General features: G+C 41.9%; 2 protein-coding genes across 3 annotated transcripts; one reads left to right on the top strand and one right to left on the bottom strand.

The window, feature by feature from the left end:
* Positions 1–76,623: 76,623 nt before the first annotated feature.
* Positions 76,624–85,725, top strand: DYNLRB2 (dynein light chain roadblock-type 2). 2 transcript variants are annotated; one of them, XM_019753846.3, is made up of 4 exons: positions 76,624–76,774; positions 78,892–78,967; positions 84,410–84,577; positions 85,447–85,725. In XM_019753846.3, exons 1-4 carry the CDS (start codon positions 76,772–76,774, stop codon positions 85,488–85,490), a joined length of 291 nt encoding a protein of 96 aa, XP_019609405.1. In that variant the 5' UTR covers positions 76,624–76,771; the 3' UTR covers positions 85,491–85,725. The 2 variants fall into 2 exon arrangements, with proteins under 2 accessions (XP_019609405.1, XP_088656346.1); XM_088800220.1 differs by having other exon boundaries at positions 76,727–76,859.
* Positions 85,726–119,055: 33,330 nt separating this feature from the next.
* On the bottom strand, positions 119,056–281,866 carry CDYL2 (chromodomain Y like 2). Its single transcript, XM_019711013.3, has 7 exons — positions 281,435–281,866; positions 170,050–170,638; positions 147,522–147,739; positions 139,915–140,087; positions 133,327–133,537; positions 130,604–130,747; positions 119,056–125,768 (listed from the first exon to the last, which is right to left on the bottom strand). The coding sequence occupies exons 1-7, from the start codon at positions 281,456–281,458 to the stop codon at positions 125,610–125,612; spliced, it is 1,518 nt and encodes a 505-aa protein (XP_019566572.1). The 5' UTR covers positions 281,459–281,866; the 3' UTR covers positions 119,056–125,609.
* Positions 281,867–288,358: the final 6,492 nt, after the last annotated feature.

Raw genomic sequence — 288,358 nt, 5'->3', positions numbered from 1 at the left:
ATGTGCATACAAATTACCGGGGGTGTCATATCAACGTGCGGATGTTCATCCAGCAGGTCCCAGGTGGTGATACTGCTGCCGAAGGGCTGCCAAGCACAGTTTAGCACATGGGTTTCGCTTCTTCTCTCACTGTTTTTGGGGCCCAGTAAATCTCCATTCTCAAACAAATATGTAACATTTATTGAGTGATTCACATAGGGCAAACATTGTGCTAAGTACATCCCATGCATCATAGCTTTACATTCTCTCAACAACTTTTTGAAACAGCTAGAAAATATTGGGTCCATTTTAAAGAAGGAGAAACCATTGTAAAGAAGGTTTCAAGATGAGCAGTTGGCATCGCTGGGATTTGAGTCCAGGGTGTGCGCTCCCAAACACAGCAGTTAGAAGAAGGCAGACCCCAAATGAAGATTATAGCAAAGAAACTGAGATCAACGATTGGGGGGTACAAAGAAACACCCTCAAGCAGTGCTTACATCAGGTTCAGATGTCCCTGAGCTGGTCACCGCTCTGGAAAATTGCAATGTTGAGCTCCCAAAATGGTCCAAGACATATTTAAGCACAGGGTTACATTGCAAACGCCATTACTTTCCTCTTTCTTCATTTACCACCGCCCAGTTCATGCAACCGCGTCTATGTCACGGGGGAACACCATGAAAAATGGTATGTCGTTTTTAACTGTCAACAACATACCTGGTAAATGGTGTATGCAAGCCTTTAAACAATCCAGCAAACCATTCTTCTGACATCATTTTTATACCAGACTTTACAATGAAACTCAGAATGATCTGAAAAGAGCACGTGGATTAAACTACAGAATCACACACACTCACCCGTTCTTGTCTGCATTTAATATTTCACTGGGTTCTGCCTCCCATTCCTCCACTCTGATAACAACTGTCTGCTGTGGAGACAAGACAATTAAAATATTTCAGCATTTTCCCGCAGTTAAATAGGCTCATCTTTCCCTGTGACAGTTAGTTTGTGGAGTCGGGAAGGGATGACTGTCGTTCATTCCTACTTGTAAGTGACACAGGAATGATTAAGAAAAACAAACTGGTTCCTTGCAACAAGACCCTGGCTAGTCATAGGTTTTGACTGCTCTGGGTTTGGACAAGGTGACATGAATTTCCCATTCGCCTGTGATGAAAGGGCATTTATCCTAAGACAAAATCTTGTTGCAGATGTGTGTGCCTCCACACAAAGTAAATCTTTAGGCCTATTTGTCAAGTGATACACGAAAGTCGTACCACTGGAAAAACAAACAAATCTGTGGCTACTCCACAATCCATCAACAAGGGACTCAGCAAATGCCAGGTACACTGTGATTGCTTAACCAAATTGAAATTTAATTAATAAGTATTAGGATGGTACAAATGTAATTGCGGCTTTTGCAATTATTTTTCACCTTTTAAACCGCAATTACCTTTACACCAACCTAATAATTAACATAAGGCAATAGAGTAGTCTCAATTATCTTCTTTTGAAGTGATTTTATTTTGGAAAATTTCAAACACATACAAAAGTAAAGAGGATACTATAATGATCTCCATATACCTAGCAGCTTCAATAGTTTCTTGACTCGGGGAAAGTTTGCTTTATACCCCACTCACTTTCCCCTCACTTTTGGATTTTTGTGAAGTAAGTCTTGGACATCGAATCATTCTAAGTATTAATCTCAATTATCTTCTAAATATTGTTCAAATATATTCCTCCATCTCCTCCCCACTATCCTACCTAATTCAGAATCTTATCATCTATTGTGGTAGGTTGAACAGGGACCTCCCGAAAATACGTCCAAGTCCTAAGCTCCAGAACCTGTGACTGTGACCTTATTTGGAAAAAAGGGTCTTTGAAGATGGGATTAAGTGAAGGGTCTAAAGATAAGATCTTCTTGGACTTAGGAGGAGAAAGGCAGAGGGAGATCTGAGACACAGACATGATGGGGAGAGGCCAGGTGAAGAGTGAGGCAGAGACTACAGTGAGGCTGCCCGAAGCCAGAGAACACCAGGGACCACCAGAAGCTGGAAGAGGCAAAGGATTCGCCCCTAGAACCTCCAGAGAGAACATGGCCCTGTGGACACCTTGATTTTGGAATTCTGGCCTCCAGAACTGGGAGCGAATACATTCCTGTTGTTTTCAGGGACCAAGTGTATGGTAGTCTGTTAACAGCAGTGAAACAAAATAAATCTACCTGTCCTGGACAATCACCGTCTCAATGTCTCCTACCAATCAGAGTCTTTCCTGCTGGCCACCCTGAAGACGAACAACGTAAATCTGTCCATGAAGTCCACACATGTAAACTCTTCAATAGCTCCCCATGGCAGGTAGGATGTCACTCAAGCTCCCTCACATGGTTTGGTCTGTGCTATCTTTCCAGCCACATTTCCATCTCTCTCCGCTCCTCACCTTTGCAGCCTTTACACTCTAACTGAGCCAGCCAGTTTTCTACACTGTCTCACGCTTTGCCTGCCTCTGTCCCTTTGCACATGCTGTTTCTTTTGCCTGGAGTAGTATTGTCCAATAGAAATGTAACCAAAACAAGCCACAAGTGGGAGAGTCATATATGTAATTTTTAATTTTTTAATAACCACATTTAAAATAAGCAAGAAAAATCCATTTAATAATATATTTTAGTTAGCCCAACATACCCAAAATATTATCATTTCAACATTTAATCAATATAAAAGTGTTGTGAAGGAGAGACTTTATTTTTGGTTTTGGTACTAACTCTTCAAAATCTAGCGTGTATTTTATACCACATCTCAATTCAGACTAGCCATATTTTAAGTGCCCAATAGACACAGGTGGCTAGTGCTACTATATTAGCAGTGCCGAATGCCCTTAACCCTTTTTTTTTTCCCCTATTTTCCTGAAATACTATCCATCCTTTAAAATCCAGCTGAAATGTTATCTTCTATGGAAAACCTTCCCTGTTTTCTATCTTCCACCAATACTCCCTCCTCCACCCTAGGTATGGACTTTTGGATATATTCTAATTTTCCACTGTTCACACTGTGTTATATTTAATTGTTGCATGTGTGTCTCTTCTACTATGAGCGCCTCAGAGGCCAAAAACCTGCTCACTACTGCAGAGTCCCTGGTCCTGCAAGGGTCCCAATCCTCATTCTTTCCCCCTTTTGGCCAGACCTTTTAAATATGATCGGCGAGGCTTCAGTTTTGGTAGAGCGAACCTACCAGAACATGGAAAAGACGCTCTGCTCCAGGAAGAGGAAATGATGAGCCCTCAGTGGAAAGGAGGGGAGATATGGAAGATGAATGAATAGAGCCAGTCTGACATCCCTTGGAAGAGGAAACAGTGTTGAAAACAACATAGGTGAACAAGCTAAGACATCTCTCCAGCTCTGCTGAGAAAGAAAAGACAAGGTTGGGACCACCGTATGGCTAGAGCAGAGGAAGTTAGGAGGTAAGGACCCACGTACAAATCAAAGGGACATCAGTATAAGGAGATGTACATGAGGCCAGCTTCCTGCTCTTTTATACTGGACCATATTAGCTTGGGCAGGCTTTGATCCCACGAGTTGGTGAGCTGATGAATAGACCTTAAACTGTACTCAATTCTAAGTGAACTCTAATGATTATTCAGTCCTTTGGCACATCAGTATGACCCGGTTACAAACTGGGGACCTGGTCACGGCATTGAGGCAGTGAGCTGTATACACACACTCTCCTTCCACATAAAGGAGAACACAGGACTATGAGCCATACTTCTTTGTGGCTCGGCGCTTCTTTGTCTCTCTCTCCTGAAACATCCCAATTCTGTACCTCGGAACCCTGCCTATCCAACATCCGTTCCTTGAAACCTTCATTTTGCCCTTTGTTTTTAAATCCTCTCTCCTCCAAGCCTCCACGGTGCTTTACTTCTCTCTTACAGGACACATACTTTCCCTATTCTATTAAAATTATTTGTACTTTAATTTCTTTTTCTAAAGGGACGGACTCTGATCTATTCATGTCTGCATCCAACCCGACATCTGACACTGAGCGGTTACTCCATAAACACTTAGGGAACACATAAATAAATGAAACATGATGTGTTACCTGTTTAAGTCACTCATTATTTTTTAAGACTTCTCCCACATCAACAGGATAATTAACTTGAGGTCTAGTCCGTCAGTGTAAGTGTTCAGGGCCTTTGAAGGGGCCCTTCTAAGTGAGCACAGGCTTGGGCCTTGCTCCCAGAGCAGTCACCCCAGCTCATTCCTGGTTACAGAAAATAACGATAGCTAACATGCCTTGAGTGTTTATTGGTTTCCAGGCAGCGCGATAAATACTTTACATGCATTCACTCACTTAGCCCTCACAACCACCTAAAAGTAGATACAATGATTTATCAGCTCCATTGTACAGATGAGAAAACCGAAGTACAGAAAAGTTGAGTTTCCTACAAATGGCACATCACTGAGAAGCATTAAGATAAAGACTCGAAGCCAGATTCTGGCTCCAAAACCCACAAGGTCACACCCTCTCTCCACAGAAAAAGGAGCTGCAACACTTTCAGGAAGAGAACTTGCCACCCTTATTAGCTGCCACCCTTGGGCACTACCTACTCTCTCTGAGTCTCCAATTTTCTCATCCCGAAAACGATGCACCAGTAGTGCCGATCCTACAGTTCCGTGCGAGGACACACAGCCCATAACGTGGCAGGCACTCAAAATGGCAGCTATTTGTATTGAAGCTTCCTGTTGAGAAACCAATTTAAATCCACAATAGGGAAAAGAAGAATTCATTCGTTTGTATGATGGAGAAGTCTAGGATGGGGGGAATCTTCAGACACAGCTGAACTGGAGGCTCAGATAATTTCATCGGGACTGAAATATCTCTTTCTGTCCATCGCTCAGCTCTTCTGTTCTCTCAGTTGGTTCAGAGAACCAACTAGCTAAGTTGTTCAATGTGGTGATTCCTAGACATTCCAGGCTTCCATCCATAGTTTGGTGACTGCAGGAAGAAAGAGCATCTCGGTTCTAATAACCAGGGCAAAAGGCGCAGACCTGAGTCTCATTGGATCGTCCCAGGCCACCTGCCCTTCCCTGAACCAGTCGCTGATGCAGGGAATGGGCAGGGGGCGTGGCTAATCCCTGGAACCAGGAAGCCAGGGGTGGCCCCAAGCAAATGAGAGTAGAGATGGGGTGGCTTGCTAAAAGAAACATGAGGTGCTGTTACCAGGAGAAGGAAGAACGGATTCTGGGCAGGCAAGAACAGCTGTCCATTCACTGTGAATATTTTCAGTGTTCTTATGGTCTAAACAGCTGGGGTTCCCTGGCCTGTTGCGCGCCAACAATGGGTTCCTCAGCCTGTGTCCACTGCCAGGCCGTCTTACATACTTCTCCAAGCTCTAAGAGTGCATGGCCCCATGCCTCCTCCCAGCGACTGCGAAGCTCAAATTAGTCACTCCGTGGGCCCCTTCCGAGGCATATCAGAGACCAGCTGTGCAAGGACCTGTCACCTTCTTGTCAGCGAAAGTTTTCTGTCCAAAGAACTTTCGTCATCACTCCTTTCTCAAGTAGCTGGATGTCACTTGAAGAGACAGCTCAAGTCACTCACAATGGCTGGTCTCAAATCAGCGCTCACTGGCCTTGTCAGTGAAAGCCTCACCCCGCAGCGAAAACTGTCACTGATCATGTTTAGATATGTACGCAGAGGTATTAGATTAGAAGAGAGAATGCACGAGATAGGAGTTTAAAAGAGGCCAAGTTGCAAGGGAAATCTTAATAGGAAGAAGTGAAGGCTTACAGTTGGAGGCAGAGGGGGGCATCTTTTCCCAAAACCCAATTTATAATTCCTATCAAAACCAGCAAGTGCTTGTACGCATGTACACATGTACACACACTCACACACACACACACACACACACACACACACAGCCTATCTGTTTACACAACCTACCTCACTCACAGGGCATAAACTCCACAAACCAACACACTTCATAAATGTCCCTGTACCTTAACAGGAGGACATCAGTGGGTAGTTGCTTTATCCAGATGATGATAAAGAGCTAGTTTTCACCTTCCTATCAAAACACTGCTACATGTCAGAAAATAAATAATCACTCAAAAAAAAAAACAAAACTCAATTATCTTTTGGAGGAAAACAAAGGAGAAAGAATCCACATATTAATCCAATTGCATTTGTTGCCCTCCTCTGCCTATGCTCTTTATGTAGGGCAGGGTTTCTCAACCTTAGCATTGCTGACGCTCTGGTCTGGAAAATTCTTTGTTTCCGGTTCGAGTAGCGACTGTCTTGTGCTTTGTAGGATGTTTCACAACGTCGCTGGTCTCTACCCACGAGATGCCAGGAGCACTCCCCCAGCCATTGGCAAATGATCCCTTGAGGAAACATCACCCCTGCATGAGACGCACTAATTTAAGGACTCAATATGACTGTGGCAGAATCATTGGCTAGTTGTTAATTAATATACATTGGCTGGGGACGGATGTTGTGCTTCAACTTGGGGGAGCTTTATTTTGGACTCCTTTTGCTGGTAACCAGTGTATTTGTGATTAAAACACTGATTGTACCTAGAGTATTTCAGTGGCTAATAGTCATTTCGGCAACTGTTCTGCCTAATCCTTGGGAGAAAGCAACATGGGTAGAAAAAAGCTTAGGCTTTCAAACCTAGCAGATCAGATTGGAATCCAAACGTGCTACTAAGTGGCTGCACGATTTAAGGCTCATTTCTTATCTTCTCTATAGTTGAGATTTCGCTTGTAAAATATAGATTATAGTAGTTACCCCACAGGGAAGTTGTAAGTGTTTTATAAAAAGTGCTTATATTCAAGAAGCTACTAACACATAATGGATGTCAATAAATGTTGGTTTGCCCTAAGAATGTACTTTGCTCCAAAAGGGTCTTGCCCTATGTTTAAAAGTCCAGGCGTCCTCTGTGAAAGTGATTAATCAAGTGCAATGATCCCATTGCATAGCTTTTTGTTTTTCATGGAGTTTTAAATTGCCTTTCTGTTCTCCAACTATTTGTCTTTATCAAATCCTTAAGTATTTCTAGTGTCTCAGGAAAGGATCAAAGACTTTCTCCCCAAAATATCTCTTTTCTGGAGCCTTCCATCCTTCTGTTTCAAGCTAAACAAATGGTGTGGTAGGAATGAACACAGCCCAGACACATCTCAGAGCCTCTCTTCATCATTCTAAGTTGGATCCACTGTTTCCTGGGTCCCTTGGATGCCCTGTATCCCCACCACTCCTTTGCTGGTGTGTGTCCTGTGTGAGAGACTAAAATGTTAATTCATACGCAAATATGAAAATGGTGAAGATAAATCAAGTTATATGAAATGTAAGTACAAAGTCCTGAAACTGTATTTTTAACAAATGGATCTAAGAATCACATATCCAAGGAGTGCTGAATATAAAATCATCACCATAGGAGGCTGCACATTTATTATAGGGGTACTGCCATGGCCCAAATTACTTTGATCCTCTCCTTGGAATATTCCTTCAGAGTCTATGCAGCCTGCGATAGAAACCTTTACAAAGGGAGAAAGATCTGACCTGAGAAACAATCCAAAGTTCTAAAGCCAAGTGAGATGAAGAATAAAGGTGTGAACCTGGGACATTCTTCCGCAATGCAGAATTCACAAGGTTACTTCCCTAATTTTCCACCACAGTCTTTCTAACCTGGGGAACACATACCTGCAGGTTTTGGCCAAATAAGAGAGAGGAGATGAATTCTAGAAAAAGCAGGAATTTTTTTTAAAAAGATTGTGGTTTCTTTTTTTTTTTAATTGACTTTCATGTATCTCCATAAAACATAATTTTAACAGAACCATTTTTCCTGAGTATTTTTAATCATATTTGAGGTAAAGAAAGATGCAGAGCATGTGATATCAACTCTTGGCAGGAGTCATCCCCTACACTGAAAAGCACAGAGCTAGAAGTCAGGGAGAAAGCAAAAGAATTAGCAGTCTGCACACAGAGTGCAGCTTGTATCAGAGCACAGTAATTTGCAGAGGAGCTGGTCACTCTCCTGCAGGACTCACTCCCTTGGGGTATCATGCACACTGATGGCTTTAAATACCATCTATATCCTAGCAACTCCCAATTTTACATTTCAAGCTCAGACCTCTCCTGCTCTGCTCTACCTACTCTGTATGCCCACCCCCAAAAAAGAAAATCCTAGTTAGACATCTCACATGCAATGTGTCCAAAAGCAATCCCAATCTTCAACCCCAAAGCCTGCTTGTCTTATAACCTTCCCCATCTCAGTTCATAGCCAACCATCCTACCACCTGCTCATGCCAAAAATCTTGGAGTTGTCTTTTTCTTCTCCCTTTCTCTAAGACCTCAAATCCAATCTAGCTGCTAATCCAGTTGGCTGTACCTTCAAAATATATCTCGAATCCAATAATCTCTCACTGCCTCCACTGCTGTCATCATGAACCATGCTGCCACCCTCTCTTCTCCTCTCTCCTGCATAGTTGCCTAGCTCCCACCTTTGCCTCTCTGCAGAAACCTCTTTACGGCAACCTGAATGGCCCTTTCAAAACCTGAGTTAGATCAAGTCCCTCCTCTGTTCAAGACACTGTTTTTGGCCCCACTCCTCCATCCTACTCAGAGTAAAGTCCACACTCCTTGGAATGACCTTGCATAGTCTGGGCTCTTTCTTAACCTCTCTGTCCTTCTCTCCTACTATCTTTCCCCATCATTGGTCCACTCCCCTTGCTGTTCTTTGAACACACCCTCACCTTATGGCCCCTTGAGGGTTGTTTTCTTTGCCTGGAACACTCTTCCTCTGCATCTTGCACATCTATCCCCTTCACTTGCCTCAAGTCTTTGCTCAAATCTCACCTTTTTATTGAAGGCTAACCTGACTAGGCGTTTAAATTTACAACCACTCTCCCGCCTCTGATCTCCTTTACTCTACTCTACCTGTTCTTTCTCCATAGCACATAATGACTAGCACATATTTCTTTTGCTTATGGATTACTGTATGTCTCCCCCATAGAGTGCAAGCTCTATGAGGGTAGTGGTCTTTTTTTATGGACATATCACAAACACTTAGAATAGGACCTAAAACATAGTAGATGCTCAAAGAATGGGTCAAATAAATGTATTGAATAACTCCACTTTTAAGATTCTCTCTAGAAGTGCTCCCACATACTAAATAGGAGATGGGTTTATTGAGGATTTGAGGTTGGCCAGATAGAAGCAATGGAAGGTCAAGGCTATGAGGCTGTCAAAAGTGACGCTGAAGTGACTATGCATGAGGTCATGGGTAAACAATGACATCATCAACATTTATAAAGAGCTTTGAAGCTTGTAAAGGAAATTAACAACCCAGGAGAACAGGGTTGAGATAAGGAAATGCAGTTCATTACGATGACAGAAAGCATACTCAGAAGGGAGTGAAGGAACATGGTGGGGTAGGAATGGGGGTGATGGTCAGAAAGGGCCATTTACAACCAATTAAAAAAACACCAACAAATGAAAATAGCAGAAAGCATCAATACAAGTGATTAATAAATAGATCAAAGGAAGTTCTAAAAGTATTTTGAGTTCTCAGTACAAGGATATATAATTAGAATTGAGTATTTTCAGAAAATAAAATGCAAATAGCTAGCATCACATAGAAAAACATTCACCTGAATGGGGATCACAGCATGCTGATTAAAACAAAAATAAAATACTATTTTTACATATCATCACAGGAAAGAGTTAAAAAATAACAATACTCAATGGTTCACAGAGAGTAGTAAGACAAACATCCTCATCCTCAAGGTAGACTATAAATCGGACAATCCTTTCAAGAAGAAATTTATAAAATGAATCGATACCATTAAAACATTCATATGCTTTGGCCAGGAATTCTACTTTTAGCAATCTATGCCAAGAAAGAAAAAAAATCTGCAATATGGACAGAGATTTATGTACAGAGATTCAGTATAATGAAAAACTTAAAAAAAAAACAACAAATATATTTTTATGACTATATAAATTATGGCATTTCTATAGAGCAGAATATTATGTAACCATCAGTAATTACACTTATGTAAAATGTTAATGACATGAGAAATGTTCATGATATAAGGCCAAATGAACTGAAAAAGGGACTATGCCATCTATGACATATGGTATCAACTAATATATAAGAATTCATTCCAAATCAATTCAAGAGTGGATTTTTTTTCATTTAATCTCTATTTGATTAGGGTTATCAAAAAACAGGTTATTAGATTTTTCTAAGAAAAGCAAAATCATCGCCATCTTTTTTTTCATGCAGGGAGAAATGAATGTTAGAATTATATAATTTTAGAATGGTTACGCACATAGACCCTGAAGATTATTTTCCTGTGCCTAATGGTTCACTATACACAGCTTGCAAGAAAATAATTTTCTATTTTAATGCATATTCCACTACTTTGGTCTCAGTTTCCTAATTTTTCAAATGAAACATGGTCTGCCTAGATTCAAGGTCAGCAATCCTTTTCTGTGGAAAGTCAGATAATAAATACTTTAGGCTTTGTGGGCCAGACGGTCCCTGTTACAAGTATTCAATTCCACAGCTGGAGCTCGAAAGGACCACATAGCCATGGCCAGGTTCCAGTAAAACTTGATTCATAAATGCAGGCAACAGGACAGATTTGACCCATGAGCCATAGTTTGCTGACCCCTGGACCAGACCATTGATAGTCTTTGACTAGCTGACAGCTCAGACCCTGATGCATAGATAGAAAATCTGGCATGCCCCTAAGAAGAAAAGAGATGCAATATACCATCAGGGAAACCCCATGGGCTTTGTACATGGAAAAAACCTGGGTTCGAGACCTAACTCACTTCCCAGTTGTGTCTCTTGTTACAACCGACTCTCGTCACTATGACTCTCAGTGTCCTCTTTTGCAAATTGGGATGGTAGACCCTTGCTCACAGGGTCATTCATTGACTTAAATGAAATATTAGAAGTCAAAGCCAAAAACTCGGATCTGGTAGGTGAGGAGTTCTCCACAACTGGAAGATATTCTTATTAGGAGAACCCTGAAAGAGTGGGCATCATAGAAGCCCCAGGTAGTGAATAATTCGGGGGCCTCTGGTGTAGACAGGAGGGAAGGAGTATTAGGTCTGCAGCAGAGAACAGCCAGGAGAAGCTAGGTTACGCTGCAGTACAAATCACCCCAGAGTCTCGGTGGCTTAAATAAGGTTTATTTCTTGCTCATGCTTCTTATCCATGGCTGGTCATCTGAGGGCTCTGTTCTACACTGTTATCCTTCCAGGACGCAGACAGATGGAGCAGTTGCTATCTGGAGCTTGGCTGGTTGTAGTGACAGAGGGAAAAAGAGGTGGCTGAATCATGCACTGGCTCTTAAAGCTTCTGCACATCATTTCCATTCTCATTTCATTGGCCAGAACAAGTTATATAACCACAACTAACTTAAGGACGGCAGGGAGGCTAGAAATGCCAGCTAGCTTGTCCGAGAATGGGGTGGGGATCTGGAAATATTTGGTTAACTGCATTAATAACTACCACAGCATGGGATAATAATAATAGTTAACATCCACACGTCTTGGAGTAACTTAACACAGTGCTAACTGCTGTACCTAGAACTTGGAGAAACCAAGTCAGGAGGATAAAAAGAGAGCCAGAAGTGAATGGAACAAGATATGTGGCCTGATGTTCCCCATAGTAAAATAAAATCCAGGGGACAATGTTTTATACAAAACTTGCTTTTCCTAAATGCTTTCACCAACTGTCTCTCTCTATCCCCTCCCTTTTTATAGCAGGGCCTTATTACTCTTAAGAAGGCTGTGACCAGAATCCATGATCTAAAATCATGTCCAACTCTGTGAAAGCCCAGCATAACGATTTTATTAACTGAATGTTTGTGTCCCCCAAATTCATATGCTGATGCCCTAATTCCCCATGTAACTCTATTGGAAATGGGGACTTTAAAGAGGTGATAAGGTTAAATGAGGTCATAAGGGTGGAGTGCTGATCCCACAGAACTGGTCCCCTTCTAAGAAGTTGAAGAGGGACCAGAGTTCTCCCTCCAGTTGAGGACACAGTGAGAGGATGCACTCTGTCAGAAAGAGACCTCTCACCAGAAACAACCCTACTAGAACTTTGATCTTAGACTTCCCAGCCTCCAGAACTGTAAGAAAATAAATTTCTGTTGTTTAAACCACCCTGTCTATGATATTTTGTTATAGCAACCCAAGCTGATTAATATGAAGATCTAAAGCCGACATACCTTCTCCCTGGACTTGATGTTCCAATACAAACTCAGCTTGTTCAAAATCACATTATGCCATCAAACACAGTCTGTGGCAATCCAAAGCTAAGGTTGCTAAAATGAAGATACAGCTTTGATCCAAAAGACTTAAGTTCAAAACCCAACTCCACCCTCACCGTGTGGTCTTGAGGAAGGTGTACAAGCTCTGAGCCTCACTTTCCTCATCTGTAAAGAGGTAACCATCTCTCTTGTGGGACATCTCTCTTTTTCATGGACAGAGACATGGAGTACGGGACAGGTTTTGTTTTTCCCTCCCTTCCCTCCCCCATCCTGATCTTCAGTGTCACAGCTCAAGGCTGAGAGAGGGAAGTTCTTCGGACCCAAGGATTCACATGAACATACTAAGGACAGGTGAATCTTGGCACGCTTCTCCCACCTTGCTCACCAACCAGCCAATCAGTGCCCAGCTGATGGTCCATGCCAGGGGCTATGCTGAATTTGGGGGCAGACGGGGGTGAGCAAGGGAGGTAAGGTATGTAGGAAATCCAAAGCTTGTCCACTCTCAGGTGGGGGGATGAGAGGAAGCGAATGAACAGCGACTCTTGGATGTCCACCACCTTGGACTGGGTTGGGGTCAGAATATACGACATGGACTAAACTCAAGGCCCATTGAACCTTCTCCTAAACTCATGTATGAACATGAGTGGCCATGTAAGAGCTTTCAAAGAAAGATGTTACTACTCCTCCCTTGTCCTATGAAGAACATCCCAGGGTTAATTACAAGATGGTTCTAGAAGCATGGGGCTTGGCATGCAATCAAAATTCAATACATATTCTGTTTTCTCTCTTTTCCTGTGTTACTATCCCCCCGCCCCCGAAGATTTCAGGAATCTCAAATATGAATAGAAGTAAGGGGACAAATCTGCACCCGAGGAAGAGGAGGAAGAAGAAGGGGAAAGGGAGAGGCAGCCGATGTGTAGCAAGCAAGCACTATGCTACCAAGCATTTCTCACATTCTCTCATTTACACCTTACAACTGGCCCATGAGGGAGGTGCCATTATGCTCAACGTACTGACAAGAAACCAGTATGTCAGAAAAGACTGGGCCCAGTGCTCCAGGCACAGGTGACTGGCCTGATGTTCACGCCCACGTCAGCCCTGGCTCCACACCCCATGCTCCCTCATCCTACATCTTGCAGATGTACCTGGGGCCTAGAATCTCATCTGCTTTGCTGCCTTCCATGCGATTCCCTATCACAAAACTTAGCCAGAAAAGGGCAACGCCCCAGAATATTTGTACCCCTGTAGTCTCACTCATTGGGTTTAGTCCAAAAGGGAAAATATGTGCAGGAATATTATACAGAGACACATGGAGAAGGGATGGGGTGGGAATGGACTTGAAGACTGAGGCTGGGATTCTAACACAGCATCGGCTAGCAGTGTTCTAGGAGATGCTGATCGCGTGCCTGCCTCTCTCTGAACGTCAGCATCACCTTCTGTCATTGAGAGGGTGACTGAATGAGGTGCACACAAGCCCCCCAGGTCAAACATTTTATCATTGGCTCTGTCTCCTAGACACACTGAGCTGAAATCTTCGGAGCCTGCATTTCCCAGATGACTGGCTCAATTCACAGTTCCACGGGCCCATCCACACAGCCAGAACAACAGCAGCAACTTTCTTAAGAAAGCTGAATGAAGACCAGGCCAGAGACGGTCTCCAGTAAGGAGAACCTCTCTGTCCAAACACAGATTCGCAAACGGAAAATCACATTCCGCAAGTTCCTGGAGGGGGAGGAGAAGGGAGGAAGCCGCTGCTTCCAATAAGGACTTCATTCCAGAAATCCCACATAATGGCCTCACAAGCGCCCTGGTGTGATAAAGAGATGACTATTTCAGTTGAGAGAATCGAGTCCTAGGGGAGAGGTGGGTGGAGGACGAGGCGAGTGTTCTTTCCAAGAGAAGCTGAGCTGAACTCTTTAAACTGGAATATTGACTCTTCCGTTTCCAGTGTAATGGCTTTAACCTGGCGAAGCCTTGGCTGCTGCCAAAAACCTGTCGGTATTAAGTGTGTTTTCAATTGGAAAATGGCAGGAAAACAGGGGGAGCAGATCTTTATTAGAGCCTGGAGTTCACACCAGTATGTGAGGCTCTCGGTGTTCCTTCTGCCAACAAAAGAGAATATTAGCCCTGCCTCAGAAACTCAGAATTCAGAGTTAGAGGACACCAAGGCGATTTTTTTCCTCAGTAAATTTCCAGATTTAAAAAACAAAAACAAAGAGAAAAACCAAAACCTGCGTTCTCATTTTCAATTAAAAAAGGAGTATACGTAGCTCCTCCATGTTTGTATTTCTCCCTTTTCCAAGGGCCCCATCCCCCTCCACAGAGCTGGGCAGAGCTAAACGTGACTTCCATGTCACATAATTACATGGGATGGACATATGATCACATTTCATTGCCATGTCATCACGTGTCTGTTTCCTGCTAATTTATACGCCCCTCCAACCTTCCTGATTCCCTCCCTCTCCCCTTTAAACACCAGACAAAATCCGAAATAACAGGAAGACTGTGAGCTTTGAAATCAGGGCTGGTTCTAACCTCAGCCCACCATATTTATCTCTCTGAGCTGCATGGTTTTACATCTCTGTGACTTTCCCAATCTGTCACATAGACTAAGAAGGACTTCATCCAGGCTTCTTTGGCTGACTACATGAGAAGGTGTACGTGAAGAGCCTAACACAGGGCTAGCACGATGTGCTCTCCTCTCTCTCCCTATCCAGGCCCAGAACTACGCTCTGTCCTTCGCTCAGGGAAATGCCACTCCTGCGGAAAGATGGTCATCACAAGCCTGAAAGTCACGTTCTAGGGTGGGACACACAGAAGCAGTGATGAGAGCTCACCATGGGGGAGGCATCGGCCCCAGTCCAGGAGCAGATTCTGGGAAGAGGTGACACCAAAACCTGGAACTCGGTTTTGAATGACAATTTGAAATATCCCTGAGAAGAGGGCATGGCAGCCTCAACGACAGGCAACGAGACAGTTTGAAAAAGCATAAGAGAACAGGATAAACCTGGGGACCCCTGAAGGTGTGGGAGGTGTAGGATGTGGTCAGGGATAAAGCTCCCTCTATAACAATAGCTAATATACAGCAGGCACTCAAAATGTGGCATCTATTTGAAAATGAACTAATCTACTTAAAAAGGCAGCATTTGGTTTGCTTAAAAACTTGTATATACATTACTCCCACTAAAGTAATAACAATAATAATTATTATTATTATAGAGAAAGGGTATACAGAAAAGAGATACATGGAGAAAAATAATTACGTATGTGTGTATCCATTTATTTTATTGTTTTCTTTTGTTTTCATGAAGGGTATAACAATAATTGCTCACTATCCATGTGCCCGGGGAGCTGTGACTAAGCACCCAGGTATCACACAGCCCTCCTTGAGTCCCTGACGACAAGGGGTACTCGCCTTACAGGGACGTGACTTCACTATCACATACCACACAGGGAAAATTAGGCAACACGAGAAGGAAGGATTTTGTTATTGTTGTAGAGCTACTATACATTAATTGCAGAAAGACTCAAAAATACACACATTATCCTGAGCGAGAGAACATAAAATTCTGCCTCCCAGATGACTACTGTTCCTACGCTTGGGATACAGCCTGCAAGACTTTGCCCTTGCACCCAGGCACACACCTATTCATTGCACGCATACGTACACGTGTGTGCACATACACGTTCTCTTGGGCATGTATACTACAGGCCCTGACGGATCTGTCTTCAGAATGGAAGCACGTGTTAGAGGACCCCTGGGGCAGATAGTGGGCACCATCACCCAAAGATAATCGTGACATGTCCAGAACAGAGGGCAGCAAATTTTTTCGGTAGAAGGTCAGACAGTAAATATTTCAGGATTTGTGGGCCAGCAGGTGTGTGTCTCAACTATTCAACTCTGCTGTTGTAGCAAGAAAAGCAGCCCTAGACAATATGTAAAACAAATGGGTGTGGCTCTATTCCAGTAAAGCTTTATTTCCAAATCAGGACGTGGGCCTGGCTTTGACATGAAGGTGGTCATTTTCCCACCCCTGGTTTACAACATGGCACACACTGAAGAGACTCAGAGGGGTGAGAGATTCAAGTAACTACCCCCACGCTGAAAGGCCAACTTCATTTTCAGTGGTCTTCACTATTCTACTTAACAAATGTTTCTGCTTTAAAGTGCATCCTTGGAGAACATAATGACTACAGATAGATTAAGGAAAATTCCCCCTTCTCCCCAAACAAGCATTTTGAGATAGCCAATTTTGCCCTCATTTCCGAGCTCTCGTTTCAGAGCGAGATAGCCAAAACAGAAGTTGCTCAGACCTGTCAGAGAAATGTAGTAAAGTGGGGATAGGGTGGTGTTGCACTCGTGTAAAATACTCTGGACCACACGCAATCAGCAAATGATTTATTAAAGGCTACAAGATAAATACCGATAAAGCCTTCAAATAGAGAGGCCTGTGACATGCATAGGAGGAGAGGATCAGAATGATGAATAGGGAAGGAGACAGGCTGCAAATGCAGGAAGACTTCTCCACCTGTGGGGAGGATCCTGGCGAAAGCACTTCCAGTCTGCAAACAGCCTTCCAAACTAAGGTAATAAAACATACTTCTAATAACAAAAGCCGTTTCACACCACTTTTTCCCATAGGTTTTGAGACATAATTCACAAGTCCTTCTAACCATCCGGATCGGAGCGCATACACTCTATGCTCAACAAACATCTTCAAGACAGAGAGATTCTGCTTCTCCCCACTGAATCTTAATGACCAAGCAATTCTTAACACGCAGGCGTGGGGCTGGGAGGTTTTGCCAACGCAACACACATCCTGTACCCCTGGTCACCCTCGCTCCCAGGCTGATCGGGGCCTTTCAGGGATCAGTGCCTGCACTTAACTCAATGTTCTGCTCAGCTGCTGGCTCCAACCTTGCCCTTTCTTCCAGCTCCTGTACAGATCCCAGATGTCTTCTGGGAATTTGCACCAACACGGAGAGGCTACAATCCAGTTATTCTTCCTCTTCTTATTTTCTCTCTGCCTTGCCTTTCTCCCCACCTCACAGCAGACTGCACACCCTCAACCATGCTTGTTTGCTGGGCTGATATCTAGGGAAACACGCCCTCGTCTGCCTGGCTCAGGTTGGGCCCAGGAGATAAAAAGATTAACACAGAGCAGGCACCCTCTAATAGCTTGTAGCCTAGTGGGTGAGACAGATGTGGAAACAAAACTTTCAACAGTAATGCAATAAATGTTGTTATCAGGGCATGTAAAGAGTACTAAAGATAAATAAACATGTGCACAAACAAATGTAATAGCAAAAATTCTCAAAGGATACCTTTCAAATGGGTAACAGTAGTTGCCCACTCCACCTCATTCCAAGAATGGACGTTCAGATCAGGATTACGTGAGGAAGACTGTCAAAAAAAATCTGAGCCTTATGTCTAATGTTTGTTGTTGTTGTTGTTGTTGCTTTTTACAAAAATGTATTTAACGATATTTCTATTACCACGCAATTTAATTTAAATGTTCTAAGTGCAACAGGGCCAGGACTAGGGTGAAATCGATGAGGCAACTCGGACACAAAATTCAGCAGGCACTCACTCCTAGAGTTGCAGAGGTGTGGGGCGGACAAGAGAAGAGGGCGTGGACTTGTGCGAGAGGAACTTGGAAAAGACTTCAGGACAGAGTGACACCTGAGTCGGACCTTGACGAGGGAGTGGGGCTTTCCCTGAGAGAGAAGAAATGTCTAGAGCGTGAGGCAGAGAGGATGGCATGGGCAAGAGGAAGGAAGTGTGATGAAGAATAATGAGTGATCATGAATTTTCAGAATAGAGAATGGAGGATAGGAAGGAGCAAAAGAAAAACATACTTACCTACCTACACACACACACACACACACACACACACACACAGACACCCCTTACAGCTAGTCAACTCTTGCCATTATAGGGTCAGCTTCTATGACTCACCAGCAACACTAAGATTAGATTGAGTGCCCAGCAGCCCCAGCCTCTGGACCAGAATGTGGTTCTGGTCCAGATGCCCTTATGAAGCTTCCCATCATTGCTTTACTCCATCACTCTAAGAGATGTCTGTTTCCATTATTCTGGGTGCCACTCAGACCTCTTGTCTCTTCCTCCTCCATTTCTTCCTTGAGTTCCTTCCTTCTGGGAATCTTTTGACAGGGCTAAGTCATGTGATAGGTTTTATTTTTATTAAGTATGCCAAACATTGTTCCAAATGTCTCACCTATTATTACCTCATTTACATTTCACAGCCTGACTTGTATGTATTATTATTATCTGCATTTTACAGATGAGGGGACTTCAGATGAGAGTGATTAAGTAACTTACCCAGACCACAGAGGAAATGAAGAATTAGGTCTGGACTCAAAGCCACAAGGCTGATGCTATGTTAACTACTGTGCTGCTGCTATGAATTACCTGGGGACACCTGCAGGTAAACTGCAGCCCTTGTCAGCATCAGGTAAGCTGTAGGAAACTACCTCTGAGCTGGTGAAGGCTGAATGCTTACCTAACCTCCCATCTCGGTATCCAATCAGAGAATTTTACCTGCAGTCTGTTTCTGTTCTCAGGCAATTCATGGTCTATTGGGGGCTCTCTGCTCTTCAAACAGTGTGGGAAGTGGTTTCGCATTCATGTTCGGAGGCTAATCGTTGGGGTTTCATTTATCAAAAGCCACTAATGGGGGCACTTCAATAAGGAAGAGAAAAAAGAAACTCAGCTGAAGCCCAACAACCAGGTGTTTGACTCCTGTGAGTCACTGAGCACAGCTCTCCAAAGAGCAAACCGAGGTGTCAGTAACACTGGCTTGGCCACCAACAAACAAGGAGAGTTGCTTCCTGAGGCCAGCTCTGAATATGCTGTGTGCCTACTGGGGCATGAGGTTTCTCCTGAGAGAAGCTGGAGTTTCCCATGGTCCACCCTCAGGATGTGGGTAAAGGTGGACCGGCGGGGGGGGGGGGGGGGGGGACCATGACCTTCAGCCAGGAGACCTGGCGCCTGGAGCAGGCTGCTGGGGCACGGAAACCAGGGGACAGACAGGCGCCTCTGTGCCATGACAAGGGAAACATCGCCATCTGGTGGCTCCATGAAAGATGAGCTACATTCCCACCCATTGTCTCAGGCACTGACCAAGGTAACATAGGCAAGAAAATTCACTGGGAGCGTTGGGAAAACAAAGGTCAACCATTCCTTCACTGACAGCACAGGAGGCAAAACATGGCCCAGTCACAGTCTGTCTGATGGGCGGCTAAGGGAAAGAGAAACGGCAGTGTGGGGACAGTGCCTATGGGGAAAGTCATCCTACCCAATGTGGTCACTCCCAGGGGCAGCAAAGTATTCCTCGCCTGGCATGACAGGGGCCAGCTCTTGACCCCAGCTCAGAAGGTTCTTTCAGACACCAAAAGAGGACAAGACAGAAATTACGAGACCACGTGGCAGGCAGAGAAAACAACGTGATGGTGGTGATGGTGGCAGTAAATCTAAAGCATTTAAGATCTGTCAGGAACTCTGTAAACATTAACAAATAATTAATAACCAATTAATTAGTACTTGATATTAATGAATAATTAAACAATAATTTGAAACTAACCCACACAGGATCCCATCGGAAGCAAGGTGCTATTACTATGCCTATTTTACAGATGAACAAACTGAGTCCCTCAGTTTGACAGAGATGATGGAGAGTACTCTAGGCTAGGCCACCCAAGTAGCAAGGACTGGAGCCAGAATGTAAAACTTCTCATGCTCTAAATGTGACCCCTGGCGTTTCTCACCCCGTGGTCCAGAGATGACCTGCTCTGGACGTATCTGGGGTGCATATTAAAACACCCCACCCCAAACATACTGAGGTAAATCTCTGGGGAGGGTGTGAGAATTGGTATTTTAACAAGTTTCCCAGGTGATTACACACCCTAATCACTGAATTGTGCTCCCCAAAAAATTCTTATGCTGAAGGCGTAACCCCCAACGTGATGGTCTTTGAAGACAGGGCCTTGAGGAGGTAATCAGGTTTAGAGGACGGCATGAGGCTGGGGACCCAATGATGGGATTAGTGCCCTTATAAGAAGAGACACCAGAGCTTCCCCTCTCTGCCATGTGAGGACACAGCCAGAAGGCAGCTAGCCGTCTGTAGGCCAGAGAGAGAACTCTCACCAGAACCCCACCATGCCGGCACTTTGATCTTAGACTTCCAGCCTCCGTAAGTGTGAGCAGATAGATTTCTGCCTTTTAAGCCACCCAGTCTGTGGTATTTTGTCATAGCCCGAGCAGACTAAGACACTAGGCTGTACAGTCCTATATTTCCTATCTCATGCAAGATGCCTAATACATGTCTGTTAAATGAATCAATGGCCGGGACACTCCATTGCTCTGTCCCTCAGAAGAGATGCACTGCAGGAGCATGAAGCGTGCAATTTCCATGATTTAGTCTCTTTTCCAACCTCCGGTTGATGCTTACCGGAGTCTGTTTTCTTCCAACTCTTTGAACAGGCCTCCATCCTATGTTGCTAAGGATTCATGGGGGAGGCTTCTGAAAGCAGAGGTGATAACATGGTGTGAATGTGGGGAAATGAGAATAGCAATGGCAGCTTCACTTAGTGCGGTGCTTTACATTTACCAAGCTCTCTGGCACCCATTCTGCCTTTAGATGGTTGCAATTGCCCTGTGAGGTCTGGAGGCCAGATGCTTATGAGCTCAGTTAAACAGATGATAAAACCAAAGCTGACGGAATCACCAAGGCTGCCCATGGTCACCCCACTCGTTACATGGAGAATTCAGCCCGGGCAGAAGGTGGAAATCAGATGAATGAGCAGGAAAGTTGGGGGTTACCAAGGAATGAAATTAGAGAAGTTGGCATAGCTTGGATGTGGAGCTTGTCTATGAGAATATTAACAGCAAGGACAGTCACCCCAGAAAGGTCACATGATAATGAAAAGGCCTTAGTGAAAAGATGGCTTACAAGGTGTGGACAGGGACACGGAAGAAGCACAGACTAGGGGCGCCCCTGGGGATCAGCAATAGGGTGAAATCATTACCACTCCTAAGCCTGACAGCACTAGGAGAAGAGGAGGAGACAGTGTGACAAACTAAGGAGAGGGCAGGAAGTCCAAACAAGCAACAGGGACACCAAAAAAAAAAAAGAGGCTATCTTTCGAGAGCCACTTCTGGCCCCAGCCACCCCACTGTTCTCTAAGAAACAAGTTGACCAGTGGCCCTGGTGGAGAGCACCTGAAGGGGCCTGTTTCTCAACCTCGGTCACCTGGGAATGCGGAACAGGCACTCTCTGTCCAGTGATCAAGGACAGATGCCAGGGCCACTCTGCAGGACCACTCAGCCACCTGGTCTTCTTTTAGCCCAGCCCACCCTGTGTACCGCAGACAACTCAATGGCCAAAGAGTGGAGATAACATAGTATTTCTTTTCAGACTAATCAGACTCTTTTCTCAACAGAGGGGGGAAAAGCTTAACCCTATTACTGAGGTTGTTTTACTACCCTGCCAAGCTCTCCTTGATACATTCTTTCTAGTTATGCAGAGCTTTTAAAGTCAAGCACCATATATTTTTTAAGTACCTCTAAGGCAGAATTTCCCCCTCTCGGTACTACTGACACTTGGGGCTGAATCGTTCTTTGTTGTGGGGCTGCCCTGTGCATTGTAGGAGGATGAGCAGCATCTCTGACCTCCAGCCACTAGATGCCAGTAGCACCCCAATTCCCTCCCAGTGTCACACTCTCAAGTGTCTCTAGACAGTGCCAACTGCCTCTGGGGGGCAAAGTCACTCCCTCTCCCCTTGAGAACTCCTGTTCCAAATTATTACAATTTGCTGAGCTAACTGTCCCCACTGGCCGCGGGAGGACCATGGCTGGGGTGAGGTGAATGAGGATCTTAAATACAGATCCTGCCTAACGTAAATGTTTACATTTCATCACGAATTCTTTGGCATTGATTTTGAGGGGTTTTTTTTAATACTGCATTAAAAAATGATCTTCCTTATTGAGTGTTTTGGTCACCCCCTTCAATTTTGCTCCTGAGATGTATGCCTCATTTGTCTCCCCGAGTTCCATCCCTGGAAAGGTTTGGAGAAGGAGCAGGCAGGGAGGCACCGTGCATCAACAATCAAAAGATGAGCTGGGGGGTGGTTAGGTGTGGAATCCTCAAAAGAGAATGGCCCAGAGGTGCAACCATGGGAGCCAGCAGCACTTAGAGGGTCCCTGAAGCTGTGGGGTGCATGAGGTTCCCTGTGGAAGAGTTGGAGAGTGACAGGAGAGCCTAGGACAACTCCCTAAGGAGCTCACAAATTTAGAAGGCAGGTGGAGAATCAACAAGGGAAGATGAAATTAGTGGGCTGGAAGGATTAGGCAAAAACAGGACATTTGCATAATCTCCAAGACTCTCCCCTTGAGATAATTATTAATGACAAAGAGGAAAAAAAGTAATTTTAAAGTGGAGAGATGTGGCAGATGCTACTTTAACCAAAGAATCAAAACCAGCCTCACAGCAATGAGACATATCCACGTCACGAGGCTGCGGGCGTGATGCGCTGAGAGGACTCAGCATCGCTTCTGCAATTCTTGCCAAAAATGCATAAAACTTCAGTGGAATCGTGAGCAAGCATCAGAGAAACCCAAACTGAAGGACGGTCTACAGAATAACTGATTGGCACTCTTCAAATGTGCCAAGGTCATGAAAGACGTTATCTCCAGAACCAAAAGTTTTCGGTCCTCGAAGAAGAGAGGCTTGAGCCATGGTCCCCCAGAGAACAAATCGGATTTGCATTCTCATAAAGTGAAGATAAGCATCTTTTCAGAGCCTGATCCCCTGATTCCAGAAAAGGCAAAGAACCCTGAGCAGCCAACAAGAGAAATTTGTGGTTAACGGATCCATTTATTACTTCCAGCTTATGTAGCAAAGGTCACCACGTGGCCTTTGAAAGATACACAAAACTGTTGTTAGATCTTGCCAGAGGTGAGTGTATCAGACAGCCAGTTGAGACCTATAAAATGCTACTAGCCTGTTTCTTTCAATTCAATGGGGGGTGGGGATGTAGGAGGGTGGAACGACAGCTGGATTTTAAAACTACCTGTTGTATTTTTGTTCCCTCCCACTATGACATAAAGGAGTCCTTTTTATTGTACAGAGAGACATTTGCAGTGAGACTACAAGATGAATTACTGCCAAGCCCCAATTACCCATTCATTTCTTCATTCCAGATGTTCAATGGGTGGCCCAGGAGTCTGGTGACTAAAGGCACAGCCTATTCATAAAAGGGTATATACCCAAATGTGCAAGCATTCTTCAAACCTCTGCTCGTGACACGTATACCAGCAACTCTAGCCAAAACAAATCACGTGGCCAAACCCAAGTTCGAGGAGCAGGAAAGTACATTTCACCCACCATGAGGCCTCGGCAAGGATGTGGATATAAAAATATAAGTGTAGGCTGTCCCATAAGACCACACGTGGCTACTGAGCACTTGAAATGTGGCTGGTTCAACTTGAGATGTGTTCTAAGTGTAAAATATACATTGAACTTGGTGAAGACTCTGCCCCCCGAAATGTAAAATATCTCAATGACTTTTATATTATCCTTCAAAATGATAATGTTTTTAATATGTAGAGTTAAATATATTATTAAAACTTGAAAAAGTACTAGTGCAGAGTACTGAAAGATTGGCACCAGACATATAACATATTAACACGTTGCGTACGGCGGGGTTTAAATCCCTCGTGAAGATTCTCGTGATCCGTACGCAACGTGTTAATGTAGAATAGTGGATGTCACTATGAAACCAAGGGGGGGGAAAGACTATTTGATCAATAGTACTACACACAAAAACACACTTCATGTTTGGGGGGGAGGAACCAGTTTTACATGGACCAGCCCAAACACTAGCCTTTGGATGTGTGGTTTCTCCTACATGAGTGAGGTTAGGGTAGATCACGGAGGTTTCAAGGTCTAGGTCATGAGACATGTTCAAAGGGTGAAAGGAATTTTAGGTAATTAGATTTTCCAAATTCCACTCTGATACAAAAGAAGAGGTCTAATCTAGAAGGTTCCCTGGAGTCCCTTCCAACCTTGGCACGGTTCCCAGTGTGTACCAGACATGGAGGAAGACATTAAACTGACCCTTTATTGTAATGGTCACGACCTGCTGAGGGCTGCACTGCCCACAGCTGGTGCCCTCAGCAGCTGGCATGGAATGGTGGAAAGAACCAATCCCTTGGAATTGGGCAAGCTGGGGTCATATTTCAGCTGGACTGAGGACCACTGGGGGAGTACTTCACCTCTCTGGCCTCAGTTTTATCAACTCTGAAATGGGACGGATGGACTAGATGATGTTCATGTCCCTCTGATTCTGAGAGCTTATGATTTTATGACAACTTGGCTACGCAGAGGGACCTGCGGTGCTTAGGTGGCGGAAGTGGCCTCGGGAAGCAGCATAATCATGAGGAAGCAGTGTCAACTGTGCTGATGGGCACAGGCAAAGACTGAGGTGACAGTGACACGTGGCCGTATTACCACGTCTCCAAATGATCCCTTATCACCCATCCCGGGGTATAAGTCTTCCTCTAGGTTGCATTTTTGAGGGGTTAAGATACAGTGTCTGGAGTGAGACGGGTCCTGGAAGTGCTTCTAAATCTCAACCCCACTCTTTCCTGAGTCTCATAGTGCCCCAAAGATCTGGGTTTCCACAATTCTCTCTCCCCACAAGTGAGACTGCAAGGACTGCTTTCCCTAGCGGCCCAGAAAATAGGGGGGAAAATAACAACACACACCATAAAAGGAATTTTTATACAGAAATGTATTTCGAGGCTACAATGCAAAGTCCCTTTAGCAGGAGCCACAATTTTCTTAAATAATCGTTCCCATAATTGGCTACTTGTGGGAACAACTAATTGTGCATGTAATCATTTGCCTGTACAACTCAGCATCAACCAGTAATTAAAGACAGAGCCGTCCTTGCTAAAATTGGCTCCAGAAATAATAGTAATATTTCCAAGTGTCCAATATCTCCTTGCCAAGGAACTTTAAGCCCTGTTCAAATGAGTTTGTTATTTTTCAAAACATCTTGAAAAGGGGAGACCTATATCCTTTCCCAAAGCCAACACACACTCAGAGAAAAATGCTTCTAGAATAATCCTCTGCTTGCCTTTACAGCGTATGTTGTGTATTGAGCACCTTCTCTGTGCAGGGTCAGACCTTTCCCTGAGCTAGTGTCTCCTCGATCTTCTGAGCCCTTTTCTTTGCACACCCTCTCAGAGGAGGGTAGAAAAAAATCACCTGACTTTGCAAACGACCCACCTTAATTAGTTTCTTCCAGGCCATAGATAGCTTCCTGTCAAAGGTACTTCCATCCACAGCACTTCCCCACCCCACCACCCACCCACCATAGGGCCACCACGGTCTCTGTCATCTCCCATCTGGAAGCTCACAGCAGCCTCTTTCTTAGCTGGTCCTCCTGATTTCACACGTGTGCCTCTTCCATCCAATCTCCTGCCCCACGAAAGCAGGCAGTGGTCTTAAATTCAAAAGCAGGTCGCTTCTTCCTGAATAGTGGGTTGAATTCTGCCAAAATTGAATAAGAAAAGATAGGTCCATGACCCAACCCCCTGTATCTATGAATGGGACCCTATCTGGAAATAAGCATCTTTGCAGATGTAAATGAGGATTCTGAGGGGAGATCATCCCAGATTTAGGATGGGCCCTCAATCCAATAACGGGTGTCCTTATAAGAGAAAGGAGAGGGACACGTGACACACAGACAGAGGAGGAGGCCATGTGAAGACAGAGGCAGAGATTGGAGTGATGTCACCACAAGCCAAGGACCACCTGGTGCCACCAGAAGCTGGGAGAGGTGGGAAGGCTCCTCCCCTAGAGCCTTCAGGGGGAGTGCGGCCCTGTAACACCCTGATTTAGGACTTCTGGTCTCCAGGACTGTGAGAAAATAAATTCCTATTGTTTTAATCCATAAAGTTGGTGGTAATTCTTTGTGGCAGCCCTATGAAATGAACACACCCTATATAGAATCTTCTGATGGCTTCCATTCGCACTTTGAATAGATTCCAACATTCCTATCAGGGCCCTGATAACAGCCCCAGCCTCAATTTATGCTTTCCCCCAGCCCTTGCTGCACCTCTCAGAACTCTAGCTGTGGCCTTTTTCCCGTTTATGGAGCACACCAAGCTCCCGCCTCAGGGCTTTTGCACGTGCTGTCCTCCCACCCCCAGCCCCACCCCCACAAGCAACAACAACGCATCCCTTAGCTTCTCCACCTCATCTTTAGGTCCCCAGCATGGGGACTATCTCTGCTCACCTTATCTCAGGGGTTGTGTGTGTGTGTGGAGAGAGAGGGAGAGAGAAAGAATTACCATTTTAATAGTTTTTCCTTCCTTAAAATGTGTATACATTTTTTTGGCACCCTCTGTGTATATCCCCCTGGTTCTGTTTCTCTGGAGAACTGCTCCCCGAATAAGACACTGTCAAGATTTCTAATTCGCATGGACTTGTGGCTGAGTGAGGGCAAAGGGGCCACATTTCCTCTCTCCTTTCTATTCTGGCTTCTTTGGGGAAGGTGTGTGGAATGGAGAACGCATCTTTTCCATCCGTAACCGAAAGTCCTCCAAGAACAAATACATGACTCATTGGTCTGAAGGGAGCCCGTTTGTTCTCAGATGCGCATCAGGGGAAGGCTGTAAAGGGGAGTAGGTGGTAGCAGGAGCACGCGTAGTAACCGCAGCGACAGGAGAAGGGAGCGCGGGGAGTCGGTAACAGCACCTCTGGCTGCTCAGCAGAGGCCAGGCGCGTCTTCCTAACTAGGAGATCCCACTGCAGAGACATGGGGTGCAAAGGTTCATCTTGGACACCCCTCTCCTCCAAGTTCCCGTTCCTTTATTAGGAGACACTCACGCAGGACCCAGTAAGTGCCAGGGCCTGCGTTAGGGGCTTGTGGCTGTGACGATGAACAACGGGATATCTCTGCCCTGGGAAAGCTAAGTTGATTTGTAGACAACATAGGGACAGAGATCATTACAAGCCCATATAGACACGGTCTCTGAAAGGATTCCCAGAGGACCTAGGATTCGGAGGAGGGAGCCCTGATAACTACCAGCCCCCCTTATCTCCATGACTTCCTCGACCCTGCCTCCAAATTCCAAGACTTTCAACGCACATCAAAGAAGCCTGATCTCGCTTCCAGGTAAGACTTTATCCTAGAGAGACGTGAAGTCCTTGAAGAAACTCTTCCAATGGCTATTACAGCCCTAGTTCTGCCTATTCTCTGGCCTCTACACATGACCTGTTCCCCCTCACGCTGCTCTCTAAGCCACTTGGACCTCCCCTCCACCCCATAAATGAACGGCACTCTCTTCTGCCACAGGACCTTTCCATCTGCCAGTCCCTCCTCCTCATCCAAATCAGTCTTTCCTTGTTTTTTTTTCTGTTTTGTTTTTTTTCCCACATAGATGACAGGAACCTGGTTTAGAGGCTACTAAAGCCACAGAACCTCATATTTGAAATATTTAATTTACATTCTTATAACAAACACCATCTAGTGCTATCCGGAGTTTAAATTTTACCAAAACTCTCAAGGTTTGGTCAAAAGGACCCAGTGTTTCAAAACAAGGGCTGGCAAACTTTTTCTGTAAAAAAGATCAGATAGTACATATTTTCAGCTTTGGGGCTCATATAGTCTCTAGAGTAATTATTCACCTCTGCCTTTGTAGTGTGAAACAGCCATGGACAATATAAAAACACATGGGCGTGACTGTGTTCCAATAAAACTTTATTTACAAAAACAGGCAGTGGGCCAGATCTAGCAAGTGGGCCAGAGTTTGCTGACTCCCATTGTAAGAGAAAAACCTTTAAGTATCTAATGGTAGTAAACCTGAGTTTTGCTTTCTCTCTACTCAAGCTAGCTGTCAAATCAGTAAATTGGCAAATAGCTCTAGGACAAGGGCACAAATGTATATCAGTAGCTATGGTCTGAATTAAGAGCTCTAAGAAGAAAGCTTCAAAAGCAAACACTTGCAAGAAGGTTTTCCCTCACATTGAAAGTTAACATTTTAAATGATTCTCCCTTAAATAAATAGGTAATCTTCTGAACCAGCTAAGCCTTAATATATTAGAATCTTTACACCAAACTGAACTGAGAGAGCATCTATGTTCCCACAGCCATGTCCCCTCACCCTGAACCTCTTTAAAGATCCATTGATTACTGCCAAGCCTCCATTGGTGGGATTAATTAATTTATGAACTTGTCATTACAATTCATTGATTAAAACGTCCCTTCTTAAAGATTTAATTATGCCCAAAGATAAAAGATCTGCTAATTATTGTCCTTTATCTAATTGAAGTTTTGTATTACAAATAAAGTTCAAAGGTTTAAGACAGTTGCCCTTTCAAACAGTTGGGCAAAGATGAGAATTTAATTAGAGGCAAGACACCATTCTCTCTGACCTACTCTAATGGGAGAGAGACATCAGGCTGGACAAGATGTCTGGTCAAGGTGGGGAGACCTGGAAAATCCGTCAGCCTTCTTGGTCACTTAGTGGTTTTTAGGAAACAGTTCCAGTCACATGTGTTGTTAAAACATTTGTGTTGCTGGCACAAGCAGAATTATCCATTGTGTTGAGCACAGGAATTCTGCCAACGAAAATTATAGTGCGCACTTAATTTTTCTTAAAAATACAGATGCGTGAAAAAGTCTGCAAAGAATTTTTTCTCCTAAGATATTATCATAGGAAATCAAAGTTGTTCAGTAAACAAACCACTAAGAGGCAAGGAAGCCTGTTGAAAGGTACAAGCACCATGAAATCAAACAGGTCTGGGTTCAAATCTAGACGGGGGGTTAGTGAAGGTCCTCCTTTCCCCCAGAATTTTGTCTCTATGGTGAAGGACCGCCACTGCAGGAGCTTCCAGCCTCTCTCTCACTTGGTGCACAGAGGGGTGACTCAGGTCTGTGAGGACTCAGTGGTCTGTGCTTGATGACTGGATAAAACTAATCTATTTAAAGCACCAAATGGTGTTTATTGTAAGAATGTAAACTAGGGAGATCCAAGATGGTGGGGTAGATAAACACTGTGCCTGCTTCCTTCCGTGAACACATTAAAATCACAACTAAATTATAGAACAATCAACCTGGAGAACCATCTGTAGTCTAGCTGAACAGAAGTTTTGTAACTAAGGATATAAAGAAGCCACGTCAAGACGGGCAGGAGAGGCAGAGACGCGGAAATGGCTAATGCCAAACCTCCATGTGGGAGTTGAGAACTGGGAGGGATATCTCAGCTGCAGAGGTTCCCCCAGCCCCGAGGAGTGAGAAACCCCAGCCCCACACTGGCCTCCCCAGCCCAGAGTACTAGTGCCAGAAAGAAGAGCCTCCACGATATCTGGCTGTGAAAAATCGCGGGGATTCTGACCAGCTGGGTGGGATGAAGGAAGCAAGAAACCCAGGCATCCTCTTAAAGGGCCCACACATCGATTGTCTCACTCCCAGACACTCACCTTGAGCTCCAGTGGAGGGACAGTAACTCGGGGGGTGTCGGAGACATATGCAGGCCAGACTGAGGTGTGTTGCTTTGGGTTGAGGTTTGGAGGAACGTCAGCATTTCCCTGTGAGGAGGCAGCCACTATCTTTAATGTGTTGAGCCTGCCCCCTACGCTTACAGCCAAATTTGAATCTGATTGGTCTGGGAGCTCCACAGCTTCACCCTGCTGATTCACTGGGATCCCACTACACCCAACACCTGTGGCACTTTCTCCAAGAGCAGCCAGCCCTGCTCCCATTGCGCTCTTCCTTGGAAAATTATCAGAGTCCACAGGCCCCAGGTGGCGGCAGCTGCTTTTGGTATGCTCTGAGACTTTTGCTGAGTAGCTCCAGGCTCAGCACTGGCACCAAACCAGAATTTACATTAACCTGGTGACCACAACTCTTCCCATTCTAGTGACTCCCTGGGACTCTGCCTCACCCAACTTGTGTACTGCAGAAGGCTTTATCAGTAGCTGAACCTCAAGGGAGCCAGCAGGTGGCAGCAGGCCTTAGGGTGTCCTGGCATTTTGCGGAGATACCCCAAGCCCAGTACTGGTGGCAGACATCCTGGGTTCGCAGTGTGGCCTCTCCCATGCACATCCAGGGTTAGCAAAAGTAGCAAACAACCACAGATCACTTTGTAGCTCTTACCAGCTAGTCCCCAGCCAGTCACAGGCAGTGGGTGACCTGAGCCTGCACCAGAGCTCCTCACAAGAAGCCCCAGAACCAACATACTTGGAGGTTGGCTTCACAGCAAAGCAGATCGCTGCCCACTTAGTCCCACAAGCAGCACACCCAAAGGGTGGTCTCAACAGGCACTAGAGCCCACTGGGATGAATCCCACTCAGTGAGGTAAGCCCCCCCACACAGCAGCCTGTAAGCTGTGGACAAAGCCAAATCTCAGAGCCAATCAGCCTGAGGGTCAATCCCACCCACTGACATGTCAACAGCAATCAAGGCTCAACCATAACAGGAGGGCACACACAAACCACACAAGGGACACTCCAGGAGCACCTGGTATGGGTGACCAAGGAGACTACCACTGGGCCCCACAGGGCGCCTACTACATAAGGCCACTTGGCCAAGACTGGGGGACACAGCAGATCTACCTAATAAATAGAAACAAACAGAGAGTCAGCTGAAATGAAGAAACAAAGAAATACATCCCAAATGAAGATATAGGAGAAAACCTCAGAAAAAGAACTAAACAAAATGGAGGCAAGGAGACTACCATATACAAAGTCCAAAACAATGGTTATAAGGATGCTCAAGGAACTTAGTGAGAACTTCAACAGAGAGCTAGCAAGCATAAAAAAGGACATAGAAACCATAAAAAAGAATCAGTCAGAAGTGAAGGATACAATAACTGAAATGAAGAATACACTAGAAAGAATCACCAGCAGACTAGATGAAGCAGAGGATCAAATCAACAATTTGGAAAACAAGGTAGCAGAAAACACCCAATTGGAACAGCAAAAAAAAAAAAGAATCCCCAAAAAAAAGAAAATAGTTTAACAGACCTCTGGGACAACATCAAGTGTAACAACATTTGCATAATAGGGGTACTAGAAGGAGAAGAGAGAAACCAAGAGATTGAGAACCTATTTGAATAAATAATGACTGAAAACTTTCCTAACCTGGTGAAGAAATAGATATAAAAGTCTAGGGCACACAGAGAGTCCCAAACAAGATGAACCCAAACAGGCCCACAGTAAGACACATTATAATTAGAATGGCAAAGTTTAAAGACAAAGAGAGAATCCTAAAAGCAGCAAGAGAAAAGCAACTAGTAACTTATAAGGGAGCTCCCAAAATATTGTCAGCTGATTTCTCAACAGAAACTTTGCAGGCCAGAAGAGATTGGCGCAAAATAGTCAACCAATGTGATGAAAAGGAAGGACCTACAACCAAGATTGTTCTACCCAGCAAAGCTATCAGTTGGAATCAAAGGACAGATAAAAAGCTTCCCAGATAAGAAAAAGCTAAAGGGTTCATCATCACCAAACCTATATTACAAGGAATGTTAGAGGGACTTTTTTAAGATGGAAAAAAAAAAAGATCTAAATTATGAATAATAAAATGACAATAACTACACATCTATTAACAATTACTTTCAATGTAAATGGATTAATGCTCCACTCAAAAGACACAGGATAAGAAAACAAGATAAACAGAGCGTAAAGGGATTTCACTGATATGTAGCATATAAAACTGAAAGCAAAAAGGAACAAGACAAACAAATAAAGAAACAAAAACTCATAGACATAGACAATAGTTTAGTGGTTACCAGAAGGTAAGAGGGGAGAGGGGTGGTAGATGAGGGTAAAGGGGATCAAATATATGGTGATGGAAGGAGAACTGAGTCTGGGTGGTGAACACACAATGGGATTTATAGATGATGTATTACAGAATTGTACACTTGAAATCTATGTAACTTTACTAACCATTGTCACCCCAATAAACTTTAATTAAAAAAATGGAAATGAAAAAAACAAACAAAAACCTGGGGTAGCAACACTTATACCAGACAAAATAGACTTTAAAACAAAGGCTATAACAAGAGACAAAGAAGGACCCAGTAATCCCACTTCAGGGTATTTATCTGAAGAAACCCAAATGCTACTTTGAGGGGACGTGTGTATCCATATGTTCATTGTAACACTGTTTACAATGGCCAAGATGTGGAGGCAGCCTGGGTGTCCATCAATGGATGAATGGATAAAGAGGAGGAGGTACATACATACAACAGAATATTGCTCGGCCATGGAAGGGAATGGGGTCTTGCCATCTATGTTAGTATGGATGGACCTAGAGGGTTTTGTGCTGAGTGAAGTATGTCAGACAAAGACAGATGCAATGTGATTTCGCTTGTATGTGGAACCTAAAGAACAAAATAAACAAACAAAACGGAAAGAAACTCATAGACACAGAGAACATATTGATGGTTGTCAGATGGGAGGAGGGTTGGGGTGTGGATAAAAAAAGAGGAAGATATTAAGTACAAGTTGGTTGTTACACAGTAGTCATGGGGATGTAGGGCACAGAATACGGAATATAGTCAATAATATTGTAATAACAATGTGTGGTGTCAGATGGGTACTAGATTTCTTGGGGAGATAGATGGAAGGGGTTGGGGGCAGGGTGTAAAAGATGAAGAGTAAGAAGTACAAACTGACAGTTACACAATAGTCATGGGGATGTAAAGTACAGCACAGGCGATATAGTCAGTAATACGGTAATAATTAGGTATAGTGCCAGGTGGGTACTAGACTAGTCAGGGGATCATTTCTTAAATTACACAAATGTCTAACTATTATGCTACACACCTGAAATTAATATAAAATAGTACTGAATGTCAACTGTAATTGAAAAATTTAAAAAGGGGGGGAAAGGTAAAGGGGAATAAGAGGTCCAAATTTCCAGGTAGAAAACAGGTAAGTCATGGGGATGTACCGTACAGCATAGGAAAAATAGCCAATAATATCATGATAATGTGGTATATCAGATAGTTTGGGACTTACAGTGATCACTTCTTTAGGTACGAGCATATATAAATGTTGAATAACTATGGTGTACACCTGAAACTAATATAATGTTGTATGTTAGCTTTATTTTAATTCAAAAAATTTTTTTAAAGAATGTAAATTAAATATTTCAAATATGAGGTTCTGTGGCTTTAATAACCTCCAAATCAGGTTCCTGGCATCTATCTGGGAAGAAAAAAACAAGAGACAACTGATTTGGATGAGGGGCGGTACTGGCAGATGCAAAGGTCCTGTGGCAGAAGAGAGTGTGGTTCATTTAAGGGGTGGAGGGAAGGCCTAAGTGGCTTAGAGAGCAGGGTGAGAGGGAACAGGTTGTGCGTAGAGGCCAGAGGTTAGGCAGATCATCAAGGCCTGTAAAGGCCATGGTAAGAATTTTATAGTGCAAATCCAATCAGGTTCTCCTTCCAATTTAAAACCCTTCAGGCACTTTGTTCTGGGAATTCATATCCTTCTCCCTCTCTCTCTCTCTCTCTCTCACCAGATCAATGTGGGGCAACAAACTCCTCTTTAAACCCTAAATTTCTCTTAAATGGGCTTTCCCCAAATCTTAACTCATGAGAAAAAGGTATCAACAAGCCTGGTTGGCCATAAATTGAGAACCACATTTTCCCATTTGCTGTACAGTACTAGAGATGATATTTTCATATACATCGGTTTGATTCCTGTGTCTATCAATTAGTTCTGAATTTGTGAGAGCAAGGAAATATTATTTATTAACCTGTTGGCAATCCCACAATTTAACAGCTAGGTGACTTTGGATATTTTGCTTAATCTCTTGAATTCCAGGTTCCCCAATAGTTACAGTGAAGACAGGAGAAGAATTTCGGTGCTTTTAAGGCATTTGATACAGTAGCTGGCACCGAGCAAGTGCTCAATACACAATGACTATTAATAACACAGTCCATAAACCAGGGAAACAAAAAAGAACAATGTAAGTAAGGTCTCTGATCTCAAGAAGTACACAGTGTGTTATTCCCACATTCAGAATCTTTTTATACTAATAACTCCATCAAAATCTGTCATTAAGAAGGACACAGGAAGCACTGAATATCAAAACAGACCCTTTTTAAACAGGATTCATTTGCACAGTGGTGTCCCTCCACCCCTGTCTCCTACGACTGGAATAAAATGGGGGTTCTGGGAAGGGAAGACCCCTGTACACTCAATGGAAAACGCACTGGGTATCAAGTAAACACAGGTTTCAAGCTAGGCAATTTCTTCTTTGAAAAACACATAACAAGCTAGATTTGAAGTCTATTTTACGTAGTTTGATCACTTAGCTACATACCTTACACTACTTCTGGTTTGGTTTATTCTTTGCGCTTTACACACCAGGCTGGGACACCTTTGCTTCCCTGGCGACCTGTGCCCAGGACCCCCGCAGGCTGCCGGCCTGACAGCCATGCCTGCTACTGCCCCTTGCTTTGCATTGCCCGTGTTGGCCCGACGCTCAGCCATGTGACGGGGCTGATCTGAGGACAGTTACCCAGACACAATCCCCTGGGGCTTGCTGTCCCAGGAGCCTCGGTGGGGAACCCCCGTCCCCAGGGTGGGAGCTGCTCCAATCCCCACTCTCCAAAGAGGGGAGGAGATGGGGCTCAGACACCCGCTCCTCAAGTCCAATCCTTCTGCAGATCGGATCCGGTGCCTTAGATCTTCAATAATCCTGCCGTCTGTCTCCTAGCCCACCCTGAACAGCCTGAGAAGACCTTCGCCTTTCTGCTCCATCCAACCCAAACCTTTGCAGTTATCATCCTTGCTGCTAGCCCAAGGCCCTGCCTTCTCAACAGTTTTGGCTATTGACCTGTTTTTTGGTTTTTATTTGTCTCCTTGCTGTGGTTTTGTGTCTTAACTCTGACACAATCCCACCCTATATGAAAGAGATGGAAAGGCTTCCCTTCTTGGCCTCCAACAGGATGTCGGAGAGGACAGCCATAAGTAAGTCATGGGTAAAGAGAGGCAACACTGAGGATTAGCACTGTGGGGGCAAGCAGAAAAGAAGCCCCCCACCCCTGAGGCAGCACAGAGCCCACCATGCAGCTGACTCTGCTCGCTCCAGCTGTCTGGACTGGTGGCCAGAGTGGGGATGAAGCACATTCTGTCCCCAGCTGTACGGTTACTCCCTGGATGGACCTGCCCGGGCACCGGACCTCAGAGGGTCTCAGAATGTTGTGACCAGAGAAGGTCCCTGGGCTCAATTCTGAAAGGCCGTGGAAGTACAAGAGGAGGCCAGTCTGCTGGCATCTGTTCACAATGCTCTCGTTCCCTCGTCCCAGCACAGCGCTGCCTCTGCTGCGTCTCCGCACTGGCCAGGCAGAAGCCCTCTAGGGCGCGAAGAATCGATAGCTAAAGAGAACCTGCCTGAATGGTGGCAAAGATAACCCTTTGCCCCACCCTGCAGGGTGTCCTTCTAGAACCTTCTTGACCTCAAGGATCAGTGCCCACATGATCTTTCCCACCAGCAGCCTACAACTTTCGGAAGCACGGCAGATGTACCCGAGCTCTTTCACATCTCCGCACTGTCATACATGTTGGGTCTATATTTTTAACCTACTGAGAAAACAACTCGATATTTGTTATGAATTTAAGAAACAACCTTATTAATGGCATCAAGCTATTGAGCAGCATTCACTGACTGTCGATTTACATTATGTAGCAGAATGTGACGCCCGATTTCCCGGTGTCACACGTGTAACGATTAAATTATCAGCAGATGGAAAGTCATTCTGAGCTATAACAAGGTCCTATAAGGTACTAATTAACTTGGCACCTTTCTAAAGAAAGAACTTCTGTCACACTTTGATAGGAAATGTTGCCATTTGGGGATACTTATTGGTCCTCAGTAGCACAGCTAGGATTTATTTGGGGGATTTTTCCTTGTTGTTAGTTCCTGAGAGGAATGAGAATGTCATAAACTTACCGATTCTCCCATTTGTGTCCAAAATCCATACTGCAGCAAACCCTATTGATTCTAAAATAGAAGACATCAGCTTCTATCAATGATACAGTGATTGCTAACACTGGTGTCTACAGGTCTTCAGAAACTTCTGGCTCCCTGCACTCTTTGCTGGGTGGGAGCCCAGAAATACTATGTGGTCATTCCATAGACTTCACTTCTTTCCTCTTTATAATGTTAGAATATGCCAGATTCTTCTAATCTGTGGAGGGGGTTGAAGGCCAAGATCACAAAGGGCTCAGGATTTGCAAGTCATTATTTTCTCAATCTGCATGGCTCAGTAGGGAACCTCAACTAGTATATATTTCCCCCATTCAAAGTGATTGACACAACATTTTAAAATTATTTTTAAAATTTTGGTGTGATAATTGCATGGTAGTTACACTTTTACAAGATGCCTTTGTTATTTCAAAATATACATATAGAAATATTCACAGATGAAATGACAAGATATATCTTGGACTTGTCCTAAAATAATCCAATGGTGAGAAGTGGAAGATATAAATGAAACAATATTGCCCATAAATTGGTAATAGTTAAAGCTGGATGCCGGGTACATGGGACTTCATTACACTAGTATCTATCTCTTTTTTTTTTTTATAACACCCATGCACCTTTAATTTTCTGAAGTTATTTATATCTACCAAGAAACCCTGACAATTGTATGACTGATAGATTGACTTAGGTCAGGTTACACAGAAATGCTAATTTGTTTATCCAGAGTATCTTTTTTTTTTCTCTCTCTAGGAAATTTTTTTTTAGTAGTTTCAGGTGCACAAGACAAAGTAATACTTAGACATTTATCATTTATATCCCTCACACTGTGGGAACCCCCCTCCCCCCATCCACTATCCCTCCGAAATCGCACAGAGCCATGACATTTCCACTGTCTCTATTCCTAATGCTGTACTCCGCTTCTTGTAAAAATAAATAAATACACACACACACACACACACACACACACACACACACACACACACACAAACTTGTAGTTGACATTCATTATTGTTCAGCTTCAGCTTCAGGTATACAATGCAGTGATCAGGAATCTACATCATCCCTGAGGTCATCTCTCTAATGAAACAAGTGTCCATCGGATACCCTACAAAATCTTTATAACATTATTGATTACATTCCCCAAATTAATTTTCAAAACCCCGTGGCCATCTTGTGGTTACCAACTGTTTTCTAATCCCCTCACCTTCCCCCTTATCCCCACCCCCTGCCCATCTAGCAACCCTCAGTTTTTCCTCTATGTCTCCAAAACGGTTTCTGATTAGTTCATTCACTTATTCTTTTCTTTAGATTCTACATGTAAGTGAGATCATATGGTATTTGTCTTTCTCTGTCTGACTTATTTCACTTAACATAATGTTCTCTAGGTCCATCCCTGTTGTTGCAAATGGTAAGATTTCATTCTTCTTTATGGCTGCGTAATACTCCATTGTATAAATGTACCACAGGTTCTTAATCCAGTCGTCTACTGATGGGCATTTCGGTTGTTTCCATGTCTTGGCTATTGTGTATAGTGCTGCAATAAACATAGGAGTGAATAAAGTTTTTTGAATTAGAGTTTTGGATTTCTCCAGATAGATACCCAGGAGTGGAACTGCTGGATCATAAGGTAGTTCCATTTTCAGATTTTTGAGATACCTCCATACTGTTTTCCATAGTGGCTGCACCAATCTGCAATCCCACCAACAGTACACGAGGGTTCCCTTTTCTCCACATCCACGCCAGCACTTGTTGTTTGTTGATTTATTGATGATAGCCATTTTGACTGGGGTGAGGTGGTATCTCATTGTGGTTTTCATTTGCATTTCTCTGATGGTTAGTGAGGTTGATACACTAGTGTCTCTTATTATCTCTATTTTGTGTTTGAAATTTTCCATAATGAAAATTTAATATAAATTCCTCAATACAAAAAAAAAAAAAAAAAAACGGGAGCGGAGGGTGGGATAGAGGATCAGGATTGGGTTGTGGTGCTTTGGATAAAGATTAAGGGAATACATTTAGACTGATTTATTTTATAGTTGAGGTTGTCCCAAGGTATATCTCAGAAAAAGAATATTAGGCATATAAAACCACATTTGGACCAATCTTAACTCTTTGAAAAAAATAATCCAAGACTTTCTCTCAGGCCATGTTTGACAGATTCTGAAATGGTCACATGGTATCTCTTGCTTGTGGATACCACGTATGTAGAAAAAAGTGGCAATAAGACAGCCAGGAAAGGTCTATGCACTGAATTGAAGTGAAGAATGAGTGTAGGCTGGTGTGGGGAAAGGAATTTCACCTACAGAGAGATGCACAATTTCAAACACAGTGAGCAATTGATGGATTCAGGGTAACAATTCTTGGGTGTGGATCATCTTCCATTTCAACATGCAAAGACAAGAAAGAGAAAGAAACGTTACAACTTTCCAATGAGGTAGATGTGTATTAACATTCTCATTTTGTAGATGGGGAAACCAAGGCTCATAAAAGTGAAATCCTTTCCCAAACCCATGCAGTTAATAAGAAATAGAGCAGGAATTCAAATTCAGGTTGGATTTGCTCCACAGCCAGACTCTTTCTACATCATGACTCCCAGAGCTGCCAGTTCTAAAGACAAAAAGAAGGAATGAACAGTTGTTCCAGGCATTTCCAAATACAGGGACAGAAATCACTGTTCATAGAATCAGCTCAAAGTAAGTACAACTCTTACATACCACAAAGAGAATTGGAGGTCAGTGTAGTTTACTATGTGTTAAACTATTCTTACATTAAAATATGATTGAAAGGGTTTGACAGGAAACAATAGTTGTCTTTCTATTGAACTAAGGTTTAAAGTGGGGGAATAGAGTCCTTCTGGTAGATGACAGAGGTTATAAAATTAAGCACTGAGTGAAATTTACTCCCTCAGTGTTAATTGCTGACTCATCCTAAAGGAGGACTAAGAACCGGAAGACAGGGGGACATGTGCAGCATGGTGACTTGGTTCTCATCGTAAAGTGAAAGGCTTGAAATATTCTGCCTCCCCAGCGAAACAGGTTATCTGAGAAGATGTTACTAAAAGTCATTTACTGAGAAAGAACAGAAGAGTGAAACATCTTCCTCTAGAAAACCAAGGAGTTCTGTTCCTGAATAAATTATACGGAAAACAGGTCAATCAAGATAATATATGAGAGAGTTGCTAGATGGGGGGAGGGGAGGATGAGGGAAAAGGTGAGGGGATTAGAAAGCACAATCGGATACCACAAGATGGCCACGGGGTTACGAAAGTCAATTTGGGGAATGTAATCAATAATGTTGTAAAGATTTTGTAGGGTATCTGATGGACACTTGTCTTATTAGGGAGACCACCTCAGGGATGATGTAGATGCCTGATCACTGCACTGTACTCCTGAAGCTGAACAATAATGAATGCCAACTATAATTTTATATATATATATATATATATATATATATATATATATATATATAGTCACAAGAAGTGGAGTACAGCATATGGAGTAGAGACAGTGGAAATGTAATGGCTGTATGCGATGTCAGAGGGGTAGTAGATTGGGGGAGGAGGGTTATCATTTTGTGAGGGGTATAAATGATAAATGTCTAACTATTACAGTGTTTTGCACACAGGAAGCTAAAAAAGATAACATATGAAGCTATATACTATATCCTCCTTTTGAAGAGTAATAGAAGCATATTCAAGGTTCTGATAAGTCCTGAGCCATAGAGACCTATTGAATTTAGAGTACTTCATCTAATACATGAAATACCCAAACATTTTTTTCGTAACACTTAGTATTTCATGAAACTACAACTCCTGGATACACCTTTCATCACGGGATTCCTGGGAAGTTATATACAGAATCTACAGTGTAGCCAAAAGATTAGGAATGAGTATTGAAGCCCCTTAGCCCCAGATGCTACATCCAAGTAGACTTTTAACCCAAAGTTAAGTTGTAATTGAAGTTAATTTCATAATGAGACAATAAGTAGTAGCTAGGCCAGGTGGTAAACTTGGGCAAGTATTCAGAAGAGGATGGGGTTGATTCTGTTTAGTATTCAGAAGCAGCTAGTTGAAGGGAGTAGAATTTGAAATGGGCATTAAAGGATGGGTAAATCTAGATGGTAAGAGAAAAGAGGAGACAGGTATACTTTCAAGTAAGGAGAATGATGTGCTCAAACTGCTTCTGGCTTTACTCTCACTGCATAAGCCATGTAGAGGATTCGTTTTAATTTTCAGCTATATTAAATTCAGTAAGTGTTTTCTGTAAAAACGGCAGAGCTCAGGTGAAAACAATTCTGTTCCTTATAAGCAATTATACAGAAACACCATATTTTTCAGCCATTTTAAATAAACAAGAGCAGACAGTAAATGTGATTGACTTCTCCCAATTCTTTTGAGTGTGCCCCAATAGAGTAAATTGAACTTCTTGTTAAAGGTATTATTTCTACCACTTCTTCTGTGTCTACTACATTTATAAGTTCATCCCAGAAGCCTGTTAAGTGAGTCTTATAAGTATGTATTTTCCCAACTCATTACTGCCTTGTGGATTTTACTCAGAAGGCCACGCTCTTGTGGGTACTGTTTCCAAATTCACTTTGGCCACTCTACAGCAGTGTTTTTCCAAGTGAGGAGCTTGGGCCAATGGCAATGCCCATCGTTGTTATTTTGTATAGATGTTTTCCTTAGAATTTTCTCCCCCAACCTTTGTTTGTATGTTCTTTCTGCCTGAAAAGTCTTACCCACCTCAGTCACCATTCTCACTTCACCTGACAAATTCCCATTCATCCATTAAGACTCGGCTCAGGCATCATATAGTCCAGAAAGCCTTGTACTAGCAGACAATAGAAATCTACCTTGAACTAGCTTAGGGGGGAAAAAAGTAGGGGGAGTAATTCATTGGGTCATGTAACAAGAAGTACAGGACTAATTCCTAATTCCTAGCTTCAGGCATGGCTGGATCCAGGAGCTTGAATGATATTATTAGAGCTTTGTCTTTCCCTCTTTCTCTTGGGTCTGCTTTCCTCAGTTCTTTGGTTTAATTATTAGGCAGATGCCCCAGCAGTTCAAGAGACTGTCATCACTATAACAGGACAGTAGCCTCTAAAATTTAAAGGTGTATTTTCTGATTTTGATGTAAATCTTTGCAGCCAAATTTTAATTACCTTAGATTGATGGGGGGGGGTTCTCTTCAGCTTTATTAATGTGTGTTCTACTCATAGGCAGACTTTCTCCATATGGTAGGAAAAATGACCAGTGACCACCCCAAATATATGCCCCATAAGGTTAGCAAGCCTGACTAAGTGAGTCTCTGCCAATGGTGGTGTCATAAAATTCCTAGGGGAGATATTTATTTGTCTGGGTCACCTGCCAGGGTTTGCTGAGTCAGTTCTGCTCAGAATAGGGAGGATTTATTCTTAACAAGAATGAGGTCCATTACCTGCAGAGAGAGAAGAGGTACTGGGGAGACAAAAATGACAGTTGTCCTTGGACTGTCCTAAGCCCCCAGACTGGGTGGAGAGCATCTCTCCCCAGCTCTCACAGACCCCTGGGCAAACCTCTAGTGGTGCGGTTAACACAAAACATTACTGTTGCCTGTGGATATCCAGCATGAAGTGACTATACAGCACATACTCGTAGAAGAAAAAAAAGCATGGATGAGAGAATACCACCTCGTGAAGCTCCAAGCAGAAGTTATCAGTAGGAAGTTATCCAGTAGGGTGTGATCAGTAAATCGGGTGATTGCCCGGGTATAAAAGGGTGTGAGTTTGACAGAGATGGAGAAAGGGTGCAGTTTGCTGAATGCCCGAGTGTGAGAATAAAGGCGCACACATTCCCTTCGTAGCAACCTAACATACAAATACCTCTGCGGCATGGCAGCCACTTGCCTTGTGTTGTCCAAATCACATGTGAAACATGCTTTCCTATTCTCCCTGAAACGGCACTTACACATATCAGACCACATACACGAATTCACTGTTTACAAAAATACCACCCCCATAGCTCTAAACCCCTCCCCTTCTCTCCCCTGCCAAGAGAGAAAGTGCTCTCAGCCTCCCTCCCCACTCAACCTTCTTGGTGACCTCCTGTCACTTCTTGTCATGGACACACAAATGATCAGAGGTAGGAGAAACCTTCACTGTATTTCAGTGTGATTGGTCCATTTTACAGGTAAAGAAATTGACTCAAAAGGCTCAATTTGGCCATAGTTACACAGCTGCTTTCCTTCAGAAGGCTGTTCTTGATCATCCCCATAGGTCACCATAACCACTATTACAGTTATTTACCCATCACTATAAGCTAAGATTATCCACATTAAGAGAGACTATGCAGACACGTGACAAGGGGGCACACCTGTGACTGACGTACTCACAGTCTATAAAGGTCCCTGATTCCTTGAGTTCTGGATTTTGCTCATCTGTTCACTTTAAATGTATTTGGGCATAATAATAGTTAACTAGGAGGTAAATGTCACAAGGGCAGGATTTTTGCCTTTTTTTTTTTTTCCACAGAAATGCCTCTAGAGCCTAGCACCGTACTTGCCACATAGTAGGTCCTCAAAAGAAAAAACACCTGCTGAATAAATACTTACTGAGCATTGCTTTAACTACTTTGTGTGAATTCATGAATCTTGTCCTCACAACTGCCTCATGAGATAAATTCCAGTATCCTAATTTTATAGATGATAAAACTGAGGCAGAGAGAATTAAAATAATTTGCCCGAGATCACATGGCTACTAAGCCTTTTCAGCGGGATTCAGACCCAAGCAGTCTGGATCCAGAGCACACGTTCATAGCTAGATAGGCTTCATAGGTGACAGACGGACTAGTTACCAATGGCTGCATAACAAACACCCCAAACATTAAGGGCTTAAAACAACCATTTTATTTTGGCCAGAAATTCTAGAAAGGCTTAGCCAGGCAGTTTGTCTCTGATCCACGTGGCCTTAGGTAGGGCAACTGGGGCTAGAGGGATCTATTTCTAAGATGGCTTCTTTCTCCCATGTCTGTTGCCTTCACAGGAATGACTGGAAGGCAAGACACAGCTGGAGCCCTCTCCCTCCACACATTTTCAGGCCTGTCCACATAAAGATTAAGGATCCCAGAACAGTATTTTAAGGAAATGGGAATTTCCTTAGCCTGGGTCTGGAAACTGGCACAATGTCACTTCCACCATATTCTGTTGATCTAAGCAGTCACGGAGCCCATCCTCTCAACGGGATTCCATATCTCACTGGGAAGTGTGTTAAAGAATCTGTGGCCGTTTTCAGTCCACCCAAACGGAAGTCCAACCCAGTTTAGAGGTAGTGCACTCTTACTGCACACAATTTTATTGACACTTCATAGTTCAGAATCTTCATTCTAGAAGAATGCTGTTCAACAATGAAGCATCGATGGTGTCCACACATTAGAAGACTGTTTTGTCATTGTGACAAGACTTCATCATTACAGAACCTTAAAGAAGCATTTCCTGATCTTACCACATATCTTTGCAACCAAATTTTAATTACTGAGATTGGGGTGGGGGGGGAGTCTCTTCAGTCATTTTAATGTGCATTTTATGCTTCCAGATGCTCTATCCTAGTTTTAGAAGAAAATGTTTCTCATTATCATAAAATTTACATGCTCATACATTTCACTGAAAGAGTTATTCTTTCTAGGTGATAATAAACAATTCAGTAATTTGGAGGAAAAACGTCACAGAAATCATTGTGAAAAGGTACTACAGAAATCTCCAGGAGAAAAGAGGCAACGTGGGTGATTAAGTAGAAAAAACAGAATTCAATTCCGTTCTTAAATCATCCTGCATCTTAAAGAGTTTGCTCAACCTCTAGGAACCTAAGTTTAACCATGTGTAAAATAAAATACTTTTGTGGATAGAGTCCTCAACTGTGGCTCAAAACTTATCTTGCTTCTAGTCCTAATTCTACCAATAACTGGTTCTATACATTAAATAGTGTTTCATCTCTTGGATTTGGTAGTGATGATGGTGATTCAATATGTCAAAAAGAGATCACCAAATAGTCTATGTGTGGCCCCACATTTCTCAAATGCTCCTGCAGTTCGGAGAGGGCCATGTAATTAGTTCTGACCCGCACAATGGGAGCAGAAGCAACAGTATCACTTCCAGGCCAAGGCAGATAAGAATCGAGGCCTACCTAAATTCTAAGCCCAAATTTTTATCTTCCTCCCAATACGGCTTCCTACATTTCTTTACCTACACAATTAGGAGTTTGTTTCTATTAATCCATAAGGCCTTATCAGGGTCTAAAATATATTTTTTGACTCTGATAGCTTTTGTGAACAAAATCTGGAATTCCAAAATTGGTGTTCAGTGTTCCACAGTTCTACATTGACAACAAGGGTAAGAGTAAGTAATTGGATCTATATTGCTTAAAAAGAAATCACACACCTATCTTCTTCCTGTCCCAACCATGCTCATCGAGTTTGGGTTTTCTCTTTACTATGTGTTTGAATGAATGATTGATTGTTATTAAGTAGGTCTCAGGTTCCATAGATTCCAAGTCAATGAGTTTAAATTGAAGGACTCAGACACAAATGATTCAGATTCGTTTCATCTTTGATCAAAGTTCACTGTTCTTCACAGACACAATTCCTACAGATTTAAACCTATAATTCATCTGATTAATATGGAAGTACCCCAGGTCTTGCTCCCTACTAAAATGGCCAGGTTTGTTTCCTAGTATTTATTGTTTGTTAACAGTCAACTTGTCTGGATTTTAGATGGCTTAGTAAGCATATGTGTCACTCTCTTGAAAAATGTTGAGTTTTAACCACTCTATCTTAAAAGGAGAAAGGTTTGGAACTCAAAAATATCAGGACGTAAATGAGAATAGGAAGGAAGAAAGTGGGCTTAATTAAAGTTCTACACATGGAGTGGTCAACTCCCCTCCCTGCGCTTTCAGAAAGTCCTAAAGGCAAATGTTTACCTGCAATGAAACAATCATAAGGATAAACAGCAATAACAGCCACAAGGACTCTCCCCCTAAAAAGTTTGAATAAACAGAGAAAAATCAAGTCCACTAGGGTGCGTGTGGATGAGGACAGCACTCCACACGTTGGCATCGGGAGTTCCAAAGCAGAATGTCCAGATTCTTGCCTATTGTACCAAAGGAGAAACCTGATAATCAACCATCCCCTCCACACCTAGCGTTACCGCTCAGCCTTCCTATTACCTCTTCTTACATATGAATGAATGAGAACCACCATGCCTGCTGCTTGCCAGAAAAAGATCAACAAGAAATGTGATAAGAGAAAACAGAGATTTAAAAAAGAAAAAAGAAAACTAAAAACTAAACATTACCTTCTAAAACATTGGGAAAGTATTTATGTCCATAAAACAAGAACAAGATGTTACATAAAAGGAGTAACCCAAGGGGGAGGGGAGAGGAAATCCCTCAGAACACAGAACAAAGTAAGAAGTAGAGAAATGTAGTAAGGAAGCATCTGCTTATATCTATGCTTATAAATAAAGAAGCAAATATCTGGAAGAAACATAACAGGCAGTGAACTATTTGCCTCTGGGAAGGGAGATGGAATGAACTAAGGGTAATTCATCTTTTATGTTATATGTTTCTGTATTATTTTATAAGCATGTATTAATTTATAATTAAAAATATAATCCTGGCTTTAATCCACTCATATCAAACAATTGTTAAGAGACCACTGCCACACAGACCTCCCAACAGAGTATATAATATGGTGACCCTCTGAGAAGATACTCTTATTTCTGTTTATCAGCTGGTCTTTTTGAGGATTCTATTAGACTGAACTAATACTTCAGAGCAGACTTTCTCAAAATGAGGACTTTCCCATGCACTTACTAAACCAGAATTTCTACGAATGGGCCCTAGAGACTGCATTATAACAAGCCTCTCAAGTGATTCTGTGCACACCGAAGTTGTAAGAACCACTGTTTCAGAGTCCAGTTGTGTCTGGGACAATGGATAATACCAAGCCACCAAGTCACTGTCCTCAGGAAACCAGAAGCACCCTTCACCAACATTTTCTGGAGTTTCCATACAGATCTTCTGATTTCCAGATCAAATTCATGGATGCTTGACAGTGTTTCCAAACCTCGATCTGTGGACCTTGATCTCTAGAGGTACTGAGGGATTGAGGGATGCTCAAACATGCACTCAGTATGGATTTTCCAGGTCACGAGTACAGCGAAAGCATGATTACAAAGTTCTCGGACACTTCTGGCTTGAGGTGGCCCAAAGTCCGAAGCTTGTGGCTAGATGGCTAACCCAAGAACCACCCTTTTCAAGATCAGCATTGTGACCTGACATCCCAATGGAAACCAAACAAGCTCCCAAAGCCAACCTAGCCAGGAATCCAAGCTCTTTAGATGCTGAGCTTTTGTTTACTCTTGAATAAATTCAATAAAGTGCAGTAACCATTATAATAAATGTAGATGTCACTAATTACAACACTAGATTTTAAGTGCAACGCTCGTGTCTCAAGTGGCCTTTAAAACTGAGTAAAATCACAGCCAATTCAAATTTAATTAAAACTATCAGTTTAATTTAGTTTGCTTTTACAATAAAAACTACACTAACCCATTAACTGCATTCCGAATCTCCCATTACACACAGCAGCCGGCAGCTTGCAGGCCTCCACTTCAGCGAATGCTGCGATGCATTCATTTACCTTGTTATCCAGTGAAGTTTCTGTTGTTCTAGATCCAATAAATGACCAGTTTTTGTCTTGGAAAATGAAGCTCTTGGACTCGTTCAGGTAATTCACCCTGTGGTTAAAATAGGCTTTTGGCCAGCTTCTTGTGTGTTTTACAAATTCATCCCAAGTCACCTTGGCTGATCATGGTATCTGCTCTTAAGCTGAACTCACAGGTGCTGAGGAGGAGGCTTAGAAACTGCATGACAGAATATTGGGAATCTAGGCAGTCATGATCTAACCCTAGTCCCACTTCTACCAAGCAGAGTGGCCTTGGACAAACCTCTTCCCTTTTCAAAGCCTCAGTTTCCCCTGTGCAGCTCTGAGGAGATTGGAGCAGGTCAGTGCTTCTGAAAATTCTTCCGTGATCTTTGTCACATCTAAGTGTTACCTGTCAGCACCTGCAACTCACACACACTGAGTACAACAGGTTTCTATGGCACCGTCTACTTCAGCCTTATCCTAGACAGTAATGTGTATGAACCAACTCAGGCAGTTTCATGTACCAGTTATGTATTTTTTTCTAATAGGATTAAGTAAATATACAACAACTAAAATTATTTAAGTGTTCAGCTAACATCATCTTGCATAGTCCCAGTGGGTTAGCCATCACACCCAGAGACTATTAGCCTCTGTGGGGACAGAGTCCCAGAGAGGAGTTTCCAGGCTCTCAGCCTCATGTGGAAAGGTGCTGGCTCGGTTATTAGATGGCCATCAGCTGTAATCAGATGGCCATCCGCTGTGGCTGGGTGGCCGTCAGCTGTTACAGGTTGGCCATTGGCCCCTGGTATGGCTGCCGTGGCTGCGCTAGGGAGTTAGTTGGTTGGTTGGCAGAGAAGCGGACTGTAGATTGCAGATCGTGTGGCTTCTGCTTCCTGTGTCTCCAACCCAGCTGCCAGGGAGAATATAGTGGTCTGAACCTTCCATCTATGTATGGCTCTGTTGGTGTTCCTTTTTGGCCTCACCATATCCTGCATTCTAGTGTGGGGAGCGGGAGCAGAGACCCCGCATGAGACCCCATATGGCAGCCTCCCTGACCTCTGACATCCCTTCCTGCTCTAGGGATTCCCAAGTCTATGAAAAAGAATTTTATCACTTGACTCAGGTGGGCAACTACACACACACGCGTGCACACACACACGCACACACACACACACAGGAACTGTCTGCAGGGCAGAGAGGGTAGTGTCTGTTGAGGGAGAAGCACTGATCAGAAATGAAATTTAGGGGGTTATGTACTTTACTTTAGAGGGAGAGAAAGGCATCCAGTAGTGTAGCGGATTCATGACAAACTGCAATTCAGCCAAATGTTGAAGAGAGAAAGATAGATAGACCTTGTAGGACGGAAGAACTAAAGCAAAAAGAAAAAAAATAGACCTGTGAAAGTTTTGCAATCTTTTAACCTCAAGAGCGAGAAACATGGAGCACAAAAGGACCCTGATCACGTCTGTTTTGGCCTCAGTGGAGATTTCACTCCATGCTGGGTCATCTTGGTTCCAGGATGCCTCTTACAGTGATAAAAGTCTGTAATGAGAAAAACTGCATATAAATGAGGTAAGGAATCACTGGAGAAGATTCCACACACGATCTGGTTGGGCCCACCTCATGGGGAGATCTGGGAAGGAGTCAGGAGGGGATTGTGCTGCCAAGAATGAGGTCATCAGGGAGAAATTTGAGATTTATGTAGAAGGGTTGACTTAAGGCTGACTTTTATAGGGATTTCAGAGACTTAGGCCATAGCTTCTCCTGGTTACACTGATTAAGTCAGTGTTGTGATAATCAGGTAGCCACAGATGCATTTTAAGTCACCGAGGTGGCTGCATGAGTGGAAAGGGAACGTTCACGGCCACGGTGGCTTTGGTGAGTTGGCACCAGGCAGACCAGAGCAGCTGCCTGCTCTTCCTGCCTTAAGGTCATTCAGGAGGCAGCAGAGCCAGGGCAGAGAGTCAACAGTAACCTGTATAACATGAGAGATTGAATATATAAACAGCCAGTGGCCAGACCATATATGCCAATAGAACTGACCCAAAAGCTCTGCAGCAGTCAGCCAAGGTAGCCAAACCACAACCCCTGCAGCAATCAACCCGAAACAGTGCGACTTGGTCAATAACGCCCAGCTTCCCTAATTTTTGCCTCTTTCTCCAACTCAGGACCAACTGGATAATACCAAATAGGCTCCCAAAACCGATCACATAGGATGCCTGCTCTGGTTAGGCCACCTCCCACGCCCACAGCCTCCAATCAGGGCACACCTGAGGCCTTTTTTCACTATCAAACTTTCCCTCCTCCCTGCCTGCCTTTGAGTCTGCCAAATGCCAGTCTGGACTTGTTTGCTCCCACTCGGGTGATCATTGTTACATTTCCACTCCCATCTGAAATGGCCTCAAATATTGACTGGGGCCTGCATCCCACTCAAAGTCCACTGGCTTAACTAGGAGATATGTTGTATGCCTTTGGGCTATGCTCATCTGATCCACACATAATCCTCATGTTGCCCTTTCGCTCATGACACACAACACCTTACACACTTGTGCATATGTACACATACTACTGGCATCGGCTCAAATCATTTATGTATTCAATTGGATTATTTATGGCTTCATTTCGAGTATGTTAAAGGCTCCCACTCAACTTTCCCCTGGTGTGTGTTAAGCCTATATCGGGGCATTTGCTTTAACTTCTGTGACACCCAGGACAGAAACCCAGTGGAGGCAGACCCTTACCAAGAAAATGAATGACTGTGTTTGTGCTGGACTCACCATATAAACGATTTTCTTAGGCCAAGGGTCAGCAAACTATGACTGTGTTTTTGGCCCACTGCTCATTTTGTAAATAAAGTTTTATTGGCACACAGCCATACCCATTCACTTAGTTATTATCTATGGCTGCTTTTATCCTACAATGGCAGAACTGAGTAGTTGCAACAAAGATGGTATGGTCCACACCCAGATCTGTCCTTTTGCTTCCCTGCTCTCGCCTGGGAGCCCTGGAAGACTGCATCTCCCAGGTTCCCTTGCCTGCTAGCATCCAGTTGGGTTTGATCAATGGGAAGTACTTGCAGGAAGTCAGAGGGTGGGAGGTGAGAGAGGCCCGAGTATTTCTTCCCTGCTTCATTACATCTGTGGTGGTATTTGTGTCTTTCCACGATCACTGCTCCTTGCAGATAGCTCCTCCTCCACATTGCCAGTTCTCACTGGGTTCCCACAATGCGATGTACACCCTAAGGGTTGAAACAGCTTCCTATTATGGCTAGTCTCTAGGGAACTCACTCACCATCCCTTGTCTCCTTCAGTAAACCCACCCATATTTCAGTTCTTTTTCCATCCATTTGAATCATCTAGGAGCAACCCTGCTCCTATCTTGGTCCAATAAAGTCCTTCCATATGAACCATTTGAAACGCCATTTGAACCATCTGTTTCTTGCTAGGACCTTGACCAAATATAGCCCTTGCCTGTCTTTCAATAACTCAGTAAATCAACTGGCCTAACCCACTCACTCAGGACAGAAGGTCAAAACACATTCACCCAACACATGCATGAACGCACAGCATTTTATCAGAGGACAGGCATTTAAAAGCCAGCATTTATATTCATAAAAATGTCTTTTAATCAGCCTCATTCAGTCCCATTCTGACAGTGTACTTTAAGGATAAGAAGCTTTTTCCATGAGCAATCAGAGTTTATGTAAGGCCGTCCATCCAGATGAGCAGAAGAGCACCATTATAAGCCCGCTGTCGAGATTGCAATGTTCCCAAACATTATTGCTACGCAGTCAACAGTTATAATGAGTCAGGAGCTCACTGCTCACCAATAAGTGGCACTGGCCTTTTTGTTCTCTTCTGAGTCAATCTCTTTATTGTTTTACTCTTTTGGTAGAGATTGTTTTAATATGTCCCATTTCTGAGCAAATTCTCTCAGCTCATCTTCAAAATTCTGAAATTTCACTCGGGTTCCCACTGGGCTGTGTTTGTTTATAAGGTCACAAAAGGTTTCTTTAAGCTAAATCAAGCTGGGCGGCATCGCTGTGCCTGAAGTTTTCTATAAGCAATATCCGTAGCAAGGCAGAGTGGGTTTTAAATCATTTGTAAGAGATTGAGCTCCTTGTTCAGACTGACCCTAAGGACATTTCTTGCCTGTGTTTTCTTTTTTTTTTTTTTTTTTTTTTTTTTTTTTTTTTTATGTTGAATGACATAATGGATGTGAAAGTTCTCTGTGAACCATAAAGACCTTTCTAATGTAGGGGATTATGACGATGATCTCAGAGTTTGGGAACATCCTGTGTCCTCGAGTTTGTTTTATTCTCCATTGTTCAGGGGTCATCAGATTCTAAAGGAGGCCAGAACTTTTTTCCACGATCCCCTTTTACATTTGGAGTAGAATAGACCCTAATTAACAATACGGTTATTCATTCATTTATTTACAAAATAAATGAATAGTTATTGGATATTTTCTATGTGCCAAGCATTGGGTCAGGGTGCCGAGGATAAAATGGTGCAAATAACACAGTTCCTGTTCTCCAGGATTTGAACATTCGTTTGGTTCTCACTCTGTGCCAGGCACAGTGCTAAATACTTCACTCACATCTCAATTAGTCTTTACAAGTTAAGTACACTATTCACTGTACTAAGCTAATTACATTATCCACATTTTACAAATAACACATAACAACAAAACAATGATGTCAACTATGAAATTTATTGAGTGCTTACTATGAGTATGTGTCAGGTAGTGACCTAAATGTTTTACAAGCGTTTCAGTTAATCCTGAAAATATTCCTAGGAGCAATATATTGTCCCTATTTCCCAACTAACAGCTAACATTCATTGATCACTTAATAGTGGTATTTACGACGCTAAACTCTCTGCATGCATTATCTCATTTAATTCTTCCAAGAACAGCATGAAGGAGAGTCTACTATTATCCTAGTGCTTAAGGAACATGCTAAAGTTAACACAGCTGGATATGGCAGAGCTGACATCCTAACTCAGCTCCTTATAAAACCCATGACCTTAACCATGACACTAAATTGGCTCTTAAGAACATGTTTTATTCCCAGAATAACGGACTCTCAGAGGAAAAACAAACAAAAAGATGCCAAGGTACACATCACAGCCAACACTGAAGACGGATGGTTGAGAAATCAATCTGAAAGCAGATATCTTTATTCCCCTTATAGCCTTTCGTTGTTATTTGGTGGCTTCCAGCTTTCAACTATAGACTTCAAGTTAATTTACTACAGGATTTGCACTGTTTGTAAATATGGTCTCTTATAGACCACTAGAAAATAAACACAAAGCGCTTAACACCTTGAATGCCCCTTAATTCCCTGCTAGTACCAATATCTGAGTCTTCCTAGAGAGGGGCATAAGAAATACGGAATTTCTGTCAATTATAATGACACCTTGAAAACGACTCCTCAAAACACACATGTGCATGCATACCTCACACACACATACACACGCAAGCTTTTCTTTTTTGTAACATTTAGTAAAATCCCTTGCATTGAGCAAGAACTCAATACATGGCTGTGGAATGGAATAGAATGGAAGGGAATAGAATGCACCCCAATAATATAGAATAAAAAGTCATATGTTCAAATGGAATGAATGTCTAGCAATTAAATGTAATAGCACAGAATGGACTGGAGGAGAATGGAATAGAGCAGATGCCTAACATCTGATTTGTTTCAGTCTATTAGCATTTCTTTATACTTGAGAAATTTAAAAGGAAGGGCTTGTGTAAAGAACTGGTCCCTGACAGCCATCACAACTCATGCTGGGCTTTGGGGATCAAAATAGGGCCACTCAACAAAGGAGGAGTACCCTCTATCCTGAAGAGCCTCAATCCAGAGCATCCAACACCAAGAATCTTCTTTAATTTCCAGGTAGGAGAAGAGCTGGAAAATCCCTTTTAAGCTCTGCCTTCCTTGGAGCTGGATAGCTCCCACGCTCAGGGCTTTTGCGGACGCTGGGCATGAGGCAAATCCAGGACAAAGAGATTCTGAAGTAAAATTACATATAAAGAGTTTTGGCTTTGGACAGTCTGTCTACAAACTTCAGAAACACTATGTCGAAGGACTTGGATATTGCTAAGCGGTCATGCAAATTCGTCTGACTCTTAATTGTCTAACATCTTCAGAGACGGCACAGGCACTTGCAAAGAGCACTATTCTAACAGCTCCCGTGGGTCAGCTGAGAGCCAGAACGGTTATTCTCCCAAGAGGGACTTTATCTGGCATTGCCATGACATCCTTGGGGACAATGGCCTTAAATGGGAGGCTGTGAGCCTGGAAATCAAGAAGGAAGGCTCAATTCAAGAAGGCTGATGCTGATCTATTTAAAGGTGCTGGTGGGAATGGTGAAGTCTCTGGTGAATTAAGAGGGTCACAGAGTCTGCACGACAGGACATCTCACCACCGCCCCTCGTACAGATATGTCCATGTTGGTTTTATTCCTCTCAATAAGCCTGACTAATACACCATTCATTGCTTTGCCCTTTCCTGCCAATGTCTGACATATTAACGTTTCCCCTATTAACTCATATATCTATAGCTCTGATAGAGATGAGGGGAGAAAGATGGGTGGGGAGGAGGGGAATTTTTAAGAAATTGTTTCATGCAATCATGGAGGCCGACAAGTCCCAAGATCACAGTCAGCAAGCTGGAGATCCGGGAGAGCCAACGATATAGTTAAAGTCTGAAGGCTAGCAGGCTCGAGGCCCAGGAAAAGCCATTGTTCCAGTGTGAGTCTGAAGGCAGGAAAAAATATCGATGTCCCAGCTTGAAGGCAGTTCAGGCAAGAGGAAATTCCCCTTTACTCGAGGGGCCTTGTTCTATTCAGGTCTTCAACTGATTGGACGAGGCCCACCCACATTGGAGAGGGCAATTTGTTTAACTCAGTCTATTTAAATATTAGAAACACCCACACAGAAACATCCAAAATAATATTTGACCAAATATCTGGGTATCTTGTGGCCCAGTCAAGTTGAGACATAAAATTAACTGTCACAAATGGGTTCATCCATGTAAAGAAACGCCACGCAGCCATTTTTTAATGCAATAGATGTAGACACTCTGACACAGGAGGATGTCCAGAAAATAAGCTATACAACTGCATATACAGAGGGTGCGAAAAAAATGTGTACACATTTTAAGAAAAGAAAACTATATTAAAATTGTAATACTCAATATGTACTGATAACAGAAGATGAATACAAGTCACGTTTGACTTCTGCAGTTACTAGATGTACTCAGAGTGGTTACCATCAACGTCCAGACACTTCTGATTACAGTGAACTACTGCCGGGGCATTGTGGAACAAAGTGTCCCCACTGGTATACGTTTTTTTGGCACCCCCAGTATATATGTACTTTTTTAGAAAGTTTGTAGAAATATAGAAAAAGTTCTGGAAACAGACACAGTGATTTCTGCCCCCTCCCGGACCCTCCGTGGAGAGTAAGGGGAGTATGTGCAGTGTAGTAGAGATATTTGTTTTGTTTTTTATAATAATCACCGAAATACACTAAGTGCTTGCTGAATGCTCGGAACCATGCTAGCATTGTACATACACAATGTCAATTAATATGCATAACAACCCTGTAAAAATACTCATTCTATTTTATAGGAGCTGGAACAAAGTCCTAGGGAGGCTAAATAACTATCCCAAGTTCACAAGACTTGAATGTTGCAAAACCACAATTCAACCCCAGTCTGTCTGACCCAAGACGGAGTTCTTCCCATGGTGTACTTTCTCCCCAAAGAGATGACTTTCACATAAAAAATATATATGTATATATACGCATATATATAGATACATATGTCTAAAATAAAAATATATGTATATGTAAATATATATGCACACATAAAATAAAAATACACATATACATATACATGTAGAGAGAAAGAAAATTATTTTTCAATGCACCTATATTACTCCTACTTTTTTTAAGACGAGATTTGAAAATTCAAAAGCAATACAAATGGATATGGTCTAGGAAAGGAGAAAAAAGAAACACAGTGGGGGAGGGCAAATCTTTTTTTTTTTTTTTTTTTAACTGTTTTATTTTGTGTTTGCCCAAAAGCAGAGCCTGAGACAATGACTTGGATGCATGTCATCTGCTTGGGAGGTGATGCAGAGAAACAGGAAAAGCCAAGACAGGGCAGTGCGCTGGGGTCACTGCTACAAACAACAGGGTGGGGTCCCACCAGGGTCTCAGAGATGCAGGCAAGTGCCTCTCAGAATTGCCCACCTGAAGGAGAAGTTGGGTCATCTTCCACTGGAGTCTGCCCCCTTAATGGAGGGTTATCCCCACGATGCTGATTCCCTTCAGGAGAGAAAGCTTGTGGTAGGAGGGTGCCAGTTAAGGTGTGTCTTACCTGAAGCTGAAATAGAGGTGGGCAAGGGGATGTGACACAGGAATATAAAGGAATCCATTATATGCACCATGTGGAAATTTTGTGAAAAGGGGATCTTGAGATCATTTTTATTTTTAAGCAGTCTTTTTTCTAAGGAAAAATATGGAAAAGTGGCACAGACTATTCATTTTAGCCAACCCTGACTGCTAACCTGTTGGCACACAGTTTTGAATGGTCATGCTAGGAGAGATGGAGCACCCAGCCAGCAGACAAAGATGCAGAGGAAAGACAACCCACAAAAGAAAAGTGTGGCTTCCTTGCAGAGAGGCCTTTCGGACACTCATGATGAAGCCCACAAGCTCCACTGCTCTGAATTGATGCTCAGAGAAAGGAACACACGGCAGGGAGTTTAACATCAAATTGCATGTAAACTTTCAGCTACGTTCCTCCTAACAGCTGCCTTGGGTAAGGATCCTGGCAAGTGCTTTTAGATTTTTATTCATGTGCAGACAGGAGAGGAGGTGAGGAAACAATTCTGAGATGAAGAACTCCAAATTATGAGAAGAATGCCAACTGTCAATAATCAAAATAATTCTTCTCTGCATAATCAACATCATGTCGGCACAGCTGCTGATGAAGAAACAATAAACACCAAGTAAAAATAAAAATCTTTTTTTCATGCTACCTTACAAGGAAAAGCTGCACTGGAGTAAGGCTTTGTGAAATAGTTCCTAAAGCTTGCAATCAACATTTTCTTGAAATTACAGCTGGCATCTTGCATGTAGCAAACTTCTTTCTTTCCACGTTATTATTTATTTATACTTTGTAGAGATGCCTTAACACTCAATGGCTAAAGCCATTTGCTTGACAATAGATCATGTGCTGCCCAATGGAATATTGAGATTATATATGTACATGATGTCTATGGTGTGTGTGATCAGGATGGTGTGACACTTGGCCCATGGTACAGAACAATCAGGCTCTGTAGGGTCTCAACCTTGCTGTGTGTTCCATAGTCTGGCATCAATTGTTTTGTGGAAGGGAGAGAATCTCAGGTTTCTTGAATTAAACATCAGGGACTCCAGAGGCATTAGGGTATAAAGTGTTAGCTCTGGAGTCAGACAGCTCGAGTTTGAATTACACTCTGCCATTTATTATCAAATGACCTTGAGAATAACACTTGACCCCTCGAGGCCTCAATGTACTCATCTGTAGAATGGGAATAAGAACATTCCCTCAGCTGTTTGTGGTAGGAATTAAGTAAAATAATTTATGTGACATGCCCTGCACAATGTATAGCCCATAGTAAGTGCATTGTCAATGTTAGCTGTTCTAACTGTTCTGGAGTTAGCTCAGAGCATCAGAAACCTATGTGGTGTGTGTATATATATATAAATGTGTGTGTGTGCATATGAATATATACCATATATATGGTGTATATATATATATATATAATCGTATATAAGTGTGGTGTGTGTATATATAAAAAATTTAAAAATTAATATTATCAGTTATTAGTGATCACTCATAGATGTGTTAGAATATCTAGAAAATGATTTAAAAAACGATATTACTGACACAGAACTAAGCTCAAGGCTTCAAACATATCAAAAAGGAATGAGATGAGAGAGGTGGATGTGGTGTAGCCAAGTTCATGGATTGATGCTTCAATGTTTTATTCTCAAGCAAGCACCTCAGCCTCTCATTCACAGGCTATTTGTTCTTACAGTGCATGTTATTCTAACAGGCTTAATTATCTGGCTTTCAATTCCAGAACAAATTAGAGGCAGCTAAACTGATGGGAGCAGAGAACTGCTACCAGTAGACATACCATCTCACGTAAGCTGTTCTATCCCCACTCACCAGCCCTTCATTTCTCATGGGTTCACACCATCATTCCCTTCAACATTCCTCATATAATATGATTTTGATTCCCTTTGTTACCTTAGCTCTCTCCTTTAAACCCGCTCCATCTTTTTTCATATCTTCCTTAAATCAAAATTAAATGCAATGTGCATGTGTGCTCGGCCAAAACTTATTAGAGTCCAGGCTTTATGAAGAGGTCACAAACTCAAAACACTTCCCGAGATAGTGAAATATAGTAAATGAGTGAAGAAATCAAGTATAAGCTAATAAGAAATGGTTTCTCTTATAGTGAGTAAATGAAAAATTCTTGGAATATCCAATGGTCTGACCCAGACAATTTGTGGAAGCCAATTGGGACATAACATATGGGCCCAATAAGACCAAAGGAAAGAATGGATATTTCAAGTTTGGGGAGAGGTGTCTTCATCTTTCCTTTTGGACACAAACAAGGAAGCATGGGCTGTCACTTTGCTCCTGAATGCCATCCTACAGCTGTGAGAGGAGTGAGATCCAAGTCGAGAAAGTCAGGAGGAAAAAACAGAAGGAAGTTTCGTTCTTGATGGAGTCATGAATTGCTGAACCGGCCCGTCCTAGAGCACACCCTAACTCTTGACTTACATAAGAAAATAAATGTTCTCACTATTTAAGGCAGTTAGAGTTAGAGCTTCCCGAATTGCCCTCAACAGCATCCTAGAAAATACAGAATTCAAGTTTTAATTTTTAAGCACTGTGATAACCAAATAAGACTTGGCTGGGAGTGATACAGAAACCTTGAACACTTGAAATGCGAGATGTGCTCTAAATGCAAAATATTCACAGAATCAGAAAAACAGTATAAAAATGTACAAAGTAGCTCATTAATATACTTTTTATATTGATCACATCTTGAAAATATTATTTGGTAGTTAAATAATGCTGGGCTAAATAAAAGATATTAAGTTAATTTCATCTGTTTCTTTTTACCTTTTTTTCTTAATGTGGCCACTAAAAAATTTGAAATTACGTTATGTACTTGTATTGCATTTCTATCAAACAGCACTGATCTAGTTACTGAGTCCTTCCAATCAGCCTAACAATATTCGGTCACACAAAACTATTCAGTCATATTTCACTTACTGTCAACAAACATCTCTGAACTTTTGTTATCCTTTCTTGTGCTAAATCATTCGTCACCATTCTTTCTTTTGTACAGTTATTTTCTCAGCCTAAGTAAAGAACTTACATTGACCCTAATTATAGCTTATCCTAAATCCACTGCAGTATCCCAGGGGTTCCAGAGGGCATGATGGAAATCTGTGGGGGCAGTTTGGGTTGTCACGTGTTGGGGGGGGGCACTGTTATTTAGTGGGCAGGGGCTTGCAAGTCTAATAGTGGATACAAGAACTGTCTCACTTCCCACAACACCATTCCTATAGATGAAAAACTATGTTTACACATAACTAGCCAGAATCGAATTCCATTTTCATTATAAATACAGGGAATTTTTTGCCTGAGGTTAATGTAAATGAATTTTCCAGGAAAGCAACTATTATACAAATCAAGGGAGAGGTATGCTTTGTTTTGTTCAGAACTTGAGAAGTTATTTACCATTTTAGAAAATCCCATCATTTACCACAATGTCACTACTGGTATTTGAGTCGCCTGCATAGCTCAACTGCTCCAGTCTACATTTGAGCTGTTATAGTAAGGCAATTCTACATGTATGTAACAATATACTTATCTCACTCTTATTTCAAAATGTCCGATATAAAGAAAAAGTGTCAGTACTTTTCAGCTGAAGATTGTCTTACTTCTCTTAAATCCAAACTAACTCCTTATAACAGAGGCAAGCAACTGAGTGAAGTCAGTTCTTAGATAACACAATAATATATGCATTCCTAAACAGTCACCTCATTACACAAAATCACACACTAAAATCTACAGGGCCTACGGGGAAAGTGGAATGAGGGGCACAACACTCAAAAACATTGACAGAGACACATTAAAAAAAAGAACCTAATAAAAATGATTGCACAGTTTTATACATGTTAAATGGTTAAGAAATACATATGTACTGCAATAAAAGTGGCATGTTACGTTGAAAGAGACCTGAGGTTTGCTTGTGTGAGCATGGGCAATGGAAGGGCTGCAGCTTGTGAATTATTGTGAAATGGAGGCAGGAGGGCTGTCTGAATGGGAAGGAAAGTTGTAACAGCAGATTTGGGTGGGTGCCGCTTCCACCAAGAGGTCTCTGGCTTGATATTTGAGTCGCGTGCATTCTCAAGTTTTGTGTGTTCTACAGGCTGAACTCACCAGGGTGCCGTTTTCTGTGTTCACCTTGCGCTTCTCGTGGATGAAATCACTCATAAGCAAACACGAATGCTCACATTGCTCCCTTATATATCAGTCACAGTGGAACAAATTCACATTTTCAAAACAAGTATGATAACGGAACGGACTGTACTTCATTATATTTCCTAGTGTAGGTTTATTCTAACATTACTTTCCTTTTATTTCTCCCTTATATTACATGTAGGGCATTACACTGATGTTTAGAAATTACATACATAGGTAGCTTGCGTTATCGATGACCTTCATTTTATAATAATGAAAGTGGGATTACGAAATGTTTTATATAAAGAAGGCACTGGGCCTGAAAGGGTTGGGAAGCTCTGTTCTAACCTACTGGACGGTTGTTAAAGAATTGCTTTTCTATGCATTTGGAGGATGGCATTCAGGAGCAAGGTGTTATTCCTCTTTAGTAGGTGTTATCCATAGATTGGTGCCATTCAAATTATTGTGTCTTTCAAATTATTCAAACGATTTTTTCCAGAACAGGACTAAAGAAAGAGTTCAGGTCATGCCACTAAAAATCACCCTCCAACACTTCCATTAGCCAGCACCCTGGACATTCATTCAGTCCCAAGGCCACCTAACCTTTCACATCTGTCCATCGTGTTCAGAGACTGGCAAAAGAGGCCCTGCCCAGAGGCGTCCCGGTGTCCAGCCAGCCCACACGCCTGCCACATTCACATCATCCTTCTGTCTAAAATCCTCACCAAAGAGAGAAGCACACGTCATTGACCTTTTCTGGAAATGCCAGTGCCCGCTCATGTTCCTCTTAGAAAATGGCGCCCTGAATGGAGACCAGTGCTCTGTGGTCTGATCGGCACGGGAAACATCAACAGATAAACATAACACCTACTTTGTTTGGGGGTTTTGTTTTTATCGATGGAGACATTGTCAAAAGAAACAGAAAGTGATTCTTGGGCTGGACCAAGAGTTCTCAAATCCAAACACTTGAACAGCATTTTAAGATCCAGATTCCCAGGCACTTTTCCAGACCCACCAAGGTCGCATTTCTGGAGGCGGATCCTAGGAATTGGTATTAAAAGTGAGTTGCACAGCGGTTTCTAGTGCGAAGCAGCCATGAGTAGAAGCAAGCATCTTAATCATCTGTTCCTTCAAGTAAATAAATTGCTGATGCCAGTATGTGCCAAGTACTGGGCTAGAGGCTGGGGTTTCAAAACCACGGTTTTTCAGCTTGTGAGACATACACAGTATAAACTAATGACTTCATACAAGAGGCAAATGTGATGATACAGCAGTGTTTCTCAACCTTTTTTTCATTATCGCCACCCTAAAATGAAGCATTTTTAAGGTATCTTTTTTTCTAATCTCCTCCCCACACTGTGTAAGCTTATATAGTGTAGGTCTGTTTATGTGCTGCATGTATTATATATCTGTGCTTTATACACAAAAAGAATGGTATTTTTGCCCCCCCAAGAATGAATTTTTGCCCCCTTGGGGACAATATTGGCCACACCGAGAATGCATGAGATTGAGGCATATAGGAAAGATGGAAAGAGCACAGAGAAAGGGAGGACTCACTGCCTGGGACAGTCAGGGAGGGCAGAGGAGGAAGTGACATTTGAACCAGGTTTTGCAGGATGAGTAAGATGTGCCACCTGGGAAAAGGGAGGGAAATGGTTCTGGAAGGAATCGCTTTCAGGCATGTTTGCTAAATGTTTGTGAAGTATGGTGTGCTTTGAGATCTACACGTCCACAGAAAGAGTGGGGAATTAAAAAATACAAATTTTAGTACAATTTTTAGATACAAACTGACTCTTACAAGGTATCAAATCCCAAAACCCTTTTAGGGCAGGGGAGTGCATAGGGAGCAGAACCCGGGAAGAATGCTGAGTTATTAAAGGTAGGTATTTGGTTCCTTTAATTTCAGTCTATGTCTCAGATAGAAAGACTCCTGAGTAATAAATAATAGAGCACACTTTGGGCGTAGTTCATTCACCACACTCCCAGACACATTTCAAATACCATTCAAAGCGAGTCGTGAAAGGTCTGATTAATATACAACACAGAGCTCTCTATATATACTCTCAAGGGTAAAAATACTGCTGAAAAGCCAGTTCCTTTAAAAGCTGAGCATCTAACACCACCTTGTGAATGATAATAAATGGCAGGCTGAGCCAGAGGTAGACCACCCGCTGTCTGGGTCTGCAAGTTTATATACACAGAAATGCATACCCATTCTTGGGCCAAAAGAACAGAATCGTCTTCCGGTGAGAGAAGATTTCCTATGAGACTCCTGGTATTTCCCAATCCCAACTTGGTCAGAAATAGCAACCCCAACTCTCATGGGTAGTTTTCCTTTTCTTTCTGCCCCCCCCTCCATATTTCCCATTCAAGCTACACTAGGAATGTGTATCTATTTGCTATTAAAATAACACGGCAGTTATTCTTCCTAAAGTCAGAGAAGTTTAGGATTATTCAACAATCTCAGGTCCCTCCCCGGCCTCAGGGAGCTTATCATCCACTAAGAGAGGCAGGCCTTGAGCAACAAACTACACAACTGAATTCAAACGTGACCATGACAAGGAAGAATTAAATAGTATTAGACAAATGCAACAAACAACTCAGAACCTGCAACTTCATGTGCAAATCGGGATGCTTCATGCTTTGCAAGATACCACAGCAAATATGAGTTTATGTTATGGGTGAGGACAAAGAAGAGAAAGCCTTTCATGAGGTTATATTTCTTTCCTCGTGAAAAAAAATGTGACCAATGTTTACCCTCTCTAATTATTACAATTAGACCTCCATCCATTTGAATAAGTAATGTCTAGCACCAGATTTATTTCCTAATGGTCATCATGGCCAAAGAGAATTATACAAGGCTATTACAGCATTGTTTGTAGAAGAAAAAGTACTAATCCAAAAGGGCATTAGTTACATGCATAAGGTACTTCTATTCAGTAGTCAAAAGAATAGACTCGTGCGATAGATACTAATATGAAACTACTCCAAAAATATTGTTGAGTTAAAAAATACGGAAATGTAGAATGACATGTAGAGTGTGCTTCCAATTGTATAAAAGTTAAGGAGAGGCATACAGGTACCAGCACCCTTACACATCCAGAATATCTCTGGAAGAATACACAGAACATGCTGACAGTGGTTGCCTCTGGAGGAGGGAACTGGATGTATGAAGGTCAGGAGTAGTAAAGAGACACATTGTTCATTACATGTACTTTACTATTATTGGAAATTTGCCACATCTGGTTAGAAGAAAACCGTTCCAACAACAAACATGGAGAAAAGTAGTGTTAACCAACAATAGACACTATTCACTTTGCAATCTGCCCTCCATTCCAAGTGTGTTTGCTTAACAGAATTCTCTAAATGTTTAGGAATAAGGTAAGTGCAATTAGATGGGTGGAGAGCAAGCTTCAAATACCATCGTGGTGAAGGTAAAGGGGGCCATGTGAAGAGCACACAGAGATACGTGGGCTATTGGTCACAAAGGCTGAAGGATGCAGCTCTGGTGGGAAACATGATTTTAGGTGATACGTAGACACTTTGTTGAATAAAATTGATTCACATAGTAAAAAAAAAATTCCCTTTTCAAATCTTTTTTTTCCTCAGATATAATAAAGGAGGAAGTCTCAGTTGGGTACAAGTATGTCTTCACAACCTCTGGACACTTTCCTGGAGTTAAAATTTGATGACAGTGTTTTGATTTAATTGTATTTCTTCTAACTTACATCTTTCTTAGAGCAAGTGACTCTGTTTTGCCATTCATGATCATGAAACAAAGCTTCTAAAATAAATGTATTTAATTTTAATTTTTTTTTTAAATGAGCCATTTTAAGTGAAAGTATTAAGTAACACAAGAGGTACAGGGAGATGTCAAAAACTGTGCACGTGATACATGAATGACGGTGGTGTCGGAAGCAGTGACTTGAAAGAAAAATTATTCTCCGCTTCGAGTAGAGAAGTTGCCCAGTTGTGTGGTTGTGATTATCGTTGATTTTGTATTTCCCTCCCACCAAACAAGCACTGAATAAAAATGAGGGAGGTTTTTTAGGAAGCTGCCGTTTCATTGTCATTGCTCGCCCGCCGTATTGAACAAGAATACCACTGGTTTCCGAGAGCCGATTCTTTGGATGACTAAGAACACTTAGAACTAAAACCGCGGGCACAAAGTCTGAAGGCCTAATTAGAAGTATGATTCTTGCCCCAGCGTGCGACACTGGCCCTTTTGTTAGCATCCCATGAGAGAAGAAACACCTCAGCTGAAATCACAGTTTCCTACTCTCTCCGTCTCCAGTTCCACCACTTTTTCATTAGCTAATCCCAATTAGGACACTTTTTTTACTAAGACCATAAATCTCTGCCACTCTCAACAGCATAAATTATACAGTAAATAACTGCGTTCTGTGTCTGTCCAGAAAAATAAAAAAACTTTTTTTTTGTTTTTTCAGTCCATGGGACTCAGAGCTGCTACATCAACACTCATGCCTTTGGATTTGGGTTTTTTTCTCTGGCCTGCAAAAGCAACACTTCTTTTAGGAAGAAAATTACCAATAATGTCCTTATCTAAAATGAATCACAATCAAATTATGCGTTTTCTTTCTATTGGTGAGCAATTTAAGGTAGTGGGGAAAAGCTTGTGTTAAAAACCTACCTCGATCATTTACTGGCTGAATGACCTGGGACACTCATCCTGTATCATCCAGGCCTGTACCAGCCACTGAGGAGACACACCGCATAGGATTTTGTTTCAAAATAGATGAAGGAACTTAAGAGACACCGTTTAGCACGGTGCCTGGCACAGAGAAGGTGTTGTTGATATCAGTTGTTCATACCTTAAATGGTGACTTTTGTTGTTGTTGTTTCTTTTGTGGTAATCGTTTAACCCAAAATTTCATATGCTAAACTAATTAAAAGAAACATACTTTATCCCACAATTAATTTTCAAACTCATTTATTACTCATTTCTCTATAGTTTAATTAAATTAAATTGAGCAGCATATCAAATATTGATTTTTTAATAAAATCTTGATTAACAGTCGAGCAATTATCAAACACAGTTTTTCATACCATTCCTGCATTTCAAGTGGAACCAACCTGAAAACCAGTTTGCTTCTAAAATAAGATATATATATATCCATATACACGTCAGGCATTTTCAGCAAAAATGGCCTCCCAATCCTTTTATTAGCAAAGATAAGCAGCAATGTCTGACTAGGGTTTTAAAAAGCTTAATCCAGTTATTCATCTCATCTCCAATTCGTAGTGAAAGGGGAAAAACAAAATAGAATCAATTCCTTTGATAAACATTAATTTAGCATCTACTACGTACAAGGCACTGTCATACATTGACCAACACAAGTAGAGGTTAGGAAGATCTAATCCTATAGCTGGTTTCAATGTGTGTGGAAGAAATCGGCCACACATGAAAACTTTAATTGTATTAAATGATAACCGGAGAGGTGCATGTATTCCAACTCTTGAAATTACTGTTGTGTAATTTATGTGTATAGGCTCAGTCTTAGGAGAATATAATGTAAATGTGATGGTATAAATTATCAATAGTATCATATTAGCCATTAACCATGTAAGTATAAGCCACTTAGTAAGTTAAATATTTGGGTTGATAGTTAAGTGCTGAAAGAATTTCTAGCTCATAACTATTGCAGCAGCACCATCTAGAGGATTCTAAAAAGTAACACAGACAGGTCATTTCCCCAAACTTGCCATTTCTTCCTAGTTAGAAGAAAAGAAATATAGCTACTGCGTTCCAGCAAGTTTCGTCATTTAAAGCATTTTATTCCTACCCACATCATTTTGCATCTTCTTAAAGCTTGAAATTGTTATGGGATAACTAAATGAAATGGAATATTGTCACAAACCATAATGCAATTGGGCAGAGGACCCCAATTTCCCTCCCAGAGGCGAAGGTGGTACAGGCGTGTGTGCTGGCACATCCCAGGCCCTGGGACATTATGACATGAGCCATGACTGTCTCCCACCCCCCCACACACACACACACACCTCCTTAGTCTGTCTTGATCCCAGGCACGTGAGAGCCTAAGCAAACTGGACATTTGGTAACAACACTTCAAAGTGATATTCCTGAGCTACTGTCCAATGTCTATTTAGAGGCGTTGAGAAGAAATGAACCTTCTACTGTTAAAATTGTTTATACCAGCAGATCACTTACTAATTTCCTTCCGCTGATCAAAGTGTAATCAATGTTCTGGGGATGGGGTTGAAAGAACCGTAACAAAACATTTCCTATTTTCTACAGTTCTCATTCTCTCTTCCCTTATTTTTTGTAATTTTTCTCAACCAGGACTGCTTTGGATGCATATTAAAAGGATGAAAATATAGATAATAAAATAAATATGCTCTTCCGAAAAACTAGCATTCTCCTTGTGTTATTTGGTTTCAGAATTCCAGCGGCCTTGGCTGACTCTCGGCTGACTGCAACCTCACAGCAGAATGGCAAAAATGCACTTTTAATACGGTTGGGGCCAGTGAGGCGCAGGGGAAGCGCTCATCTCCATTTCCACTGGAGGGCGCTGTCTGCCTCAGTGAGGGGACTGACCGGCATGTTGCCCGCCAAGGCGTTAAATAAAGAAATCTGAGTTAACCTGCCCCTTGAAGTCAGGGTTCCTACCTGAGCGTACTAGTAAAGGGGCATACGAAGCAGTAGCTTATTCATGGCAATTTTCTGAATTGCAGGTAATGCACTTGGGTCCAATTTACCAAAGGAATAGTAGGTTTTGCCTAGAGAAATCTTTTCCCCATTCTGTATGCTAAAGTCATAAGTAAATTCATACCAAACCATAGTAATTTTAGTTCTTTGAAATGTCTTCATTTTTTTGTGCATGCTTTCCCTCTATTCTACCTCCACATCTATTCACATAATGAATGTCAGATTCTCTTTTATAACTCAGCTTAGATATCACTAACTCCAGAAACCCTTCCAGGACCCCCTGACACTGGGTCAAGAGGACCTCCTTCGTGCCCCAATTGCAACCTATGCTTCTCCCATAAGGAAACCAGATGCACAGTTCTGTAATTACTTGTTTAAGCCATATCCCCCACTAGGCTGTAGGGACCATGAAAGCAGCGGATATTTCAATCTTATTCAGTTGTAGTTCCTGCATCCCCACGGTTTTGACTCAAACACTCCATCAATATTATTAAAGGAATAATTGCCCTCTGTAAGTACGACGTACCTTGGGAAGGACTCTGAAGTTCCATACATAGTCTCCATTTCTTTGCCTTCTAAACATGTGCCTCAACACCCCCACTTAGCTTGCTCACTTACCTTGTTTTCTTAATCCCTAAAGTGGTCAGAAGAAAGGCCCAAGATTCCACAAGGAAAGTTGCTTCTTCCTAGTCAAGGTTTATGGCAATTCTGCTTGGCAATCTCTTCGCTATCTCCACACTCATTCTAGGATCTGCAGACATCCCATCTCAATTCCTGAGTCAGCTGCAAGAGAAGTGGTCAACCAAAATATTTACAGAAGGGATCTTCCTGGGGTATCTGGTATGCTATTTATGAAGCCACAGTCAACTGGGAGGAAGATGAGATCCCTCCCTCTTTCTAACCAGGTAACAAAGTCCTCTTCTGTCTTGTACGTACGTGGCATAATAGCACAGAAGGAAAACAAGCGAGTTCAACTTTGTTTCTGGCTGGGCTACTTACTGTGCCCATGGAAGGACTATAACATGTTGGAATAAAAGAGCATTGGGACATCTAGGTCACTTGAAAAGTGTACAATAGGCACTCAAACATGGAGTCAAAGCCATCCTGGGAAGTTCCAAACTAGTATGAAATGAGATTTACCCCCTCTGGATCTTTATTCTTTCATGAGACTTCTTTGCCTCAGAGACTCCATCTGCAAAATGGAACGAAGCCTACCAAAGTTCAAGGGGTCGTTGTGAAAGCAAATGAGACAGGGCACATCTTAGCGCTTGAAAACTCTGCCCAGCTAACAAAACATGAGAGATTATTAAGTGTTAATAGAACGGCTAGACTGTCCCTCATCCAATAGCCATTATCTTTAGTTTTTAACGGTCTAGAGAGAATATTTCACTGCTTACATCCTGACATAGGTTTAATTAGGAAATAACACTTAAAAGAAAATTAGCCTAACATACGTTAATAATCAGTAGATTCTGAGACAATGAACCAGGTAGAGATCATTAAGGTGCAATAACGGGGAAACAGCATATACAGTTGTATTGTTTTGTTTATTTTCATACTTATAATTGTGTAAATGGGAATATACATACAGAGGATAACAAGTAAACATTTTTCAGCCAATTCCTTTATATAAAGTCTAATTCATACATAAAAATGTTTGTAAATTATTGGAAACTGGTAAAACACAGGATGAGAAAGTTCCAAAACTGACAAAAGATACTAACACACAGTTTCGAGAGGCACAATGAATTCCTACAGGATAAATACAAAGAAAACCACACAAAATAAAACTGCAATGTATGAGTGATTCACTTTCTCCACATCCTCACCCGCATTTGGTGGTGTCACTATTTTTTATTTTAGCCATTCCCATAGGTGTGTAGTGCTAGTTCATTGTGGTTTTAATTTGCATTTCCCTAATGGCTAATGATGTTGAATTTTTTTAATGTTTTTAGTTGCCACGTGTATATCCTCTTCAGTGAAATGTCTTTTGCTCATTTTCTAACTGGATCACTTGTCTTTTTACTGTTTTGAGCATTCTTTTATATTATTATTTAGACATATATTTAAATACTGTATCTAAATGTCCTTTATCAGATACGTGGTGTGCAAATATTTACTCCTGGTCTGTAGCTTGTCTTTCATTCTCCTAACAGGGTCTTCGCAAAGTTTTGAACTTAGATGAAGTCTAATTTATCACTTTTTCCTTTTATGTGATGTGCTTTGGTGCTAAGTCTAAGAACTCGTTGCCTAACCCTAAAGCATAAAGATTTTTTCGTATGGTTTTCTTAGCTTTATAGTTTTACATTTTATATTTAATTCTGTGCTCAATTTTGAGTTAATCTGTATATAAGGTCTGAGTTTCAAGTCAAGGATTTTTTGGTTTTTTGTTTGTTTGTTTTGTTTATGGATGTTAAATTTCTCCAACACCATTTATTGAAAAGGCACTGAATGCTTTGGCACCTTTGTCAAAAACCAGCTGGGTATATTTGTGTGGGACTACTTCAGCGTCCTCTATTCTGTTGCATTGATCTATGCATTTATACATATACCACACAATGCTGATTAGTATGGCTATGTAATGGGTCTTGAAATTGCATACAGTGATTTCTCAAACTTTATTCTTCTTTTTCAAAATTGCTTTAGCTATTATATTTCTTCTGCTTTTCAATATAAATGTTACAATAATCTTCTCTATATCTATAAAAAATCTTGATAGGATTTTGGCTGGAATTGTGTACATGAATTTGGAGAGAAGTGACATCCCTCATTTATTTTGATCTTCTTCATTTTCTTTAATCAGCAGTTTGTAGTTTTTAGCATAAGTCCTATGCATGTTTTGTTAGATTTATATCTGAGAATTTCATCTCTAGTTGTTGTTTTTGTAAGTTTCTTGGCATTCTCTATGTATTAAATCATGTCCTCTCCAAACAGAGACAGTTTTATTTCTTCATTTCCATCTGTTAGCCTTTTATTTCCTTTTCTTGCCTTATTGTATTAGCTAAAAGTTCCAGCACTATGTTGAACAATAGTAGTGAGAGAGGACATCCTTTCCTTGTTCCCGATTTCAGGAGGAATACATTTAGTATTTCAACATTAAGTATATTATTTATAGCTTTTTCATAGGCACTCTTAATAAAGTTATAGATGTTTCCTTTGATTCCTAGTTTGCTAAGTGTTTTTTTTTTCAAATCACAAATGAGTATTAAATTTTGTCAAATTCTTTTTCTGCACTGACATAATCATGTGATTAGTTTTTCTTATTTAGCCTGTAAATATAGTGGATTATATTGACTTGAGTTTTGAATGGTGAAAGTCTTGCATTCATGAGATAAATGCAGTTGGTGATAGTGTATAATTCTTTTTATACTTGCACATTGCTAATTATATTATCAAATATTTTGTTAAGGATTTTGCATGTATATTCATGGAGGGTATTGATCCATAGTTTTCTTTTCGTCCTTTTTTTTCTTTTCTTCTTTTGGTGTTGTCTTTGGTTTTAGTGTCAAGATAATGCTAACTTCATAAAATGAATTAGGAAGTTTCCTACCTTCTATTTTCTTATTCTTCAAACATTTCATAGGATTTTCTAATGAATATCCAGTAAAGATTTATTTTAGGGAATTTTCAAATTATTAATTCAATGTCTTTAATAGTGTAGGGCAATTGAAATTATCTGTTTCGTATTGGGTGAATTTTTGTGGTGGGTAGTTTTTAAGGAATTGATCCATTTCATCTAAGATGTCAACTGTATGTGAAATTGATCATAGTGTTCCCTGTCTTTTTCTTATCTGCAGAGTATGTACAGCATTCCATATTTCATTGCTGATACTGTTAATTTGTTGTCTCTCATTTTTGTCTTTGCCCTTCTTCCTAGAGGCTTGTCAATTTTATTGATCTTTTCAAAGAACCAACTCTTTGTTGCATGGATTTTTCTCTATTGTTTTTTCTGTTTTAAATTTTGGTTTATGCTCTTATCTTTATAATTCACACTCTTCTACTTACTTTGGGTTTATTTTGCTCTTATTTTTCTAAGTTCTTGATGTGAGAGCTCACACTATTAAGATGTTTCATATTTTCTAATGTAAGCATTTAGTGCTATAAATTTGTCATCACTGCTTTAGCTGTATCCCATAATATGTTGTATTTTTATTTTCATTCAGTTCAGTGTAATCTTTTTTATTTTCCTTAAGATCTCTTCTGTGACTGATGGATTATTTAGAACTGTGTTGTTAATTATCCAAGTGTTTGGAAATTTTCCTATTATCTTTCTGTTATTGATTTCTAGCCTGACTCTACTATAGCTGGAGAATATATTCTGTATGATTTCAAGTCTTTCAAATTTGTTGAGGTTTGTCTTATGGCCCAGGATGTGGTCTATCTTGGAATATGCTCTGTGGCCTCTTGAAAAGAATACAGGTTCTGCTAATGTTGGTTGGAGTGTTCTATGTCAACTATTAATAGATCTTGTTTGGTTGATTATGCTGATTAGGGTTTTCTATCCCTGTTGATTTTCTGTCTGATTCTTCTATCAATTGTTGAGGAAGGAAATTGAAGTCTTCAACTATCATTGATAATGTGTTTTCAATTCTATCACTTTTTGTTTTACCTAGTTTTCAGCTTTGTTGTTTGATGCATACATTTTTTAATTTGCTATGTCCTCTTGGTGGAGTGACCATTGTATCATTATATAATATTCCTCTCTGTATCTAGTAATTTTTTTGGTCTGAAGTCTATTTATCTGATATTAATATAACCACTCTTTCTTTCTTTGGATTGTTTAATGATGTACCATTTTCCAACCTTTTATTTTCTACATGCATATATTATTGTATATGAAGTCAGTTAGTTATAGACATCCTATAGTTAGGTCATATCGTTTTTCAACCCTCTGTGATGACCTGTCTTTTTATTGATGTATTTGGGCTGTTTATATGTAATGTAACAATTCATGTACTAGACTTAAGGGTGGCAATCCAGGTTCCCCTAAAACTGCTGAAGGGAGTGGGGAAGTAACTATTTAACACCCACTGGGATGACAGTACAAACTCCCTTCTCAGCCTTCCCTGGTGAGGGAGTGGGAGGAGTTACAGCAAGGTGAGAGTGGAAGTCTACACTCCCCACTTGGCCTTTGCTAGTCTTTTTCTGTGGGATCTGGCTGGAGAAGAGTGGTTATTTTCTAAGTTTCTAGCCTGTTGGCTGTCCTTTTCCTGGTCTTTTGGCTAGAGGATAGGCTTTTGTTGGGGCTTTTTAAAAATTTCTGTGCCTGTCAACATTTCTGGGTTACCAGCTTCTTCAGCTCCAAGACTGGAATATATCAGACAAAATGATAATCCAGGTACCTTACAATTATGTCATTCCTCAGGTCCCAAGGTCCCTAGGCAATCTAACTGATTCTCTCCATCTTTCAGAGTCTTGTTGTATTTGTATAATTACCAGAGTTTTAGTTATACTGAGGGGAAGGAATAAGGAAAAGTACATCTACTCCATCTTTCCAGAAACAGAAATCACTGATAATTTTTTTAATTTAATTCTGACAATCTCTGCCTTTTAATTGGTGTGCTTAGACTATTTACATTTAATGTATCAGGATTTAATTCTACAGTTATATTATTGGTTTTCAGATTGTTCCATTTGTTTTCCATTCCATTGTTTGCCCTTTTCCCTTTTATATTATTTGAACAATTACCCAAGAGGGTACCTTTGTCCTAATAAGAAGTAGAAAATGGTTGATCTTCTGAAACCCTAAATCTATAATTCTGTAATTCTACAACATCAGGTCAGTTATGTGGAATACTTATTGACATCACTGACATCTTCTAATTCTGCCTTAATATTAAGGGACAATTTCAAAGAATCTAGTACTTTCTGGAGCAAAACCAGTAGAGACAATTTTAATTTATCTATTGTGCTGTTTTACTAGCTCTGTGTACTTTTTTATTGGTTGCCCTAAGTATATGTAATATACCTCATTTTTCACAGTCTACTTAGAATCAACACTTGAACACTTCAAGTGGAATGTAAGATCCTTACCCTTATATAGGTCTACTTACCCTCCCCCCTTTATGTAGTATTTTCACATACTACATTTGCATACTTTGAAAACCCTGAACAATGTAATATTTTGTTTGTTTGTTTTCAATCATCAAACATATTTTGAAAACTAAAGAGAAGAGGAACAGTCTATTACAGGTGTCAACAAATTTTTTCAGTAAAGGGCCAGATAACAAATATCTTAGGCTTTTCAGGCCATACAGTGTGGGAGTAATGATTAGCAATTGCCATGTGGAAGTTTCTGGAATGCAAGCAGTGATCTATTTCTTGACCTAGTTGAGGGGTTACACAGGAGTTCACTTTGTGGTAACTCATTGACTGCACATTTTGTTTTATATACACTTAATTTTTGTTAGTAACTCACCAACTTAACTTTTGTTTTGTGCACCTAAATTTTTGTGTGTATTATACCTATAAGTCAAAGTGATTTTAAAACTAAATAGGTCAAAGAGCTTAAAAAAATAGATCAGAGACCTTGGGACTTATCAGGAAAAAAAGGAGTACTATAAGTACATGGAATTTATTGCTCCCATCAGCCCTTCCTTCTTGGAACAAAGTTAATAGATGAGAAAATATTTACAGTTTGCCATCAAACCTCCGATACTGAGAATATCTACTGAGTGCAATGCACTGAGATGGGAACTGCTTGTTGGAGCTAGAAGTTTAAAAATGGGAATTAGGGAAAAAAAATGAAATTAGAGGTGGATGAATTACATTAGATAAATATTCTAAGTAAGTAACAGGACAAAGAATAAGAGAACAAAGAGAAAGACGTTCTTTAGTGAGAAAGTCAACAATACAAACTCTGGATATTTGTCCTAAGGAGGGAATGAAGGAAAAGGAGGTTGGAGAGAGGTAGTTAGAAAGGAGAGAGAAAAGAAACAGGGGAGGGAAGTAAGGAAGAAAAGCCTAGAGAAATAGAAATATGAGGAGACATGGGTGAAAAGGAATGAAAGGGAGAAGGAAAAATGGAACAAAATAAAAAAAAGGAAGATGCAAGAAAGAAATAGGTTAAATGATCCATATTGGGCACCAGGTATAAGCCAGGCATTTACCCATATAATACCATTTAAATCTCGCATAAACCCTCTAAGGTAGATATTATCTTTCCTGTTTTATAAATGAGGAAGCACAAGCCCTCAGAATTTCTTTTACTCAAGGAAACACATAGAAACATAAACTCTAGCTATATATAATGCCAAATTATGTGCTCTAGACGTCAGAGGGGTAGTAGATGGGGGGAGGGGAGTTATCACTGTGTGAGGGATATAAATGATAAATGTCTATTACATTGTTCTGTACACCTGAAACTAATAAAAATAATAATAATTCCAATGGGCAGGATTCCCATATGGGAAGTAAACTTTTATGTTACACTTGAGTCCTGGAAAGAATTACCTAGAGGATAGTTTTGTCATGATAAGAAGTAGAAAATGGTTGATGTTTTGAAACCCTAAATCTGTACTTCTATAATCCTATGGCATCAGGTCAGTTATGTGGAATATTTACTGACATCTTCTAATTCTGCCTTAATATTAAGGGACAATTTCAAAGAATCTAGTACTTTCTGGAGCAAAACCAGTAGAGTACTAGGACATGTTTCGTTTAAGTTGACAAACAATGCCTTAACTTATAAGAAAATAGGCACAAAATACATTTCATGGCCCAGTTTATAGTGTTTGCTAACTAGGCAGGAATGCCAGAGATATATGGAAGAAAACTTAAGATTATCAAGTTACCTGAATTTCTTCAGGCTAAGCAGAGAGCAGTAGCAAATTATCCAAGAAAAGGAAGGACCTCAGAAGAAAATCATCTCATTTTGACCAAATTATGTGAAGAATGGTGGATTTTGTCTCTGCATGTACCACAAATGTTGGGGTCATTTCAGAGAACAGTAGTAGTACCTCGGTTTTCAAACGTCTCCATTGACGAACATTTCGGTTTATAAACGCCATAAATTTTATGGATCTATGGCATCATTAGATAGTAAAATTCATGCTAAACCTGCAGTTTTAGGGGTTGACTTTAAAGGTCTGGAACGGAGTAATCAATTTTGCATTACTTTCTATGGGGAAACTGTGCCTTGGTTTTCGAACGTTTCAGAACTTGAACGGACTTCTGGAACAGATTACGTTCGAAAACCAAGGTACCACTGTACTTGCAAAAAGTATTATTCATTAATTCTTTCACTTAAATTCAAAGTTTTAGAACTTACTGTGGGTCAAAAGATGAGGTCAGGGAATGGGAAAAGAAAGGGATAATTCACCTGCATCGAGGATGGGGCAGGGAACATGTCAGACCCTGCCAGGATATGTTATATCGTACAGCTTTGGATAGTCATTATAGTCCCAATAAGGCATAAAAATTAAACCAAGCTACCTCCGAGGAATAATTAGAAGTGAAAATCGATAAGGAGAAAATGGCTCATATTCTCGTCATTGATTTCCTGTGCACAGTGAGTCAAACCTGACTGTTGGTTGGAAGTCAGTTTGGCTACTTCTTATTACTTTTTCAGCAGTTGGGTACTCCTGTCAGTGCCTTTCATGCTGGAGTCTTTCTTTACTCTAATCACAGCTGTCAGCTATCGAATGAGTTTGACACCCTGACTCCAGAAACACTCCATGCATATGCAGTCAGTGCCTTCATTAAAGCTGATTGACATAACAGATATGGCGCACTGCCACTGATTTTTATCAGCAAAACAAATGGCTATAGAACAAGTAGGAATCTCCTTGATCAGAAACACCCAGAGTGCCCCCAAAATCAGTCATTACACCGTTCAGCCAGTATTAGTGTAAATACCTATACTTTTAGTACTTACAATGGTTAGCTATACACAATCAGTCAAGAGCCAGATCTGTGTACACACACACACACACACACACACACACACACACACACACTCACCCCGGACTCCACTCCCACAATCTTAGCTGTCCACTCCAAATTATGTTGGTTGGACTTCCAGGTGTTGAGTGACAAGGGGGACTATTTAGCTATTGTGACCTGGGTTTTTAAGAAGCATAAGTTTCTTGGATGAAAAAGAGGAGTATGACAGTGACCAGAATCTCCTCCTCTGGGGGGCAGGAAATTGAAGCAGAACTAGAGATTCTCAGTGTTTCTGTCTATAACTTAATGTCATTAAATGAAAGACTCCGTGTTAAAATGGGTCATCTAGTCCAAAATCACCACCAAGTTCAAAATTGTTTCAGAGCATCCCTGACAAGGGCCCATTCAGATCATAGTCGACATTCCTAGCAATAAGCACGCCTTGTTTGATGAGGCAGCTTTCAGGAAATGGGAGCGCAAACTGAATCAGTATTATAGGGAGTCATAGCATGGTCCCTACGGGGAAGCATTCCCAACCTACAGCTTGTGTCTAGTAATTCATGTTTGCCCTCTTCAAACCCCAGGACTTCGTGACTCCAGCCATAAAATCGCCCTGCTATGCTTCACACAATAGTTGGTCTCTGCCTCTCAGGCTACAAAGATATCATCAATGTCCTTCAAAAGGTCAACTGACTTCTAAACATCCCTAGCTGATCTGTAACTTCCCTTTCCTCCAAAAGTTCCTTAAATATCCAGTGGAAAGCTCTCTTCTATGGCAATTTGCAGAACTTCCAGCACTACCACCTGCAATTTTTTAGAAACTCAGAACAGCTGACAAATAATGACCACAAAAGAAATGGATTAGACCAAAATACTGATAAGTCGCAACACTACAACTCAGTGAAGACCACTAAGGAGGTGTTACAACTAGATGAGAACATAAGCTGTAAGATGGTGCTTACCCGACTGTTCTGGGGATGGGGAGGTAACAAACATATATATGATGGTACTAGTCAACGCTAAGATATATTTCTTCTTTAATTAAAAAACAAAAAACTACGGAGTGGGCGGGGGAACAAACCCATCAGCGCTGTACACATAGGAGTGCTAAACGAAGTACGCAGAGTGTCACAGGCAACTGAGTCTATTCAACCCCCGAGTCTGAGGTCTCCACCCCCTCCCTGGGTATCTGCGCCAGGGCAGGTATCACACTCGCAGAGTATTGCTTCTTTTGTCGCATTTACAGGTGGAATGTACCCTGCGCCCAGAGGAGAGCCAGGCACGTGGTAGGTGGTCTTGAATGAGGAAGTGACTGTTACATCAAGGCGTACCTCCAGGAATGAATGAATGAGCGAACGAATGACCCGGAGCACGGCCTAGGCACCTCTCCGCTCCTGCGCGCCCCCCCCCCCCCCCCCCCGCACCGCGGGCCTGGGGGAAACCCAGGTGTGCGCTGGGAGCCACGGGCCCCAACCACCTCCTACGGCGGCCGGGAGGAGCCAGGCCACTTCAGGGCGGAAAAGCCGTCCTGGCTACTGCCAGCCCCTTGCGCACGCAGGCGCGGGTACCCACGCTTCCGGGAGGTCACTTCCTCCCCCGTCTCCTAGCAACGGCTGGAAGCGTTGTTGACATCCCGGGCAGCTGTGGCGCCGGACTGAGCCCAGAGCCTCGCCGCCCGCGTGATGGTAAATCTGGGGTGTCCGCAGCGAAGGCTGTGGGCTCCAGAAGCTTTTTGGAGGGGCGACAGGGAGACCTTGGAAGGACGAGATGGTGACCATGGAAGCGGGGACGATGTCTAGATGGGGAAGCTATCTTGGGGGAAAGATATCTAAGGGGTGGTACTTGGGGAGGGAAGGAAGATAGCGAGAAAGAGAAGAGAGATTGAAGAGATGAAAGGTCCTGTGGGGGATGAGACATTTCCACAACGAGGGAAGTTTGAAAAGGGGAGGGGCGAGATAAAGAGAAAAATCACCCTGAAGGGGAAGAAAGAGATGGGAAAAGCAGCCTAAGGGAATGGAGAGAGGGGGAAAGGAGATATTGAGAGAGAGGACAGGAAAACAAAGAGGAAAGGGAGGAGAGAGAGTGAGTGAGTAAATAAATGAATCAAATCAATCAATAGGAAAGTGAAGACGGGAAAGTTTGAAGAAAGCAAGGTGAAAGCAACGAGTTTTAAGAGAGGAATGAAAAGGATGTGGGTCGAGTTATTGTAGCAGGAGGGCTCAGAAATCACAAAAGGAGAAAACAACTGGGAAAGAGGGAAAGGCTGGGAAGAGCAGAGAGAGGCATTTGGGAGAGAAAAGAGAAAAAATAAATGAGGACAGTTGTTGTAAGGAGCTGTGGTCACTTGAAGGTGGCAAAAAATGTAATAAATTATTAATCCCCTCTACAGCTATTATGCTTTAGAGCAATGTTTCCCAAAGTGAGATACAAACATTAGTTGCTACGTAAGATGGCTCAGAAATACCAAATAGCAGAGTGAATTACATCTGAGAAAGTTATTCCTCTTTCATTTGATGTTCTTCCCCATCCTTTAGACTATATCCAGGAGAAAGTTTCTGGCACTATTAGGTCATTAATACTGCTATCATTTAGTAATTTCGATTTTTCACTAAAGTACAGACATCAGGCTCAGCAATTTCATTAGGGTAGAATTAAATAATATGTTCTCTCCCCCCTCCCTTTTTTCATGGTTATTTCTGTTTACAACAAATGATACCAGATTTCCATTTGTGGTAGTGACGTATAGTTTCTTTTTCAAATGCTTTTATTTAAGCATTGAGCAGTGAGATCATTAAAGAACGTACTAGATAAATAACATAGATGGTATTCGTAATGGCAAAAATCATTAATCAAATACATAAATGCCTGAAATTCAGAAAACACTCGCTCTAGTGGTAAGAAAAGACAAAATAAGTTTTCCTGTCTACATTAGGTGCAAACAAAAACCCTTTTGACTAAAGTAACATAATGTTTGCCTGTACAATGTTGGGAAGAAAAATACCACAAACCCTCATCAAGAGATTCTGCAGAATATTCTTTGAATTCAGAATATCCACTGATCACTCAGTTCTGAACAACATGCAGGTTTGAAAAAGATTATTCTTGATTGTAGCATTTGTAGAAGGAAAGGAAACTGATACAATATAGTTTATGCATAAGATTCATTCAGAAAACTGAGTTTAAAACCCAATAATGGGGGTTCCAACATAATCATTCATGGTTGAACATTCAATTTGCACTGAGACCCAGGCTAGAGTTGCCGAGAATCCTGGAATACATTTTTACAGAATATCCTGAATTTAGTCATCTGAACTCCCGATTAGGAAACATTTAGGACTGAAAGTAAGATTTCTCATTAAGGGATACTTTTAGACAAAGGATGGCAACGATATAGCTCTATAAATATTTAAAGTACTATAATGTAGAAAAGGAATTTTTCATATGAATACAGAAAGATCAATGAGAGAAAGATAATAAGGAGCAGATTTCTGTTCAATGTCAAGAATACTTTTCCAGTAGAGACAGATAAAAATGGAGTGTGCTTTCACGAGGCAATAAGCTTTCTGTCTCTAGATGAGTTCAGGCCAAGGGATTTGTCAGGGTTGTATATTGGGGGTCTTGTATAGGCTTCTAGATGGCACTTGACAGTTTCAAAGCTCTCTTCTCAAAGCTTGAGATTATAGCATCCAGTGCCTTAGGTTAAGGAGCTAGGTGAGGAGGGGTCTTACTGGACATCATTCTCTTTAGGATGGGGGTCACCACAAAGACCCCTTTGCTTAATTGTCATCCTGATCTCTTCCAGGCCGAGGTGGAGGAAACCCTAAAGAGGATACAGAGCCATAAAGGGGTTATTGGAACGATGGTTGTAAATGCAGAAGGTAAATACATCACAGGCTGCCTTCTTGACGTGCAGAAGCCAACCAAGAACCTGTTTGCTGTGCCAATCCGTAAGATAGGCATCTCAGGTTTTGAAATAAAAAGCATATTTTGTGTATTTTAGCTATAACATTTACTTATCAAACATCTATTGAGTATCTGTTGCATGCCAAGCATTCTGCTAAGATGTAGGGATAGAAATATGAATAAGACGTGTCTAAAAATGTCTGTGTATGCCTAAGAAACACTATACTAATTTTTAAAGCTTAGGTAACTCTAACATTTCAGGAGTACCAGTAAAACTTTTATGTTGAAGATTGGGGGACTATCATCATTGGTAGTTTGGTTTTGTTTTAACATCATAAAGGGTACAGAGTTTCAGTCTTCATTTTAAACGAAAGTGTTCCTGTACCATATTTAATAAAATCCTTGAGAATTGTAATGTAATTTACAGTATAGTCTTTGCGGCTATAGCATAAGAATGGCCAATACATTTCCACCTATGAAATCTGTATACTTACACCTGAAACTTGCTCTCACTCCACAGTCCCTATTAATCCACAAAGCATTTCTCTGGCACGCTGCTCCATGCTCAGCTATGGCAGCCTCTTAAAGACTCTTGCTGGTTTCATTTGAAGGGCCAGAGGTGCCACAAATCCCAGAATATTAGTTGAAATAAGAGTAGTTACTTCACATAAATCATGGTGCCACTATGGGATTGGCAACAGTCTCACAGCTAATCACTATTTTGGAGCAAATCCATCAGTGAATATTTATTGAGCAACTACCAACTGAAAATCTGTTTAAACTCTGAACTTCAATTCCCTTATCATTAAAAATGGAAAATAACCTACTTTATTGATAGTTGTGATAATTATGTGAAATAATAATTGTCAAGTACCGGCGCAATATCCAACACTTAAGAGAATTATAAATAAATAATTCTGAGAATGTGGGAATTTTTAATTGATTTGTATAGATAAAACATTTGATGTGTTTTACAAAATAATAAAATTAAATTAAAATTAACATCAAATGAATATAATAAATTCACCCAGCTAGAGTGATCAGGAGGGAATGGATTTAAGATCCGCCTTACAGGTAAGTCATGAGCTATGCTTAATATTTCCAGGAAGCAATCCAACCTCAGCGCTTGGTTCTGGTTGAACTGATTTTAGTTCAAGGTATTTGCATAAATTCTGCCACACCCCCTAAGATGGGTTATCTGTGTGATGTCATTTCTTTTGGTGTGTGGTAACAAGTATCAGACACTTAATGGCTTAAAAGATTAGATAGTTATTCCTCTCTCATTTCTGGAGCTGAGAAGTTGAAATCAAGGTGTCAGCAGGGCCAGGCTATCTTTGGAGGCACTACAAGAAGATCCATCCTTGCCTGTCTCACAGCTTCTGGTGGTTTCCAGCAATCCTTGGCATTCCTTGGCTTGTAGACACATCTCTCCAATCTGCTCCCATCATGTGGAATTCTCCTCTCCCTCCGTGTCTGTTTTCTCTTATAAGGACACCAGTCATTGGGTTAGGGTCCTCCCTAATCCAGGATGACCTCATCTTAACTAATTATATCTGCAAAGACCCTATTTCCAAATAGGGCCACGTCCTGGGGTTTAGGGTAGACCTGAATTTGAGGGGAACATTATTCAACCCAGTACAGGTATATTCACCTGTGACATCCAGGACAACTCACCTAATGTGTTCCTTTGGAAGATCTTAGTCTCAAGTACGTAATCCTGGCAATATGCATCAAATATCTGAAACATATCCATACTCTTTGCTCTGTAATTCCATTCCTAGGGAGTTATCCTAAGAAGTAATGAAGAAAAGATTTAGGTACAAAGGATCTTCACTGAGGCGTCATATAGAATAGCAATAAATAAATAGGCAAGTAACTCTATCCCAACAGGAGGGAAATGTTTTAGTTTATTATGTAATATTTACTTGAGGAACTATTTATTTAAAATGTTGAAGACTATTTAGAGGCATGGGAAACGACTCACAATATTAGATGAAAAAAGCAGGGAAGAAAGCAGTAATCAGCATTTTCTAATCATAAATATATCCAGACACATATACACTTAAATAGGGGTGTGGGGAAGGCTGGGATATTTTATGGTGATTAGCAACGAGTGGTGGAATTAAAAGTGAGTTTTACTTTATTTTCCTGAGGCTTCTCAACACTTTCCTTATCCAAAGGCAACAAAATATTTTTAATACCCATTAACTTCTAATTAACCTCTAGTAGGATAATAAGGTTGTATTAGGATTCAGGGCACTTTTCTGAAATCCAAATTAACCTTTTTTCCCAAAAATATAAATGAGGGGCTTATTTTTTACGGTCAGATTATTAACCAGAGGGTATGACAAGGATGTTTATTAATAGCATGTGGTATAAGTTGTGTGACCAGAATATAATAAAACTCTCCATTTCAACAACCTACTCAGTTTTAGATAAAAGTGCCATTTATTGCAGTTCAGCTTTGTAGCTTTCAGAAGTCCCACGAAATTTGATACCGAAAATATTTACTTAAGATGGTGATGATGTGTTCTTGTTCTCTACTAGTAGTTTTAGTCCACTAATTCTAGGCAAATCACTTTAATATATTTTCAGGTTTTACTTGTGGTTAGGCAGGTCTGCTACCGTGTTTATATATTTAGATTTCATCATACATTATGTTAAATAGAGTTTTTTGGTTTCGCCATTATTGAACCATAGACTTCCTATTCATGACAATAAAGAAAATTTATCAATTTAGCCCAATGCTGCGTAGTATAGGTTTTTATTAGAGTAGATTGTTAACATTGGTTTCCCATTTATAAAACCATTCATTGTTTATAATATTACAGCACTGATCACTGAATTAGATACTGGCGTGTGTGTGTGTGTGTGTGTGTGTGTGTGTATATATATATATTTCCCAGGCAGTCACCTCTGTCATCTATTCTTATGTATATAAGCCTGATTTCTGTAGGCTCTCAATTTTAAATATTCTTGACATTTCTAACAATCTATCATTTGAATTTCATTAGACTTTATCAGCCACCCAGCCAACTCCTTTTATTTTTGAAATACAATCTATCAACCGAAGTACAAATATACAATGGAAGAGTACCAGCTTACTAAGATCATAAAGAGTCATATTTTAAAGTAGTGCGGTAAATTCAGCAATATCAAATTCATAGTCTTTGTTCTAGAAGTTCCCTTTTATGGATTTGTCCTACACATACATGCAAATGTGAAATGGCATGTACAAAAACATATTCTGTAGCCTTGTTTATTAGAGTCAAAGATTGGAAACAGTCTAAATGCCCTTCAGGGGAACATATTAGTTATGCATATTACGAAGCATCCATTCGACAGTCCTATTACGTCATCATTAATGTGAATGACCTAGCCTTGTGTACTGAGGGGAACCATTTCCCAAGTATATTAAATAAAAAAAAAATTAGATACAGAATAGAGAATGATACAATTAAAATAAAAAACACAAACATACTTGAATAGACTTAGGATATCTCTGGAAAGATACCGAAGAAACCAGGAGCAGTGGTTACTTCTCAGAAGGGGAAGTGGATGAATATTATACCATGTGCTAAAATTACTCCTTAATAAATTATTTTTTAATTACCTTGCATGGTACCAAGCAAGAGCTCCAAAAATATCTGTTGATTTCTTTTATTCAAATGTCTACAGGGGATACGAGAAACTCCCCGAGTTTCCACAGTGTGCACTAACTATTCAGAAAGGCTAGCTGTTTAATTTATTGACTTGGATCATGAATCGACTAACTAAATAGGCCTGAGCATCTGATTCATAATCTTGTCATCTCCATTTTAAATAATTTATTCTGGTTGTATTTCTTGTTTTGACACTGAGCAATGCAGATTCAATGCAGGTAGTCACAACTCAAGCTGCAAAATAAAACTAGTCATCAAAAAGTGCTCTTAGCAGGTTGAGTGCCTGCTACGTTTCACTTTCCTGCTTGTGAAAGACACATGCCTTGTGATGTTCCATCAGGTGTGAAAGACAGAACTGGGCCAACAAATAATAATACAGAAATTAACAAGTTTTAGATAAAGACTTACTTATTGAATTGGTTTTCCTGTAAATATTATTCTTGTATTGTTTAGAAAGACCTATTATGCAGTTAACAATTTTCTTTACAGAGAAAGAAATGATCCTGTTTCAAAGTCAGAATTGAGGCTCTCAAAGAGTTTCATGAAAAACTGGTAAAATGCTAGGTTTGTAATGCTGTTCCACTCTTGAGGTGCTCGTCTTGTTTAACACTTTCTGGAATGATATTCTCTGAGGGGAAACCAAGAGACACATTCGCTTCTTTTATTGATTGGCCTTAATTCAGGGACCTGAAGAATTTGACAGCGATCCCAAATTCACCTTCCTATGTCCCCTAAATTAAAGACACATTTGCAAATAAAATCCTTGACTTTCCTGGCTATCTATGGTAGTTCTCGAAATAATGTGAAGGCCACCTCTGATTAGATACAATATATGTAAAATACATAGCACAGCACCTGTTACTTAAGCACTGAGCACTAAGGGACCCAAATTGAGCTAGATTGATTTCAACTGAATTGAATTATACTTGTATATTTGTCTGGCTAGATTTTTCCAGTTAAATTAATAGGTTCTGTTTTAAACTCGTATAATGGAATAATAGAGCACACAAGTAGCCAAATTTAATAATGTTTAAACCAAGAATGAGTGCAAACCAGGAAAGGCCCAGGAAATCCACAGTGTTTTTGTTACTGTATTTTCTAATATAAAATGTAAGGCTTGCTAAATACTGTATGTTACGAAGAAATTTTGAAAATCCCTTTTCATATATTCTCTAGCCTGTACAGTGATGCCCTTTTCTAATTCTGGCCTCAGGGGAGAAAACTAGCACGACGTCACAAACCAAGCATTTCAAAGCAGACTCGCTATAGACAGGACACTTGGGGAATTGTATTTTGTATAGTAATATGTTCACTTAGTACTGAAATAATTGTTTACAACTGCCAAAAGTTCTGTGCACAAAAAATGTTCATCAAACCATTAGCTACAAAAACTGCCTAACAATCCAACATTAGGGGATTGATTATATTATGATACATCCATAAAAGAGTACAGTGTACAGCCATCCGAAATAATGCTCATGACATTGTCACCAACAAGGACAACTTGTATACTGTCATTTAAATGAAGGAAAAGGCAACAGTGAAATCCGTAATTAAAGTTTGACCCAACTGTATTTTAAAATCCATGTGAAGATAAAAAGATTAGAAGGAAATACAATTGTTGCCGGTGGGTAATATCAGCCATCACTTTTTCTGCCTCTTCATAATTACCAGTATTTTCCAATATTTCTACAATGTGCATATTACTTTTATAATCAGAAAAAAAAATTAACCCCAAATGAAATCTCATAACAGGCATTCCAATCAGAACAACCTTGGACAACTCGACAACTGTTCAATATGCCGGTCTTCTTCATCAACTGACAATGAAAGCCAAGAGCACAGTCCGTGATATTGATCCTCAGAACGACTTAACTTTTCTTAGGATCAGATCAAAGAAACATGAAATCATGGTCGCTCCAGGTAATTTGGCATTTCATCTCATATTTAAAGCATCTTTCGACTTTAGTGTATAAAAGCTTTGTTTCCAAGAACGAGCAGTACAGATTTTAATATGCAATGTGATGCGTAATGTTCTTCAATTAGAAAATGAAGACAGATTGTTGAATCTGAAAATTCCAACTTGAAACTTTTGTGACATTAACGTTGAATGTGATCTCTGAAGAAGTGGAATTTTTCCCATGTGTGTTTATTACTAATCAAAAAAATGTAGGAGTTGTAGGTCTCATGTTAAGTGAACTTAGCACAGACTTTCTGGAGATGGGAGAAATGTCTCCCGTCCAGGGGATAAAGTAGAGAGAGGATGGCCCAAAGGCCTGTAGGATTTTAAACTCTCCCTGTGGGGAGCTCCCATTCACCTGTCCTACCAAAAGATGGCAACCACCAAAATACTTCTTTCCTTGAAGAAATTATATTCACACTGTTGGTATACATTAGTGTAAAACAGGACTCGTGGCTCCTAAATCTAGTCTAGAACACTCTTCTCTATCGTAGTGCATCTGTAAAATCAGAATGACCTATAAAATAAAGCCTTTTCCATGCCTGTGTGCTCACGCTGGCTGCACACTACAATCACTTGGAGAGCTTTACAGAAATAATGGTTGATACCTGGACTCCACCCCAGACCAAAGAAATCACAATCTCTGGGGCTGGGCCACAGATAATGGTATTGTTTGAAAGCTTGACAGGTGACTCTGATGTGCAACCAGGATGGGAAACCACTGGTCCACACAAGGCCCAAATGTTTCAAAGAGAAACACAGATTAGCTGCAGTACTCATTTATTACATTTAATTTTTAGACTGGATTAATTTTGTCCATATCTTTCCACAGATAAGGAATATCTCCTGATTGTCATTCAGAATCCATGTGAATAGCCCTGCTACAGCCAAGTCCCTCCCGTGACACGAGGTTGTAAACGCTTTGATTCTTTAATGATTACTAAGATTCTCTTCCTAGCTAACTGATCTTTTGGACGTTCTTTTCTATTTTTACATTTACTCTATTCTGCATGTCTCGTTTAGTCCCTTTTGAATGTCAAGTTGTGATTTAAGCTATATAATAAATTCTGGTATGTGTGTCTCTTTTTCTTATAATACACAAAGTGAAGGATTCTATTGAGAAGACAGCCTTCCTTGCTATAGCTCTTTGAGTCTAGAACTGTCACCAAGAATCAGTATGGAAGTATAATTTTGCCCATGTTGTTAACGTGCCAATGACAGTGAGCAGAGCAGTGTGGGAACTCCCAGGGAAGTCCCAGCCCTCCAGGAGTGTTAGGTGCTTTCCCAGGTTAAATAAGGGCAGTAAGAGGCCAGAAGGGTGGTTCTCGGCTGGGTCAGCACCACAGCTGAGGACCACCTCCCATCCCTAGCAAAGCTCCCAGGGAATGGTGCTTCCATCACTCCAGCCTGAGAGGCCCAGCGGCGGGTGTTGGGCAAGGGTGCGTACTTCAAAGGCTGACTAGATAAAACTCCAAAGGGCTTTATTTTCACTAGATATTTCGAACATTCAGAAAATAATGAAAAGCATACAACAAATATAACAGATTTCCAAGATATTTGAAATATTTTGCCATATTTACCTTATACCCTCTTTTTTTAAATTAAGCTTTTTATTTTTAGATAACTGAAGAGTCACATGAAATTTGTAAGAAAGGACATAGAGATCCTGTGTACCCTTTACCCAGCTTCCTATTACAGCAACGTCTTTCAAAACTGTAGTACAAATCACAAGCAAAAATTGGCACTGACTCAGTCTAGATACAAAATGTTTCCATCATCACCAAGGTCCCTCATGGTGACCTTCAGCACCAACCCTCCAACCACTGACCCATGGCAACCACTCATCTGTCCCCCATTTCTATGATTTTATTATATCAAGAAGATTATATAAATGTAATAATACAGTACATAGCCTTTTGGAATTGACTTTTTTTCGCTCATCACAATTCCCATGAGATTTCATTCAAACGATAAGAAATAAAACATTACAGATACAGCTACAGCCTGCTCCTCCTCTGTGTGCCTCTGTCCTCTCCTTCCCCAGAGGATTCTGGTCAGAAGGCACACATCACCCTGCACAGGGGTCCACAGGAGCCCACACCTGAGATCCCACAATGCATCTGCAACAAGCCAAGCATGAGGAATGGGCACAGTAAGTTTCCTAGTTCAACAACACCCATGGCTCTAGCGTGCATATTGTGAGGCTACGATGGCCAACCCAAGCAGACAGGGTCTGAACAGGAAGGAAGGGCTGAGGAAAATCCCTCAGGTTGAAGGGGTTTGCTCTGCAAGTGGTAATGGGAGAGGAGACGGATCACAGATGGCACTCACCCAAGGCCTAGAGAGACAAGGGAGGCTGAAGCCAAACAGCCACGCCTATCCATGCAACAGATGTCTGAGCCCCACAGCAGACCCAGTACTCCTGGCGGTGGGGCCCACCCCTATATATTTTAAATATGCGCTCCAGGTAATTGCAATGAGCTCCAGGCTGAGAGCCATTCAATGGTAGCCAAGAACCAAGGTTTTGTAGTCACATGTCCTGGGTTCTTCCTATTCTGGGTCTGCCATTTGTAAGCAAGATTTGTCGGTGAGAATCAGCTGAGCTAGTGCAGTTAAACAGCCTGACGGAGCAAGTGCTCAACAAGTGCTGGCATCTGCTACACCACCACTGTCACTCAACTATCGCACTTACTGGGGTGGTAAGGAGAGAGTCCATAACACATATAAATATGAGTTCTGGGAACAGCCCCGACATTCCCCACATCATCAAGCCAGCTGAGCCCGAGATTTACACGAAGGATGCTGACTGTCTCCAGAGAGAACAGAACAAATGAGGAAACGAGCTTAAATTACAACAGGACTGAGTTCTTCACATGTGTGATGAATAAACACAGAAGAAAGCGATTATAGGAACGGCAAACCTATCCTATAGCACATATCCGACTTGTGAGCAATTTTCCTACACTTTTTATTTTAAAAAACTTAAACTTGCAGAAGAGTACAAAAAATACACATAGTACAATGAACAAGCACCTAAGCTTCACCCACATTCACGAACTTTTAATTTTTTACACTTGCTTCAACCCCAATTTCATACTTAATACATTTTATATTGATACAGTATCATCTAATATACAGTCATATTCAAATTTTCCCAATAGTCCCAATAGTTACGACTTTTGTTGTTGTTGTTTTTAAATCCAAGATCCTATTGAGGGTCACACATTGCATTTGGTTGTTGTGTCTCTAGTTTTTTTTCCCGCTGTGTTTAGAACCCCTTGTTCTCTCTTCTCCACCTCTAGGTGGTATCAAATTTGTATTTGCTCTCCCTAGAGTCCCCAGTGCCACCTGCTCCCCTTCTCCCTTGAGGCCCTCCTGATTTGACCAGATACAGCCTGTAAGTAGACGAAATTCAGCCAAAGAGCAGGTCTTAGTCACAAGTGTTTCCCTTCCTCCTGCACCATGACTCAGAGACTAGACACATCATCATGGACCCAACCTCATCCTTCAGCCTATGTGATACCTACCATAATACCCACTCACCCAGGTACCGCTTTAGAATCAGCTGACAGTTTCCAACATTAACAAGGTCTTGTTAGACTCCAAACAGCTGGGAAATGCATTATTGAAGGAGAGGACCACAGAGATCATCTATCAGACCCCTTGGTTTTACAGGTGAGGATTTCACCTGAGCCAGAGGTCAGGTGTCTTTCAGGAATCAGGTATGTGGGCTTGTATTGGACTGGTCATGCCTATGAATTGGTGCTTATGATCTGATCAAGGGGCTCATGCTTTTATGAGATCCCTTCCATACCCTCCAAAAAAAAACATCATTTTTTAGAGGTACAGATTAGCTCACTATTATAAAATGTGACAGAGGTAACATTTGATCACAATACCTAAATCTGTCATCTCCCCATAATTCCCCAACCCACCCAGAGCTCATTGGCAGATGCATGACTGAGTGGTAAAGCCACTTCCTCCTGAGCCAGCCAGAAATTTCAAGCCCCATTTGAGATGTAGCAGTCGGAACTCTCTGGCAAGCGCAGATGACACCGTTGCAAGTGCCAGGGCTCTGTGTGGACTCTTCCGGGAAAGATGACCCTTCCATCCCACTGGGCAAGGAATCCTGCTGTGGTCCTGCCTGCACTTTTGCATCCAGAGGAAGTTGTAATGCTTTGTTGGAGACAGAGACGGTGGCAGCAAAAAGTAGAACTTATCAAAGCCAGTTATGTCGGAGGAAGATATAACCTGGGAGAATTTGTACCACCCCTCTCTGCCTTCCAGACAGTGACATTCACTTTACCCCTCAGACCCACAACAACATAGTTAATTAGCTCTATTTAAAAGATAACTGTACCAAAAGATTCACACCCATACAAAACCACTGGTAAAGCTCTCGTTTCCTAGGAGAAGTACAAGCCTGAGCTCACTGGTGCTTTCCCTTAGACCAACTTGCTAGAAATTTTACCTAAACAATAGGAGAGCTATTTGCAGAATCTCTGGAGGAACATTCTCATATCCCAACCATAAATATTAATGATAATGAACCTGGAAAGGCCAGCTTAATGAAATAGCTGAAAATGCATTTGCACGTTATTATCATTATGAGTGACTAAATCTTCATCACTGAAGGGAAGCACCCAGTGGAGGACAGGTGGAGCCTGCCCAAAGCTCCAGCAGGTGCCTGACTCTCATGGCCCCTTTTACTGGGTGCATTTCAGCCTTTGAACTACATCACCTATCCTCTTCAAAAGCAAAAATTACCATAGAATAAGGCTTGGATTTCCCCACTTCTTGGTCTTTGACAAATTACAATTATCACCAATATATCTTTGACATGGAGCAAAATATCCTTACTTTTCCAACATTAAAATATAATGTAATGCCCTTGGAATAGGAAACTATAGTATGTTTATAGGAATTGGCCATAGATATTCATTCAGCCCACCAATATTTGGTCTTATATTTCCTGTTTAAAAAAAAAAAAACAGTAGAGGAGACCTAAGATGGTGGAGTAGATAAACATTGTGCCTGCTTCCTTCCCTGAACACATTAAAATTGCAGCTAAATTATAGAACAATTAACCTGAAAAACCATCTGAAGTCTGGCTGAACAGAAGTTTTATAACTAAGGATACAAAGAAGAAGCCATGCCATGACTGGTAGGAGAGGCAGAGATGCAAACCAGTCTGGTCCCAAACCTCCATGTGGTGAATGAAAATTAGGAGGGATACCTCGGCCATGGAGGTTCCCCCATAGGAGGACAAGACCCTAGGCCCACTTCAGGCTCCCTAGCCTGGAGTACTGGTACAGAGTAAGAGGAGACCTTCCAAATTTGGCTGTGGAAAACAGTGGGGATTTCAACCATCTAGGTGGGACGGAAGGCTGTGACAAACCCTCTTAAAGGGTTAACGCACAGAATTGCTCGCAGGCACTCACCTTGAGCTCTGGTGGAGGGATGATGATTCAGGGGGCATCAGAGGCATATGGGGAGCAGACTGAGGTCTGTGGCTTTGAGGTCAGGGCTGGAGGACAGTCCCATTTTCCCTGTGAAACATCCTTCTTCAGCGCAGACGGCAGGAGCCGCCATCTTTAATGTTTTGAGCCCTCCCCCGACATTTACGGGCAAATCTGATTGGCCTGTTGAGGTGCAGGGCTCCACCTTCCTGACTCACTGGGACCCCGCCCCACCCAACTATCCCAAAGCCAGAGGCACTTCTCAAGCAGCCAGCCCCACCCACATTTCACTCTTTCTTGGAAAACTATCAGAGTCCCTGGGCCCCAGGCAGGCGGTGACTGCTTAGGTGTTCTCTGAGACTTTTGATGACTAGCTCCAGGCTCAGCACTGGCACCAAACCAGAGTTGACATTAACCTGGTGACCACAACACGTCCCACTGTAGTGACTCCCTGAGACGTTGCCTCACCCAACTCGCGAACCACATAAGACTTTCTCAGTGACTGAACTTTAAGAAAGCTGGCAGGTAGCAGCAGGACTGGGGATATTCTGGATTTTTTCAGAGCTACCCCAGGCCTGGTACTGGTGGCAGCCATCCTCGGTTCACAGCGTGGCCTCTCCCACATGCCTCCAGGTTTTGCACAGGGAGTGAAAAACCAAGGATCACTTTGTAGCTCCTACCAGGTAGTTCCTGGCTGGTCACAGTCAGTGGGTGACTTGGGCCTGCACTGGAACCCCTCTCAGGAAGCCCCAGAACCAACATACCTGGAGGCTGGCTTTATACTACAGCAGAGCACCGCTCAATTGGCCCCACAAGTGACATACAAATAGGGTGGTCTCAACAGGCACCAGAGCCTGCTGGGGTGAACACCATTTCACCATACATGACCTTAGGATGCCCTCTCTAGATGTCATTGACCTTGAACATTCCTGCTGCATGCAGAAATGATTTTAACATTGTCCTTCTTTGGTCAACTTCACAACAATGCAATGCGGTGCAGTTGAAAGACCATGAGACCCAGAGTCTGACTCCACCACTTAACTCATTAGCAGAGTCCACAGCTTCTCTGAATCTCAGTTTACTTGCCTACAAATGTGAAGAATACCAACCCACAGTGACCCTGCATTCTGAACTATACAATATAAATTTTCACAATAGTCCCATTTTACAGATAAGAACACCAAGGCTTAAAGAAGTTTCACAGCTTGCCCAAGGTCAATCAAGCTTTTAGGTGTCAGAGGAGGCATTGAAACCCCGATATCTGACTCAGGCACATATTCTTAACCATTCTCTTACATTGCTGACTCGTCAGACATGTGACAAGGAAATTAACATCTCTGAGCATTAGAATCCTTACCTGTAAAATACAGGCAATAACTCCTACATTGTAGTTTGTTGGGAGACGAGAAGAAATTATATAAAGCACCTGACACTTAGTAGATGTTTAACAAAGGGTAGCTGCTATTATTACCATCATTATGATCAATATTACCTAGAGAACCAATAACTGCTGGGAGAGGACTATCATTGCCGTTATGTTATCATTATAAATATAACCAATGTCACAATGTTGATGTTTGGCAAAATTCCACGGAGCTCCTCAGATAAAGTAGTTTTTCCTAATCTTTTCATCAAACCACTTAAACCCCCAACAATCAACTATCTATTTGGGTCTATAGGATGTCAGACCACCATTCCACTCATGGAATGTCATCATATCAGGAATTGCTCACGGGACTAATTTCCCCATCAAGAAAGCATCTACTGTTTCGTGTGTCACCAAGCCTATATTTTATCCCCCTCCCCTTGTGTCTACACATAAAACTATTTGTACTATGCTGTATTCCCCTCCCATTCTGTCCACACTTGTATCCAGTTCAAACCATTCCTTCCTTCCAGCTCCCCATGCTGCCTACACATATAACTAGCTTTTCTATTTTGATGGGTCAAGTCAATCCAACAGACTTATTTTCTGGTCTGTATTAACTGGCTGCATTGACTCAACAATGCAATCAAAAGAAACGGTGCATTTGACAATCTGTTAGGCTTAAGGACACAAAGTCTGTCTTAGTCTTACCCTTCTCCCCCAGTTCCTGGCAGAAAATCTGGCACAGGGTGGGTATTCAGGGTGTGTGGAGTAGTCAACATCTCTATTCCCACCCAGGAAGTTTAGAAACTCTGTTCCCTGGATCATGAGATTGGTTGCAAAGGGGTCCACTGAGTTAATGAGTACCTTTGAAGTAGACATAATTAGCTACATTCCCCGGAGAACACTCAAGACAGGGTTCTGACCAATTAGAAGCTTTGAAACTTCTCAATTCAGATTGCAAAACGAAGTTCTCAATTCAGATTGCAAAATGAATTAAGGCAGGTCATTGGCTCCCAGGGGCTTCCTTCCACATCTGTTCCTGCACAACTTTCTGCTTCCTGCATAGCCCCAAGGAAATATCTGGGGCCTCCCCATCAATGCCAGGAGAGCAGAAGGCCCAGCTTCTCAGAATAGGTTCCAGCACTCACAGCTGCACCCTTTGTGGAGCATGGATGGGAAGCCTGTATCGGCAAGTCCCAGACCTCTGGGGAATGGGCTGGCGCCAGCATCATCAGATTACAATGCCCCAAATGGTGCTGTCAGCCAGATCCTTTATCCAACATGAACTTTAAGTTGTTCACAAACACTGAACCTTTCGGTTTCGTATTTGATCATATCTCAGGGAAGTTGGGGGGAAAGTGAATGTCTAATGTCTCCAGGAGAAAAAAGAAAACCGCAACACCATCGTGATGTCAGGAAAACGGGAAAGAGGATATTATCTGAACATGTTTACCTGCTCTTGTCAAGCCCAGCAATTTCCAGGAGATGCAAGCAGAAATTAATAACCATTTATGAAATCTCAAATTAATAAAAATATTGGCTTCATCTGAGAATTTAAAGGAAAGAAGATACGCTTCTTAACTGGGAACCATTAACCAAGTTCTGTCCCATTCTGCAAGCATTTAACCAACAATAACTTTAGGCAAGGCACACTCTGTGCCCAGGAGCAGACTTGGGTGATGTCATCCTTGCCCCCAAAGAGCTCCTGGTGTATAATAGAGATATGTGTACAAAGAATACAATTTCAATACAGTGAGATAATAGCAACCGAAGAAATATGTGTGAGGGTCGGTACAACTGCAATGCAGATAAAGGACTGATAAAGGCTTGGTGTTTCAGGAAGGCTGAATTCATGCAGATGTACCTGAGCTGGATGTTAAAGGCCGAATAGAGTTTGTAATATTAAGAAGAGGGAAACAGTGACCAGGGCAGAAGGACCTACAAAGCGAGGCATATGCTAGGCAGTGATTTTCAGACCTTGCTTTAGGAATAGCAACCTTTGTTTCCACTAAACACTAAGGAGAGGCACACAGAGCTGCTCGGTCTCCAGGAAGCAGGACGGGCGCCTCTCCTATTCTGCCCTCTTCTCCTGTCCTTCCCCACCCACATTTACACACAATGGTCCTTAAGGGCCCCGCCCCAGACCAGCAGAATCAGAATCTGCATTGAGGTAGAGTCCCAGGGGATTCTTGTTCCCATTAAAATTTGAGAAGTGCTCCTGCCAGGAGGCGAAAATCTATTTTCCCCCAAGAAGTGCCCCGGGGAGAGGGGCTATGATCAGGCAAGGTAAGGAACACTGCAGCCCTTATCATTTTTCTCTTCTTGAAATCTTCCTCCATTGCCAAGCCAAGGACACCCAAAGCCACAGTTAATAACAGTTAGAGAGACACGTAAAAGAGTGTTGTGTGGAAGTCAACTTATGCCCCAATCCTGACTAAAAGAAAGAGAGACACACTGCAAAATCCAGCCAAAGCTGATCCCCCAGCCAGGTTTCACACTCCAAGCATTTGGGGGTCCCCAGGGGTGCCTCAAGCTGCCAATGAGCTAGTCCAGCCAGTTTCCATGTGGCCTTTCCCTGACCTTCACCTTCCCCTGTTCCAGCTCTTTTCCCTTGGCATTGCCATGTCCACGGGACAGTGCTGCACCTATCAGAAATGCTGGGTTCTGAACATCACAGACACCTCTGGGAACCATGGTGCTAGCAGACACCGCTGCCCTCACCTGCCACCACCATCTCCTCCCATGCCAGGCACAACTGCCACCTGTGAGGTCTGCTCAGAAGTAATGGGAGGAAATGCCTTCTTTTCCGTCCTTGAGTCCTTCAGCTAGGGCTCCTTTCAGGTGTTACATACAGGGTCCTCCCCTTGGTACAAAACCCCTTCTATCACGAGGTGGTTCTTCCACTCAGAGAAGTCGGGACCCACTGGGTTGACCTTGGCTGTTTGCTTGCCTTCCTCTTTACTAAGTTCTCAGAAGGCTGCAAAACACCCATGCAAACAGGTTTCTGACAGCGCCAGCCCACCAGGCGGCTACACAGAGACAGGCCCGGATGCCCGCATGGGCTCAAACCAGGCTCCTGCACATGTGTTCAATGCTACATGCAGTCATGGAGCCCATGCTCTGTTCCAGGTTCTTTATGATGGTACCTCGCTGACCTCAAAATAACCTCACCTGGTAGACTTTCTTATCCCCTTTTTTCTGAGAAGGTTTACATGAGGTTATCTTGTAATCACATTACAGAATCACACTACTCGCTCCACTCAAAGCCCCTCAAGGTCAGAAACCAATTCTTATTTATCATTGCACGCCCCCCCTTGCCCCCCGCCCATGCGTTGTTCAGAGTCTGTATTTAGTCTACACTTAGCATAGAAAGCTTGGATGAATAAATGAATTATGTGAGGTATAACTCACGTCACCAGTTTGAGGGGGAAGTAAGGACACACACTTTAAATAAATAAGGGCAAATTTATCACTGGAGCACAGGCTGTTCTACTCTCAAAATTAGGAGAATTGGCTCCAACACAGCCAGGAATTCTGTCGTGTGTGTCTGTATGTGTGTGCATGTACACACACACACACACACACACGTGGAAAGATTCTGAAAAATCCACACCAAGACATGAACAATAGTGATTTCTGAGTAAGTGGGACTACGCCTGATTTTATTTTTTTTCCTTTTGCCCTTCTTTATTGTCCGTGTCTTTTATTTTTTCCTGCAATTTAAATTTTTATTGCTGTATGAGATGCATATTAAAAGCACACATATCATGAGTACATAGCCCAATGAGTTTTCACAAACTGAACACACCCACATAATCAACACTCAAAGCAAGAAACTAAATACAGCTGCCCCCAAAACGTGCCCCATGGGCTTCCTTCTGGTCTCTAACACCTAACCCAAGGATCACTAAGAGCCTGGCTTTTGTCACCAGAGGTTAGGTTTTTCTCTTCATGTGCTTTAAGCTGTGGCATCTCACTCCTGTGTTCAGCCCCTATTGACCATCAGTACAGGGTAAGACTCATCCGTATTGTGTGTGGGTGGTCGATCACTCATTCTCATTACCATTTACTGCTTTTTTAAACACAGAAAATGTTACTGAAATAGTTTTTGTTTTTGGTGGCAGGAGAGAGTCTATGTAGAACAAAAGTGTGGAGCCAGTTCTCTCCCCTTGCAGGAACTAGGTCCCTGAAATCAGGGTTGGCATATCTCAGACAGATGGTAAGAACAAAGGAAAAAGGTCAATGTTTTCAGCTATTGGTTCCCAGATGCCAAGTCCACCCACCATCACTGTGCAATGGAAGGAACAAACACTTTGAAAGCTTAGGTTCAAATCCTGGCTTGGCCACTCACCTCTCCAGGGAGTGTTGTTTCACTCTTTGTACCTCAGTTTCTTCATCTGTAAAATGGGGATCTTGATTGTTCCCTGTAGCAGACACTGTTGACTTCCACCCAGACCCCCTTGGGTCCTCTTTGTCATTTCTGTGTGCTCTTCTGCTGGTTTCAGGGGTTTTGCTTCCACCTGACCTCGGGTTACGGGAGCTACTTCATAAGCATGCAGGGAGAGCCACAGGTGCCTGGGCTTTTGCTCACGCTGAGCCTGGAGGCTCTCAGCCACGCGTGCTGGGTGCAGGGATGTGGAAGTCCAGCTCCCTTGCACCCAGGGCCGTTTACCCACTAGAGGCCCCTGCAGGAGCCAACGGCAGCTTCCCTTTACAGGTCTTGGCTTGAAATGGCACCTTTGTGGGGCTCCTTCCCGGCCCCCTTTCTCCTGTTGATTCCCCACACATATCCCGCCAGTGCTCTTCCTGAATTAATCACATGCGCTGGAATCTTCAAACAGGGCCCACTTCTGGGGAACCTGCCCCAAGACGGCCTCAGGGTTGTTGTGAGAGATACGTGGATAATTATACACAAACCATCCGGCACCTGGTTGGTACTCACACCTGTTAAATCTCTTCCTTTGTCAGCAGCAGGCTGGCCTTGCTGTGAGGCCACACGCCTCGAATTATAAAATCCCCAGAGTTCGGAGGAACCATAAATGTCCTGGACTCCTAGAGTCCTGAATTACCTTGAATCACTCCCATCTTCCCCTGAAGAGTATTACAATAGCTTCTAAATGAAATAACCGGGGACAGCACAGCCACCCTCACCATCACTCCAGCTTTATCGTGCGACAATCAGTACAGCCATCTCAAGTGGAGATGAAGCTGTGGAAAGCGGATATTAAAGCCACCAGCTGCACTGAGCTTCCCAGATAGGAGGCCAGATTTTCTCACCGGCTTCTCCACACATCACTTTCACCCACCCCCTCGACCCTACCCCGGCTGGTGGGGAGGGAGCTCTGCCCTTGGGCAGTGAGTGGTGGGCAGCCCTGTGTGTTAGCACCCACTCTTCCTGGGAAGAGGTCTTCCTGCACCATAAGTTAAGAAGTACAGAGAGATATTAAAAAGAGAGGAGGGGGGAAATGTAGCATGCATGGGATTATCCTTTCTTTTGAAAAGAAATTTCATTGTGTTCTTTTTTTTAATAAGCTATGGCATTGATCTGTACTCTAAGAGTAGGTGTTAGACTGATTCCCCTCAACAGGGAAGGATCGTGGCGACCAGATACTGTCGAGGAGCAGTTGTTGAATATTGAGAGCTGCCATTTGTGTGCCAGGCACTACTTTAAATGTCTAACGGTCTTTGAAGGAGGCATGTTCACCTTTGATTTACAGAGGAGGAAATGGAGATTCCAAGAAGGTAAATGGGTTCTCCCACTCATGCCGCTGGTGGTAATGGGGCGGAGAATCAGTTCTGCCTGCCTACAAGGCTGCATTCTTAAGCAGAGCTATCACCAGGGACTTGGGTACAAAGGCTGTGTTAGTTTCCCAGGGCTGTGGTAACAAAGAACCACAAACTGGGTGGCTTATGATGAAATTATTCTCTCCAGTTCTGGAGGCTCAAATCCTTCCTTACCTCTTCCAAGCTTCTGGTGGTGGCTGGCAATCTTTGGTGTTCCTTGGTTTGCAGCTATATCACTCCAATCTCTGCCTCTGTCATCAAGTGGACTTCTTCCCTCTGTGTGTCTGTCTCTGTCGGTCTTCTTGTTTTCTTATAAAAACACCAGTCATACTCCACGAAGGGCCCACCCTACTTTAGTATGACCACATCCTAACTAATTATCTCTGCAATGGACCTATTTCCAAATAAGGTCACATTCTTAGGTACTGAGGGTTAGTACTTCAATGTATCCCTTGGGGGAGAGGGGTGCAGTTCAACCCATAACAGAGAACAAGCACCCAGAAAACTCAGGAGATTCAGAGAGAGTGGGGAGGGGCTTGAGCTTCTCCTCCACAGAAGGACCCCAGGATGGACCCTCAGTGCTTTTGATTGTGAGTCTCCATCACCATCTTTGTCTACCTGCTACTAAACAGATGGCCTGGTGGAAGAGGCCAGTTCACCACTGCACTGCAGCAGAAATAAGGAAGAACATGAGGGGAGGGGAATCGATGTTTAAAATGTGGCACCCTCCATATTGCAGTGTTTTGGGGCAAAACCTCTATGAAACTATTCAGGTTACACTATTCAGGTTATAAGACTACTCTTATAAAATACTTCTTATTAAACTGAGACAGGGGGTCTCAGCTGCAAGCATGGAAGCCAACTCTGCATGGTTTTAACTAAAAGAGAATCTATTTTAAAGATAGGGTCTAGCTCACACAATAGCTGGGCAGGCTGATGGACTGGCTGAAACAGTGGCCAGGAACAAGGGAGTCTAAGAACTAGCTAATCAGGACCACAATCAGAACGAACTCAGTGAAGACAATGGTGCCATGAGAATGAACCCATTGCCATGGCTGCCCATAGGCCTTGGACATTACTGCTGAGGCCACCACAACTAGCAGCAAAGATTTCCCATCATCCCTGATTTTTTGGACCACTAGCTGCAGATTTAAAGCTATCATTTGAGCCAAGTTCACACATCTGAGGTCTAGCTGCAAGGGAGTCTGGGAAAGCTCATATCTAACTGTTTTAGCTTTAATAGAGAGACGGCCTCTGCCTCCTATAACAAGCCACACACTAAGGAATTCCACAAATACAGGAAGGAGGTTTAAATGTTGGACAGTGAAAAACTGCTCTTAGGGAAGATTAAGTCTGCTTATCTAGCAGCAAAGGTAAGATGGGGCTATCAGGGCCAAAGCTGTTAAAAATGAATATCATGGCTCAAGACTTGCGATAACAGTGCCAGAAGTTTCTGACAGGCCATGGAGACAGAAAGTAGATTAGGGATTGTACAGGTTACGGATGTGGCAATGGGAGTGGCTGCTAATAAGTACAGGATTTCTTTGCGAGGTGAGGAAAATATTCTGGAACTAGATAGTGGTTATATTTGCACAGCCAAATTGTACACTTTAAGGGAGTGAATTTTATGTTATGTGAATGATATCTTAATTTAAAAAAAAAGAAGTCTCAGCGAGGGATCGAGACCCCTCAAATCTGCAGGAGAAAAAGGACTCCAGGTCATACAAAAGGAATGGGATGGGCATCAGGGCGTGTGTATATGGGGGAGAGGCAGTCCCTCAATTTTCACATGATGGTAACACAATTTGATAGACATGTGTTGGTCTGGGGAAATGGAGCAGAGTCGGCCAAATATGTCAATGGTTCCAAACAGCCCATTTTCTTTTTGGAAAATACTCCACCCCTCTATTCATTGGGTCACAATGAAGACACACATTCTGGCTGTTTCTGCTTAGAATCAGAAACAAAAGCCTGGTGGTGATGGTTTTCTACTTGAGATGGAAATGGAAACTTTTTTTTAATGAACTCATTTGGGGACCTTTGGGTGGGGGGCAGGTAATATAAAATGAAAACATGGATTATACCACAAATGCCCTAAACCCTGGGCCAGGCACCACCACTGAATCCTTTCCCCAATTCTGTGAGGGGACGTTATTATGTCCCTTTTGCAGGTAAGGAAAGTGAGCCACAGAGAAACTATGTGACTGTCATCTAGGTTGTGTAACTTAAAAACCCTGCTCCTCTCAGCACTTCAGCTTCTTTGAGTATATTTAGACCATTCCAGGAGAGGCATTGAAGTTGGGGCTGGGGGTAGGGGGCAGGGAAGCAAGAGGAGAAAGGGGCAAAGGACTAGCTGCAGGAGATAACAAATGACTTTTCAGGAGTGTTTAATTTTCAATTTTTAACTTTTGGGGTGTGCTTCCCCAAACATTTAGCCAAGTCCGCTGTACAAACAAAGGTCTTGGGTAAGTGAGGTTTTTTGGGGGGCAAAGTTTTGACAAAGGCTGATGGATTGGCGGATACAAATGATGTTTCCCCTTTGGATCCATGCTGGCAGAAATACAGCAGCAGAGACAAGATTTAGAGATAGGAACTTCCTAACAGAAGCCAGAAGTCTGATCTAAATTTGAGCTTAAGGTCGTAAAATGCCTTGGAATTCACAGGTGTTGCAGCTGATCATAACTAGATCTTAGGGGGCAGAGAGACCCCTTCGTTCTGCGGATTTCACATTTCTTGCCTCCCACGTTAGACTCTGAGCCCATTCAGCGCCGTGTTGAAATCTAATTCACCTTGGTAGTGGTACTGCCTAGCACATGATAGGAACTCAACAAATGTTTATTGAATGAATAAATTCAGGGGATAAGGACTCATGTGAATAGATCACTATATAAGTCAGAAGTTGTATTTGCCTACAAGTCAAATAGAAAAGCCTGATTTCAGTGCTAAAATGGATAAGAAGCCTGAAGGTGAGCAGTTAGAGTCTGTTAGGTCACAATGTCACGAAGGTGCTTCTATGTTCTGTTCGTTCATCTTTATCATACATCTTCATGGTCTCAGGATAGCTGCTGTACCTCCAGACATCGTGCCCACGTCCAGAGGAAGAAGAGGGAGGAGACCAATGGTTTTCTATGAGACACGCGTTAGCTGAGACGGGAAGCCTTCCTTTCCCAGGAGCCTCTGTCTACATTTCACTTGCCAGAACTGGTTACAAGAGGTGCTGGGAATTTAAGGAGAGGAGAAGAGAGTTAACTAAATAGATGATTAGAACCAGATACAGTATCTGAGGGAGGGAGGGTCTCCCTTGTCATTCTTTTCAACTGAACTGGGGATCTATTTGGAATTCAAGCACTGTTCATGTCATTCCAAGAGTGATCATAGCTATGAAAGAGAATAAGAGGGGCCTGCAAATGAGGAAAGTGAGGCTTGGAGAGATCCAATTGCCTGGAGTTACACAGTTGGAGCTCAGAACCAACTCTAGGGGACTTAGAAGCTCAATGTCTTTTATTCCCTTCCTGGGCCAGGCCCGTGGACTGCGTAGGGTCCAGGGAGAGGGTAGTATGCGGGGGAGACGTGAGCAGCCCCTTGCCCTCTGCTTCTCCAGGCTTGGTCCTGTGAGAGTGATGTGTGTGCTTTTTCAGAGGCCAAGTCAGGCCTCGCTGGCAATGCACACCGTCTGGCGGCAATCTCACATCAAACAAATTAAAGGCCTCTCAGCTCTGCAGCCCCACTCCTGCCTGGCAGCCAGAGATGGAGGGATGATCCTGAGGCCCCCGGGACTCTGAGTCATCGCTGGGGGCTGGCAGCACTGAATACAGTAGCCGCTGTCAGGGAGCAGGGGTCTGGACGGGGCTGGACCCTGAGTTGTAGAGGATTCACATGGCCCTGCCCTCCCCCGTGATAACCCCTGCCATGGCTGTTCAAGTTGTAGACCTGGCCTCTCTGCCAGCCTTCCCCCCACTTGACAATGCTGCAGTGTGAAAAGCCATAAGGTGCTCGGGAGGTGGGGGACTGCCTCTCCTGTGACTCAGCACCAGTACCCAGAGTCAGCAGGAGAGAGCGGGTGGACGGTGAACGCAACGGCCTCTCAGAGCAGCAGTTTCCAACCTTGCCTTGGCCAGGACCAGCCACAAGAAATAGGTTTTACATCACATCTACAGATGTGCATATGAAGTGGAAACAAATCTGCACAAAGCAATCCTTACCTTTGCTACACGCAATACCGAGTGCTATTCTGCTTTCTCCTATCCTGTTTTTCCTTCCCCCCCCCCCTTTGTTTGAGGGAGAGGGGGGCAAATGGTGGTTGTGACGCACAAAAATGATGTCAAGAATCCATGAGAGGGAAACCTGCAGTTCAAATTTTGGTGACTTAGTGCATGGGCTTTACAAGACCATTGAACTGGGTTTGAACACGCTGGTGTGTGAATCCAGCCAAGTGACTTAGCCTCTGGCAGCCAGCTATTTTTCTTAACTAACACCACGATCCCAGGTCCTGACCTCCGTTCTGGACCATGGTGTAGCCTCCCTGACTAGCCTCCCTAAAACGCACCATGGAACCCCCTCCTTGCACATTCCACGTGTAGCCGGCGGCGTAATTGTAAGTGTGGGCAGGCCAGTCCTTGCTCAATGTCTTCACGCTTTCCCTTTGATCTCTGGATAAAGACAAAGTTCCTACCTTGGCTGACAAGCCAACAAAGCCTGAATGGTTTGGCTCCTGCCCACCTGTTCCACCTCTCTCTCTCCCACCCCCCACCTCTCCCACGGCTCCCCTCCCCACCTCCCTCTCCAGCCTGTTCTCATGCTCCAGCCACACGCATTCCTCCTGAGGGCTTTGTCCGTGTCCTCACCATGCTCCCTCTTGCCACACAACTGTTGTACGTGCTCTTTCCTCACCTCTTTACTGGCTTCGCTCCTACCCACCTGTCCTTCAGATATCAACTCAAAGTCACTTCCTCTGAGCAGCCTTCCCTGACTTCCCAAACCAAGTCAAACCCCCCAAATATCCTCTCTGGACTTCACTCCCCCAACATCCTAGCACTTGTCAGGGTTGCAGTTTTACATTATTTAGACTGATTGGACTAGGAGGACCCACTAGCCTCCTAGACGAGGATTTCTCAGTCCCCCTGGCCATCAGAATCAACTAGAGATATTTCACAACGTGCCTAAGCCTGACTCCGCCACTCTACCACCATCACACCACCCCCAATTCCAATTCGCTTGCTCTGGGGCATAGCTTGGATATCTGTCCTTTCCACCAGGAACGAGAACCACTGGGATCGACTCAGCTTCGTGATGGCAAGAATGAGGTCAGCTTTCCCCCCCACTGTATGCCCCAGTGTCTAGCTGTGCTTGTGGAGGGAAGGGAGGGAGGGGAGAAGGAAGAGAGGAAGGAAAGAGGAAGGGAAGGAAGTGAGGGAGGGAGAGGGGAAGGAAGGGGGAAGAAAGGACAAGCAGCTTCCTTAGAGAGGACACAAGTTCCAACACAAAGCAGCGGTGCGTTTGCTTTACTCAGTACCAGCTCGTGGAATATTCTAAGGGCCTGTTGAGGAATCGAGCACACTAGGGGCCGCAGTTTACTGGAGACCATAGGCTGGCCTTGTAACCCTCTCCCAAAGCAGAGAAGGTGTCCCCACCGCTGGTGTGAGAGGGGCAGGTGGGATGGGACACAGTTCTAACAGCTGAAGGAGAGATCAGGATTTTGCCAACATCCTCTTCTGACCTCACACAATGGGGGGTGTTGCGGCACTGACTCTTGTCCAAACTCCTTCCAGTCTGTACGAGGGTGTGCCCCAAGGCTGGCAGGGCAGGAGAACCACCAGTTAGGGACAGAGCCAGCCCCTCAGCGGGGGGTGCTGGGAATAGAGCACTCAACAAAACCATAGTCCCTATCCTGCTGAGCCTTGCAATATGGCGGCGCAGAAATAAGTCAATTAATTTATGCTAGCCAATGGATGAAAGCATTCCAGCTGTGCACAATGCTGCCAAGGGAAGAAAAAGGAGTACAGACTATGGAGCTACTCAGACCTGGGTCTGGGACACACCATCCAGCTGTGAAACCTTGGCCAGGTGGCTCCCCCTTCTCAGTCTCAGTTCTCCTAACTGTAAAACACAGATAATAATACATCCTTAGCAGGCTGTATGTGGGGCTGACATGGGGTAATGTGTCTAAAGCCCTTAGCACCCTGCCTTGCCTGGAGGGAGCACCCCATCAGAGTTCCCAAATGCAGATGTCGAAACTAAGTCTCAGAGAACAGGTGTAGGGGCAACATGGTCAGCTCTGTGTTTTAGGACCATTATTCTTTTGCGGAGTCTTTCTCCTCCTATCCATCTTTAAGTCCATCGCCTTCTGCTCCTCCTGACACTTTTCTAGGTGGTGTCATCCTGTCCCATGGTTAAAATTCCATGATGAGTCCCACATTTATATCACCATCCCTGGCCAATGCTCTAATTCTAGACAACCGTCCAACTGCCTACTTGACATTTCCATTTGACTGTCTGTCTAGGAGGAATCGCAAACTAAACATGGCCAGGAAAACCTCTTGATTGCTCACCCCTACCTCCAAGCCTGCTCTCTTCCCATCTCAGTAAAGGGCGCCCCTTGATTCCTCGCTCTCCCTCACAGCCCACAGACCATCCATCAGCAAGTGCTATCGATTCCAGCTCTAAAATAAATCCCCAACCCACTCACTTCTCTTACTGCCACTGGCATCATCCAAGCCACCATGATGGCTCACTTCCTGTGGTCAGCAGAATAATGGCCCCCAAAAGTGCCCACATCCTAATCCCCAGAACCTGTGGATCTGTTACCTGCCATGGCAAAAGGCACTTTGCAGATGTGTTTTCGTTAAGATCATGGGGTAGGGAGATCATCCTGGTTATTCGGGTAAGTCCAATGTCATTAGAAGAGTCGTTATGAGAGGAGGGCACAAGAGCCAGAGTCAGAGGAGAGGTGGTGAGGGAAGCAGAAGTCAGAAAGAGAGAGGGAGATCTGAAGATGCAGAAGGGCCCAGAAGCCAACCAATGCAGGTGGCCTCTAGAAACCAAGAAAGAAAGGCAAAGACCAGATTCTCCCCTAAAACCTCCAGAGGAACCAGTGCTGCCCACACCTTGATTTTAGCCCAGGGAGATGCATTTCAAACTTCTGACCTCCAGACTATGGAATAACACGTCTGTGTCGATTTACACCACACAGTCTGTGGTAAGTTGTTCCAGCAGCGAGCGGAAGCTAATCTGGCTTCTCACTGCCTTCGCCTAACTGGTCCGTGTAGGTTCCCTCTGTTCCCTTCAATCCACTCTGCACAGCAGACAACATGGGCTTTTGAAAGGCATCTCTCAGATCACATCATTGCACATAATACTCTTTAATGGCTTCCACTGTACTTAGAATAGAATTTCACGTCTTTATTATGGTCCCTGCCAGTCTCTCTGACCACCTCCTCCCTCCTGGGGCCCCCGGCACCCCTTTCTTCTCTGGGCTCTCGCAGCCCTAGATGCTTCTCTGTTCCTTGAGTAATTCAAGCTCGTTGCCACCTCAAAGTATGTGCTCTGCTGTTTTTCTTTGAAGACTTCCATCATTTGTCACTAGGGCTTGGCCTGAGGGCTGCTCTGATGACACGTCAGGTTGAAGACGCCCTTCGCGTTTTAGCAAATCTCTGCCATATTCCCCCATTTTATTTTCTTGCTAGTGTTTATCAGTAACTGAAATGCTCTTGCTCATTTATTTATTTGGCTTATGATTGTGTGGTGGTGGGAGAGGGGTTTTTTTTGTTTGTTTTCCTTCTACATCCCCCAAATTGTCAGCTCTGTGGGAGCTGCCTAATTGCTTATCTAATTGTGTCTCACTACTCCGGCACTATAATGATGAGGGAGTATGGCAGTCTCAATACGTGTCTGTTTTCATGTGTGAATGAATAAACGAGTGAGTGAATGAATGAATGAGTGAATGAGTGGACGAATGGACAGTGCGGTGGTTGGCACAGAGTTCGTGGTCCACAAAGGTTGTTTATTTAATATTTTTGTTGTGATGATTCTTCATTAACTTCATTAGTTTCCTTCTAGGGGGATAGCCAGGTGGGATGGCTTTGGGTCTCAGCAAACCCCAAGAGTCTAGTTGGGGGCCACAGGGGCCTGTGATGGGGTGCAGGAAGTTGGACTGGCAGAGACCCAGTCTGGTGGCCAGATGTGAGGGCAGAAACCACCTTGGGGGAGGTACTTGTGTTATTACAAGTGCTAACTCAGAGAGGCAACAAATGTCCACTCTCAGTACGTGAATACACACACACACACACACACACACACACACACACACACACACCACTTCCACTCACCAAGGCCCTGCCAGGCAGACCCAGCAAATGAGGAACCCCTGGAGGGTAGATTTGCTGGTCCCTCCCTGGGTGCCATCTGCAGCGACCCTCCCATCATTAATACCCCATGCAGCTGAGCACATGCTTTTTATTGGGATGAGTATAAATAAACAGCAACAGGAGCCCTAAAAGAAATGACCCCCAGAGGAAACCTGATCCCAGGCAATTAGAGCACTTCTGTTCAGATCATTGTGGGCTGAAATGGTGAGCTGGGTGCCAATCCTCAAAAGGCGCCAGCACCAGCCAGGCACTGGGAGATGGCGCGCCAGCAGGCATCCCTGCCTTGGTCTGCTGCATGGTGAAAAGATACAGACAGCGTTCAGGTGTGAACAGCCCCTGTGCCATTTCCAGTGAATCGGGGAATGAGTGTGGCTAGAGCAGGAGTTCTCATCTAGACAGTATAGAGGGGAAATTTTACCCCCCTGGGGACAGTTAACAAAGTCTCGGGACATTTGTGGTTGTTCCAACTGGCATTTAGTGGGTAGAGGCCAAGGATGCTGCTAGACATCCTGTAGAGCCAGTGGCCACCACAGAGAATTGTCAGCTCAGGTGTCAACCGAGCTGAGGCTGAGAAGCTCTGGTCTAGGGCAAGGAGACATCTGCAAGGGCAGAAGTTTCTAATGGGACCAGAATACCCTCTAGGGGCCAAACACTTTGTCAAACAGACTTCCATCAGTGAATCCTCAAAACATCATTATGAGGTTGAATTACCACCCTCTTTTTGCAGACAGAGAAATTGAAACTTACAGTGGCTTTTAAAAGTTTTTAAGCAACTTTCCCAAGATCCCCCTGCTAGTCAACACAGAGCCAGATTTCAAAGCTGAACTGATGCCACAGCCTGAGCGTCCATCGCCAAGCTGGGCCATCATTCACAGTTAGAAAGCCCCGACCCTGTGCCAGTTACTCTCACACCATCATCGTCTGGACTCATGGGAAGTGTGGAACGGTGAGAGAAACAGAGCCGTGGACTCCCTGTAGACCTAAATTCATTCCCTGCTCTGCCGTTTTCACCTGCCACACAACCTTGGGCATGTTAGTGAAACTCTATAGGCCTCAGTTTCTTCATCTGTAAAATGAGATGATAATGTGACCCACTGGAGGGTTGTTACAATATTGTATATAAATACCTCCAAAGAATGCCTAGTGCCTCAAGGACCTCAACAAACAATAGCTATGATTGTGATTACTACAATTGAAACTCAGAGCCACAGAGGTGCTGATTTTCTTTAGGGAAGTGAGGCCATGAAGCCATGTGGAGTGAGTCGGGGAACTGAAGGTGGAGGTTGAGAAGGGAAAGGGGAGCTGAAGGGATGAAGCGAGTTCTTGCCGAGGAGGACCTCTAACTCCCCTCTGCACTCCTTCCTTTGGGGAAAGTGTAATTTGTTTACTGGCAAAGGTATGATTCTCTGTCTCACCAAATCCCAAACCTATAAAAATAAGGCTCCAAACAGCTCTAACCTGGTCTGAGATGTAGGCTGAGGTGAGGGTGGGAGAGCTGACAAGGCCTCCTGGCTTTGATCTTCACCCATCCTGGCCTTCTCTCCAGTGGAGGGGAAGACAACTAACACTTCCTCACAACCTGTTCAGTGCAAATGGTTTGGAAACAGCTCATCTAATTTTCCCAGAAGTCCCTGTGAAGTTGTAGCATACCCCTTTCACAATTGGGGAAACTGAGGCCCAGCGAGGTTTTTATTAATTTTCCCACAGTTGTTCAGCTGGGAAATGGAGATACAAGCCCTGACTCCAATGCTGCTGCCTTTAACCACTTCCCCTCAAGCCCAGTGTGCTCATGCAAAATGGCGGTAAGACTGATGGGCCCACTCGAAGCTTTTCTCTGTCTCCTCACTCCATCCCACTGGTCTGTATTGGCCACAGTGAGCATATTTCCCAAGTCCCAGACCAGCCTTCTGGTCCCAAAAGATTAGTGTACTCAGAAGCCACAGGACAACTAAAAATCAGAACCTTCGAGAACAGCACCAATACAACTTTGTGCAATGCTACAAATGTTCTATATTATGCTATCATTAGCCACAGGGGATGGTGCATTTGAAATGGTGCATTTGAAATGTGGCTAGTAGAACTGGGAAATTGAATTTTCCAGTTTCTTTAATTTTAAGTATTCAAATTTTAAAATTTAAATAGTCACAAGTGGCTAGTAGCTTCCATATTGGACAGTGCAGTGAAAATGTAGGACTCTTAGTCTCTGGGCTTTTTGCCAACCTTGTGCTTCTCAAAGCTCCCTTCCATAGAACGTTCAAGTTAAAGATCCTCTAGCCCTTGACTTCTCTGGTCACAAGGGTGAGAAAGCCTCTCGGATGAGCTGAGTTCATAGAGGATCGCCCCATTCAGGTTTCCAGGCAGTCATAGGTCATTCAGCTGATCCACAGACAAGTGTTGAGATCCTACTATGTGTGAGGCCCGAACTGGGTGCGGGCACCGTCCCTACAGTGGAGGAGCTCCAGGGCTAATGGGAGCCGCTAAAGAACAACGATTATGATCTAATGATAGTGATGATAATGAGAGTAATGATGATGGCCGTGGTGATGAAGGTGGTGATGGTGATGATGGTGATGCTGAATGATGAGGCTGTTGAGAACAAAGGCAGGATAGATGCGATAAGAATATGGACTGGGAGGCACTCTCTGGATTCAAATGCATATTCCACCATTTACAAGCTAGGAGGTCACGGGCACGTCATCGGCCTCTTTAATCCTCAGATCTATCTTTGAAAAATAAGGTTAATAAAAGCATGTCTCTCTGAGGTGACCGAGTATGTTAAATGTGTAGTGTGTGAAGCATAGCCGGACACAGGAAGGACCAAATAAATGTTAGCTCTTATTATTATGCACTACCATTTATTCAGGTCACACTATTTCCCAAGTGAATGCCTTACACAATCTCGGGTAGTCTTCACCCAGACGCTACTCTCATTCCCATTTGACAGATAAGAAGACAGGTTCAGATAAGTTTAGAGGATTTGCCCAGGTTCTTAGGCAAATGGTAGGGCTGTGATTTAAACCCCAGTCTATATGACTTCAAAACATTTTTAATTGCTTAATTGCCCCGTATGCTATAAATTAGAGATGACAGGGGCTCTCAATGTGGCACTGTGAGAAGAGGAAATTTTGGTTTACCACGCGCCAACTGTGTAAGTCACTTCATTTCTCAGCTCCTCAGGAGCTTCACACATGAAACAGGACAGTGTCAGTCCCAGGATCATTGTACAGACTATGTGGAATCACATGGGTGAGTAAATAAGACAGTCCTTGTAAAAAGTGTCACATGGAGCTGGCACAGGATACATGGAACACTCAATATAAGCTCACATTATCAGCTAGCATTAAATCATTTAACACAAGCCTGGCACACAGACAATACTCTAAAAATGCTCCCCATGACCTTTTCTCCATGCCCCCTCCAAATGACACACAGTGCTAACCTCCAAACCCCTTTACCTGAGTGGGATTAAGGAAAGTGTTATTTTTCCCATATGACTTTTGACTGCCTGGCAATGCCACAGTGAGGAGGGCAACAGCTCCTGGAAGCTGTGCTCTGCAGGGTCATGCCACACGTCTGCCACAGACCCTCCCTGGGGATGGGGGTACAGAGGCTCCCCGAGAAACTGAAATCACAGACAATCAGCTGGGGTCAGAACCGCCAGGGAAGGGAGAGGGTATTTATAAACCTGGCGCCGGTGACTGAGCCCTCAGGAACCTGAGAGGGGAGCAGCTTCCCCACCCCACAGGGAAGCCAAAGAGGAAAAACACCAACACACTCCAAGCCTGGGCAGCAGTCAGAAGTCCCCTTCTAAATTTAGAACATTCAGCCAAACCAGTTCTCCAGCTCACCTCACATCTCTCCCCTTGGCTGGACCAGGACATTTTGCTGAGAGCCAGGGACACAGATGGGAGCCCAGATCCCAATACACTTTCTCTCTGTTTTTGTTCCCATCGCGCTGAATGCCAGGAGGACCTCCAGGGCTTTCTCACACCTGAGATGGCACCATGTGGTAGGAAGGAATTTGAAATCAGAGGTGAGAGTCCAAATATTGGCACCGGCTGCTGATGCTAACCAGCCTCAGATTTTAGGCAAGAGTTCCGAGCTTCCTACAGCTCAGTGACGTCATATTTAGTGTGCGCAGAACCTTCAACAGCGACTTTGTGGGGGTGAGACTTCATTTCATTATCTCTTTTCAAGGGCAGAACAAGACTTGCCAGGGATCTCCCGATCTACAAGCCTCAGTTTTCCTACCTTTCACAGGGGGAAATCGCATCTCAGAAAAACTCTGTGAGGATCAGGCCAGGAGAGGGTACCGGGCACAGTGGCACATGGCAGGCCTCCAACCCATGTGGTTAAACCAAGATGGGAAGTGGAACCTGCTACTTCCTTTTCTGAGTCTCTCCTTCTTTTTCTTTTTACTAAGTTCAACTCATGTATTTAAATATTACTTGCGTGTTCTAGGATCTATTTTTAGTCTAGGGATAAAAAGAGGGGTCATGGTAATTGTAAGCAAAAGGTGTTTCTCTATCCTTGACCCCATCTACCATTGAGTAGAATCTAGCCCATCTTCAAACACATCCGGCTACCTCCATTAATAATTGTAATAATAATAATAATAACAACAGCCAAAAACAATAAATTAAAAAATAATAACAACAGACACTGAGCACTTACTATGTACAGGCATCGGGTTAAAACCTTTACATGAACTATCTTATATAATTTAAATCAATTATATATATATAAACATATACCAAGTTTCATTTGACACAATAAAAAATATAAAACAGTAATACCAATACCAGAGTGCTTATCTCTAATTTAATCCTCACATCCCTCACCTCCCTAGTTGAGCCCACAGGGGGCATTGTGCGTGAACTCAAGAACATGCCCCCTTGGATACTCCATGGAACCTGCCACACACCAGGGGTGCCCAAAAAATGTGTACAAGTGGACACTTTGGTCAACGTTGCTCAAGCAGTAGTCTGCCGTAATCAGAAGAGTCTGGACGCTGATGGTAACCACTTTGAGCACCTGTTGCAATTGCAGAAGTCAAACGTGACTTGTATTCATCTTTTGTTATCGGTATATATTGAGTATTGCAATTTTAATACAGTTTTCCTTTCTTATAATGTGTATCCATTTTGGGGCACCCTGTGTATTTCCCCTTGGCCAGCCCTAGCTTCATCTCTCTATGCGAGGGTCACTGTTATGCCGAAAGGCCCATCGCCCTGCACTATGCCCTCTAGCGTGACATCATTCTGTGCTCCAATAAGCACCCCAACTGGGAAAGTACCTTTCCCCTTTGTGCTACATCCTGTTTCCCTGGTTACAAACCACTGCCGCCGTGAGCTCGCAATGCCTCACCAAGTTCTGATGTGTAACAGCCCTCTGATTTTGTGTGGAGGCTTTATTGTAGCTGCCTCGCCCTGAGGAGTTGAGCAGGCGTGTGTGCTCCTCACACACTGACCCTCATTCCTGGACCAAGCTTCTTGGGCTGGATTGAATCTTCCCTCAGAATGTTTCTTGCCCACAGGCCCCAAGCAAACCACCCATGAGGCCAGTCCACCATCTTCTAGACTTGCCCGGACATTTCTGACTCCAAGGTGAACCCAACAGTTTGCACTGCCCAGCTGGGATGTCTACTTAGAAGGTCGAGCTGCAGACCAACCATGCGGAGACTCCAATCCTTGGGTTATCTTCTTAGCACTAGGTGGCTTTTGTAATGACTCACCCACAGCCTCCCTCTGTGACTGTGAGAAACCGTGTGCATTGCTGCGGTGACTGGTTAGCATTAGCAGTGCTCCTCTGCTCAGGATGATTGTCAGGTAAGTGCTCAATGACTTAGACTAAATCTCCTTCCCACGTCACGCACTCATCAGGCAGGTAAAGGATTCATGTGAGGTCAGGCTCATGATTTCACCTCTTCAACTCCATGCCCCAACCCCATGGGCTAATTAGAAAAAAGATGAGGTTGTGAGTCATCCACCAGGAATGTCAAAGCAAGATGTGCCGGAGCTCTGCACATATTTGGAATGAAGTTTTCCTCGGTGTGGACCGACCATCGCAGACTGTGAAAACAGCCTGGCCTCTGAGATGGGCCGGCACAGCGGTGCCAAGATGGCAACTGGCTGATGAAATGTTCTTGCAGGAAACAACCCAGGCCTCTTGGCACCGAGCCTGTGAGTCAGCAGCCCTGGCTACTGCTTGTTACTCACCATGAAATTGCACGTGTTTGGAAATTTGGTGACATCTGGAGTTTCAATCTTAATAAGGCTGCTTTTGGCATTTCCCTTCCTGGCATGGAGCTGTTTCTGGGTATTTTTTTCAAACTTGTTGTATATAGGGAATTCCATAGAAAAGCCCCTAAACTGAATCCTGCGAAAGACACAGCTTGAAATTCCACGACTTGCAAATATGTCTGATGGTTTGATGTGTAGCCACACCAAGCAAGACCCACCAGAGACCATGAAGGTACGATGCTAAGCTGGAATTAGGCTCAACAGTCATCCTCAGCCTCCCGCCTTCAGACCCAGCTCTGTCATGCACCACGTGTGAACTTGGCAAGTCACCTTTCTGGGTTTCTCTTACGTCATCTTTAAAAAATGGGGGAAATAATATAAAGAGAAATCAATTTAGAAATCAATGAAATAATTACATATTTCTAAAATATAAGGACATTTTTAAAAAGCATAACCACAGTATCATTATCCAACCAAAAAATTACCAACAATTCCTAATATTACGCGCGCACACACACACACACACACACACACACTGCTGATTTTTCCACACCCAGGATCAAAGCAGATCTAATATTTGTTTAGAAAAGAGAAATAGCTGAAAACAAAATAACAAAAAACAAACAAAAAAAACACCTTTTCCCTGATAAAACAGCCATTTCTTCTTCCCTCCTACAAGGAAGAGTTAGTTTTATTCACTTCAAATTAATTGAGTGTACATACTGTTTGCAGGCACTATAAAAAATAAAGGGACCAATAAGGTATATTTTCCTGCCCACAAGGAGCAAACTGAACTGAGACTCTTATTCATTCATGTGTTAATCATTTTATTTGTTTATTCACTCAATGAACATCATCTTAGCCTTTTCTCTGTATGAGGAACAAAAATCTCTGGAGATTCAAAATTGGGTTTTGCCCTCAAACTCACAGTGTAAAAGCAACATTTGAGTTGCAATATCACTTAATATGATTTTCAACTGCTCTAACAATATCCATTCTGACAGTTGGAGTACAGTATACAGAAATCAGAACGTGGATAGCATGGTGCCACTGAAAGAACAGAAGCCTGGGACAAATGAACATAATGTGTCTCCAGATAGAATGTACTGGGAAAGACATAACATTGCTTCTGTGATTTTCCTGCCAAAAATGTATAGCCTGAATTTAATAACGGGGAAAAACAAGACCAACCCAAATCGAGGGGGATTCTACAAAATATAACTCGCCTGTTATAGTCTCTTCAAATTGTCAAGATCAAGAAAATCTCAGGAAGGTGAAGGAACTGTTCCAAATTAAAAGAGAATAAGGAGAACTAAATGGGTTACATATTCTTGATTGGGTTCTGGGCCAGAAAAAGGGTATTTATGGGACAATCAGCAAAATCTAAATAATCAGATCATAATATTGTTATTAATGTTAATTTCCTGACTTTTATAACTGTACCATGCTTACAAGATGTTATCATTTGGGGGATTTGTGTAAAGGGTATGTAGGATTTTGGGGGTACTATTTTTGCAACTCTTTTGTAAGTCTGTAATTATTTCAGGACAAAAAGACAAACAGACAAATAAGTAAGTTGGAATCCCTGCTCACTGCTTACCACTGTGTGTCTTTGGACAAGTCACATCACCTCTCTGAGCCCCCGTTTTCTCTCCTATTAAGTGGAGGCATTAGAAGAGACTGGGCACAACAATAACTTACAAGTAAGAAACAAACCTGAAACAATGCATATACTAGATCAGAAACCTAGACGAGCTATGTGAAGCCAAGAGGAGCTGTGCCATCGCAATACGTCACATAGCGACAGACGCAGAATTTGAACTCAGCTCTGTTTGATTCAAAATGTCATGCTCTTCCACCTACTGCAGGGCTGTTGCTATGATGAAAACATGATGAACAACGCAAGACTCTGGGAGGAGGACAGAAAGGCTCTCAATCAAACAGGAAATGTGGCCAAGAGTAGATGCAATCTTAAAGACACAACCGCAAGACTTCTAAAAAAATTGTCAGCCACAGATCTATTCCACCAGGAATTGGCCTGCAATGTCTAAATTTTCTCTTTGTTAGGAACCGCTTGTTACCATCCAAATGGCTGTGAGCAGCTCACACGCCTCTCTTTGAAAGTGAAAGTGTAAACGAGTGTGGCTGTACAGGTGGCACCCTGGGACACTGAATGTGCCATGAAGCTAGTCCCCATCAGTTCCCCTGTCACCTCGAGACAGCTCATTTGCCATCTGGCCTGGCAGAGCCTAAGGCTCTATGTTCAACAATAGCTGGAAAATCGCAAGGACCAGGCTTCCCCACCCTCGCCCAACAGGCCTGTCCCCAAGTGTCCTATTAGTGTATGCGTGAGAGTGTGTTCCTCTGCACACAGTGGCTAAACCCATGGACCCCAATCATCCTATAGCCACAAATCATTTTTAAGGCCCTTAATCCAGGTTATTAAGTTACACCCCACAAGTCACCATCTGGCTGGAGGGAAAGGGGGGGTTCCCACATGGGTGGGGTCTCCTGGCATTTCTCAGATTACACCAACTTGGATGTCAGTCCCTGATGACCTGCTGGCAGAGACCCTCTCTACCTCCCAGTTCACTCCCTACCCTCCTCCCCCACACCCGAGCCAGGTTTCTACTGTTTTTAAGGGAAAGGGGAGGCGGTGGATATCAAAAATCAACATTTATGGGACACCTACCACATGCCAGCTCCTCTTCTGGGCATTTTCTGAGTTTAGCTCACATTTGCCTCATAATAGTAGGAGTTAGTGTGCCCACTGTACAGATTAGGAAGTCAAGATCAAGCTATTTATTGAAGCCAAATCAGAGATTTAAATGCAAGGTTGTCTGACTTTTCACATCATGCTCTTTCCACTGACACCTAAGAATCTCTAACATTCTGGCCTTTGATCTCTCCAGTTGCTTCTCTCAGCAAAATATCCCCACGTTTCTTACAAACTGACAGTCCTGGAGGAAGAATTATCATTGACCCATGCACACCCTGGCATGTCCCACCAGCCTGGTGCCCTGGACAGTCCCCTCTCCATCTTTGGGCAAGGTGGCAGCTGCCCTATAAAAGTGCACAGATTGCCCCCCAACCTCCATCCTGAAGCTCCCATAGTGGCTCTTGTCCCTGTTGTCCATTCTGTCACTGGGTGCTGTCTCTTGGCCAGCCGCTCCAGATTGGTGCCCTGATCAGACTTGTCTGCTCCTGGATGCTGACTTCTCGACTTGGCTCAGTGCCCAAAGAGCTCTCATTCTTGCCCCAGCTCAGGAAGGCTCCTGGTCCTTCCCTGGTCCAATGCCACGGCATCTGCATCTTCAGGAAAGGGTTTGGAGGATGGAGAAGCACAGAGCTGACTAGAAATCTCGGAATCCAAGAGCTTCTGATGGGGCTGCTTTATGGAATCCCCGTGGGAAAGTGCACCCGGTCTCACACATGCTCACACTTAATCCTCACAGTAACTCTGAGACAGGCAGCGTGATCCCCACCAGCAGACAGGACACGGAGGCCAGCAAGGAGCAGAATGTGCCAGGGTGTCTGTCACAGCCAGGGAGCTTCTCTGGGAACAACCCTCCATTTGGCTACCAACACAGCCAGGTTCTCCTCTGAGAGACCAGAGGGACTTGAGCATATCAGCCCAACTTTCTCCTGGGCCCAGGCCTGCATGAGCTCACACCAAAACACACCCGCACTCAGTCCCCTGACTGGCGTGCCCCAGCCTCTGCCTGTGGCTTTTGCCAGCGTAAGTGCTAATATGGCAACCATTGATGTGAGCAACACTGTGCCAACAATGGTCCCAAAGATTGTGTGTGTGTGTGTGTGTGTGTGTGTGTGTGTGTGTGTGTTGTAAGTATCCATCTAATCTCATATTTTAAATAAATCTAATATACATGTAATCTCAGGCATATATATAAAGTTCATCTCATCATGAGAGTGGTGATGTGCCACCAACTGTTCTAAACATTTTATAGATAGATCAACTCTCATTGATATAAATATATCTCATTTATATGTCTTTCATATATTTGTATACATCTTATATATAAAACCTCACATACATATACACAAATCACATTAAATCATTAAAGAGTGACTATATGCCAACTATTCTAAAAATTATATGTAATAATGGTATTTATAATCTTTTATATAAATCTTATGTAAACAAAATTCTGCATATATATATGCAGATCTCAATGAATCATTAAATAGTGACTATGTAGTAACTATTCTAAATAGTATATATTTATATAATTTCATTTATATATACATATGTAAATGTCACTGCAAATCTCATTTAATCATTAAAAAGGCTGTATGCCAACTATTTGAAATATTACATTATACTCTAATTTTATATTTTCACGTCATTTATCTCATATATACATACACAATCACATATATACTTGTGTGTATGTGTGTGTGTGTGTGTATATGAGTGTGTATATCTCACTTAATCATTTAAAAAATTCCCACAAGGCAGCACAGTCTTAATCCCCAAACGCTGAGCAAGGTCAAACACCCCAAGCATTGATACCAGGTCTCAGCTGAGCTCCTGGCAGCCCACTCAGACCTGTTCCCAAAAAGTCCAGAGATGTCCTTGCCTCAATTATGAGTAATTCCAGTTTTCTAGCTCCTCAGGCCCTGAATCCCAGCATCACCCTGACTCCTCTCCCTCTGACTCCACAACCAATCCTCCAGCAAATCTTGGTCTGTCTTCAAAATCCACTCAGGACTTCACACCTGTCCACCTCAACCACCCCATCCTTGAGTCAAGCTTTCAGGGAGGACAGATGGACAATTGTAAGTCTCCTATTGGTCTCCTTGCCTTTGTTCTGCTTTTACCCACTGTCACAGAGTGAATCTGTTAAAGCACAAGTCAGTGAGGCCACTCTTTTCCACATCCTCCAGGGGCTCCCATCTCACTTGGAATGAGAGCTTGAGTCCTTATCAAGACCCACAAGGCCCTACAGCATATGTCTACGATATGAAGACACGCCAATATATTGAAACCACCACCTGCAAGGGCCTAAAGAGTGTCTAGATGTAATTTATGTATCTAAGATTTGTTTATTAAGAAGGGTTAGAAAGAATTTCTTTGGAGAGAACTGTGCTACCCACCATGACACACACACACCTGGAAAGTAAGTGAGGTGGCCTCCCCTTCCATCTCAAGTCAAAGGAGAAGGGAACTTCAGTGAGAGATTTGCATGTGCCCCCAAAAAACTTAGGGGACACAGTGAACCGGCATCTGACTCATGTCTGAGAAATTCAACGGACAAGAGATGGAGGCTGACTCTCTCTACTGCACCCGTGAGGGGGGCGCTGCTGTTCAGACGTTAGCGTGCACCCCTTATCTGTGTGAGCAGAGGGTGCATGAGTGTTTCCCATGAGCCACATGTGGTCCAGGCGTGGCAAAGAGCTGGTTTGGTGATTGTCTTGCCCTAAAGGGGCCAACAGAGCTCAACTGGAGAAGTTGGCAGTGGACCACTCCACTTGTAGGGGCTGAATAGGAAGTAATGCACTGACGATAGAGTTCAGTTGGCAATTATGAGACTGGCCACCATCAATTTAGGGAGGTGGCCAATAAACCCATATGAGAGAGAGAGATTGAGAGAGAGAGAGAGAGAATCTATGAGGCCAAGAGAATGAAAACCCTCATCTGATAACAGAACCATCTGGTCTTTGTAAACTCTTTCCTGCTGCCCCCAACCCAACCACAAAAGGCAGTGAGGGTCAGCAAGAATGATGGAGGCCTTCACCTTGAATGCAATTGGGAGTATTCATACTTAAATGGAACATGGCCATTTTTTACTACTATTGAATTGTTTGTGACTTTAAGGAACTGTTACTTACCAAAAATGTCCTGCGGCCTACCTGTTTTTATCTAGGGTGAATATTCCATTAAACAGACTTAAAGGGATGGTGAGAGAAAAAAATAAAGTTGCTTTTGGGATTAGACTCCATTAATGCTTATTCAATATACTGGTGAATCATTTAATTGTTGATATATCCGACCAGATGAGCATTTCAGCCCACTTCACTGTTTCTCACAGTCAGGGAAGGGGCCCTTTCAGCATAATTGTCACATCGCAGTTAGCCTTGAGAGACGAAGGAACACGGGTTTGCCTTACAGATGTTACACTTTGAAACATCTGACAGGCCTCGTCCAATCTACTGGAAGATCCAGACGCGGTTAGGAGCAAAGGACTTTCCGGGTGTGACCTTGACTACTTAGGATGGAGTCAGGACCCTGGAGAAAGGACAAAAAGGCATGCGAAAGAACAACAATGACAATGACAACACCAAGAACGACAGAAAGAAAAAGGACAGGGAGGCCAGCAGGGGAAGAACCTGGGCTCCAGCCAAGGCCAGCGGGTCCACGTGGACTGAAAGGTGACCTGAAGGAAACGGAACAATTAATAACATCTTCTAGACTCTGAAGGTATTTGTGGTTGTGTAAGGTGTTCTTTCCGGTACTGCATTGTGGATAGTTCAGGAAACCTTTCTCACATGCCTCGACCCCCAAGCTCCTTCACGACAGGGACTGAGTAATCTGTACCTTTCAGCAGTGCCCGAGACAGAGCAAAAGGCTCCATACAGCTGCTGGATGGGGGGATGGGCAGACGACCTTGTGCAAATCCCTTTCCCAGGATTCCCCATTGTTACAAATCCCTGAAAGACTCCTGCCTCTTGCCTGCAGCCCCCACCAGTCTCTGGAAGCCAGGGGCTTTTGTCCGTGTGCCTCTCATAAGAACCATGTTGTGATGATTCAGCAAAGAGATTCAGCAGGTGAGCGCACTACATCATTCCATAGTGACAAATATCATTGTTAGCCACGTGTAGCAGCTGAGAATGGACAAGACCGAACTCTGTGAAGGTTTATCCCTAGTGAGGAGGGAGTCCTGTGCAAGAAAACCTGGGCATACCAGAGAAGGGGTGAATGCTCATTTCAACTCCCTGAAAAATAATCCTGTGGTCCCCATTAGAGGGTCCTCTGGAATCAACACCGTTGCCGCCCAGTGACGACCTGCCTGAGTAGCTGAAGCCCCAAGCCTGACGTGGGTGGGAGTTCCTATGCTCCCCAGGAACCCAGATACAACCTAGAAACAGTTGATGCCTCAACCCCCTGGAGGCCCCAGAAACATCTCTGTTCAGAAACCACAGAACCTGTTTGTCAATTTCAGGTACAGGCTGCAAAGTGGGGGAACACAGGCAAATGCAGACGAAGTTTCAACCTTTTTATTCAAAGCAGCTTTTCACAATGTATAAATACTGCGTATTAGCACACATGAAAATACAACTTCTAAGGCACCCAGAAATGTGTTCATACACGTTACAGGACCATTCACAAAGAGAGTGTACGATTTGTTCTAGACAGTCAGCATTTGATAAATCAGAAGATTATTATCCCTCAGTACTGCACCCAGTCTCAGGAAATATTTACAACGTGGTCGAGAAAGGGTCAGCTGTACCTGTTTGATAATTCTATGAAGTACTCATACTTAACAAATATTCAGAACTAGTTAAAGACTCTCCCATGATAACCTGGCAAAAGAAAACGAGTAGCCTAACTTGCAAAGGTCTCCTTGGATTTTGGCGTGTGTGCTACATCCATGATCAAACCCAAACACTCCGAGGGTGGGCTGGGTAAGTTTTTGGTAGCCTGCTTCATTATCAGAAGTTTGGTAATAAGCCTTACCACTAGAATACCACTTCTTCAGCCTCTGTCATTTCTCAACCAGTGAATGGATCGATGATTTCATCATGAATGAGAATGGAGCATCACCTAGTGTGAGAATTGAAGACAATTCTTCTCACACTGAACAGGAACTGGAATGACCGGATCAATGCAGAACAAAAGGAAGTGGAAATTCAGCAACTGCAGGCCTGCTGCTCAGTGTAGACACACCTAAAAAACTCGCACTGGAGGTTCCTATTCAGATGGAGCAGTCTACACTGGTGAGAGAACCTGGAAGAATGACAGATCTCCACTTTTTATGATATGGACAAAGGCTGGGACTGCACAGCAAAAACACCCACCTGAAATCGCGAGTTTCCATCTGAGAAACTCATCTTTCAGAGCCTTCTCAAGGTGACAACACATCCCTCTGGGTGGCCAGCCAGGGGCAGCATGAGGTTGGTGGAAGTGGGCAGTTTCTCTGTGCCATGAGGCATGCACACCTCTGCCTAGATGTGCCTACAATCTATGAAAGTCGTGCTTTGTTGAAATAATGCAATTCTTTGGTCCTTGGTTTTATGAAAGGCAATATTTTCACCATCCCGTCTACATGGACAGCAAATGACTTCAAGCTGGGACTAATGGCACAGGGACAAATTAAATACGAGATGGAAAACTCTTACACCCTCCCAACTACCCACCCTAGTGCACTCCAGCATCAGTCCAGGTGTTGGGCCAATGAGGCACGGTCAACCCATGGAGAGGCCAGAGGAGAAGCTCAAAACTAGATGTCAGTTGTTCTGATGGCCACACATACTGCAAACGTTTGAAGCAAATCTCCATCCTAATGGTAGGTAAGTTGACTTTATGAACATTTATTCGAGAGAAACCAAATAACTTGACTGTAGCCACACGACAGCCCTGGTCTCAAGACCATCTTTAAAGCCTTCTTTGTAAGGAGAATTGGTTGGTACCTATGGAAGTGTGACCAACTGAAAGGAATCAAAATTTAAAAAAATTAAAATTAAGTCCAAATTTTAGTTGGTTTTATTAGATCCCAGATAGTGGGATACACCACCAATGAGCTCCATGACTTATGCTCCATGAAAACAGCCCTGGGGGGACTGCCTCAGCTGAAGTGTACGCTCTGCATCTAGTTTACCTTTGCCCTGCTAAACGCGGGCTGAGTATGGCTTAACACACACCATTCATTGATAAGACACTCGGGACATATGGAAATGCTGATTATGTAACTGAAAGTGACTTCAGATTGTCTACACAGTAAAACTCACATGTAAACTTTATTAACATCTCTCAAGGAATGCTGATCTCAGCCAGGCTGGACGTTTCCAGGTCACCCACAAGGAACCTGGGGTCAACTGCCAAGGTCAGGAGCAGGAAATGCCATTTGCTCAGCACAAATGATGGACCAGCAGCCCTCCCTGGGACCGTGTCTAAACCATGTGAATAGTACAAAGGTGGCTGCGGAAAACCTGTCCTTGGTCCCTTTGTATGGCCAAAGAGAATCACCAAGTTGCCTATCTGGCCCCTGCTGCCATCAACTCAACCAAACTCTTCAGATTTGCCATGACTTACAGACTGCACTGAGTCCATTAACATGGCTTCTGTTGCTTGTAAGAAACAACCCTTGTAAGAAACAACCCGTATTACCCTTTTTGTTTTTTGCAACAAGCTTAAGGCTCTGTTCACAAACTCCATCAACTGCCACACAGTGAAAATTTATGGGGAGATCTTAAACTACATATGTAGTTGCAAAGGTTGGAAAATTTACTGATCCTAATGGTAAGGCTTATTCACAAATTCAATACATTTTCAAATTATACTTCAAGAAAAAAAAATTAACCTGCTCTCTAACAATATAAGAACATTAGAGTCTAATGAAAAACAAAAAACAAAAAACATTGGCACCAGAACAGTATGCTATTTTTTGAAAGAACAAGTGATATTAATGGAAAAGATTGCCTAAAACGCATATCCTAACTTAGCACAGAAATATAAAAGTTTATATTCTGAAAATATATACTGTATTAAAGTCTGTAAGCATTTCAACCAAAATTTGCAGAAATAACTAAGCAACACTTATCTACAACAAAAATATACATGCAAGACAACCCCCAAATGGTTTCCCTTAAATATCTACAAAGGCAAAGTGTAGATTTGTAAAGATTATACAAAACCATTTACAGAGAATAAAATAAAATACTTAAGAAATCTCATTTAGAGTCTTAAATACTGTGTATATTAGTGAGAGTGTCTAAACTAATATATACAACAGACTTAAGTATCTGAATTCAGAAACACCGAAGAGAAGCAATTCTGCATTTTAAATATTCACTTAGGAAGATTTGAAGATGTTTATATTTGTTTCTCTTTGTTAAAAAAATTTTTTTCCACAGAAACTAGATTGTAAAATTGCATGAACGTGACAATCTCAAATTAAAAAAAGTTTACAAAATTTTTTGAACCAACAGTTAATAATGGGAAATGCAATTCAGCATTCAGTCACGGTTATTTTTAAATGCGGATATTCAGAGATACAGTCGCATTGATCAGAGTCTACTGTGATTATTATTTCTCCATCCTCATACTAAACTTCATATGGAAAAAACATTTTCATGCTTCAGAGAGAACATTTTCTAGTTTAATCTACACCGAATAAGAACAACATTTTAAATCAATTCTCTACTACCTTTTCATAGTTATCCAATTTCATTCTTAGAGGGTAATTTGTGATGGTTTTTACCCACAGAGATTATTCCAAAGCCAGAAGGGATACGTGGGTACATGAGTTTCCAAATGGTGAGGAGCTCTGATGACCTCAGCAAAGTTGTACAAAAAGTCCTGGGGCATTTAGCACAGATGGCTGCACCAGAAGATGCTGGATGCTAGTCACCAGGGGTTGGAGCAGACAGGGAAGGAGAGTTCTAATCCAGGGCTAACATAACAGGATGCCAAGGAGTGGACTGCCTAGAAGGTTCCTTGACTAAAGAGGTACCCTCAACTTCCCACCTATAGCCATTATCCAACCCCACAGGTAATTCTGGGATGGGGCACGATTCCTCAAAGACCCGCCCAGGCTCTGGGAAGTGACAGACACAGGGTGGGGTGGGGTAGGGTGGGGTGGGGGCAAAGCAGGGTAGGGAGTGAAGGAAGGATCCCACACATAGAAAGAGGGTGCTGGGATAGAAGATAACAAGTGAAGGCCTGAACCCTATCTTGAGAAAGCTGTTAGGACAAACCCTGACACACCCACAGGTCTGGCATTTTCCATCCCAGGGCAATTTGCTATGTAAATTATGTGGATTTCACCTACACATTATCAAAACAACCATTCAGAAAGTGAAAAATCCAGAGACTCAGTCTACCCTGTAGTAAACAGATTTAACCAACTTTTGCCCAATTTGTGGAACATTCTTCTTGAATTGACTATATAGGAACAACCAAAACATAGACCATCTTTTAAAATACCTCCTATTATAACCAGAACTTACAAATTAACAACAGTAATTCCATCTTAGTAATGGTTTCACATTCCTACCTTATCAGCAGAGATCCTTGAAATGTTTAGAAGTTTGGATTTGTGATACGTCTAAAGCTGAAATATTTCTGATGCTTTCAGCAGGGAACCAAGGCGAACACTGATCGAAAGGAATTTCCAAACATTCTCTTCAATCTTCAACAAGAATCCTGATACTGCTTTTATGGTAAATGTATCTGCCCCAGAAGGTAAACAGAAAGCGAGGGTCTCTTTCTTTAGAGAATTTTGCAATGCTGGAGATTATCTACCACAACACACAAGAATGACGTTTGTCTAGGGGCCTTGGAAAAGCATTCTTTGCTTTCTCAAAGGAAGGGACAAAACCCAAGTGGAAATGTGACAAATAGGCATCTGGGCAAAAGCAGGTGTTTCCCTAGAGTAATTCCCTCGAGTCTAGGTCTGCAGTTCCTACAAGATCCCACGTGGACGAAGGAGAGGGTACACTGGACTTCAGTTCCATCTTCCTCTGGCTAGATTCCACCAAGGCTCACCTTAGCCAAGATGGCACAAACGGAAGAAGGGAAAAGACAGGAAGCTGCCTCCTCCTGGACTCTCATGAAGTCGTGGGGAAATCCAAAAGCAGAGAGGCTTTCTACAGAGGAGGCAGCAAGGCCGTCTTAAGGACCAAAAGTCCAGGTAAACTTCCGATTCCCTGAAGGACCATGTCTCTGATCATAGAATTCAACATGTTCTCTGAAACACAACGCTGAGAGCCATGAATGCTCTCGCTCTGTCCAGCCCATTGCATCTGGTCACCTTTAAGAGAGAAAAGGGACCAGAGAGAGACAGATAACCACAGCAATGACCCTCCTTTTCTCAGCCCACCTCCCCTCCCCCAGCTGTGCCCAACTCTCACTGCTCTCTCCAAGGAAGGGACAAGAGAGGATGGTGACTAACGTAAGGAAAGAGAAGACGGGTGAGCAAAGGGCCTCTGAGGACACGCAGGGGTTGTGATGGAAATGGAAATAACCTGCCACTCTGAGAATCGAACTTCCCTGGGTGCTTGACCAGTAACAGGTTTAAGCCTCACACGGAGCATGGTCCTGTCATTCCTGCTCTCACCTTGATGTTAACCTTTCCCTTGCCAACCAAAACCGAAACCGCTCCTTCCCTCTAGCCGATCCATAGACTTTGGGCTGACCGTCTGAATACAGATGGTGGGGCCCTCGTGCAGCCCAAAGGCCCTGGGGCAGGAGACTTCATCTCTGGCTATTGCTCCTTGATGTGAGCAAACAACTCGAAAAAAGATGGGTCGTCTGAGCTTCTGAATGCAGGAAGATTCAGACCTTCTACTTACTGACAGCTCAACAGAGTGGGAATGCTTCCTACCTCCCCGGAAAGCCAAACCAGACATCGCTGCCTACGTGGAATGGATGAACTCTGAAATCCAAGTTCAGTCATTTGCCCCAAAGAAAAAGTCTTACTCTAGACAGTGTGCAATCCCCAGGTGGGGCCTAGTCCCCACCTCTTCCTGATGTCACAGAATTAGGGACTGGGTGTCTTAGTACCATTTAGGCTGAAGGCCCCTTTATCTCCTTAAAGGCAGCAGAGTGCAGAGAAAGCGCCTCTGCGATTTCTCCTAAGGACAAGTATTCAATTATTACAGCTGAGAACTATTTTATACACAGAAGATCCGGTACAGAGCTATTCCTTTTATCCACAGAAGTCCTTCCATTTTTATCTCTCTGAATTTTATTTCTACATGGTTCATTGCTACAATGCACCAAACAGCATGAACCTTGTATGGAATTTGGTCCAGGGCAGTATGAAAATAACGTCTGTGTGAATGACAGATATCATAATATAAAAACAAAAATAAATAAATTAAATAAGTCTGATTAAAGAAAAAACCATTTTCCTAGTTCATGTTTTTGCAAAACTAGCTTTACATATAATACACATAAATTATCAGAATTTCCACTTACATTGTTTTAAAAATATATATTTAACAAAACATTCCTAAATGTACAATATCTAGGTTTGTAAATCACTCAGTTGGGTGAGCCCTAAAAGTCACACAGATATGCATCAGAGAGGAGACTGAGGTTGGCTCTACACAATGGTTTTGCTCATTGGTCTGTAAATTCCCGAAGATGGATTGTCCCCCATCACCAGATCTACACTTCACCAAAGAGAACGTGAGCCAAATCTCCAAATCAGAGGCACTGTGTAGACACAGTCTGAGTTGGAAGAATGGAGGACACTGATCTTCCCCTTCCTGGACCGAGATGGTGCATTTCAGCAAGTGGGGACAGGACAGCCCTGACGGAGGCCTGGGAAGATATAGCCCTCAATAGCTCTCTAGCTGGTTAGGGTTGGGGCATGGGGAAGGCCAAGTATGCTGTGTTTCCCATCTGTTACACAAAATTAAACCAATGAGGAGCAACCAAAGGACACGAGGAAATGGACACAACCCTAGGTATAGAGACACCTTGACAAACCCCTTGGCAGGGCATACACTGGACTCCAATTTCTGAAACACAGGGCAAAACTGGAAGTCAGGTGCCCTTGATTCATTGGGGCAGATGAGCCGGGGCAACTTCAGACTTCGTAAATTTTGTCCTGCAGGTAGCTGAACAGGGAATCCAGGCCTTTGGAGGAACTCCACAGTTGCTTGAGCATGAGGCATTCTTTCTCATTCACATCTTCAAGCACCGATTTCAGGAAGCTCCGAACGAGGCATTTCGACTCCTCCAACACCTGAAGGGAAATGCACAAGCCTTGTTAGCCGGGCACCGGGGACTCTGCTCCAGAACGTACTTGGCCTGTGAGGCACCAGTTAGCCTTCCAATGTCCAAAGCCAGAGGAGGCTGTCTCCCAGGCCCATGTCCCCGGCAATGCTGGGGATGGATTCCAGGCATGCTATGACGTTGAGCCCAAAGTCCCTGGATGACTGAGTCACCCCCAACAGCAAGACCTTTGTCGTTTACCCAAGGGTGACATAAACTCAGTACCATTTTCTATGGGCGTCATGAAAAAGTTTGGGAAACACTATTTGCACCTCCCTGAGCTTCCGTTTCATTATCTGTGAGACGGGAAAAATGATACCGAACTCAAGCATGGTTGGGATCACGGAGTAATGAAATGCAATGAACTAATGGTCGTCTAAGTATCCGCATAACCCACCCCCACAGCAATGCCCCTCGCTCAGGCTTAGTAGTAAGAGAAGCAGTACAACTAGCAGCAATCATTGGAATAATGAGTAACCATAAACACAATACTTGTAGTAATGAGTAATAACAGTGAGAATAATACTACTGCTATAGCTTTGTAGTGGTAACAAGAGTAGTAATGTTAGGAATACAGTCGTGGTAATGGTAATGAGGGTGATAAGACTATACTAGAGCAGTAATTGTAACCGTAGTATTAGCAATGCCATGGTAATAATAGTACTAATCATAGTAATGAATAATGACAATCACAGTGATCATAGTAATAATAACAATGCCACTACAATCACGGGTAATTAATAGGGTCTACGAGAAGTACTTTTCCTGCCTTCTTTCATTTCTTGTTCATGAGACCTCCACAAATAGGTAATCTCCACAGGACAGAGGAAGTGCCCACGCTCAATAAAGTAAAATTGCCCAGAGTTGCCTGACGGATGTGGCCTGCCAATGTCTCGAGGATTCTGACCGGCCGCACTGCTGCCTTCCTCTGGCAGAGGCTCTGCAGGGGAGGGTGGCATCCAAGCATCCTTCCACTGGCCTCCACCATCCTCTGCTGGCATCAAGACTTCAGTTCACACTCTCCCAAAGCACTTTCAAATAGGAAAACAAAAACAAGACAAGAGCTTCCTTGCTCAAGCGGACGGGAGAGGGGCTGTGATCGCCTTCTTCAGCTTTGGCTGGAGGCTAACAGGTGGTGAGAACGGGCTGGCAGACGGAGAACTCCTCCAAAGAACACCATCTCCGAGAGGTTGTGGGGTAGATTATGTTCTTGGGCAAATCAACCCAAAGCTCCTGAATTCATAACTGTTGGCAGGAGAGATTTCCTTGCAGTATTTCTTCAACAGCTGGTCTCACCCGAGTACCTCCAGAGCCCAAAGACTGGACTCCTCAGTGGAGCGGTGAGGCCTTTTTCCTACCTTCCTTTTCAGTCTCATTGTCCCTTGAATAGCCTGTGAACCTGCTCACACCACCATGAGTTGCTGCCTAAGGTCCACATGGGTTTTCAGACTCATGTGCCCTCACTCATGATGTTTCCTCTTCTTAGAATTTCTACCTGCCTCTCCAAATTGAAACAGAAGAAGTAAAACTGTTACTATTAGCAGACTACATGATATTTTATACACATACATACACACACACACGGTGCCAAAAAATGTATACACATTTTGAAAAAGGAAAAAACTGTATTAAAATTGTAATATTCAATATATACCAATAACAAAAGATGAATATGTCATGTGTATACATTTTTTGACACCCGAGAGAGAGAGAGAGAGAGAGAGAGAGAGAGAGAGAGAGAGATATCCCTAAAGGCTCACACACACACACACACACACACACACACACACACACACACACAATTAGAACTAATAAATGAATTCAGCAAAGTTGCAGGATACAATTTTAATATTCATAAATGTGATGCATTTCTATACATTAAAACAAGCTAACAGAAAAAGTACGAAAAAAACATTTATAATTGCACCAAAAAAATAAAAATAAAATACCTTGAAATAAATTTTCCAAGGAGATGACAGACCTATACTCTGAAAACTGTAAGACACTGATGAAATGAACTGAAGATGACACAAATAAATGGAAGAATATACCATGCTCATGGACTGGAAGGATTAATATCATTAAAATGACCATATTACACAAAGCAATCTACAGATTTAATGCAATCCCTATCAAAATACCAATGACATTTTTCACAGAACTAGAACAAATAATCCTATAATTTATATGGCACCACAAAAGACCCCGAATTGCCAAAGCAATCTTGAGAAAGAAGAACAAAGTTGGAGGGATCATGCTCTCTGCTTTCAAACTATATTACAAAGCTTTTGTAATCAAAACAGTAAGGTACTGGCACAAAAACAGACACGTAGATCAATAGAACAGAATAGACAGCTCAGAAATAAACTCATGCTTATATGGTCAATTTACAACAAGAAAGGCAAGAATATACAATGGGGAAATAACAGTCTCTTCAATAAATGGTGTTGGGAAAACTCAATAGATACATACAAACAAAATGAATCTGGACCACTTTCTTATACCATATACAAAAATTAAAAACTCAAAATGGATTAAAGACTTAAAGACAAGACCTGAAACCATAAAACTCCTAGAAGAAAACATAGGTAGTAAACTCTTTGACATCAGTCTTAGAGATATTTTTTGGGGAGATGTCTCCCCAAGTAAGAGCAACAAAAGCAAAAATAAACAAATGGGACTACATCAAACTAAAAAATGTTTGCACAGCAAAGGAAACCATCAACAAAGTAAAAAGACAACCTACTGCTTGGGAGGAGGTATTTGGCAACGATATGTCTGATAAGGGGTTCATGTCTAAAATACACAAGGAACTCACACAGCTTTACATAAAAAATAAAAAATAAAATTAAAAAATAGGCAGAGAACCTGAACAGACATTTCTCCAAAGACTTACAGATGGCCAACAGACATATGAAAAGATGCTCAACCACAATGAGATATCACTTCACACCTGTCAAAATGGCTATAACCAAAAAGGCAACAAATAAGAAGTGTTGGAGAGCATGTGTAGAATGGGAACCCTCATACACTGTTGGTGGGAATGATGATACAGCCACTATGGAAAACAGTATGGAGGTTCCTCAAAAAATTAAATATAGAACTATCATGCGACCCAGCAATTCCACTTCTGGGCATTTACCTGAAGAAAAAGAAAACACTCATTCAAAAAGATACATGCAATCCTGTGTTCACTGCAGCATTATTTACAATAGCCAAGATATGAAAGCAACCTAGGAGTCCACTGATAAATGAATAGATAAAGCAGGTAGTACATATATACAGTGGAATATTACTCGGTCATACAATAAAATGAAATCTTTCCACTTGTGACTACATGAATGGACCTAGAGGTTATTATGCTAAGTGAAATAAGTCAGACAGAGAAAGACAAATACTGTATGATTTCACTTATATATGGCACCTTTAAAAAAAAAACACAAAAAAAACAGAAACAGACCCATGAATACAGAGAAAAAACTGACAGATGCCAGAGAGGCGAGGGGTAGGGGCTGGGTGAAAAGGTAAGGGGAAATAAGAGATACAAACTTTCAGTTATAAAATAAGTAAGTCATGGAGATGTGACGTATAGCACGGGGAATATAGTCAATAACATCATCATAACTTTGCACGGTGACAGATAGTTATTAGACGTATTGTGGTGACCGCATCGTAAGGTATATAAATGTAGAACCACTATGTTGTACACCCGAAACTAATATAATATTGTACATCAACTATACTTTAAATCTTTAAAAAATTTCGCTCTGCCTCTCTGTGCAGCTGATCCTGGGGTCATCAGCCATCCCTGTTTGCCCAGGACCATGGGGTTTCCTGGGACGAGGGATTCTCTGTGCTAAAACCAGGAGAGTCCCAGGCAAAGTGGGATGAGTTGTTCACCACAGTCATCAGGAAAATTAAAGGAGAATCCAAATAAAGAGACACGCAAAGTGCTTGGCCCATAATAAGTGTTTATCAACAATGTCAGACCCTTACCACCCCGTCATTGTCACTGGTACTGTTAGGCTTCCAGGGAGCAGAGCTCACATACAGTAGGTGCCCAACAAAGGCAAATGAGGCAAATCAGGAGAGGCATGACAGCTGGTGTTCAGGGTAGACAGGGAGGAGGAAGGGAGGGTCATGAGGCTGGCCCCATAAATCCAGCACAGAAAGAGTCCCCGCCTTATTCTCCCAAAGCACCTTTCTCATTTCCTGAGCGGGGCCTGGGGTTCCGGGAGCGGCCTTTTCTCCACCTCTCCACAGGATATTTCCATGCGGTCCTCAGAGTGACTTTTATGAGATAAAATCGACACTTAATTAAATATTGGCGCCTCTATGGAGGTGATATTTATTTATCTATTTTTCAATGTGTCTTCAGCATCAAACGGTGATGTTTAAACGTGCCAAGTGCTCGGTGGGCAGGAGGAATGAAATACAAGGATAGTGTGGACGGCTTTCTCTTGTCTCTTGACTGGTTTAATACACTTTGTCCTATTGCTTTTGCTTCTCATTTCTTTGAAAACTCTAGATGTTTTGTGTTGCGGGGTAGGGGTGGGGGGTAGGACTTTTAAAGCAGTACACTCTACCCCAGAGTATAAATCTCTTCTGTGAGGGTTTTCAAACTGGAGTATCTAATAATGCTGACCATCTCCCTCTGGACTGAAGTTCTCAACACTGAGATGAGGCATCTGTTACATTACCCAGGGCCTTGCATGTACTCCTTTGGCGAGTCAATTCGTCCCGTTCAGCCTCATTGCCCTTGTGGGTCTATTGCAACAACAAGCACACAAAGACACAGGAACTCACCACTGCACTGCAGGACGCCATCTCCTTGACCCGCAACATGACCTCCTGGCTGAACGTGGTTGGCCAGAAGACCTGGGACACAAGTCCTCTGCTGCATGCCTCCTGGGCAGTGAGCTTCCGCCCACAGAAGAGCATCTCATTGGCCTGAAAAAGCAAAGGCAGGGGTCGGCTGAGAGCCCGGAGCGCCTCCTGTGTCTGTCAGTGAGGCCTGGGTTTGCAGTGTGCAAGTGTCTCAGATCTCGCAGGCAGGATTCTTAACCGGGGGTCCAATGAGCTTTGGGAACTGCAAGCAAATGTTTGTGTCTATGTGCATCTTTCTGAGCAGAGAGTCCACAGCTTTCATTAAATTCCCCAAAGAAGCCATGTACCTACTGTGGCTTCATCGGCCCAATACCCCTCCCCATGTCTGGCAGCAGACCCATAGGGCGGGCACGCGCCTAGGGCTGGGTACATCTCTGCACTGATCCCCTGGCCATGACAACTGGCCTGGGGATGAACAGATGTCTACCCTATGTCACAAAGCTCTCTATGAGGTTTCCAAGCCAGAGATGATGGGGAAGACTCTCTCCCTCTCTGGTCTCAGGCTAATGTTAATGAGCCCAGGGCCACCCACCACTGTGTCCCCGCTCTGTGGAGAGGCAGGTCCACAATGAAAGGAGAAATGGAGAACAAGAGTTCTGATGGTATTTGAATTCCTGGACCTGTTAGCCCCTAAGAAACGTCCCCCTTCTGGACTTGCCAAGCTATGGCAATCATTATTTCTTCTTTTTTTTTCGCCCCCTCCTGAAGCCAATGAAAATGTTTCCATCACTGGCAGCCAAAAAGATCATGCATAATACCATAATGCCAACACAGGGAAATATCTCTCCTGATGGCCCAGGGCTATGCACAGGCACTGCCCTGTCTTGAAGCGTGGAAAGCTCCCCCGGGCCTTCTGAGGGCTCCTCTGCACCCTACTCCCCCCAAAGTTTCCTTTTTCTTTGAAGTTCACAGCTATCACACACGTTCGGGCGGAGCTGCATGGAGAAGGTCCTGGGCACAGATAGCACAGTGTGTCAACGCTAAAACTTACCAACAGGTGACCCTCGCACTGATAATTAGGGCGTAATGGCCACAACCATGAGACAGGGTCCTCATCTCCTTCAAGATGAATCCCCGCCTCCTTCACAGGGCAGACAACCCCCTCCCTAACCTGCCATCCACCTGCCTCCCCTCCTCTTCTGTCCTGCCCCATATGCTTAGCCACTCTTGGATCGATGTTGAGATGCCAAGCTTTCTCTCTCAGCCTCTGCATTCATGCAGTGTTTTCCATTTTGTTCTGGTGAACACTGAAGGGTCATGATGACCCAAAGGACAGACAATCTTTCATGCCAGAGTGGAAAAATTGATCATAGTATGCACTTGGTGAGAGGTTGGAAGACAAACATATGCCATTATACTTATTTAGAAACACCTCTGTCTCAGGAAGGAGAAATGAAAGGAACTCAGGGGAAGGAACCAAACAAGACTCAGTCAGCAATAAGAACATGTCTCAATCAGCAACATTCCTGGAGTTTCAGAAATAATTAGGAAGGAAGGAAGGAAGGAAGGAAGGAAGGAAGGAAGGAAGGAAGGAAGGAAGGAAGGAAGGAAGGAAGGAAGATGAAAGAGAGAGAGAGAGAGAGAGAGAGAGAGAGAGAGAGAGAGAGAGAGCAAGGAAGGAAGGAAGGAAGGAAGGGAGACCTAAGACTGTACAATGTTAACATTTTTGTGACCACAAAGGATGGAGAGGAATTGGAGTGGCACTGAGTTCAGGCAGAACACAGTAGCTGAGATCAAAAGCGAAAGGGTTTGCTTCCTGGGCCCCCTGGCCTGCCTCATTTTTCTGCCACAGGTGCGACAATGAGCAGCTGAAAGCAGCTCCAAGTGAGTTGCTGACTCTGAATGGCCTTATCTGTCCCATATGTAGGCCCTGCTGCATAGACCAGGTGGTACTGGTGGGTTTGGGGGCGTAAGATAATCTCCACTCATCTCTTAGGTGCTATTCCTGTTTCATGCTATCATCAAAGAGAGACAGACCACACAGAGGGGATGGGATGGGGGCTTCCATCCTACTAGGGCAGTGCCCCTGCTGGGAACCTCCTCTAACCGCCCCCTGTGGGGTTTGGCCCTGTCATCTGGGTCACGATTCTTTGGCAGTTTTCTGGGGTCTCTCAGGACGCCAGCATCTGTGGGCAGAATGCTCCCAGCAGTGCTAGGGAGGCACCAGCAAACAGCCCTGTGCAGACCTTGCTGAAGCCTGCACCGCACTGAAGCCACCTCAAAATGCCCCCTCACAAACCTCCTAGATCAACCACACTCACTGACCCCCGCCCACGTCCTGGCAGTGCTAATTTCAGACTTCCTCCTCAGAGGCAGGTTCTGCTTCATAGTACACTGCTTAAGAGCACAGACTGTGTTCATATCCAATTGCCATTACCACTGGACGACCTTGGACAACTCAGTCAATCTCTCTGATTCTGTGTCCACATCTGTCAAGTGGAGATAACAGGTGTTCTTTCTACCTTACAGGGTTGTGGTGAGGATGGGGGAAGGAATGGTGTGCTTACTAAGTGGTAGCTGTTATTCTGACTCACCCCTGCACAGACTTGCTTCTGGCTGCTGGTGCAGAATCTGACCACAGCCTACAATGGCCTCTATGACCTTGCTTGAACACCGCTCTGCCTGTCTGCGGGGAGGCTTACCAGCGCAACGCCCAGGATCTGGGGGAAGGTGTAGGAGGAGCAGCCGGCGGGTGTGAGGCGGATGGTGGCATAGGGGGTCTGAAACCAGGCCTTCTCGCTGGCCCACACGATGTCGCAGAGAGGCAGGATGGAGGCACCCAGGCCCAGGGCAGGCCCGTTGATCGCCACCACGATGGGCTTCTTAAACTGGATAAAGGCCTTCACAAAGTCCCTGGGGGAAAAGAGAAGACCCTCTTTAACAGGTGACCAGGCTTACTGAGACCACTTGACACTCCTGGTTCTTCCCAGACTGAAATAAGCTTCCCCAGGTGCTGTGAAGCAGCTGTGGGTTGTCAGAGGGAGTGGGTGCTGGGCAAGGGTCTCATTCTCCCAGACGCCAAGCCACTGAGCTGCAGTCACAAGCCTGGCACACTCAGGGCTTGGTGCCAGATTTTCAGAGGGGACCTGATGGGGTGACCACATGTCCGGGTCTGCTCAGAGAGCCCCAGATCATGTCTGATGTGCCATCACTTCCCGAGTTACCCGGTCCTTCCACTCCCTAGATGCTGACAAGCTATACATATCCTAATGAAGACAACTTGAATAGTAAGGTTCAGAACCAGACCAGAGCCAACAGGAGAATGTTACAAAGGGGCATATCTGAGCTCAAGGAGAGAAGGAATGTTCCAACGGCACTGGCTGAAGGTGGAATGAGGCTTCCGGAGATACGAATTCCTCATTATTGGAAGTATTCCAATTTTGGCCCGATGATCCCTTTGGGTGATGGTGTAGAGGGAATTCAAGCTATAGATGACGGGCTTGAGTGAAGACTGAGACATTTGGATTCTTTTCAATACCAGGATTGTATGATTCTGAATTACCTAAAGGATGCCAGATTCATCAAGGGTCTATGTGTTAGGGTGGCTTTGACCAAAACTGGGTAAAGACGTTGGGATCCCCTGGAGGTATGAGGCATCTGGAATCATGGCTATGGGATAAGGCAATATTTTATATCTCTGACCTTGTGTACTGAGCAAGGTCACAGCCTCCATCTTTACCTATTAAGCAGAGACCACCTGCAATAACCTGCACTTCCTTTGCCTTAGAATGCTTTTCACCTTCCCCGTTTGCTATATAAGATCTATAAAATTTTAGTACTCTTCTGGACATCGAGAAAAGATCCAAAATGCCTAGTAAAGTCTGCATCCTTCATTATTCTCAGGTGGTAGATTGGAAACTACCAAGAACTCACAAGAATAAAATCTAAACTCCCAACCATGACCTTGGTCTGCCTCTGCTTACGTCTCTAGGCATTAGCTCATGTCACTCACACCCCTGCTCATGGTGTGGTGCGGGCCTTCTGAGAATTCTGGGAAAACACCATTATCACAATCTGCAATTATCCTAATTACTTGCTTGCTTATTTAGTTCAGCTCCTTAAAAAAACACATAGGTCTGTATTGTGCACTGCTTGCTCTCCATCCATGTTGAAATTAGCACTCAGTAAATAGCTGTTGAATAGATAAAGGATTCCCCCAGACAAGAGCAAAAGCTGCAGATGTGTAGCAGCGATGCACTAGCTATTCACTACACCTGACGTCCTTCCCTCTTCTTCCTTAGTGCTAGAACACATTTCCCAGCCTCCCTTGTAGTTGGCCGTGGCCAAGTAACCAAGCGCTGGCCAATGAAATGTGAGTGGAAACCATACAAATATATACACTTCCATGCCTGAGCCATGGAAAACTCCCACCATACAGTTCTCTGAGCCCTTTCATTTTGATAAAGTAATCTTGGAAGACATTTGTTGAGCCACAAGATGGAAGGAGTCTGGGTTCCTGGGTTACCACTTGGAGGTCAGCCATGGACAGAGCCATAACATCTATTTTAGGTTCACATATTTGAGAAGTAAATTTCTATCACAACTGAGCCATTTTATATATATATATATATATATATATATATATATATATATATATATACACACACACACACACACATATATGTATACACATATATATGTGTATATACATATATACATACACACACACATATATGTATATTATATATACATATATATATGGTTTATTTGTTACAGCAGGTCATACTTAACACAAATGTTGAGCAGATTCTCCCCTTCTCAATGGTTACCATTCCTCCCCAAGTCTTATCAAAAGATGTAGGTATCATGGTGATAAGTTGGGATCAGATTCAATGGTGAGGAGACTGCTTAATATGCCAGCTGGGGCTGGGGCTACCTTATGACCCATATGTCCTCATGAAAATATGCGCCCTTGACCCAGGCTTGAGGCATCACATTTCCTGACTCCCATGTGACTCTTTCTGAGTAGATGATGGAGTGACCCCAGCTACTGCTGGCCCCACTGCAGCAGACCCCAAAAGGACACTGCTACAAAGAGCAAGTGCTGGCACCATGACCTTCTGAATCCTGGTTTTCCAGGGGCCCATATCCTGGCTTGACTTCCTAACCTCATGGCCTCAGTCACTGGTTTTAATGAGTGCTTTTAACCAAACATAATTTGGAGTCTTCAGGGAATACGGGGCTTCTTTGCGGGGTCCTTGGAACCACAGGGTTTGGGTAATTTTCAACAGACATTCCATTTCTAAAGACCCTCATACAATTCCAGGATCTTGGAACTCAGAGTTGAGAAGGACTTCAGGAGTCATTGAGCCAAATCTTCCACTTAGAGCACAATCCTCCCATAGCACCCTAAGGATGCACCATCTGTCCTCTGTTGAACATTTCCAATAGAGAGGGTCTGTACCTATCAAGACGCCTTCCTGTTGTGACCTCACATGGGCTTCTCTGATACTCCCATTCATTCTGTTCCATCCTCCATACGACAATCCTTCAGGAATTCACCTTACCCCTCACAACCCTTCCAGACCCCAGAGCCTTTCACTCTTTGGTTTCCAAGCTGAGCTTTGTGCAGAGGCAACAAGGACCCCAGAGGAGGGTTAAGGGGACCAGGTGTGCATATCTCTGACCCTCCTCCCCCAAACCCCCCTGTCAGTCTAAGCAGTTCATTTCCTTGATGTAAAAATGTGAGTTGCAGACCATCTCGCCATCCTTTTCCTCTCACCTCAAGCAGTAGATGTAAATCGCAAGGGACGCAGAAGCCAGATAGCAAACAGGATATTGCATTACAGACGCTGCTGCTCAGATATCTGATCCTGACTCAGTGGCGGGGCTGCGCTGGGGAGTAGCTCGTCACCTTCCCCAGCAGCCAAGTCCGTCACACTGACCCTGGCCCTCGCGGCTTCCTCCGCTCAACCTGAGCCCTGTGGCTTCTGCCTGCCCAAGCTGTTGGGCTGTTCTGCTGCAGCAGCAGGAGCAGGAACTTTGGGGTCTGAAAGACTTGGGGTGAAGTCTCAACTCTGCCCCTAACTAGTGGTGAGGTTGTGGACAAGTTACAGTTTCTGCAGGCTCATTTTTGTCCTTGGAAAATGGGAAAGCCAACCGTGCATCCTGCCAGGCTGTATGAGAATGACATGAGACTGTCCACCCAGGGCACAAGCACAGTGCCTGACACACGGGGAGCCCAGGTTGCTGCTGCTATTATTACAAGCAGCACATCTGCTGGGGAGGACGGACACCGCTTTCATTCCACTCTCACTGGTCTGCGATCCACTCTCCTGGCCTAAAGGAGACTCGGAAGCAAAACTCTGCAAACAAGGATGTTTGGATATCACCTGGAACAACTGGCATTTCTTTTGTGACGCAGCTATTCATTCCTTTTAACCAGAGCCATGGGGTACAGCACTCCCACTGCCAAAGTTCAGAGCCAAGTGAGCTGGTACAGGGCCTGTGAGTACCAGGTACACACGGAGACAGTGACCCTGGGGCCCCCGAGGGGTGATCTAGGAGCCCACTCCATACTCAGACCCAGGCTTAGCTAGAACTTGTGGCTGGGGTTAACAGCACTGTCATGCAAATAATTCTTTACACCTACTCTAAGTACTTATTATGTGCCAGGAACAGGCCAAGTATTTCATGTGGGTTATCTGATTCCCCTTCGTCCTAGCAACCCGCCAGCAGGCCATCACATCACCCGAGAGGAGTTCAGGTGAGGGCAGCCTCTCTTTCAGGATGGGGCAGACAGCTTTGTTTAAGTCCTGGAGAGAGGCTTCTTGCAGAATGAATCATCCGAGCTCTTCCCACATCTGCTAGTTCATTCAACAAACATCTGCAGAGGGAACATGGCATCCTGGGTCACGTGTATGCATGTTTTCTTCCAGAAATGATGAGAGCGAGCTGGGAGTACTGTTGGGGGGCTGTCGTGGCCCTGCAGCATGGCCAGGTCCTGGAGGTTGGCCCAGCTGAGAGTATGCATGTCCCAAGAGAATTGCAAGGGAGGTCAGCAGGGTATCAGGTCCTATGGCCAAAATGTGTTCCAGCCATGCATGATTTTGAACAAAGTTCTTCCACAGGAGACTTCTGAGACTATAAACGTATGGATATGCCTGGAAAACCTGCATGAGCAAGGACAGAACGTGTGGCATGGCCCAAACTCATTTATTGACAATGTCCTTCGCTAACGATGCTTCTCTGGAAATCTACAGAATGTTCTCTGGAAATGCTTCTCAGCCACATTGTGTCCTAAACTCTGTGGCTGCTGGAGGGAGAAAGTTGGTGGAGCTGGGGCCTTCCCGTAAGAGTTTGGTGGTTATAAGTAAGCCACAGTCATGTTCTGACCACGGGCACTCTTCTGCAGACAAGGCCACACTGTCTGCACCCCATCCATCCTTTCTTGAAGTTCCTCACTCTCCCTATTCCTTCTATCACCTTCCTCTTCATCCTCTTCTCTTATAACCACTTTTCTTCTCTTCCATAAAAATAAGGATCTTTTTGTTTCTACAACATTTAGTGCTTTCGATAGTGCAGAAACTCTTGGTTAGGATGGGGCAGGGGTTCTCAATTCAGACTGCACACCGAGGAAACTTTAAAACCAAAGATGTGCCAGCCCCACCCCACATTCATGAATTCAGAGACTCCTGGGGGTACTGCCAAGCAGCTGGGTTTCGCAAAGCTCCTTGGGGAGTCTGCGCTGTCGGGGCTGAGAACCAGTGATCTAGGGGACATCTCTATTTCCTCTCCCCATGTCCCTGGGAGCTCATGTATTAGGAACTTCTGCTCCCTGTGAAGCATCAGGAAAAACTCCCTCAGCCATCTCTCCCTGCACTTTACCTAAGAGAAGCTCACCTTCCTAATGAGATGGCAAATGTCTGAATTCCACTGACCGCATTTCTCCAGAGGTGAGCTAATGCATTCTGCATCTCCTCAAATTTGGGACTTATGGAAATCCAGCTAATGCCTCCATGAAAATTCATAAACTGGATGAAGGTTACGGCCAAGGTGTTCCTCAAGCCACAGAGACGGCTGCCCCATCTCTGATGGTCCCATAAACAAGGAGGAACCCTTACTGGGGACCCCATGTGACAAGGCAGCTGCAAAAAGACACAGCTGAGTCCGAGCAGATAACAAACTGCCGTGGACATGGCCAGGCCTGTCTGCACCCAGGAAGCCTGACAGCAGCATGAAACCACGACATCTTTTCTCACAACAGCGTTCAGGCTTTCGACATCTCTTCCAGCAAGAGTTCTGCCACAGGAAGCACATAGGTGTTTTGGAGCCGAGACTCCAGTGGATGCTTCACCCTGAATTGGGACTTGCAACCCCATGTGAGGGTGTCCCTGTGTCATCTCTTAGAAACTCTACTCCCCCAGAAGCGTCCTCTGGGGGAGGACATGGGAATCAGCCTCTGTGTGACAATGTCACAGCACAGTAAGACTGTAGGCCCCAGAAAATCCCTAAGCTGTGGCCTGAGGATCAGGACACCCTGTGGAATAACAGTTCCTTCTCAAGAGACCAGGCAGCATCACTGAACTGAGACTCTAGTCTAAGTATGGAGCAAAGCACAGCAGTGAGCATGGGTGGAGGACAAGTGACAGCACTTGCTGGAAATCACGCTCACTTGCTTTGGATAAAGCTATAAAGAATGGGGAAAAAGCTACCCTTCGGTGTCCCAAAAGACATATTGATTGTTGGGACCGGATGTCATGCCCAGGATCCCAACTTTTGCCCCAAAAACACAAGAAGGGGAAACACGCTCAACCCCATGGAGTCTGCAAATGCACAGCTGACCTGGGAACCCCTCCATCCTCCTTCCCAGTTCTGAGCCATGCCAGTTCCAGGACGCAGGAACGCCCAGAAAAATCAAAGATTTCACCATGAGGCGGAGGGCGGGAGTCATGTGGCTAACACATGGGCATTACTAAACACTGGGCTTAATATAAGGAAATAAAATCTCTTTTTCATCAAAAGAATAAAGCGAGATCTAACCTAGAGAGCACAGACATCCCTAATTGAGGCAGGGAAATACAGGATGCCCAATTAAAATCGGAATTTCAGATAATCAACAAATCATTTCTTAGTGTAAGTATCCCAAATATTGCATGGGATACACTTATGCTAAAAAAACAAAAATTCTTTGTTGTTTGAAGAGTTTAACTGAGCGGGATGTATTTTCATGCACTCAATTGGGCAACCCCAGGCAGGTCCCCAAGTGTCCGAACACAAGCAGAGCTCACCTGATGGCTTCTGCAATGCGGGTACTCTCCTTCCGCCGGTCACTGGACAACCGGCCAATTAGGTAGGAGTAATCCAGGCCGCTGCAAAACACACTGCCTACTGCACTGAGGAGCAGCAGTTTGCTGTCATCTGTGGATGCGTTGCAGAGTGCTCTCCGGACCTCCTTCATGATCTGTGGGCAGAGATGGATGTGCGGGGATGTTAAGTAGCTATCTGGAAGCCAGGGGCTTCCAGACGCAAGCCTGCCAGAGGTCTTGCCCCTGAGCATAGAGGTAAAGCTGTTCTTCCTATGTGGAGAACCTCCCCTGAACACAAGCCACATCCAGACCTAGCAAAAAAACACCAAAGCCAGCGCTCACCTATGTCCTCCCCAAAGAAGGCACAGAGGGTTAAGAAGGTAGCAGTGGGGTCACAGGCTACAGACTTGGAAGCCTAGCTTGAAGCCCATTAATCCCTGGTAAATGTCGGCACATCTTGTTCCAGCATTTTCTTGTTTAGCCCTTTTCAATGTGTGGTGGTAAAGTTCTGTGCACAGCCCAGGTGAGGTATGTTAGCCATCTCTAGAATGTCGATTTGATTAAACGCTTGCTCATCCTTACTTCAACTTACCCCATAAAATGTTCAAGGTGCTGAAGAAAACAACTGTCAAACACAAATTATGTATCCAGCTAAACTATCATTCAAAAGCAAGGGTAAAAATTAGGCATTTTTAGTAAAAGAATGTTTACCACTCTTAGACCCTCACTGAAAGAACTACAATAGGATTCACTTCAAAGAGAGAAAAAACAAGGAATGACAGCCAGCAAAGAAACTGGTCGATGTACTGATAAATCAATATAAGAACTGACTATAAAAATCATCATACTGATATTGACTAATTAAGGGTGGGGGTTGCACATAGTAGAACTACGGTCTTAGGCAGTAATATTGTGTCAGATGAGAGGAAGGATGGCTAGAGTAAGAGCATGCCTAGGTTACATGTCTGGGAGTGGTGGAGAGTTAATGATGACATTTAGGCTTTGCTATGTGTACATAACTTAAGGATAGCTTCTTAAAAGTACATCATGAATTACAATGAATGGAGAGGGTGAAATAAAGAAAGCTCAATCACTCAGTCCAACAGAAGTCAGGGAAAAAAGCAAAAATCAGCACAGAAATTATACAGTAAGAGAGAACAAAGCATGCACTTGCCTGGGTGGAACTGAGAGTCCGCTGGGGGACAATAAGTGAATAGGCTTGTAAAGGATCGTTACTAATTATTCAATAGGCATAATCATAGGATATAGTGTGGAAATATTGTGAGAGTATTGGTTTTTAAAATATACTTTTAAGAGAACCCCTCATTGATTAAGCGCTTAGAGGTTCCAGGAATTGCATCAGATAATTTCCATATAATACTTTAGTCCAAATGAAAACCCTGGAAGATAAGGAATTGCATTCCAATTCTGCAGCTGAAGCAAGGCAGACTTGGAGAGGCAAAGGAAGTAGCCCACGGTCACCTGCAACAGGCAGAAAACCGTGATGCAAATCTCACCCCGACATCCCTTCTCTTTCTGCTACTCCATACTGTAAGATGACTTAAACAAATGGATTAATTTTCGTGGAAAACAGAGGGCTAGATACTCATTTGAATCAAGAATCTCCTGGCCTGTGCTCTGTGAGGACTGAAGTAGCGTTTTCCATTCGAACAGGGTATAAGCCACAGGTATTCATTTTGAACACCAAAAAAAGCTAACAGGTCACTATCTTGTGGGTCCTTTAATCTATCTGCCTCCAGAAATAGACACACTCTCACCTACATATGATCTCTGTTTTTCTGAGAGGCAAATAAAAGAAAACCCTGCTGTAAAGACATGATTCTACACATGACTCAGAGAGTGGCCTCTCTGTCTGAGGTCACACTTACTTGTTGATTAGTAAAAACAAAACAAAACAAAAGAGCTACCTCCTTTGTGAATTAAATGGAAAGGAAATTTGTGTCTTACTGATGCAACAAAAACACAAACTACATTTTTTAATTAAAAAAAATTACATCTAGTCAGTATACCGTTCCTTTGCCTTTCTCGTGTTGATAATCCAATTTGAACTGACGGCTGAGGTTTCACCTTCTTGAAGGATCCAAAATTGTATAATGAAACTGGTTTGTTTAAAGTAAAATGTTCTAAAATTATTATACTCTTTTACTTTATGAACAGAATATACTGCACACGTGTAACTACCTCTCAGTGGTCACTGACTAGCCTATAACAGACCCGTCCCCTCAGAGGCTCCCAGGTATGCTCCCAGACCACTCTGCATTTTGAAGTCCTAAATCTGTTTGGGAGATTTATTGCCCTTGTGATACACGTGCTAGCTGCTACTTGCTCCTGCTGTTAGTGTCTAGTAGAGAAAGAACACTACGCCCCTGCTCCTTCCAGCTTCTGATCTGCCATGGGCTGGAACCAGATAACCAAATCCATTAAAAATTGCTGCAAAAGGGGAGGAGACCAGGCTCCCTCTGCCCACTTCATCTTTACTTGCTGAACTCAGTCACCCAGAGTCCATCTCAACTGTGCCCACCTTTTAAAAGGCCTTCCCAAAGATCCCTCACTAAATGCAAACTCTTCCTTCTCCGGATACCCCAACTATCTTAAGTCCCTACTCTGACACTTCTGACAAACTCCCTTATCCTGCCTCTTATCTGATTTAAATCTGTGACAGGCAGCCTCTTAGATGACCCTCTATGATTCCTTCCTCTGGAATGCATGCCCTGTGAAATCCCCTCCCCTTGAGTGTAGACTCGACTTAGTGATTCACTTCTAACCACGAGAATAAGGCAAAGTAATGGGAAGTCCCTCTGAAGAGGAGAGTAGACTACAAAAAGACAATAGCTTGTCTTGACTGTCTTCTTTAGCTATCTCGCTTTCTTGGAGCTCTCCATCTGGGGGAAGCGAGTGGCCATGTCATGGGTAGCCCTCAGGAGAGACTACTCCATAGCCCTTGGGGAGTAGCCACGTGACAAGGAACTGATGTCTCTGGCCAGTGAGGACCTGAGACCTGCGAGCAGACACTGGGCAAGGTTGGAAGTGGATCCTCCTCCATTGAGCCTTCAGTGGAGGCTGCAGACCCAGCCAACACCTTGACTGCAGGCTTATCAAGGACCCTGAGCCAGAAGCATCCCGCTGAGCTATGACTGAATTCCTGATCTACAGAAACTGAGATAATAAATGTTTGTTGTTTTAAGAAGCTAAGTTTAGGGGAATTAGTTATACAGTAACAGATAACTAATACAATCCCTAAAGAGCTAAAATAGTATTCTACTCATCTGAATAACCCTTGTAACACCTAGTCCAGAAATGTGTACATTATAGAATTTAATAAATGTTTATTAAATTGAGTGAATGGCACGGTATTCACCTCCTCAATAAGTTTATAGTCTAATGGGGGGAATCAAACATTTAATAAACTACCACACAAATCCATGTATGTACACTGACAATTGTGATAAGTTCCAGTGGGGAGAAGTGCATAGAGCTAGGAAAGCATATAAGATACATGACCTGATCAGGGAGGTGAGGGAAGACTCTCCTCCTGTGGAAGTGGTGGTTGAGCTGAGATCCAAATGAAGAGCGAGGGTCAGCTAAGCAAGGAGAAAAGGAAGGTTGCTTTGGTCAGAAAGACAAGCATGTACAAAGGCCCTGGGGCGGCTGTGAGCATAAAAGAAAGTGAAGGTGACTGGAGTACAGAAGAAGAAGAGTGGTATGTGATAAAACTACAGTGATCAGGACCCACTGACATATTTGGAGAGAGAGAGAGAGGGAGAGAGAGAGAGAAAGAGAGGGAGAGAGAGAGAGAGGGAGGGAGAGAGAGAGAGAGAGAGAGAGAGAGAGAGAGAGAGAGAACGGGTAACTTGATCAGATTTGCAGTTCCAGCAGCTCTCTCTGCCTGGCTTTTGGAGACTTGGTTCTGGATTACAGGGTAGGAAACACGAAAGGGGGCAGACTTGTTAGCAGATTATTACAATAGTCCAGAAACAAATAGCCTAGTAGTTTGGACTATAAGGATTATGATGGAACTAGAGAGAAGGAAGCATAGTGGAGAGCTATTCAAGAACTAAAGTTAACAGGCCTTGGGGATGGTGGCGATATGGGGGGTCTGACCGAGCATGTGGGAGGTATGGCCTCTGCACGTGTAGTGTGCGCCCGTGGATGGTGAGCTGCTGAAGCTGGGAGCACTGCAGACAACCAGGCGCTGAGTGAGGGCTTGGAGTCCTCTCCTTATGGAGAAGTGAACGAGCTTTGAATCACCAAGACTTTGGGCTATTTTGCTGGCTCTTTCCTTAAGGGGCATTTTTGTTATTCTCCTGGTTCTTTGCTATATCCCAGACAGGAGAAATAATACAACGTACCCGCTAGCCTCAGAATCTAGCTAGCAAACCCAGTAATGTATGAGTTCCTGCCTATAAGGCCAATGTCACCTATCCAACTAGAAAAAGAAATTCAGTTCTGACCGTGAAGGTGGCCCCTTTCCAGTTCCTCCATGTACGAGCAAGACTGAGTCTGCTGGTGACCATTCAATCGCTTCTGTTTCATCTTAACAGTGACAGGAACATCTATTGAACACCTGCTTTGTGCCAGGTATGCTGTGAGCCTCTCTGCAGACAGTAGCTCTAATCCCACAAGCAAGATGTTGTATAATTTCTATAAATGAGAAAACTCAGAAAGACAAAGTAACTTCCTAAGGTAACAGAAGTGGTCAGCTGGGGGAGGCAGGATTTAAACCCAGGTGTGCTGGATTCCAAAATCTGTATTCCTCCACTCACACCACCTCTTCATTTCAGTCGGATTGTTCTTTTGGGGCTACTTTACCGAGTTAGCTGTCTTATCCATATAGTCAATCCACTTTGGTTATTGAGACAGCTGAAAACACCAGATCAATATTTTTTTCCCACTTTTCTCCTGTTCTGTTACAAACAGACGCCAATTAGAAGTGGACCTCTAATTAACCAAGACCACATCTCAGGAGGTAAGAACTTATACACCTTAAATCAGTTGGATGCAACACATTTTCCATGATGAGTGGGCTACAGTTAACATACAAAGCTGCTCCAGAGAGACAGAATGAACTAGAAGCCTTCATATTTATTCACGTCATCGAAGGAAAATGCTGTGTCTTTTTAAAGCAGGCTTTTAAAAAGTAGTAACAGAAAAAAAACCCAAGAATTGGCCTCATGTATTTGTTTCGCGATGAGCTCAAAATAACAAGGTTTCCACGTGTATAAACATGTGAAGAGCAGCCTTTGGGGTAAACCACAGGCTCTGATGTCTCTGAATCCTACACAGAGGTCTGCACAGCAGAGACTCCCACGGTGGTTCCTGTAGGCAGAGGAGGGAGAGACGCCCGAACACCATGCTTTGAAGAGGGGCAACAAACAACCACCAGCCCTACGAACTGCACAGGCTTTAGCCACACCTCTCCCCTTGCAGGTTGGCAGCGTTCCTGACTGTCACACCCACAATCCCATAAAAGAGCTATAGTCTATGTAAATCATCATGATAAGACATGTGATTACAAGTTCAAGGACACAGCACCTCCCACCCCACCCAACTTCCTGGGCCTCCCCAAGTGTACTGGATACATTGGGCAATGCCAGGCCATCCTACCAATCCCAGTCTGGTGGGCGGCCACTCCTCCCCTCCAAACAGCTCTGTGGTCTTCATTGCTATGATGGATAGCAGAGTGCAGGATACTGCAGGGACAGGAAAAGGAGGGTTTAGAGTGAACTGTCTTCAGTGGGCCAGACACTGGGCTGAGTGTGAGAAACAAAATGGCAGGCAACAATGGAACAGCCCTCACTTCCTGAAGCTTACATTCGGCTAAGCTATGTGACCCCAGGCCTGTTAAGTTCTCTAAGCTTGTTTTCCCATCTGTGAAGATGTGGATCATAATAACCCTACATCAGAAGGGTACTGGTGGGATGAAATGGGAAAAATGCCACCCTGCCCCAGGTCGGCTGAGTTGGAGAGGACTGCTGGGATGAGTGTTTCCTACATTAGCACCATCAAGAAACTCTTTAGAAAAGAAATGATTTCACTGACCTCCCAAGGACTCCATATTTTGAATGACATTATCTAGCGAATTGCATTTAGTATTCACTGTTTCCCTATTCTATTCACCTAAGACATCAGTATGATTAGCATTTAAAAAGCAAAAATGTAGAAAAAAGATAAACAGGACTTCATTAAAATTTTTAAAATTGGACATCAAAGGACATTATCTAGAAAGCAAAAGGACAATGCATAGAATGAAAGGAAGTGTTTCTAATCATATATCTCATAAGGGTATAGTATCCAGAATATATAAAGAACACTAAAAACTCAACAGTAAAAAACACACCCCAATTTTAAAGACAGGCAAAGGACTGAAATAGACATTTCTCCAAAGAAGATAAACAAATGGCCAATAAGCACATGAAAAGATGGTCAATATCATTAGTAATCAGGAAAGGACAAATCAAAATCATAATGAGATACCACCTCCCACCCACTAAAATGACTATAATAAAAAAGATATAATAACAAGTGTTGGTGAGGATGTGGAGAAAACAGAAGCCTCATACACTGCTGGTGGGAATGCAACACGGTACAGCCCCAGTGGAAAATAGTCTGGCAGTTCCTCAAACAGTTAAATATAGAGTTACCTTATGACCCAGTAAGTCCACAATTAGGAATACAAGTATATCCAAGGAAACTAAGAATATATGTTCACACAAAAATTTGTACACAAATGTTTGTAGCAATATTATTCATAATTGCCAAAGTGGAACCAACCCAAATCTCTATCAACTGAAGAACTAATTGACAAAATACGACATATTCTCACAATGAAAAGGAATGAAGCACTGACTGACACCTGCTACAACATGGATGAACCTTGAAAACATCATACTAAGTGAAAGAAGCCAGCCACAGAAGACCACATAATGTATGATTCCATTTATATGAAGCGTCCAGAATAGGCAAATCCAGAGAGACAGAAAATAGGCTAGTGGTTGCCAGGCGCTGGGTGGGGAGGGAGAACAGGAGTGACTGCTCATGGGTATAGAGTTTACTTTGGGGCAATGAAAATGTTCTGGAATTAGTGGTGATAGTTGCACAACTTTGTGAATATACTAAAAATCACTGAATTGTATATTTTAAAAAGGTGAAATTTATGGTGTGTGAATTATATCTCAATAAAAAGTGTAAGTGAGCGGAGTAAATATAATTCCATCAAAAACAAAGACATTGGACATGTTTATTGTAGCCTAGCTGGAAAATCCCAAGACGTGATTGGATTCTGGGGCCAACCCCTGACGAAGTCTATGACCCTGACCGGTTGACTGAATCTGTTTACCAGGGTCTTCATCTGTAAAATGAGACAATATCGTTACCTGGGCATAACGATCAAATGGATAACGTATGTAAAGTGATTAGCGAATTGTGTCCTGTAGGTGTGTGTGTTTGTGTGTGTGTGTTGACTACTTTCATCAGCTCCCTGATGAAAGAAGGAGAAAGCCAGTGCCCCAGTCTGATGAATGAGAGGCCCTCCTTAGACTGACCCTCCCCTCCAGTCTTTGCCCCCTTACCTCGGGGGTCAGCGCGTTGTTGTCTGAGGTCTGACTGGACAGCAGGATGTGTGTGAAACCCTCTTCCTTCCGCACAACAATGTCCCGAAACCGACAGTTGCTTTCGTTCTGGCGGACGCTGTATCTGAGCCTCTTGTCAAAGACATAGTCCTTCTCGGCTTCTAGCTTCCTCTTCACCGTGCTGTGCATGTTTAATCCTCCGTTGGTCAGAGCAGAGCCTTCCAAAATCAGATAAACCAAGTGAGAAACCAAACCAAGACAGAAACACTTTGCAGCGAATGTTCAGATTTTCACTGGAAGGGTCAGGAATGCTGCGACCCCCACGCAACTCTCCAATCTGGGTGGTAAAAGGCCTTAGTTTCTAATATGTGCAAATTCAGAAGAGGACAGAGAGGACTCTCTGGGAAAGGCCCCATGTGATCCTTGATTCCCTCTCCCACGTGTCTGCCTGGAAGCACCCAGCTTCTGCTGGAACACCTTCAGGAAAAAGGAAATGCTGCTTTTAAAATGTATGGACACACACACACACACACACACACACACACACACACCCTGCAGCTTTATTCATAACCACCAAAAATTGGAAGCAACCGATATATCCTTTAGTAGGTGAATGGATAAACAAACTGTGATCCATTCATACAATGGAATATTATTCAGTGATAAAAAGAAGTTAGTTTTCAAGTCACGATAACACATGAAAGAATCTTAAATGCATATTGCTAAGTGAAAAAAGCTAGTCTGAAAAGGCTACCCATTACATGATCCCAGTTATATAACATTCCCGAAAAGGCAAAAGTATAGAAACAGTAAAAAGATCGGTGTTTGCCAGGGGTTCAGGTGAAGTTAAGAGGAAGGTGGAAGAAGAGAAGCACAGGGAAACTTTTTAGGACAACGAAACTATTCTATATGATACTATAAAGGTGAATATGAGAAATTAAGCATTTGTTGAATCCCAAAGAACTTTATAGCATAGATAGTGTACCTTAAAAGTACGTAAACTTAAAAAAAATTTGAAGAAACAGGGGGAATCCAAGGATGGAATGCAGCATGTGATAAAAGCATCTAACTGCATTATTACAAATGTATGAACAAGCTCACTGAAGGGGAGAGGGGGAAGGTGCTGACGTAAGAAACTTTTATTTTGTCCAGGCAAAACAACCTGTACAGAAGCACCATATTCCAGTTGATAAAGTTGATTCCCATAGAGGCAGGTACAAGTTAAGAATATCAATACCAAAATACGCATATGCTGGAATTGCACAATTAAGTGCACGGCAGAGGGTAGCAACATGGTTTCTCACTGTTGGAGTGAGCATTTACAGATAAGCAAGGGAGGAGGCTAGACTGAGCCATGTGATAACGGATTAGAGTTCAAGACATTCATTTGAACTCATGTTTAGTTTAATACAGATACAGAAGGTTCCATACAGAGATAGTTGTAGATGACTGTATATATAGAGGTTAGTATATATGTGTGTGTTTCCTTGTTCTGTCAGCTGAAAGGGTCCAGAATCAATGACATCCCAATAGAAGGGAGCACCCCTAGGGCCCAGATTTGGTTTCTGATACCATTCTCAATAAAAGGAACCAGAGCTTCCTGGAGAAATGGCTGATTCTAGGACTGGGGTAGGACACATATCAGATAAGCTTGAAGTGGCTGAAAGAAAGGAAGTACTAAACCAAATTTTTAAATAACCTTCACAATGATGGGGGTATGTCAAAAGGACACACGAGCCAACTGTAAGAAGTCCCGATGGAAAAGGGTGGAATAGTCTGAGCAACAAAATAGAGTAGTATTGCATTATAACTGAAAGCATAAAATAAAGATCCCTGAGGCCATACTGATACAAACAAGTACAGAATAAATGGGAGAGAAGAGACAATTCTCCCATGCACAAGAATTCCAGGTTATGCAGACACTGCCCTCAAGGAGATGAAGCGTAACTCCCACTCTCTACATGTGGCCTACACATAGTGACTTCCTTCCAAAGAAAGCACAATGTGGAAAGTCGGGGGCATGTGGGAGAGTAACGTGACAGTAGTGAACCCTGACTAGGGCAAATGGAGAAGCCAAAACCCCCTCAGCCAGGTGAGCAAGGTCAACCTCAACAGTGGTAAGTCATGGTGATGGCATGCGCCCTTGATTATGATGTCAGAAGGGCACTTCACTCTGGGGTCGTCCTCTCAAAAGCCCTCATTATGAGCGCCAACATAAAACAAATCCAAATAGATAAGGCATTCAACAGGATGCCTAATGAGTACAGTTCAAAACTGTGAAGGTCATCAAAAATCGGGAAAGTCTGAGAAATGTCACAGAGGGACCAAAGGAGACATGAGGACTAAGTGTAACGTGGGGTCCTGGATGGGATCCCGGAACGGGCGTTAGATTAAAACCAAGGAAACCTGAGTACCGTCTGGACTTCAGGTCATAACAACATGTCGATTCTGGCTCCTCACTGTAACAAATGTACCATACCAACGTGAGATACCAACGATAGGAGCAGCTAGCTGAGTGTGGGTATCATCTTCCCCTTTGCTCTGTAAATTGAAACCGGTTCAAACAGTGAAGTTGACTGTAAAGACTACACTTGAAAATCAAGTGAATAATAACTCTTTAAAAACACAGCATACTTCCCCGGCGATTCTGACAGGCAGGCAGGTCTGAGAACCTGGCCCAGTGGTTCCTATGCTGGAGCATGCATCAGGGTCCCCTGGAGAACTGTGAACAACCAGCCTGCTGGGCCCGCCCCAGTCTGCGGCCACTGCTGCAGAGACCAGGGTTTGAGAACTAGGGCCCGACTACCCAGGGATTCGCCTAGGTGTGAGCAGGCTTCCCCAAGCCCTGTGCTAGAAGGCTGATGAAGGTCTGAAAATCTTGCTGAGCTCAGCATTTCTGCTGGGGGGGTGGGGGGGGAGAAGGGGGATGTGACTGCCCCCCCACCCCGTGCAGGATGGAGCGGCATCTCCAAGAGGCCCACCCTAAGCTGCAGTGATGTGGGAGGGTACAGGGAAACACAGAGACGGACTAACTACTGGCTAAGCATTGTCAGAATCTTTCCTTTTGTTTTTGGTAGGGAAGGGAAAGAAATCACTATGGAGACTGAAATGCTGCATCCCAACCTGAAGCTGGTACCCTGAGGCCAAGCCTGGCACGCCCCCTCTCCCCTCCTTGGGAAAATTACTATGTGGACAGAGTGGACCTGCCCTGGTTGTGAATTGTCAGAGAGCAGCTTATGAGGATCAGATGGCATAACATGTTTGAAGGACCCAGGATATAGTAACTAAAGAGTCCCTGGTGGCTCTTACTCGCTTTGCAATCATTACAGCCTGGCTCAGCACAAAGGTATTCCTGTAATATTTACTGTGTGAATCCCGTCTCTCCAACAACACTGTAAGTGTTCTGAGGGCAGCGTCAACTGTCCCACACAATGCAGCTCAGCAGAATACCATACACCGGGAACTGTTCCTCGGCCTCTGGAGCCTTGGGTCCACCTCTGGGTGGACTCAGGTCCTTAACTAGCAATGGAGGTCTTGGACTCTCAAGAACCAAGCCCAAGGCAGGGACCAGGAACTGCTTCACTGGGCCCCTCATCCCGCCTGCCAGGGGCCCACGCCGGTGAGCACTCAGCCACGAAGGGGCACAGAGGCACAATGCCCACACCATCCGACCGCTTCCAAGCCTCCTCATCTCATCCTTTTCCATTACTCAAAGCAACGGGGCTTTGTCAAACACCACAATGCAGATAAAGTGATTCACTGAACTCCGGAAAGTAAGCAGGAGCATTTAATTAAAAGACTCGTGTAAAGGGAACTGTTTCTTCAGGGTTAACCTCAAAACCTCCTCGGAAGGGCTTCCTAATTGGAGCTGGCCACGGTGTCTGCAGCAGCCCAGGTAAATCCGTGCCGCGGTCCTGCCGGCAGAGGTTAGTGCATTGCAGAAGCTGCTCTCAGCGGACACTGGCTCTCGCCCGGGGAGAAGTCAGAAGCTCAAGGCGCTGGTACATCAGTGCTTTCAGGGTGGGGAAGATCTGAATGAAATCCCCCTGCCCCCCCCCCAACAGCATCAAGGTGCTCATTAACAATTATACCGAGGAGGAGGATGTGAGGGTTACCAGTTTTGAGCAGCTCTACATATTGTCTCTAAATTTCTCAACAGTCCTGTGAAACCGCCATTGTGAGTCCATTTTGCAGATAAGGAAAAGTGAATAACTTGCTGGAAGCCACAAAGGTTTTGAATGGTAGAGCCAGACTGAAGCCAGCTGTCTCTCATTAGATTCATACATTCATTCAAAATCTATTTATCACCTCCTATGGGCTAGCTATCATACTAGATGACGGAAATGCAACAAAAAGAGAAATAAGGTCCTTGCCCTCATGGAGCTTGGTTGGGGTGGGGGAGATGGAAAGTAAGCAAGTAAACTAATACCTAACATAATTACAGAGAGGAAAACCACAGGCTGACATGATAAAGAATAACAGGGGGAGGGAACTCTGTGAATTCAAAGCCTTTATCTCTATCAGGATGCTGGGCTAGGGTCTCCAATGGTGACTTGGAAGATGCACCATCTCCTGACCAAGGAAGGGAAGAGAGACTCCTTAGGGACTGAATTCATATCACTTCCATTTGCATTACATCCTGCTTTTGATTGTAAGTGGCTAAAATGGGTCCTGTGTTTTAGGAGACACGGAGCAAAGTCCCCCCACCCCCACCCCCGAGCCCATCAGACTAAACTCACACTGAGCTTCCCTCAAGGTCTCTCCTTCTGGGGCATCATACCCCCCAAAAGACTGTGACAAGCTTACAGGGAAGACGCCGTGGGAAACAGAACACGCCAGAAGAATGGAAGTTGAGGACTTTACAGCCAGACAGTTATAAAAATCCCAACCCTGCGTTTGTTAATTGCGAGAAGCTAGGGAGTCACATGAGCTCTTGAGCGTCAGTCTCCTTGATTATTAGCTGGGCTCAACAGTACCTGCTTTTCAGGGTTGTTTTGAGCTATTTTAATTAAACACCTGATATGGGATTAGCAAGCGCCCGGCTCATCCTAGGCACTTCATAAATGTTAGGTGAAGGATAGCAAGTCATTTCAAAACAGAGGAATTTAACTCATGAGTCCTCATCACGATGACTTGCTTGCTCCCAAACCCACACCCGCCCACTAAGCCCGAGGCCAAAATGGAGCATTCCAGGCAGACTGGACTCACCACCCTGCTGAGCCCAGCAGTCAGAGTGAAACCCAATGACAGCGCAGCGTTCAGACCTCCACACTCCCTCGCATGGGCTGCAAGACTGGGCAGCTCACTACTCACTCTGTGCCCCTACTTTCCGCATGTGGAATGGGAGAAACCATATTCCTGCTTCAGAGGATTGTTGTGAAGAAAAGGAAATGATTTGTGCTATATTTCCGGAACACACGAAACTCCCATCATGCTAGTTTCCTTCCTTCTATTCCCTTCAAACTTTCTCGCCTTCCTTCCTTTGGAATACAAAGGAGCATTTGCCATTAAGAAGGATCCATAAAATCACACTCTGACACAGCTCCTCTGCTCCAAACATGCAGAGAAATGCTGGGCTCACAAACAAGATCCTCATCTGTGTGTGTGAGAGGCAGAGCATCAACACAAAGCAGTCAGAGGGGCTGTGAGCCAGAGTGGTGGGCAGGAAGTAGACACAAGGGCAGCAGAGACCAAATCTCCCATGCAAGATGGGAGACAGGACCCAGGCCCACAACCTGACACCAGGGGATGGCATGAGACTCCTCCATGAAGGCAGAACAGTAACAAACCCAAGTGCTGCCCAAGGCTAAGGCTTTTTTGGGAGCTCTGGGCCAGGTGGAGGCAAACACAAACTACTAGAGAGAGAGGGAGGGAGAGAAAGCAAAGGAAAACAAAACAAAAACTTCCTTCTTGAAATGAGCCTGTACACCAAAATTCCAAAACACGAAGATATCTAATGCTTAGAAATCTAGCCAATAAAATCAACACTTGTGACATGAATTACTCCAAATAAAATGAGTATCATGAAACAATCTGACAAGGACTTTAAAATGGAATGTCTAGAATGCTCAAAGTGAGAGGTACAAGGAAAACATTCATTAAAAATAAGCAATAGATTCTCAAATAAAAGCAGACAGGAAACAAGAATGGGGGTAAGGTAAGCACTAATGACAGAGCAAATGACAATTAGGGAAAAAAAATCACATATCACAGATAAAAGACAAAGACCCTGAACTATAAAAAAAAATTAAAGAATTAAAAAATAATTTTAAAAAATGTAAACACTGAAGACAAGAAGACCAAAATGTCCTCCAAAACAATGGAAAGAAGCTATGAACAGACATCTCAAATTTTACACAGAAATAGCACTTGAACATAAGAAAAGATTTCAACTTCACTCAGTGCAAATTAAAACTCATAATAAAATAAAAATTAAACTATACTGAGATGCCATTTTTTACCCATCAACTTGGCAGAAATTCAAAATCTTGAAAGTATACTCTGCTAGAGAGGATGTGGGGAGTTGGGCATTCTCTAAATTGTCGGTAATATGCAAAGTGGTACAATTTGAAAATCAAAATAAGTAAGGGCAGTAAATGGATTATAAACTGTTGCATAAAATAAGAATCTTCAAGTCTACACTGACAAAAGATAGAGATGACAGAAAGACATACAGACAGACAGACAGATAGATGATGGGTAGGTAGGGAGAAGAAACAATATCATATCAAGTATTTCAGTGGAGATAAATAACTTAAATCTGATCTTGAGGAAACATCAGACAAACCCAACGTGAGGAACACTCTAAAATAACTGACTTGTAGTCTTCAAAAATGTCAGTGTCATTATAGACAATGGAAGATTGAGAAATTGTTCCAGATTGAAGGAGACTAAAGAGACATGACAACTAAAGTCATCTCGGGATTCTGGACTGAATTCTATAGTGGAGGAAAAAAATATCTAAACGTCATTATTGAGATAAGAGAGAAAATAGGAATATGGACCACAGAATAAATAAAAGTATTCATCAATGCTAAATTTATTGATGTTCATAACTGTACTGTGTTGACTTAAGAGAATATCCTTTTTCTTAGAAAATACCCACACTGAATACTAAGGGGTAAAGGCATGATGCATGCAGCCTACACATAAATGGTTCAGAAAAAAGAATAATTTGTTTAATCATTTGTATATGTTATGAGGGCATATGTATGTGAGTCAATATTTACATACTCATGTACACACAGACACACACACACACACACACACACAAAGAGAAAGCAAACATGGCAAAAATGTTAAAAACTAGTAAATCTGCAAAGGGGTTCTTTACAGTTTCTGTAAATTTGAAATTACTTCAAACAAAAAGTTAAATGTATCTTCAAAAAATATGAATATTCTGCAAATAAGAATCAAATCAAAATTCCATAATTCTAGAAAAGGAATATTTGAAGAGATAATAGATTAATGTTTTCCAGAACTTAAAAAAACACAAGTTTTTAGTTTGAAAGAGTACTCTGAGTATGAAGCAGGATAAAAGACAAATGATAATAAAGCTGATGCCATGCAAAATAAAAGATCTTAAAATATAGCACAGAGAGGAAAATCACATTATTGAAAACAAATGACAGGCTGATAGCAAAAGCAGTTACAGACGCCTAAAAAAATGACTACCATCAAAAGGCTGAGAGAAAACAACTGTCAACAAAGAATTTTATACCCAGCTAAAACAGCATTTAAAGGCCAAAGTAAATGGACATTTTCAAACACCCCAACACTATGAGAGTTTATCAAACACAGGCTGTAAAATAATTATAAAGGGAAATTTCACAAATCAAAAGGTTAATTCATAGGAAGACAAGATAAAAGAAACAAAGTTGATTTTTACAAATTTAGTAAATATAATTACTGGCTGCAAAAATAATGAAAATAATGTTTGGTGTTTGACAGCATTGGGTAGACAAAATAAAAACAAGATGTTCAGTGAGAAATTAAAGCCAAGTAGGGCCCTCCTTGCTATAGGAGGGTCCTCCTTGCTTCAATAGGAGGACATCATATTTGTTAGAGAGAAAAAAAGTATAGTTAAGTATGTATGCTAAAATTTAAGAATACAAATATAGTCTATAGCCAGATTCCAAACCAACCCAGCGAGAGGGAATATAAACAATGTATCAATTCAATTAAAAAAGCATGAAAAGGTCAGGGGATGGGGATGGGAGAAGAGCAGAGAAACAGAATTATAAAAAGAAAATATAAAAAATAGGAGAAAAAATCCAAATATATTAATAATCACATCAATCTGAACAGATTAAACTCATATATTAAGAGACAGAGATAATCAGATTAGACAAAAAAATACAGGATCCAGGTGTATTAAAGATTCCCTTAAGGAGAGACTCTTAAAGACAGAAAAAGGCATCTCAATTCAGCCAATGGGAGAAGGAAACCTGCCCAACTCACCAAGAAATGGCAGAATGACTCCAAAAGTGTCAAGAAATGGTGCATAGTTTTCAGTGCAGCAAGAAAAGGTGTATCAGAAAATGCACTGGAGTTTGTAAAAGACACGAGAGAAACAGAAACAAAACCTGTTATCTGAAAGAGAAGGGGAAGCTGCCAGGGGACTAGGGGTCAGCTGTCTAGGAGGATGGAAGGTAAAGTGCTGAAGGACACCCAGCAGGCTGGATAGATGAGAGGGGTAGACCACAGAACACTTCTGCCATGCAGCTTCAGTTTTCAGGAAACACGGCCACTCAACACAGGTCCCAGGGTCTGTGCCCATGTACTCCACTAAGAACATGTCAAACCCCAGGCACAGAAGAGTGCCAGGCTTCCTCTGGACAGGGGGGAAGGAAGGAAATGCTTAGACATCACCAAAGGATACCATCCCAACTTGGGGGATGCGTTATCCTGCTGGTTCCACACTTCTACAGTCTTTCTCTGATTATCATGGGCAGCTGAACTAGGAGCGAGACTCACCTGCCCAGAACAATCTGGGGGATGTTCTGCTTTTCTTCCTAAGAGCCCAGGATTTGCTGAAAAAGCAGGAAAAAAAAAATTCGGGCACTACACCTGGTCCCAGTGTCACATAATGATCATTATTCTGCATTATTATCGTCTCTACACCTGCTTGATGCCCCCACCAGACTGTGGGCTCTTTGGGGACAAGCCTGAGAGTTATTCACCTTTGTGTCTGCGGGACTGAGCACAGTGCCTGGAAGAAAGAAACTGCTCAACCGTGTGTTCATGAAGTGAATAAATGAGTGAATAACAAATGGAAGAAACTAATGGAGCAACCTCATCGTACCACGTGCCAACCCTGTAATTAACACTCCTAATGTTGGGGTGCATTCCATATTTATTTCTCAATGTGTCAGTCAGACTTCCAAATCTTTGTATTAGCCCTGTGCATGAAAACACTGGTTTTCTGAAATCAGTTTGATCTCATACCTAGATGACTTGTCCTTATATCACAACTGGCCCTTCTGCCTCACAACAGCCGAGCGAGATCTCACCTCTCCTAGACACCGAGGGAGAGAACACCGTGTGAGTGCTGTGAAGTTTTCTTCCCTTGCGAAGAAAATAGTAACACCTGTGGTGTTACTGTAGGCATCAGAACACTGAAGGAAGCTGCAATACCCGAGTCTTTCTCTCTCCTAGAACACCCTTCTTCTCTTGTCCATCTGGTAAAAGCCCCTTCATCCCTTGTACTGCGGTTCCCCTGTCACCTGCTTAGGAATACTTCCAGAGCAGCTCATCCCTCTTCTCGTGGCTGTACATCCTCCTTTTTTTCACAGCCTTTACTGCACCTTCCTCCATCCATTCACCATGTAATTAGTGAGCGTCTACAACATGCCTGGCCCCTGGGATATGCTGACGGGCAGAAACAGGTATGGAGCCTGCCCTCAAAAGCTTACAGTCTGATTCAGTGCTGCCCAACAGGACACCCTGCAACAATGGACGTGTTCTTTATCTGCACTGCCCAACAGAGTAGCCACGTATGACTGTTGAAATTTTTAAAGTTTAATTTCAATTAGTTTAAATCTAGTTTTCACCACCTGTGGCTGGTCGCTCCCATACCTGACAGTGCAGGTAATCATTCTGTAGGAAAATTATCTTGCATACCTTGCAAAGCCTCACATACCTTTTCTTATATGTCTGACTCCCTCCTCACCCTCAGACAGATTCTTAAAGGCAAGGGCTACGTTAGTCATTCCTACGTCTTCCAAAACAGTACAGCCCAGCACACAGAAGGGGCTTAATCATTGCTGAATAAGTGAATGAGCCGATAAACAAATGCTAGATGCATAATGAAGGACTTACCGCCTGACCGAAAGAGGGAACGTGAGGGTGTGAAGCCGGAAAGCAGGATAAGGAAAGCGAGCTGCATCTGCCGCTAGCCCCAGAAAAAGACCACGCGCCAGGCGTTTCCCTTCCCATCTATTCTCCCCAGCATTCCAGGCATGGGCACTGTCTTGGGAAGCAGATACATCCATAGACAGAGCGGAGGGCTGGGACCACCCTGAGGGCGATTCACACTGGAGTCCGGTCTGTTGCAAACTGTGGTGAAGGGTTGGGTATGCTTTAAAAAAGCAAAAGAGGAGACGCATTGGTTCCTCAGTTGAGTAAAACCATCACTTTGTTGACTGTGGGTTTAGAGTTTTCCAGCTGCAGTTCTTAGAAGAGAAAGTGATAGTTCTTGTGCCTGAGAACCATTTCCTGGTCTGTGGTTGACTCACCAAAGATACCTAAAGCGTGGTGGGCCGTTCAGAGAGTGTAAGAGGGGAAGTGCAAGGGTACGAAGTTCATGTGTCAAAACCCTTTGCACATCATAAGGAATGAGGTACTGCCATCAGATTCAGCAGATGGGAGCAGCTTATGTCAACAGTAGCACAGGAGTGGTCAGGATCTTTAGAGGTGAGGAGATAGGGTGTGCTGATGTTGAAAAAAACCCCGATCATGCCACCCACTCACGTCAAGAGAATTCACAGTGCCTAACCTGCACCTGAACTCGGTACTGGTACCACTACTTCAGGACTGCTCATCGTCCCAGACCTTAACTGTCACCACATATAGAATCCCTCATATTGGAACTGGAGTCAACAGCAAAGCTCAAATGTACAGGTAGATCTCTAAACATCTTACTTAGCCATGTTAGCCGTCATGTGGCATGTTATAGAATTAGGCCTCCTAAGAAAATCCACACCGTGTGAATTTCAAGAAAGCTTAGGTTCCAAGATTACTGAGAATTGCTAAGGGTGATGACCATACATTTTACAATGCTTATTGTCAGATGTCTAAACAGCAGAGCAGAGCGTGTATTAAAAATGCAAAAGAACATGATTAAAAAGACCTTTTACCACAGGTGAAATTATGCCTTCTGTATTAAAACCCTCCAAGGCCATGCTGACCCTCAAAGCATTATTAGACCAGAATTCTGACCCACAGAGGAAGATCCCTTAGGGTCTTCAGTGTATAAAGCCACCCCATTGAAAAGTCACTTTCTCATCTTCCTCTGCTCACAAATGCTACCCTCTGGCCTCATCCTATTTTCCAACCTGAACCCCCATTCCTGCCCCTTAAACACCCTAATTTCCAGGACTGTTTGAGGTTCTCTAAAACTCTCTGCACTTTCTTGCTTTTGGACCATTGCTTCAGCTGTCCCTTTGGCCCAAAATGCCATTTCTGTTTACCTTCACACATCAAATCCTCAAGGCCACCTGAAATGCTTCTCTTGCAGGGAGCTGTCTCTCTCTCCCCAAGCTCATGGGAACAGCCCACCCCTGGGGCCCCCGAGGCGGCCTGTCCAGGCCCTTCCTGAGTTCTCAGCACACTCAGCTTTGCAGCTGGTCACTTGGGACCACCTGATCCCCTAATTAGTTTAATTAGCTTCAAGTTCTTTGAAAGAGGAAACTATATTCTCAGTTCCCAGCACACAGTGGGTACAAAGGAAAATCTGTCACTGAATTGTAGGAAAATAATGATCTCAAAAAGCTAAGGAAAAAAAGCAGGTTCCAACTAGGAGGTAGCTCTCTTCTGCATACCCAGATGACAGCCCCTGTTAAGAATATGGGCCTGGAGCTAGACCCACTAGATCTGAATCCTCGAATAGCCACCGACCGATGCATAGATCACAGCATAGGCAGGTTATCTGCCTCCGTATACCTTAGCTTCCTTGTCTGTGAAATGGGGAGAGAAAGAGACCCTACCTCCTAGGATTAACTGAGTTACCATGCTCAGAACAGGGTATGCTCATAGCATGAGCTAAAACGATAAATGTCAGCTATTTTGACATGACATGGAAATTGTTAGTTTGTCTTTTCCCTATTTATTTTCTTTCTTCCCTAAATTGTAAGCATCTTGTCTTATTCATCAATATATTTCCAGGATAAAGCACATAGTGAGCCACTCCTAGGTACATAGCTGGCTTATAGCAGTCACTAAATGTTTGATGAAGAAATCATAAGCGTAGTTTATTGAAGATGTTGGAGGTAGATGTTATATATTTTCTATAAATCTTCTTAATAAAGTACAGCTCCTACTGTCTAGAATATTTTCCTTTTCTTCTTTGCCTGAGCAAACTCTGTGTATCCTTCAGGTCTCAGACGAGATGCCACTCCACCTGGAAGTCCTCTCTCTAACCTCCTCATTCCAGTGGGTTCCACACTTCTGTAGGAACATCATGGTGGGCTGTGACATGTGGCTCCTTCCTGGTTTCCCACAAGAGTGTGAGCTGGGCGAGGACAGCAACCATCACTTACACATGGTAGCCTCAGCACCAAACACCATGCCTGGCACACACCGGTGCTCAGTCAACCTGTGGCGAGTTGTTTCTCTTTCACCACCAAGTGATATGAGGGGTCACTGGTGGCAAGCCAGGCCAGCAAGGGGACGTCTTAGCTAAACCCCAGGAACTCAGCACAGATCCACTATTCTCAATGTGGAGAACTGGGAGAGAACCGAGAACGGGGGCCAAAGGTGGGAAAAGCCACCAGGCAGAAAGAAAGGAAAGAACAAGCTTGGAGATGGGAACCTCCTCCTCAATGGCACTGTCATCAAGATGGTGAGCAGAAGACTCAAGACTGACTGCTATTGAGGACGGAAGTGACAGGGTCAGCCAATCTGCTTCCTGGAAAGGAGGCCTCCTGAATTCACCTTGCTGTCTTACACAAGCAGAATGAAAATTAATATCCTAGAGCCAGTCGATGAGAAAGCAACAGGGAGTATGGTGGCAGGGTAAGAAATCATGCCTTTTAGTAAAGCGAGAGGGTCTAAGGAAGGGGAAGAAGAGACATGAACATTCACTCGGCACTGGCTGTGAGTCGGGAGCCATCATTTAATCCTGTGTGGTAGGTACTGTTATTCCCCTAGGACACAGGTGAAAACCGGGGCTCCAAAGGGCGTGAGACTTGCTAGAGTCACCAACTCAGCAAGAGGCAGAGTGGGCACTTGAACGCACAGGCTCTGTCTCCAAAGCCCACATTTGCTCTTTCCAGTTTCTTCCTCACCATGCTGCCTCCAAAGTTCACAGCAAGTTTAAAGGAGAAATCTCAAAATCCTTCCTGTAACTGGGACTATTCAGGAGTCCATTGCATTTCCTCTTCCATAGCGGAGGACTACAGAAAATGTCACTCAAAATGAAACGCATTCGGCTGAAAAGGATCCGCAATACCCTCGATGGAGGGCGGGGTGGGAGGATGAGCCCCGGCATTTAATTAAGAGCCGGGGAAACTGTGTGAATATTAAGGGAGGAGAAGCCTAGCAAGTCGGGCGATCATGGCAGATGGTGAAAACAACTGTCAGACAAGACAAGAGAAAGGGAATCCTTCAGCTGCTATTAAGAGCCCTGACAAAACATTAGCTCTCCATGACATGCTACCCAGAGCAGGGAGCGCAACGTGAGAATACAAGACAACGCGAGGTGGGAGGGTGATGCTGAGACGAGAGCTATGGGAGGATTGGACAAATGTGAGGAGGATTCCCAGTGGGGCCTCAGGGCCCACATCTTCAGGCAGGAAAAGCTCCTTGCTCTCTCTTTTGTCCGTTCATTCATTCACTCCCTCCTTCGGCAGCTATTTCTTAAGCACCTACTAGATGCCCAGCATTATTAGATGCTGGAGATACAACTGTGAGCAGACAGAGACCATCTCTTCCCTCATGGAGTTTGCAATCTAGTGAAGGAGGCAGACATCATTCAAGTGATCAGGTTGTGAACATTACAGACTGAGGTGAGTGCTGTCAGTGAAGAAACACGGTGCTCCGTGTGCAAACCAGACTGTAAGCTGACCTATGAGGGGAGTCAGGGAAGGTTTCCATGGGGCACTTGCTGCCGAAGCGAGCCATGAAGGATGAGGAGAGAGTAACTACTCACATGAGGGCTGGCGGGGAGGGAACACACATGCAGAACACAGAGAGATGGTGTGGGGAAGAGTGTGAGGCAGGCCAGAGCAGGGAGGTTTTGCAGGCCTGGAAAGCGTGGACTGCATAAGGACTTCCTTGCCCCTTCCAGAAAGAATCCCAAAACACCCTCCTACTTCAGGCTCCATCTATCTGGTTCTTAAGCTCATGCTGAGGGCACAGGGAATTCCCTAGAGCTCGGCTTCCCCTGCAAGGTGGAGCTGCATGGGTTGGGCTCCCATATTCTTTGTGATGTGGTATCGTGCACCCATACGCTGACCGTGGCTCTCTGCCCCTGTGCATGCTGTCGTCACTTCCCACCACCCCATTCATTCTGGTTCATGCTATCTGACTCTGCTTGCATACCACCTCCTCCAGGAAGCCCTCTCCGAACTCCCTTCCCAAGCTGGCTTAGGTGCCTTTGCCCATAACTCCCTCAGGACCTCCTGTGTATCTCCATCATGGTATACGGTATCGCAATGATTTGTCTAACCATTCAGTCACTCGATGAGTACTGGCTGAGTTAACGTATGTAACAAAAAATTAATGTACAATATGTAAAGTGCTCTAAAAAAACAAATAGGAACAACAAGACCCCATTAGAAAAATGGGTAAAGGATTGAAATAACAACAGCTAGTATTTATCAAATGTGTACCGTATGCCAGGTAATATTTGAAGGGCTTTCTATGAATGAATTCACTTATTCATTTCCCTAACCCCATGAGTATGATTATAGCTGCAGCTTATGAATGAAGAATTTGGCGCAGAGAGGCTAAGCAATTTGCCTGATGCGATGTGGCCGAATGCCCTTGTCCACCCACCATACTGAGTGTCAACTCCTGCTACACTTGGCATGACTGTGCTTGGGCCACTCCCAGGGAAAGAAACGCAAGTGGAAGGAACATAAGATAATGCTCACCCTCGGCTGTAAACTAAAATCAAAACAGCAGAGGTTGGGAAAGCATGACAACGCATGGCCATAGCCAGGGCTGGCAAGAGTGTGTATCTTTGGAAGCAGCCTAAATGTCTATCAGAGAGATGACAGTTTATCTGCACACACACAAAACCTGGGCCGCTAAAAGGGGGAAGCAGATCCACACGACTGACACAGACAGACTTTTAAGTTTAAAACAAGATGTTCTCACAACCTCCAGCGTCTATTCGGATGCCACCTTCTCAGTTGCGGCCTTGGATTTGTGTGTGTGTGTGCGTGCGTGTGTGTGTGTGTGTGTGTGTGTGTGTGTGTGAGTGTGTGTGTGTGTGTGTGTGTGTGTGTGTGTTTCATCCAAGGACCAGAGGAAAATCACTCAGGACCAGCGGGTCCACCTCCCTGGAACACCAAGTCAGAATCTTTGGAACCAATGAAAATGTTTGAAAGGAAGGTCCAGGGGTGCTGGTCAGAACTTTCTCGGGACCCAGGGAAAGGTTTGCTGGTTTGCCTAAATCCTTGAAGTGCCTTTTTTTCCTTTAGGAAAAGGAAACAAGACCGCTGACAGCTTCAGCTGGCACCATGCCCCAACTCCTCCCCAAGGCACTCGGTGTCTGCCTCTCTGAGTCTCAGTTTCCCCACCTGGAAGCAAGGCCATTTGTAGCTAACCTTGTTGTGTTGCTATGTTGTTAAGTTGCTAAGTCTGAGAACTACTGAGGGGATTAAGCGATATCCAGGAAGTCAGACACAAAGAGCGAGGCTTTGCCTCCAGAAGGGGCTCAGCACCACCATTATCATCATCATGAATTAAGACTGGCCTTAATTCACAGGGGCCAAGTTGTGGGCCTGGGGGTTTTCCCCAGTGAGGCGTTCACCGACGTGGGCAAACTGATTTTATTGTTTTGAGACCTCTGCAAACAATGTACCTTCTTACTGCTTGTGGGGTGGGGGGGAGGCCTTCCACTCCCCTCCCCACTTTTAGTTCACCACTGATAAATGGCAACTTTGAAACAGTTTCTAAGGCCTTTTTTGAGGGAGAGACAGAGGAAAACAATTTCTGAGCAGACAGGGAAAGTCATTAGTACACTTCCGAATCTTGACCGCGGTAGAGATTCCATCAGCCTCTTCCGTATGCCAAAATCAAATCCAGGATCGGGGATCCAACAAGGAGAGTCGATTTCCCCCTTGGATTTGCTATGGGTCAAGTTTACAGTCAGATTTTCCATCACAGTCTGTCACTTTCCACTCAGAAGTAGTGGCCAAGTTGGACCAGTCTTCACGTTACCACATAAAAGGGTTTTAAGTTCATTCATTAGTACAAGTCACTTACTTGCCTCGCTTTAAAGACAAAACATAAGAACCCCTTACTGAGGTTTTTGTTGTTGTTATTGGTTTGGAAAGTGAACCCCTTTTGAAAAACAAAAAGGTTGGTCAAAGTCTGTTGGCTTGGGAGTGGGTGCGTAAAATGTGTGAAAAGAACAGCTGTAACCAGGGAACCGGACACCTGCGTTAACAAGAGGCCGCAGAGTGGACACCCTCCATGGACTTTCGGTGTTTTACTAGGTGGCTTGGGGCCGCGGCCCATGACACCCAAGACACGTGGGCTGTCCTGAGCCCACTTCCCCTAGGCCTCTTCTGGGGACAAGCTGGGCATCTCCAGAAGCAGTAGTGATTCTAAAGATCATGAACTGGGGTCACACACGGGGCACGGAGTGAGAAGTTTCTGGCACAATCACAGTTCTGAGGGAGTATTGAGGGGATTATAACAAGCCCAGGAGGGTTAGTCAGGCCTTTGATGACTCTATCCTTAAGTGAAACTGACCTGTAATTTTCCTTGCTCCTCCTTTCCTGTCTGGTTTGGAAATCCAGGTTATACTGGCCTCACCAAAGGAGCTGGGAGTGTTTTCTCTTCTTCTGTTCTCTGCAACCATTTGGATAGGAGAGGGATTATCTGTTCTAGACTATATGGTAGACTTGACGATAAAACCGTCCAGGCCTTGTGTGCCTTCTTCCCCTGCTTTCTCTGAGAGGTTTGTAGTGGCTGCTTTAATGCTTTTTGTTAATGATTATTATTCTATTCAGGTTTTCCAGTCATCCTTGAGTCTGTTAAGTGGCATTTTTCTAGGAGATTGACCGTTTTATCCGGGTTTTCAAACTGAATGGAACGGAGTTAGTCATTGTATCTCGGGCTTGGAAGGAGTATATCCTTCCATGAATAAGAAAAAGGGTCCAAGAAGTGGCTCCTGCCCCACCAGCTCTTCCCGGCCCCCACTCAGGGCATATGTGTGTCAGGGATCAGGGTTTACGAACTGCCCTGTACTGCCTGGAACCAGCTGGGTAGTGACCTAGGGGCCGGCTCTGGAGTGCAATTGCCTGGCTGTCTCTCCTTGTCCCATGCTGGGCACTTACAGCCTCCGCTTCTTCCTCTATAAAAGGAACATCTCACCAGCTACCATTCAGGACTGCTATGAGGATCCCAAAAAGTACTGTGGAAACTCCAAGGCCTCATCGCTGGGAAGTTCCCATAATCTCAAACTTTCAATTTACAAATTTTCATTTCATAAATTTTCAACTTATAAATTCTCGTGAATGCAGACTCAAGGTCTAGACCGAAGGTGCTTCAAATCTCCCCTAATACCACCAACTGGGATTCTCAACCACCATCTGTCATTTTTGTCTTAACCGTCTTGGTACTTATTTGTCTAGAGCAGTGGTTCTGAAAGTAGGTCTCTGGACCAGTCACAGCATCTGGGAACTTGCTAGAAATGCAGATTCTCGGACTCTCCTCCACACTTACTGAATCAGAAACTCGGGATTGGCGCAGCAATCTGTGTGGGGTTTTTTGTTGTTGTTGTTTATGTGTTTGTTTTCAATTTTAGCAATCTATGTTTTGAACCCACCCTCCAGGGGATTCTGATACTGGCTTCATGTTTGAAAGACCTCAGTTCTTTAAAGTCACAGGCATTTCCCGTGCCTGTGCTCAGTTCTAAAGTGATTTTAAAACATGGTTACTCCATTCTGTCCAATAAAGGGGAAAAAACGATAATCATGTTGAAACAGTGAGTAGAAAGAGATAAACAAACATTATAGAAGTGAAAGCTGAGAGGATTTTAAAAGATCAATGGAGAGAAAACAGCAAATGTTGCATGTTTGTGTGAAAATGACTCATTCGACGATAGGAACAATTCCGAAAACACTGAATCAAGCAGTATCTGAGATGCAGTGCCTGGGCGACACACAGACAAGTCATCAGGACGCAAGGAAAAAGATCTCAAAATTCAAAGAAATGTGAACATGGGGCATCAACAGTGGAAACTCGCTGGCTTCATGGAAATTCAGAGAATGCTGGGCATCGATATGTTGTGCCGGGATATGCTGGGATGTTTCCACAGGTTCAGGGCTCATCTGAGCCTGTAATGTGTTGATGCTTTGGCCTATTTAGACAAGACCACTAACCAGTTCTCCTGGGCCAGACCATGAGAGGTTTAAGCTAACCCAACAGCTTTTCCGCACAGATGAAATCAGTCTGTTTTAGAAGAGAGAGAGAGAGAGAGAGAGAGAGAGAGAGAGAGAGAGAGAGAGAGAGAGAGAGAGAGAGAGACACCTGGTACAGTAGAAAGTGTATCAGCAAGGAGGAGAAATTGTCAGATTTTAAACCTTTGAAGGACCAAATCACACAACCCCTTAAAATCCAAGGAATAACTTTGGATCTGTCACAAATTGATCTATAAACCAATGCGTACAACCAAATGCTTCCATGGGAAATACTGGACATACACACCCATGGCCATTAAAATTCAGCATTTAAAACGCATAACCTACACCCTATCCCCTGAGATCCCCACTCATTTGACTGGGGTGGAGCCCATTTTTAACAAGCTCCCTAAGGAATACTGAGGCAGATGGTCCCGGACCAGAGAGCCATTTGTCATTACGGAAGAAGACTCGGAATCAAGAGCGCGTACTGAGTCGCTGCATACACTTCACAAACATTGCTGGTGGAGATGCAGTCCTGAAACCAAAACCCCACCCGCCGGAGCCCTGATTTAGCACTTGTTCCCACAGCACAGATCAGGGAAATCATCAGTAAATGAGTAACGTGTTACATAAGTTGCTTTTCTGTATGCAGAAATTTAATCCACCAAAGAGAAGCTAAAAGCATATAAAAAGCAACAGCCCACCCCCAAAACAAATGCTGGGGAAGCATAGCCAGGATCTCCCCATCCACCTTCTGCCAGGCAAAAAATGATCCTTCCTCCGTGCTGAAACCCTTGCCACTCTTGTGCCACTGGAAACTGGATCCCTTGGTGGATGTGACCAGGGAAGGGGGCTTAAGGAGACGGGGAAGAGGGGAACATTCAGGGTTCCCCATGGGCGTGGATACTGGCCTCATAAAGACTTCCCTCGTGTTGAAAACATAAGTGGAGCCATGTTTTGCTTGACTACACCTCTGACCCCTACACCTGCTGGAAAGTTCTGGAACCACAAAATGCCCTCTGTCTTGGGTCTTGTCAAAAAACTATAAACAACTTTATTTCTTTCTCTCTCTCTCTTTGGCAAGGATTCACAGTCTTTTCCTCTCCGCAGTTACCCCAAGACCTGAATAGTAAGCTAGTTCTAACTAGAATGTTAAAGGCTGGCAATGGTTGGGGCATTGGTCACCCCATTGATCACTGACCCCCAGAAGAGGTCAATGCAGGTACAGCAAAGGCATGCCATGTACATAACATATGTGTTACTTCTTCCAATGAGCTGGCCTCATTTTCTCAACACTGACCTACAGAGCTCCACTCTGAACTTACTGGAGCATAGATTATAAGTTTCAGAATTGTAAGTCCTTACCTATCTTTTTATTAACTCTACTCCAAGCAGCTAGCATGGTGACTAAACTTAGGAAATGCTCAAAAAATATATAAGTATTGAATTAATTTAAACTGACACCTGATGTGAACCTTAATCGCCACCCCATATTGCCACCATGCATGTCTCCAAATGCATTAGGGTCACCCGGGGTGCTTGTTAAAAACTCGTCTTCTGGGCTCCACCCCAGACGTAGTGAATCAGACTCTATGGGACCTGCATTTCTAACAAGGTACCACGTAATCTTACACACGCACAATCTGAGAACCACTGCCTTAACCTCAGAGGGGAATCTCAAGGACACCAATACTATGGGATGTGATTAAGCAAAGGGCCCTTTGGGAACACCCAAAACAGAACACAATAGAGGTGGGCAGCTTCCTCCTCTCTATCCAGGCATGGGCCCAAGTGGAGTACAGGACATTCAACACGGGGAAAAATGAGGCCAACAAGAGATCAGAGATGAGAACGGTCTGGAGAAGCACTCTGGAGCGAAGCTGGAAGTTGGCAAGGTCACCACTGATCCCAGCAGGCTCTGTCTTGACTATTTTCCCTGATGTGGGGTAGCATGCGCCATCATCAGACCACCGACAAGGCCCAAGGATGGAGAGCAAGAGGCTAGCAGCTATGCCCCACTTTGGAAAGCTGCACGGAATGAGGGATGTAGCCTCATCTAGACTTCTCCACAAGTCTGGCTTCTCTCCTTCACGCTGCAATCTGGCAGCTCAAGTCAGCAAACCATCTCCCTTATGCTTTTCCTCTCACTCTTGAGGCGGCCACAATTTAAGCAGGGCAGGGGTCCGCTACCAGCCAGGAATCATGCCCAGGTTCCCTCCGCCGGCCCTCCTGAGAGGAGCCTCAGGAGCTCCCCTCACCAGCCACCCTTTCCAAGACAGGGAATTCCTCTACTGCCAGCAGCTGTCACAGGAAAGTCAAACATGAATGTTTGTGCCAAGCCTCATTTATACAAGCCCACTCCTCCTGGAGAGATGAATTTTTAAAACAAACAGTGTTTACATGTTAGCAGGCAGAGTCGTGTTAGCATCAGAGATCCCCAGACAGAAACGTGCATCAATCTGGGGCAAAGACTGCTAAATAAATCCTCTCTGGGTGAAATTCCTCTCTGGAGAAAGAGGAACCTCAAAGCGGATTGCTCAGATTCTCCGGCGAGCGTCCCTAAAGACATGACGCTCTCCCCAGTGGGGCATGCTCAGAGCACTCGGAACTCAGACACACCATCGCTCTAATGTGCAGTTAGATGCCTACATCACCTCATCCCTCTGGGGTCTCTCCCAGCCCGTCCCGGCACCCCTATTCCCACACACACTCTGGTTCCATCCAGGGCATCGGATGACCCTACTCTGTTGGGCACAGGTTTTCCACCCATGCAGGATTTCCTGACATCCCAAGGCTTGAGGTTCTAGCAGCTAAAGAGAAAAATGCCACCATGTACACACACAGGTATCCGAGAAATGAGGAAGTGCCCCTAATGGGTATGGACACTTTACCTGGAAGACCCGACTCGGCCACAAAGGATTCAGTCAGGGAGCAATCTGACTATTGGAGAAATGTCAGGTTTGGGAGCTTGAATTACCTACCTGGGTCACTGCCTCCTCTGTCCTTGATTTTGTCTTTGGGACTTAATAAGAGGGAGGAATTCTACCACCTTTGCTGTGTTACTTCCAGGATGGAATAAGAAGGTAGGTGCAAACCAAAAGAATTAGCACAGGTTGGGGACAGGGCAGCATTTAGGATCTAACACAGAAATGGAGCCAGATCATGTGTGTTAGCGATAGATGAGGGGCAAGGGGCTCCAGCTTACAGATGGGTTTGGAGAATTCAAGTCCAGACTGGGTCTGAGGAGGACCAGACCCCACTTCTCCGGGCTATACTGCTGAAGGCCTAAAGCGATTGAAAGCAAGGGCTCTGCAAGGTGCATGCTGCCCCAGAAAAGCACTGGTCCTCTGGGGACATTGAGTCTTGGGTTCTGGAGGGTGAGGACTTTGAGGTGCCCTAACAGGAGGAGCTGTGGTTACCACCGCCTTGGGTGTCTTCAAGTGCAGTGGGGAATTTTCACCCCATTTCAGGACTTGGCTGGAGCATCAGTGCTTTGCCGCCGCCCCCCTCCCCCACGTACCCCCGCGCACACACACATGAATAGGTGTCTGTAACCAGTGTGGGCACATGAGCAAGTCCACATGGCCCTAGGTGAGAGAGACCAAGGGAGACTTACTGCCTAGCTAAGCATCAAGGATGGGATGGGGGTCTTATTTATCTCCCTAGGCTGCATGCAGCCCCATCCACCATGGCCAGAGCCAAAGGCAGGAGAAACACAAGCCACATACCTAGCCCATTCTCCGCCACTGCCGCATGGTTGACGTCACACTCGCCCATGTCTTGCTCTCCGACGTCATTCAAATCTAAGCCAGGCTGGTGGGACCCGTTTCCAAAGTGCCTCTCGTCCTTCTCGGAACCGGTGTCCCCATTTTCCATCCCATTTTGAGCCTTTTTCAGAGGCATGATTTGCAAACCACTGGGGGTAGTCCTGTAAGACACCGTCTTGGCGGCCCTGTCGCCCCCCGCGGGGGGCTTGGCTGGATACCCTTTCTTCGGCTTGGACAGGGAGGGGTTGATGCGCTTCCGTTTATGGGAAGTCCCTTTGCTCTTTCCGGACTCTGAAGGTCTGTGGGACAGTTTCTCCACCGACGGGCCTCGGCCGTCGCGCAGGAGCTTGGAGGCACTGGCCTGCTTCCCTGACTTGACCCTCTTGTCCTTGGCCACGTGCAGCCCGTTGAACTCGTCGATAAACTCCTCACAGTGCAGCAGATGGTGCTCTGGCTCCCACGTGTCCTCTGTGCTCCCGTAGCCTTTCCATCGGATAAGATACTCCCATTTTCCTTTCTTGTTCTTCCTCTTGTCTACAATCCTTTCGACCTGGGAACACAAGATGAGAGTCAGAAAAGAGAGAAAGGAAAAAAATCAGTCCCAGAAAGAAAGAACAGCACAAAACCCTCAGGATAGAGGCTTCTGCCCTAGCCTTGGGGCGAGCTAGTTAATGCCGAAAGTTGACACTTCCAGGAGGGTTCAAGATGGCTGCTTTATGTCAGGACGTCACTGAATGGAACCAACGGTGCACGGTCATTTTCCTTGAGGACTTAGTGACGCCATGACAGGCTGGTGGCATCCACCTGTCCGACCAAGGCTTACACTTGCTTGAAATCACATTGCAAGTTTTCATTAAAGGTCTTTATTTTTTTCACTGCACCAAAGTAGAATCAGACTTTTAAAGACCAACTTGGTGTTGGTTTCTCACCCCTACTTATAATAATAACATTTATTGAGTATTTATGTGGTAGGCACTGTGCTGATATATCCTTACTTGTAATAATACTAATGATTAGTAACACTGATTGGGCACCTATGAGGTGGACATTATACTAAATGCTGGGCATGGATGCCCCCATTTCATTTCCTCCTGACAACAACCCAGTGTGGTAGGTATTCTTTCTATCCCCATTTTACAGTAAGGACACTTGGGATCAGAGAGATTAAGTCATTCCACCAAGTTCCAAGCTGGTAAGGGCAGAGCTGGGATTTGAACCATTCTCGCCCTAGATTTATTTTCTTAATTACTAGGCTATACCAACTCTCAACTACAAAATCTTCCATATTGACCAAAAATGGTTTGAATCCACAAAGCTCCCCCAAGCTGCAACACAGGGGATACAACTGTGAGTCAAGGTGATCAGCCTATTATATGCCTTGCATAACCCCATGGGCGCACACATTTCTTACTCCCATTTGATAGACAAAGGGACTGAGGGTGGGGCTGCTTGACTACCATGCAGGGCTAAGAGGTGGGGGGAGAGATTGGAACCCGTATCTGTGTGCTTCTAAAGCCATGTACTACTGTCTCCATACCTTCAAATGTAAGAAAATCTCCCCTGTCTTCAAGTAATCCCATGGAAAAACACACTTAGGAAAACGCCAGTCCTAATGCTAAGAATAGTATATTTAGGTGAAAGGTATGGGAGGGCTCATTTATTCTTCTTCCACTTTGCTATAGATTGCAATTTTTTTCTTATTAAAAAAGGAAAATGACAGAAAATTCCAATGCTCTACCAAAAACAGCAACATTTCAATGAAAAAGTAAATATAATTATTTATTTTACTGTAAATAAAAAGTTTATTACATTTCAATGTCAACATAACATACTTTTCTAGAATGGAATTTTGACCTAATGAAATTAAGTTACAACTGAGGAATATACCCTCAAAACGTATAAAAGGAAAAAAATAATATGAGAAAGGAAAAGTGGGTATAGTTATAGTTGATAATTGTTGAGAATGGGTAACGGGTGTTTGGAGGTTCATTATATGACCTTTTATGTTTACATGTTTGAATTTTTATGTTTAAAATTTTCCATAATAAAAAGTAAGAAAATTTTGAAAACTGTAATTGTCTCCCACGACAGAAGCTATACAAAATAATTAAATGACATTCATTGCTTTGCATTTAATAAATATGTAAATAGGCAAGCCATACTGCCTCTTTATAATACTGATTCTTTATAGATAATTTGTTTCCTTAATTGATTTATCTCAAATCAAATTGGCCTATTTCTATTAAAATTTATTTCCTTATAAAATGTTCTGTGAACATCTGTTTTAGATTTATTACATAATTTTTAGCTGTATCATACAAACTCTGTAACAGTTTCAAAAGGTAAAGTCATACCAAACTAATCCAGCTTCCAGTCTCTGGGTCAAGGAATGGGGCTAGCTGAGTATTCATTTGTGATAATGCTTCAGAAAGTCCAGAGTATTTCTGGAAGAGCGTGTAGCTTTGCACATTTGAAGGATTCTGAAGGAGGGAACTCTCCACGGGTTTACAGAGGAAGGAAAGTGAACAAGCAACCTGGTCCTGCCTGCAACAGCAGCATTCCCAAGAATACCAACCTAGGAGAGTCAGGCACAAATCCAGATATTTTTTGGGGGGAAACTAAGGAATCTGTGTTGGCATGGAGGTCTCCAGCTTCAGAAAGCATCTACTTGGCTCCCAGGATGGAGAAACTTTTTCCCCAGGATGAAGCAGAAAACCAGGCTAGACAAACAGCCAACAGAATGGATAGGTGTGTGTGTGGGTGGGTGGAGGGAAAATAGATGTTTAAGTGGATGGATGAACAGATGACTGGGTAGAGGGAGGGAGGGAGGGAGGGAGGGAGGGAGGGAGGGAGGGAGGGAGGGAGGGAGGGAGGAATGGATAGTTGGTGGATAGATGAACAGATGGGAGGATAGTGGGATCAGTGGATGAATGGAAGGATAGATAAAGGGACAGATGACTAGATGGATAGGTGATGGGTAGAGAGGTAAGTTCTGGAATGGAAGAATGAATGGATGGATGGCACTCATCAAAATGAGCTTAGCATAGTATTTAAGAACACAGGCTATGGAGCAAGACTATCTGGTTTAAATCTCCTGCTAAGCCTTTTACCATGTGTTTTTGAGCAAGTTACTAAACCTCTTTGGGCCTCAAATGACTCATCTAGCAAGAGGGAAATAACAGCATGTACCTCGTAGGATGGTTGTGGAGAATACACAAATAAGCAGTTCTGCATTCCATAGTAAAAGGTCACTTAATCTTGCAAATCATCCTGTGAATACAAACCTTAGTGGTATCTAAAGACAGAATGTTTCCCTACCTTGCAGAATATCACCCCCAAGGAGAATAATTCCTCCCTGGGAAGAAGGAAGCGTCCACTACTTCGGTAAGTCCGTCCAAGTGTGGGATATGGCTACACAGGGTAGGGCTGCTTGAGAAGCCTGGGGAGGTCAGCAAGCCTACAATGTCTACGCCCCTATTTGGAGCCACCGAGTGTGGGGGGCTTGGTTTTACCCTCCTAGTTCCTAGAGGACTGAATCACAGGGCCACAAATGGCATTATGGGGGGCAGAAAGGCCACTGCTTCTACCTCTGGTCCCATCCACAAACCCAGTGGGTAGCTTGGCAGCCATTTCTATTTAAATTAACCCAATAGTAACAATGAACAGTTAATCCATTGACAGGATTATCTCTCATAGCCTGATGTGCAGGGGAAAAACTGTTGGCTCTGCCACTTTCTAACCACATGACCCCGGGCATGTCGCCCAATCTCTCTGGCCCTCAGTGTCCCCATCTGTAAATTAGAAATAGTAATAGTAGTAGTAGTAGCAATAAAAATAATAATCATAATAATCATAATAATAGCACCAGCTACCTTCAAGGCTGTTGAAAGAACTGAAAGAAATAAGACATGGGGAAAGTAAAGTGTCATTAACATCACAAAGCACTATATGGAGATGCGTGGAATTGCTCTAATACGTATGAAACTTCAGTTGACAAAAGTGCTTTTACATATATTATTTCCTCCACAGTTTAAACATTTAGAAGAAAAATGGGTTTTCTCTGGGATAGATAAACAGTTGCTTTTTCTGAAAGACCGAAATACCCACAGGAGCTCAGAGGAAAGCTGAATCCCAAAGACCATCTCCTGGGACCTAATCTCCTCCTTCACATCCCTGTCTACATTTTCTGACCCTCTTCTTCTCAGAAGCATCTCAAACAAAACCAGAATTCTAATTTGTTTTGTTGATAACAAAAAGCCCACGCTATTTAGGGCTTGATCTTGAGTAAGATTGCAACATTCTCTGTCTGTGAAATCCTTTCTTTCCCTTCAGCTCCCCAAACCTCCTCCACTGCCTCCTAACTCCTCACACACTGCTGAACACAGAGACCCAGGCCTCCAACTGCCGGCAGCTCTGCTCCCTACCTGCGCAGGCCCCTACAACGCCTGAAGCTCATTCCTTCCGAACGGAGACAATCATCAATTCCCTGCCCTGGTCCATGTACGTACCACCATACGGATGATATTTAAACATCATGTGCTCACCTATACCTGCCAGCTTCTTTTTTCAAAGATAAGCAATCTGAGACCCTGAACTATTCTTTAGAATTCAACCAAATCGTTAATTAGCATTTACTCTCTGTGATCCCAGCTAATAGGAGATGCCATCCTAACTGCAGGTGGGGGCAGGAAAATTCTGATGCAATTATTAGCAGTGCCACGATGACAAGTGGATGGCTGTCTCAAGAGGAATAAGAATGATGACAGTCACCATTATTGGTACAAGACAAGTTCCAGCAACTGTGCTAAGCACTTAGAAGGTGCTAAATTTCACCTTCGCACCCAGGCTTTTATCTGGGAGTTATTATTCCAACACCATTTGACAGGTGAGGGAATTGAGGCTTGGAGAAGGTAGGTAACTTTCCCTGGATCATACAGTCAGTAGGTGGTTAGCCAAGATTGGAACCCTAGTTCATCTGACTCCTCAGCCTGCGTTCTCAGCCACCCAGCCACATCTCACCAGTGGGAAACCACCAGGCGAGTGGGGAACACACTCCTTAAATGAGGGAGTACAAAGTAACATATAGTAACAAAGGATGGAAAGTGCTCTGATGGGGACGAGAAAAGTGCTGTGGGAAAGAATGGTATTGGGACCGGGCTCCTTCAGATGGGATGGGCAGGAAGGTTCCTCTGAGAAAGAGCAATTGAAGCTGAGACCAAACTGGGCCTTCAGAGGTGAACAACATGTGGACCCGTAAGAGGCCTTACCAAGCAGAGAGAGGTCAGCCCCCGCCTTCCTCCTCAGCTTTTCAGTGGCAGGCTAACCAAATCACACCACCACCACCACCTGACATTTATTCAGCAATGATTAAGTGTCACCACAGCTATGTGTGATCCCTAGATATGAACTACATATTACATATACTAACTCGTGTAATCTTCAAAACACCCCAACGAGGCGGGTAATTTTCTTTGTTTCCATAGGATAAAATGGTGGCACCCAGAAGCCAAGGGCATTAACCAAGGTCCCGCCTGTGACAAGCAGCAGAGAACTAAAATTTGGTCCAACATGTCTTGGCTCCAGACCCCATGCTGTCACTGACTACACTATATCTACCTCCCACTTTTGTCAAGTGGGCCCCACCTGACTGAGGCTGACAGTGAATCTGCCACTTTAGGCGCTTGCCCTCAATTCCTGCCAAGGTCACAGAAAATCTACAGCACTTGCCCATGGCTTAGGAGTAGCCTCCTGAGCTTGACTCTCCTGGGGTCCCCTCACATGCCATGGGGCCTCCCTCCCCTTCTGCTCCAATTCTCCACTGGCTCAAATGGAAACAGACAAATCATCAATCATATTCCCTACCCCAGCTTCCCACCAAGTAGAAAACAGCATATAGAATTATAATAACTCAGGGACCCAGGATTACCCATCAAAGATTTTCCAGGCGCTTGAAGGAATGCCCCCACACTGGATGGTGTTGGGTTGAGAAACTCTGGCTTACATGTCTTAACCTCTGAAAGCCAAGATCAAGGCCAAGAAATAATAAAGACGTCCACGCCTGCTGCCTGCCCATACATACACCAGGGCAGCCATCCTAGATACTCCCTTATTCCAGACCTCAAGACACAAATCCATAAGGGACAACTCCCTTGGGGGTGGAAAGGCACAGGGCCCCATGTTACAACTGGGGTATGAAGATGATTTGTAGGAGCAACTAGGTGTGGGCTGTTTCAGGTCTAGAAGACTGACTGCTTCGGCTCATCTACTCAGAGAAGGCAGTACGAACAGGTGGTGTGTCCTGCTCAGTCCAGCAAAACTTCACTAGGGAAACAGGCCAAGAAATTCAGCTCAGAGCCATGTAATTCAATCTAGCCATCCGGGAAGTCTGAAGGGGGAGCTCAGTAGCATCCAAGCGATGAGGGGACAGAGGAATTCCCAAGCCCACTCTACTAGAAAACACAAAACCAGAAAGACCTCTCTCTTTGACCAAGAACACACAGACAAAAACTGGTAACAGTAACATCATCACAGGGCATATTTATAAAAACTTCTGAAGCATATCAGAACATGATCCTAACAAAAATTCTCAATAACACCTCAAAAAAGTACCTCTGCACATTTATTGATAGCCCTTGTGTAGTTTTTTGCACAGACTGCAGAAAATATGACCTATTTTTAAGAGAGAGAGGAAAAAAAGATAAGTAATGAAATGAAACCAACAGGTTGAGAAGGACTCTGAAATGAAAGAAGACTCATTTACATAAAAAAAGGACGTAAGGAAACCAAAGTAAAAATGCAAGCAAAGAAATAAAATTCCCATTGGATCCAGGAAAGGACAGACTCAACATGAAGAAAATCAAATCAGTGATGTAGACAACATACTTGAAAAGCCCTCAAGAATGCAGAAGAAAAGGACACAGAGATTTTTAAAGAAAACACAAAAGAAAATGAGAATAGATATCCAAGAGAGTTGACAGGGACCCAACCAATTTAAGTCTGGCAGAGGGGAAAAATCAAAATGGGACAAGAACACTAATAATACATAAGAGAAGGTCTCTATATCTTGAGTCTGAAGGTGAAAAAAAAAAAGATCTCAGTGATGGGAGAAGCAGAGGTTGAACATAAATAAACTTTATTTTTGTTCTTGCAAAACTTCTTAATTTCAAAAAATTAAACTCCCCACCCTCACACTGTAATCCTCCCCCATCCAAAATGACAGGGAAAATATCAGGCAGACTTCAGAGAACATTAAATGCCAGATCACAAGTTAAAAAATAAATATAATAAATTTAATTCAAACAACCAGTCAAGTGGACTTTCAGATGAGAAGGAAGGAGGAAGACATTTCCTGTGTTAAGGGACAAAAATATAAATTACCCATTTAAAAAATGAGCCTGGAGGATCTTGTCATGCCAGAAAATAAGAAAGCGTTCTAAAAAAGTAAATAAATAAACCTCGAATGAGAGGAGCTGAGCGAAAGAGCTCCCAGTGGCCAAAGCTGGAACCATTTGACTAACAAAATAAATAGTGATAGTACTACATTAATAGCCCAAAGAATAAGATAAATATCCATGAGTTCATCTGATGTAAATAAATGAATGAATTATCAGAAGTTGGCCTGCAGGCCAAATCTGGCCTGATGTCTTTTTTAAAAATAAAGATTCATTGGGACACACCCATGCCCATCCATGTATGTATTATTATCTGTGGCAGTTTCACACTACAAGAGGAGAGGCAATCATGTGACAGAGACTGTATGGCCCAGAAAGTCCAAAATTTGCTCTCTGGCCCATTACAGAAAAAGTTTGCTGACTTTGGAATAAATAAACAAATGGGGAGAAAGGCAGATCGTCTTTATGGAAGAACTCCAAATAATAAATGTAAAAAAAATAAGGGAAATAGAAAAATCACCATTAGAACGCCACAGTAATAACGGCTACAGGTAAGGGCCACAGAAGAATGCTAAAATTAGTGGGTAAAAGTTTAAAGAGAAACAGGATATTTGCATAGCCTCACAGTATCTCCCGCAACATATTTGTTAACCACCATGATCGTTTTCACAAACGCCCACCAAGTGGTTCCCCTCCCTTTAGAGGTAGAACTTAACTTCTCTCCCTGAGTGACGGGACTTAATGACTCCTTCCTCACAAAAACAGTATGCAAAAGAGAAAACAGTAACTGTGCAGTGGAGAAACCTGGCAAATACCAGTGATCGAGGTTACATCACCTGTGATAAATCATGTTGGTGTCATGTATACCCTGTTATGATTCACTGAGAAGGGCACTTCACCTCAATGATATAATCACCCAAACCCATAACCTCATGAGAAAACATAAGACAAACCCAAATTGAGGGATAGTCTACAAACCATTTGACCAGTGCTCTTTCTTTACCTTTACTAAATTTATTAGGGTGACATTGGTTCGTAAAATTATATAGATTTCAAGTGTACAATTCTGTAATATATCATCTATATATTGCACTGTGTGTTCACCATCTACAGTCAGTTCTCCTTCTATCACCCCATATTTGGCCCCCTTTATCCTTTTCTACCATCCCTTCTCCCCCCTTACCCTCTGGTAACCACTAAACTATTGTCTGTATCTATGAATTTTGTTTGTCTTTTTCATTTATTGATTTCAGTTTTATATGCCACAATAAACTGCACAGAAGAAAGCATAGATACTAAACTTATGGACATTGGGTTTACAGAGTATTTTATGAATGACCTCAAAGCCAAGGGAAGTAAAAGCAAAAATAAATGAATGGGATTAAATCAAACTAAAAAGCTTTTGTGCCGCAAAAGAAACCATCAACAAAACAAAGAGGCAACCAACCGAATGGGAAAAGATATTTGCAAACAATACCTCTCTGATAAGGGTCTAATATCCAAAATATATAAAGAACTTGTACAACTCAACAACAACAGAAAACAAACAAACAATCCAATTAAAAAATGGGCATTGGACCTGAACAGACACTTCTCCCAAGAAGACAAACAGCCAACAGATACATGAAAAAATGTTCAACTTCACTTGCTGTTAGGGAAATGCAAATCAAAACCACAATGAGATACCACCTCTCACCTGTTAGAATGGCTATTATCAACAAGACAAGTAATAACAAGTTTGAAGAGGTTGTGGAGAAAAAGAAAACCTCATACACTGCTGGTGGGAATGTAAATTGACACAGCCACTATGGAAAACAGTATGGAGGTTCCTCAAAAAATTAAGACTAGAATTACCATATGACCCAGCAATTCCTTTTCTGGGTATCTACTCCAAAAATCTGAAAACACTTATCTGTAAAGATATATGTACCCCTATGTTCACTGCAGCATTATTCACGATGGCTAAGACATGGAAACAACCTACATGTCCTTCTATAGATGATTGGATAAACAAGATGTGGTACATATACTCATATACAACAGAATATTACTCAGCCATAAGAAAAGATGAAATACTGCCATTTGTGACAAAATGGATGGATCTTGAGATTATCATGCTAAGCAAAATAAGTCAAACAGAAAAAGTCAAGAACCATATGACTTCACTTGACCAGTACTCAAAAGTGTCAAGGTCATGAAATGTAAGGAAAGACAAAGATACTGCTTTAGATTGCAGGTGACTGAAGAAAAATAATAATTAAATGCAATGTGATACGCTGGACTGGATCCTGAAACAGAAAAGGATATTCATGGAAATAGTGATGATATCCTAATAAAGTCTGTAGTTTAGTTCACAATGCAGCACCAATGTTAATTTCTTCATTTTAATAAATGGTATAAGATGGAAACAATCGTGAAAAGTGGTTAAGGGATATATGGGAACTTTGTGTACTATATAACTTTTCTGAAAATCCATAATCATTTCAAAAGTGTTTTAAAAAGTACAATTGTGGATTGTACTAAAACTTTTTTAAAAAGCATCCAAATAATAGTAACAACAATCATAAAACTAACAACTGTAAGTACCAAATATATACTTATTCGCTTAGTAATAAGAGTTAAAAGAATGAGCAAACAAATATCCAGGCAGGATCAAATTTTGTAAACAATATCAAAGTAAAATTGAGGAGCAAAACGCATTAAATTAGAAAGGAAGATTTTATTAATTAAAAGTACTCACTAAATACATAATAGTCATGAAGTTTTCAGCAACAAATAGCAAATCAAAAAATAACTTTAAAAAATTCAGCATAACATTGATAGAAGCAATTTGAACTGAAGATTTAAACTCAGTACTTTCAGACTGAGACAAATCAAGCAGATAGAAAATACGGATATAAAGAATCTGAAATATGTAAATATGATGATTAATCTGGTAAATATTGCACATATCTGCATCAGAAATCAACTGAAAGTGATGAAAGAAAAAATTCTCAATCAATAACTTGATATCTAGCAAAAATATATTTTAAGACTGAAAAAGGAAGAATTCCTCAGACAAAACCTAAGGAAATTAATCTCCAGCAGACCTACTTTACACACAATGTTAAAGGAAGTTCTTCAGACAGAAGGAACATGATTCCAGACAGAAACCTGGATCTACACAAAGAAATAAAGAGCACCGATGTTGGGATAAACGAAGGTAAAAGTAAACTCTTTTTTTCTTACCTTTAATTGCTCTAACGTTAAATGACTATCTTAAGTAAAAAGAGCAGGAATGTACTGTGTGTTTATAACATATGTCCAAGTATTATGCATGACAACAATAGGACAAAGGCAGAAGGGAAATGAGAATACACTGTTGTAAGGTTGCTAAATTAGCAAAAACAGTAGAAGTTATATGATGGTAAACCGAGTAAGGATATGTAATGTAAACTTAAGGACAATTACTTTTAAAAATAAACAAGAGATAAATAATGGCAGAGATAAAAAAAGAATCATGAGAATTGCTGCATTTTTTTGAAAATTTTAACTCAAAGGGAGGCAGGAAAATGAAACAAAAAAAACTGATGGAGCAAATAGAAAACAGCTAGCAAGATGAAATATTTTAATACAATTATAGAAATAACTACATTAATGTAAATGACATAAACATCAAGCTAAGAGACTAACATTGTCAAACTGGATAAAAAAGCAATACTCCACTATGTGTTGTTTCTAAGTAATCTACTTTTAATATCTAAAGACATAGGTTACAAGTAAAATAATGGGAAAATAAACTGTGAAATAATAATAAAAAGAAATCTGAAGTGGTTGTATTAGTATCAAAGTAGGGCTTAAAACAAGACTATTACTAAAGACAAACAGGCACATCACATAACAATAAAAGAATCAGTTCTCTAAGAATATATAACAATACAAAATGTGTATGCACTTAACAACAGATATATGAACAACAAACATATGAAGCAAAAACTGAGTGAACTGAAGAAAAAAGAATTAGACATATACACAATTATAGGTGAAGATGTCAACATTACTCTCAGTAATAACACAAGAAAATATAAAATCAATAAGGATATAAAAAACCTTAAAAATACTATGAATCAACTTGATCAAATTGACTTCACATAAAAACAGCAGAACATACATTCCTTTCAAGGGCACCTGGTACGCTTATCATACTCTGGGCCATAAAACAAACCTCAAAAATTCAATCATACAAACTATATTTCCTGACCATAAAAAAATTAAACAAAAAATGAACAAAAATATATCTGGAAATCTCACCCCTAATATTTGGACATTAAACCACATACTTCTAAATTAACCCATGGATCAAACAAAAAAGTCTCAAGGGGAATTTAAAAATATCTTTCTTTTTTAAATGTTTAAAAAAATTAAATTTATTGGGGTGACAATGGTTAGTAAAATTACATAGGTTTCAAGTGTGTAATTCTGTAATGCATAAGCTATATATCACATTGTGTGCTCACCACTGAGTCAGTTCTCCTTCCATCACCATATACTTGCCCCCCTTTGCCTTCTTCTATCACCCGTCCTCCCCACTTACCCTCTGGTAACCACTAAACTGTTGTCTGTGTCAATGAGTTTTTGTTTCTTTATTTGTATGTCTTATTCCTTTGTTGCTCTCAGTTTTATATCCCACATATGAGTGAAGTCATATCTTTTTGACTTTTTGTCGACTTTTTCTGTCTGACTTATTTCGCCTAGCATAATAATCTCAAGATCCATCCATGTTGTCACAAATGGCAGTATTTCATCTTTTCTTATGGCAGAGTAGTATCCATTGTGTATATGTACCACATTTTCTTTATCTAATCATCTACCTATCACCCAAAAAAGACACTTTTTAAATTACAGCTGACATATAATATTATATTAGTTTCAGGGGTACAACATAATGATTAGACATTTATTTAACTTATGAAGTGATTACCCTAGTAAGTCTAGAACACATCTGACACCGTACATAGTTATTAAAATACTATTGACTATATGTATGCTGTACTTTACATCCCCATAACTGTTTTGATAACTGGCAATTTGTCTTAAACTAAATGAAAATGAAATGAATACAACATATCAAAATTTGTGGAACGGAGGTAAAACAGTGTTCACCAGGAAATGTATAGCATTATATGCTTATATAAGAAGAAAGGTGTAAAACAAATAATCTAAGCCAACACCTTAAGAAACTAGAAAGAAGAGCAAATTAAACTCAGAGCCGGCGAAGGAAGAAAATAATAATAAAGACAGGAACAGATATAAATGAAATTAAAAACAGTAAAATTATATAAATTATCAATAAAGTCAAAAGCTGGTTCACTGAAAGAATTATAAAACTGATAAACCTCTAGCCAGACTAAGCATAAAAAAGTGATAACACAAATTAGCTATAATAGGAATGAAAGAGTGGCTACCCCAGAGTCCCACAGATATACATTTAGGTCTGTGACTTAGGTTGCCATAAGGTTGCGGGGGGACAGACAAATAGGTAGACCACAGGATTTCTAGGGTAGTAAAACTGCTTTGTACGTTATAATGATGGATACATATCATTGTACATGTGTCCAAACCCATAGAATGTACAACACCAAAAATGAACCCTAATGTAAACTATGGACTTCGGGTGATAATGATGTGTCTGTGTAGGTTCATCAATAATAATAATAATAATAATAATAATAATAATAATAATAATTAGACAAATGACAGACTGATGAAACAGTGACATTTATAACAAAACGTTAATATATAGACTATATACAAAACTTTGACATCAATAAAAAAGAAAAAAATAATAAAATGGCCAAAGAACCAGAATTAAAAATTCAAAGAAGTAAAAAGGGACATAACAAAAGGTGGGATCACGCTCATCACTAATTACGAAAAGTAAAAAAACCAGAGAAAGGCAGGCAAAATAAGGTTGATATTAAATGTTGGCCAGGATGTAAGGAAATGAATGGCCACACATGGCCTTGGTCAGAGTGTAAACTAGTATACGTGTGAGGGAGGGTAATTTAACAGATACCTATAAAAATTTTAAATGCACAGATAACAGATATCTTTTAAAAATTTGAATGTACACACACACACACACACACACACACACACACACAGTATTTAGAGTCACATCATACTAGGGCAGGCCAAGAGACAATGAGCAGAAGAAATGTATGTCCCCTCTGAACAAAAACATTTAATTTCCTGCTCTCGCTCTTCCATGCTAGTAACCAGGGAAGCCATGAGTTACTTTTGATGCAGCAACAGAATAGTTAAGCCTCCATCATCAGCCAGGGCCTGATGGACTGAGTGGAACCGAATCCCCCACCTACCCATGTAGCATAAGTGAGAAATATACCTTTGTTATATTAAACAACTTGGAATGAAATTGTACAAACTCTTTTTTTTTAATTTATTTTTTAAATTTATTGGGGTGACAATTGTTAGTAAAATTACATAGATTTCAGGTGTACAATTCTGTATTACATCATCTATAAATCCCATTGTGTGTTCACCACCCAGAGTCATTTCTCCTTCCATCACCATGTATTTGATACCCCTTACCCTCATCTCCAAACTCTTGACCTAGTAATTTGGTTCCTGGGTATCCATCCTGTCTGCACAACTGTTCCTTGTGGAAAAAATAAATAAAGGTATATTGTAGGTAATCATTTATCAAAAGTGATTAAAGAAATTAAAACAGAGCTACATGCCTTTATATAATATGAACCTATTTATATTAAAATATGCATATGCAAATGAATAAAGGTCTAGAATAATTCACTATTCATTGTCTATAACTAATTTTTAACAATGGTTGGCTCTCAGGCAGGGAGTGGGATGAGGAAGAGGCACTCAGGTCTTTCATTTTTATTCAATATTCTTCTGTATTGTTTAGCGTTTCTCAATGCAGCTATTTATATAGTGTCTGTGCCATTTTCAAATCAATAAAAATATTTTTTAAATTAATGCATTTCCAATTCAACTTAAACGACCACTTAGGAGATATAATGGGAAAACTGAGCACATTCCAAAAAGCAACCAAAAAGATTAAATAGCAAAGGTTAACTTGCAAAAGAAATATTGAAAAACTATAAGAAGAAAAACCACAAAATTCAACTGAGGTATTTTAAAGGGCTCAAATGAATGGAGCTATATGTACAATGTTTCTGGATGGGATGTCTTAATATATTAAAGATGTCAGATTGCAACAAACTGATCGATAAAAATAATGCAGTTACAATCAAAATCCCAATGGATCCATTTTTAGAACTTCACAAAATGATTCTCATGTACCTCTGGGAGAATTAAACAAAAATAGTCCAAGGATTTTTAGAAAGAAGAAGAATGAGGAGGCACTTCCACAATTGTATAATAGAACAATATAAAGCCACAATCATTGTGAGTGCAGTATTGGGGCAGGAAAAAAAAAATCAACTGGAAAATAGGGAAAGCTTAGAAACATCCCTTTGTATATTAAGAAACAAAATTTGTACAAAATAAAAAAGAAAGGAAAAAAACAAATAGCATGAAAAATCAGTGCCAAATGGAAGAATTCTTGGATAAGTGGCACTGCACTGGGACAATTAAATAGGAATGGGGTGGGAAAGAGATCCTCACTTCACAATAGAGGAACCAGAGTTTTGGGTTTGTTTTAAAAATTAATTCCAGGTGGTTCCAAAAGTCAGAAAGCTGAAATACACACACACACACACACACACACACACACACACACAGACACACACACACACACACACACACACACATACACACACCCCACAAAACTAAGAAAACAAGAGAACAGAGGAAAGTAGCCATCTGATTTTTAGTTGAAAGATATCCTATACTTAAAAAGAATACTTTTTAAATTTTATTAAATTTATTGTGGTGACATTGGTTAACAAGATTATATGGGTTTCAAGTGTACAAGTATATCATCTGTATAATACATTGTGTGTTCACTACCCAAAGTCAAGTCTCCTTCTGTCACCATATATTTGACCCTCTTTCCCCTTTTCTACCTCCCCTACTCCCAGCTTTCCCTCTGGTAACCACCATACTATTGTCTGTGTCTATGAGTTTTTGTCTTCTTTGTTCATTTGTTGCTTTCTGTTTTATATCCCATATATGAGAGCGTTCATATCATGTTAAGCAAAAAAATTCAGATGCAAAAAAGAATACTTTTTCACTAAGAAAAAAATGCATATAAAAACAAAAACAAAATCAAATGGCACATAGTAAAATGGAAAAACTCAAGACGCATGTCAGGCAAAAGCTTAAATAATTAACACGAAAAATCTCAGGAACAGTATTAAGAAAAATACATAAATGCGCAAAGGACATGAAGAAACTACTCACAGACGGAATATACAAATGGCCATTAAATATGTAAAAACACTTTATCTCATGTATGAGTAAAAAATGTAAACAAGAATGAGGTTCTGGCCTTTATCCACTAAATTGACAGAGATATTTTTAAAAATCAATAATGCTTCACACTGAAAAGGGGATGGTGAGATGGACGCTGTTGATGCACCACTGTGAAGTGGCACAATTTTCAGAAGGGACTTCTACTATACGTATTAAGAGCCTTAAACTGTCCATACGCTTCACTTTGGCCTAGTAACGTCTCTTCAAGGGCTCCAAAAACTTGGCCAGGCATCATCATGCATGCTTATTGCAGCATTGCATGGGAAAAGGCTAAATTCCAAATCTCTAACAAACAGGTTAAAAGGAAATATGCATGCTCTAAAAATTATATCTACAAATAGGTTTTAATGGTGTGGAAAGCGATGAAATATAAAATGAAAAACAACGATTTTCATAGTTTCAAGGGATTGTTCCAGTAGTAGCTCTCAATAAAGCACATCTTTTTGCACCCATGTCCTTTTGCAATGCAACTTTGCCTCTCTTCCCATCAAGGGGTGGAGGGTATTTTCCAACTCTTGAATCTCGACTACCCTTGTGACTTGTTTTAACCAACAGAATGTGGTAAAAGTCACTTCATTCAACTCCAAATGCTAAATAAGCCTTAAGAGACTCTCGCCATTGTGGTTCACTGCCCTGAGACCACCATGTAAAGAAGCTGGTCTAGCCTAGCAGAGGAGGAGAGAACATGAAGCATCCAGCCACCTGCCAGCACTGCATGCCGGAAAGGTGAGGCCCTCTTGGATCTTTCATTCCAGCTACATAAGTGAGCCCAGGTGAGACCAACAGAGAAGCCACCCAGACCACCTACTGAATCAAGAGAAATAATAAACTGTTGCCATTTTCGGCCATAAGCCTATAATTGATACACTATAAAATTTTATTATACAATTAGCTCAATCATGTAGAATACACACACACACACACACACACACACACACACACCCCTGGGCAAAGAGAGGAAGAAGTGATAATAGGAATACTATTTCCAGGGAGTAGAATTAGAGTTAAATATCTTCTTTATACTCTTACATAGTAGTAGTTACAAAGTTTCCTTTTATTCATAGAAAAATATATGTATGTAACATTATGCTTTAAAAATTAATTTATCTCCCCAAATATACTGTGAACTCCTTGATAGTAGAGGTTGTGTCTTTCACCTGTGAACCCCAAGGTTTGTCACACAGTAAGTACACAATAAATATTTGATAAATGAAAGAGCCTGGAGAGCTTTAGCCTTGTTACCTCCCGTGATTCAGGACTGGGCGGCAGCTGCCAAACTCCTCATTGCTCCCTGGATTGCCCCTAATGGCCCCTGGACCAGACTGAGTGCTCATGGGTCAATGGCCACTCATCCAAGTTGTGCTATGGCAGTTCTCCTGGTGACCCTGTGCTGGCTCAGGCCATAGGGCCTTCCTGTCAGGTCCTCGAGGGACTGTTCTATGAGTAATGACCCTGCAGCATTCTCTGGCTCAAGGACAGAGAGGAGTGGCCAGCCCTTCTCCCAGAACTAGAACCTTGCAGCCAGGGTCTCCTCCATTCCTGGTTCTTGGGTTGGGCTTCCCTGAGTCCTGCCTCCCTGATGGGTACTCCCCCATTCCCCTCTCAGATCTCTGTTTCCGGAACCCCCCTGGCCTTGCCTACCTTGCATAATAAGACTCACCTGTGGAACCAATGTGTTGGAATCAAACCTTGTGTTCAGGTAAGCAGACAGGCCCACTCCCACCTTCTTCCCAGCTCACACTGCATGCTCACTGTCATGCCTCATACTCAATTCCAAAGCTCACACTGGGTGATGCTTTGAACTACTAAAGATGGCAGATATGTGCACGTGGTCAGGGGACTGGGCAGTGAAAACTCAAATACCTGAGTTGAACAAAATGTTTGTCCTAGGGATCAATGAAACACATCAGGGGGCATTCTCTGAATATTCACCAACTTCCTTCTTTCCTTTCTTACCCTTCCCTCATCCAAACGAGACATCACTTGTCAATCACAGCACCTGCCCTAATCAGCCCACACTGACCCAAGAAGCTCAGCATACGACTGAATACACAGAAGCACTTGGCAAATTATTTTTTTCAACATAACACTCTACGCAGCCACAGCTACTCGCTCAGAGCTGATATGAAAGATGGAACTCAGTAATTCATTCAACAAATACTTATTGAGTGCTTACCACATGCTAAGCACTGTGGTAGACACCAGAGGCGCAATGGTGAGTAAAAACATGTGTGGTCCTTACTCTCATGGAGCATCAAGTCTGCGGGGTGAGGCAGGTACCCACCAATAATGTCACCAATCGATCAATAATGACCAACTGAGACAAGTGCACTAAACAAAAGGCACGATGCTCGCTGGCAGCTGACCTGGCGGTTGGCAGCCAGGAAAGACTCCTCTAAAGAAGTGACACTGTCACTGAGGATGGGAGGAAGAGTTACCATTCGCTGAAAGAGGAGGTGGGGAGCACAGAGAGAAGAGCAGTCCAGTCAGAGGGAACAGAATGTGCAAAGGCTCTGAGCCAGAAAGGAGTATGGTCTACCTGAGGCCGAGAGAGACAGGCGGTGTGGCTGAAGTGAGGAGAGGGACAGCAGCAGGTTGAGAGACGAGACTGAGCGGCAGGCAGGAGACAGACCCTGCCAGGTCTTTGAGGGCATGTTAAAAACTCCCACTTCGTTGTTATCCTAAGAGTAAGATAAGCCACTCAAGGGTGTGGCAGAGAAAGGAGCTGGGGAAGGTGAGGTGACATTTCGCCCAGCCCAGGCCTGACGTGCTTATACTCTAGTTAGGTGCTTTCTTGCCAGCTTCACGGAAAAGTGCTCATTCTTCTCTACTCTGTATCTATCCCCCAGGATAACACATAACCCTCAGCTACCATGTGATCAAATGCCCATATCAAAAGCTAATAAAAACTCAGCACGACATTTTAAGAAACGTAACTCAGTTGCTCCTATGAGTTGCCCCTGAGTCACAGGCCTAGCAACCTTCCAAGAACTTGCAAAAGGTTTGTGAAAAATGAGTTCCCCTCCACTGTCTTACAAGCGTATGAGCTCATAAATAAGACAGTACAGCTGGACACATCTTCTCAAGGCTGCTGGTGAAGGGCTCCAGCTCAGAACAAGATCGACCTGAGCCTGAATCCGAGCTCTGATTTATGGGAGGCGAGGTTGGTTGGAAGAACTGGTTCTTCGACTACCTGGCCGAGGGACTCGGATGAATCACACCTTCAGACTTGTCACTTGTTTGATGAAGTGAAGGTCTGACCTACAGCAGTCAGAGATTTTCCACCTGTGTTCTGAAAAGTCCTACAAATGGATGGAGGTGTCACGGGAAGTCACCTCAGAACAGCGAGAGCCAGTGAATTTTCCTCTTTCAACTCCATTCACCCAGAGCCAGCCACTCTGCTTGGGTCTAGATAGCAGGGATCTGTCTGGTGTTGCGTCATGTGCTAAAAAGAACATTTTTAGACAATCGAAAAATGTGACTACCCTTGAACAAAATGATCGTTGTTCAAGGAGCCTTCCAGAAATTTCCTTCCAGTTCTATAATTTTAAATGCTGTTAGGGAAACCACCTCAAAGAGGCCAGGACACACAAAGATCCTTTTGGTTGGCTTCCCCAGACTCCAGACACTCCAGTGGCATCATTCTGATGTCCATAACCAACAATGAAACATAATCCTTTCCTAGTTTTTAACAGAATTCATGTTTGTACAAAAAATTAAAATCCTGGTTTACAAAAGCATAGCCAAATCCAGCTCTCCAGAGAGGCAGCCCCCTAACGTCAGGGAAACGTAGCTTATCTGAAGCCTGGCACAGGTCAAGGGTTGGCACTTCAAGGGCGCTGTGATACTAGGCACAATTGTTTCATCGTCATTCACTGGGAAGATTCCAGTAAGAGACCACTGATGTCTCAGACCACAAATGCTTTCTCCCCAGTAGGGTGTTGGGATACTGAGAAAGCCTAGATGATCTTAACGATGATCCAGAAATCATCAGAAATCAAAGCAGAACTCAAAGCAGAATCATTCTTCTATCAGTAGAAAGGGCTCAGAGGACCAAACCTCTCATGCTGAAGCAAAGATGGTACCCTCCCCTCCCTGTCCCATGGGACGGCTGTGGAGCATGTTAGGTCAACAGAAAAACCAGAGTGGGATGGAAGAACAGAAGGAAACTCTCATTTACTCAACAGAATTAAAGAAGTCATATCTATTATCTCAGCACTTCCTCAGTATCCCTTACAAGGATGCCAACACCATCCTGTTTTAGGGATGAGGTTCAGAGAGGATTTCCATCAAGGAGAAAATTCAACTTGTTTCATGAGACTGCAAAGGGCATCACTTTACCCAAGAAGCAATCAATGAATATTAGCTGGTAGTCAGACTTCTGGTTTTGAATGAATGAATGAATGAATGAATGAATGGGGTTTTTAAACTTTTTTTAAATGGGAAAGTACTAGTAGCCCATTTTGTAGTTCAAATTGTTCTCAGTTCCCAAGTATGAAGACAGAGCAGACAGGAACTGGGTAATGATGGAACCTTTATTACAAAGTAAAACTGATGCAATCCTTATTTATTATAAAGCACCATGAGGCTTTATAATAAAGCACCATTACCTATCTACATTCCAAGTTTTAAACAAGAAGATAAAAATGCTCTTCTCACAATATAGCTCCTGTTTGCAAACTGAATAGGATTGTAAGACACCCAACAAGAGGGAAATACAAATAGAAAGCACAGTGAGTTCTGCTATAACTTGTTTTGAAAACACCAGTTTGTTCCAATGCACTTGATATGAGGGAACAATCTGAGCATAACACAGATTTTGCGTTTGCTTGTGCACGATTTTAATTCACTAGTAACACTAGGTGAATGCAGAAACCTGCACCCAGTGAAACAGAGCCACGCAGGATACACAAAATGTGCACACACACAACTCACATGTCTGCCAGCTGCCACATCTACCCACAACTTGCCTCGACTCAGATCACCCTTCTCCCATCACTAGACAGTCACTTAGAAGCTGTAGTCCTTCTTACATTCACTTCCACAGGCCAACTTCCGGTCACATTTATTGTAGCATGTACGAGTATGTGTTTCTTAACCATATAACATGTACAAAACGGTGCTACCTTCTTCTTTTTTTTTCCTTCTCACTGTGTCACTGACCAAGTGTTTGAGTTTTGTGCCCTAACCCCACTTTTCCCATTTGCCCTGTGGGTTTTTTAACTGCCTGATTCTAGATAGCATGGTGATTTTTAGGAACACTTAAGTCACATCGTAGCAGAACTTACTGTATATGGAAAAAATGTTCTTCCGCAGTTGATTAAATTTTACAGGCGATACACAGCATTATAAATCGGTACAACCCTTCCAGCAGTCAGATGACAATATTTACCAAGTTATATCCCTATCTTTTGACCAAGTAATCCCATTCTAGGAAACAAAAGCCAATATACAACAGGGATTATAAACGTAATCCCGATTTGACAGGAAAAAGGAAACAAGACGTGTGCATTAAGATGTTCATTGTGACACTGACGTGTGTGTATGTGTGTGTGTGTGTCTGTAGAAAGCCACCAAACATCATAATTACAAAGACAATGGGACCAAATAGTAAATAGCTATAATACATTGTTTGTTAGGTGAAAAGGAAAAACAAAGTACATAAATTGATTAACAGTATGAAAACAAAGACTGAGAAGCCAACAATATTTGTTTTTATATACACACGGACACAGGCACACAGTTGTAGTTTTTAAATTTTTAAAAAGCTAAGTCACCAAGAAGGGTTTTGAATATGCTAATTTTCAGGGGTTTTTTAAATCAGAAATAGTTCTTCACTGCAGATCACATACCCAGCACACTACTTATTTCAAGATGTGAAGGAAGTGATTTGAAATTTTAGTTTCATAAACACATATTTTTGTAACAGTACAAATCAGGATCCTGAACTACAGCTGGTTATCTTCAGTTTGTCACTAAAACTAATTTGCAGCCCTGCTGCTTGCTGTAAATATGGAAACAATAGTCCTTTTGCAACATGCAAACACACAGGGCAAAACATACCAACAGAAAGTAAAGGTTTTGTTGAACAACAGGCAAATTGCACACTGACTATGTTAATGGGAGAAAAGGAGGTGGGAGGGTTTTATGCAAGCAGGGCCATTACCAGGAAGACAACTTTCCGGACAAACCAGATGGTCAACAGAAAGTGGGGCATTTTCATGTTTAGCACAGAAGGAACCACCCAATAGGTTCTGTGAAAAATGTGAAGTCCATATCTTGAACCATTATTGTCAGAGTCTCTCATGCAGCAGGGAACCAGATGTTGGCAGTGTGTGTGGGGTCTGGTGGAGGGCAGACACACCTGTGTGCACACCTCGGAGGGTATAGAGACCCTGTTTTTGTTAACATTTCATGAGTTGGCTTTCCCATACCAAAAAGTTCTCTGAATACCTGGGCTGTAAAGTGGCCGAGATTGCTCAAGCTTTAGATCTTAATAGCCCTGGAATTTAATTCAAGCTCCTTGCTGTGTGACCCTCAGCCAATTACTTTACCTCTCTGAGCCTCCCTTTTCTCTTCAGAAATGCAGGGCTAACAATATCTCTCAAATAGTTGTTCTGAAGATTGTTTTAAAAAGCAATACTCCTGGTCCTAAGAGGGGCTTAATAATTAATTACTCATTAAATTTCAAGTCTAATATTCGGAGACATGCTACTGCCTCTACTCCCACGCTTGACCCCATCCATGCCTCATGTCCCCAGAAAGAATAATGCCCTGGCTGACCACACTCAATGTGGCACCGAGGGACAGAGACTCCAACAGGATCCTGAATAACCTGCCACCCAACCAACACCGGACTCGGCCGAAAGCTTCACCCACCCTGATCGCCAAGCCATAAGTGCGGGGATGATGAGGTGGGGTGGCCAGGGGGAAAGCGAGCACTCAGAATTGTTCTCCACACTTCAAAAAAGAAAAAATCCAAATCACCGCTCATTGTGATTCAACCGAATGCAATTAATTTGGTGTTTGTTTTACACTAATGTCCAAAAAAATCGCTCAAAAGTAACCGCTTGATCACCTGGAGCCTGTGCACGAGACCGCTGGTAAAAATGATCACTGCCTGGTATCCTTCGTCTGCTTTTGAGATTCTCTCTGATTCGTTCGCCCGCATCACGACGATGCGGTTGCCGGCCCCTCTACAGGGCAGCTAGCGCCTCACGTCTGTCTCCCTGTTGCCTCACCGCAGCGGCAAGAAACTGAATACTTGCAGACAGGATCCCATCCCGGCAGCAGCCCCCCTCCACTGCGTGGGAAAAGGCGAGCTGCTGGAAGGAGGACTCGGTAGGCCTGAGCAGGGTGCTTGGAAAGGAAAATCGTAATGCCCCCCACCCCCGAATGTGCATCTGGTAGCACAGCCCTGAGCTGCAGCGCAGAGCTCTGGGATGAAAAGGAAATGGGTGGCTAAAAGAAAATGCAATTGCCACCAGACACATCTGTTTCCCTTCATTTGATTTATGTAGGAAGTACAGCTGGCTCCGTCCGTTTGGTACCCACTAGGTGTCACAAGGTCAGTAACACCCAGCCCAAAGGGGCACTGGCCTCTTTGGTAGCAAATGCGGGCTCTCTGCCTATACCTAGCAAAGAAGGTCAAGAAGAGGAGACAACATGGATTTTGGAAGCCAATGTCACCCAGGTTCAGTGGGTATGGCTTCATTAATAAAGCATTTATTGCAGACACGAGCCTCTCTGTGGCCCCTAGCAACCCGACTGACTTGTGCAAAAGATCTCTTCAAGACAGTGAGTGCCTTGAGAGTATGGCTCATGATCTACTGAGGTCTGTCTTCTGCTCCTCTTCCTACATCTCATACTGCCCCGTGCAATGCCTGGCACACTGTAGGCACTTAATTGCTAGGCAGAAGTGTGGATGTACATGGATGGGTGGGTAGCTGGACAGGGTTTTGAGACAAGCTAAGAGGGGCTGTGAGTACAGTGCATTGAAGGGGAAATTCTGAACTCATTCAGGTGACAATCAGATTGCCATTTGCTATTTGTAGACAAACCTCAGAAGATTGGCAGCATTCTTAATTAAATCAAATGGCCATTCAGATGCACTGTAGCAACAGCCATGGGTTACTACTATTCAAGAGGTTCCACTTAAATATTGATGTGTAACCCAGAGTTCTAAATATCCCTCTGAACTTTTGATTAGCTTCAATCAGAGATTGAACAGGCACCTACGGATGACCAAGACCTTGCCTCTATCAACAGACTTTTATGGAAGTGAAACTGTGTGACTTCTGTAGCTAGATCCTCAAGTCCCATTTATTTTCACCATGATCTCTTGGGACACTCATTCTTGGAACCCAACAGCAATGCTGTGAAGAAGCCCAACTGCAACCACGTGGGGAGACCACACGTAGGAGGAGATCCAGCTGACAGCACAGCCCAGGTCTCAGCCAACAGCCAGTGTCAACCACCAGACATGCACGTAAAGATCATTCCAGCCCTCAGCCATCAATTTGCGCCCGCTTTCAGGTCTGCCCCGTGGAGGCCCCAGACACTGTGGAGCAGAGACAAGTCATCCCCACATTCCCTGTCTGAATCCTTCAGCCACAGAATCCACAAGCATTTAAAAAAAAAAAAAGTTATTCACCATCAATATATGAGGTGTTTTGTTTCTCAGCCATGTTCATCGAAACACTGAAACTGAAACATTGTCCCAAAATCCACACCACTTAGTTTGATCCTTGACACTGAGCCTCCATCCTGTTGGCCCTAAAATTGCAGAGGTGGCCCTTTCCTCCTATAACCTTAGTTACTTTGGAAGATCTTACTACCTAATACCAATAAAATCAATAAATCAAGAGGCTGCTGCTCACCTGGTTTGCGGCCCATCATTTCCATATCTGTTCCTGTGTCGCATGCATTAGATCAGACTTCCTCAGATTTGCTACAAGTTCTGGCCACTTCAACAAAGTCAGTTACCTTACCCCTGACCGCAGCTCTCTCTGCTTCTCCAACTGTTCTGGTCCATAAGACCCCAGCATACTTCACATAGATGCCAACCTGGGAGCCCTGAGAAGAAACACCATCTCTGCATTCCACACTCAATCCAACGAACTCTAAGACTCACCTGAGGCTGGCAGGGAAAGGTAAATTAGTGCAAAAATAGGCTACAGTCTACATTTGATCAAAAGCTCCATTTTTAGAGAGCCAATGAAAGGTAAGCATTTATAGAGCTCCTTTAGTGGGCAGGCAGATTCCACAGAGCTGCATCCATATGGTGTTTCAGTCCATCCCACCAAGTGGGAGGTAGCCAGAGCCTCAAAGCATACTCAGAGCCCCTCAAGATCAGACAGAATCCCCAGATGGGAGCATCAGTAGACACAGAAGGGATGATTAATTTTATGCAAATGAGTGAATAAGTCTTCCTCACCTGGAGGAGCAACTGAGATGAGATCCAAGAGAGTGTAACTGAAGCGTGATGCACAAACATACCTGGGACCTTTCTCTGAGCTATGAACCTAACTGCGGCTGCAAGAACCAAAGCAGCAAAGAGAGAAAGAAAGGTTGTGTGTGGCTCAGGCCCCAAAGGAGGGGGGAATGGAGAGCACACAATACACTCCTGTATCTTGGCAATGGCCTGAGGATACCAGAAACCTTGTGGGACCCCAAGTCATGACCCCTCCATAATCAACGGTGACCAATGGCTTTGGAAGAACATAAGCATCCCCAGCACCCCGACTAAGCCAGCCATGCCAGACGAGCAGTTATTGTGACCACCAGAGGGTTGTCATCCTTATCTTCCATATCCAAGACCAGCTATTTTACCTCCTAAATTTCCACCCAAGATACTCACAGCTCTCCACTGTCACCGCCACAGGGTACCAGTCACAGAAGCCACCAAATGAAAGACTCCGCCACCTGGCCTCCCTCCCTCCATTCTCCACATTTACCTCCAGCAAGACTTTTTCATAAAAAGCATTGCACAGTCTGGCATCTACCTATACCTCCGGCTCTGTCACCCTCCCACCTCCTCCTCACTCTCTACACTTCAGTGACTTTCTGGAACCATCTATGCCCACCACCCTCACCCCAGGGCCTGCCCTGGAGGGAGCTTTCATGTCCCACCCCTCTTCCCCTAATTAACTCCTTAGCTACAAGAAGCAGTGGGTTCTGAGTCAGACTTTCTGGGTTCAAATTCCAGCCCTGCCACTGATCTGTTATGCCCTTGGACAGGGGGCTAAAACTCTATGTGTCTCAGTTCCTCATGAGGAAGAATAATTATTCCTGCTTCATGGGGTCACTGTGAGGCTAAAGAATTAACATACATAAATTAGGTTAAAATGATTGTAACTGGCCTAGCACATCAAAAGTACTTAGTAACATCAAAAGTACTTAGCTCCTTATTGTTATTCCAGCTGAAATATGACTTCCACAGAGAGAAGCCTCTCTGTGGCTCCCCACATTAAGATTTCTTCATTAAATGCTTTCCTTCAAAGCATTTACTGCCTTGTAATTATACGTCTTTTAATGGGACTGTTTGATTAGTGTATGTCCCACCTACTGGTTACAAGAGCAGGGTATGTGTCTGGTTTTGCTCACATTATATGCCAGTACTTGGCATGGCTCCTGGCACAAAAGAGACACTCAAACTAAAACCCCATGAATGGGTGGGTGAGTGGATAGATGCATGCATGAACAGAGGGATGGATAAAAGGGTGGGTGGGTGGGTGGATGGGTGGATGGGTGGATGGATGGGTGGGTGGGTGGATGTATGGATGGATGGATGGATGGATGGATGGATGGATGGCTACAGGGATAGATGGATACAGTGATGATGGCTGAAGACAGCCCAGATGACGCAGAGTGCAGAGGCCAGCCACTCTCACTGCCCAAGGCTATTCCCGGCAGTTTTGCCTTCAGGAGCTATCCCTAGTCCTGGACGGCCTGTGTGTCTTCTATGATATCTTGAGCCTCACCAGTTCTCTTTCTCATCTCACTATTTTCGGTGGGTTCCATCTTACAAAAAAAAACAGCGATGGGGTGGAGGGGGCTGGATTTCCTAGAGCACTAGAGTAAGACAGCCCAACGACAATGCACTGAGCACACCGCTGCTGCAAAGGAAGGTCAGCTGAAGACAGAGGTAACCTGAGATGGGGTGATCACGAGCCCCCAGCCCTCTTTCCAAGATTCTACCAGGCTGGCATCTAACGAGGCTGGTTGACCTCCTTGGGAGCCATGAAGAGAAAAGCCTTGTGGCCACCTGGAGACGAAGCCAGATCCCTTCCCAGGTCTCCTCCACTGTCAGGGACACAAGTATTCATGAGACCTGCTGGGGATGCGTGCAGTGGACAGATGAGGCCTCTGACCTTGAGGGCTCACTGGGATATGGACAAGACAGATAGGAAATAAATAATTAAAATATAAATGATTAATTAATTGCAATTGTGCAAAGTACAGAGCATGCAAGTAAATATGGGGGACAGGAGGGGAGATCTCCGTTATATACTAGAAACTCTCTGGCATGTAAAATGTGACACTGCTCTTAAAACAATTTTCCCGCGTGGTTTTGTGGAGGCAAACCAGGGATGCATTGAGCAGGTCTGTTGCTAATAAGTTTCTCGCTTGAAAGACCAAGCGGTGCTGTGAGGTGCTGGAAGAGAGGTGCAAAAGGTGCCCAGTCACCGCTGCACATGCCACGTGCCTCTGCTGTCAGGTTCATGTTGGGGGCTTCCCCAAGCACGGGTACTAAGTCACCCTGACAAACTCAAGACAGACAATTATCCTCACTTTAAAGATGTAGCAACTGAGGCTTGGAGGGGTTAAATGAGTCGGTCACATGGCTGAGCCAGATGTGAAAGCCAACACTATCTCCTAAGCCCCTGCTCTTACTGCCACAAGGGGCGTGAGAAGTGGGTTTTGTTTTGCCTTTGCACAAAATTGAGGGACCTCATTTAAAATAATAATATGTTAAGGGGTGGCTGGTTAGCTCAGTTGCTTAGAGCATGGTGCTAATAACACCAAGGTTACTGGTTCGATCCCCACATGGGCTACTGTGAGCTGTGCCCTCCTTAAAAAAACTTAAAAAATAAAATAATAACGTTAGTGTTCAATACTCATTGTCAAGATAATCTGCAAGTAAAACTCATGACTTGTCTACAGATGGATGGCAAACTGTCACATAATAGATAAAACAGTGATAACCTCACAGCCACCCTGACACTGAGCAGCTTATATACACAATTCCATTTAATCCTCATATCACCTCACCATCATAACTGATTGACAGATGTGGAAACAGAGGCTCTGAGAGTTAAAGTGCTTCCTTAAGGGCCAGGAGTTGAACCCAAGCCTACACACTCTGGTACCTAAGATCTGTATCACCTGATCATTTGAACAGCGCTGACTTACTGCTGCAAGGCAAGGCAGGCTGGGATGGTGGCCAGGCTCAGGAGTAGAACTGGCCACCACAAGGGAAAGATGCAGCTGGACATCCAGCCTCGCAAGTGTAACCTGGTACCCGAAGCCCCAGCAACAGATGGTAGGTGTTGGGTCGCAGGATGGCAAACCCAGAACAGTGGGCCTTCAGGTGGCATCAGGGAAGCCTGCCTAGGCAAGAGGGTCCCAGCAGCCATGACTTTGTTGGAGATGGAAGCATGGTCCCTAAGAAAAGTACTAACCAGCTCAAGCGAGGACCTGGGATCTAGAGAAACAGGGAGGGTACAAAGGAGTCTAGGGGACAATGCAGGGTTCCAGGACCAGAACCAGGAAGCCAGGAGGAATTGTTCCTGGCAATGAGACCAAAGTTGTTAGGGCACAAGTTCTAGGCTTGATGACTTAATGCTCTCAGGGAACTGGCCGGGAGTCCCTGGGACTCCTAAGGGGCTATTTTGAAGAGAACAATAGTCTTTTGCCTCCAGCAAATATTGACTGAGCACCTGTTATGTCCCTGGCCCAGGCTAGACCCCAGAGATAGGGTCTTGAACAAGACAGACACGTGCCTGCCCCCATGAGCTTGAAGTCCAGAACAATGCTTCTCAAGCCAGAGTTGGAGGACCCTCCAGGGGTATTGATAAAAATTCCTGGGCCCTGTCCCAGACCTGCTGAAGGAGGTTAAGAATGGGGGCCTGTGTAGCCTTGGGCAAGTCACTGGACTTCTCAGAGCCTCAGTTTACCCATTAGTAAACGGGACTAGGAACAGGACTGGCTCATGGGTTGCTGTATTAAATGACTATACTCAGCACACAGTGGGGATCTGAGTCAAGCCAAGATCATCATGACCTTCACTTTCATTTTCTGCATCATCCTCACCTAGGAATAGTGAGGAGAACAAGACCATTAGTCATTGCTATGCACTAAATTTTGAGAATTGCTGCATTGTTTTTTAGCTCTGCAGGCAGTTCCTGCTTTTCCAACATGGGGACCAGCCAACAACTCAAAATTGAGACAAACAAGCATCTGTACCCCAGGCTGCCTAGAAGAAAACAAGGTCACCTGGGACCCCAATTCTGAACGCTTGCATGCTGCCGTTTCTCCGACGAGCCTAGACATAGCGACAGGAAACAAGGAGGCCGTCCCAGATGAGTTTCACGCTGTGCAGTCATGGAAGACAGGAAGCGCCTTGCTCACAGCTTGTGTCTGTCTGTGCAGAAATTCTGACAACAGAGTCCTTCCAAGAAGGGGCTGAAGCCAAGGTGTCTTCGTCTCCTTCTCCCATCCCAGCCCTCCCCTGGCATCTCTGCATCTCAGCCCCTTTAATTCAGGAGGCATTTCGAAAGCATCATCCATATTACCTGTGCTGGATCATTTCCCAACAATGGCCCTGTCTCCCACACCTCAACACTGTAAAGCTACTGGCCTTTCATTATAGAGCAAAACGACATTTAGGCAGAAATGGGCAGATCACGAATGAGGGTGGGAAGAGAGAAAATCCAGGCTTCTCCACAGCCCTGAAACTGTGTAACGTCGTCACAAACTAAGGGTGTGAACCTACTTGGCTAGTTCAGGGAACGCCCCTCCACTTAACTGCTCCTCACCCTGTGGACATACCGGATTCCAATGCTGGAACCTGGAAACCAGTGACAGTCAGCTGACCTCTAAATGCCAGAAAACCAATGAAGCAAGGAGACAAAAACCAGGGACCAAGTTTGCCCATGCAGATGTGATGCTAATTCTTGCCACATTTGTGAACAGTCACCATTTAGTGTCTCAGGACCAGGCAGTGCAAAAACAACCCAAGTACATTTATAAATGCCTCCGATGAACCCTGTTGTCGCTTTCATTTGACCCAACAGGAAACACTCCTGCAATGAGTGTGCGCTCTTCTTCCAGAGCAAGAAACATGGTCCTCTGGCTGACGTCTTCGAATGTTGAGGGCACTAGCTGGGTACTAGCTACCGATCCCTTTCATGTGGCCTCTGAAGGAGTGGCTGCTGTGAACACAGGTCGCTGCATTTCTACATGGCACTCAGGGTGCCTTTTCCTCTTGAACCAACATACACATGAGGGCAGGCTGCAGCCAAGATGCCGCTCTGATTAGCACTATTCTTCCACAGCATTTAGCGAGGGAAGGCTTCTGTGGGCTGGCCTGGGAATCCAACTTGAAATATTGTTTCTGGTTTAAAATTAAACCCTGAGAGCCTAACCGCTTCAGAGATGGAGTGTGTGTGGTTGCTGAAAGGCTTTCTTTAGAGTCATCAGTGGAGAACTTTTCTTAAGTAAGAGAACAGACTAAAATAACCAGAGAGAACCCACATCGTATCACTATAAGGAAGTGGCTATAGAAAGATGATGTGCTCATCTTGAAGAGACTCAAACACAGTGAACACATTTCTACTAAGACCCCAAGAAAATGTCACCTCCGCCCAGGTAGTTAGGGGCTTCCTCCTCAGTGTCCCCAATGCCTGGCCCAAACCAGGAGTACCATACATCACAATGAGTACAACCCTGCAGGACAAGAGCACTGAGGAAAGCAGTCGCTGCTACTGGCTGGCTGTCCTCACGTGCCCGGCTCCTGAGAAACACTTCCTGTGCAATAACGTACTGATTCCTCACAGCAATCCTCAGGGGTACCTAATGCTATCATTCCCATTTGACAGCTGAGCACACTGAGGCTCCGAAAAATTAAGGAGTCTTCCTGAAGACATATAGCTAACACTGCTGGAGCCTGGATTCAAAGTCAGAACTGACTTGGAAGCTGGAGCTCTTTTCCAAGGGGCAAGCAAGTCTGAGCAGAGAAGCACTGCCCCCCGGGAAGTGTTTCCATTGGGAGGGACTTCTGGGGAGAGTGTGATGATGAATGTCCAAACTGCTCCTAGAGCCACCCAGTTCTTCCTTGTCCATTGCAGTCAAACACACAGGCCGGGCAGCCACTGCGGAGCTAAGACACTGGTGACCACCTCCTTCTAAGCAGAGTTATCGTCTAGCACGCAAGTTGCCGTATTTCACTGATTCTAAAAAGCACACAATTTTCCATTTGATCATCAGTATAATCAGGACTGAAATCAAGGCAGCCCTTCTGCTTCTCCAGGACTGAGCTGAGCAGCACCCCCAGAGAAGAGTCGGCTGTCATGCCCCTTCCCTACATTGAACCGGCGTCCAGGAGTCCCGGGACTGCACGCTCGGGGACTGTGCACCAGGCAGGGCAAGGGAGAAATCCTGGCCACTGCCCAGGTCTGGTACCTGCCAACTGCACCAGCGTTCCTGTGGAAACCCTTCTTGATGAAAAGGTGCTTGGGGGCCTCCTAAAGGGGCTCTGTAAACAAAAGAAAACAAAAATTCCAAGTGATAAGGAAGCACTGAGCCATCATATAATGGACAGCAGTATTTCTTTTAGTGCCGTGGTTCTCAGTCTTAGCTGCACATTGAAATCACCTGGAGAGTTTTTAAACTATGGAAGGGAGGGAGGGAGGGAAAGAAGGAAGGAAGGATATGAATGAATGAATAAAACTCATGCTTGAATCCCAAATTACTGATGTAATTGGTCTGGGGTATGTCCTGGCCATGGAGAGATGTGAAAGTTCCCCATGAGAATCCAATGTTAAGAGGTACGCACAATAACAGAGAACCTTATAATCAGTGGTGTCTCAGGTCTTCAATGAAAGCCAGTGCAGAGCCGAACCTTCAGAATATGTCCTGTGAACTCAACCAGATGTCCCAAACACTTCCCAGCTCCTTTTGATGAAATACTTTATCAAGTCAACAAGGGGAAAGCCATCAAAACTAGCATGGTATACAAGCTGCAGGTCTATTTTATCTGTAATTCTCAGCAGCACTGGTTTTATTAGGCCCGTTTTACAGGTGACGGAACTGAGGCTCACATAAGTGCAGAAACTTGTCAGAGGTTACAGAGGAAGTCATTGGCAGACCTCCAAAACTTACACCCCTTGTAAAACACCATGCTGGCTCTCCAGTATATTGTGTTCCCTCTCTGGACAGGACTAAGAGCTAGAATCTAAGGATGGATAAAGCATAGGTTATGCGTTCTAAGAGCTCCAGGAGGCAGACTTGTATCCTAGTCATTGTCACACAAGACACTGAGCTCTGCAAGGTACAAAGGGCTGAGGGAGTGCAACATATCCTTGACTGGAGGAGTCAGTCTCCACAGAGGGGAACTCTGGACTTGACCCTTGGAGGGTCGGGAGGATTTCCATTAGCAGAGCCAAGGAGAGGGCAACGGCACAGAGGGCCCAGTGCCATGACCCATCCCGCTGCAGGGCACAGGCCTCGCACCTGCCAAAGGCAGCAGTAGTGCTGCATGTCCGTCCTCTGCAGCCCCCGCGTGTCACAGGACCCATTTCAGGCACCTAGCACTTGCCTCTAAGTGCATTTAGGTGTGTGGTGTAGGTCTAGGAATTCCTGAAGAGAGGAAAAGCAGCCCCAGGGAGCCATCTCACACCTTCTCCTCTTAGGAGCTGTTTCTCCAGGCACAAAAGCTGCATTCCCTGATGTGTGGCCTCAACAGGAGGGAGCTTTGCCCAGAGGGTTGTATTAATTAATCCCTGGCCTGGTATCAAGTGCAGCTCCAGCCTCACAGCCCTGAGGAACTGAGCCGCGCATCCAACTTACAGTTTGCATTCTGTGTGTGGCTGAATGTGAGACTGGGAGATGGGACGTCTCTAAGTGAGGACCTTAACGCCAACTGTTTCTGCACTCCAGGCTCCCCAAACGAAACCCTCTAAGTGTCAGAATGCACCTTGGTCTCACTGGGTCTTCCTTGGGAAGGGCCACAACACTCCAGTGCTGTGATCCCACTGGGAGGGGCGGGGATGGGACAAACACCATCCTCCCAGCACACCGACATTATCTCCACAAGTCCTCCTCCTTTCGTATCAATCTCACAGGTTATTCCCCCCTGTTCCTCAGGACAGGGGTTGGCAAACCACAGCCTGCAAATCTGGCCCACTATCTGTTTTTGTAAATAAAGTTTTATTGATAACACATCCACGCCCATTTGTGTACCTATTGTCTATATGAGGCGACTTTCCTGTTACAATGGCAGAATTAAGTAGTGGAAAGAGGCTGAACGGCCCGGAAACCCAAAAATATCTACTCTCTGGCCTTTTACATAAGAAGTTTGCCCAACACCTTAAAGCCTACGTTGATATGGTGTATTATATCAGCGTAGGTCCCTGAGTGTGGCCACAAGAAACAATGCCCCTGAACCTGGTGCTGGGCATATAGAGTGAATGAGAAATTGACCTTTTTTTCAGTTAAACCCACTGGGAGTTGAAGTTGTGAACCACAGCATAAATTAGCCCATAATAACTGTTACACTCCTGGGATAGTAATAAAAGTGAGGTGTAGACATAGGTTAAAAGGTAAGAGAAGACATTCTCAGAATTATAAACACATAAAAACAAGTTGAACCAGTATGACATAAATGTCTCTTTTTAACGTTTAATGTAATTGACAGTCAATCTGTTTTACCAGGAAAGTAATAATAAATAGGTAAATAACCTTTTGAATAAACAAAAAAAAAATCTGAGATTCGAATTAGATAATTTATTTTAATCTCCTCTGAAAAATTTACAAGAGAATTTTATGAGTACTTTTATTGCCCATCTTACTAAACACATATGTGCTGAGAACAGGTAAGCATCATTAAAGTTTTCAGCACGTTAATAAATTTAGCACTGTTCTAGTTGTTAACCGAATGTAGTGAGAGTTGAAATATTGGGCACTTTCACATCCTTTGTTTCAAATTTCTGAAAGACATTTAGCTTAATAAGTATCTGTTTTACTACATGCAAGGAAAAGTAAAGATTAAATACAGGGTTCCATTAAAAACTTTGCCAACCCCTGCCAAAAACAGAGAAAAGGAGGAAAAAAAGACCTAGAAAAATTATTTATGTCTTAGTGTCCTTGTCACAGACCTCTTTTTTTTTTTCTATGCTATTGGGGTTATTTCTCTCAAAGAACAAATCTGCTTTAAAACTTTGGAGAGACCTCCCCCTTCACGCAGGACAAAAACCCCAATTGCTTAGCATGGTTCATAAAATCCCACAACACCCTCTGCCTACCTCAAACAAATGACAAGCACACGTGGCATAATATGACATGGCATGAAATAGGTCAGTGTGCCTTGCCTCATTTTGCGAAGAGTTTGTTTCACACACATATACATACACATATATTTGTGTACTGAGCCATAATGCAAAACATATTTCTTTTGGTGGGTCACAGGCAAAAAAGCCTGAGGGCCAGTGATTTAGATCTCAACTCTACCCACTTCTCTGCATCACCCAGTCACAAAACCTTTCACCAGGACCTTTGCTAGGGTCCCCTACGTGGTCTTCCTGCTTCCACCTAGACCCCCTACCAATGCATCTGCACATGGTGGCCAACTCGGAAAAGCCCTACCCTGAAACCCTTTGGTGGTTCCCCCCACTTTAAGAATACAGCCCAGGCTTCTTAGTATAGCCTATAGACTCGGCCATGGTCTGGAGTCTGCCTACCTGCCCCACTCCTGGACCACATTCCAGTTCGCTGCCTCAGACATTTTCAGTTCTTTCTCATTACAGAGCATTTGTGGGTATCACCCTTTTCAATACTGGGGTTGAATTGGGCTTAATTAAGTTACTATATTAAGTTAATATGTTATGTTAACTTAAATATATTAAGTTAATATGCTTATGATACATTGGGCTTGTATAGTCCCAATTCCCATACATGCCACACACCATCCCCAACACACCACACACACACATACATGCACACACACACACGCCTTGCCTCATCACCTCCAAGTCACCCTTTAAGACCTACTTTAATATCATGTCTTCAGAGTATCTTCCCTGCCACCCTAGACATATCAGGGACCCCTATAATTTTTAGCAACTGTAACTAGTGACTGTGTGATTCACAGTGACTGTCCCCGTGTATCCTGCCCACCACAGTGTCCCCAGCAAACCCCTAGCCTACAGGAGGTGCTCAAGAAACATTCACGGGATGAGTCTACAAATCTCATCCAATAGTCTGCAAATCTCAGTCCAAAAATTTCAAATCCTCCTTTTCACATCTCGGAACGGCACTCCATCACTGTAGCCTAAACCAGATGTGGAAGTTCCAGCAGTCCACAAGAAATTCTGGCAGCGGGTGTGTTTGACTGACCTGAGAAACCTGAACCCAGACTGAGTTGGAAAATACTTGGCATATTTGGCTCCTGAACGCCTGCCCAACCCCAGTGTGAGTGACATGCTTTGTGGGGAATATGCACCCTGCTCTTCAAGAGTGGGAGCTGCATGCTATAGCCCGGGTGGGTGAACCCCTCATTTCCAAATCCTCACTTGTCACCAGCATTCTTGGTGTCATTCTACCCACAAGCTCCTAATATGCCGGAGCATGAATTTGTCATCTTCTTTAATAGGATGACAATTAGTCACTCATTGGCTCTTAAAAGGGCCAACTGTGAAATGTGGTTTTTTTTTGCATTGATTTAAGCTTCTCCCATTGTGTGTGTCTGAGTCACGAAAAAATGAGTGATACCTACTTCAAGTTCAAAAATGATTTGCTAATACAGAAAATAATGTCAGGTTCCAACGAATTAAGATTGGTCATGACTTTAAACTGCTGGAGGTGGCTGATAGGTCCTTGGATGTTGAATATAATATTCTCTCTGTTTTTGTGGATGTTTGAAATGTTCCACATGAACACTGAAAAATTATTTGATGAGCATTTAGTGACTCAAGTCAATCTTCATCCATATGTTTCCTCCCAAGAATAAGCATTTGTTAGTAAAATCAGCAATAAAATGAAGGGACATATAAAATAAAGAGACTGATTTTAGCAGAGCAAACAATAATTGAACTACCCTATCTCCAATTTAATTATAACCCATTACTGAAATAACATTAAATAGTGAACGGATTTCTAATTACTATGCATATAAAAAAGTAAAATGCTATTTAGAGCAAGTTTTAAATAACTAAAAACATGACCCCAAGTACAGAGCTTGGCACTCAATAAGTATTTATTGAATGAAAGACCAGCTGAGGCATCTCTCCCAATTAAACTGCAACTATTTTTAGCCTAAGCAAAAAGGAAAAAAAAAAGATTAATAATGCTTGAGGTTCATATCTTGGTTCTGATATCATTCTCCAATAAAAGGAACAAGGGCTCCTTGGAGAAATGGCTAATTCTAAGGTTGGGGCAGAGAATATACAAAATGAGCTGGAGCATCCTATAGTACGAGAAACGAAGAAAATGACATTAAAATAATTTTTCTTAAATGCAGGTTTGTCAAAGGGACATAATTTCCAAATAATAATTCCAAATACTGTAGCTATCCCCCCTCCCCCAAGAAGAGTATGGGTTGAGCTTAGTGACTTGCTTCCAAAGAACAGAGTATAAAAAAAGGAGGGGGAGAACCTTTACAGTGGAGAAACCGGACAGACATGACCTCAGCTAGGTAATTAAGGGGAATATCAACAGTGATAAGTCATATTGATAGCATGTACTCTTTTATGTGCTGAGAATGGCACTTTACCTCTGGGGTCTTCCTTCTAAAAACCTATAACCCAAACTCATCAAGAGAAAAACATCAAACAAACCCAAACTGAGGGACACTCTTCAACGTATCTTCCTGGTATGCGTTAAGGGTAGTGGCTTGAGAGTCTGAGAAACTGTCACAGATCAGAGGAAGCCAAGAAGACACGACGACTCAATGTAATAGGTTATCCTGGATGGGATCCTGTGTTCTAGAAATGAACCACAGATGCCCTCCATAGATTGGCCTCCAGGTTGTTTACTTCTTCATAACAGGTTGTGAAGCTCGCCAGCACAAAATTCAAAATTTTACACATCCGATTAGTTTAAACATAGCCCAAAATGAGCAGATTTTTAGCCATTTAGAGCCTACTTGCTTTGCATACCCCACAAAACTGCTCCCAACATCTGCTAGTCATAGATTAGATAAACTCTGTCTAACTATAAAGACCACAAACCCCAGTTGCCCTTCAGAGCTCTCTGCCTCAGAGACTTTCATTACTTAAACATGAAGGTGCTTCTCCAGTCCTCGTTTCCCCTCGAATTCCCTTTACCCGCCCCCTCATTTCTGAGTAGTGACCTTGTACTATAGCTTCTGGATGGTCTCATGCTGTGAGGTGCCTCACCCACATGCACACCTGTCAAAGCAGGCTTGTGTGCTACTGTCATCTCACTGTCATATCTTTTTCCTTGACCAGCCCCCAAAATCCCTCAAGCTTCCTACAAAGAGAATCGCTAGGGAAAAGCCAATGAAGTCTGAATGAAGCTTAGAGTTTAACAGTAATTTACCAATAGTGGATCCTTAGTTGTGACCAATATACCATGGTAACCAAAGATGTTAGCAATAGAGAAAACTGGGTGAGGAGTATGCAGACAGTCTCTGTAGTATCTTTGCAGATTTTCCATGAATCTGAAACATTCTCAAATGAAAAGTTGATTTCAATCTAAAGAATGATTAATAAAGAAGGAGAGGCAGGACGTCTGAGATAGCTGTGTGAGGAGCTCAGAAAATCCTCTCACCCAACAAAACAACCACTTAACTGGTGAAAATAGTAAAAGAAAAATAACATTTAACATATCTGGATTGTCCTCAGTACATACAGAAAATAGAGAAACATTTATAAAACACTATCTACTAAATCTCAATAATAATAGTGAGAGTTTGTGGCATTTGACCCCTGACCTGTCCCCACCCCCCTGCCAAGCTCTAAGTTGCAGAAGCTCTACTCCAGGTGGCACAGATAAGAAAAAGGAAGCTCCCTCCCCGCCCCCCACCCCAGCGCCCAGTCTAAAGCTGCAATTCTACTCTAAGACGGGCACGCCCCCAGCACTTCCATCCTCCATTCCCACCCCACTCCTCCACCAGCTCCATGTTGAGAAGCTCAGGTACAGGGGAGGGACTAGGAACTCCTTCCCAAACACAGGCCTCAGTTATAGGATGAGGGCTCTACACAAGGTAGGGGCCAAGAATACGGGGGCTTCAGTCACCTTCCCCCAACCCAGATTGCTTGTATGATGGAGGCTGCACGCATGGAGGGACGAGCTGAGAAGACCAGGGCCTATCATCCATTCCCCAGTACCCATGCGTAGAGTGGCAGTGGCACTCTGGGAGATGTGAACTTCTGTCCCCACTTCCAGCCTTGGTGCAGTGATGGAGAGGTTTTGCCCAAGAGAGAAAACTGGCAAGCTGAAAGCTATGCCTCAGGGAGCTGATGTTATCTGGAACAAGGTATGGAGAAGATCATGCCTAATGACATTGTTGAAAAGAGTGAAGACCTTGGTGGCAAGCAGTTAAGAGGGGACTAGTAGTTTCATGAAACTGGTAGCAACATGCAAAATGGCCAACCAGTCATAAGTTCAATAGAGAAAATCAGGGAAAGGGACAATCAAGAACGGCCCTCATGGAATCACATTCATCCCTGGGACTCCAGAAGCCTGGCACATGCATTACATAACACCCACAGGGAGCAATCAGAGCTGGATTCCCCGACATGGACCCATCAGCAAAGAGCCTTATTGGTTCTAGGGGTTTAAGCATAACCTCAAACCAAACATTAACAATAAACTACAATGACCCTGGGATGCAAGGCCTAACATCATACTCATCCCTACTGGTCTGGAAGACTGTACACATGCTCAAGGCTGCACCTTCTCAGAGAGGGTGCAGAGCGGGAACATCCCAGATGCCAGTCCTCAGCACAGGGCAAAATTATAAGCCCTCTGAGCTGTGAAAGTAGTTTCTAAGCCACACACAGATCCAACAGTAAAAAGTGAAAATCCAACGGGTTGAAGGGGCATAAGCACAACTTTTGACAATAAGTGGCTTATGTTGGTCAAGGGGGAATGCCTAGGAAGCCAGGCTAAAGGATTAAAACAAGAGGGAAAAGCTGAGCAGGAACATAGAAGCTGTACACTGCAAAGAAAATAGACTTTATAGAATTAGTTCAGCCTCGTCATTAAACACATAAATAAATGACCAAACATAAACAACAACAGGCCCTGAATGGGGGTGGAGAGAAAGAATCAGTATCCATATTTGCTATAATATATTATCTAAAATGCCCAGTTTTCAACAACAAATTATGAGACGTGAAGAAACATGAAGGTGTGATGAATACACAGGTGATAAAAAGCAGACAATAGAAACTGCCTTTGAGGGGGCCCAGATGGTTGACATAGGAGACAAACACTTTGAAATAGCTATTATAAAGATATTCAAAGAACTAAAGGAAACCATGTTTAAAGAATTAAAGGAAAATATGCTGATTATGACTCGGAAAATAGAAAATATCAATAAAAAGATGGAAATTACTTTTAAAAAATGGAAATCCTGAAGTAGAAAAGTATAATAACCAAAATGAAGATATCATTAGCAAGGCTCAACAACAGAGTTGAGTTGGTACAAGAAAGAATCAGTGAACTTTAAGATAAATCAGTAGAGATTATACAATCTGAAGAACAGGAAAAAAAAAAGAATAAAGAAAAATGAACAGAGCCTTAGAGAAATGAGAGACACCATTAAACACACGAACATATACATAATAGAAGTACCACTAGGAGAGGAAGAGAAAATATTAAAAGAAATAATGGCTAAATACATCTTAAATTTGATGAGAAATGCTAATCTACACATTCAAGAAGCTCAATGAACTTGAGTAGAATAAACATAAAGATAGCACATTACAGTCATCCCTATATATAGTCATCCCTATATACAGTCATCCTTATATAGTCATCCCCATTATAGTCAAATGTTGAAAGGCAAAGATAAGGAAAAGTCTTTAGAGCAGTAAGAGAAAAATGACTTGTCACATACAAGGGAACTACAAGAAGATTAACAGCTAACTTCTCATCAGGAACAATGCAGACCAGAGGGCAGTGGGGCAACATATTCAAAGTGCCAAAAGAAAAAAATTGTCAACCAAGAATCCAATATGCAGCACAGATAACTTTCAAAAATTAAGGCAGAATAAAGATATTACAAGATAAACAAAACCAAAGTATTTGTTGTAAAGCTAAATAAAATAACAAAACAAAGATACTCCAACAATAGAGAGCTAAATGTTTTTAAATTATTCAATTAATACAAAAGAAGGTAGAAAAGAGAGTGAAAGGAATAATGTACATATAGGACAAACAGAAAACAAACATTAAGATCACAGAAGTAAGCCTAACCATATCAACAACAACTTTAAATGTAAATGGTCTAAACTCCCCAATTAAAAGAGACTTTCAAATTGGATAAAAAAGCAAGAACCAACTATATGCTGGCTACATGGAACATTTTAAATACATATACATAAATTGGTCAAATGTAAAAAGATGGGAAAAGATATATCATGCTAACACTCAAAAGAAAGCCAGAGTGGCCATATTAACATCAAAGTAGATTTCACAGAAAAGTATATTACCAAAGAAAAGGAAAGTCATTTAATAATGATAAAATGGTCAATTCATCACGAGGAAATAAACTTAGCATTTATGTATCTAACAATAGAGCTTCAAAATACATAAAACAAAAACTGATAGAAGTGGAAGGAGACAATTATTGCCAGAAGCTTAAATATACCTCTCAAAAATTAATAGAACAAGTACACAGCAAATCAGTACATTCAGAAAATCAGAATATAGAAAAAAACTGAACTACTATCAACCAACTTGACCTAGTTGGCACTGCATCACTACTAGTGATTCCAGGTTGACTTGCACACATTACCCAATAACAGTAGCGTAAACATTCCTTCCAAATGAATATAGCATATTTGTCAATATAGCTCACAGATGGAGTTATAAAACAAGTTTCAAAAAAGTTAAGAGAACTGAAGTCATACACACTTTGTTCTGTAACCAAAGTAGAATTAAATTAGAAATTAATAACAGAAGGATAGCTGAAAAATCCCTAAATATTTTGAAATTAAGCAATACACTTCTAAATAATCCATAGATAAAAGAAAAAATCAAAATAAAATTAGAAAGTATTTTAAGCTAAATAAAAATGAAAACAGAGCACATCATATTTGTGGTATACTGCTAAAGCCTGTATTAGTAAAGAAATAAGGTCTCAAGTCAATTACCTCAGGTTCTACCTTTAGAAACTCAAAAAAAAAAAAAAAAAAAAAAAAAAGAACAAATGAAACCCAAAGGAGCAAAATAAAGGAATTAACGAAGATAAGAGGAAAAATATAATGAGATAAAAAACAGAAAAATTATAGAGAAAAATCAATGAAAACTAAAGCTGGTTCAATGAGAAAAATCAATAAAATTGATAAACCTCTACCCATACTGACCAGGAAAAAAGAGAGAAAATATAAATTAATAATATCAGTAATGAGGACAGTTACATCACTATAGATTCTACAAATATTAAAAGGATAAACAGGGAATGTTATCCTTTTAACTTTTTTCCAATAAATCTGACAACTGATATGAAATGAAAAAATTCCTGGAGAGAAACAAAGACAACACTCTTAAACTCAAAAGGAAAGAGATAACTTGAATAGCCCTATATATACTAAATAAATTCATTTTGTAGTTTAAAATATTTTCACAACAGAAACTCCACTTTTACCAAATATTTACTACTACTTGACTACGACTACTACTACTATTATACTACTACTACTAATAATAATAATAATAAAACAACTCCAATTCAACACAAATCCTTCCAGAAAATTGAAGAGAATACTACCCAACTCATTCAATCAAAGCAACATATCCTGTCACCAAAAGCACATAGATATTACAAAACAAACTACAAATCAATACCTACCATGCACATAATGCAGTTCTACAGACAATTTTAGCAAATACAATCCAACAATACATAAAAAGGACTATATGTCATGACCAAGTGGAATTTTTTTCCCCAGAACGTAAGATTGATTTAACATTCAAAAAAATCAATGTTAATTCATCATATTGATAAACACAATAAAAACCATACAAACAACTCAGATACAGGAAAAAAAAAATTGACAAAATCCAAAATCCATTCTTGACTTTAAAACTTCAGCCAATTAGGGACAGAATGAGATTTTCTCAACTTAATGAAGTACATCTACAAAAAATCCTACATCTAGTTACCATCACACCTAATGGTGAAAGATTGAATATTTCCCCCTGAACAAAACAATGATGTCTCTCACTACTTCTGGTCAATATTTATTGGAGGTTCTATCCAGAGCCATCAGGCAAGAAAAAGAAATAAATGACATCCAGGTTGGAAACAAAGCAAAACTGGTTTCCTTCCCAGAAAACATAATAGATGATCGAATTGAGTCTTCAAAAAAAAGCTATTAGAATTAATAAGTATGTTTAGCAAGGCTGCCTGATACAAGATGAACGTAAAAACATCAATCATATCTATTTCTACATGCTAGCAATGAACAATCAGAGATTGAAATTTTTTTAAATGTCATTTACAATAACATCAAAATACATGAAATATTTAAGGGTAAGTCTGATAAAAGATGTGCATAACTTATAGACAGGAAACTACAAAACGCTGTGCAGAAAAATTTGAGAAGACCTCGATAAATACAAAGATAATGTTCACAGATCATAAACTCAATAGTGTTATGATGTCAGTTCTCCAAAGTGGTCTATAGAATCAATACAATTCCAATTAAAATCCAAACAGGCTTTTTTTTTTTAATAAAAACGACAAGCTGATTCCAAAATGCACATGGAAATGAAAAGAACCTAAATCAAAGTTGGACTGCTAACACTGATTTTAAAATTTATTATAAAGGTGCAATATTCAAAAGAATACTGATATATAAAGATAAATGGACAAGTAGAATAAAGAGTCCAGAAATAGACCCACACACATATATCAACAACTGATTTTTGACAAAGGAGCCAAAGCAATTGAGTAAATACAGGTCTTTTCAACAAATGATGCTGAAACAATTAGACATCTATATGCAAAATAAAACTTCAATCCATACCTCACACTATATACAAAAATTAACTCAAACTAGATCATGGATTTGTAAAACCTAAAATTATAAAACTTCACGAAGAAAATATAGAAGAAAAATTTTTGTGACTTTAGATTGGAAAAAGGTTTCTTAGATAGGACACTAAAAGCATAGCCAATAAATGAACAAAATGAAAAATTTGACTTTATCAAAGTTAAAACTTCTGCTCTTCGAAAGAGACCATTAAGAGATTAAAAAGATAAGCCATGAACTGAGAGAAAATATTTTCAAAATTGTATCTGATAAAAGATTTGTATCCAGAATAATGAACTCAAAAACTCAATACTACTACTAATAATAATAATAAGTTTTTTAAATGGGCAAAAGATTTGAGCAGATACTTCACCAAAGAAGGTACTGCAGATGGCAAAGAAGCACATGAGAATATTCTCAACATCATTAGTCATTAAGGAAATGCAAATTAAAACCACAATGAGATACTACATATACCTATAAAAATGGCTAAAATGTATAGTGACCATACTAAATAGTAGATGTGGAGAAACCAGAACTCTCATACATTGACGGTAGAAATGTAAAATGGTACAACCGCTTTGGAAAATAGTTTCCTAACAACTTAAACACAGATCTATTGTGTATATTTCCTCCATTCCACTCCTATGCATCTAATCAAAAGAAATAAAAGCGTACATCCTGACAAAGTCTTGTGCATAAATGTCCACAGAAGCTTTATCTGTAATTGCCAAAACCTGAAAGCAACACATGTGTCCTGCAACAAGTGAATGGATACACAAATTGTAATATATCTATCTATTCATTGTCATATTCCTTAGGAATAAAAGGAATAAACTATTGATATATGCAATAACATGGATGAATCTCAAAATAATTAACCTGAGTGAAAACAGCTGGACAGAACAGAGTACATACTGTATGAGTCCGTTTACATAAAACTGTGGAATGCAAACTACTCTGTAGTGACAGGAAATAGATCAGTGATTAATTGGGCTGGGAGGCAATGGAAGGGGTTGGTGGATCACAGGGAGGCAAGAGGAAGCATCTGGAAGTACTAGATATGTTCATTAGATTGACCCAGGTGATGGTTTCACAGGTATACATATGTCAAAACTTATCAAATTTTATATTTTCAATATGTATAATTTACTGTCAATTATTTCCAACAAGGCCATTAAATATCCTCCAAGAAATAAGATAAAATAATTCACATGCAAAATATGAATAGGATGCTTATAAAAATGAATATTCAAAGAGAAAGTTCTTGAAAACTAAAACCACGAGAGCAGAAATAGAAGGGTTAGAAGACAAAGTTGAGAAAATAAGAAATACACGACAATATAATCAGAAGGAATATAAGAGGTAATACAAGAAACTGAGAGAACCAGGAAATCCACCATTTGAAAAACAGGAATTAAAGAAAGTAAAAACAGAAATTAAAAGGGAGAAAATCAGTAAGCTCATCCTGGAAAATTCCCACAACAAATAATATAAGTTTCCAGACTCACAAAGCCCACTAGGTATCCCATAAATGACCAAAAACAGACTAACCAAAGACACATCCCATGGAAATTCAGAACTATATTTCACAGACAAGATTCTGAAATCTTTCAAAGATTTTACAAATAAAGTTTTATATTCAAAGGACAGAAACCAGAGTGGCTTCAGATTTCTCAAAAGCAACCATGAATACCAGAAGCAATCGAACAGTCCTAAAATTCCTTTAAAATCTTAAGGAAAATGATTTCAAACCTAAAATTCTATACTGAGCCAAACCAGCAATCAAGTGGGAAAACAGAATAAAGATATTTATAAGCAAACAATCTCAAAAAATTAACTTCCCATCTACCTTTCTCAAGAATCTACTTGAGAATATGCTCCATCATAACTAGGGTGTGAATCAAGAAAGAGAAAACATAAGAAAGGCAGCACAGTTTAAAAAAAGAAAAAGTTAGGGATTCCCTACGCTGATAAATAGCCAAGGGACTCCAGGGTGACAACTTGAGGGAAATCAGTCCAGACTGGAGCAGGTGTGACATTACTTTCGGCCGATGATAGTGCAAGGCTCTATATTCAGAGCAACTCTGTCCCCAGAATAAACGGGCATAATGCAAGTAAGTCACTAGAGCGGTCTCTTTTATTGAGGAACTCCATGACGATGACAGTGTATCAATGGGCCTGAATGATGAGCAGATAACGTACTATGTTTCACTGATGCTGAGACCACTTTTTTCACATTTTAACATTTCTGAAATCAAGATATATTGCACAGTTGAGGGAGTATCATAAATTAGTTGCATGTTTTCTGTCTTAGTGGTGTATCTTATCATTGAAAGCATTTTAGATTCAATGAAAGACGGTACGTTCCCTACAAGAGTGGCTACACTTAAGTCTGAGACTCCTTCTAGTCAAAATCTTGGCAAGAACCTTCTGCTTTCCATAGGCTGCAATACTGAGGAAAACACAAATCTGCCCAATCAAGAAACAGCATCCTCTATAAACATACAAGCTTGACTATGCACAGAAGTTTTACACGAAGCTGGTGACTCATCGTAGTCATGTCTGGGAGATGTTTGAGGAAAAGTTCCTATTTGCCTTTTTGCTCCTTTTGGATTTTGTACCATGAGTATGCTTTATCCATTAAAAAAAAAGAATAAAAATGTAAAATAACTGAGTAAGTGAAGGTATAAAAATACTTAGAAGGAAGTCTAAGAAACTGCGTATTAGCTGTGATAAAGACGACTTTGAATTGCCAGACAGTGGCATAAGGACTTCCTTTGTTCCATTTGTTCTCAAAAACCTGAATCAACCTCTCCAAAGGTCCACTCGCTTTCTTTGGATTAGTTATAGCCCTCCCTACAGAAGAGTCAAGGTGGGAACACTGGAGAAGGGGAAAACACACACATATTTCACTTCTGTTGCCTGTCTCAAAAAGTGTCATGACCTATCCAGCCTCTCAAAAGATATGAAAAGTCCACAGACCAAAACAGACTTGGAGACATTCGTGGAAAAGGGCAAAGGTCGTAGCAACACGCCAATGCCCCACCTCTCTGAATAATGTTCTGCCCACAACCATTTCCAGCTCACCCCCACAGCACTGGCGTCTCTTGTGGGAGCGGTTAAGGCAGTTTATTGGGAGGAGTACAGAGTTAGGAGGAAACTGAGGAGGCTGGATTCATAAACTCAGTTGTCAAAAAAAAAAAGTTCTTAATTATTATTCCAGAATCTGTGCTGCATATAGGAGTTTAAGTTATCCTGAGAACCTCACAGGGGCCATGGTAGCAGCCTGGTTGGAGAGGGGGAGGGATGGAATGAGTAGGAGGCCAATTTCTATATGTGCTGGAAGCACTCTGAAGTTTCATAATGCCATTTTGGCTAAGCAATGGCCCTGCCCTATTCCAACATTCTGAAAATGCTGAAAATTCTGGATAATCTCCAAGGCTCCCTGGACAGGTTTATGGCAGCTTCCTGGAAGGCATTTGTGACCTCTCTTCATAAGCAGTAGGACATGGCAGTTTCGAAACTCCCATCTCTCTGGGGACATCACTGCTTTGCTAAGATGAAGAAATGCCTGTCTGAGCAAGAGGCAATGGAGTGTGTTGGATGTGCCTCTTCCCAAGTGCTTTGTCAATAAACTCAAGGAAAGCAGTTATCACCACACACACACAATTATCCTGAGGATAAAGTAATGCAGTAGTGAGATTGTCGAGGATTTTAGACACTCTCGTAAGAGATCACAAACACAATGATTATCTTTAATCGGAACTATCGCAATGGCTCCTAACTAATTGACCTTCAGTCTCCTTCCTCTAATCTCATCCCCACTTAGACACCAGGCTCGGCTTTATATTTATATATAAATTGTACTGTCTTATCTCCCTCTTACAACTCTGTAATGGGTCCCCAATAGGATTCAATCCATTTCCGATGGCAAGACATACAAGGTCTCCCAGAATTATTCTGAACGGGAGACTGGCTTTGCCAAATAATTATGGCCACAAATAAAGGTATCAGATAAATTAGTATATACCGGGGTGTCGAAAAAATGTAAAAAAGTGGATACATTAGTCAATGTTACTCAAGCAGTAGTTTGCCATAATCAGAAGTATCTGGATGCTGATGGTAAGAGCACCTGTTGTAATTGCAGAAGTCAAACGTGACTTGTATTCATCTTTTGTTACCAGTATATACTGAGTATTGCAATTTTAATACAGTTTTCCTTTCTTAAAATATGTATATACTTTTTGGCACCCTTTGTATATCAAAAAGTTATATTCAATTAACTTAACACCAAACCACCATAATTCATTTAGATATCTGAGTGGACATTTCACGACAGTTATCTTCTCATAGACTGTTAGGAAATGCCATCATCCAAAGCTTCAAAGGTTGGTATTTCAAGATTGTTACTTTGAGACTTTATGTGACCAATGTGTACATCTTGCTAAATCAACTAGTGGGGGGTGAGAGGAGCTTTCAAGTTGGAACCACTGTCACCAGGCTACACAGAGTAGAACTTTGTAGTTGTGACCACTTACGTGTTTGTACCATGGGGATTTTGAAGGGCATTTTCCCTGGGCATAAGGTTAAGATGGTTGGAATATAGGCCATGAAAACAAGAAAATTCTAGAGGTGCACTGGGGGCAAAGGCACAGCTGGAAACCAGACTTACTATAGACCTAGCGTAGCCAAGCAGACGGGACAATGAGATAGAAAGGAACTAGACAGAAACTGTGAAAGGGAAGTAGGCTTGGGAAGGGGATAAGAGGAAGTTCTCACAGGAAGTCAATCTATTTGACAATTAGAGGGGTGGGGTTTGAACTCACTCATTCAATGAGGTTTATTGCATTAGCATCCACTATGTGAAAGACAGTGCTGTGCTTTGGTGGTATAGACACACCCCCTTAAGTTTAAGGATGTATTCCAGGAAATGGAGGTACTGAATGACTCATTGCCATATTTCCTCGAGAGCTGGTCTCCAATTTTGTAACCCAGTGCAACTATTTCTTCAATTTAAGGCTCAGGAAGTCATGATGGATCTCCCACCACAATGTGTTCCAACTACTGTCAATCATTGGACCTCCAAAGCTATCCTGATACTGTTCATGTCCCTCCATTCAAAAGCTTTCCAGCAATCCCCGGCTGCTGAGCTCATCCTGTCTCCTTCGCCCGTCCCGCGAAGGTGCACCTGCCTCAGGTCACCACAAAACTTGCATTTGTCCCCCGGCTCGATCCTTTCTTGGTACTTGGTTGGTTCTTCTAGCCATGCCACTTGCTCACTTTCTCTCTGCCATCAAGGCAGGAACTCTTCAAAAGAATTTGAAATAGCACAAATAGAGGCCCTCACGGAGTAAACAGGCTGAGATGTACCTCAAAAGTGAGGGACGTGCTAGAACCCAGCAGCCAAGAAGACAAACGGTGCCCAAGCTACTGAACTTGCCAATAAGCTGCAAAGAAATTTTATATTCATTGTATTCTTCTGTACCATAGTGGGTCTGTACAAAGATCATAAAATAAGTTTGAGATGAAACGCGCTGCGTAGAGCAACACTACGGTAAGCAAAGTGCAGTCCGATCACAACCCTACAGACGTTAGCAAGTTTCCCCCACTCTATGCATCAGTTTCCTCACCTGTACAATGGGGTTCATAACAACCACCTTATTGGCAGAACTAAATGGCCTAATTCATGTAAGCGCTCAGCTCCGTGCCTGGCACAGCATATGAACTCACTGAATGGGAGTGTTACCATTATCACCATGCCCAATATGATAAGGTTCCAGTGGGCCAGCTGGGGGGTGGGGAGGGAATTTTCAGAGGCAGCACAGACCCCCAGAGGATTGCCCCAGATTCCAACTAGAGCTCTGGGGATTTGGTCTAGAAGAGCACCAGAATTTCTGCTCACAGACCTCATAGAAATAATTTTTCACAGGGACCTCACAGAAATAATCACTGGACTGTCTTTCAGACCACACCTTCCATTTACATCTCCAAAAGAAATCTAAGCCAGTCAGAAAGCATCAGCTCCTACCCATGGACCAGATATTTGTCTCTCGCCAGCCTCCAACACTTCCCTGTCCTTAACAAAGGCAAGGGAGATTAATGAAAAAGCAGGGAGTTAGGAATCACCAAGCCTAGGTCTGCACTTACTAGCTCAGGGGCTTGGAGCAGATCACTAACCACTCGCAACTTCAGCCAGCTCCGGCCTCTGGACTAAAGGTCACCTTCCCAGCTTGCCCCCAGTAACCAGCCCTTCATGGTGTCGGCCAGTGACCTTGAGACCGTGGAACACCCAGCTGTGACAGCTGGCCACAGGCCCACGGGCAATGTGTGCAAACCTCCGTCTTGAGGGCCGTTCATCAGCTCCTAAATCTCATTGCAAACAGTGATACATCCCCACCATCAAGACACTTATAATTCGCATTATTCCAGAGTCCTTTAATGAACATTTCCTCATTTGTCTCTTCTCATTTCTAACGGCAAAACATGACACAGAACCGTCACGCACAGAATACTACTAATATGAATAATCCCTTGTGTGAGTTTAGTTTGCAAACTGTCCAAAACACAACACTCAACAAACCTGGTGCTTATTTTTTAATTTACTAAGCCCTTACTGTGTGCCACAACATTAGCGGGCAACAGATGTACAAAGCTGAATCCCCCTCTCATGCTGTGATGAGGAGCTGGGAAGATACAGCTTGTCCATGTGAACTCGTCCACGTGTTGAGGGGAGCAGGACAGCAATGTGGTTGAACACTGGGACTCTGGGTTCAGATTTCATGGGTTCAAAAAGTAATTTTAGGCCCTAAAAAGGAATGAAGTACTAACACATGCTACAACTGGATGAACCTTACAAACATGACACCAAGTGAAAGAAGCCAGTCACAGAAGGTCACAGATAGGATTCCATCGATAGGAAAAGTCCAGAATAGGCAAATCCCTAAAGACAGAAAGTAGATTTGCAGTTATTGTCAGGGACTAGGAGTAAGAGCGAAATGGGGAGTGATTGCTAATGAGTATGGGTTGCTTTTTGAGGTGACCAAAATGTTCTACAATCAACTGTGGCGATGGTTGTGCATATCTGTGAATGCCCTAAAAACCCATTGACTTGCATACATTAAATGGATGAATTATATGGTAAGTGGATTATATCTCAATAAAGAGCTTTTTAAAATAAAGTAACTTTGGGCAAATTATTAACTTCTCCAGCTTCAGTTTCTTCATCAAAAAGAAAAAAAAGTGGAGACGATGACAGCGGCAAATTTTAAATTATTGTGAACATTCAGAAGGATAATTCTGTAAAAAGCACTTGCAGCTTTGACCATTATTATTATCAGCTATAAAAGATCAGGGGATCATTTATAATAGGCAAAAGGTAGAAGCAACCCAAGTGTCCATCCTGGGATGAATGGATAAACAAAGTAAGGTATATACAGACAATCAAACGTTATTCAGCCTTAAAAAGGAAGAAAATCCTATTATATGCTACATACAGCATGGAAGAACCTTGAGGACACTATGCTCAGTGAAATAAGCTGGTCACAAAAGGACAAATATTGTATGATTCCACTTAGAGGAAGTGCCTAGAGTAATCAAATTCATAGAGAGAAAACAGAAGGTGGTTACCAAAGGCTGGGGGAGGGAAAATGGGAAGTTAGTATTTAACGAGAGCAATTTAATTTTGCAAGATGAAAAGAGTTCTGGAGATGAATGGTGGTGACAGTCACGCAACCATGCAAGTGTACTTACTGCCACGGAATTGTACACTTAAAAATGGGTAAGATGGTAAATTTCATGTTATGTGTATTTTACCACAATAACAACAACAACAAAACTTTAAAAGTGGGGTAATATAAGATCTAGAGAAAGGAACACTGTGGGAAGGAGAGAGAAAGTTGGAGAACACTCCACAGGACAAAAAAGCAGAGCGGACTGACGGAGTACATCAGTGCCAGCAGTGCCAGGACAGAAGCCAGCACACCAGACAGACCCCAGTGCTGGAGTGCTCTGGATTCCTCCCACTCTGCTAATCACTCTGCCACCCAGCACCGGGCCACAGAGCATGGAGCACAAAGTGCCAGCTCAGAGCTTGGGGGCATGAGAGCAGGAGTGAGTCATGGGAGAGCTGCTTTCAGACTGACAGACTCCTCCCTTCCAGTCAAGAAAACTCCCCAGAAACAGAAGCTCCTGAGATCTCCCTACAGTCCAAACACCCAGAAATGTTGATCAGAATTATCCCAACAGAATACCTCAAGTTTGCTGAGAGTGAAGTTGAGACACTAATGTGCAGGAAGGTAAGACTTTGGCGTGATCTCATGTTTTTCCTTTGTTAGGTTCCCCCCATATGGCTGTGCAGGGGGTGGGTGCAGGAGACAAGAGGGGGTGCTGAGGAGAAATTACAGAAGACAGGAGAGCTGCTTATAGGTCTCTAACTCAAGAAAAAAGACTAAATTAGACAGGGCTGGCATCCACCGGACAAGTTTGTCCCTTCAGTGTCCCTCGTCAACCTTGGTGCAGCCCATGTGGAATAAACATGTCCAGGAAGATGCAGAAAAAACCAGGATGCCTGAAATTTGCCACCTGTGTTCCCTACTGAAACCCCAATCATTTAGAGACCCAACATCCTACAGATATGTTCTTACTCTTTATCTTTCGTTTCTAAAGTGGTAGAGGTTGAGGGAGGAGAGAAGGGAATAAACAAACAGCTAGGCTGAGCATGGACATAGGTACCTGGGAAGTACTTAGAAGGCATTATTCACAGGAACAACTATGATACCCGCCCTTTCATGTTCTATAATGTATAAAATTCCACCATTAAAAACAAAGCCCTCATTTTAAATATTGTTTTAAAATTCTAGCCAATGCAATAAGGCAGGAAACAAAAATATAAAGGCAATCCATAGGAAATAATCTAAAAAATATTATCTGCATACATCATCATAAATCTAAATAGCTCAAGAGGCTGAATTGAAAGAATTTTAAATGCATCAGAAAATTCAGAAAGATGTCTGTCTACAAAATAAAGATCTAATCAACATTCAGCAATAACTGGTTAGCAAATATAGTAGGCAAAAAATCCTATTTATAGAGGCAACAAAAACATAAAATACCAAGAAATAAATTTAACAAAAAATGTACAAGATTAAATGAAAAAATCCACAAAACACATAAAGAAATCACTTTACCAAATGGAGACACTTCTATATTTGTGGGTGGTAAGTTTCACGACTAATTTTCTCAAAATTAACTTTAAAATTAAAGCAATTTCAATCAGAATCCCATCTGGACTTTTTTAACCTGACAGATTTATTTTAAGTAAATAAGAAGCAGGAATAGACCAGAAATTTTTGAAACAAATAAAAAAATGAATTCAGAACTTGCGCTACTATTAATTAAAATATAAACTTACAATAAAATAGTAATAGGTGTAAGCACAGACAAAAAATGAAATTACATAAAAAGCCTAGAAACAAATTGGTGTATACATTATATATATCAGAATTTTATATATGACAAAAATGGCATTTTAGATTCTAGATTCAGTAAAGAAAGTGGGTTTGGATTTAATTGGTTAAATACTTAAAAGAAATTGTGAAATGCCTAGCTCATATCATCAACCAACATAAATTCAGTTTAATTCAAGAATTAAAAGTAAAAATTAATAAATTCACACATACATATGGGATAGAGAAAGGTTTTTCTAAACTTACAGGAAAATTTAAAAGCTTTTATTACATAATTTAAATTTCTGTATCTCAAAGTGTCATAATCTAATTTTTTTAAAAAACATGGAGAGACTCATAACATAAATTATAGATAAACATTTATTTTTCATATTGAAACAAATCTTATGATTCAGTAACAAAGAGATAAACACATCAATCGAAAAGGCCAGGGGAAAAAAAAGCGTGGGAGGAAAAATAAATGTGAAATAACCAAGAAACAATAAAGATATTTATACTCACCAGTAAAAAAAGTTTGAAAAATAAAACAATGAATTGGCATTTTTTGCAAAATTGGCAGAAGTTAAAATAACTGACCGGCATTGGCTGATATTTAAGTAAATGGACACTCTTATAAACTGCTGAGGAAACTAATTTACAGCACTCCTGAAGGGCAATTTGGCAATGCCCCTGAAAAACCTTTGAAATAGTCACATCTTTTGATCAGTAATTCCACTTTTAGAAAATAGCCCAAGGAAGTAACAGAACTATGTGCAAAGTTTCAACACCATCATCACATGTCATAGGCACGATGTGCACTTACTTATTAGGCACAGTTCTATGCTTTACATGGATTGTGTAATTTAATCCTTAAAAAAATAACACTGAACCTGATACAATCTCCATTTTTACAGATAAGAAAACTGAAGCATAGAGAGTTCAATAAAATCTTCCAAGGTCATACAATTAATATGTAGTGGAGCCGGGATTCAAACTCAGGCAGTGTGACTGCCTAGGCCCAGACTCTTAAACACTAAGAAGCCACTGGGGAAGCAACAATACCAATAGCAAAACTATAAACTGCCTAATGTCCAACAACAACAAGGAATTGATTAAGTACTTTCTGGCATGTGCACATAATAGAATTAATGGATGGATGGATGGATGGATGGATGGATGGATGGATGGATGGGTGGATGGATGATAAATGGATGGATGATTGGATGATGGATGGATGGATGGATGGATGGATGGATGGATGGATGGCTAGCTAGATGGGTAGATGGATGGCCCAAATCAAAACATTTGTTTGGGAATCTGTCCTCATTTTTGTTTCCACTCACATGTACTGAACATTAACTTCACGGCAGGCAAATTTTCAGGTACCAATTTAGTCCTAGTCAACACAGACAAGAAACAATTAAACAGCAAAACCCAAGGTTTCTGCTCCCAGGAATAAACGGTGAGCGCAGACATTGTGAGGTAAACCTCCAACCAGAAGGTGTTCTCTTCCCAAAGTTCTTAAAACCTCTTTATTTCACGAAATAGAGATAGTTCAAAATAAGTCACAAAGTATGAAAGTTTTTATTTAAAGTCTGGGTCTCAAAAAATCAGATAAAAATCCCAACAATTGTCTGCACTGATCGAGTGAGTAGCTCTGATAGGAGGGCAGCACCCCGGGCGGCCTGGAGTGTACGGGATACAGACGTTCACTGAGGGTGTAAAGGTGAGGACAAGACAAGAAGATTCAGAACAAGCCAGGAGAGATGTGCCCTACATTCTGGTCTCATCCGGGTCTCACCTACGTCCTGGTGAGAAGAGACAGGCATTAACCCCCAAAACCAAATGGCGTTGTGAGCTCTATGTTCGTTACTTGTTATCTTAATCCAGGGAAGATTATTTTCTATAATAAATATTATATTAGTTTGAAAAATTGTTAAACACTTAACCCCTTCGAATACAATTAAGTATAAAGGCAATGGACAACCGAAGACAACATCCCGGTGCCCAGAAGAAACCAAAAGAAAGAAAATGCCTCCACACAGGAGTGGCACCTACTAAGTGCTCAAGAAATCAGGGTTAGGGGTGGGAGTGGTGGCGGGATTATACGATTCCTACTGGCTTTGCTGATACACCTAAGTGAAAAGGGAATATTCTATTTGAGTGTGTCATATAACTTTCACACACACTGACTCATTTATTCACTCATTTAATACCTGCAAACCCCTGGGAATTAGGTATTATTATTCCCATTTGAAAACTAAAGAAACTGAGGCGCAGGAGCGTTCAAGCAACTCATCAAAGCCACACTTTTAAAGCAGCAAGAGATTCAAACCAAATCAGTGTGCTTCTAAGTCCAGAGAGATGCATAAAAGGCGGGTGTCCTGGGAAATTCACCACAGGAAGGGGCCAGCACATGTGGGCAGATGTTACCCTGTTCTCTCTGCCTTCCTTTCTCTGCTTTTATTTCCCCCCATCCCCATTTCCTGAGCAACTCTAAACCACAGAAGAGATCCAGAAAGTTCTTCTGGAGGTTCTTCTCCCCCTTTCCATGTTGAATCCTTTAATACCGGCTCCACATTGGACACCACGAAGGTCTCCTTCCTGCAAGAAGCCCTATTCTGTAATCCTGACCTCAGAGGACAACATGGTGATTGATGACCGAAAAGAAAAAAAGAAATTAATATGTAGGAGCTCCCTATACTAGGTATTTTGTATCCATCATTTTATTTAATCCTCCCAAAAACTTTCCAAGAAAATGTCATGATCCCCAATTCACAGGTGAAGAAACTGAGGCTTTGGAGGGTTAAGCTACTTCCCCATATGATAGGTGTCACACCAGCTCACCAAGACCTACAGAGAAAGGGTACATGGGGGTCTCGACCAAACTAAGGTTTGGACAGCATATGTCAACACAGACAGGGGACTTTCTAGTTAAGTGAGCTCTGGCAGCTCACTTCCCAATTGACAGCGTAGCGAGGCAGGGACTTTATCCCTGTGACCACTGACAGCACACTACCTGTGACCAGAAAGGTGACAATCTTGGACCACCAACCCTCCTGCTATGAGTAACGCAAGCCTAGCAGAAGGAGCCAGTGGCACTGAGCCACCTGTCTCCTCTCATCTCATCCATCCATCCGTTTATCAGCAGACAGGTACCCCTGAGGCCCTTCTGGTGTCACAGACATGCAAAACCCTACAGGGTGAGTGACAGACATGGAATAATAAATGAAAGCACCGTTGCAAGAGGCCCTCCGGCTGATGAAGTGCTTTCACAACACTTGCTTCCCTTCACCTGCACAAGCACCTCCAAGAGCCAGGTGTTGCCAGCATCCTGCCCATTAAACAAAACAATCAAGGTAAGAAGTTCGAGCAACTTAGCTGAGGGTCCCATGGCTGCAATGTGGGGGTCTGTGTTTAACCGAGACCCTCTGATTCTAAATCCCCTGGTCTGTGCACGACACCAGGGAACCCTTTTTGTGTGAAGTGAGCAGCTGGAAAGCCAGATGTCCACTCCCTATGACTTTTGTGACTCTGAAAACCAGGAGTCACATGAAACCCTGCCACAAATACTCAAAAGCCGCTGAGCAAAAGGCAATCAGCAGAGTGGAATCAAGAACACCTGCAGTGTATAATACCAGCCCAACCACTAACTAGCTGTGTGACCTTGGGCAAGCTACCTCACCTCTCTGTGCTCTGAGTTTCTCACCCATGAAAGGAAGATAATAACAGCAACCACCTATCAGAGTTGATATGAAGATTAAATGAGCTAATACCTATAAAACACTCAAATGTCTGTTACTGTAAGCCTTCAATAAATCAACACATGTCAGCGATGATGACTGATGATGATGACGATTTTTATTACTATTATTACAAAGAGATGACAGTGCATAAGTTATCAGCTTGTAACAGGAAGTGGTTTTGCTGTAGATTTGGCTTTCAGAAACAAAACACAATTGTAACATCACTTGGTGATGCCTGTGGGGAATTTGAAATCAACGCTACACGTGACCAGGGTTTTCACACCAGACACCGAGGTATCATTTGCTTGGAAAGGTTTCTGCGCTCCCCTTAGATTCATGTCGCCCCTCTTGCCCCAGAGGATGGGGGAAGGCAGGGCGGATCAATGACACCACTGGTTTACCCAGAACAAGTAGCAAGTTGCCGCCACCTGATTACACAACCCTGTGGGTGTTAGGACCCCCCCCCCTTCCTGTTGCTGATCAGTACACCTGCCACTGAGCCCCCGAGTCAGCATTATCCACACCCAATGCCTTGGAATTTGAAGAGTGGAGTGGAAAGGGAATGAAACTCACAAGACTAGACCTGTTCCCACGACCTTCCTTTTACCCTTGGCTCTGGGGATGAGGCACCTCTCCACTGGGTACCATGAGGGTGTTAGGCTGTACCTGGATGAAAATAAAGGGCAATTAGCCCCCACCCCCACGAAGATCTGCAAATGATGGGAGGCTGAAATTCCACCCCGTCTGTCTGAGGGCAAGCATGGGCTGAGTGTGTAATAAATTGACACAAAATTACGCTACCTGCTGAACAGGGCAAATCTGACTTTATAACCCTAAGCGCTATGAATTCAGTAGTGAATTGTGCTGCGGGAAGAAAAGGGCATCTTGAAACGTGTTTGAAATGTTCCATTTGGCACAGACTCCAGTAGTGACCTCTTGTTTTCTTCTTACAGCCAGATTTTTCAAGTGCAGATTCTAAGCAATTTTCCTTGCATCCTTTCAAGTGTCCTGGAATCTTCTGACTATTCTGAATCCGTACTGAAGACAGGGAAAGTAACCCCAAGAATGTAGAGCACAGGAAGTCAAGTGCCCAAGACAGACAGAACTATTCCTGGCTCAGATAGCCCAGGAAGGCTCTTCACTTGGCCACCAGACCTGCCAGGAAAGAACTGTAGCATGTAGGTCAGCTGGCCCCCTCCCCAGGGTCTCTGGCAGGAGGGTAGAGCATAGAGACCACTCACTAGGGGACTATGCTTTCCTCACAACTCTAGCACTGTTGGCTCAGGGTCATTTCAAAACTGAGCTTTTAAAAACTGATAAACTTCATTTAAAACCCAGATTCCCAACTTCTCTTTAACAATCAATCAATCAATCAAGAGAAAAAAAGAATTGGCAGCCCTGGATCTACATTCCAACAACTGACTAGATTTTAACAACCACTAGCCCTCCTGGCTTTGTCACAATCCCCCCTCCTGCCTATTGTGTCCTAAAGCTGAGGGTCAGTTGCCACTTAGCATCGCGTGTGCTGTCAAATTTTTTTTTATGGCATTGAAATATTTCTCTGTACTCAAAAGGATCAAAAAGTAAATATAAAAATAAAACAAAAGGTAGACAAAAAGTCCATGTTTCAAGAAAATTGGGAAGAAGCTCCACCACACATCATTTTCCTCATTTGTATTACCAGCCTGGACCCCCTGGGGAAGAGCACAGCATCTAGTGTCAGAAGTGCCAGGGTTCAAATCCTGGCTTGCCAACTTCTTAGCTGTGGGACCATGGGCATGTGCTTAACCTCTTCAAGCCTCAGATGCCTCGTTATTAAAGCATCTAGGCTTCATGGGGTTGGGGAAAGGATTTTAACAGATACTGCACACGAAGTGCTAGGCACCAGGCCTGGGAGCCAGTAAGTGTTCAAGAAATGTTGCCAATCATTGTTATCGACCTCGTCAGAAGCGGCAATACTGGTGGCAGTGGTAGCTGGTGGGAACAGGCAGAAGTCTTCCCTGTGGAGTTCCTTCTTCCATCAGGAACGGGCTTTGGTCCCCTGCCAACTTCCGAGGCCAGAGAAGCACGTGCCACTCAAAAGTCATGGCCACACCCAAAAGCTGTCCAGACAGACTGCTCTAGAACCACTGAGCAAGGGCCCAGTTTCTTTGCCGGGCATCCTCATGCACCCCTGCCAAGCCTCATCTCTGTTTGCTGCTTGCACACCTTTTATCTGGCTTCTCCTGCACCCTCTGAATAGGACACCCTTCCCAACTCTGCCCACCTAGCCGGCCCTTACTTGCTTTTGAAGACTCCGACCAGACACCGGCCCCTAAAAGCCTTTTCTGAATTCTCAGGCAAGATTCCTGAATCCCAAGTCACATTCTATGTTTGTTCATCTTCCCCACTACACCATGAGCCCTTTGGAAGTAGGACACAGCCAGCTAGCTCTGTGACCCTCGCCCCAGCCCAGTGCACAGCACAAAGTGTACACGGCACCCAAGGTCAACCATGGAGCTGTTCACACCAGCAGGTGATTGTGGGAAGACAGCAGAGTACAAAGGAAAGATGCAGGTGTGGAGGCCAGAGCTGTAGCCTGGCTCTGCCATTTAAACTCAAGAGCCAGCTTCCTTAATCCTCAGAGCCTTGGTTTGCACCAATGGAAGCCGGGGTTAACAAGACGTACCATGAAGTATCCTTGTGAAGAATAGATAACATTAGCAAAATAACACAATGTATTATTATCAGCAACCCCCAACCACCATCAGATCCAAGACCACAACCAGCACCTACAACAAACCCTTCCTCTTCCCCATCCCCAACTTAACTTGTGACCCCCGAAGTTGAACTGTCCCCTGTCTCTCATTCTCCTAACTCCTAACTCTGCACTGAGAGCGCTAAGAAACACAAGGTGGTCATGGGTTCCAAATTAACCCTCTCTGACATAAAGAAATCCATCAAAGAGGGGAGTGTCACAGAAGAGAGCTAATTGTATATTTTCTCTGTACATAAAGAGAATTTAAGATATACGAATACAGCCTTAAGCTATAACATAGATATAAACCTGTATGTACAATGTGGTTCCAATTGTGTCTAAATAAAATACATGCAGCAAAATAGATCCAAATAAATTTGAACAAAATTTTAAAATGGAGAATGATTATGGGTCACTCGTATTTATTATTTATACTTTTATTTTCCAAATTTTCTCCAGTAATCATATTTTATTTTATGATTAAAAAATTAAAACTCTATTAAATACCTAGCAGTATCTTATTTAATGCAAGTTATCAACTAAATAATTGTTTAAAGTGTAAATAAATTATTGAAAATATTTAAAGCCATTGGTGATTGGCCTATCGTAGTCTTGGGTCTTTCACAATAATAAATTCAAAACTCAGTCTTTTTAAATATCCATAGAACATTTACAAAAAAATTGAACAAATACTAGTCCACCAGAAATACTCAATAAATACCAAAACCCAGAAATTAACCTCTGTCCACAGGGCAATACAATGCAAAATCAATAGCTAAAAAATAAACAAAATGTTACAACATCCCAATAACTAAGTCTTGGCTAAGAAAGTAATCCAAATTATGAGCTACTTATAAAATAATGATAACAGCTCCAGTACGTATCAAAATTTATAGGACTCAGCCAAAGCTGAACTTAGAGGGGAAAGATTAGCCTGACATGAATTTTTTAAAAATAAAGAAAGAATGAAAATATGTTAAGTACTCAGTACAAAGAGCTGGAGAAAACAAACAAACAAAAATGATCTTAATCAATGCAAGAGAAAAGTATAAATTTTTAAGCACAAAATAAATCAAAAGTAAATAGGGTAGAACGGGTCAAAAAAAAATCTAACGGTCAGTTCTTTTAAAAAGGACTGATTAAAAGATAAACCTTTAACAAACCAAACGAGAGAGAGAGAGAACTCAAAACCTAAAACACTGTCTACGAAAAAGAGGCTATAAGAATCAAAAGATCTTAAACTATTATATTTCCTCTGCAACCAATAAACTAATACAGAAGAAACTAATGATTGTATGAAAACAAACAAAAAAATCAATTTTCAAAAGACCTGACTAAACTAATAACCAGAAAAGAAATTAGGAAAAGCTGCCAATGAACCACTAGAGAGGAGGGAGACTATGCCAGGCCCAAATAATGTTATTAATAAATTCTTTCAAACTTTAAAAGGATGATATAAAAGCTAGTCAATAGAGTTTAGATTATAGAAAAATACAGGAATCTCCCAGTCTGTTTTGTAGCAAACACAACTCCAGTTCCAAAACCAAGATAGACAACACAAGAAAAACAAAACCCAAAACAAAAAACTTGAGACGTCTATTCCAGCCAACACTGAACAACTTTTAGGAAACCAATGTCCCTGCCAAGAACAACTAGGAAAGCTGCTAAGGTACATGACCTGTTCTGAGACATTCAAGACCTACCTAGGCAGCCATGATCTGAAGCACCAAAATCTCAGACAAAAAAAATTCACAGAGGTATGCCTGACATTCTGCATTCCAGTCTCCGCCTTGGGTTATTCACCAGCTCTTTAATGAGTGGGGTTAGATGCTGAAAAGCTTAGCAGAAACACAAAAAGCAGAACAACACATGAAGCTAAGGAGAGCTTCCTACAGTCTTACAGGGCTGGGAAGAAGAAAATTGTGGTTAGCACCTATCATGGGCTTGAGGATCCAATCAAGACTTGACGTTCCAAAAGCTGGGATAGAAGGAAGGCAGAAAGAAGCATGTCTGTACCCTGTACCTGCTTTCCCTTCTAGTTATTTGATAATTCTTAAACAAAGAAAATGAGAGACTAATGTGCTGAACAAAAAGAGGATGAATAGCTGAGCTTAACTATCAGGAGGCTTGTGGTGCTGGCGAAACCATTTTTGGAATTCAGGATCTACCAAGGCAAAAATAAACACCAAAGCTCTCAGTTAGGGAGAGGTAGATAACCCGAAGCAGCCAAGCCTCATAAAGGCTGCAAACCAGCTTCAGTTTCTGATCAAATTAAGGTGATCTGCCTCTTCACTGCCTGATGAAGGATAGGGTAAATCCCCTCATGAGATAGGGTGAATCCTCTCTGCAAGAAGGGAACACCATCCATGACCTGAATAAATGTCCAGCATTCAATCAAAAATTACCAGGAACATCAAGAAGTAAGACCCACAGGGGATATAAATACTGGAGTTTTCAAACACAGCCTTTAAAATACTTGTAAAATAGATAACCATGGAGGATTTAACCAGAGCAGAATTAACCTAAAACTGAAAAACAGAATAACTGAAATTAAGAACTCAATGAGTTTCACAGCATATAAAACACAGAATTAGTAAAGTGAAAGGTAAGTTAGAAGAAAACATCCAGATAGAAACAAGGAGCAAAAACAGCTAGTAATACACAAAAAGAACACAGTAGGCATGGGCAACAAGTCTAAATACATGTGATAGGAGCCCCAAAAGAGGAAGCGATAATAAAGAATAGAGTAGAAGCATTATATGAGCTGATCACCAAGAATCTTCTAAAAATAAAAAGAACATCAAGTCACAAAGATTCCAAGCAGAGTAAAGAAAAAGAAAACGATACCTAGAAATACCATCATAAAATTTCAGAAAACCAAAGACAAATTCTCAAAAGTGGACCAATGTGGGGAAAAAGTTACATTACCTGTTGTTGTTGTTTTTTTTTTAAAGGCAATAATAAAACTAAGAGCTGAGTTTTCAATAAAAACAATGGAAGAGCTGAGAGAAAATAAATACCATTTACAATGCCTTATCTTATAGAAATATCCTTCTAAAACAAAGTAAAAACACTTTGAGATGCACAACACCTGAGAGAATTTGCCACTAGCCAGTGACGTGCTCGTAGTGTTTAACAACTCGCTTTAAAAAAAAAAAGTTCTGATTTGTAGTTTCCAATTTCTGTGATATAAATACTCCCACCATGGCTGATTTTGAGCTACCAATGTGACATCACTGAATGTAGAGTTAGAAAGAGATGTGCATAATCAGCCTTCAGGAGCACACCATGGTTACCAAAAAAATTTTAAAAAAGAAATTATTTGGGAAGAAGAAAACTTCTTCCATACTGGAATTTAGAAATGCAGGAAATAATGGAAATTAACAGAAATAATAACTTTGTGAGTAAATGTAAATTAATATTCATTTTACAAGACAACAATAATAGCACGTGGTCTTTGAAGTAAATGTAGAATGAAAAAGCATGACATTAACAAAAACAAGAAGTCGAGTAAAGGGAGTCAATGTTTCCTAAGTTCTGAGTAGTGTTAAAATTCTCACTTAAATTAGTCTTTGATAAGTCAAAGAAACAGAACCACACACATACGGTCAATCAATTTATTATAAACGGAACACTGCAATAAGGAAAGAATGGTCTTTTCAAGAAATAGTGGATTCCCATGCAAGTACTAACCAGACTTGACCCTGCTCAGTTTCTGAGATCAGATGAGATAGGGGACATTCAGGGTGGTAAATATATATGTATGTACGTACCCCTGTGTTCACTGCAGCATTATTCGCGGTAGCCAAGACATGGAAATAAACAAAGTGTCTTTCAATGGATGATTGCATAAAGAAGATGTGATATATATATACAATGGAATATTACTCAGCCATAAGAAAAGATGAAGTACTGCCTTTTGTGACAACATGGATGGATCTTGAGATTATGATGCTAAGTGAAATAAATCAGAAAAAGAGTTAAGAACAGGAAAAGCTGAGAACGATATGATTTCACTCATATGTGGGATATAAAACTGAAAGCAACAAACAAACAAGACAAACAAACAAAAAGTCATAGACAATAGTTTAGTGGTTACCAGAGGGTAAGGGGGAAAGGGGGCGGTAGAAGAGAGTAAAGGGGGTCAAATATATGGTGATGGAAGGAGAATTAATTTTGGTGGTGAACATACGATACAATATGTAGATGATGTATTACAGAATTGTGCACTTGAAACCTAGATGATTTTACTAACCAATGTCACCCCAATAAATTTAATAAAAATTTAAAAAAGAAAATGTGAAAAAAGAAATAGTGGATTCCCAACTTTAAAAAAAATGTTGACCCTGACCTCATACCATATACGAAATAATCAATTCCAGACCCAACATCTATCTAAATGCAACAGGTAAAATAATGAATCTTCTAGAAGATAACATAGAAGAATATCTTCATGACCTTTAGGCACAAAAATTTCTTAAACTAGGACCCAAAACACATAAAGGAAGAATATAAAATGAAAAGACTGTGCCTGACCACTGCGCTGTACACCTGAAGCTGAATAATAATGAATGTCAACTATAATTTTATATATGTATATATATATATATATATATATGGTCACAGGATGTGGAGTACAGCATACGGAATAGAGTCAGTGGAATTGTAACAGCTATATACGATGTCAGAAGGGTAGTGCAGTTGCTTTGAGCCAAGTGCAGTTTTTATCACTATTTTACAGGCTTGGCACAACCCTAGTAGATTGCGGGAGGGGAATTATCACTTTGTGAGGGATGTAAATGTGTAAATGTCTAACTATTACATTGTTTTGTACACCTGAAACTAATTTTAAAAAATGAATAGATGTAATTAAAATAAAAGGTTGTTACGAAAAAAGTTAAAATAAAAAAACAAAATGAAAAGACTGATAAACTGGACTTCATTAAAATCAAGAACTTCTGCTTATCAAAAGACAACAATTAAGAAAATAAAAAGGTAATCCATAGATCATGAGGAGATATGTCGAATACATATTTCTGACAAAGGATTTGTTTCCAAAATATATGATTCACTTTGTCAAAAGCCACGGTAAATAACCACATTTCTGAGAATAACAGATGTAGGAGACACGGGGCGAGTGGATTATCATGGGATAATGATGATGAAAACATTCCTCACATCTCATCTTCACAATAATCCTTTGAGGCACGTGCAGTTTTTATCCCTATTTTACAGGCTTGGAACAATCCTAGTCTCCAACATGCAACGAAGAGCCACCTCCACCGAGATGCTTGGTTAGACACAAACTGCATCATCCTTGGTCATCCCTGCCAATCTGTGATGCACCAGCAAGGAGGTGACTACATCACAGGTCCACTTGGGAAGAGGGGCTGCAACCAACGCGAGGGCAGAGCCCAAGGTGAAAGATTTAGACTATATGCCTTTCTGAGGGCTACATGGACAAGAGTCTGGGGTTCAAGACAAAGGCCACCCCAATATCAGAAGTTAGGAGATGCTGCCATTAGAGAAGAGTATTTTTTACACAGAAATGTTGTGTAGTTTGGAAAATATGCCAGAATCTGAGAGCTGCCACATCCATCATAATCCATAAAGGGTGGCCTCATGTGGCCAAGAAAACACTGTATGTAGTAAAGGGCAGTCAGTGTCAACCCAGGTGTCTCCAGGGCTTGTCTGTGGTGTAACTCTGGACAAGGCAATCATCATTCTAAGCCTTACTTCCCTTATCCGTACAGTGGAGATGACAACAGCCCTCTATCCGGGAGGACTCGGCAGGGGAATCCACATGGAGACCGGGCACACGGTAGGAGCTCAATAAATTACTATGCTGAGGTTTTAAAGCTCATTTGGGAGTGTGGTGGGGTTTGGCCTCTTTCCTCCCAAATATTAAGGAACTGGGGAATCAATGGGCACCCAGGACCCTCCTCCAGCAGGGAAGTGCAGGGTCTCAGATGGAAAGGTGGACCCGGCTGGTTGGGTGAGAAGCCCATGTGACTTCTTAGAACTTCACTCCTGAACTTGGGCAGGGGCCCACCAACACAACCTGCACTTTCACTGAGTGAGACACGAGTCTGGTGGGTAAGGGGCTCACACTCTCACTGGCTTGCCAACCTCAGGCTTCAGTCCTCACTTCCTTCTCAGAGTCTCAGTTTCCTCATCCACAGTCTATGGAATGCGGAGATGTATTTTAAAATAGCAAAGTACATAAAATTCCTGAGATATCCTGGTTGCTCAGCAAGTGTCAGTAGACTTGTGTGAGTAGAGATGTGTGAAGACTGCTTGCATTTGAAGAGCAGACGGAACTGAATTCTTCCACATAATCTACCAAGGAGTCTGGGCATCTCAGATCTATATGAGGATGAATCGGAAGGGCTTCCCAGCCCCCCTTTTCCCAGAGACATCCTCAAGAAGAGGGGAAAGCAGTGGGGAACCAGAGCCCATACTCAGCACTGCACTGTTTGTCTACAAAGAACTGGCATCTGTGGGGAATGCCTTTTAACACCTACAATCAAGAAAAGGCATAGCTGTCCTCGATGATCAAAAGGGCCAATAAAGAATCTGACCACAGCTATCAAAAGCCTGGAAAATATTCTTACTCTTTGACCTGCTAATCCTGCTTCCTAGAAACCTAGCCTAAGAGAATAATTTTAGATACAGAAAAATGCAAAATATTCATCACAGAGTTGCAAAGAAATTACAAATATATAAACAAAACCTCAGCCATTTAGGAAAGACTCTCTTAAATCATTATTGGGTCAATGGGTAAAGAAATGAAATTACAAATTAGTTAGAAAATAGCAATAAGGATAATATGACATATGTTAATCTAGAACAGAGATATGGCCAAAACTATAATCATAAGAAAATTATTAAATGATTGTATAATTAAATAAGAAAATATAAAACTAAATGCAGCAACAATCCAATTCAAGAAGTTAGAAAGATAATAAAACAAATTGTAAGAAAAACATAATCAAGACATTAATAAGGTTAAAAGCAGAAATGAATTCATTAAAAACTAAGCAGAAGTAGAATACAAGAGCTGGTTCTCTGAAAAAACACTACTATACACAAAACTATCACCAACAGGCAAACCTCTATCTAGACTAATTAAAGACAATAATGAAAAAACACAGACACAGTAAAGGATGAAAAAAAAAGAATTTAACAAAAAATATGGCAGCAATTCAAAAACGAGGGGAAATTATTTAAAACTCCATAAATTTGAAAATTCTCAATAAAATACAGAATTTCCTGAATAAATACAAATGAACACAGTTGACTTAATAAGGACTAAGAATATCAAATTAAGCTAAAGCTATAAATAAATTTGAAAAGATTGATAAACAATGCTCTCTGAAGCTTTATAAAATGTTCCAGACACAGTAAAAAAGGAATATTTACCCACTTATATGACATTTAGTGACCATGACAGAAAATCTCTCTCTCTCTGTCTCTCTCTCTCTCTCTCACACACACACACACACACACACACCCACACACACACACAAACTACATCCCAACATCACTTAGAAAAATACATGAAAAAAACTCTAAATAAAATATTTTGAAATCCACTAGAATAAAAGAAAATAAACTTCGATCAGCAAGGATTTGTCCCAGAAAAAAATTAATAAATTAATATAATCATATCCATTAGTGGGGAAAAAAATCACATGATCTCAATAATTTTTAAAAGGCATCTGGTACCCTATTTTTTTAAAAAAAACATAGCAAAGTAGGACCAGAAGAACATTCCTACCCTTACACTACCAGCCAACATCAAACTGAAGGTGATGGAATACAGGCATTCCCATTAAAATCATGGGTCAGGATCCTATCACAGCTAGTACTGAACACTCCTTAAAGAAATTTAAAAGTATATAACACTGGTAAACAAAGCAAGTGAAACACTGAAGAGCTTCCATTATCAGGAAAGACAGAGAAATTGACCATTACTTGTTTAAGATAAAATTAAAGTTAAAAAACATAAGAGAATTAAATAAGCAGAAGAATATAATAATAAGAGAGTCGACAACATGGCAGGTTATAAGTATTCAATAACCGACAATTTACCCTATAAAATTAGTATCATACAGAAAGATGTATTCTCAATAACAAACAATGAAAAGAAATGAAAGAACAGAAAAGAAAGAAAAGAAAAGAAAAAAATGAAAAGAACAATACACCTAGGGGGAAATGTAACAAAAATTTGTAAAGGCTGCATGAAGAAAACAAAACAAAACAAAAAATCACTGAAGGATATGAATGAGACCTGAGGAAATTAAAGAGAAAAGCCAATTGGTCTATCATAAATAAGTCAGTTCTTCCCAAGTTTAATAATAAATCAAATATCATTCCAATCCCAGCTACTCAGATTTTATTTTACTTGAAAACTGATTCCATAAATTCATATGGAAAATAACTTGGCAATAAAATTTTGAAATATAAGAATAAAAGGAGGGTTTTAAAAATTGTTATATATGTTCAAGAAAGTTTAGTCCTAAGCAGTGTGATTTTTTTTTTTTTTTTTTTTTTTTTTTTTTTTTGGCGGGGATGGGGGTGGACAAGCCCTTCAACATGAGTTGGCTTCTAATGTGTACTCTTAGGTAACTGAATGATTTTAACTGTTGAGTAGAGTCATGACCTATGTACCATTTGAATATTATCTCATTTAAAAATAACATGCTAAAAGAATGACCAGGAAAAATAATGAGTTATAATCATTATAAATACTGGAGTAATTTTGTGATGGTGGTTATGAGCACAGCAATCAAATTATTATTTTTTGGTTTGGGATAGTATTTGCTGCTTATGTGGATAAGAGGGAATTGCAACCTCCCCTCCCCTGCAAGGTAGCAAAACAGACCACACTCAGGAGTGTGAGACGGGACCTGGAAGCAAATGCAGAATATAAAGACACAGTTGCATAAGAAGAACTGCATTGAGAAAAAATAAACAAATAAACTTATAATAATAACAAATTCAGGGATTGCACAAACCACTTCAAGTCTAACCACACTTGCAAAAGTTTCCCTAAGACCAGGAAACTAATGGGGGAATTCTAAGATTCCCTGAAACATGTGGAAAAATCTTGAGCTATATCATTTCCTTTGAGGTCCTGTCCTAAATTCTAAAAAAAAAAAAAAATGACTCAGATCATTTTGAAATTATTAGAGTTATTAGAATTCTTAGAAATTACTGCCTTCGAGTAAATTAACTGTAGAGGCACAAAGACTCTGTTTAGAGATTAATGGTCCAACCTGAAACATTTTTCATTTTAAGGAAAAGGTGAAAATCCAGAGTTATAAATTGAGTGTCACTATTCACTTTACAAAGATGGTTTATTATAGGACTCCATTAAAAACAGCAGGCAGCCCTCATGCAATTACAATATTATCCAACTTGGTAATGCATCCATCTATTGTACAGGCAAGGCACACCTGAGCTAGTCATGAACTTAATATCAATAGCAACTGCCTCTAAAAAAGCATCCTGCTACATACTCAAGAAAGTGCATTGTCTCTGGTATGTTAGAAACAGTGCCAAAATAGTTGAATTCCTTTCAAGCATCTTCTCACCTAGGCTTCTATTATTGGTGGGAGGAAAAAATCTTATAAACTAAATAGGTTACTAACTACAACACTGGGTATTTCGTCTAGAATGCAGGAAGAATGAAATGAGAGCAAGATTTGGAGATGACCAGTTATCCAGGGTGTATTCTCGAAATCACAGAGTAGGAAATCGTAAAAATCATAATTCATCCTTTGCCTAGGAATTATGCGACTTTGGAAAAGTTACTTAACCACTGTGAACTTTGTTTTCTCACCTGTACATCTGGGCTTATCAAAATATCTATGTCCAAGGGTTGTAAGAATAAAGCACACAAAGAGCTTAATAAGGAGCCTGACACCTAGTAAATGTTCCATAAATGTTGATGGTGGTAGTTTTGATGGTTATTATTTTTAATTATTGTCATCGCTACCATAGCTCTCAATACAACTGGCTCTCAAACCCCGCCCCACCACAGATCAGAATCACTTGTGGAACTTTTAAAACATGTCTGTACATAGACTACACCCTTTGTGATTGTTGACAGAGTTGGTCTTGGGCGAACCCTGGGCAACGTTATTTTTTAAACCCCACAGGTGATTTAGATGTGTGACTCCACTTGAGAACCCGACTTTAGGAAAGCAGACTCAAAATATTTTGAGATTCAAAGGTTATGTCTATTGTCCAGGGATGCTAAGATGTTTCAAATGAATTTCAGAAGATACCGCAGAGCAAAATTCTGACTATGCAAATGCAGAAAATCCCAAGAGAGAGGGGGAAAAAAAAAAAAATACAAAAACACCTGAGGAAGAATGCAACTGTGCAAGGTGCTGAGCTTGGTGTCATGCGGGGTCTCAGCTCCCGCTCCCTGCACAAGAACGCAGGATATGGTGAGGCCAAAAAGGAACACCGATGGACCCATAGATAGGGGAGTCATACCACCATATTCTCGATGGCAGCTGGTTGAGACACAACAGCAAATATCCGCCAGTACCCCAACGAGGGGTCTTCCTACATCCCTGTCTCGCTGGTGCCTGGGCAAGACACAGGAAATAGGATCCACACGATCCGCAATCCTCCATCCGCTTGCTAACCGCACTTGTTAACATGATCTGCCATCCGCTTCTCTGCCTGCCTGCCAACCAAACAACCAACCCATCCCCTAGCGTAGCCACAGCAGTTATATTAGTGGCTAAGAGCTAACCGGTTACAGCTGATCGCCACCCAGCCACAGCAGATGGCCACCTGATTACAGCTGATGGCCATCTAATAATTGAGCCAGCATCTTTCCACATGAGGCCAAGAGCCTGGAAACTGCTCTCTGGGACTCTGTCCCCACACCTGGGCTCCAAAGGGACATGAACCAAAGGCAGAAGGAGCAAAATAAAACTACAGTCAAAAACAATGGGCAATGCTAAGACCCAAAAGGAGCTCACAAGTACAGAGCTGTTAGTATCTAGTCATTTCTGACCACAGGCAAAGCCACTCCATCACTTGGAAAACAGGCTATAATCAGGTCAAAGGAAACTACATTCGATCCTCACTATTCACGGATTCTGTATTTGCAAATTTGCTTACTCGCTAAAATTTATTTCTAACCCCCCAAAATCAATACCCAGGGGATTTTGTGATCAATGGAGAACATGCAAAGAGCAGGAAAAAGTCTGAGTCATCCAACGAGCATGTGTTCCCAGCTGAGGCTGAACAAGGAGACATCTGCCTTCTTGTTTCAGCTTTCACACTGTAACACGCGTCCTTCTTGCAGTCTATTTATTGCAATGTTTTTCACATTTTTGTGCTTTTTGTTGGTGTTTCACTGTTTACAAAAGCCCCCAGGCACAGTGCTTAAGTGCTACCTAGTGTCCCCAAGAACGAGAAGGCTGTGATGTGCCTTATGGAGAAAACACGTGTGTTAGATGAGCTTTCTTCAGGCGTGAGTTCAATGTCAATGAATCAACAATACGTATTAAATACAGTGTCCTTATACAGAGAAACACACGTAAAATGAGGTTATGTATTGATCGGTGGACAAAAATATGACCAGTGGCTCACAAGAATAAAACCCTACGTTTCCCCTAGGAAATGGTTCAGTATTGGCTAATTCCATATTCTTTCTTCAAAAGAACCTAACTACCCCGTGACTACCAAGCACTGCAAATAACAAGAATCTACTGTAGCCACTCAAAACTTCATTTGCTTCCATCATCTCCAACAAACACTAGGTTCTTCTAATCGAAAAGAGTGAGACAAAACGAGAGTCAGGGGACACCAAGCCACTTTAAAAGTTTCAGGCCTCTGACCGCAGATTAATTACAATCTGGAGTTCAAAATAATGCAGATTCATTCATTAAATAAACATTTAGTGAAACATAAAGCCGGGTGCCAGATCTAGGAATAAAGTGGTAAAGATTAACAAAAATCCCTGCCCTTGGGGAGCTTACATTCCACTGTTTTAAAAAAAAATTATTTAAGTTTAAAATAAGGGTATTTTTTTTCTAAAAAAAAAATGAAATATAATATATAGTATGTCAAAGAGTGTTAAAAACTAGGGAAAAAGACAAAATAGAGAAGGGGGTATCAAGTGAGAGAGGAGTGTTGAAAATGAAATACAGTGCCCGGGAAAAGCATGGAGACCTAAGAGGTATAAGAGGAACAAATTGTAAATATTGAAAATGACAAGACAAAAACAAATAGTCTTTACTTATGGTGTGATTTAAAATGTTAAAAAAAAAATTGTGTGCCATACAAGCATTGAATAAAAAGAAGCATTTATTGCATATAATATAGTGAGTCCTCACTTAACATAGTCAATAGGTTCTGCAACTTTAAGTAAAACAGTGTATAAAGAAACCAATTTCACCATAATTGATAGAAACAGAAGTTAAGCTGATCAGGGCATCTCATCCACGTTATAGCAAAACGATGTTGAACAAAATGTTATTTGAGGACCCGCTGTATATAAAAATCACTTACTTTCCTATTTTCCAGCAATAGCCACTATAAAACATGATTTTAAAACATTCTTTGCACTGTGGCCTCAAAAGCCTTATCATACCTAAGAACAGCCTTAACAAGAAATATCCATGACCTATATAAAGACAACTGCAAATCTGTTCTGAGAGATATAAAAAGAGCTTTGGAACAATGGAGCTAGGCCTCCTATTCCAGAGAGGAAGACGCAAGAGGAAAAAAGGATCAAAATCTTCCCAAATTAAATTTTAACAATGATGCAATTCCAATCCTTATCCCAATGGGAGAACAGGAAATAAAATCTTTTACTATGAGACTAATTAAAAGAGACAAGCATTATCAATACTGAAATATTTATAATGACTAAAAGGGTATTTTGATGGGATGCAAACAGACAGAGCTATGGAAAAGAATACAGAGATTTAAAGCTTGCTGATATACACTTCTGTTCTGTAGTGAGATACCAGCATAAATGGTCTTCGATATATACAGAAGTCATAAGTGGGAAAGAAGTTTAGTAAATAAATGGAGCTGGGTCAACTGGTTAATAGCATGGAATAGGACCAATTTAGCTCCTCACACAATTTGGCTGAATTAATCCCATGCCAATTACACACCAAGAAAAACTAAGTGAATATTGCATACATGATTCCTTTACATTCTCCTGGTTTTTCTCTCACTCCAGAGGATGAGACAAAGGGCAACGTGACAGTCTGGTAATAAGGATTTGTCCACAAACCACTGTTATGATTAGTTCCCTTCAGAAATAGAAGAATTTTAAAAAAGAAGTTATGCCATCAGTCTTTAGGGTCTGATGGTACATTTTTATTTAAATGTGCAATGAAGCAGAGATCATTTTCTCAGAAAACTATTTTGATCCCCCCGAACAAAATACAGCAGTGGGACCAACATCCCATGTAGACCTCCGTTCTCCAACTAGATGCTGAGACTAAGTGAGTCAACAAGAAGCCAGCCCTGGGCTCAGGGGGAAAAGGCTGGGGCAGATTCCAGATTCTTTCTGGTGGAGAGGACATGTGGGGGTGGGGACAGCAGGAAATGTTTGGGGGACTCTTAAGAAAACTGAGGCCGTACCAGGAACTAGGGTGGTGTTAGCACGCACCTGGTTTTATGAATGCTCTGGGGACCAATTTAACTGACGACTTCTCCCATCAAAACAATACAAGCAACTTAAAAAGGGGTCCAGGAGCAAGGCTTATCCCCAGCTACTTCCATCCTGAGGGAGCACCGGGCCTGGGAGCTGTTGGCCTTGGAGGTGGGGGGGGGGGGGGGGGAAGGAGAGGTATTGGCAGTGGATAGCATCCCTTTCACATCTTTTCATAGAGCCTAATAAATAGATCTCGTGGCCATTTTACTGGTCTGGTGTCAAGGGCTCTCAGTACAGAAGCTCACTGTAAGGTGGGCTGGGTAAAGTCTCTACAAGCTGTCCATGTCACACTCTGCATTCAACTAACATTCATTTCATCCGGGTGGCAGGATTCTTAGTTTAAAAGTAATGGAAGAAACGACACAAGACACACGTAACAGATTTAACTACATAAAAGTTGTAAAACAATTATTAAAAAACAAACAGATTAAATGTTTTCAACAACTGACAAAGATCTGAAATCCCTACCACGAAAAGAAACAAGACTATATAAGTAAAGCACCCCAATTTAAAAATAATAGGCATGCTGTGGAAAACAGTCTGGCAGTTCCTCAAAAAGTTAACTATAAAGTTACCATGTGACCCACAATTCCACTCCAAGGTACATACCGGAGAGAAATGAAAACCTACATCCACACAAAACTTAAAAGTAATAATCAATGCTTAATGAAATCAGCATTCTCCAATGTTGGTAATGAAAGTCAACATTATTAATACTTTCTAGGGAAAAAAAGGATAAGTAATAAGTATCAAAAACTTTTTAAAATAACCCAATCTCAACATAACCCAGTGAGATAGGTACTACTCTTATTTAACCCCTTTAGAAAGGGGAAAACTGGGGTGCCAAGAGGTGCAGAAATTGTCCAAGACAACACAATTAGTAACTCATGGAGCTGACACCAGATACATCATATATCTGACTGCAGATCTTGAGCTCTAGAACACGAGGCAAAACTGCCTCTACAGAGGGAACTATAAAGTATAAAAAGCAACATCGCAAAACAGTTATTTAAAATCTGAATAGTGAATAAAAGATGAAGTACCAGCCACACAATCTCTGCAGGTATAAATCACAACAAAATGTTCAGTAGGTACTTATTATACACCAGACACTGTTTTTTACATAGACTAGCTCATTTAATTCTCACAACTCTGTGAAGCAGGTGCTATTATTGTGCCCATTTTGCAAATGAGTAAATTAAGGCACAGAACAGTTCAGAAAACTTGCCAATGGTAACATAGATATTTCGTGGCAGGGCTGGGTTGTGAACCTATCCGTGTGGCCCCAGAACTTGCACATTCCCCCACACACACACACTACTGCCTCTCATACTTTCCCAAAGGCAGAGCTAGAAGACAATCAGCCGCCAACACAGTAGAACTTTTACTCTGCTAAACAACAAATACATAGATGGATTTCTCTTTTCCTTCCCCAATTACCAAACCATACCAAAGAATACCCCCAAGGATGTTTTTGCACAGCACTTTTCAAAGAAATCTGAGCGTATTTTACTTTGGACAGACTAAATATACTAAGCTGTGCTGCTCAAGGAGGGAGAGCTTCATTTGTTACTTTTAGCGGATGTCTAACGCCACAGGGAGAATACCTGCAGCCATTTATTCTGGGCTGGGGCTTTCAATGCATATAGACTCCACCATTCAGCTGCATTTATAGAAAACAGTCTTAACTAAAAGAGCATCAGGTAATTATAAAATATGAACACCTAGTGGAAGATAATTTGGTTTCTAATCATTTCTTCCATGCCCAAGGCATTCCTCACAAACTTTTCAAACGATGAGCATAGTTGATGAGACAGTAGAAGTGGCCGAGGCTACTCTCCTACACTCTGTACAAGCTCATGTCTATACAGTCACAGGAGGCTAGAGAACCAGATGCCAGTCGGTGCCAAAGAATTTGTTCTAACAATAGTTGCTGAGTGCCTGCTATGTGCCAGGCACTAAAGGATTGCAAGCTTTCACTAAAAGGTAGGAAAAGGAGCTACAGTGGAATAAATGCCACTTTGTCCACGATGAAGCATCACTGGTTGGCCCTCCCCACCCTGCTCCCCCTTCTCATACCGTAAATATCAGTGAGAATGGCTCCCTTCTCTAGAGCAGCTACTCCATATCCAGGGCTTTGTGCGCGCCAAGCACGTAACATGAATTAACTCCTTTAGTCTTCCTATCAGTTCTGTAAGATCATGTCACCATGAACATAGAAGGGACTCCTTAGCCAACATGGGGAGCTTCCGGTCATGTCAACACTTCTGACAGCAGTTCCTTCTGCTAACATGGCAAAGCAAAACTGTAGGAATTAGCTCCCTTCATCTCAACCAGAAAGCTCTGAACAGGTACCAATACTTTTACTGGTAGAATCTTAGCTCTATTCCTAACATTGGAAAAATAAGCATGTCTTTATGTAAAGACAGTGAAAAATATATAATCAGACATATTTGCATAGAAGAAATTAAGGACACTGAATTTAGGAATCAGATTACTCATTTACCAGTAAAACACTACTAAAAATTTTTATAAGACTTTATAAATTATACAATATGTGGTCTCAACGATATTGCAAATAGCATACCCAATCAAAGGAAAGAAGGGTTTAGGAATAATATAATTGAAAAAGCATTAAACAAAATGGATGTTTCTATAGTGTTTATATTATAAGGTACCAGGCTTTATAAAAACAATAAAACTATTTTGCAAAATACATGGAGTCAGCAATGGCCACTGCACAAAACTGAGTTAGTTCATTAGAAGACTGGCTAAAAAATTATCTGAAAATCAAAGAGGAAGAAAAAATGAGCAAAATGATAGAAATATTGAGGGTTCATTGAGAAAAACGACAATATCTTAACCAATGTAACATGATTTAAGGAAGAAAGTAATAACAAATGACAATTTTGAAGGACTTCACTACAAATTAAAAGCCTAGGTACCAACCTGTATTAATGAAAACTGCACACTAGATATATACTTTTGAAATTTCCTGATTTAAAAGATAAAGAACAAATCTTAGAGGAGCCAAAAAGAAAGATTATTAATTTTTTAATCATGTAAGCATCAGACTTCTCCTCCACAACATGGTTTTCAGAGAAGCGAATGTGAAATGAGATGTTCACAACCAGCCAAGATAATTACTGTTCAGGTGGCAAAATAAAAACTACATTTTCCATTTTCAGATCTGCAAGAGCCCAGAAAGTACATCACCCATACAAATATTCTTCCTGAGGGGGAAAAAAAAAATTATACCACTGACCAAAACGTGAATCAAAATAGTAAATTAAAAAACAGAATAGGTGTGCCATCAAATACTTCACAATAGACAAAATAAAGGTAGAAATTAGACTTGATGCCTAATTCTTGTCAATATAGCTATATAAAAGCTAAATTTTAATCTTTCTTTAAATAAGATATATTTTTAAACTCTATATAAACAAATATAAAATCCTCAGTTATTCCAACAAAAATTAGGGAAATGGTCATATATAAGACAACCACTAAAAATCCTGTTTCATTCTTAATGAAGAAAAATAGAGAAACAGGAGAATTTAGAAGGTATTAGCCAATTACTCAGGCAGTAAACTGGGAGAAAATTGAAAGCCAGGGAATGAATCCAAAATTGGAGCCATGGTAAGGTATTTCCTGAACTAGAAGAAGTCAACTGAGAGGATGACAAAGCTGGAGCTACTGGGTATTTATATTGGGACCGTGAAGGGCTGCACTCTAGGAGTAAGGGTAAATAGTAAGTAAACTAGCCTCATGAAGAACATTGCCAAGCACTGATTCATCTGGATGGCCCAGAAAATCTCCATCCCTGTAAGTGGTTCAAGATGATCCTATATTTCCTGAGTATCTGACAAAAGCAGATGAAAATATGATCACGAGAAAATAAAATCATTCAAGGTCTCAGCTTAGTTCTACAAACATTTTTTCCAAGTGTAATTCCGAGAACACAATCAAAGATAAACAGACACAAGAGAAGAGAAGACGTTAATGAGAACTTGCAGAAATACCAGACAGAACAAACAGGCCTACAGGGGCTCCGGATGTTGAAATGTCTGACAAAGCTTTAAAATAACTATGCTTAGTCTGTTCAAGGAGCTAAAGACAACATTGAAAAAAAATGGAAACTGAAAAATTAAACAGACTTCTAGAACTAAAAAATACAATACCCAAAACTAAACCATCAGAGGAAGACTTTTAAGACTAACTAGATACAGATGATAAAATAATTAGTGAATTGGAAGGTGAACAGAAATTTAACAAGAAGTAAAAGACAAAAAGGATACAGGGAAGAAGTTTAACATGCATTTAAATGGAATGCCAGAAGAGAGAAGAACAGAGAGGGAAAGAGAAGGGCTGAGCATTCCCCTAACCTGATAAAAAACATTAATATCAACTCCATAAATTCAAGTAGCCCAATAAACACCAGACTTGCCAAAAGACAATGGAATGGCATCTTTTATCCATGGAAGGAAATAATGACAACCTGAGAATTCTTTTTTGTTTTTCAAGTTTTTTTAATTTAATTTTTATTGGGGAATATTGGGTGTTTCTCCAGGGCCCATCAGCTCCAAGTCGTTGTCCTTCAACCTAGTTGTGGAGGGCACAGCTCACCGGCCCACGTGGAAATCTAACTGGGAACCCTGTTGCTCAGAGCTCATGCTGTAACCAACAGAGCCATCCAGCCGCCCCTGAGAATTCTTTACTCAGTGAAAACTATCCTTCAAAACTAACTGTGAAATAACAAATATTTAAATAAATATGAGGAGAATTTGCGATAACCAGCCACCTACTAAAGGAAATAATAAAGAATAAAGAATGTTCTTCAGGAGATCCGGTTAAGATGGATCTCCTGAAGAACATTCTTTACCTTCAGGAGTAGGTAAACTCTATGCTTACCTCCTGTCATGACCACATCAAAATTACAACTAAACTACAGAACAATCATCATTGAGAATCGCCTGAAGTCTAATAGAACTGAAGCCCTACAAATAAGGACATACAGAAGACGCCACCTCAAGACTGGTAGGAGTGGCAGAGATGCAGAATGGGATGGTCCCACACCCATGTATGACCATTAAAAATCGGGAGGGATATCTCAGCTGAAGAGGTCCCCCTGGAGGAGCAAGGTTTTTTAGCCCCACACCAGACTCACCAACCCAGGGTTCCAGTGCTAGGGCGAGAAGTCCCCATAACTTCTAGCTGTGAAAACCAGAGAAGATTGTGGTTGAGTGAGATCAGGGGCACCTGCAGCTCCAGGTGCTCCACTTAAATGGCGTATGCACAGACTTACTCACTGACAGACTCACTCACTCTGAGCTCCAGTGCTAAGGCAGCAGCTCAAGAGGCTCCAGGGACATACAGTGAGGAACCGAGTTGTCTGGCTCCAGGGCAAGGGCTGAAGGGGCCGCTGTCTCCAGGATGGAGGAGCTGGCAGAAGGCACTGCTTCTTTGTTGAGCTCTCCTACCTCCCGGCATGCAGACACAGGCAGCTGCCCTATCTGAGACTCCATCTACATGGCTAACACCATTCATTCACCCTGATTCCCTGAGACCCTGCCCCACCAAATCCACTTCCAGTGACTTTTCCATATAAATCGCCTGCCTTGGCTCACGCAGCAGACTTTCCTAAAAATCTCTCCAAGGTTCACAAAACCCAAACAAGAAGTTTCTGGCTATGGCATGTCCCGAATCTCTGGCTGAGCAGTCCTAAGCTTGACACTAGCAACTGCCGGCCTCTGTTTGCAGCTTGGCTTTTCAGGGTACCTCCAAGCACAAGACAGCAACAGCCATCTGGAGTGCTTTGTGGTTCATGCCAGGTGGCCCCAGGCACAGTGCAGGCTGTGACTGAACTTGGCTTGCAGTGGGGCCCTTCCCAGGAGGCCCGAGTAATGGCATGCCCAGTGGCCAGCTTCAGACCAAACTGGAGCACTACCCAGCAACCTCTGGGCATAAGACACCCAAAGAGCACACTGAGCAGGCACCAGAGCCCTGCTAAAGCAAATTGCTCCATAGGATTAGCCCCTGCACAACAGCTCCTCCAACAGCTCACAGTCAGTCCTCAAAACCAATCAGCCCAAGGATCAATCCCTCCTACTGATATGCAAACAGCAACCAAGGCTCAACTACAACAGGAGGGTACACACAACCCACACAAGAAACACACCTGCAACACCCAGCTCAGGTGACCAGGAAGACTGTGCCACTGGGCCCTACCAGACAACTACTACATAAGGCCACTCTACTAAGAACAGGAGACATACTAGTGCTACCTAATTGTGGGGACAGAGCTCCAGAAAGCAGTTTCCAGGCTCTCAGCCTCACGTGGAAAGGTGCTGGCTCAGGTAGTAAATGACCATCAACCGTGACTGGATGGTCATCAGCTGTGGCTAGTTGGCCGTCAGCTGTAACCAGTGAGCCATTGGCCACTAATATAACTGCGGTGGCTATGCTAGCAGAAAAAATGGGGGCTAGCAAGAAGATGGTGGCTGAGCCTGCAAGCGGTGCAGTGAGGGTTGCGAACAGTGTGGCTCCTGCTTCCTGTTTCTCCAACCCAGCCACCAGCGAGAATATAGCAGTATGACTCCCCTACCTATGGCTCCGTGGGTGTTCCTTTTTGGCCTCACCATGTCCTGCATTCTTATGTGGGGAGCAGGAGCTGAGACCCCGCAAGCTGCCCCACATGACACTAATATATAGAAACAAACACAGGGAGGCAGCCAAAATGGGGAGACAAGGAAATATTTCCCAAATATAAGAACAGAACAAAGCTCCAGAAAAAGAACTAAACAAAAGAACTAAGGAATCTACCAGACACAGAGTTCAAAATATTGGTTATAAGGATGCTTAGTAATCTCAGGGAGAACTTCAACAAAGAGATAGGAAACATAAAAATGGAGATAGAAAACATAAAAAAGAACCACTCAGAAATCAAAAATACAATAACAGAAATAAAGAATACATTAAAGGAATCAACAGTAGATTTGAAGAAGCAGAGGATCGAATCAGCAACTTAGAAGATAAAGTAGCAGAAAACACCCAATCAGAACAGAAAAAAAAATCCAAAAAAATGAGAATAGTTTAAGGAGCCTCTGGGACAACATCAAGCATACCAACATTCGCCTCATACGGGCACCAGAAGGAGAAGAGAGAGAGCAAGGAATTCAAAACCTATTTAAAGAAATAATGATGGAAAATTTCCCTAACCTGATGAAGGAAATAAATATACAAGCCCAGGAAGTGCAGAGAGTCCCAAACAAGATGAACCCAAGGAGGACCACACCAAGACACGTCATAATTAAAATGCCAAAGGTTAAAGACCAAGAAAGAACCTTAAAAGCAGCAAGAGAAAAGCAGTTAGTTACCTACAAGGGAGCTCCCATAAGACTGTCAGCTGACTTCTCAACAGAAATTTTCCAGGCCAGAAGGGATTGGCAGGAATTATTCAAAGTGATGAAAAGACAGGACCTACAACCAAGATTACTATACCCAGCAAAACTATCATTTAGAATCAAAGTACAGATAAAGAGCTCCCCAGACAAAAAAAAAAGCTAAAGGAGTTCCTCACCACCAAACCAGAATTACAAGGAATCTTAGAGGGGCTTAAGTAAAAAAAAATAAAAAATATGAATAATAAAATGGCATTAATCACATATCTGTCAACAACTTTTCAATGACAATGGATTAAACACTCCAATCAAAAGATACAGTGGCTGAATGGATAAGAAAACAAGACCTTTACGTATGCTGCCTATAAGAGACTCACTTCAGATCAAAAGACACACAGACTGAAGATGTGGAGGCAGCCTAGGTGTCCGTCAGGGGGTGAGTGGATAAAGAGTAGGTGGTACATATATACAATGGAGCATTGCTCTGCCAGGGAAGTGAATGAGTTAGTGCCATCCGAGGTGGCATGGATATATAGTGCCAGGTGGGTACTAGACTAGTCAGGTGGATCACTTCTTAAGTTGTATAAATGTCTAACCACTATGCTGTACAGCTGAAATTAATAGAAAATAATAGTGAATGTCAACTGTAAATGTCAACTGTAAATTTTTAAAAGGGTGAAAAAAGGTGAAGGGGAATAAGAGGTTCAAATTTCTAGGTATAAAACAAATAAGTCATGGGGATGTAATGTGCTACACAAGGAATATAGTCAATAATATTGTGATAGCATAGTATGGTGTCATATGCTTGCTGCACTTATCATGCACTTATATATCTTTACGTATATAAATGTTGAATAACTATTGTATACACCTGAAACTAATATAATACTGTATGTTAGTTATATTTTAATAAAAACCTTAATAAAACAGAACAGTCTTCAGAAAGTAATTTCAGATGGAAGGCTGGAAATGGAAGAAGAAATAAAGGCCACAAAAATAGAAGATAAGAAAGAGTCAAAAGAATAATAAAAATGTCCTGTGGAGTTTAAAATATACAGAAAAAGAACACTCAAAAACAATAGCATCTAAGACAAAAAAAGTATAAACTGGAGCATAAAGATTTAGAATGCCTCTGCATTGTCTGGGTAGAGTGTAGAATACTGATTAACAGAATTAAGTCAACTATGCATGTTATAATCTCTAGAGTAACCACTAAAAGAAGAAGAAAAATAATAGAGGAAAAATGAGATAATGAAATTTTCTTAATGGCAAAAATAAAAAGATAAAGAGCAATGTAGAATACATAGGACAAAAAGAAAAAATATAATAAATGATAGTTCTAAACCCAAATATGCATAACATAAATCATCTAATATTGAAATTAAAGCATATGGCTACCAGATTGGATTTTTTCAAATTGAATTTATTTTTATAAATCTAACTACATGCCATATATAAAAACATGTATGAATCATATAAATAGAGGAAAGTTGAAAGTAAAATGATGGAAAAATAAATACCATGAAAACACTGGAAAGAATATATGTCTCTACTAATATCAGTAAAACGCTTTATAAGAATTAGTAAGGGGGATTCTTTTATAATGATAAAAAGGATCAATTTCCCAGGAATATATAAAAATGATAAATCTGTATGCACATATACATAAACTCAAAATATATAATAAAAATATAAAAATGGGAAAATTACAAGGAGAAATAGAAATATCCGTAATCAGAACAGAGATTTTCATACACTCCTCTCAATGACTGATAGAACAAGCACAAAAATCAGAAAGGCTAAATATTTTAATATATAATTAGTAATCATGACATAAAGGACATATATAGTATGCTGTACTCAACAAAGGCAGAATACAACTATTTGAACACACAAAGTAGCCACAGAATAGGTGATAAAGCAAGTCTCAATACATTTTAAAATGTCAGTATGTTCTCTAACAATACAATTAATCTAAAAGTCAATAAGATAAAGATAACTAGAAAAATCTTGATGTTTGGATATTAAGAAATACACCTCTAAGTCAAAATGGAAATTTGAAAATGTCATGAATTCAGTAATGAAAAGATTATATAAAATCTGTGGGATATGACTAAAGCAGTGCTTAAGTAAAATCTGTAATTTTAATTGATATACTTGGGAAATGCACACAAAAAAATCACTACAAAGTAGGACTTATTCCAAAATATGGAGGGTTGGCATTAAGAAACTTGTTGCAAAATTGTACCACGTGATCAAGAGAGGAAAATTTATTTCAAAAGAAAGATGTATTTTTCCAAATTACTGAATTATAACATATTCAAGGAATCAGAATATTTTCCATGCATAGTCCCCATCTGAAAGAGCTACCTGAGGAAATACTCCAGCAACATGAAATACAAGTCCAAAAAAAAACCAGAAAATTATGGAATATATAAAAGTGTAACAAGTAAGGATATAACAATTTATATTTAAATCTGAACAATTATTGATAATTTAACTACTATATTAAAAATGTAATGGCTTAGAAAGTAGGTGTAGTTTAAAACATTAACACCCAAAATCTGTTCATAAAAGCCAAATGATTAAAAGACTAGAGAGGGGGCCAGTAGAGAGAAAATAAACGAATGGCTAACTTGCTCACCTTGTTCAAAAGAGAAGCTATAACAACTGTTTAACTCTACACATTAGTGGAAAGAAAAATAGCTTCAAATATGTTTAAGAATTTAACTACAACCATTATAAAAATAAGAAGCATATATATAACTAACAAAATACTGAAAGAAAAAAGAAATGTCACAAAATAACAATCCCAAGTAAACCAAAAGAAGAAAAACAAGAAAACATGATAAACAGAAAATATAAAATATTACGTCATAAACAATTTCAATCATATCAGCATTCACAAAACCTTGAGACTTCAACCTACCTCTCATCCCATGAAAAAACCAATAAGGATCTAAGGAATTTACTTGATATAATTAATCAGCTTTATTGAATAAAATGTATCTTGATTATCAATATATATTTATTCATATAATACAGATATCAAGTTATGGGCTCTCCAAAAACTGGATTTTTCAAGTATCAATAAAATATTGGTCACAGATGAAGTCACAATAATTTCAAAAGCATTGCAAAAAGGAGTTTAATATGTCTTGATCTCTGACCATAATGCATACAAACTTGAAGTTAAAAACAAAAATGAATTAAAAATTAATACATTTGCTCATATGTGCAATGTGAAACAAAAAGTACTGAATAAACAAAACAAAACAAATAAAAACAAACTCATAGGCACAGACAACAGAACAGTGAGTACCAGAGAAGGGGGAGGAGGAAGAACGAATTGGGTGAAAGGGGTCAAATATATGGTAACGGAAGGAAAGTAGATTTCCAGTGGTGAGCATGCAATGGAGTATGTAGATGTTGAATTATGTAATGTTGTATACCTGAAATTTATATAATGCTATTAACCAATGTTACCCCAATAAACTTAATTTTAAAAATAATAATAACATTAACTTGATTATATGGAAATTTAAAAACACTCTCCTAAATAACTCTTGGGTAAAATAGCAAACAGCCACTGAAAATACATTCTATTTAGAAATAAAACATCAATTAGAAAACTACATAATAAAACTTCTGTAGTTTAAAACAGTATTCTAAAAAAAAAAAAATCACAGCTAAGAAATGTTTTTATTTTTTATTTTCAAATATCAAAAGTGAAAATAAGTAAGTTAAGCACTCAACTTAAGTAGCTAGAAAATTAAGAATAAATTAAGGCTAATGAAAATATAAATATTTTGGAAATAATTTGATGAATTTGGTATGATCTAGTAAAGTTAAATACATGAGTATATTAGGACCCAGGAATTCCACATTTAAGTATCATGGTTAATATTTAGCATGGGTGTACCAGGAAATAGCTACAAAAAATATTCATAGCAACATTGTAATAGCAAAGTATGAACACAAAACAAGATATTGAAATAATTCCAAATGTCCATCCACAATAGAGTAAATTCCCTATATTTGCATATCTTATATTTGTGTATTCCATACTGTATATTGTATTTTGAACACTTTTATATATTTATGTATACTCATATATTCTTGTAACAAAATATTATACTCCAATAAAAATGAACTACATTACCATGGATAAATTTCGAAAGCATAATGCTGAGCAAAAAGCAAGACGTAGAAGAATTCATACAATTGATTCCAATTCTATAGAGTTCAAAACCAGGAAAAATCAAGCAACATAAATTTTAGGGATGCATAAATATGTTATAAAACTATAGAGAAAGTGAAGAAAATAATTAACTGGAAATTCAATAGAATAGTTTTCCCTTGGAGAACGAAATAGGTAAACACTGAGAAAGGAACACAAAGAGGGCTAAAAAGATGTTCTATTTTTTTAATTACATGGTTAGTACACTCATTATTATTATTATTATTAAATTACATTATGTACATTTGTTTGCATATTGTATTTCATGATTAAAAGTAGAAAAAGTATATAGATGAAAGAATGCATAGTGATAAATCAGAAACTGACTAATATAGCGCACAAAACAGTGAAATGGGAAAATAAAACTAAGAGTTGATATTTGAAAAAAATTCAATGTAAGAGACAAACTGCTGACAACCTGAAACATAGTAAAAAGTAGGGAAAGCACAAAGCTACAACCCTAGGAAGAGGAGAAGAGCATCACCAAATATGCAAAAGATATTTTGAAAATATAAAAGAAAATCTCTTCCAATAAGTGTTAAAATAGGGATATGGTGTTATTACTAAATATAAATTACCAAAAATTACTCAAAAAGAGAAAATATGCAAAAATCAACAGCCATTGAAATGCTATCAAAAATTGTCTCAAAAAATAATCTAAACATAGAAAATATCATAACCAACTATTTCTCTCAAAAAACATTCAAAAGAAAGCTTAATTGACATGTTGTAAAACTATTTCTGAAAACAGAAAAAATAAAAGGTTAATCAATTACTTTCATGAAACTAACATTATCCTGACATTTAAAAATGGACTAAATTAGCACATACACAAAAAGAAAACCAAAGACCAGCCACATTTATGAATATCAATACTAAAATTCTAAACACACATAGCAGCTGGCTGAACTTAGCAAGATATTAAAATAAAAACTGTGTTGTCACCAAGTGTGCTTATTTTAAAATATGGAAAGTTAGCCTTAGGAAATCAGTTACTAAATCATACCAAATGATAAGGAGAAAGATTATATGATCACTTCAGTAAGTATGAAAGAAGCACCTAATAAAATGTAATGGCCATTCTTTGTTAAAAAGAACAGTAAACAATGTCTAGGAACTTTAACAGAAAATATATCTACCTTTTATCAATAGCTACTGCCTTAATTAATGGTGAAACAAAGGGCAGTTTTGTTAAATCAGAAATAAGATATAAGACACAAATTCTGGCTATCACACTATTATTTAGTGTTTTCTGAAAGTTATGGCTAATAAAATAAGAGTAGAAAACATACAGGTGTATAGCTACTAGGACGGTTAAGATAATAGGATGATGTGGCCATCCAAAATTCCAAAAGGAAGTAAATCAAATATATTAGACTGATAAGAATTCAAAAAGTGAATAGTTAAAAACAAACATCCAAAAAAAATTACTCTTCTAATATACAGTAGTCCCCGTATCCAAGGTTTTGCTTTCTGCCATTTCAGTTACCCACGGTCAATTAAGATCCAAAAACACTAAATGGAAAATTCCATCTCACTTCTTCTCATCATGTAGGCACTGTATCATCTCACAGCTCACAAGAAGGATGAGTACAGTACAATAAGATATTTTGATAAGTACCATATTCACATAACTTTTATTATAGTATATTATTATCATTGTTCCATTATTAGTTATTGTTGTTAATCTCTTACTGTGACTAATTTATAAATTAAACTTAATCACAGGTATGTCTAGGGCAAAAAACATAGTATACACAAGATTTGGTACTATCCGTGGTTTCAGGCATCCACTGGGGATCTTGGAATGTACTCGCATACCCTGCAGATAAGGGGGAACTACTATAAAAACAATAATGAATTATACATAAAATCCTATTCGTAACAGCAACAAATTTTAAAACTATCTAGTAATAAGCTTAGGATCTGTATCAAGAATACCAAAAAACTTTCCCAATACACAGAAAAGAAAAGTTTGATAAATGGAGAGAAATATGCATATGTTCTTAAATGAGAAGACTCAAAATCCCAAAGATGTTAACTTTCCCCAAAGTGATCTGTAAATCTAGTGCAATTAAAAGAAAAATCTCTTCTTGATTTTATTTTGAAACTTTATCAACAGAAATCAAAAACACTTTGAGAAAAGAATTATGAAAGTGGATTTGAATTACCAAAGAATAAAATGTTATCTAAAAGGACAATAGTTAAAACTGTGGAAAAGAGTAGAAGATCCACAAACAAATTCATATTACTATATGTAATAATTTCATAAATGATAAATCTGATATTTCAGAGGGAAAATAATGAATTATTCAACAAGCAGTGTTGAAACAGCAGATTAACAATGGTAGTGACCATAATCCCTACTTCACACCATATAGCAAAACCAATTACAGTTATATTAAATGTTCACTTAATTGTGCAAAAATTATGTAACAAAAGAAAAAAAGAGACTAAAGATCAATGGTTATATACATTGGCACAAGAAAGGCTTTCTCACCACCCCAAGGAAAAAAAGTTGGAAGAAAAGGAGGAAGGAAGGAAGTAGGAAGGATAGATGAGAAGGAATCATAAACATGTATATATTTAATCTGGTAAAAAAGTTTAAGTTACTCTTCTTATTTAAAAAAACACAATAGACAAAATTAACAACTAACCAGACAAAAAATAAATATTTTTGTTAATGTATGCTATAGATGAGGATTAAACTCACTAATAGTTTTTTTAAATCTTTTTATATCAGTAAGAAATGAAAACACCTCCCAAATAACGTTATTTTAGCAATAATACCGGTAGTGCTGAGATCCTAAGGAAATAAACATGCCAGTCACTGCTGGCAACATCTTTTCTGAAAGGCAAGCAAATCCTTTCTGGAGAGTAATTTGGCATTATTAGCAAAAGTCTTTGTAAGTCTATACCTATTGACCTTCCACACCTAGAAACGTATCATAAGGAAATACCAGCAACATATACGAAGATTTCTAAAGAAAGCTTTTATACCACTATTTAAAATACTGAAAATTTCAAAACAAGCTAAGTAAAGAATCTAATATACTACAAGGTGATAAATTATATGGTATAGCATATTCAAATTATATCATAGGGCAATAAATAAAGTAAGGAAAACTTATAAAATATCATTAAAAAGAGTTGCAAAATGTTTTGTATAGTATGGTCAAAATTTTGTACTATGTAATTATTAATATTACATATTCATTTAAATATCCCTTAAGTAGAAAAAGAGACTCGAAGGATATACATCTGTGTTAACAGTGGACACTGCTAAATAAAAGAATTATGAGTTAAATTTTGTTTCCTTTTCTCTATTTTTAAAAATTTTGACAGGGAATACATGTTTGCTTTATAATCTAATTCTTAAATGTATTTATTGAGAAAACATATAATGGGGAGAAAAAACTGAGTTCGTTGAGATAGTTGAGAAGAAGCTGATTTAAAACCTACAAACCCAAACTTACAAGGACCTGAGAACAATCTTGTAAAGAAAGTTGTAGAACTATGACGGGAAATTGTTTTTAATCCTGAAAAATAAGAATTGCATGCAGAACAGAAACATATACCCTGCTTTTCCTGTTCTACAAACTGCTAACTAAAGAGCTTTCTGTGAATTCTTGGTAAAACTCTTAACATGGACTTTTTAAAGGTCAGTTTATAGGTCTCTATGAAATAATGGAATGATTCATCATTAACAATATGGAAACACTATAATAAGCAAGTCCATCACACCAATCTCATATCCTTCTTTAATAGGATTCACATGGTTGTACATAAGGAAAATTATATAGATGTACAATATCTTAAAAGCAACAAAGCATTTGGCATATTTCCTGTATCATTTGGAATAAGACTGTAAATGTCAGTATCACAAGGGTAGTGTCAATAAATAAAAAAATAGTGAACTAAGGACCTCCAAAAATCCTCTCCTCCATAAAAGCAATAAGAAAACTGGCAAAAATTATCAGAACCAATTTTTTTCAGAACTCTGGAAATTAACCAAAGGCTTGCAGTAGTAATCAGGGAAATATTTATTCAAGAAAAATCTGAATTTCAGTAAGAACAGCGAGCTCTGTGATGTTTTAACTTGCCCTATTTTTATGTCTGGTACTCAGCCAAAACACTTCTCTATTTCACCTATGTTAAAGCCTAGAAATAAAAAACCCACACAAACTGGAGATAAAATGCAATCAGATTTTCTATTTTCTTTTTTTTTTAATTAAATTTTATGGGGGTGACAATTGTTAGTAAAGATTTTCAAAATAATTTCAAGTGGAAAGGTGCAAATTTAACAGAAACAATTGTAATATACATATTTAGGTTAGAAAACCAAAAAGAAAGAATGTGCTAGAACAGGCTCTAGATCAATTACTGGGAACTGTTTGTGTGAAAAGGAGGATTTAATTGACTTCAAGATTCATATCACCCAACCAAATAATAAAATGGTTTTTTAAAAATGCCAGTGTTGTTCAATCCATCAAAAAAGATACAACGATTGTAAGCATATGTGCACCTAACAACATAGCCTCAAAATATATGAAGCAAATCGACAGAATGAAAAGGAGAAATACACTATTCTACAATAGTTGGAGGAATTTAATAATAAATAGAACAACGAGACAGATCAATAAAAGAACAGATGACTTGAAGAACATTATAAACCAATTATACCAAACATACATATACAGAATGCTCAACAACAGCAAAATATACATTCTTCTCAAGTGCACATGGTACACTCTCCAGGAAAGACCACATGCTAGGCCACAAAACAAGTTTTAGTAAATGTTAAAAGACTGAAATAAAACAAAGTATCTTTTCTGGCCACAATGGAATAAAGTTAGAAAATAAAAACAGGAGGAAAACTGGAAAATTCACAAATACATGAAAAGTAAACAGCACTCTCTTAAACCAATTGGTCAAAAAAAAAATCACAGCAAAAATTAGAAAATATTTTAAGACAAATGAAAACAAAAACAAAAATCAAAATTTATGAGATGCAATAAAAATAGTGCTCAGAGAGAGATTATAGCTATAAACACCTATATTAAAAAACAATAAAGATTGCAAATCATAACCTAACTATATAGCTTAAGAACTAGAAAAAGAAGAGCAAACTAAATCCAAAGCTAGGAGAAAGAAGAAAGTATAATAATAAAGATGAGCGTTGAGATAAACAACGTAGAAAATAGAAAAATAAGAGTAAATCAACAAAACCAAAAGTTGGTTCTATGAAAAGATCAACAAAATTGCCAATCCTTTAGCTAGACTAAGAAAAACAGAGAGAAGACTCAAATTCTTAAAATCAGAGATTAAAGAAAGGGCATTACTACAGACTGTACAGAAATAAAAACAATTATAAGAGAATGCTATGAATAAAGAGCACTGTTCATGTAGGTTATCCAATTTATTAGATAACTACATGACAAATTGAATAACCTGCATAAAATGGGAAAATTTCTAGAAACACATAAACTACCAAAACTGACTCAAGAACAAACAGAAAATCTGAATAGACCTAAGCAAGTAAGGAGATTGAATCAGTAATCAAAAACTACAAAGAAAAGGCCAGGCCCAGTGGGCTTCACTGGTGAATTCTACCTAATATTTAAAGAAGAATTAACACCAATCCTTCCCAAATTCTTCCAAAAATTTGAAGAGGAGGGAATACTTCCTAATTCGTTCCATGATGCCAACATTACCCTGATACCAAAGCCAGATAAGTATAAGAAAACTATAAGCCAATATCTCTTATGAATACAGACGCAAAAATCCTCAACAAAGTATTGGCAAACCAAATCCCGAAGCATAGTGAAAGGATTATACACCATGACCAAGTGGGATTTATTCCAGGAATGTAAGGGCGATTCGATGCATAAAAATCAATAAATGTAACAGACTACATTAATAGAATGATGGAAAAAACACATGATCATTTCAACTGACACAAAAGCATTTGACAAAATCCAACACCCTTTCATATTAAAAACATGACAAAAACCAGGTACAGAAGGAAACTTTCTCAACATGATAAAGAGCATTTATGAAAAATCTGCAGCCAACATCATATTCAATGGTGAAAGAGTAAAATCTTTTCTCCTAAAACCAGGAACAAGACTATAATGCCTACTTTCTCCACTTCTATTCAACATAGTACTGATAGCTCTACCCTAATTTTGACACCAAAAACACAAGCAACAAAAGAAAAAAATAGATATTTCATTAAAATTACGACTTTTGTGAATCAAAGGACACTGTCAACAGAGTGAAAAGACTAACATAGAAGGTGAGAAAATATTTTGAAATCATGTATCTGAGAAGGGCTTAATATCCACAATATATAAAGAACTACAACTCAACAACAAAAAGACAAACCCAATTTTTAAAAAATGAGCAAAGGATATAAATAGACATTTCTTCAAGGAAGATATACAAATGCCAATAAGCACATGAAAAGACAGATGATCAACATCATTAGTCATTCAATAAAATGCAAATTTCAGAGAGCAACAAGCCCAGTCTGCATTGCACTCTTCCTTGGAAAACTATCAGAGGCCATAGGCCCCATGAAGGCTGGCCTCGGTGTGCTCTGAGACTTGGCTCAACTGTGGCACCAAACCAGAATCTACATTAAACTGGTGAACACAACTCTTCCCACTCTAGTGACTCCCTGAGACTCTACCTTACCCACTCACATATCCCATGAGGCTTTGTCAGCACTTTAAGGGAGCTGGCATGTGGCAGCAGGCATTGGGGTATCCTGGCATTTTGTGGAGCTACCCCAGGCCTTGTACTGGTGGCAGTTATCCTTGGTTCACAGCATGGCCTCTCCCAAGTGCCTTAGCACAGGCAGTGAGAAACCACGGATCACTTTGCAGCTCCTACTATGTAGTCCCCAGCTGGTCACAGGCAGTGGCTGACCTGGGCCTGCATAGGAGCCCCTCCCAAGAGGCCCCAGAACCAACATATTCGAAAGTTGGCTTCAGACCACATTAGAGGACCACCCAATTAGCCCCACAAGTGGCACACACAAAGGGCGGTCTCAACAGGCATGAGAGCCCACTGGTGCAGATCCCACTCACTGGGGTAAGCCCCCTACACAGCAGCCTATAAGCTCTGGACATGGCCAAACCCCAGAGCCAATCAGTCTGAGGGTCAATCCCACCCAATCATGTGCCAACAGCAATCAAGGATCAACTATAACAGGAGGGCACCCACAACCCACACAAGGGATACACCTGGAGACCCAAAGCAGGAGACCAGGAAGACAATGCCAGGGCCCTACAGGGCACCTACTACATAAGACCACCCAGCCAAGACTGGGAGATGAACAGATCTACCTTATATATAGAAACAAACAGAGGGAGGCAGCCAAAATGAGGAAACAAAGAGATACGTTTCCCTCAAAAAAAGAACAGAAGAAAACTTCAGAAAAAGAACTAAATGAAATGGAGGCAAGCAACCCACCAGAGACAGAGTTCAAAACAATGATTATAAGGCTGCTCAAGGAACTCAGTGAGAACTTCAACAAAGAGATAGCAAGCATAAAAAAAGGACAGAAAAACCATAAGAAAGAACCAGTCAGAAGAATACAATGACTAAAATGAAGAATGCACTAGAAGGAATCACCATCAGTCTAGATGAAGCAGAGGATCGAATCAGCGATTTGGAAGACAAGATAGAAAAAAACACCCAATTAGAGCAGCAAAAAGAAAAAAGAATCTCCCCTCCCAAAAAATGAGGATAGTTTAAGAGACCTCTGGGAAACATCAAGCATAACAACATTTGCATCATAGAGGTACCAGAAGAAGATGAGAGAAAGCAAGGGATTGAGAACCTATTTGAAGAAATAATGACTGAAAACTTTCTTAACCTGGCAAAGGAAATAGACACACAAGCCCAGGAAGCACAGAGAGTCCCAAACAAGATGAACCCAAACAGGCCCACATCAAGACACATTATAATTAAAATGGCCAAGTTAAAGACAAAGAGAATTCTTAAGAAAGAAAAAAAAGGCAAAATAAAAGCCACTACTAACTTATAAGGGAGCTCCTATAAGATTGTCATCTGATTTCTCAACAGAACCTGTGCAGGCCAGAAGGGATTGGCAGGAAATATTCACAGTGATGAAAAGCAAAGATCTACAACCAAGACTACTCTACCCAGCAAGGCTATCATTTAAAATTGAAGGAGATTAAAGAGCTTCCAAGAAAATAAAAAGATAAAGGAGTTCCTCTCCACCAAACCAGTATTACAAGGAATGTTACAGAGACTTCTTTAACATGGGTGGGGAGGTGGGGGGGTGTCAAAATTATGAATAATAAAATGGCAATAGCTACATACCTATCAACAACTACTTTCAATGTAAATGGTTAAATGCTCAAATCAAAAGACATAGGAGGGTTGAATGGATAAGAAAACAAAACTCTTACATATGCTGCCTACAAGAGAATCACTTCAAATTGAAAGACACACACAGATGGAAAGTAAAGAGATGGAAAAAATATTTCATGAAAATAAAAACAAAAAAGCTGGGGTAGGCATACTTATACCAGACAAAATAGATTTTAAAACAAAGGCTATAACAAGAGAAAAAGAAGGATCCAGTAATCCCACTTCTGGGTATTTATCTGAAGAAACCCAAAATGCTACTTCAAGGGGACATGTGCATCCATATGTCCATTGCAGCGTTGTTTACAATGACCAAGATGTGAAGGCAACCTGGGTGTCTGCCAATGGATGAGTAGATAAAGAGTAGGAGGTACATATGTACAATGGACTATTGCTCGGCCAATGGAAGAGAATGGGTTCTTGTCATCTGTGGCAGCATGGATGGACCTGGAGGGTATTGTGGTGAGTACACTGTGTCAGACAGAGAAAAACAGATGCAATGCAGTTTTGCTTATATGTGGAATCTAAAGAACAAAATTAACAAACAGATCAGAAATATACTCATAGATCCAGAGAACATTTTGATGGTTGCCAGATGGGAGTGGGGGATAGGAGTATGGGTGATAAAAGGGGAAAGGATTAAAAAGTACAAACTGGTTGTTACAAAGTAGTCATGGGGTTGTAGGGTATAGCATAAGGAATATAGTCAATAATATTTTAATAACTATGTGTGGTGTTAGATGGGTACTAGATTTATCGGGGTGACAGATGGGACGGGAGTTGGGGAACAAGGTGAATAAGGTGAAGGCATTAAGAATTAGAAATCCATAATCACAAAATGTCCATGGGGATGAATTAATGCACAGGGAATATAGCCAAGAATATGGTAATAACTATGCATAGTGCCAGGTGGGTACTAGACTAGTTAGTGGATCACTTCTTAAATTATATAAATGTCTAACCACTATGCTATACCCCTGAAATTAATATAAAATAATACTGAATGTCAACTGTAATTGAAAATTTAAAAAGGGGGGAAATGTAAAGGGCAATAAGTGGTCCAAATTTCCAGATATAAAACAAATAAGTCACAGGGATGTAATGTAAAGCATGGGGAATATAGTCAATAATATTGTGACAGCATAGTACGGTGTCAGACGGTTGCTAGACTTATCATGGTGATCACTTCTTTAGGTCTATAAATGTTGAACAACTATGTTGTACCCCTGAAACTCATATTTATTGTATGTTAGCTATATTTTTAATAAAAATCTTTTTAAAAAATAAAATAAAATAAAACTTTTAATGTTCTGGAACAAGATGGTGGTGATGGCTGCAGAATATTGTGAAAATACTAAATGCCACTAAACTGTATATTTAAAAATGGTTAAAATGGCAAATTTTATATTATATATATTTTACCACAATAAAAGTATATATATATATATATATATATATATATATATATGTAAAACTTTGACATAAAAAAGCTAATCAATTTTTAATATATTGATTCTACTATTTTTCCTACTTTATTCATATTTTTGTTTTTATTTACATTTATTCCTTCTTTATGGTTCCTTCCATTCATTTTGTTGGGGTTTCTGTAACTTGAGATGAATGCTAAATGTACTTTTTTGTTTGTTTTTAATATGTGTTTAAGGTTACAATGTTCCTCTACACACTACTTTATCCATTGCCCAAAAGTTCTAAGATGATTTTTTTCATTCATGTCATTTTTAAAAATATTTACTCTGCAATTCAGGTTCTGGTTTTTCCTGAGACTAAGTTAATAAAATGTCCAGTGTCCAAATTACAAGAAGTGACCTTTACTGATGAAGCCAGAACAAGAAGTCACCTTTGCTGATGAAACCAATATTCTAGGTAAAATATTTACAGTATGGTGTTATATAGACCAGAGATATCCATGAGAGAACAATCATTGGGAAATGTATCTGATAACAGCAGGAATAAAATATCATGATGCTTATACTCTAGAGGAGAAAATAGTCATAATTTCTAGTAGCCCAGAACTTTCTGAAACACTTGAAAGGCTTCTACAAGCACCTATTATGCTCTAGGTGCTGGAGATACATCACTGAACCAGATGCGACCCTGCCTTCAAGAAGACAGTCCTTAAATAAGCACAAAAATAACTGACTAATTACAAGGACCAATGCTGTTGAGGAAAAGCATAGGGAGCTCAGGGAATAAGTAACAGGAAGGTTTACCCTGGTCTGGGAGTCAGGGAAGGCACCTTTGGTGAGTCAACTCTAGAACTGAAAAGTGAGCGAAGAGAAGACTAGACAGGGCCAGGGGCATCCGGGCACAAGAAACAGCATGACTAAAGGTCCTACGACAAAGCACAAACTGAAAAGAGGCAATGAGTGTGGTACACAGAGGAGAAACGGGAGAGTGGTTCTAGCTGAGCCTGAAAAAGGCAGGCATCATGTGAAGTATTTGGGACATTTGCCCAAGAGCGATCGGAGGCCAGTGAAGACTTTGGGAAGACAGCGACATGTTCAGAATTACCTTTTGAATCAATCACTTTGGATACAGTATGAGAACAGAGGGTGGCAAAGAGGAAATGTTGGGATTCCAGTTAAGAGGCTATTGTTTCTTCCAGAAGGGAGAACGGAATAACATGGACTCGGACGGCAGCAGGGGAAATGGCACTACCTAGGAAATGAAACTGACAACTCTTGGTGACTGAATTCATTGCTCTTACCAACAGTAGAAATTTCCCAAGAAGGCAGACTTGGGCTCACTCTCCAGCAGCTAACACCCTATGCCAAATGGAAGAGGCTGCCCTTCAAGACAGAGTACCCTATTTCCTTGGAAAGTTTCCTAGGAGGAACTTGGGTGATCATATGTGAAGGATGTATGCACTGGGTGAGGAATGAGAATAGATGACATCTAAGATATTCCAACCTTTAAGACTCTTTGCTAAATCAATGTAAATGTCAGGCCATGTGGACAACTCAATTTAAAATACCTAGGAAAGAAATAAATCATGGGTGTTTGTGTATGTATATATTATCTCATATATCAGTTTTCCTCTCTATTCAAGCTGAGTTTCTTGCAGAAAGTACACTGATAAATTACCATCAGCATTTTACAACTTCTCATGTAGATGGTGAATAAATAGTATTACATGTCTCTTTCTATTTCTTTAAGTATTGGTACAAATACTTCTACTCATTTGTACATACTATCTTAATTTTAGTAAAGATTAGTAATGTGTATGCTCTGCCAATATATTTTTTAAAACCAAGTAAGCAGACCCATTTGATAGAGTCTGGAATTATATGCATCACCAATGGGAAGCCTCGCTGTTTTGAGCCCAAATGCATGTAAGGCACCATTGTCCACCAGGCACCAAACTGTAAGTACAGTTTATGGTAGTAAAGAAGGAGTTCCAAAAACAGTATCCTGCCAATTTTAACCATGAAGGGATGCAAACACCATGTCAAACAAAGAGGAAAAAGCACATGGAAAAACGGACTGAGGCTCAGAAATCTGCCAAAAGGATGACATAAAACTGATCAAGAAATGTTACCAATTGCCCTCAAAACCAGTCTTCTCATGAATACTGAAGACTGAGTAAAGGTCAACCAACAGCAACACCACTGGAATTGGTTCCTCCATGGTAATTGCTATATGGGTGAAGCCATCATTATTTCTGAAACAGCATGGCTTAAAGTAGTGTTGACAAACATCTACTCAAACAAGCTCAAAGGGAGGATTTCCCAACCCAATTAACTAATTTCACAGGCACGCCTTCACATATCAACAAGCAGGATGGCCTATGCAATCCCTCTCTAGAACGATACGACATACACAACTGTGTTTTCATGCTATAAGAATGGAGAAGGAGGAAGCTTTTCTTGTTTTGTTACTAGGATCAACTAGTAACAAATGGAGGCAAGTTAGAAGGAAAACTGTGGGCATTTTATAATTTATCAAGAGATGAGGAGTAGTACCTCAGATGGCCTAGTTTAAATCTTGTCTCTTCCATCTGGTGGCTATGAGCCTCAGTTTGAATACAATGGAGATAACATCAGTACCCATCCCATAGGAAGGAATAAATTGAGACAAGAAGAATTTATACAGTTTCCGGCACACAGTAAACACTTATTTAGTGTTATCATTACTGTTTTTACTATTATTACTAAGTTTATTTTATACAAGAATCATAGGAAGTTGTACTTCAATAATCTATGCATCATCCAGAATCAGAGATTAGATTTCTTCAAAAGATATACCAATTCATTAAGTCAAAAACTAATGGGATTTGTATCAGCTTCCCGAAAAGTCAATACCATAGACATGGCCACACAAGAGTGGACAGTGGGGGATAATAAAACATACAAGTGCCTCAGTATAGCAAATATTTGCTATTTTTGCCATGTTTGTTAACCAAGAAAGCCATCTATGCCTTTCTACGTAGTACCAAAACACACATCAATTCAGAGAGAAAATTAGGTCTATGGTTTGAAGAAAGTGCGTATGCTTTTGCGTCCCAAAGGCAGCCATTGTGTGGTTCCCTTCCTCTTTCTCTTCACTACAAGACTCTTAGCAAAGTCTGTTTCACAGTTCCCTGTATGTACCGTATTCTTCAAAGTGAATGTGGTTTTAGGTGGCAACACAGACAAGCAAATGGAGCGATGTAAATATCAAGACACAAAAACGTTTACGCCTTCATTTTTTACTGCAACACATGCTTTGGATTCCATGACTTCCTCTGACTTCCAACAGTTCATAAATGAGTTTGGATTTCCAGGACAAGTTTAGATTTCGAGTGCTCCCAATAATGTCAAGGCCTGTGATGTCAGTAGGTTGAGGCAGGTCCTGACCTCATGGTTCATCAGCAAGAGAATTAAACAAGACTCAAGGCTGTGCTGAGCCTCACTGGCCTCTTTGACTAAGTCTTGCAGAAGAAAGCAATAATGACGCCCAGATTTTCAAGGCGACTCTACAGAATAGTCCAGGAAGATACCACCTCTGTCTCATGTATGACACACTCAGATTGTAGTGAAGGCAAATAACCACTTGTAGCATATCAAGCATTTGTATCCTTGAATAGAGAAAAAGACGTTCACACTTTTGATCACTAGTTGGAGATGTTAATGAACTAAATGACTTCAAAACTCCCAACTCCAAGCTTCAGCAACTTTCTGAATACAACACTGCATTAGCTTTATTGATGCTACAAAGCTAGATGCTTTCAGTGAGTGTTGCTTCTAAGAAACCAATGTCCACTGATTAATTCATCAATAAAGACATAGAAAGTAGAATCAAAGAGTTATATGTCTTTAGGAAAACTGAAAGATTGAAAAATGCCTTCAAACTTCATACACAACAGTTTATAGAGTTATCTGAGACTATATCAACCTGAATATACTGATTCTTTCATTAAACAGACTGGTTTTGGGGTTTTTTGGTTTTGTTTTGTTATTTTTTGAATCATGCGCTGTGCTAGGTGCTAAAGATCGAATAAGACAGAATCACTGCCCTCACAAAACTTACAATCTAGTGGGAGATTTAGAAAATAAGATAATGAATGACAACATACGTGAGTGCTATAATGAGAGAACAGGTTCTGTAGGAACCCACAGAAAACCCTTGATAAGTCAGGGAAGTTTTGCCAAGAGCAACATCAAAGCTGAGACCCAAAGGATGAGTAGAAATTAAGCAAGCAAAAAATTGTGGCGGGGGTTGATAGGGGAGACTGTTCCAGTCATTTGGAAGAGTGTGAGCAAACGAGAGCACATGGAACACACCAAAGTGAGAGCAGGTCTCTCTGGACAGACTATATACTGTACGTGGAGAACTAGCAAAAGGTGAGAAGGGGTCAAATCACCAAGAGCTTATACATCACTTAAAGGTATTTCATCAGGAGAGAGACATGATAAACTGGGCGGGGGGTGGGGGGGTTGAAAAGATCCTTGTGAGTACAGTATGGAGAAAAATTGGACTAGATGCAGTGATATCAGCTGTGAGGTGTTGGAGTGACCCAAACAATGGAAGTTGTCTTCTGAATTAAAGTGGTGAAGGTGAGTATGAAGAGAAAATGACAGATGTAAGAAATATGAAGGATGCTGGTTCAGGCAGAACATACATGATGTTTGGGCAAAACGAAGGAGGCCATATTTCTAGCTAAGGAACAGGTGGATGGAGGCATGATTGAGCTAGGAACCCAGAAGGAAAAGCAAGTTTTACACAGGAAGATCCCAAGGTTAACTCTGGGCATTTTGAGTTTAAAGAGCCCAAGTGCAGTTAGATGGATAGCTCTGGAGCTCAGGAGAAAAATCCAGACAAGTGTCAGAGACCTGGAAATCGTCCATTCACTGTAGCACAAGGGAAGAACAGAAGAACCCTGGGTCAAAACCGTAAGAAGCTCCAAGGTTTAAGGAACAGGCACTGTGCTGTTTACTTGAAACGAACATAATATTGAATGCCAACTGTAATTGAAAAATAATTTTTTAAAAAAAATAAGGGATGGGGACCCAACAGAAATGACAGCCTCTGAAATATTTCGCTGTAGTTAGCCCTGTGCTATACACTATACGGGGAAACAAAGAAATCATAAGCATGATCCTAACACATGGCCAGTCTGTCAGTACTCAAGACCCAAGTTGACCCAAGAAGCTACCAAAATGACAAATGTTGTTTTCAAGGGAGGGGCCGATAACCTAAAATATAACCAAGGTGACAGATGTGTATTCTGGGGGATCCAGAGCAGAGAGACTCACCAATCAGTGAACAGCAAAAATTGATGGTATAGATGTGATACTCCACCCAGGTCCCCTTTTCAAGGTTGATGTGCCCATCCCCTCAGCTTCTAGGAATATCACTGCTGCTTAAGGCTCACAGATGTATCCCTCAAAGTGAACTGCCCTCTGCCACAGGGACCTGCTCTGCCCAAAAACACACTCCCTCCCATGGGCTGCCTACCAGCAATGACTGGCTGATGCAGGGACAAGAGAGCCCAGTTCCCTCCTCAACCTGGGACATTTCTGAAGGGCCATCCCAGCTTCAGAGCTGCCCATAAGATCAGCTGAGACCTCAATTGTAACCTCATGGCAGATCAGCTTCACCATCTGTCCACTCCTGCCTTCCTCACTTCCTTACAAGTTATCTCCCAAGAGCATCCTTGGGTAAATCCTCTGGATACAATTCTCCGTTTCAGAGTCTGTATCTAGGCAGCCCAATCTAAAATGGATGATGTACATCAAACTGGGCCAAGCCACTGAGGCTACAGTCAAGAGGCAGAGCTACCAATGGCAGAGGCATTTGTAAGCTACACAGCAATCTTCGTGTGTGTCAGTGTGAGAGGAGTTCTGTCACCTGCAGGACTTCACAGAGATTGGCTACTCTCAATCTAATCATCACCCATAATGAGGGACAATGGCCTGAATGTTTCAATTTGCTTTAAGGGACTTTTGTTACCTAATAAATTTGCACAAGATCTGGTAGAAGGCAAAATGAAAACTTGAATTTCAAGGATAATCTGAAGGAATCTTCTTAGAAAAGGAAGAAAGTAACACTAAACAGGAAGAGGCAAAGGAAGTTCAGGCAAGAGAAGGCCAAATGGCCTGGAACATAGGTTTGAACACTTTCAATGATTCACCCAACAAATCTTTATTGAAAGGCTACTACATGCCCAGCCAAGTGCCACAGTTTAGGAATACCATCGTGAATAATGTAGACATGGTCCCTGCCCTCACAGACCTTACAGTCTAGCCAAGGCAATGAAAGCCTTTCCCCAATCAAAATGTTTCCAGGAAACATAGCACATAAAATCAGATGTCTGTGATCATTTCTTAGTGCAGATGTCCTTTGAAAATTTAACTTAAGACACTTTCCTACCACTGAGTTAACTCGTGAACTCCATAGACCTATTTTGATTTTCAGCAAAATTTTTAAATGAGGTCTGAGGATGTTAGTTATCTTCTTAGAACAGCCTCAGCAACTTATATCTGCATTTTATTTGTTTGCAAATAGTAAGATGATCTTTGATTTGCTACGAAAAGTGGTTGGAAATGGTATCAGGTTTGGTTTGCTCTGATCAACTTTTCTTGCAATGTCAGGGTCTCCCATCAATCTAACTGACCCTGAAGCCTGAAAGAAGAGATGAAGGAAATGTCTGTAACAAGTCTCACATTCCTTCTCTCAAATTTAAGTCAGAGCGCAGAAGGACCTAGAATTCTCAATACACCCCAACACTACCTTTAATACCATATGAGGAGACAAAGTGTTAGATATTCAGTTATCACATACTGATTATTATACCATGTCTAGAACATTCACCAACCACTATCACCTGAACTTTGAGTGGTATTTAATTAGAGTGGGGTGCACTGTGCTATAAAGCGTGTTTGCCTGTACACTTTTACGTGAAGAGATATGAATAGGCCTGATTTTTTTAAGAACAGTGCAGAACTACAACACTGCTAAAACAATGCATATGCCAGAAGTTCAAATATATGTCTTGAGATGGCAGGAAAAGCTGCATTCTGGGATCTGCTCACAAAAAAAGGGTTGACATGGACTGCCCATTTTAACATACTTAACACTCCAATGTGTTTAAAATATGATATATAACCATAGGTAGGTGTGAGGTTTTTTAACTATCACATTCTGAACGACAGTTTAAAATACATTTATAACTGCAGCCCCGGCACTGAGCATAGTTCAAGGCACAGAGTTGACTACAATAAATATTTGATTGATGGATTATTGAACAAATTACTATTTTAAAATAAAATCAAATCCAGCATTTGTATAAGATCCATGAATTGTTAGTAAGACCCCTTGAGACGTAATTTTTAAAATGCTGGACTAGAAGACAAAGAAATGAAAATCAAAGAGGAAAATTCCCTCATCAAGAGTCTAAGAATAGGGTGGTGACCCTTGGTAGGGGAATTCTTGGCGTGGAAGGGTGTGGCCCAGAGCCCCAGTCCCACAGATGTGTCTCTAAAGTCTCCATGCTGATATTTCTCTAAGTCATTTATAAAGCGATGTGATGGGTCAACCCTGGGGGATTCTGGAAGAGATGGGGTGACCTGAGTCAAGACAGAATAATTGGGAGCAGTGCCCTTAATAATAAGAGAGAGCAGGGCATACAATGACAAACTAATGGTCCTCCAAGGCTTCTCAGGCACCTATCACTTTACAAGGCCTGGTTAACTAGTGGGCCTTTCACTGGAGTGATGTGACCTTTGGAAGCAGAAGCTTCTATCCACTGGCTAAGGCTACCTGGGAAATGTTAAAAGAAGACAAATGAGCTGAAAGAAGAAACGAGAAGGAGTGGATCAGGACCGAGAGGAGCTACTCTTCGTCATTCAGTCAACTACCAGAGCCGAAAACTGACAGAAGGCAAGGGTGAATTTGGGACCCAGGAGAGGCCTGCCCTAGAGGTCCAGCACCACCTGTGCTTGCCATCTGCAGCTTGGCTTCAGTAAAACAACTCCAGTGTGACACCAAGCTGTGGCAAGGTTGTTGGAGCTCTAGGCTTGCCCTTGTTCACACATACATACAAACATGATGATGACAGCTACTAAGTAAGGTGTTTACTGAAGAAGTAACAGACTCAATCACAAAGAGAGTTTTCCAAAATAGAAGAGATCTTATTTTACAACATTGGCCAGGAAGGTCCAAAAGAATTAAAAGAATTGTCTGGCCACACAGTGTTACCAAATGGTGGTGTGGACGAGAACCCTGTTTCAATCAGCATTCATCCACAGACACAGAACCACTAGAATATATACACTGAGTGATTTATTTCAAGGAATTGGCTTACATGGTTGTGGGGTTGGCTAGGCAAGTCCGAAGTTCATAGGGCAGGCCATTAGGAAGGGCAAGCTGGAACTCTTCCAGGCTGAAGTTGCTGTCCACAGATGGAATTTCTTCTTCAGGGAAGCCTCAGTTCTATTCTTAAGGCCTTTCCATTGTTTGAATCAGGCCCACCAAGATTATCTTGGATAATCTCCTTCACTTAAAGTCAACTGATTATGGACTTTAATCACATCTACACAATACCTTTATTTTTTTATTAAATTTATTGGGGGTGATGTTGATTAATAAAATTATATAGGTTTCAAGTATACAATTCTATAATACACTACCTGTATATTGCATCGTGCGTTCACCATCCAAAGTCAAGTTTCCTTCCATTACTATATACTTAACCTCCTTTACCCTCTTCCACCTCCCTCCTTCCTTACTTATCCTCCAGTAACCACTAAACTGTTGTCTGTGTCTATGAGTTTTTGCTTGTTTGTTTGTCCTGTTTCTTTGTTGCTTTCAGTTTTATATCCTACATATGAATGAAGTCATATGGTTCTCGACTTTTTCTGTATGACTAATTTTGCTTAGCATGATAATCTCAAGATCCATCCATGTTGTCAAAAATGGCACAATACCTTTACAACAACAACTTAGTGTTTGATTGAATAGCCTGGGACTGGAGCCAGCCAAGTTCACACATAAAAATAACCATCATTTTCATTTATCAGTAACACTAGTATTCTGTTCATCCTTCTTCTCCTCCCAGAGGAATGCTGGTGTGGCAAAACCTTAATGAAGAAGTTTATCTCCTTGTCCTCAAGATCTTGTCCGTGAACAAATTTTATTTAGAAAGGTTCTATATATGAATACAATATACATGTTCTACTTTTTTCTCCAGCAAAAAGCACTGAAGACACTGGACCCCACTGTCATAGGTCAGCAAGAGAGGAATTTGTAGGGTTTATGGAAAATCACTTCTAAGAATGTAGGTCCAATAACCCAAAGTCTATACCATAATATTTTATTATCCAAATCATCCAAAGTAGCAGAGCATATATAGAACAAGGGGAATGGAGATGGCTGATCCATTTTCCCACCCCACCCCTGGCTATCCCATTCACTCTTTCTTCGCTATCACACCCAAGATTCTTAAGTGTCACCCAGGTAAGAAGTCTCTACATCCACAGTCCCACATCCTCTACTCATCATCACACTGCAATCAAGCCCTCCCCCACCCACCAACACACTCTATGGAATAGATGCTCCCCCAGGTTACCAATGCCTTACTGGTTATGAAATCCAAAGGACATTGGTTATTTGACCATACCTTCTTTCTTGAAATACAATTTCCCACTGCCTTCCATAACAGCAAAGCTTCGTTTTTCCTTCTATTTCTCTTGCTAGTCCTTATAAATCTGATCTTTCTCCTCTTCTATCCCTTAAATGTCCATTTTCTCCAGTACTCTGTCATTGAACCCTCCTCATGTTTACACACTGTCCTTTGGCTTTAATTATAATCTATACATGAATAAGAGTCCCAATCTCTATCTCCATGCCAAATACTGCTTTTGAGCTCACATGACCTACCACTATGGACATCTATACCTGGATGTCCCACAAACACACTGAACTCATTGTCCTTTCCACTGCCCCTACCACCATCAATCAATGCTTCTTCCTGGGTTCTCTATCTCCATGACCGGTCCCACCATACACCTAATGGACTAAAACAGAAACCAAGAAGTTATCCCTCAACTCCTGCTTTTCCCTCAATCCCGACATACTGTCAATCAGGTTTTATTTGAAGAGGAAAGGGGAGAGTGCACCACATTTTCCAGCCTCCTTTGCAGCTAGGTATGACCATGATATTATGTTCAGGACAATGAGCTAAAAGCAAAATTCCAAACAGCTATTTAAAGAGGATGACTCAACTTTTGCTCTTCCCTCCTTCCTGTTTCTTCCTTCGTCTTACAAAAAAAAAAATGCTTAGGGCTCCATGGCCACCTTGGACCAAACAGTGACTTTGAGAACAGAAGCCACAGCTGAAGATGAAAAAGATAGAAGGAGCCTGGTACTCCGAGAACTTCACAGTGCATCATACTACCCTTGGACTGCTTAACTCCAAACTCATTTCATGTTAGAAAATAACCTTAAAATGGGACAGTTAAGAAAATAAGTATATTTTCTATTATATAGAGCCAAACATAATACTGACTGATATACCAAATTGTGTTCATTCTTTTTAGATCTTTCAATTTCACCTATGTCTCTCCATCTCCACTATCACTCCTTTAGTTCAAGCCACCACCATTGCTTGGTTCAATTACTGAAAAAAGCATAGTAACTTGTCAGCCTGCTTCCCGTCTTCCTCCAATCTAATCCACTGTCCATTTGTGAAGGGCAATCTGAGATTGTGCATCAATATAGTATTAAAAATGTTCACATTATTCAAGCTAGTAGTTACACTTCTCAGAATTTATCCTGAAGAAAAGAATAAGATATTCATACAAATAATTATGTTCACGGAAGTTAGTAACAGCAATAGTCATAATGATTTACAAATGGAAACAATCTAGGATGTCCAACAATAGGGAATTATAGACAACATAGTGCATCTATTCAAGTGAGAATTAATCTGGCATCAAAAATCATGGTATAGAATAATATTTTAGGATATAAGAAAATGTTCACTTTATTTATTTACTTATGGAAAAATGGGTTATACAACAGTATGTTCCCTACATTCCAAATTGGTTTTTCAAATTACATAAATATCTGTAGGAAACAATTTCACTCTTACCTTTCTATGATACCAAAAAAGCTAACATTTTAATTAATTCAGATATCACATTAGTATTTATTTACATCAAGTATGTACTTAATGCATAACAATAATTATCTCAGGTTTTACAATTTTCATTTTTTTCTTTATGCTTTCTATTTTTTTAAAGATGTAACACTACATTGCTTTCAAAAACATAAAATATAATAAATATTCTCAGTAAGTCTTGCAAATCTTATGTTCATTTCCTAATTTAAACTCCTCAATAGCCAGCACCTCTTCAACGAAGCCTTCTCTCATTCCCCGAAGACTGGATCCCCCCATTCCAGAAATCTCTATCATCCCTTATACTGAGACTTTTCCCACTGCACTGTATTCATAAACTGCCTGTTTTCTTAACTATATCTCTGTCTAGACCATATGCTCATTGAGAGCACCATGTCACAATTTCTCTAGTGCTTGGCATCTATTTGGTGTTCTATTAATGTGAAATGAATGATGACTGTGCTATGAATTCAGCCACATCTACACTTTTCTTCACCATCCAAGAGATGCAGAACGATGCATATCTTTGGAATCTCAATGTATGTCTCCAATACTTAAGATCTTTGATAATTACAACACCTGAACTATTCCTTAGCAGTTGGTCAGGCTGCAAGGAGCTATTCAAACTCCTTTCAAGGACAGTTTAAGCCTCTGAAGGAATGATCTCATGCAATGAGGAATGACTTGACATAAAAGTCTACGTGGAAATAAGCTAATGTCTACCCAGAATAAATAATTGAAAATAACTTTCAAAAGATGGGAGAATCATACATCCATTCAATTTTCATCAGGTGCCTACTAGGTACCAAGGAATCGATTCAACTTAATCGATATATTTTCTTTGGAGATGTTTGCCTCTTCAGAAACCGGTACAGAGATTCAAGCAGTTACATCACTGACCCATCTGTTCCGCTACAACATGTGTTTCTTTTGACAGGAATTACCCAGATATGATTGGTAAATAGGGGAATGATGTCAGTATAACAAGTAACTTGTGTTGATTCTTATGTGATTTTTTCCAGTTTGTTGACATTTTAAAGAATCATAGGAAAGCGCTCTAACAAGGAAAGAAAAAGACTTAACGATGTATGAAGACCTTAGAACAAAGCTGGAAATGCACTCAAGTGCCTTCTTGTAACGTGAGTAGTGGCTGATCGTGGCTTTAAGAACCACTATGCTTTCCACTGTTAACCTGCCTGGCAAAGCTGCAAGTTACAGATAAAGAAGCTATGAAAACAATATTATGGGTGATCACTTTGTAAAGTATATGAATGTCTAATGACTATGTTGTACACCTGGAATGAATATAATATTATATGTCAACTGTAATTGAAAAATAAATTTTTTTAAGAAGAAGCTACGAAAATATTTCTCCCTATACAGATGCATGAAGAGGGCTATGCCTTGGACCAGAATTAATTTTGATGATGGTTCTCTATTAGAAAGAAATGTCATCTGCGATCTACAGAGAGAAGAAGGAAGTACAAGCCCAATTTGAAGCTGTAAAAATGGACTGACCTATTAGGGGCAAACACTAACCAGGTGGAGATTTAACCAAACTATTTTTATTAATTTGTTTTTGTTTTCGATTCTGGTTACAAAATTCCGTATGTTTTCAGCAGTCTGTCTCAATCCTGTTTTCTGCATAAGCCATTTTAGGTTTTAGTGTGTGATTTTGCGGAACACAAGGTACATGTGTAGTGCTATTATGGAAATGCCTGTGTTCATCACAAGAACAGGGTCAATTTTTAACCAAAGTACATTTCTTTCAACAAAACTAAAATTATCCTATCATCATTGTTATTTGTTTTATATGGAATGAAATGAAAGCAGTATTTTCATATATATATTATATACACACACACATAGACACACATACACATAATTGCACACACGCATATATATTAAGTAGCTACGGATGCATGCATCACTCCCAGAAAAAGACATACGGCATTTCATCCTTTTGAGATAGAATTTAGCAAGTATAAATAAACTGAATGTCAACAAACACACAAGGAACTATCACTGTCAAGTCCATCTCAATAAATGTCAACTTGGCCACTGCTGATTTTCTCTATAGCCATATAGCATTCTCTTTAAACATTTTTGCCAATGAAATAGAGACCTCCACAATGTCAGCTAACCACAAGAGAGTAGGATTAAAAAAGCACCCAACAGCCTCAGGGAAAGCCACATGGTTGAAGCTTAAATGCGTTCAGTCCTTTTGATGAATAACAGTGTGGTTCTCTGGACTCACTCACTTCCTATGGAAGGGAACTAAGAGCCACCCCTACACACGGTGTTAGCACCACCAAAAGACCATGAGCCAGGAAAGAAAAGAGAACCTAGGGTAACAATACAAAGATAACAAAGGTCACCCGATGTGCTTTATATATACTTAACTCAATCTTCTGTTCACAGATTCAGTCAACAAGTACTTGATGTGCAAGAAGCTAGGGATACAGAGATGAATAAGACAAGAGAACAGGGCTCCTTATTCCCCTGATTATGTCTTCCTGATACCCAAACATCTTAGCAAATGATTGATTAGAATCCTGGGGTTGCAAACTCTAATGCCTACTGAAGCCAGATAAGCAATATCAGAGGGAAGCAGAATGGGTACATGGTAACGTGAAGCACCGGGACAATGACAAACTAGAGGTCAAATGCTCCATCTAAAGGTACTCAAACCCATTTTTCTTATCTACCTTCAAGGTAAGGCAAAATACATAGATAGCCTAGATCTGGCTCACAAACTGCCACTTTATGACCCTAATGTTTAGCAGAATGTAGACAAGAGCATTTGAATAAGGAATTTCATTTTGTATCCAGACAGACCAACCAATATTTAAGATCACTTTCCTACAGGTGATGGCTGCAATATACCAAACGACAAGAACTCTACTATAGAAGAAAAAGGCAGAACAACCTGTCAAGATCCAATATTTTGGAAACTGAGCTTGATTCTATATTTCTTCATTATGATTGAAGAGTGCCATTACACAAACAAGTTTTCATTTTCTGGCATCATTATAATCACACCTATTTCTAAAAACTATTATTTGGGGAAGGTTTACTCTTTACAACTTAATTGTCTGAAGTACCAAAGAGAAGAGGAAGAATCTCTATAATCCAAATCACATCTTCACCAGAAAGGGTCAAGTAATGTCAATAAACACACATATCAATTACAAATGTTCTTCGCCCACTCAGAATGTGATTTCTTGGTTAGAGGTTACAAGAAGTCATTTTATATACACTCAAATATAATATTTAATTAATGTAATACCACTATTGAGAATTAGATCAGTGTTTTTTTCTTTCAAGGTCAATCGATGTACTGGATAGTCTAAGAATTGTCCTTAAATCAACATCCTATTTTTTTTACACACACAATCATTTTAGTTAGAGCTATATATGCTAATGTACAATTAGCACTTAATTGTTTTTAAAGCTAAATTTGGACAATTTAAATTCTTCAGTATATATTATACACTGTAGACACAGGCTATAAAAATGTTGACATTGGTTATATTCTCATAATGCAATTTAGCCCTTTAAGTAATGACTATGCAAATAATCAGCCATGGGAAAATTATATTACATCTAGTACAATTACCTACTATCACAGAAGTAATTAGTATTATTGTCCTGCTTATTGAACTTCAATGAGAACTCTTGAGGTGCTAAGGTAGTTCCAAGGCTGGTGTGAAGACTCCCCTCTTAACAGACTCATCTGGCAACTATAATTACCAATGTTAAGAAGGGCAGTTTCAGATGAACATTAAACAAGAAATTATCCCCTGAAGGTTCATAAGTTCCAAACTTTAAATGGAAAAATACCGACAGCCCCTAATATGTCCTCTTAACACCTTCACGATGCAACTTTTCACCCAGGCAAAGTCAGCAGCTCTGACTAAGTATCAATGAGTAGAATAATCCATGCTCCCACAGAGATGAGCTTTGACCCTGAACAACATCTATGTTTGGCCAATGCCTTAATAGCGCTAGTTATACTTGGGAAAGCTCAACCAAACCTCCCATTTTACTGTGCTTCAACTTTTAAAGAAATTGCTCCGCCATCTTGAAACAGACCAACGTGTTTCTTGGGTGACCCATTGGCCACAATCTGCCAGAGTTCTTCACCGGGTTTCTACCTAACTTCATCTTAGGGAAAAGCATAGGGAAGAGGAAGGCAGTAGCGTAGAGACGAGGTCAACTTGCATCATTCTTTCAAGGAGTGCTAAGATCACACATCATGCCACCTGAGCTCACTGGCTAGTGGACCATGACTGGGCCTCACCAATTCCAGAATCATCTAAAAAACTATGGTTACACAGGAAGCTGAGATGCTAACTTGCGTGTTCTCCATTCTTCTCTCACAACAAGCAGCAAATCCACCATCTGAAAAAGCTTCAGCTGCCCAGAGGGACCAAAGGAAAACTTCATCGTGGGTGAGTCACCCCTACAAGTTTCTTGGGGGTGAATCACCACTGCAGTCTCCTACCCAGAAGGTTAATTCAATCCACCCTTTGGGTGCTCATCTGAATTTTGCCCAAAGCCTTGAGAACCAGGGCTGGTGTTAACGGATTTCTGTTCAGGGAGTCCAGGTCCAGGCTGATCAGTGACGCCGGTTTCTTGGAGGATCAGCAGGCCTTCTAGTTGAAGGTATCTGGTCTCTTCGCTTCCTCATCCTGAACCTCTGTGGAGGTGTTCTCCCCAGGGAGTGAGGGTTGTTCCTTGTTTCGTCCACTTGTGGGGAATCCAAACGCAGAAACAATTGTGTCCAGAGCTATCAAAAACCTAGCTCCTCAGAGGCCACGGCTATTTCTCCATTGTTTCCAAGATGCCAAACTAATGTCTTCCTTGACCACTTTTGAGACACTTTCAAAGTATCCGATGCGGACCACACCTGTGTGGACCTGGAGACAGGTATCCACTGAGGATGACAGCGTGTTAGGAGCAGGGCTCACCTCCCAAGTCCTCTAGGAACGTGTTACCACCCACCTCCGACTTCCATGTTCTCTTCCTTCCACCGGGGACCCTCTGCAGCGCCCCCTTTCGCCCGCAGTGAGCACTACACCCGCAAGGACCGCCCCCACGCCCCGGCCTGGAGGGCTTCCGAGCCGGTGACGGGGGCAGCAGGTGGGGGGAGGGGGGCGGTGGCCTGGTGGCCCCGGGGAGCGGTTTGACGGACGTCTCCCGAATCCCTACCCTGTCGCCCCCTTCGCAGCGCCCCCAAGACCCCGCCTCGCCCGGACTGGGCTCCGTTCCCATCTCCCGCCCCCCTCCTCTCCCGCGCCCCTGGCCCAACCCGGGCCGCGCAACCCCTGCCCCGCACCCCCGCCGGCCGCCACGCGGCCCCCCGCATTCCCGGCACGTCCGGCGCCGACTTTTACCTGTACTTTCTGCACTCAGGCGGCTCGTCGGGCGACAAACACCTCCCCGGGACCGCTACCTCCCCCGCCCCGGCTCCGCCCGGCTTCCTCCTTCCCCTCCAAGGCCGCAAAGTAGATGGAGTAAGAGAGTGTGTGTGCGAGAGAAAGAGAAAGAGGGAGCGGGCGCGGGCGCCGCGGGAGGGCGGGCGGGAGGGAGGCGCGCCCGGCCCCCGCCGCCCTCTGGCCGCCGCCGCTGCCGCCGCCGCCACGGGCTCGGCAACTCCGGCTCGCGCCCGGCCCCGGCCCCGGCCCGGTCCCCGCCGCCCGCCGCCCGCCGCCCGCGGGCTGGGGCCGGCCCGAGCCCCAGCGTCCCCGTACCTCGTAAAGGTCCCCAGAAGCCATGCCAGGCTGCGGAACTTGGCTCGCCGGGTGTGCGCGTCTGCTCGCTCGCGCCCTCCGTGCGTGTGCGCGAGGGGGCCAGGGTGCGCGTGTGTGTGTGCGCGCGTGTGTGTGTGAGTGTGTGTGTGGTGTGTTGAGTAAACTGTGTTTTTGCAGAATGACAGGCTTGGGGGCTGCCTATGCGCAGAATCAGAGCGGGCGGCGGCGGGGCTGGCGTAACCGGCAGCGGCGGCGGCGGCGGCACGAGCGCGGGCAGTAGCGACGGCCGCGCAGCGCGCCCGGATGGCACCGACGCGGCCCGAGCGCCACGGCCCCCGCGACCCGGCGACCCGGCGGCGGTGGCTGCAGCGGGCAACGGCTCGCCCCGGCGCCGCCTGCAGGAAGCCGCCCCGCGCCCGCCGCCGGCCCGGACGCTGCTGCCACTGGGCGAGTCCCCGCCCCCCGGGAGCCCGGCCCGGCCCCCGGGGCGGGGGGGCGGGGGCGATTGCCCGGCCGCGCCCCGGGGGACCGGTCCCAGAGTAGGGGAGCTCTCAGGCCCGCCCTGCCACCCCGGGGCCGGCTCTGGAGGCGGCCGGCGGGGCCCCCGGGGGTGGCGGGCCAGGTGCCCGCCCGGCGCACCCGGCCGCAGGCTGCGAAGGGGCGGCCGGGGAGACAGGTAGAAGGGTGCGGTGGCAGGTCACAGGGCAGGAGCGCCAGCTGGGCTAGGCTGACCTGGGGTCTTCACCTCTTCCCCCCACGCCAGGTTGGGAAGGGCGCCGCCCTTAGAGACCTGGCCCCTGGGGGTGGCAGGGCTCCTCCCTGGTTGTATAACCCCTCCCTCCAGGCTGGTTTGTAAGATGTGGAAGCCACAAGGAAAAGGAAAGAAATAGCCCATCCAGAGAAGCCTGAGAGAGCCAGGACAGCACCCCATAAGGACAGTCTTTAGAGCCAGGCTTGGCCTTCCCTCAACAACCATCGCACCCCAAAATTCATTCACTCACCCATTATTCAACAACTGCACAGTGTTCCTGGAAAGACACAACAGGGACTCTGCCCATAAGGGACTTTGAATCCAAGAGGAGACAAGCCACAGGCACATGAGGAGAATTCAGTCTTTCAACAAAAAATAATTCCTACTATGTGCCAGCTCCAGAGCTGGAGGGACTGGAGAAACGCCCTAAAATCCAAACTCCTTAAGTCACCTCTTCATACTAACACCATGTATAAATGGTCACCCTTCTCTTTAAATGCTTCACTCTGTAAAAGATATAGTTAACTCAGGACCCAGGAAGGCAAGCTGTTCGGAAGTAGGAAAAAGGTCTTCCTCATCCCAGCCCAAAAAATGCCTAGCTGGTTACTTTCTCCAGATGTGATATGGATGTAATACACATCATTCCCCCATTTCCTATTTGTAACACTTTGGACAAGTCATTTTACCCATCTGAGCCTTGCTTTCCTCATCTCTAAATTGGAGGTGGTGATAAACAGCTAAGATGGCGTGAGGACCTATGTACGAGGTGTGATCAAAACATACAGTGATTGTTTGAATAAAAAAATTATTACAGTCAAAGACATGCTGTCATTAATCCCCCTCAAAATATTCTCCCTCGCTTCAAACACATGCATCCCATTGTTCTTGCCCTTTCTGAAGCAGTTCTGGAAGTCCTCTTTCCTGAGTGTCTTCAATTGCACTGTCGTGGCTGCCTCAATGTCCTGAATTGATTCAAAACGTTTACCTTTCATGGTCATTTTGACTTTGGGGAAGAGCCAGAAGTCGCACGGTGCCAGATCCAGTGAATAAGGTGGATGAGGACACACCGTAATATTTTTATTTGACAGAAATTGCTGTACCAGAAGCGATGTGTGAAAAGGAGCGTTATCATGATGGAGGATGATTGACGGCACACCTTAAAACATCCCTTCTCCCAACCATAGCTCACACCCAAATGACTGCACCAAACAAGTTGAAACTTGTCACATTCTGTTACTAAGTTTCGACGTGCTGCTTCCTGCACTGAAGATCTCTTCCTTGCCATTGGCTAGCACTGGGCAGCAGCATTCACCACTCTTTTTTAAATCACACCTCATATATATGAAGTGACCTAAACCAGCAGTTATTTGTGTCTGAATCTAGACCCTGAACTGCCCTTATGGAAAGCAAGCTGGCAAAAGAGAATGTATGACAAAGGGTTTAATCTAGAGGATGTCAAACTTTTAAAAGTCACCAAATTTTTTCAATTTAAAAAAATTCCACAGAATCTAGACCACAAAGTTTTCATATCTGGCTCATTCGAGGACACATGAGTTTGCATATGCTGTTCCCTCTACCTAGAATGTCCTTACACATTGAATCCATCTGGAAATCTATTGCTCTGGCAGGGGATTGTTGATCTTTGTATCACTATTCCTTCCAGAAAGCAGGTACATAATGAATGTTTGTCAGACTATTCCAACACAACAAATTTGACACCAATTTCTAGTTAAAAATCCCATATTAAAATGGGGAGATGGGGGTGAAAAAGGGTAAGGGTGTGGGAAATAAATAACAAAGTGTATTTGGTTTAGAAGCTGTGGAAATTGTTATAGCAGTTCTCTTTTCATACTATTTTCCCAATAGTCATCGTTTTAAATAATAACATTAATAATAAGCAATTCTCTATCTGTACATCACAAAACAAATTTTAATGAGCCTTAATTTGTACTTGAGAATAAATGCACCACCATAGCATGAGGATGTAATTTGGAAGTAGAAGACAAGAAAGAAACTGGGTTTGGAAATAATATGCTCAGCCAAATTTGAATATATAATCAGTAGCTTTACAAAAACACCAAAAGCTTGACTTGTGCTGGCCAAATACTCCCTGGGAATGTAAGCACAGTTTGAAAAACCCTAGTCTAGACAACAATTGTTTACAGAGTTCACAGGAGGGGATATTCACTGTGGATTGGCATGGTCAGGAAGTATTTTATGGAGGAAGTGGGATTGAAATGGATCTTGAAGACTAATAGAAAAAGAGGGACAGTGTTTTAATTTGAGGAAAGAGGTGAGGGGAGATGATAGGTAGTGCTGCAGTGGGAGGGGTGTAAGGAGACTAGAAGATTGATTTGTGGAAGTCACAGGACAGTAGATAGCCACTGAAAAGTCTTAAACACCAAGCTATGAAGTTTACAATTTAGCACGTCAGCAGTGGAAAACTGGTGAAGACTTGTGAATCCATCAAAAGCATGTGACAATCAAAAGTCTGTGTTAGAAAAAAAAATTCTATTAGAAATATGAGAAATGGATTGCTGAAGGTGAGGTTAGAGGCAGGGAAACCAATTGCAGTGGTCCACGTTAGTGGCAGTAGAAATGAAGAAGAAAAACTGGATTTGCAAGATGTTCAGAAGGAAGAACCCGCCGGCCATCAACTTTCATTATGGTTACTCCACCTACTTCCATAAAGCATTTGATTCAAATGATCCAAATCAACAGGACCTGATGACTAACAGGATGTGTGTGTGTGTGTGTGTGTGTGTGTGTGTGTGTGTGTGTGTGTGTGTGTGTGTTGAGAATTGGGGGAAGGGGTTAGCAACTAAGGAAAGAAAGGATACAGTGATGACTAAGGTTTTAAACTAAGTGACTGAACTACCCATTCATCATAACACTATTTATGAGCTTACTCCGGACCATTGCTGGCTTCCAGAAAAGCCAGATGCTTCCTGAAGGATGAAGGGAAGAGTCTTCACCATCTGTGGGAAGATCAGCCCAGTTAATGGACAGTTCTGCTTCAGGTTCTTCTTATGATATGAAACCACAGTTGTTCACGGTAAATGGAAGGTACCCATCATCTTCCATAAACTGCAACAGATCTTCATACTAGTCATAACTCAAGGGCAACAATAGAAACTCAACTCAGACTAATTTAAAACAAAGACAGAATTTATTGACTCACATAGATTAGAAAGGATGGAATTGCTCTCAGGTTTGGCTGGATTCAAGTTCTCAAAGGTTATAAAATGGCCTGTCTCACTTTCTGCCTCTTCCTGTGGAAGATTGGCTTCCTCCATACAGCTGAAAATATGGTACCTAGCAGCTCGCATCATCTGGCTTAGAGACCTCATACAACATTTCTAAATCTCAGGGAAGCTCTCTGCTTGGCTGATGGAGATCATATGCTTTTCTTTTGACCCAATTACTGTAGTCAGTCCGTGATATTACTCTGATTGTCCAACTTGTCATACTCCCACCAATGGGACAGGAAGAGTACAACGATTGGCAGCTTTACCAGAATTGTGTAAATGAGCAGAAGCCCAAAGAAATGGGGGAAAGGATACTGGGAAAATAGGTGTCCGCTACATCCTGGAATAAGCCTGGGTCAGATAGGGAACTTAGAAGCAAGGGCGATGGCTGCCCAGGACATGACCTTGCGATGGAGCCAGTTCCATATCCAAGAAAAGATTGTATCCTCTGCCCTGACGGTGGCATTAGAATGTGGCAATATTCTCCTTCTAGAATTACTTGAGACATGATTTTGACCTCCTGTATACTGTGGTTGTTGAACATGTGGCCTCCAGAGTCAGATTGCCTGGGCCAATTCTTACATCATTATTACTAGCTTTATGCTATGAAGTTCTTGACGTAACTTCTCTGTCCTTCCATTTCCAAATATCTTTATTACTTTTTACTATACAATACATTATCCCCAAAACTTAGTGGCTTAAAACCAAAAGTATTTCTTATCTCACAGTTTCTCTGGGTTTGGGAATCAGGAGCAGCTTAGCTGGGTGATTCTGGCTTGCAGTTTCTTATGGGATTGCAGTCAAAATGTTGACTGCAGTTATTTGAAGACTGGACTGAGATTAGAAGATCTCCCTCCAAGATGGTGCCCACACATTGCTGTTAGCAGGAAGCTTCAGCCACGTGAGCCTCTTCATGGGGTTGACTGCCTTTGTGCCATTCACATCTAGTCCCCCAAATCCAACGAATTAAAGCCAAACTGTCAAAGCTTCAGGTCTTTCTAGCATAGAGCAGCTAATTAATCTGATGTCCTAGTCCATACTAAGAGGCTATTTGATGCAGAGATGATTTGCAGCATGTCAGACAGAACGACTGGGGATGCCATCTGATCCACACCCCTCATTTTAAAGACAAGAAATCTAAAACCCAGATTGGGTGACCCGAGAGAGAGAGAGCAAGGAGGAAACCAAATTGCCTTTGACCATCTAATCTTGGAAGCCAAACACTGTCACTTCCACCACACTCTATTCTTTAGAACTAAGTCACTAAGCCTAGCCCACACTCAAATGGAGGAAAATCAGCTGATGCCTCTTAAAGGGAAGGCCATGAAAGAAATTGTGGACATATTTTAAAACTACCTCACCACATCTGTAAATTGAGGTGCTAGATACCCCATAAAGTTGTTCTGAGAATTAGATAAGACAGTCCAAGCAAGGCATCTACCAGTAATAAAAGATAAATAATAGTATCTGTTATAATCACTCTTACAACTACTATTACACATATCAAGTTTCAAACTTGATATATGGCACTAATATCTTCAAATATTCAAGATGTCTATAGAAAGGCATTAAATCAAATAAAACCTTCAAAGTGAATATTGTTCTCAAGCCATGTAGAAACTTTTGTTATGATTTAATGTTATTTTTAGCATTTATTTAAAAAGATTTTACAATAATAATAATAATAATAATAGAAGTAAAGTCGTACTTATGCAGTGTCTACAACATGCTAGGTATTATTCTCACTGAACTAAACAAATAATGCCCTGCCTTCATGTAGCTTACAGTACAGTGGAGGAGGCAGAATAAAACAAGAAAACAAAATACATATAAAATATTATTTCAGGTATTGATAAGAAGTATCAAAAAAATGAAGTTAGGTAAAAAGACAGAGAAGAACTGAAATGGGTGTGTGCTGGGTCCCGGTACTGGTTTAGATAAGGTGCTTAGGCCAGATGTCACTAAAGTGGTGACATCTGAGTTGAAACCTAAACAAAGTGACAGAGAACACAAATTAAATCAGAGGGCAGAAAATGTCAGAGAAAATAGCAAGGGCAAAGCTCTGAGGCTATAGAAACTTGGTATGTTCAAGGTCCAGCAACTAAGCCAGTGGGGCTGAAGCTGAGCATGAGGAAGTTCGGAAAGAGGTAAGTAAAGAGTTAACCAAAGGCCAATTAGATGTAGGGACTTGTATATAGTATAGGCAAATAATTGGGATTTCACTCTAAGTGATATGAAAGATCATTGGGGGAGCTTTGAATAGGAAAGCATATCATTGGAATGAAGAGGGAGAAGAGGGATGCTGGACACCATTACAAAAGTCCAAATGTAAGACCCTAGTTGTGTAGGCTAAGGAAGATGTCAGGACAAAGAAGAGTGGTTGGAGTGGGAGTACATGGGGGACATGTGGGATATGAAGAAAGTAGAAGAACCCGAAATTTTTGGTCTGAACGTCTAAGATAAATGGAGGTGACTTTTACTGAGGTGAGGAAAACCAGCCGGCGGGGGGGAGAGTGCATTTTGTAGGTGGTATTAGCGCTGAGTGAGGGGAAATCAATAGTTTGGTTTTAGGACATGCTAATTTTGAGATGTGTATTAGACATCCAAGTGAAGATGAGGGGTATTCGATATGTGAGTCAGGAACTCAAACTGGACATATAGTGGAAATGATCAGCATATTGATGGTAAGGAAAGAGACTAGTTATGATTGCCAGTGGAGTGGGAATAGGTCTGAAAGAGAAGAGAGCCTAAAATGGAGCCCTAGAGCAGTTGAGCATTTAGAGGTCAGGAAGAGGGTGAGCAGCCAGCAGAGGAGTCTGAGAAAGGATGATTGAGATTGGAGGGAACCAAGAGAGTGTTGTGTCCCAAATCCAAGTGAAACATGGAGGACTGATAGTTAAATGTCAGGAGGGGGCAGGAGGTAAG

This window comes from Rhinolophus sinicus, chromosome 8, assembly GCF_057876585.1.
Source record: "Rhinolophus sinicus isolate RSI-liver-muscle chromosome 8, RSI-T2T, whole genome shotgun sequence".
NCBI classification, from domain to species: domain Eukaryota; kingdom Metazoa; phylum Chordata; class Mammalia; order Chiroptera; family Rhinolophidae; genus Rhinolophus; species Rhinolophus sinicus.
The sequence above is the reverse complement of the archived record's forward strand: the minus strand, read 5'-3'. Positions and strand labels throughout refer to the sequence as shown.

Bases quoted from the DNA above. Each gene is read 5' to 3' on its own strand.
- DYNLRB2 (XM_019753846.3), top strand. The intron at 78,968-84,409 runs GTAAATACATCA...ATCTCATAACAG, and splicing joins GATGGTTGTAAATGCAGAAG to GCATTCCAATCAGAACAACC. The intron at 84,578-85,446 runs GTAATTTGGCAT...ATCTTTCCACAG, and splicing joins TGAAATCATGGTCGCTCCAG to ATAAGGAATATCTCCTGATT.
- CDYL2 (XM_019711013.3), bottom strand. From the start codon at position 281,458: ATGGCTTCTGGGGACCTTTACGAG. The intron at 147,740-170,049 runs GTATGTGGCTTG...TGATTTTGGAAG, and splicing joins AGTGGCGGAGAATGGGCTAG to GCTCTGCTCTGACCAACGGA. The intron at 140,088-147,521 runs GTAAGGGGGCAA...CTCTGCCCACAG, and splicing joins ACAACGCGCTGACCCCCGAG to ATCATGAAGGAGGTCCGGAG.